General features: G+C 42.8%; 3 protein-coding genes across 5 annotated transcripts; 2 read left to right on the top strand and 1 right to left on the bottom strand.

Annotated features, from left to right (window-relative positions):
• Positions 1-1,210: 1,210 nt before the first annotated feature.
• On the top strand, positions 1,211-81,160 carry anpepb.1 (alanyl (membrane) aminopeptidase b, tandem duplicate 1). The gene is made up of 20 exons (XM_060853304.1): positions 1,211-1,887; positions 9,678-9,820; positions 26,404-26,540; positions 29,026-29,152; positions 32,683-32,837; positions 38,827-38,940; positions 42,869-43,012; positions 43,089-43,154; positions 43,245-43,310; positions 44,484-44,653; positions 45,692-45,765; positions 46,389-46,522; positions 53,364-53,419; positions 60,410-60,557; positions 67,774-67,862; positions 68,810-68,920; positions 69,693-69,860; positions 72,999-73,139; positions 79,404-79,485; positions 80,849-81,160. Exons 1-20 carry the CDS (start codon positions 1,211-1,213, stop codon positions 81,029-81,031), a joined length of 2,985 nt encoding a protein of 994 aa, XP_060709287.1. The 3' UTR covers positions 81,032-81,160.
• An 18,219-nt stretch (positions 81,161-99,379) lies between these two features.
• mtfmt (mitochondrial methionyl-tRNA formyltransferase) lies at positions 99,380-153,435 on the top strand. 2 transcript variants are annotated; one of them, XM_060853007.1, is made up of 9 exons: positions 99,380-99,687; positions 101,675-101,890; positions 111,248-111,370; positions 117,056-117,158; positions 128,916-128,991; positions 129,523-129,614; positions 130,471-130,552; positions 143,547-143,623; positions 153,188-153,435. In XM_060853007.1, exons 1-9 carry the CDS (start codon positions 99,482-99,484, stop codon positions 153,413-153,415), a joined length of 1,203 nt encoding a protein of 400 aa, XP_060708990.1. In that variant the 5' UTR covers positions 99,380-99,481; the 3' UTR covers positions 153,416-153,435. The 2 variants fall into 2 exon arrangements, with proteins under 2 accessions (XP_060708990.1, XP_060708991.1); XM_060853008.1 differs by lacking the exons at positions 129,523-129,614; positions 130,471-130,552 and having other exon boundaries at positions 99,381-99,687.
• An 11,764-nt stretch (positions 153,436-165,199) lies between these two features.
• Positions 165,200-229,447, bottom strand: cilp (cartilage intermediate layer protein, nucleotide pyrophosphohydrolase). 2 transcript variants are annotated; one of them, XM_060852898.1, is made up of 9 exons: positions 229,402-229,447; positions 228,439-228,625; positions 203,643-203,912; positions 197,028-197,210; positions 191,782-191,847; positions 187,347-187,661; positions 177,581-177,689; positions 170,851-171,008; positions 165,200-167,810 (listed from the first exon to the last, which is right to left on the bottom strand). In XM_060852898.1, the coding sequence occupies exons 2-9, from the start codon at positions 228,497-228,499 to the stop codon at positions 165,460-165,462; spliced, it is 3,513 nt and encodes a 1,170-aa protein (XP_060708881.1). In that variant the 5' UTR covers positions 228,500-228,625; positions 229,402-229,447; the 3' UTR covers positions 165,200-165,459. The 2 variants fall into 2 exon arrangements, with proteins under 2 accessions (XP_060708881.1, XP_060708883.1); XM_060852900.1 differs by lacking the exon at positions 191,782-191,847.
• Between the last annotated feature and the right edge of the window lie 14,346 nt (positions 229,448-243,793).

Raw genomic sequence — 243,793 nt, 5'->3', positions numbered from 1 at the left:
GTATTGTGTACAGTTCTGGTCACCGCATTATAGAAAGGATGTGGAAGCTTTGGAAAGGGTTCAGAGGAGATTTACTAGGATGTTGCCTGGTATGGAGGGAAGATCTTATGAGAAAAGGCTGAGGGACTTGAGGCTGTTTTCATGAGAGAGAAGAAGGTTGAGAGGTGACTTATTTGACACATATAAGATAATCAGAAGGTTAGATAGGGTGGACAGCGAGAGCCTTTTACCTCGGATGGTGATGACTAGCATGAGGGGACATAGCGTTAAATTGAGGAGCGATAGATACAGGTCAGAGGTGAGAAGTAGTTTCTTTACTCAGAGAGCAGTAAGGGCATGGAACATCCTGCCTGCAACAGTAGTAGACTCGCCAACTTTAAGGGCATTTAAATAGTCATTAGATAAACATATGGATGAAAATGGAATAGTGTAGGACAGACAGGCTTCAGATTGGTTTCACAGAGTGGCGCAACATTAAGGGCCAAGGGACTGTACTGCGCTGTAGTGTGCTTTGTTCTCAGTGGGAATATTCGCAGATGTTCAGCACTATTCCCAACTCCTCACATAATGCAACAGTTCATGTTCACATGCAACAAGATCTGGACAATACAATAACATACGTTGCTGGAAAAGCTCACCAAGTCTGGCAGTATCAGCAAAAAGAAGTCAGAATTTCGGGAATTGAGTTCTGAAGAAGGGTCAGCAGACTCGAAACTTTTACTCTGATTTGTCTCTGCAGATACTGCCAGAATTACTGAGCTTTTCCAGCAACTTCTGTTTTTGTTTCTGAATTACAGCATTTGCAGTTCTTTCCATTTTTATTTAGCAGATAGACTGCAGCGGTTCAAGAAGGCAGTTCTACCCCACCTTCTCAAGGGGCGACTGGGGTCAGGCAATAAATACTGGGCCAGCCAGAGACACCTATATCCCACAAACTCTCACCCTAACCCCTGGGATTTCTAGTCTCTGTGCAGTGTCAGTCCTATTTCTCCTCCTCCTCCCTGACTTGCACAAGGCGCTTGCAGTGAGTTGCTGTTCGGGTTCAAGTTTCAGACTGTCAGAAAGTGATTCCAGATGTTTCCCAAGTTCAGCCCACAGCAGTGCACTCTCTACTTAATCACTCAACCATTAACCAGTTTCCAATAAAAGCCAACCGTCCGCTCAGCAGCCTGCAGCCCCGCTCCTGTTGTGTATAACTTTGTGGCCCGGGATGGGGAAGGGGTTTTATATCAGTAAGGCGGTGCTGCTCACCGGAGTCGTGCTCGCTACCGCAGCCGCCGTTACCATCATCGCCCTGGCCGTGGTTTATGCTCAGGAGAAGGCCAACAACTCGGAGGCACAGCAGCCCGACCGTCCCGGGATCAGCACCGAGCCCCCGGCACCGGGCAGCCCGGGCACCGAGCCCCCGGCACCGGGCAGCCCGGGCACCGAGCCCCCGGCACCGGGCAGCCCGGGCACCGAGCCCCCGGCACCGGGCACCGAGCCCTGGGACAGGTACCGCCTGCCCGGGGACTTGGTTCCCGATCACTATGATGTGACCCTGTGGCCGCGGCTGGACGAAGACCCGGTGAAAGGTTACTATTTCACGGGGAACTCCACCGTGTATTTCCGCTGCGAACAGGCGACCAAGTTGATCCTTGTGCACAGCCACAAGTTGAAGGTGCTGGGGGAGCCCGAGCTGCGGGCTGTAGGGGCCAGCCCCCATCCTGTCCCGACCCTGGACAGCTGGAGGCTGCACAGTAAAACCCAGTTCCTGGTGATCGTACTGTCCAATCCGCTCTCCAAGGGGAACCGCTACTCTCTCCAGACCCAGTTCGAAGGCGCCTTGGCGGATGATCTGAGCGGATTTTATCGGAGCCAGTATGTCAATGAAACCGGCCACGTCAGGTGAGTGTGTCCAGGCTCCGAGACCGCTCGGCCCATCTGCTCCGGTTCTGTTCCTAATGGATGGAGCAGTGGAAAATCCCAGTAAAATCTCAGGGCATATCCGAGGGAAATTCCTGGCTCCGATCCCAGGCTATTTCGCTGGGAGTAGTGAGATAACAGGAGACCACTCGGCCCCTCCTCTCCTGCCCATACAATCCGGGCTACTCCGCTCTATCCACCCCCCGGCCCCAATCTATTGGTCTCCGTCCCAAGTATCCCGGCACCGAACCCTGCTCGGGGATTGCCACTGAAACGTGGCACCGCAGAGATATTCGGGAGCGAACCGAACTCGGGATAACACTTGGAAACAGTGCCTTGCACTCACTCCGATATACAGAGAGTTTCCATTCCACCTCACTGTTGGTTCTCTCTGCTTTTCCGTTGTTTCAAATATTGATTCGTTTGCTGCCTTAGCAGGAGACAGGATAGGACAAATCCTCGGAGAAATTCCTGGTCGATCCTGTACAGGAGGAGGCCATTCAGCCCATTCCGCTATGCAATAAGATCATGGCTGCCTTTGTCATCTAAACTCCACTTGCCTGCTCCATAGCCCTAAACAAACCCCTGGCCCCCACCCGTGTCAGTTTAAAATCTGTCTAACTCAGCTTTGACTTTATTTGGTGACCCAGCCTCCACTGCTCTCCCGAGATGAGAACTCCAAAGACCCTTTTCGAGAAGGTATTCACGGCCACCTCGATCTGACACGGAAGATCCCTATCTCCACACAATCACAGAACAGTTAAAGAGCAGGACACTTTTGGCTATCATGCCTGCACGGATTCTCTCATCTAGTGTCAACCTTCTGCCTTTTCCTCATCTCCCCGCATATCATTCCCATCCAAATGATCATCCAGTGGGCTTTTGAAAGCCTGGGTTGAACCTGCTTTTGGCACATTTCCAGGCAGTATTTTTTTCTTCTTTATTCTTTCATGGGTGGGGGTGTCATTGGCTAGGCCAGCATTCATAACTCAGAGGGCAGTTGAGAGTTAACCACTTTGCTGTGTTCTAGAGTCACATACCAGACCAGGTAAGGAAGGCAGTTTCCTTCCATTCCAAAGTGGCTCACTGGGTTAAAAGGCTTTTCTTGACATCATTCTTGCTTTGTTTGCACGTCACTTTAAACCTAGAGTCACAGAGATGTACAGCATGGAAACAAACCCTCCGGTGCAACCCGTCCATGCAGACCAGATATCCCAACCCAATCTAGTCCCAGCTGCCAGCATCCGACCATAACCCTCCAACCCTTCCTATTCATATACCCATCCAGATGCCTCTTAAATGTTGCAATTGTACCAGCCTCCACCACATCCTCTGGCAGCTCATTCCATACACATACTATCCTCTGCATGAAAGCGTTGCCCCTTAGGTCTCTTTTATATGTTTCTCCTCTCACACTGAACCTGTACCCTCTAGTTCTGGACTCCCCAACACCAGGGAAAAGACTTTGTCTATTTATCCTATCCATGCCCCTCATAATTTTGTAAGGTCACCCCTCAGCCTCCGACGCTCCAGGGAAAACAGCCCCAGCCTGTTCAACCTCTCCCGGTAGCTCAGATCCTCCAACCCTGGCAACAGCCTTGTAAATCTTTTCTGAACCCTTTCAAGTTTCACAACATTTTTCCAATAGGAAGGAGACCAAAATTGCACGCAGTATTCCAACAGTGGCCTAACCAATGTCCTGTACAGCCGCAACATGACCTCCCAACTCCTCTACTCAATACTTTGACCAATAAAGGAAAGCATACCAAACGCATTCTTCACTATCCTATCTACCTGCAACTACACTTTCAAGGAGCTATGAACCTGCACTCCAAGGTCTCTTTGTTCAGCAACACTCCCTAGGACATGACCATTAAGTGTATAAGTCCTGCAAAGATTTGCTGTCCAAAAATGCAGCACCTCGCATTTACCTGAATTAAATTCCATCTGCCACTTCTCAGCACATTGGCCCATCTGGTCCAGATCCTGTTGTAATCTAAGGTAACCCTCTTCACTGTCCACTACATCTCTAATTTTAGTGTCATCTGCAAACTTACTAACTGTACCTCTTATGCTCGCATCCAAATCATTTATGGTAAATGACAAAAAGTAGAGGACCCAGCACCGATCCTTGTGGCACTCCACTGGTCACAGGCCTCCAGTCTGAAAAACAATCCTCCACCACCACCCTCTGTTTTCTACCTTTGAGCCAGTTATGTATCCAAATGGCTAGTTCTCCCTGTATTCCATGAGATCTAACCTTGCTAATCAGTCTCCCATGGGGAACCTTGAGGAACACCTTACTGAAGTCCATATAGATCACATCTACTGCACTGCCCTCATCAATCTTCTTTGTTACTTCTTCAAAAAACTCAATCAAGTTTGTGAGACATGATTTCCCACACAAAAAGCCACGTTGACTATCCCTAATCAGTCCTTGCCTTTCCAAATACATGTACATCCTGTCCCTCAGGATTCCCTCCAACAATTTGCCCACCACTGATGTCAGGCTCACCGGTCTATAGTTCCCTGGCTTGTCTTTACAGCCCTTCTTAAACAGTGGCACCAAATTTGCCAACCTCCAGTCTTCCGGCAGCTCACCTGTGACTATCGATGATGCAAATATCTCAGCAAGAGGCCCAGCGATCACTTCTCTAGCTTTCCACAGAGTCCTCAGGTACATCCGATCAGGTCCTGGGGTTTTATCCATCTTTAACCATTTCAAGACATCCAGCACTTCCTCCTCTGTAATCTGGACATTTTGCAAGATGTCACTAACTATTTCTCTATAGTCTACATCTTCCATATCCTTTTCCACAGTAAATACTGATGCAAAATATTCATTTAGTATCTCCCCCATTTTCTGTGGCTCCACACAAAGGTCACCTTGCTTATCTTTGAGGGGCCCTATTATCTTTGTAGTTACCCTTTTGTCCTTAATATATTTGTAAAAACCCTTTGGATTCTCCTTAATTCTATTTGCCAAAGCTACCTCATGTCCCATTTTTGCCCTCCTGATTTCCCTCTTAAGTATACTCCTACTGCCTTTATACTTTTCTAAGGATGCACTTGATCTATCCTGTCTATACCTGACATACGCTTCCTTCTTTTTCTTAACCAAACACTCAATTTCTTTAGTCATCCAGCATTCCCTATATCTACCAGCCTTCCCTTTCACCCTGAGAGGAATATACTTTCTCTGGATTCTTGTTATCTCATTTCTGAAGGCTTCCCATTTTCCAGCCGTCCCTCTACCTGTGAACATCTGCCTCCAATCAGCTTTCGAAAGTTCTTGCCTAATACCATCAAAATTGGCCTTTCTCCAATTTAGAACTTCAACTTTTAGATCTGGTCTATCCTGTTCCATCAGTATTTTAAATGAATAGAATTATGGTTGCTGGCCCCAAAGTGCTCCCCCACTGACACCTCAGTCACCTGCTCTGCCTTATTTCCCAAGAGTAGGTCAGGTTTTACACCTTCTCTAGCAGGTACATCCACATACTGAATCAGAAAATTGTCTTCTTCTTCTGTTTTCTTTTGTGAATGAGAGCAGCTTCATTTTACCTATTCGAGCCAATCTCATGATTTTGAAAGCCTCAATCAGATATCCCTTTAGCCTTCTTCTCACCAGGGAGAATAGTCCCAACTTCTTCAAACTATCCTCATCACTGAAGTTTCTTATTCCTGGAACCATTCTTAGAGTTATAGAGTCATAGAGATGTACAGTATAGAAACAGACCCTTCGGTACAACTCATCCATGCCGACCAGATATTGCAACCTAATCTAGTCCCATTTGCCAGCACTTGGCCCATATCCCTCCAAACCCTTCTTATTCATATACCCATCCAGATGCCTTTTACATGTTGCAATTGTACCAGTCTCCACCACTTCCTCTGGCAGCTCATTTCATACATGCACCACCCTCTGCATGAAAATATCTATCTCCTCTCACCCTAAATCTAGTTCTGGACTCCCGCAGAGTCCATTTATCCCCCAGAGCCCAGAGTCCAAATATCCATGGATATTTATCCTATCCATGCCTCTCATGATTTTATAAACCTCTATAAGGTCACCCCTCAGCCTCCCAAGCTCCAGGGAAAACAGCCCCAGCCTATTCAACCTCTCCCTATAGCTCAAATTCTCCAACCCTGGCAACATCCTTGTAAGTCTTTTTTGAGCCCATTCAAGTTTCACAATATCTTTCCGATAGGAAGGAGACCAGAATTGCACGCAATATTCCAACAGTGGCATAACCAATGTCCTGTACAGCTGCAACATGACCTCCCAACTCCTCTACTCAATACTTTGACCAATAAAGGAAAGTACACCAAATGCCTTCTTCACTATCCTATCTACCTGCAACTACACTTTCAAGGAACTATGAACCTACATTCCAAAGTCTCTTTGTTCAGCAACACTCCCTAGGACCTTACCATTAAGTGTATGAGTCCTGCTGGGATTTGCTTTCCCAAAACGCAGAACCTCACATTTATCTGAATTAAATTCCATCTGCCACTTCTCAGGCCACTGGCCCATCTGGTCCAGATCCTGTTGTAATCTAAGGTAACCCTCTTCGCTGTCCACTACACCTCCAATTTTGGTGTCATCTGCAAACTTACTAACTGTACCTCTTATGCTCGCATCCAAATCATTTGTGTAAATGACAAGAAGTAGACGACCCAGCACCGATCCTTGTGGCACTCCTCTGGTCACAGGCCTCCAGCCTGAAAAACAATCCTTCACCACCATCCTCTGTTTTCTACCTTTGAGCCAGTTCTGTATCCAAATGGCTAGTTCTCCCTGTAAGATCTAACCTTGCTCACCAGTCTCTCATGGGGAACCTTGTCGAACGCATTACTGAAGTCCATATAGATCACATCTACTGCCCTGCCTTCATCAATCCTCTTTGTTACTTCTTCAAAAACTCAATCAAGTTTGTGAGACATGATTTCCCACGCACAAAGTCATGTTGACTATCCCTAATCAGTCCTTGCCTTTCCAAATACATGTACATCCTGTCCCTCAGGATTCCCTCCAACAACTTGCCCATCACCGACGTCAGGCTCACTGGTCTATAGCTCCCTGGCTTGTCCTTACCACCCTTCTTAAATAGTGGCACCACGTTTGCCAAGCTCCAGTCTTCCGGCACCTCACCTATGACCGTTGATGATACAAATATCTCTAGATCATGACTAGCTTCCCACAGAGTTCTAGGGTACACCTGATCAGATCCTAGGGATTTATCCACCTTTATGCGTTTCAAGACATCCAGCACTTCTTCTTCTGTAATATGGACATTTTGCAAGGTGTCACCATCTGTTTCCCTACATTCTATATCTTCTATATCCTTTTCCACAGTAAATACTAATGAAAATATTTGTTTAGTATCTCCCCCATTTTTTGCGGCTCTACACAAAGGCCGCCTTGCTGATCTTTGAGGGGCCCTATTCTCTAAGAGAAAGTGAGGACTGCAGATGCCGGAGATCAGAGCTGAAAAATGTGTTGCTGGAAAAGCGCAGCAGGTCAGGCAGCAACCAAGGAGCAGGAGAATCGACGTTTCGGGCATAAGCCCTTCTTCCCTAGTTACCCTTTTGTCCTGAATGTATTTGTAAAAACCCTTTGGATTCTCCTTAATTCTATTTGCCAAAGCTATCTCATGTCCCCTTTTTGCCCTCCTGATTTCCCTCTTAGGTTTACTCCTGCTGCCTTTATACTCTTTTATAATATGCCACAACCCTCTAAACACAGTACCTTTCCAAATGACATATAATAGACCAACTGCACAAAAGTTTCTTTATCCCTCCTTTCCTGAATAGAGATGCTTATATTTGTCATTTTCCAATCCAGTAATGACTTTCCAGGATCTGAAGAATTTTGAATCTTGGGAACTTTATAATACTGATACACTCCCATTAAAAGAGACTAAACGTTCAGGTCTCTTTCCAAAGCCTCCAAATCTCACTGTGACTAACAGCCAATCATATGGCTCAGCTCAACTCTGCCTGCAGCTTGGAGGCTCTTGTGATTCACCTCAAAATAATTTTGAGTTTCAAAGCAGATCAGTAAATAAAACAGAGTACACATATAGCAAGTGTCCAGGAAGGATTGTTGTTGTTTATCAATAAGGGAATGGAAAATAAATGTTTAATTACAATTGTATAGTTTTGATGAGGCCACAATTGGAAATAAGACCATAAGATAGAACTTATGGTCATTAAAAACTTTGTACAGTTTTGATCTCCTTATTAAAGAAAGGATTTCAATGTGTTAAAAACAGTTTTGAGAAGTTTCACTTGAATGATTCCTGAGAAGTTGGACAGACTGGGCCTGATTGCTGTTGGTGAATATGAAATTCAAAACTTTGACCATGATGATAGAGAATTTTAATGAGACACATAAACCATCTTTAGAAAGACAGCCATGAATTTGTTCAAATATAAATGCCAATTGTTCACCAGAAACTGAACAATAAAGTGTCTATATTAATCAATTCCATTTAGTTTTCCTCCACAAAGCACTCCATGGTCCCAAAGCTAATGGTGGAACTAATGGATCTCATAAATTAGATTACATTGGATCTCAGAATGCAATTTTTGGGTTTATTTGTTTAACCATAAAACTGTGCTCACCTGAATTCATAGTTTGATCTGTTCATAAATTAGTGTGATGCCACTAGAATCTACATCACTGTAACAGCAAAGTTTAGGCCATTGTGGATTACAGAAGGTATAAGTACAACAATGAGTTATGTTTATATAATGATTTTTAATTTAATAGAAGGTGAAATGGGGATGAGAGGGTGGTGGGGGGAGGAAGGAAGGAAGAGTGTGATTGAAAACGGTAAAATGCTGCACTTTTCACCTGGGAGAGGAGAGCATTTTCTTGAATGGGGATGGGGGCATGGGAAAGGCATGGAGTGGGATGAATGTGGATAAGAGGAATCTGTTCTTCCATTTTTTTAAAAATTAAAGACAGAAAAGAAAAAGTCAAGACATCTCAAGTGTCCCCTGGGATAGGGACAGCACCAGGTAAAAAACAGAATAAAGTGCAGTTCTACTCAATGGAAACAGAAAAAAGTTTCCGAATTTCTTGAACAAAACTAAAGTCCATGTTATTCTGGGGAAGAATAAAAATAAATAAATATACAGACCAAAAAAGGGTCTCCTTTGACTCTATCCCCACGATCCACTCCTGGTGCAGGAATCAGAAGTGCCAAAATGTAAAGCACCTTCAAATAAACTAAAAAAGGGCTTTCTGCTCCTCTAGGCCCACAGCCAGTTCAAAAAGAAATCCTTAGCTCATGGATTATTGCATCTGATGGAAATAAGTGGATTTGGTAAACACTTTCCCACTCACAGCAACCATTATCCCTAAGTATAAAATGCAGATTGTCTCAGAATATTGCTAGATGTTCAGGAATAAAACTGTAAATCCTACCTCATCCTTTGCCATTCAATTACATTGGGCTAATTTAAATGCTTTTCGAGTTGGTCATCAAGGCTGCACCGAATGTTGGCAACAGGCTTCCTGGAGGAAAGGAACCCAGGTCTGTGAATGATGCCGGAGTTGATGGAAGCTGTTGGGGATCAGTTACCTGGTGGGTCCTGAAAATAGTCTCCTCCCAATCATTCAGTGACTGCCATTTAAAATAATAACTAAACTTTGGGAGAAAATGGTTATTGCAAACATAAGATAAATATAAAATACAACATCATAATTTTGAATTTCCCTGCAATGACTAATGTCTGATCTGCTTCCTTTATTAATACAGAGTTATTGCAACAACTCAGATGCAGCCTACTGATGCCAGAAAAGCATTCCCATGCTTTGATGAACCAGCAATGAAAGCAACATTCAATATAACTCTGTATCATAAAGAGGAACACAGTGCAATCTCCAACATGCCAGAGTATGGTCAGTTTCACAACTTCTATAAGCTAATTATTAATGCTTTGAATTAAGTGCCTCAGATAAAACTGATGTGCATTAAAATCTTTTATGATTTTGTTTGGACTTCACCTCCATGCTCTTGATCTCTGGATATCTGGTGCAGAAGGGTACGGGCAGGTCAGAGGACATCCTCATGAGTCTGCTCCTGGGCCTGGCCAGGCTGGCTATAAACAGGTGCAGGCAGTGGGCTCTGGAGGGTCATCTCTGCCAACTGCCTGCCCCTCTTCCAAGGTTACATTCGAGCCAGGCTATCATTGGAGAGAGAGCACGCAGTGTCCACCAATGCTCTTGATGCTTTTAGGGAGAGATGGGCACTGCGGGAGATACAGCGCTTTAACTTCCCCTCCAACTGTAATTTGGTTTAGTCCCTGTCTGCTCTGCCTTACCCCTAACCCTATCCCTGATGATTTGCATTGCCCATAACAGGCTGTGTTTGTAAATGTTGCAAGGGTTGTGGACAGTGTGGTAAAAGGAGGGGGCAGAACTGAGTCATCGTCATACTGTGGCCATGTATACATGGTTTCCAGGAATCAAAAATATGTGGAGGGAATTGATCATTGTGAAATTGGAGCTAGGCTCAACCATGAATAAGGCAGTCAGTAATAGTCTTGTTCTCACTAGCTCCTAAAATATGGAGCACCCTCTGAGCTTGGAGATGTGAAAGACCGTAATGATGTACAGCTTGAATTTCTGTCAGTTACTTTAAATTTTGATTAAAAAATGAGGTCTGCAGATGCTGGAGATCACAGCTGCAAATGTGTTGCTGGTCAAAGCACAGCAGGCCAGGCAGCATCTCAGGAATAGAGAATTCGACGTTTCGAGCATAAGCCCTTCATCAGGATTGAATTTAAATTTTGATGCCCACATCACTTGAGTGAATTAAAAAAAAGTGACAATGGTAATGTGTTCCATTTGATGCGAGACAAGTTGACAGAAGATTCTCAGAAAAGGAATCAGAGGTCACAACTTGGGCAGGATAGGGATGAGAATCAGACAATGAAGAACTTCCCAAATGGGTGGAAATATTGGCTGGTATTGGAAGTTTAGATTAATGAGACATTGAAAGTATGTGGGGACTCAATGAGGCTATGAGGAGACTAGAATGGCTAACCATAGCGGGGACTAACTTGTGAACTTGATAATTTATTTTCCATGGGAAAATTTTTGTATTTAATTGTTTTCAAATATCATCATTTTGATTGATTGCAATCTATCCCATTGGCTCTTTTATACATCATGTTCAACATTTGTGATTGAATGTTGCCATTTGCAATATTCTGAAAGATGTAAATCTGTGACAGGCTGGATTTTATTGAGTCCAATTCTGGGGACAACACCCAGGAATGAGGTAATGTCTTTGAGATCTACCAGGATGGCTCACAGCAGTGACAGAGTCACTTCACACCACAAAGTTAAAAATCACACAACACCAGGTTATAGTCCAACAGGTTATGGTGTTGTGATTTTTAGCTTTGTCCACCCCAGTCCAACACCGGCACCTCCAAATCATAACACCACAAAGTGTGTTAAACCAGCTAGAGGCATGACTTTCTGCCCCCACCTAATGATGATGGCCTAGTAATGTGATCACTAGACTATAAATTCATAGAGGAAAGTGAGGACTGCAGAAGCTGGAAATCAGAGTTGAAAAATGTGGCACCAGAAAAGCACAGCAGGTCAAGCAGCATCTGAGGAGCAGGAGAATTGATGTTTTGGGCATAAGTCCTTCCTCTGAGGGCTTATGCCTGAAACATTTAAACTCCTGCTTCTCAAATGCTGCCCGACCTGCTGTGATTTACCTGTGCCACATTTTTTTACTATAAATTCGTAGATTCATGTAATGTTTTGAGGACCTGGATTTGAACCCTGATGTGCTGGAATTCATATTCAATAAAAATCTGGAATTAAAGTTTGAGCATACAATCACACAGTACAGAAGAGGTCCTTCAGTCCATTGAGTTTATAATGACAAAAAAACTACTCTAAGTCTACACTTTCCAGAACTTGGTTCATTGACTTGAATGTCATTATATTTTAAGTGCTTTCTCCATGTACTTTCTAAAGGTTGTGTGGTTTCCCATTTCAACTGTCCTCCTGCGCAATGCTTTCCAGACCCCCACCATCCTCTAACCTCCTGCCTTTCACCTTAAAATGATGCCTCTTGCTACTGATCCTTCAACTAAGGGAACAACTGTTTTCTATTCACCCTATCCATGCCCTCATAAACTACATACCTCAATCAAGTCCGCTCTCAGCCAACTCTGCACTAAAGAAAACATCCATACCTAATCCAGCCTCTCTTCATCGTTGGAACACTCCATCCCAGGCAACATCCTGGTGAATCTCCTCTACAGTCCCCCCAGTGCAAACTCATTCCCCTTGCAGTGTGATGACCAATACTGCACACATTACTCCAGCTGTGGCCTGACCAAGGTTCTGCACAGCTACAACAAAATCTCTCTGCTCTGATAATCTATGTCATGACTGATAAGGGCAAATGTCCTGTATACCTTCTTAACCACTCTTTTAACTATTTCTGCCAGCTACAGGGATCTGCGGACAAGTACCCCAAGATCCCTCTGTTTCTCTGAGCTTCTGATTGTCCTGCCATTTATTGAGTACTGGGTTGTCTTGTTCCTTCTTCCGAAGTGCATCACCTCACATTTATCAGGGTTACATTCCATTTACCCCTGATTTGCCTATCTGACCAATTTGTTTATATCCTGGATGTAGGTTTGCTTGCTGAGCTGGGAGGTTCATTTCCAGATGTATTGTCACCCTTCTAGGTAACCTCTTCAGTGGGCCTCAGGTGAATACTGCACATGATTCCTGCTTCCTATTTATATGTTTAGGTTTCTTTGGGTTGGTGACATAATTTCCTGTGGTGATGTCATTTTCAGTGGTGATGTCATTTCCTGTTCTTTTTCTCAGGGGGTTGGAGATGGGGTCTAACTCAATATATTTGTTGATAGAGTTTGGTTGGAATGCCATGCTTCTAGGAATTCTCGTGCATGTCTCTGTTTGGCTTGTCCTAGGATGGATGTGTCCCAGTTGAAGTGGTGTCTTTCTTTATCTGTATGTAAGGATATTAGAGAGAAAGGATCATGTTGTTTTGTGGCCAATTGGTGTTCATGTATCCTGGTGGCTAGTTTTCTGCCTTGTCCAATGTAGTGTTTGTTGCAGTTCTTGCATGTTTCTATTCACCTTGTCCATGCCCTCATAACCTACATACCTCAAACAAGCCCACTCTCAGCCAACTTTGCTTCCATCCAGAACCTCAACCTGAGCTACAAATCTTCTCAAAACTTGTAATACCCTCTCATAGACCTTCCCCTCACTGTCAACCACCTGATCAATCTTCACGTCATCTGCAAACTTTCCTATTCTCCCACTCCCTGCTCTATTGCCCCACCAACCACCCCTAGCAAAGGAGGATAGCTTGTCAAATGTCCTGAGGAAATTAATAGTGAATCAGAAATAGAGGCTAAATTAAATTAACAAAAGTAACAGATCTATATTGATGAAATTAAAGAGTGACAAATCCCTGGGACCTGATGGTTTCCATCCAAGGTGTTCAGGAAGTGAGGGAGCACATTAGAGATACCCTAACTATAATCTTACAGAGTTATCTGGATATAGGAGCCATCCTGCTGGATTGAAAAGCTAAACATGCCATTCCACTTTTTAAGAAGAGCAAAGACGGAAAACCAGTTAGTCTAATATCTGTGGTGGGAAAATTGTTGGAGTCTCTAATTAAGGATGGGTAACTGAACACCTTAAACATATTCAGTAGTCAGGAAGAGCCAGCATGGATTCATAGTGGGTAGGTCATGCCTGATAAACCTCATTGAATTTTTTGGAGAGTTGACTAAGGTAGTGAATAAGGGAATGTCAATGGATCTTGTTTATAAGAAACTTGTAGAACATACTTGATATAATCCCACAGAAGAAACTGTTAACTAAGGTAGAAGCCCATGGAACTGAGGGCAAATTACTGACATGGAAATTGGTTAAGTGGAGGCAACAAAGTAGCACCAACGGGTGGGTTCTCAAATTGGCAGAATGTGGCCTGTGGTGTCCCATGAGGATCTGTGTTAGGGCTTTGAATATTCACATCATTTATTGATCACTTGGATAATGCAATAGAAAGTCATATATCCGAATTTGCTGAAGACACAAAATTAAATAGCATTATTAAGTGTAGATAATAGCATAAACTTACAAAGAGATATTGATAGACTAAGTGAATGGGCAAAACTGTGGCAGATGGAGTTCAATGTAAGCAGGTGTGAGATGATCTAGTTTGGATTAATGAAGGTGAGGTCAGAAAGCTTTCTTGATAGTATAAAGTTAACTACAGTCGGTGTCTAGAGTGACTTGGGGATTCAGATGCATAGATGTTTAAAATGTCACGAACAGCTGCAGTAGATAATTAGCAAAACTAACAGAATGCTGGCCTTTCTATCTGGAGGACTGGAGTATAAGGATGCACACATTATGCTACAGTTATGCTACCCTGGTTAGACTCCACTTGATGTAATGTGAACAGATCAGTAAGGATAGGAAACAGTATTTACTCCACAATAATTGCCAACTCCTCATACACTCCAACTGTGTGGCCAAATTCAGCTCTAACTCCATTTTATATATTTGCTGATGACATCACTGTAGTGGGTCAGCTCTCAGACAACGATGAGACAAAGTTCAAGAAGATGATTGACAGCTTAGAGCCAATGTCAGCAAAAAAAAGGAGTTGGTAACAGACTTCAGGAAGCAGAGTGGAGGACACACCCCTCTCTGTATCAATGGCCCTGAGGTAGAGGTGGTCGAGACTTTCCAGTTATGAGAAGGAAATATCACTAACAATCTATCCCGTCCATCCACATCGACGCTACAACCCAGAAAGCATGCCAACAGCTATATTTCCTCAGAAGGCTAAGGGAATTCTGCACGCCCACAGTAACTTACCAAATTTTATAGATGCACTATAGAAAGCATTCTATCTGGATGCATCGCAGCTTTGTATGGCAACTGCTCTGCCCAGGACTGAAAGAAATTAAAGAGTTATGACTGCAGCCCAGTCCATCACCAAAACCAACTTTCCTTCCATTGACTCCAGTTGTACTTCCCAGTGCCTCGGGAAAGCAGTCAACATAGTCAAATACCTCTTTTCCCAGTTATACTCTCTTCTATCCTCTTCTGTCAGGCAGAAGTTACAAAAGTTTGAAAATGGATATCAACAGAATCCCCACTGGTATCAGACTTATGAACAGACCTCTCATATATTAGAGTGGATCTTTCTCTGCACCTTCTCTGTTGCTGTAACACTATAGTCTTCATTCTGTTCTATTATCCTGATGTGCTAATGTAAGGTATGATTTGTCTAGATAGCATGGAAAATAATACTTTTCACTGTATCTTGGTACATGTGACAATAATAAATCAAATCAACTCTGGACACCACATTTTAGGAAGGATATATTGGCCTCGGATGGAGTACAATGTGGGTTTATACAAATGACACGTAGACTTCAAGGGTTAAGTAATGAGAGAGTTTTTCCAAATTAGGCCTGTTTCCTCGAGAGTTTATAAGGTTAAGGGATGAGCTGATCAAACTCTTAAAGATATTAACAGAAAAAACAGGGTTGGTAAAGGTAAACTATTTCCACAGATAGGGGATTCTGGAACTGGAGAGCATAGTCTGAGCATTAGGGCTAGACCATTCAAGGGAGATGTTAGCAAGCACTTCTACACATGGTAGGTGGTAGATGTTTGGAACTCTCTCTTCCACAAATGGAAATGGATACAGGATCAGCCATTAATTTTAAATCTGAGATTGAAACATTTTTCCTTAGCAAAATTGTTAAAGGATGTATACCAACCATGATTTCAATCCAGGTGGAACAGGCTTGACGGGCTGAAAGGCCTACTCCTGTTCCCATGCCAGATCTGGAACTACTTCAAAGTCCTGGAGTCTGGGACCATGTAAATGTGCAGGGTCCTACAACCAGGAGGGATTGGTGTATCATGTTGCTTTGTCAACCACGAGGAATGGCAAATGGTGTTTTATTTAGATAAATGTGAAGTGTGGTTTTTTTGGCAAGCCAAACCAGGGCAGAACTTTTACATTTAATAGATAGTGCCCAGGGGAGTGTGGCCAAACAAAGAAACCTAGGGTGCAGGCGCATAGCTCCTTGAAAGTGGAGTCGCAGGTAGATAGGATGGTGAAGAAGGCATTTGGCATATTTGCCTTCATTGGTCAGTGCATTAATTATAGGAGTTGGGATGTCATGTTGTGGCTGCACAGGGCATTGGTGAGGCCACTTTTAGAATACTGCATTCAATTCTGGTCTCTCTGCTATAGGGAAGAGTTTGTTAAACTTGAGAGGGTGCAGAAAAGGTTTACAAGGATGTTGCTGGGATTGGAGGATTTGAGTAATAGGGAGATGCTGAATAGCCTGGGACTATTTTCCCTGGAGTGTAAGAGGCTGATAGAGCATTGGAGAATTTTACAATCTCATGAGAGGCATGGATAGGTAGAATAGCCCAGGGTAGGAGAGTCCAAAAATAGAGGGCATAGGTTTAAGTGAGAAGGGAAAGAGTTAAAATGGTCCTGAGGAGGAACTTTTTCATGCAGAGTGGTGCGTGTATGGAATGAGCTGCCAGAAGAAGTGGTGGAGGCTGGTACAATTGCAACATTTAAAGGACATCCAAATGCGTACGTGAATAAGAAGGGTTTAGAGTGATATGTGATAAATGCTGGCAAATGAGATTAGATCAGTTTAGGATAGCTGGTTGGCATCGATGATTGAAGTGAAAGGTCTGTTCCCTTACTGAACTTCTCTATGACTGACGATGTGGGGTTGGGATCAAGCTGCTACAAATCCTTCTCTCTGTGCTAAGAGCCTGTCTAATTATTGGTGGATGAACTACAACTGAGTTTTAATGAGATGAAATGCTTGTCTTAATAACAAGTTGCAGTAACCATAATTACAAAGACTATCAGAGACAATGTGTCAGACTCTCGTCCACCCAGAGACTGTGTGACATCATCAGCTTCTGGTAGGTCCCACTGTGACTCTTTCAGAAAGTTATGAGAGGGAAATAAAGCAAGGGAATACACAATAAATGGAAGGGGACTGAGAGGGTTAGAGGAAGTTAGACACCTGAGTCAATGTCCATGGGTCTCTGAAAGTGGCAGAACAGGTAGATAAGGTGGTAAAGAAGATGCATGAGATGAATGCCTTCATTGGGTGCAGTATTGAATGTAACAGCAGGAAGAAAACGTTGGAGCTGTATAAAACACTAGTTTGTTCACAGCTGGAGTTTTGCATACAGGTCTGTACCACATTACAAGAAGGACAGAATTGTTCTAGAGAGAGATTGACAAAAATGTCGCCAAGCATGGATAATTGTGGTTTGAGGCAAGGTTAAATAGGCTAGGGAATGTTTTCCTTCAAGAAGGCTGAGGAGTGAACACAACATTACAATACAGTCAAGCCCTTCGGCACTGATGTTGCGCCGACCTGTGGAACCAGTTTGAAACCTATCTATTCTACACTATTCCATTTTCATCCATATGTTTATCCAATAACCATTTAAATGCCATTAAAGTTGGCAAGTCTAATACTGTTGCAGGAAGGCGGTTCCATGCTCCTACTACTTTTTGAGTAAATAAACTACCTCTGACATCTGTCCTATATTTATCACCCCTCAATTTAAAGCCATGTCCCCTCATGCTAGCCATCACCATCTGAGGAAAAAGGCTCTCACTGTCCACCCTATCTAACCCTCTTATTATCTTATATGTCACAATTAAGTCACCTCTCACCCTTCTTTTCTCAAACAAAAACAGCCTCAAGTGCCTCAGCCTTTCCTCATAAGACCTTCCCTCCATACCAGGCAACATCCTAGTAAATCTCCTTTGCACCCTTTCCGAAGCTTCCACATCCTTCCTATAATGCGGTGACCAGAACTGGCCGCACCAGAATTTTGTACAGCTGCAGCATGACCTCATGGCTCTGAAACTCAATCCCTCTACCAATAAAAGCTAACACACCGGATGTCTTCTTATCAACCCTATCAACTTGGGTAGCGACTTTCAGGGTCCTATGGACATGGACCCTGAGATCTCTCTGCTCATCCACTCTACCAAGAATCTTGCCATTAGGCCAATACTCTTTATTCCTGTTGCTCCTTCCAAAGTGAATCACCTCACACTTTTCTGCATTAAACTGCATTTGCCACCTCTCAGCCCAGCTCTGCAGCTTATCTATGTTCCTCGGTAACCTGCACTATCCTTCAAAATTATACAAAACTCCACAAACCTTAGTGTCATCCACAAATTTACTAACCCATCCTTGTATGCCCTCATCTAGGTCATTTATAAAAATGACAAATAGCAGTTGACTCAAAACAGATCCTTGTGAGTCACCACTAGTAACTGAATTCCGGGATGAACATTTCCGATCAACCAGCCCCCTCTGTCTTCTTTCAACTAGCCAATTTCTGATCCAAACCGCTAAATCACCCTCAATCCGATGCCTCTGTATATTGTGCGATAGCCTACTGTGGGGAACCAATCAAATGCCTCACTGAAATCCATATACAACATATCAACCACTTTACCCTCATCCACCTGCTTGTTCACCAACTCAAAGAACTGAATAAGGTTGGTGAGGCATGACCTATCCTTGACAAAACTGTGTTGACTATCCCTAATCCTCTCAAGATGATTATAAATCCTATCTTTTGTAACCTTTTCCAACAGTTTACCCACAACCGAATTAAGGCACACCAGTCTATAATTACTAGGGTTGTCTCTATTTCCCGTCTTGAACAAGGGGACAACATTTGTTATCCTCCAGTCTTCTGGTACTATTCCTGTAGACAATGACGACATAAAGATCAAAGCCAAAGTGTCAGCAATCTCCTTCCTGGCTTCTCAGAGAATCCAGGATAAATCCCATCCGGCCCATGGGACTTATCTATTTTCACATCTTCTAGAATTGCTAACACCTCCTCCTTGTGAACTTCAATCCCATCTAGTCTAGTAGATTGTATCTCAGTATTCTCCTTGACAACATTGTCTTTTTAAAATGTGAATATTCATGAAAAATATTCATTTTGTGCTTCCCCTATCTCCTCAGACTCCACGAAGAGGTAAGAACTGTTTTTCCTCAGTGGCAAGGTCGGTTATCAGGAGGCATAGATTTAAGGTAATAGGTAGCAGGATTAGAGGGGACGTGACAAGAAACTTCTTCACTCAGGGTGCTGAGTGTCTGGAATTCACTGTCTTGAATGATGGTCAAGTAAGGAATCTTCTACTTAATCAAGTGGAACCTGAATCTGCCCCTGAAGGTTTAGATAAGGTGCTAGTACATGGGACTAAAGTGGCAGCAAGTTTACTTAGTTAGTGCATACAGGATGGGCTGAATGGCCTCTTTCTTTACTGTAGGCTTTCTAACATTCTAATGACTATACAACAAAGAAGTGAGAGCTGGTAGGGGTTGAAGATGGGATGGGGTGAGGTGTAGGTGGGCAGGCACATGTGGCTGGGGACTTGACGGAAAGGTTGGAGAGTGGAGAGAGCTTTCGTGGAGGTAGACCTTGTGGAATGTGCCCATTGTTAAAAGGGGACTCCTTGTATTAGGCACTCTGTTCCTGCCCATGGCCTGAACAGCCAGCTGCACCAAATCATCCATCAACCCCTGGAGTCTTCTCAGCAGCCTCAAAATTGGGGTCCAGCTACTTACGGGCTTCAACTAGAGTAAGGGTGAGAATGGTACCTTTGTCCTCACCTGCCCAGCTAACACGACAGATAGATCCAGCTCAAGTCAGAGGGCAGTCCGAAGGCTGACCATGTAACATTACATCCTTCCACAACTTCAGCTACAAGCCTGGCAGCCAGTTGAGTATCTACCCTTTGAGAGTAAGTAAAGAGAAGATATGCCTAAAACCACCCAGAACTAATAAAAGTTCATAAACCTATTTGTGTGGTATTTAATATAGGATCATAGAACCTCTACAATGTGGAAAAAGGCTGTTCATCACAGCAAGTCCACACCGATCCTCTGAAGAGCATCCCACCCATTTCTGTAACCCTACCTTTCCCATGGCTAATCCACCTAACCTGCACATCTTTGAACTGTGGGGAGAAACCACAGCACCCAGAGGAAACCCACATAGACACAATGAGAATGTCTGTGTGAAGTTTGCACAATCACCTGATGGTGGAATTGAACACAGGTCCCTTGCACTGTCAGGCAGCAATGCTAACCACTGAGCCACTGTGTCACACTAAGGATATGGGTATCTCATGTATTGGTTCGAGAACAATGAGAGTCTTTGAATGCCTCCATTGGGATGGTCTTTTCGAGAAATCAAGGAGCTCCCAATCAGAGGTCAGCAGTTCTATGGTGCAGGCAGTGTCAGGAGGAGTGATATACCCATGAAAGGTGACACTCATTGAAGAGATGAGGTTCAGCTGAGTAAAGGTGGGAAAGAGATTGCTGGAGAGGAGTGAGGAGTTGACTGTTGAATGAAGAAATCCCCTTTCCAAGTACTGCCCTGGAGAGAGCAGTCTGCCCACTGCTGTTAGGCTGAGAATTGTCCATTGGAAGATCTCAATGGGTGGAAGAGGAAGATGCTTTCCTCCATAGACTTAATTGAAGCAGAAACCACCTGGCATTCTCCTGCCTGATTAAATAATCCCTGCTTCTGGAGAACTGTGCCTGTTAACTCTGCTTCTCTCTCCATTGATGCTGTCTGTCTGAGTTTCTCCAGCATTTTCTATTTTTATTTTAGATTTGCAGTATTTGCAAGAAATTTTTGTTTATAGAATGAGTACTTGGCATTTGCAATGTGCTGCCTAATTGGTGGTGATAACAGATTCAATTATAATTTTCAGTAAGGAAATGAATAAATATTTAAAGTAGAGTAACGTTGCAGGAATATGGACAAAAGAGAAGTGGATCTAACTAGGCTGCTCTCTGAAACAGCTAGCATAGACTCAATGGGATCAAAGGCATCTGTGCTGTACAGATCTATAAACATATAACGTAGAACGTTACAGTGCAGTACAGTCCTTTCACATAGTGCCAACCTGTGAAATTAATCAGATGCCCATCTAACCTACACCATTCCATTATTATCCATATGTATGTCCAATGCTCATTTAAATAGGCTAAAAGGGGTCATGAGATAGCTTTAGTGCAAGAATTCAGGAGAATCCTAAAGCATTTTATTTTTATATAAGAAGCAAGTGGGTAACTAGAGAAAGGATTGGTCCACTAAAGGATAATGAAGGAAGGCTGTGTGTCAAACCTGAGAGAATGGGTGAGATTCTGAATGATTACTTTGCATCAGTGTTCACTGAGGAGAGGGACATGATGAATCTTGAGATTAGAGATAGTTTGATTAGTCTGGATCATGTTGACATAAGTAGGGAAGATGTGTTGGGTAGGCTGGAGGTTATTAAGGTGGACAAATCCCAAGGACTGGATGGGATCAATCCCAGGTTGCTGAGGGAGGTGAGAGAGGAAATAACTGAGGACCTGACAGATATCTTTGTGGCATCCTTAAATACAGGTGAGGTGCCTGAGGACTGGAAGGTTTCTCATGTTGTCCCTCTGTACAAGGAGGGTAGTAGGGATATTCTGGGTAACTACAGACCAGTGAGCCTGACGCCAGTGGTGGGAAAGTTGCTAGAGAAGGTACTGAGAGATAGGATCTATTTATATTTAGAAAAGAATGGGCTTATCATTGATAGGCAACATGGTTTTGTGCGGGGGAGATCCTGCCTTACCAACTTAATAGAGTTCTTTGAGGAAGTGACCAAATTGATAGATAGATTAGATTACTTACAGTGTGGAAACAGACCCTTCGGCCCAACAAGTCCACACCGACCTGCCGAAGCGCAACCCACCCATACCCCTACATTTACCCCTTACCTAACACTACGGGCAATTTAACATGGCCAATTCACCTGACCCGCACATCTTTGGACTGTGGGAGGAAACCAGAGCACCCGGAGGAAACCCACGCAGACACGGGGAGAACGTGCAAACTCCACACAGTCAGTCGCCTGAGTCGGGAATTGAACCCAGGTCTCAGGCGCTGTGAGACAGCAGTGCTAACCACTGTGCCACCGTGCCGCCCACTAAAGGAAGGGCTGTTGATGTCATATACATGGACTATAGTAAGGCTTTGACAAGGTTCCCCATGGTAGACTAATGGAGAAAGTGAAGTCACATGGTATGCAGGGTGTTCTAGCTAGGTGGATAAAGAACTGGTTGAGCAACAGGAGACAGAGAGTAGTAGTTGAAGGGAGTTTCTCGAAATGGAGAAAGGTGACCAGTTGTGTTCCACAGGGGTCAGTGTTGGGCCACTGTTGTTTGTAATATACATAAATGATCTGGAAGAGGGCACTGTTGGTATGATCAGCAGGTTTGCAGAGACTGTCAAAGAATACAGGAGGATATAGATAGACTGGGGAGTTGGGCGAAAAAGCGGCAGATGGATTTCAATCCAGATAAATGTGAAGTGATGCATTTAGGCAAGACTAATTCTAGAGCGAATTATACAATGAAAGGAAGAGCTTTGGGAAAAGTTGATGGGCAGAGAGATCTGGGAGTGCAGGTCCATTGTACCCTGACGGTTGCTGCACAGGTGGATAGAGTGGTCAAGATGGCATATGGTATGCTTGCCTTCATTGGACAGGGTATTGAGTACAAGAGCTGGCAAGTCATGTTAAAATTGTACAAGACATTGGATCGGCCGCATTTAGAATACTGTGTACAGTTCTGGTCGCCACATTACCAAAAGGATATGGATGCTTTGGAGAGGGTGCTGAGAAGGTTTACGAGGATGTTACCTGGTATGGAAGGTGCTAGCTATGAAGAAAGGTTGAGTAGGTTAGGTTTGTTTTCATTAGAAAAAAGGAGATTGAGGGGGGACCTGATTGAGGTTTACAAAATCATGAAGGGTATAGACAGGGTGGATAGAGATCAGCTTTTTCCCCAGGGTGAACGAGAGGTCACACTTTCAAGGTGAGAGGTGGAAAGTTTAACGGGGATACACATGCCAATTACTTCACACAGAGGGTGGTGGGCATCTGGAACGTGTTGCCAGCAAAGGTGGGAGAGGCAGGCATGGTAGATTCATTTAAGATGCGTCTGGACAGGTAAAAACAATGACTGCAGATGCTGGAAACCAGATTCTGGATCAGTGATGCTGGAAGAGCACAGCAGTTCAGGCAGCATCCAACAAGCAGCGAAATCGACATTTCGGGCAAAAGCCCTTCATCAGCCCTACTCCTGATGAAGGGCTTTTGCCCAAAATGTCGATTTCGCTGCTCGTTGGATGCTGCCTGAACTGCTGTGCTCTTCCAGCACCACTAATCCAGATCCTGCGTCTGGACAGATGCATGAGTAGGTGGGGAGCAGAGGGATACAGATGCTTAGGAATTGGGGGACAGGTTTAGACAGTAGATTTGGATCAGCTCAGGCTTTGATGGCTGAAGGGCCTGTTTCTGGGCTGTAAAGTTTCTTTGTTCTTTGTTCTAAATGCCCTTAACATTGGTGAGTCTAGTACTGTTGCAGGCAGGCATTCCACCCCCCATGACTATCTGAGTGAAGAAACTACCTCTAATATCTGTCGTAAATCTATCACCCCTCAATTTAAAACTATGTCCCCATGTGTTAGCCTTCACCATCCGATGAAAAGACCTCTCACTGCCCACCCTATTTAACCCTCTGATTATCTTATACGTCTCGACTAAGACACGTCTCAACCTTCTTCTCTCCACAATGAAAACAGCCTCAGTTCCCTCAGCCTTTCCTCATGAGACCTTCCTTCCATACTAGGCAACATCCTTGTAAATCTCCTCTGAACCCTTTCCAAAGCTTCTGCATCCTTCCTATAATCCGGTGACCAGAACTGTATGCAATATTCCATGTGTGGTCTTACCAGTATCTTGTACAGCTGCAGCATGACCTTGTGACTCCGAAACTCAATCCCCCTACCAATAAAAACCAATACACCCTATGTCTTCTTAACAACCCAATCAACTTGTGTGACAACTTTCAGGAATTTATGCACCTGGACGCTGAGATCTCTCTGTGCATCTACACTGCCAAGAATTTTACCATGAGCCCAGTACTCTGCATTCCTGTTACTTCTTTTTACATCCATCTCATTTCTAAAAATGATAAACACCAGTGGACCCAAAACAGATCCTTGCAGTACATTACTGGTAACTGAGCTCGAAGATGAATATTTCCCATGAACCACCACCCACTGCCTTCTTTCAGCTAGCCAATTTCTGACCCAAATCGCTAAATCATTTTCAATCCCAAAATTCCATGCAATAGCCTATCTTGTGGAATGTTATCAAATGCCTTCTGAAGTCTATATACACCACACCAACTACTTTACCTTCATCCACCTGTTTTGTCACCTTCTCGAAGAACTCAATATTGTTAGTGAGGCATAACCTACCTTTCACAAAACTGTGTTGACTATCCCCAATCAAATTGTTCCTTTCCAAATGATAATAAATCCTAGCTCTTATAACCTTTTCCAACACCTTACCCACAACCGGAGTAAGACTAACTGGCCTATAATTATAAGGGTTGTCCCGACTCCCCTACTTAAACAAGGGAACATTTGCTATTCTCCAGTCTTCTGGCATTACTCCTGTCGACATAAAGATCAAAGCCAAAGGCTCTGCAATCTCCTCCCTGGTTTCTCAGAGAATCAGAGGATAAATCCCATCTGGCCCAGGGGTCTTATCTATTTTCAGATCTTCCAAAATTGCTAAAACCTCCTCTTGGTCAACCTCAATCCCATCTAATCTTGTAGCCTGTATCTCCATATTCTCACTAACATTGTTCTTTTCCAATGTGAATACTGACAAAAAGTATTCATTAAGCACTTCCCCATGTCCTCAGATTCTACACAGAACTTTCCACTACTATTTTTGATTGGCCCTAATCTTATTCTAGTCATTCGTTTATTCCTGATATACCTATAGAAGGCCTTTGGGTTTTCCTTGATCCTATCTACCAACAATGTCTCATGTTACCTCCTGGTTCGTCTTAGTCCTCTGATTAGATCTTTCCTGGCTAACTTATAACTCTCAAGCCCCCTATCTGAGCCTTCACGCCTCATCCTCACATCAGCTTCTTAGCGAGTTTTGAGATGATTTGTAGCTCAGGTTGAGGTTCTGGATGTAGATTTGCTCGCTGAGCTGGGAGGTGCATTTTCAGATGTTTCATCACCCTACTAGGTAACATCTTCAGCTTGTCCTTCAGCTTGTTTCCCCAGTCGAAGTGGTGCCCTTCCTTATCTGTATGTAAGGATACTAGTGAGAGAAGGTCATGTCGTTTTGTGGCTAGTTGGTGTTCATGTATCCTGGTGGCTAATATGATTTTGACTAGGACAACACATCCATCTTAGGACAAGCCAAACAGAGACACGCACGAAAATTCCTAGAAGCATGGCATTCCAACCGGAACTCTATCAACAAACGCATCAAGTTAGACCCCATCTACCACCCCTGAGAAAATGAACAGGAAATGACATCACAGGAAATAATATCATCCACCCAAAGAAACCCAAACATATAAATAGAAAGCAGGAATCATGTACGTTGCTTTGCCTGAGGCCCACTGAAGATGTTACCAAGTAGGGTGACGATATGTCTGGAATGAACCTTCCAGCCAAGCTAGCAAACCTACATCCATAAGCCACCTTCTTCTCTTGGCAGAGTTTCAACTTCTTAAGTAAACCATGATTCCCACTCTTGACAACTATCTCCCTGCCTGAAAGGTACATATTTATCAAGGACCCACAGGAACTGTTCCTTCAATGAGCTCCACATTTCAAGTGTGTCCATCCCTGCAGTATCCCTGTCCCTGCCCAATACTATTGTAAACATAACCGAATTATGGTCACTATCGCCAAAGTGCTCGCCTACCTCCAAATCTAACACTTGGCCGGGTTCACTCCCCAATATCAAATCCAATATGGCATCGCCTCTTGTTGGCCTGTCTACATACTGTGTCAGAAAACCTTCCTGCACACATTGAATAAAAACTGACCCATCTAAACTACTTGAACTATAGTATTCCCAGTCATTATTGGGGAAGTTAAAGGCCCCCATAACAACTACCCTGTTACTCTCGCTCTTAATGAGAATACATGGAATTTGCTGAGATAGAATGGTCAAGAAAATCACATCAAATAAAACAAATTAAATAATTTTGAATGATTTACAGAAAATTAAATGGACTGTTTGTTTAAAAAGCTGTTCAGGACAATTTGGATAAATTATGAAAGCTGGCCACAATTCCTTACTCTAAACAATTCTACCAAAATGAGCATGTGTTTTGATCTATCCTCAAACTGTTAAAGAGATCTTTTTGTGCATTGAGTTGCTGCTGCAGGTACCAAACTACCAGTTTCTTCAAAGTAATTTATTACAAATAATTAAGCACTTTTAAGTTTTTAATTTAAACACAAAAAAGTTTGATTCTTTATTTCAGAAAGGACAACTATACATGATAATGGCATGACGTGGATAATCACTAGCTTTGAAAAGACACCTAAGATGTCTACTTACCTGCTTGCTTTTATTGTTTCTGACTTCGCTTATGATTATGACAGTACAAGTGATACTGAGGTAAGAGATCAGATTTGGTTATTTTTACATGGAATTATTTCTCCTTCCTTTGGGGTAACTTACATGGATGGGAATTATTCCCATGAGGAGTTGGTGTTTGATTGTTTTCAGCTTGGATTCATTGTATCTGGCTGCTGTGATGTAAAAAAACAATTCTGTCACTTCTCCCTATTCTGTATCATGGAGGCACTACCATATTCACTTTCTGGACATCGAAAGTGGCATTTGATGTAGCAATCAGAAACTAAAGTAGTGGCACTTTTCAGCCAGCTAGGTAACATCTGGGAATGTAAGAAAGTGAATGTTTCACAATCATACTGTCAATAGATCTTAATCTCTGATATTGAGATATTTGAGTCTCATCACAATTGGCATTAAGTAGTGATAGGATCAACAATTCTGTATATAGTGGTTATGTACTCTAGGTGTGGTCCTTTGTTCATTTGTTTGTAAAATCATCTCATTACCCCTTTCGATGAATGCTATGATGGTAAAAAAGGATAAATGAGGTGGTTTACCATTGCCTTCCTCATCAGTCACAGTTGTATTAAATAGTGGAAAAGACTCAACAGGCCTAGCCCTGTTCCTCTGCTTGCATAAAGGAGGTAAATTCGGAAATTCTATGAATCCTCCTCCAGAAAGGTCCTCTGCTTAGAAGTTGCAGTTCCCTTGAGGCTATTACTATTCCATTGTCACTACAAAAAAATTCCTGGTTTTGCTATTGACCAGGGCTCATGACCTTGAGCAAGGTTCTTTAGCTGGGTCTGGAGTAGCTTGCAAAAAACATGGCAACCACCCCTTTGAGGTCTCAAATGACTCTGCTACTCAACAACCCATAACCGATGTACTCAAACCCATTCGACACTGATGTGTGAATTTTAAATCTCGGGTGCAAAGGTCGAGGTTGGGAGATGATCTTTAGTATTCAGCTTGACTAATCTTTCTCGCAACCAGCTACAGTCTAAGGGCTGGGGGGAGTTGGGGAAGTTTTTCAGTCTCTTACGGTATACTTTCTGGGTAATAGTGCACAGTCCTAATGCTGCATGTTTTGCATTGAAGAATATGATGAAGTCTCTGTTCTATATGATTCACCCAGGCACTCAAGTGTTTACAACACCAATAAAATGCAGTCATTTAGATATGCAATTTTAAGGTGCTGGGTAATGCTGTATGTGGTTTCATGATCCTCTTGTCTTTATTTAAAATGACTCTCAGAAAACAGGACACAGAAACTGGGAAGAGGAAAAGAAACCAGGATAGAGAGAGGGTACAAAATATGGATCGTTAATGGAAGTTAAGATTCTGAGATAGAGTGTTGCCTGCAGTGATGGGCACTGGGATCATTGGAATACCCTCATTGGAATTATGAAAGAAACTAACTCAGCTAAAGGTGGGAATAGTTGGGAGTGTCACAGAGACTACTCAGCTGCCCAATGTTGAACATACAGCTGCACTGATAAAAACCCAGCAGTGAAACATAATGGAAGTCAGAGGGCAAGAAGGATGAGATTTGAACAGAGCAATGAGGTAATGGGTGTAAATCATTGATTGGTGCCCATGAATTCAGAGCTTTTAAATTCTGGAATAGTGATGTGAGGTATATGTTGCTGATCTTCACAGGATAGAAGCTGGGCATGAAAAAGGTAATATAATTGTCAATTGTAAACCCATTGTGGAGCCAGCCATATCAGGCAGATAGAGCATCTGGGTCAGCTGTGCTTTCTGGGACACTTAGTCCTGGATCTAAATGATTCAGGGGTAATATTAATGCAGGAAACAAACCTTTCTTACCAGCACAGCCCTCATAAAGGAATCTTTGGAACTGGGGGATGAAATGCCCCCATATCTCTCTGTCCTGGCTCCAGTGACAGCTGCAGGCTCCCGGGCTGTGTATGGATTATTGTCTAATCCTCACTGTCTGTTACCCACAGCGAGAGGAGAGGGCTCTTCCTGCAGTAACAGACTGAGGGATCCTGTATTCAGCCCTAAAGGCCCCAAGTCCTCTCACATATATTGAGTGCTCTTTCCACCAACCACTCCTGTGTCTGAATACAGTGTCACTCCGAATCTAGGGCTATTCTACAAAGAGATAGCCCCGGTCGATTTAAGGTGGGGAGAAGGTTCTATCAGGTAAAAACAATGACTGCAGATGCTGGAAACCAGATTCTGGATTAGTGGTGCTGGAAGACCACAGCAGTTCAGGCAGCATCCGAGGTCTCACCCTCCTCTCACTTATCTCTCCACCCTTCAGGCTCTCTGCGTATTCCTGATGAAGGGCTTTTGCCTAAAACATCGATTTTACTGCTCCTCGGATGCTGCCTGAACTGCTGTGCTCTTCCAGCACCACTAATCCAGAAGGTTCTAGCAGTATATTTGTCTTGATGCAAGACTAGAGCTATATTTGCTATGTCTATTCTTCTGAGAGATAGTGTCTAAAATGAAAGCCTCATTTGACTAGAAGCAATTCTAAACATTTTTTTTAAAGATCCGCATTTGGGCACGAAAGCAAGCAATTGAGGAAGATCAAGGAAAATACGCAGCAAATGTTACTGGGAAAATTCTAAAATTTTTTGAAAATTATTACAATGTTTCCTATCCACTCCCAAAATCAGGTAGGACAGTTTTTATTCAGCTTTATGTGTTTTATATTTGTTCATAACCAGGTGTCGAAGCAATCCAGTTTCTTGTTTTAAATGTGTTCATTTCTGCAAATCAAACTGACAATATTTTAGGTTCAGTGTGATCGTACTCTATTTTCCTTCTTTCCTAAATCCTTTTGCAGCCAGAAACTTGGCTGAATTTCTGACTGTTTGGCAAACTGGCATTTTGGGGACTCACTTTGGGTAATGGGAAGGTGACCATTCTTATGTGATTATTCTGTTCAACACCTTATTTCCCATCTTCACACAGTGCCATGGTGGGTGAGGGGGAGATGGATGGAATTGTGTAGCCCTGTTGGTACTTTTATTCCCACTGGTACCACGTTTAACCCTCAGCTCCTGAGCCACAAATTGCCCGACAGCATGGTCCTGGTGAAATCCAGCAAATGGCGTACAGACCGGTTGGTTTCTCAGAGCCAATCGGTGAATAGATTACATCAGTGGACTCCTCCATCCTGCAATCAGTTGGTGTCAGCACACTTTTGGCTGCCTCAGTGTCCATGTTGGCAGTGCTATGGAGAACCAATTCTAGCACACTGTCTGCTGGATAGGTGCATGGACTTGCACTCCATTGGTGTAATGCCTGGCGCTGAGCATCAAATAGAAGGTGAGGGGGAGGAAATGAGGGTCTGTGATAGGTCAGAGACTCAGGGTAGTATCAGCATACCTCCATATGGAGGAGAAGCCACACACAGGAAGCCCCACAATTTTCCTCTCAGCACAGTCCAAGGTGCCCAAAACCTCCACATCCAACTTGCTTGTGGTTCCAATGCCAGCAGAGGTCAAGGCTGGGGTGGGGGGTATGATCCTGCATCTGGGCAGGAAACCTACTGTGACCTGGACCCTCTAGGTTCAAATCCCCTGAAGGAAATATGTGGTTCTGTCTTTGTCATTTTCTCCTTCTCAAGAACCCATGTTTCTTTCATTGTTGCCCTCTTTGATGGCTCAGTGGTTAGCACAACTGCCTCACAGCACCAGGGTCCCAGGTTCGATTCCAGCCTTGGGCAAAATGGCTATGTGGAATTTGCACATTCTTCTACTATAAACCGACTGACTCCCACAGCTATCTGGACTACACCTCCTCCCACCCTGTCCCCTGTAAAAACTCCATCCCATATTCCCAATTCCTTCGTCTCCGCCGCATCTGCTCCCAGGAGGACCAGTTCCAACACCGCACAGCCCAGATGGCCTCCTTCTTCAAGGACTGCAGATTCCCCCCAAACGTGGTCGACGATGCCCTCCACCGCATCTCCTCCACTTCCCGCTCCTCCGCCCTTGAGCCCCGCCCCTCCAACCGCCACCAAGACAGAACCCCACTGGTTCTCACCTACCACCCCACCAACCTCCGTATACAGCGTATCATCCGCCGTCATTTCCGCCACCTCCAAACGGACCCCACCACCAGGGATATATTTCCCTCCCCTCCCCTATCAGCGTTCCGCAAAGACCACTCCCTTTGTGACTCCCTTGTCAGGTCCACACCCCCCACCAACCCAACCTCCACTCCCGGCACCTTCCCCTGCAACCACAGGAAATGTAAAACTTGTGCCCACACCTCCTCCCTCACATCCCTCCAAGGCCCCAAGGGATCCTTCCATATCCGCCACAAGTTCACCTGTACCTCCACACATCATCTATTGCATCCGCTGCACCCGATGTGGCCTCCTCTACATTGGGGAGACGGGCCGCTGACTTGCGGAACGCTTCAGAGAACACCTCAGGGACGTCCGGACTAACCAACCCAACCACCCCGTGGCTCAACACTTTAACTCTCCCTCCCACTCCACCGAGGACATGCAGGTCCTTGGACTCCTCCACCGGCAAAACATAACAACACGACGGTTGGAGGAAGAATGCCACATCTTCCGCCTGGGAACCCTCCAGCCACAAGGGATGAACTCGGATTTCTCCAGTTTCCTCATTTCCCCTCCCCCCACCTTGTCTCAGTCGGTTCCCTCAACTCAGCACCGCCCTCCTAACCTGCAATCTTCTTCCTAACCTCTCCGCCCCCACCCCACTCCGGCCTATCACCCTCACCTTGACCTCCTTCCACCTATCACATCTCCATCGCCCCTCCCCCAAGTCCCTCCTCCCTACCTTTTATCTTAACCTGCCTGCCACCCTCTCCTCATTCCTGATGAAGGGCTTATGCCCGAAACGTCGAATTTCCTATTCCTTGGATGCTGCCTGACCTGCTGTGCTTTAACAAGCAACGCATTTTCAACTCTTTTGTTATGCACCAGCATTTAATTGCTGCTACCTTTCACCCAACCACACAGCATCCTATCTGTCCTTTCCCTCCATCATCTCCCTCCCTACTGTACACTTGCATACATTTTCTGAGTTTCGATGAAAGATTATAATCCATAAACTTTAACTCTGTTTCTCAGCCCAGAGACAATGCTTGACTGGAATTATTTTCATAGCAGAGAGAGTCAGTCAGTTCCACCTGTCATCAGTAAAGTTTAGTTGCTTGGAGATGGTGACAGAGTATCCTCTCAGGTTACAGTCTACATTTATTCATAAAATGTTCAGATTCCATCAGGTTTGTTCACTAGCTCTCAAGAGCAAAATAATCTATTAAATATGAATGTAACTGGTCAAGTAGCTATACCAGTAACAGTGAGCTGGAATGAGGAGAGGGGAGCGTGCAGTGGAGGGGAAGAGGCAGAGCAGTCGGGGGAATGAATAGCAAGGTTAATGATGAGAGGCACCGAAGAGTTGGTGCAGTGGCAGAGTTAGGGTGAGTAGAAGACAATGCAGAAAGATGATGGTACTTCCGTTTGTGGAGCAGAGAAGGTACTTGACCTCAGCATTGTGGGCACTGCAGTGACCTGGGGTGGGCTATGCTTGATCCATTACATTGCTATGGTTTAAACATGCCTGCTGCAAGAACCATGGAATACTACTTTGTGCAAGATAGTGCGAAAGGGGAGCTGTAGTATATAGTGAGGTGAGCAGGGTAATGTAGCATGTGAAAAGTCTCCAGGGTTCACACAGGGAAATGCAATGGAATTGATGCTTAGTCAAGTTTTGTGAAAATCTAATATTTTAGTTCAATCATTTATAAGAACACATTAAAAGGGAAAGCTTGAATTATTGTTCTGATAACTTGATGTCCCACATAGGCAAGTCTCTGTTGCCACCTTTCTCCTCTATGGACAGAATCCAAGAACGTCTCTGTGGATCGGAGGCTTTGCTCATTAGGGCACTGCTGGAGTTCCTCAAATGGGTCACGGAGAAGCTCCATGGCCATCTGTAGCACGCTCATTCCCTCTTCAAAAATTACCAAGATGATGCTCGATGAAATTACAAAGAGATAAATTATAAGCACTCCAACCTATACAGTCATTGCAAATACATATCAAAGATTCTCTGGAGCATGAATTATTAGACAGCAATGAACTGAACATAGTCTGTGTATCTCTCATGTTCCTTCAGATAATGATTAGAATGTTTTACATTTCTTAAATTACCAATAGATCAGATTGCCCTTCCTGATTTTAATGCTGGCGCAATGGAGAACTGGGGTCTTATCACCTACCGTGAGACTGCTCTCCTGTATGATCGCAACCTGTCATCTATTGGAAACAAGGAGAGAGTAGTAACGGTTATTGCACATGAACTGGCTCATCAGGTACAATGTTCTTTCCCATTTCCTGCCATAAGATGAGATTAATCAAGCATTAGTTTAACTCATAGTACTCTTAGTCTGAGTTGGAAAGTTCAACCACAGTTTTGATTTGACCACAGTTAACTGTATCAAGGGAGCGCTATGCTGTCAAAGGGTCAGTGCTGAAGGAGCGCTGCACAGTCAGAGGGTCAGTACTGACAACATGCTGTACTGCTGAATGGTCATTACCAGAGGAATTGCTGCATTCTGAGTGTTGAGAGGGTTCTGCACTTGTCATTGGTTGCTGCTATCTTAGTTTATGCTTGATAATCAGCAAAGTGACAGAGGCAGTTGTTGTGCAATAAAGAAATACGTGCTCAGCTATATCCAGCTCACTGATGCTCAGTTTGGTTTCTGTCAAGGCCACTTGGCTCCTGGCCTCATTACAGTCTTAGATCAAAAAGTGACAATACAGCTGAATTCCAGAGGTGAGGTAAGAGTTGACTTCTCTTGACATGAGGTGTCAAGGAGCTCAAGAAAAACTGGAATCATTGGGAATTTGAGATAACCTCTCCACTGGTTGGAGTCATATTTGGCACAAAAGAAGATAATTGTGGTTGTTGGAGGTCAAATCCTCTAACAGAACATCTCTGCAGGAGTTCTTCAGGAGAGTGTCCTAGGCCCAGTCATTTTCAGCTGTTTTATCAATTGAGATGAGATGTATGTGCCTTATGTTAATCTTAATTATATGTTTATATTCATGTCAGGTTTTTAAGTTTGGATTTTTGTGAAAGCTTTTGACAGGTTGGTCTTTCTGGAACCATGCTTTTAAACTAGTTCGTGGCAGAGAAGATTTGATTGCAAGGACCGTGGAGTGTTAATGGAAGTTTGTTTGTATTGTGGGGGTTTAGATATTTTCTAATCGATCTGTTCAGAAATGTAGGGAGCAGGTAGGACATGAACTCGTGGGCCTTCTGCTCCAAAGGTAGGGCTTTGATACATGGCTGTGATACATGGCTGTGATACATGGCACACTTTGGGAGTTTATGACAGGAGAGATAAAACATTAAAAGATATTATGTTGATTTTGGGTTTAGGAGAGTTAAGCATTAATCATAGCTTTGAAACCCAGTTTGAAGATCTGACTGAAGTACAGTCTCTCTCAGAAAAAGGAGATCATTCAGAGCAGTTCAGGAAATAGGTTACCTCGGTGAATGCATATAATTTGTGAAACCTCTAGAACAGGAGAGTTTGGTTAGTACTCGCAGATTGTGACAAAGGTCAAGTCTACATTCTCATTCTTATGAACGGTCAATGGAAAATGTCTCACAGCACAGGGCTAGAACTGAGGAAAAGCATTTAATTTAAACTCAGATTTGATAGGGAAGGAATTTCTCTGGATTTTGACTGACTATAAAGATTTGGAAGCATGTGGGATTTTGTTTGTTTTAAAATCTTTTAAGCTGTATTATATTTAGAGAACTTGGTTTGGTTTATTTAAATTTCTTTTATGTAATAAATATCTGCTCTATATTGCTAAAACCAAATCTATATTTTAATTTTTGGGATTGGGTTTGTCCTGTAATAACACAAACTGGGATTATAACACAAGACCTTTCCCTTCACTATAAGGTTAGAAGTGGATATGTTTACTGTTGATTGCACACGTTCAGCACTATTCAGATACTGAAGCAGTTCATATCCAAATGCAGCAAGAGCTAGATATTATCCGGGTCTAAGCTAATGAGTGGCAAATAACATTCATGCCACACAAATGCCAGATATTGACAGTGTCCAATAAGAGAATCTAGCTATCGCTAGCTTGACATTCAGTGACACTCCCTTCACTGTTTCTCCCACTATTAACATCCTGGGAGTTACTATTGATCAGAAACTGAACTGAACTAGCCATATAAATACTCGGGTACAAGAACAAGTCAGAGTCTGGGGACACTGTAATGAGTAACTCAACTCCTGATTCCCAAAAGCCTGTTCACCATCTACAAAGCACAAACCAGGAGTGTGATGGAATATTCCCCACTTGCCAAGACAGTCCTTGAAGTGTGTCCTGTGTCCTTCTGGTAATCACTTGTCATGACAGCTCAGAGTATAAGGCATGTGGAAGTTCTGTTAGGAATGTAGACAGTGCGGCCTGCCCAATGAAGATGATTGACAGTCATCAGTGCCTCAATGCTGATAGTGTTAGCATGAGACAGGGTACTGATCCGGAGTCTATTCCGCCACTGGATTTGCATCAGTTTAAAAAGGCACACTGATGATATTTCTCTCAGGATTGAAGATGTCTTCTGCACACTGTCTAGGTTTCCAATGCACACACAAAGACAGGTAACAATACAACCTGCTTTTTTAAATTTGTATATATTTATTGAAAAATGTTTTCACTGTTTTACAAAAGCACTAACCACAAAAAGTTATAAAAGTACAGTAAAGTAGAAATAATACTGTACTGTTTTGTTACATTATAGTAATATTAATAATAAACTGCCTACTATTCTTCAAGATACAATTGACTCCTATTTCCTCAACTTAAACCAAGTTAGCACAAACTCAAATGAAATAAAATAACATTAAAGTAAATTACCATCCAGTAAACTTAAATTACACTACATTGTACTATATTACATTACTCCACTCATTGTACTTTCATCAAGGCTGCCATCCACTGGGGCAACAATGATTATAGTCAAAATCAGAGCAAGAAAATCAATGTTTCGGGCAAAAGCCGTCGATTGTCCTGCTCCTCGGATGCTGCCTGACCTGCTGTGCTTTTCCAGCACCACTCTAATCTTGACTCTGATCTCCAGCATCTGCAGTCCTCACTTTCACCCAACAGTGATTATACCCGTATGTAGCAGCCCTCCCCCCCCCACCTCTGGGGTTTCAGGACTACTATACGCGGCCCTCGTGGCTATATAAAGGCCTGAATCAATATTGCTGACAGATCCATGTCTATGTAGTTTAGAAAGAGCTGCCACGTCTTATAAAATTGTTCTGTTCCGTGGTGTACCGTACTTGTCAGGTAATCCTGAGGGATGTGCTCCATCACAAATCTGCGCCACCCTGCAAGGCCTGGAGGATTTTCTGATATCCAATTCGTGAGGATGTTCTTCCTTACACAGTGCATAAGAATGTTGAATAACCTCTTTCCATGCTCACCCAAAGATGGAAGATTCAGTAGCCCCAAAAGAAGGGACACCGGATCTTCCCTAACTTCCATTCTCAGGATCCTCTCCAGCTCATTCACTATGGACTCCCATAGTATCCGGGGATCATGTAACAGGACCAAAAGCAATGTGTAAGGGTGCCAATACTGTTTTTACATGTGGAACATTTTGGGGAACACCTTTCTTAAACTTTGCTAACCTCTCTGGCAGCATATGGACCTTGTGGAGGATCATCAATTGCATCGCTTGTGCCTTAATGCATATTGAAATCTTCTTTACATTCCCCCATACATCTTCCCATATTTCCAATAAGATTTCTTCCCCTAACTCCTGATTCCAAATCTCATGGAGTCTCTCCATATCTCCCAGAGCATTCCCTCTCTGCAGATGATGTATGGTACTATTGAGAGAGCGCCCCACATTGGAGCACTCTACATTCTATATATGACTTGTAGAGCTGGGTCAAGAGCATGGACTTCTTCTGTATGTAATCCCTAACCTGGAAATATCAGAAAAGGATCATATTAGGGATTCCGTATTTCTAACCTAATTGGCTAAAAGACATCAAGACCTCTCCCTCAAATAGATCTCCGAGACAGGAGATTCCTTTACCCTCCCATGGTCTAAAGCTGGCATCCATTGACCACAGTCTAAATCCTGGGGCTCTCACTAACGGGATGAATGACAAAGCCTTAAGCAAATTGCCCTCACCCTGCCACATCATCCTGCATGCTTTTACCGTATTTATGATAATTGGACTCTCACAGTGCTCAACTACCAACCCCATCTTATCCATCAGCAGTAAGTTTATGAAGGGATATTTCACCTGCGAGGCCTCCACATCAAGCCATATCAACTTCGAGTCATTACGCACCCATTCGCCTACATATGACAACAGGGTGCCTATTTGATATCTCTTAAAATCTGGGAGATCCACCCTGCCATATCCTGCGGAAGCTGCAACTTGGTAAATTTAATTAAGGGGCACCTACAGCACCAAATAAATGATCCAAGCCATCCCACAAACCTCTGCAGCACCTCTTTGGGTAATAACAGTGGGAGCATCCTCAGGATATAACAACCGAGGAAGAACATTCATTTCGAACATCAAGACAAAAGATGGAAAATTATAGGCCAATTAGGCTAACCTCGGTTGTTGGTAAAATTCTAGAATCCATCATTAAGGATGACGTTTCTAAATTCTTGGAAGAGCAGGGTGAGCCCAGAATTGAGTTATAGCCGATACAGCTAAGGAAAGTTTGTATTCTACAAATAACCATCTAAATTCTCCAATCGCGTTCCAATTCGCATTGAAGAAACACACGCTATAACAGAACAGACTATACTGATGTTGGTGTAGAACAGTTGGATCCAATTGCAGATTGCTACATGCAAGATTGTACATGGTGTAACTGCAGTACACTGGTGGGGGGGTGGGATGACGAATATGGTGGGGGTGGGGGGTGGGTTGACCGATTTGTGAGTGGGCATGATGTTTTAACCTGCAGCAGGCTTGAAGATCAGGTATACTGTCCTAACATGAACATACAACTTCTTAACTCTTGTGATTAAGTTTGCTTCATCATCAGAGGAGTCCGCAATCCTCTGATTAGATGTTTTCCATGTAAACCAAGTTGGGATTCTAGCTTTAAATGTATATGCAGAAAATATTTGCAACCTAACATTTACATATAAAGTTAAAACAAATTTAAGACTGACTGACAAAAGTGAATACTTAATGCTTACTTGATGGATAATGCAGATTTCCTTGATGTTCTGCTTTGTACACAAATAGGTTTTGTAGATCCTATTTGTTTAAAGCTAGGTTCCATTGTACATGAACTAAAAATTACCTAATAAATTTTATATCTGTTTTATTGAAGGGATAGTAGTCAGAGCAGTTTTTATTGCAGAATGCCTTACAGAGATTAACTTTGTTGTGGAACTTATTACTCAAGATATGAATCTTTAGGGAAATTATGCTTTGTAGCCTTAATCAGACTCATCTTCTAACATGGATGGATAGGGTAAATAGGCAAAGTCTTTTCCCTGTGGTGGGGAAGTCCAGAACTAGAGGGCATAGGCTTAGGGTGAGAGGGAAATAATATAAAAGAGAACTACTTGGCAACTTTTTCACGCAGAGGGTGGTACGTGTATGGAATGAGCTGCCAGAGGAAGTGGTAGAGGCTGGTACAATTGCAACATTTAAGGGGCATTTGGATGGTATATGAATAGGAAGGATTTGGCGGGATATGGGCCGGGTGCTGGCAGGTGGGACTAGATGGGGATGGGATATCTGGTCAGCATGGACGAGTTGGACCGAAGGGTCTGTTTCCATGCTGTACAACTTTATGATTCACCGATCAGATATCCCAGTTAAGATCTCTTTGGTTCTCCAGCGTTGGCATAGTTTCTAACATACGGTTAACAAGCTGTCCATGGTTAACTGTATTACCTATTTGAGCTGCACAACAAAAACAATTTGAATCTAAGTAGTGCTAATAGCGTAGAGACATTGCAAGATGTTTCATATACATGCAACCAGACAAAACTAATGTTGAACCAATGAAGAAGATTTTAGGAGATTGGGCCTGAAACTTGATCAAAGATGTACATTCCATGAAGGAAATAAAATTGATACTGTTTTCTGAAATAGCATTCTGTTACTGAATAATATAGCCACACTTTCTTGCAATAACACATTTGTCTTGTAAAATGATACTGTCACTCACCTCTTGTTTGAGGATGAGTCTGTTACATTCCTGAAGTATTACAGCAGTTTATGGGAAAATTTATACATTCTAATGTTAACTCTTTCTTTCTTTCAGTGGTTTGGAAACCTGGTAACGATAAAGTGGTGGAATGACCTGTGGCTGAATGAAGGATTTGCTTCTTACGTTGAATACCTAGGAGCAGATGAGGCTGAGCCAGAGTGGGGTGTGGTAAGATGATCAGGGTCAGAATTGTTAAAGAAAGACCTCTTATGAGCAATTTATAAAACATTAAGTTGCTCTTAAGAGAAAAGATAAAAATGACTTGAATCTGATAGCATTATCCTGATTGAACTGATTTATTGAGATCCGAGACTGATAATTCTCAAACTTAGTCAATTTGCACATTATTTTCACCTCTATTGTAACTACTGATGGGATGAATAGTTATTAACATTATGCTCAACAGTTAAAGAAATCGTTGCCTTACAGTTATCAAAAAAGGTACACACTCAAATCAAATTCATTTTACTGGTTGAGTGATTCTGTGACTTTAAGACTGATTTTGGTATTAGAAGGTGAAGAGCTATATGGTCTGCATTTTGATGGGCTATATGGTCTGCATTTTGCTGCAAAGTGATGGTGAGTCTAAAAGTACCCATCATTATCTATGCACAAATTGGAAAGCAACTTTTCCTGAGCAAAAACAACATAATCATTTGGCTATCCAGGGCTTGAATATTGCTATAAAAAGAGACAGTCTGCAATCATCAAGATACAGTTGTTAGAATACCAAATATCAAAGAGAATCACCATTCATATTGCATGAGAAAAAGATGCAGTTCAGCTGGCAAATAGGTGCTGATTGATTAAGGAATTGACAGGGACATGGGCTTGTTTAATTTAAAAAACCTGACAGAATGTCTGGGCAAAGACAGCTCAATGAATGGTCAAACAGCCACTGTTTGTTCAGTGCTTACAGCAAAGTCTGACCTGGACTCTTCAGCTCGAGAAGAGATTAATGTAGTTCTTACTGAGTTTGAATCTGTGGCTTAAGGCTGTTTGTGTTTTATCAATGAAAATCCATGAAATCAATTGGAAATCTAGTAGAAAATAAAATAATTTCAATGCTGTGCTCATGACCTTGGAGTAAAGGGTCAAGGTTAGAAGTGTCTGTGAGTGATACGGTTGTTTGATTGTTTCAGGTAGCATATTCAATTCCTTATATTTTTGCAACATTTAATGATAATTGAGATAAAGAAAGAAATGTCGGGATAGATGACCAAATGTTAGGAACAAAAGTAGAATTTAAGGAATGTCTTAAAAGTGGAAAATGAGATAGAGATGTGGAGAGATGAATGATAGATATTCCAGAGCTTGGGACCCAGGCAACTTGCCCTCGCAAATCAGAAGTCAATGAAAATTGGGAGAAAGGTCTCTACTGATTGGAGTCACATCTAGCACATTGGAAGATGGATGTGGTTGTTGGAGGTCAGTTATCTCAACTCCAGGATATCTCTGCAGGAGTTTCTCAGGGTAGTGTCCTAGGCCCAACCATCTTCAGCGGCTTCATCAATGACCTAGCCTCTATCATAAAGTCAGAAATGGGAATGTTCACTGATGATTGCATAAAGTTCATCACCATTCGCGACTTTTCAGATATTTGAAGCAATGCATGTCAAAATGCAGCAAGAGTTGGACATATCCAGGTTTGGGCTGACAAGTGGCAAATGACATCAAAGGCCATTTTCAACAAGAGAATCCAACCATCTCTCTTGATATTCAATGGCACTACTATTACTGAATTCCCTAGGCCACTGATCAGAAACTGGATCACTTATATAAATACTATAGCTAAAAAAAAAGGTCGGAGGACAGAAATTCTATTGCAAGTAACTCAACTCTTGACTCTCCACTCTAGTACAAGTCAGGAGTATGATAGAATGCTCCCCTCTTGAGAGGATGGGTGGAGCTCCAACAACAGACAGGAAGCTCAATACTATCCAGAACAAAGCAGCCTGTTTGATTGGCACTACATCCACTATTTTCAAACTTACTCCCTCAGACACTGATGCGCAATAGCAGCAGAGTGCACCATTTACAGTGTAGTGATTGTAACAAGATCAGCCAGGTGGACATCATAGAACATAAATTCCCTGTTTGAGATTGTTAATCTGGTCCAATCAGGGATTCCTGGCTGAGAGATAAAAAGAGGATGTCTGTGCTATATGCATTGATTTATTGTTTGGTTTATCAGACTGTTTGTATGTGATTGCATTTACTGTTTCATTTTTGATAATGTGAGGTGGGATTGAGATTCATCTTTGTTTCCCTGTGAACTGGTTGCAGGGTTGGATTTGGGGTCTGGCTTTGCTATCCCTTTCCCCTAGCTGTTTCTTGTATATGGCTGCTTATGTTAACTTAAAAATGTGTTGCTGGAAAAGCGCAGCAGGTCAGGCAGTATCAAAGGAACAGGAGAATCGACGTTTTGGGCATAAGCCCTTCTTCAGAATTCTTGAAGAAGGGCTTATGCCCGAAACGTCGATTCTCCTGTTCCTTTGATGCTGCCTGACCTGCTGCGCTTTTCCAGCAACACATTTTTAAGCTCTGATCTCCAGCATCTGCAGAACTCACTTTCTCCTGCTCATGTTAACTGTTGGTTTGTATTTTGTACTGTTTAATAAAATAAAAAGAGGAGTGTGAAACATTCTGACACTCAGAGCTGGCTCTGAGGGAGCTGGACCAGTGTCAAAGACTTGCCATGTGTAAGCAGAAGGTGACATGGAGCGGGATACTGGCCTCTGTGGAGTTACTTCAACAGATGCATTGCAACAAATCATCAATGTTCCTTAGGTAGCGCCTTCCAAACCCACAATCACTACCATGAAGAAGAAGGGCGAGGTCAGCAGATGAATGGGATCGCCACCACCTGAAAGTTTCTCTCCAAGACATTCACCATCCTGACTGGAAATATATCGCTGAACCATCAGTGTCACTGAGTTACAATCCTAGAACCTGCTCCCTAACAGCATTGGTGGTTTACCTACAACAAACGGAACACTGAAGTTGTTTAAGAAGGCAGCCTTCTCAAGGGGGGGTAACTAGGAATGGGCAGTAGAAGCTGGCCCAGTCCCTGACACCCACATCCCATGAAAGAATGAAAAGCAAATTTACCTTCAGCCAACAATGGTAGATCAGTCGTAATCAAGGAGACACAGCAGGCCAGAATGTAGGATGCATCCAAACTTCGTTGGATCGGGATGAAGTTACTGAGGTAGTAAGTAGTAAAGCCCTGAAGGATTTCAAAATAAAGAATAGAATGTTTAAATCAAGATGTTAGTAGGATATGAACAAGTGAAGCTGAGAGAGCACACAGCAATGAGGCAACATGGCTTGGTATGAGGTAGGTCACAGGCCGCTGAGTTTTAGATTACCACAAGGAGAGAGTAGAATGTAAGAGATCACCCAGCAGGACTATATGTTGATAGTTCATTGCTATTTACTTTGTGATCAAAATTTACTTATTTATAATAAACAGCAATTCTCGTTAAGTAAAATAAATTGGTCAATGTTTTCTGTTAATCTGATTCCATCAGACAGGTAAATCAAGGTCTTTGCATTCCATGATTAAATCATTAACTCTTAGAGTGACCTCAGGACTAATGGGACTTGACAATCAACACACTCCTCAAAGTGGATCATGACAATAGCTACATTATGAGAGAAATACTTGATACTAACAGGCTACACCTTGACAATATCCTTGTTCACAGTGAGGTCGGGTCTGTAGGACTGAACAAATTTCACTCCAGCACCAACCTTTGCATTACTGTATTCATGTTCCCATTATCTATAGGGCATTATTGGATTCATGTTCCCATTATCTAGAGACTGTTATGTGCCCAGCATGGCCAACAGAGCTAGGCATCCAAAATATGAATTAAACAAAAACTACTTTTTTTCTCATTTCAAAACTCTTCGCTTTTCCTGAATCACAGTACAATTTCCTAATCTTTTAAATTTACCATTTAGAACAAGTTTGTTGAATAAACATTGTTGAATAGATTCCTGTAATCTTAAGAATCCTCATTACAAACTGTACTGAGATGAAGAATAAACCATTTTTTTATTGATTGACAGTAGTTTTCTCTTTCCACAGAAAGATCTAATTGTACTGGATGACATTTACAGAGTTTTTGCTGTTGATGCTTTAGCATCCTCTCATCCTCTCTCCTCTGAAGAAACTGATATTAACACACCAGCTCAAATTAATGAGCTTTTTGATGCAATCTCATACAGTAAGGTAAGTGAATCCATCTAGCAGAATGTGTAACTTGGTTATTGGGCTCTAACAAATAAATGACTGGTTTTCTCTACAGGGAGCATCTGTCCTTCGCATGCTTTCTGACTTTCTGACTGAAACAATATTTGTCAAAGGACTCAATGTAAGTCTCCATGTTAAATTTTATTTAATTTTATCAATTAATCTGAAATATTTTAGTTGTTGAAATTTTCATAATTTAATTTTTTTATAGACCTATCTCCGTCAATTTTCATATGACAACACGATATACAAAGACCTCTTTGAGCATCTGCAGAAGGTTTGTATTTGAAAAGACTAAAATAATTAAAAACAAAATGATGTTTACTAGCAACATTTATGACTGAAAACACAGGTGCTGCAAATTTCCATTTAAAGAAAGATAGCACACAACTATTTTTAATAGTGGCTAGTGTCTTGTGCGGTGTTAAACAGAGTTATTGTTACTCATTATTATTACCTCTAGTTATTACTTCACTCTCCAGCATCCAAATTCAACAGATTTAAAGGGATGCATTTTTGGAGCTCTCCAGTTTAGGGAAGCAGTGGTAATGTCGCTGGCCTAGTGATCCAGAACTCCAGACTAATATTCTGGTGACTTATGTTTGAAACCATCATGGCAGATGGGAACATTTGAATCAGTAAAATTTGAAATTACAAAGCTAATTTAATGGGGACCATATAATGATTCGATTGTCATAAAAACCTACCTGTTCACTAATGCCTTTATGGAAGGAAATCTGTCATCCTTACCTGGTCTGCCCTAAACCCACAGCAACAAATTTAACTCATAAGTCTCTGAAGTAGCTGAGGAAGTTGTATCAAACTGCTGCAAAGTCTAAACAAAGGAATGGAAGCGAACAGAGGATAATGCAATGGCTACGTGGTATTATTGTTAGATTATTAATCCAGAAAATCAATTAATGTTTTGGGGACCCCAGATTTGAATCACACCATGGCAGATGGTGGAATGTGAATTCAAAAATAAATCTGAAATTAAGAATCTACTGATGATCCTGAACCAGAATGTTAGCTTTATGTAACATTGTGGGCGGCATGGTGGCACAGCGGTTAGCACTGCTGCCTCACAGCGCCAGAGACCCAGGTTCAATTCCTGCCTCAGGCGATTGACTGTGTGGAGTTTGCACATTCTCCCTGTGTCTACTTGGGTTCCTCCAGGTGATCCGGCTTCCTCCCACAGTCCAAAAATGTGCAGGTTAGGTGAATTGGCCATGCTAAATTGCCATAGTGTTAGGTGTAGGGGAATGGATCTGGGTGGGTTGCGCTTCGGCGGGTCGGTGTGGACTTGTTGGGCTGAACGGCCTGTTTCCATACTGTAAGTAATATTAAAAAAAATTAGTTTAAATAATCAAGTCCTGGAGCTGGATGTGAATCTCCTGTTCAGACATTATTGAGTGATGACCATGACACTGAATCTCATTTTCTTTTTCAGGCTGTTAATGCTTCTATCACTTTGCCCACAACAGTTGGTGAAATTATGAGTCGATGGACACTACAGATGGGTTTTCCAGTTATTACAATAGATACGACAACTGGAACGGTTACCCAAAAACACTTTCTTCTTGATCCAAATTCAACTGTGACTCGTCCTTCAAAATTCAAGTAAGTCTGATCAGGAAATTGAAAACGTTTTAGTCTGCGAAATGTTCTGATTTTTTAACGGTAATTATTGAACATAACATTGTGAAAAAGAATTTTAAATGCAGATTAGAAATTAAAATGCAACATTTTGCATTTTTCTAGGAGACACCACCCAAGGTTAAACTCACTGCTAAATGGAGTTGAAAACTCTTGGTACTTTTATAATTAATGAGTACTAAAACAAATTTGTATTTATGTAGAGCCATATACAAACTCATCAGTTCAAACAGTTTGCTATGAAATGCGAGAACTTGGGTATTATTTTAACAAATGTGACAGTCAGACTGCTCAGTCAGGTCTCAAATAGGGCAATGTCATGAATGAGCAGCTCCCTTGTTATGCTGTTGGTGACTGCAGTTTTAACTGAAATAAAATCAATGAATAATTGAACCTGACCAAAGAAGGGGGTCACTTCTGGGTCTGGGTGTCCCTGGGGAAGGAGCACACAGTGTCTACCAACACCCTCAAGGTTTTCAGGGAGAGGTGGGCATGCGGTGCATGGAATGTTTTATTTCTCCCTCTGATTCTATTTTGATTTAGTCCCTGCCCTCTCCTTCACTTTTGATCACTCAGCATTACCCTTTGTTGTGAAGGGCACTGCTTGTCACTGGCCACTCAAGTGTTTCCTTCCTTCCTGGTGATAGATTATAAATAAAGATTTCTGCACTCGTTGTTCTTCGCTGTGTACTATACCTGCGCACGCGCGAACACACAAACACACAAAACATGGGTGCTGGGGAATAAATAAGGACTAGCGCTGTTTGGTAGAGGTGTGGGGGTTTATGAGAAAAAAAGAGAAAGGGCCAGTTACAGACAATGGATAGCAGAGCAAATCTCTCCCACGCATCAATCATCCTTTCCTTTATGCAGGTCGCTCCAAGATAATCAGTTTGTGTCAGAACTTTCACAGCCTTCATTGGTGAGAGCTGTGCTAAGAATGATAAATACTCCCACGTCAATAATAGTATTTTTGACAAATTCATTTTTTGTGTATTTCAGTTACACTTGGATTGTACCAATTACATGGATGAAAGGAGGAATAGAGAACAGTACTTGGTTACTGGATTCCCAAAGTATGAATCTTTCCACATACCCCACAGAGATAAGTAACAATCTGAGTAAATTGTGGCAGATTAGAGGCTACTTGTTTAATGGAAATAGCACAACTGTAATTTCACAATCATGGAAAATGCCTAACGGCCCAATACTTGCAAAACTGGATCTTCTCTCCCTATTCTCAAGTATTCCTGGCTCTACAGGATTCCAGCTGAAAATGTGTTGCTGGAAAAGCGCAACAGGTCAGGCAGCATCCAAGGAGCAGGAGATTCTCCTGCTCCTTGGATGCTGCCTGACCTGCTGCGCTTTTCCAGCAACACATTTTCAGCTCTGATCTCCAGCATCTGCAGTCCTCACTTTCTACAGGATTCCAGTCAAGGTCAGGCCTTTTTATTGCCTACATCATTTTTCCATCATGTACTTAGGATTGTACTTACCATTTTAGAGCAGCACATGGTGAATGCATGTAAAAGGTAAGTTTAACATCTCATCCGAAAAACAAAATATCTGACAGTGTGGCGCTCCCTCTGCACGGACCATCAGATGGCTCAGCTCTCCATCGGCACGGATCTTCCGACGGTGCGGCGCTCTCTCGGTATGGACCGTTTCCCTAACGAATATGTTTTAACTGTAACAATAGAAACCATTCTGGAAATGAAATTGGATGAAAAGGAGTGGCTGGTGGCCAATATTAATGTTACGGGATATTACAGAGTGAATTACGATGAGACGAACTGGAAGAATCTTGTGAATCTATTGTTAACAAATCACGAGGTGAATATAATCTTTCTCCTTTGCTTCAATGACACTATTGTACTTGTTATTAAGGAACTGACAGAACACTTCACAATTTCCAAATCAAAGTTTAAATCGAAAAAAAAACTGCTTATGGATTAGAACCTGAAGATAATGCAACAGGAAACATGTTGACGATCCCTAATCAACTTATTACTCTCTAGATGATTATCCTATCTCTTATAACCTTTTCCAACATTTAACCCAAAACTGAAGTAAGGCTCACTGGTCTATAATTACTAGGGTTGTCTCTACTCCCCTTCTTGAACAAGGGAACAATGTTTCCTATCCTCTAGTCTTCCGACACTATTCCTGGAGAGAATGACAACATAAAGATCAAAGCCAAAGGCTCTGCAATCTCCTCCTTGGCTTCTTAGAGAACCCTAGGATAAATCCCATCCGTCCCAGGGGACTTATCTATTTTCACACTTTCCAGAATTGCTAACACCTCCTTCTTGTGAACGTCAATCCTGTCTACTCTAGTAGCCTGTATCTCAGTATTTTCCTCAACAACACTGTCTTTTTCTAGTGTGAATACTGACAAAAAAATTCACTTAGCGCTTCCCCTATCTCCTCGGACTCCACACAACATCCCACTACTATCCTTGATTAGCCGTAATCTTTCTCTAGTCATTCTTTTATTCCTAATATACCTATAGAAAGCTTTAGGATTTTCCTTGATCCTACCTGCCAATGACTTCTCATGTCCTCTCCTGGCTCTTCTTAGCTCTCTCTTTAGGTCTTTCCTGGCTAACTGGTAACTCTGTGATGAGTCTTCACATCCCATCCTAACGTAAGCCTTCTTCTTCCTCTTGACAAGAGATTCACATTCTTTAGTAAATCAGGGCTTCCTTGCTTGACCACTTCCTCCCTGCCTGACAGGTACATACTTATTAAAGACATGCAATAGCTGTTCCTTGAATAAGCTCCACATTTCAATTGTGCCCAGTCCCTGCAGTTTCGTTCCTCACCCTATGCATTCTAAATCTTGTCTAATTGCATTTCCCCCAGCAATAACTCTTGCCCTGTGGTATATATCTATCCCTTTCCATCACTAAAGTAAAAATAACCGAATTTGGTTACTATCACCAAAGTGCTCACTGATCTCCAAATCTAACACCTGGCCAGATTCATTCCCCAGTATCAAATCCAATATGGCCTCACCCCTTGTTAACTTGTCTACAATCTGTGTCAGGAAACGATCCTGCACACACTGGACAAAAACTGACCCATCTAAAATACTCAAACTAGAGTATTTACAGTCAATATTTGGAAAGTTAAAGTCCCCAGTAAGAACTACCTTGTTACTCTTATTCCTAACCAGAATCATCTTTGCTATCGTTTCCTATACATCTCTGGAACTATTCGGAGGCCTCCAGAAAACTCCCAACAGGGTGACTTCTCCTTTCCTTTTTCTAACCTCAGCCCATACTACCTCAATAGACGAGTCCTCAAACTTCCTTTCTGTTACCGTAATATTGTCCTTAACAATGCCACACCTCCCTCTCTTTTACCACCTTCCTTGTTCTTACTGAAACATCTAAATCCCGGAACCTGTAACAACCATTCCTGTCCCTGCTCCATCCATGTATCCGAAATGTCCACAACTTCGAAGTTCCAGGAACCAGCCCATGCTACAAGTTCATCCACCTTATTCCGGATGCTCCTGGCGTTGAAGTAGACACACTTCAAACCACCTTCCTACTTGTTGGTGAACTCTTGTGACCTTGAAGCCATATTTCTGATCTCACTACTCTCAACCTCCTGGATACTGAAACAGCAAGTGAGGTTCCCATTCCCCTGCTGAATTAGTTTAAACCTTTCAGAACAGCATTAGCAAATTTCCATAGTTAAACTAACACAATATGTACTGAAGTGATGGCATGTGCCTCCCACAGCATCCTTGGACATTAAAAGATGACAGTGCTGCTCAATTAATCATGTAAAGTCTTTGTTGCTAACCCAGTATCATTGAGATGTAAATATTCAAGTTGCAAGGAGCAACTTGCCTTTTGCACAAATTGCCTTTCACCAGCATTTGACCCCTAAGCATGTTCACTCTCCGTGCTGTGCAAATGGGCAATTAAGTAATTCCAAATTAAATGTAACTGGAGTTTGCACATACCAGCTTCATGTATTTGCTCCTTCACTGTCCAGCCCAGTCTTTTGTCCTGACCCTGGACATTTTTCAGCCATTTTCCAGTTGCACCTCACATTGTGAGAATGGCAAGTGATGGCAGGGGTCAGAGCTAGTGGTGGACATCATCAGCGCTTGCTCACCCTGGTCACTATGTAGTCCCCACCACCTGAGCCTGCAAGTCCCCTTTTACCTCGTATTACCCCGACAGCCGATTTCCATTCATTCTCTTCATGTGGAGACGCACCATATTGGACTTTGCCTCCAATTGAAACAAAAACAAAAATTGCCTGAGAAACTCAGCAGGTCTGGCAGTGTGTATGGAGTGAAAGCAGAGTTAATATTTCATGCTCAGTGACCCTTCATCAGAACTTTCTTCACTATCCCCTGAAACTCGCTCTTACACCCTGATTGTCTGTGCTTCCCAGGTCATGAGGTTGGGCACTGCCAATAACACCTTTCTAATGGGTTCCATGCACTCCAAGTCTGTTCAGCAAAGCCTCCCGCCATACACCATAAGCTCAACCCAATAATGTCCTTGTTCCCATCTTTACAAATGTTTTCTCCCTTAGCCTCAATTCCCCATCTCTTTTGGCAGTGAAACCACACACTCCCTGCATCCTACAGCCCCTTGCTGCCTCCTGAATGATCAATGAAAAAAAATCGCCAGGACTTTATTTGCCCCAGACATTGACTGACCCTGACAAAGAACCCCTAGTCATGACAGACCAGAACTCTACCATTATGTTTATAGCTCCCTAACTGATTATTTGATTTCTCTCTGCTGTGTGCAATATCACGTCTCACTAACTTAACTAAGTTTTCAGAAGGATTAACAAATAGGATTGATGAAGGCACAGTGGTGAATGTGAACTATATGCACTTCAGTAAGGCATTTGACAAGGTTCTGCATGGTAGACTGGTGAGCAAGGTTAGATCACATGGAATACAGGGAGAACTTGCCATTTGGGTACAGAACTGACTTGAAGGTAGAAGACAGATTGGTGGAGGATTGCTTTTCAGACTGGAGGCTGGTGATCTGCGGTGTGCCATAAGGATTGGTGCTAGGTCCGCTGCTTTTTTCATTTTATATAAATGATTTGGGTGTCAATATAGGAGGCATGGTTAATAAGTTTGCAGATGACACCAAAATTGGTGGTGTAGCAGATAGTGAAGAGTAGAGACTTTGATCAGATAGGCCGATGAGCGGCAGATGGCGTTTAATTTAGATAAATGTGAGGTGCTGCATTTTGGAAAGGGCAAATCAGGACAGCATTTATACATTTAATGATAAGGTCCTAGGGAGTATTGCTGAACAAAAGGACCTTGGGGTGCAGGTTCATAGTTCCTTGAATGCTTGCCTTTATTGGTCAGTGCATTGAGTGTAGGAGTTGGGAGGTCATATTGTGACTGTACAGGACATTGGTTAGGCCACTTTTGGAATACCGTGTGCAATTCTGGTTGTCCCGCTATAGGAAGGATGGTGTGAAACTTAAAAGGGTTCAGAAAAGATTTACAAGGATGTTGCCAGGGTTGGAGGGTTTGAACTATAGGGAAAGACTGGATAGGCTGGGGCTGTTTTCCCTGGAGTGTCAGGGGCTGAGAGGTGACAGTTTATAAAATCAAGAGGGGCACAGATAGGATAAAAGCCAAGGTCGTTTCCACAGGGTAGCGGAGTCCAAATTTGGAGGGGAAAGATTTAAAAAGGACCTAAGGGGCAATGCTTTCATGCAGAGGGTGGTGTGTGTATGGAATGGGCTGTTAGAGGAAGTGGTGGAGGCTGGTACAATTACAGCTTTTAAAAAGCATCTGGATGGGTATATGAATAGGGAGGGTTTACAGGGATATGGGCAAAGTGCTGGCAAATGAGACTAGATTAGATTAGGATACCTGGTCGGCATGGACGAGTTTGAATGAAGGATTTGTTTCCATGCTGTACATCTCTATGACTCTGTGCTGCTGCTGGTCCTACGGGACTGATTGCTGCCCACTCCTGGGACTGCTGTCAGACAGATTTTTGCCCATCAATGACCTGAGTGGACAAGTGACCATGACCATATACTGTGCCTGTGACTAATGGGTACCAGGAACCCCAGATTGAAAATGTGTCTCACCCCACCCCAGCCCTCTGTCTTGGCCGAGGTCATGGCCCACTCATTGTCCAACATGGTTGAATACATGAGCATTTTTTTGCCTCAGAGACAGCTAGCATATACCTTAGATGTTAGATTGTTGTCTCAATGTATTGTACAGCAAGATTCAGCTGCACCCAGTTCTACTCCCTCAGGACAACCAGACTACCTGTGTGTTTGCACTGACGAGCACCTCAAAATGGCATTATTGGGTGTCTTTGACTGGCTTTAGCTCCAGTGCGCTAACAGTCTTGGTGTGGCAAGGAAGGATCCTGAAAGCATCTAGGTAGGCACCGTACAAGTGAGAATTAAGTGAGCAAGTCAGTGGCTCCAAGATGCAGCTTGGTTGACTGTATGAGTCAGATGCCTATCTCTGTTCAGCATCCTTGCAACAGCCTCTCAATGCTTGTTCTGTATGCCCTGCAATGCAGGTCTATGCTTCCTGAGCATCCTGCAAGTGGATCAGAGATGCCATGAAGGGCATGGGGGGTTGTTCAAGTCAGATACCATATCCGTGGATGAGGAGTGTGTACAGTTGCAGATTGTGCTCTGAGGTGCTGTTTGGTGCTGAACAACATGGACACTCCTCACAACCAGTGTACACGATACCTGCTTTGACTTCCACATTGTGCTTTCTCGATGTTGAGCTCATTTGGAACATTTTGTAAAATAGAAAGTGGAATATTAATAAGGTGAGTCATCGCCCAGGTGCCTGTCCCCTGTGCAAAATTCCCTGCTGCAGCCTTTCAATACTGACTAGAAACTGAACTCAACACTGAAAATATTAAATATTTACATTATTAATGTAAATATGGTATGAAGCCATGTAAATACTGTTTGCAAGAGCAGGTCAGAGGCTAGGAATCCTTTACTAAATAACTCACATCCTGACTCCCCCAGGCCTGTCCATATCTACAAAGCACAAGTCAGGAGTGTGATGAAATGCTCCCCACTTGCCCTGGATGAATACAACTCCAACAATATTCAAGTAGCTTGATACCATCCAAGACAGATCAGCCCACGTGTTTGGCACCATATACTCAAGCATCCACTCCCTCCACCACCAACGTTCAGTTGCAGCAATGTGTACCATGTACAAGATGCACTGATGAAATTCATTAAGACTCCTTAGACAGCATCTTTAAAATCCATGACCACTTCCATCGAAACGAACAAGGCCAGCAGCAGATACCTGCACCACCTTCAAGTTCTCCTCCAAGCCCCTCACCATCTGGACTTGGAAATATATCACCATTCCTTCAGTGTTGCTGGATCAAATCCTGGAATTTCCTCCCTGATGGCATTGTGGGTCGGACTACAACAAATGGACTATAGCAGTTCAAGAAGCAGTTCACCACCATCTTTTCAGGAGCAACTAAGTGTGGGCAATAAATTCTGGCCAGTGACGCAGATGTCCCATGAGTGAATTAAAAAAATCAGTGGCTAATGAGGTAGTGGATATGTAAGTGTGCATTTTTGAACATTTTGATAGATTCTGGAAAGTAGCAAATGTAATCCATCTTTTGAAGAAGGGAGGGAAGCCAAAAATGGGAAACTGTAGGCCAGTTAATTTTACATTTGTCATAAGGAACGTGCGAGAATAGATCATTGAAGAGATTATGGCTGGGCATGTGGAAAGTCCCAAGGTAATCAGAAAGAATAATCATGCTCTTTGAACCGAGTATCTTGTTAAGATATTTACTAGGGTGACTCAGTGGTTAACATTGCTGCCTCACAGTGCCAGGGACTCTGGTTTAATTCTACCTTTGGGTGACAGTCTGTGTGGAGTTTGCACTCCTCCCTGTGCCTATGTGAGTTTCCTCCGGGTGCTCTGGTCGTCTCCCAGAATCCAAACATATGCAGATTAGGTGAATTGGCCATGGGAAATGCAGGGATAGGGGAGGAAGTGGTGCGACTGGTCGGGATGCTCTTCAGAGGGTCTGTAAGGACTCAATGGACTGAATGACCTGCTGCCACACAACTGATAGGGATTCTATGCTAGGCCCCGCTGGACTTCTCATCCTCTTCTTCCATGAATCTTTCTCAATGACCCTCACACCCCTGTGTGTATATGTGTGTCTGTCTTTGTTCTTTGTGATACTTTGATCTTTTACTATAAATTCTGTGTCCTATGATCCTGAAAAAAAAACCCTGAATTTTTTAAATGAGAGAGAAGTATAACCTTATGCAAAAAGTACTGAAACCTTTGTTATGACCAACTGAAGAAACTGAACCGAAAGGAGCCAGCCCTGTCCTTCTCACCTGGTCAGAATAAGGCTCAACAATCTCAGTCAAATAGCTTGTGTTCTTTGCAGTTCCAGTGTTTTCCCAGTTGCAGCCGGTCTCTTCATACAATGTTCTTTTCAAAAAGTCCAAGATATCAAAGTATGTCATATCAATTATTTTCAAAATTAATATTTCAGACACCTTAATAGTAAGGACTTCACCATTATTTACATGTTCCATCTCAACTCAGATTGTAAGTTAGTACACAATACTCAGTCTAGGGATACCATTCAACTTTAAAATGCTTTACATTTTTCTTTTACAGGATTTACCAGTCATTAACCGAGCACAGATAATGGCCGACTCATTTAATCTTGCAAGGTAAGTTGCGTACAACTTGCACGGATCTAAAAATCAGCAAATTTAATCATGCAGTGAAAGGCAACATTATTGACACTGCTGTAAATATGATTCTTGTTGTAAAATATGATTTGGAGATGGCAGTGTTGGTTGGGGTGTACAAAGTTAAAAATCACACAACACCAGGTTATAGACCAACAGGTTTAATTGGAAGCACTAGCTTTCGGAGCGCTGCTCCTTTGTCAGGTCGTTGTGGAGTATAAGATTGCAATACACAGAATTTACAGCAAAAGTTTACAATGTGATGTAACTTGGCTGATAGCCAAGTTTAGTATCCATGGGGATGGCCTCAACTGGGACCTTGAGTTCATGTCACACCACAGTTGACCCCATTGCACTATACCCACACACAGACAGATGCACACACAGAGACACTCCCACACACACAGACACATACACATACACATACTCTCTCGCAGACACCCATAATCCACTCTTCCCCCCCCCCTCCCCCGACACAACCCCCCAAATGCACAGTTTGTGGGGTGAATCTGTATATGCAGAATTACATTTTACTTTGCAAAAACTGCATGAATCCATGTAAGATCCTGTAAATTTTTTTTTAGAATAGAATCAGTCTGACCACTGTGGCACAGACAGTCTCACACAGGGAAGCTCAACCTTCAATACATTATCTGGGCCAACATGACACCAATTGTCAAAGTTCACTTGAGAATGTAACTTATAAAACAAGTTTTGTGATTTACATATGAAAGAACTGAAAGCTACATGGTCATTCTAACAGGAAAGACTTAACAAACAATCCAGTCTAATTTCAGTTACATCACATTGTAAACTTTTGCTATAAATTCTGTGCACTCCACTAGTTACACCTTGCCATCCAGAAAAAATCTCCTTTCATCCCAACTCTGTCTGCTGTCCATCAGCCAGTGATCTATTCAAGGTAATAAATTACCCCTATTGCTATATATGATCCACCTTGTGAATTAATCTTTTGTGCGGCAAATGCCTTCCAGAAGTCCAGATATATTACACCTACAGGATTCCTATTATCCACTTTGCTTATTGCATCTTTGAACTACTCTAGCAAATTAGTCAAGCATGATTTGGACTTCACAAAACAAAATGTTCCGATATTGCTTCCTTGACAATTGATTCTAATACTTTTCCAACAATAGATGATAAACTAACAGGTCTGTAAATTCCCACATTTTGCCTCCCTCCTTTTTTGAATAAGGGCGTTACATTAGCATTTTCCACTCCACTGAAACCTTTCCCATATCCACTTCACAGACAGGGACCTGGAGGTCCTGGTGGATGGGCTAGTACAGAGTAGAGACATCCAACTCCTGCAAGACAAGCAGACAAGCCACAACACACCGTCTGGCAGGGGTAGTAAGTGGTGGGTGTATACTTATAAATTCTGCCTATGTATTCTGCCCCAACAGTTATCTGATGAAGGAGCACTGCTCTGAAAGCTTCTACTTTCAAATAAACCTGTTGGACAATAACCTGGTGTCATGTGATTTTTAACTTTGTCCACCCCAATCCAACACTGGCACCTCCACATCATGGCCAGACAACGAAAGCAAGCATGCCCTAATGCCTTCTTGACCACCATACCCACTTATGGTTCCTGGATCTTTCTGTATGTCAATGCTTCTAAGGATTCTGCCATTTATTGTATAATTCCCTCCTGCATTAGATCTTTTCAAATCATCACCTTGCATTTGTCCAGATTAAACTCCAACTGCTATTTCTCCACCCAAGTCTTGAACCTGTATCCTCCGGCAATCCTCCTCATTATCCGCAGCTCCTCCAATCTATACATTGTCTACAAACTTAGTAATTGGTGGACCTATATTCTCTTCCAAATCATTTATTTGCATTACAAAACAACTGAAGTCTCAGAACTGATCCCTGTGAAACACCACTGGTCACAGATCTCCAGTCAGAAAAATCCTGTTATGACTTGCCTTTTATGACGAGCCAGCTCTGTATCCATCTTAGCAGCTCACAATGAATCCCATGTAACTTCATCTTCTATGTCAGGCTACCTTGAGGGACCTTGTCAAAGACCTTGCTAAAGTCCATGTAGACAATATCCACTGCCCTACCCTCAAGTATATTTGTTGCTTCATCAAAAAACTCAAATCAAGTTTGTGAGGCATGACTTCCCCCCACAAAAAGCCTGCTATTGCTACAAAGTGATCAATATTGTGGATTTGATTCCCACACCTGTTGAGATTACCAAGAAGATCCATGTCAATCTTGGGGTTGTACAAAGGTTCATCCCCAAAAAACGAAAGATTATCTGGGGAAGGATTAGACAGCCATGGCTGACAAAGGAAGTCAGGAAATGTATTGAAGAAAAAGAGAGATCCTATAAAATGGCCAAGAGCAGTGGGAAATCAGAAGGTTGGGAAGGCTACAAAAACAAACAGAAGATAACAAAAAGAGAAATAAGGAAGGAGAGGATCAAATATGAAGGTAGGCTAGCCAGTAATATTAGGAATGATAGTAAAGGTTTCTTTCAATACATAAGAAACAAACGACAGGCAAAAGTAGACATTGGGCCACTTCAAACTGATGCAGGAAGCCTAGTGATGGGAGATAAAGAAATAGCAGGAGAACTTAACAAGTACTTTGCGTCAGTCTTCACAGTGGAAGACATGAGTAATATCCCAACAATTAAAGGGAGTTGGGGGGCTGAGTTGAGTATGGTTGCCATTACAAAAGAGAAAGTGCTAGAAAAGCTAAAAGGTCTTAAAATTGATAAATTTCCTGGCCCCGATGGGATACATCCTAGAGTTCTGAGAGAGGTGGCTGAGGAAATAGCGGAGGCATTGGTTGAGATCTTTCAAAAGTCACTGGAGTCAGGGAAAGTCCCGGATGATTGGAAGATCGCTGTTGTAACCCCCTTATTCAAGGAAGGATCAAGACAAAAGATGGAAAATTATAGGCCAATTACCCTAACCTCGGTTGTTGGTAAAATTCTAAAATCCATCATCAAGGATGAGGTTTCTAAATTCTTAGAAGAGCAGAGTCTGATTAGAACAAGTCAACATGGATTTAGTAAGGGGAGGTCGTGTCTGACAAATCTGTTGGAATTCTTTGAAGAGGTGACAAGTAGGTTAGACGAGGGAAACCCAGTGGATGTGGTCTATCTAGACTTCCAAAAGGCTTTTGATAAGGTGCCACACGGGAGGCTGCTGAGCAAGGCAAGGGCCCATGGTGTTCAAGGTGAGCTACTGGTATGGATTGAGGATTGGCTGTCTGACAGAAGGCAGAGAGTTGGGATAAAAGGTTCTTTTTTGGAATGGCAGCCGGTGACAAGCGGTGTCCCGCAGGGTTCAGTGTTGGGGCCGCAGCTGTTCACGTTGTATATTAATGATCTGGATGAAGGGACTGGGGGCATTCTAACGCAGTTTGCCGATGATACGAAGTTAGGTGGACGGGCAGGTAGTACTGAGGAAGTGGGGAGGCTGCAGAAGGATCTAGACAGTTTGGGAGAGTGGTCCAGGAAATGGCTGATGGAATTCAACGTGAGCAAATGCGAAGTCTTGCACTTTGGCAAAAAGAATAAAAGCATAGACTACTTTCTAAACGGTGAGAAAATTCGTAAAGCCAAAGTACAAAGGGATCTGGGAGTGCTAGTCCAGGATTCTCTAAAGGTAAACATGCAGGTTGAGTCCGTGATTAAGAAAACAAATGCAATGTTGTCATTTATCTCAAGAGGGTTGGAATATAAAAGCACCGTTGTGCTACTGAGACTTTATAAAGCTCTGGTTAGGCTCCATTTGGAATACTGTGTCCAGTTTTGGTCCCCACACTTCAGGAAGGACATACTGGCACTGGAGCATGTCCAGCGGAGATTCACATGGATGATCCCTGGAATGGTAGGTCTAACATACGAGGAACAGCAGAGGATCCGGATTGTATTCATTGGAGTTTAGAAGATTAAGGGGAGACTTAATAGAAACTACAAAATAATACATGGCTTGGAAAGGGTGGAGCTAGGAAATTGTTTCTGTTAGGCGAGGAGACTAGGACCCGTGGACAGAGCCTTACAATTAGAGGGGGTAAATTCAGAACAGAAATGCGGAGACATTTCTTAAGCCAGAGAGTGGTGGGCCTGTGGAATTCATTGTCGCAGAGTATAGTAGAGGTTGGGACGCTAAATGTCTTCAGGGCAGAGATTGATAAGTTCTTGATGTCACAAGGAATTAAGGGCTACGGGGAGAATGCGGGTTAGTGGAGTTGAAATGCCCATCAGCCATGATTGAATGGCGGAGTGGACTCGATGGGCCGAATGGCCTTACTTCCACTCTTATGCCTTATGGTCCTATGGTCTAACCTCAGACTAAACCAACCCCAGGGGGCCTCTTGTGGCACAGTGGTAGTGTCTCTACCTCTCAACTTCCAACTGTTCCGGGGTGTAATGTACCATCGCTGAAGAGGTTTGTCAGAAAATATCTAAACAATCTTTGGTGATGACAGAGCAACCCTATGCTCCTCTGGGACTTTGGTGGCATTTTGGTAATATCACTGGACTAGTGATCCAGAACCCCAGGGTAATGTTCTAGGGACATAGCAGATGGTGAAATATGAATTTGATTTTAAAAAAAGACCTGGAATAAAAGGTTAGCCTTAATGGTGACCATGTAACCACTACTAATTGTTGTGAAAACCCATCTGAATCAATAATACTGTTGAGGAAGGCAAACTGCTGTCCTTACTCACTCTGGCCTATACCTCCCTCTCGATCCACAGCAGTATGGCTGATCTTAACTCCTCTCCAGGCAATTAGGACTGGGCAATAAAAACTTGCCTAATCAGCCACACCCACATCCCACAAATGAATTACAAAAGGACCCCTCAAGGTTTTCAGGGTGAGGTGTAGAGTGCTTTATTTCCCCCTCTGACTCCATTCTGATTGAATCACTGCATCCCCCTTCACTTTTTGATCACTTTGTTGAGGAGGGCAATGCTTGTCACTGGCAATTCAGATGTTTCCTTTCTTCCTGGTGGTGGAATATGAATAAAGATTTATGCAGTAGTTTTTCACTGTCCTACTCCTGTACACACATGACAACAACAAAAATACAAACAGGGCATTTAGAATCTCCTATGTTCAGAGGACTAATTCTGAGCTGGTTACCCACAGCCAGTTAAAAAAATACGTAACCAGGTGTTATGGACTAGGCCAGACCACTCAAAACATTCTTAAACAGGCAGCCCCAGACCATAACTTTGCAATTTGTCTTAGTAAGTGAACAGTGAAAATTACCCGGAGTAAGATAGCTAGGTGACTACTAGATTTTAAAACTGACAACATTTATTCAAAAAATTACACAATGAAACACAAAGAACAGAATAAAGAACCCTTACAGAACTCGACGTATCCAACTAGATTTAATTATGCTGTTCTGAATATACACAATGGTCCCAATAAGCAAACTCCCTTTAAAAACCAGTATAAATGGAACACATGCTTACAGGTTGAGGTTGAAGGGCAGAAAAGAGAGGGAAAGTTTCCACACAGCTCCCTGATGAACTTCCCAGTTCAAGACTAAACTAAAACTGCTCAGCCAGCTAAAGAGCTGACCACTCCCTTTTCATTATACAGGTAATTTCTAAAACATGACCAGTTTGGCCTGAAGTCTCATCTGTTTACATATAAACAAAAGGCCTCTCAAAATCCTTTTCATCTCTGTACCAAACCAGACTGATCAGAGCCCGGTCGGGTTTATTGTTCCTTTGAAAAATATCAAAGATAGAGTTTCTTTGAGCTAAGGATCGGCTTTTAGAAAAAAAAGGGACTAGCTTTGTGACACAGGAGATTTAGAATCTCCTCAGTTTAGAGGACTGACTCTGAGCTGGTTGGCCACAGCCAAGAGAACACAAAGAACGAATGATAAAAAAGACCCTGCCAGCCCGATCCGAGTTGCCCCTTGGATCAGGTTGTGTCGATGGTTTGAAGGAATGCACAGCAATTCTGAAAGACCTGCTCCACTCTGCCAGGGTAACTGCTGGCATCTCTCTGCTGCCTCACAGTCATTCTGTCTCTGCTACTGATTGAAAACTGCTGATAACCATGATAAGCTTCCTGGCTTTGTGTTTGCACTAACCAGCCAGGCCAAACAGAGTGTATGAGGTGCAGGTCAGAGGGCAAAGTGGCGCCAGGTCAGGATGCTTTGAACATTGGATAGGCTAAAAAGTGAGGGAGTGCAAAGAGACAGAGTATGCAGCCATGGAGCTGCAGCCTAGTCCAGTCCACGAACTGTGTACAAAGTATCCCCGCAGCAGCATGCAATGAAAGATGCTGCTAAGCTGTGAAGTGCAGCAATGCACTGCAGAAGTGTATTGTAAATGGACTAGAGATATGCCATGATGATGCAGAGAGGCTGGTGTGTCAGATGCCAACGAATACTTTTGTTGAGTACATGCAGATGCTACTCATGAGGCAAGGCCTGACATGTTAGTGCTGGGTATTGAAAATGAATGCTGGAGGAGTAATTGGCGACCTGGAGTCGCCAGGTACCTGCTTAGGCCTTTATGTTGGGAACTCTCAGCATCTAGATTTTACTTGGTGGGTGGGTGGGTGGGTGAGTGCATAGTAATGAGCTGAGGTTGTTTCAAAATGAGAGCGATAATGACCATGTTAATCGGTCCCTCACTGCTCACTAGCAAGAATATCAACTCTGTCTGAGACTTGGTTGAAAAATGCAACCTTTTGATCTGAGTGTTGAGAAGGACCTTGCTCGACACCTCTCCTGATTTTCCAATATTTCTCACCAAAACTCATATCATTCATGGTTTGAGAAGATTCTGGCCTTTAAATAAGCTGTCTTGTTTTACAAGTATATCAATTCCATATTGATATACAAAGACAGTGATACAGTGAAAAATATTATATTCTATAGCCAACTGACTTTCAAAGGCACTTCCCCACAAATCCAATTGATGAACATTTTTTGTCCCTGACAGAGCAAAATATCGTGAAACCACAGCGGCACTAGACACAACAAAATACCTGGTCAAGGAGTTGGAATATATTCCATGGCAGGCTGCCCTCGATAACCTGGCATATTTTGAGCTCATGTTTGACCGTACAGAGGTTTTTGGGCCCATGAAGGTATGGAATTCTGAAAAAGTAATTTTTTTTCCAGGCCTTTTGCACTCTGTCAGTAAACGCTGAGGCTTTGTGGTTAGGAGCATTGTAAAGTAATTGATATAAGGTGGCATGGTTCTGTCACTATGGATTTCTACTGACCATGATGTCTTGGTGTAGAGTTCTGCTCTTCATTGTAGAGGTTACTCTCAGAGTCTAGTTGGTACCTACTCAGAGGCTGCTGTATCTCTGTCTCTGCCTTGAATGACAATTTTATGATACCACAATATAGACTTATTTATGTCCAATTTTACAGAATAACGATCTCCATATTACCAAACCCATATTATACCTACACAACATGCATATTACTGCTCTTTATACCTTCAGTCCTCCCACACGGAGTTGTGGAGAATTAGTCAACTCACAAATATACATCCTCAATGACAGAGGAGCCCAACACATCAATCAAAAGAGAAGGCTGGAGCATTTGAAACAAACTTTAGCTAGAAGTGCTGTTTGAATGATCAATTTTGGCCTCCTCTGGAAGACCCCAGCATCACAGGTACCAGTCTTCAGCCAATTCAATTCACTCCACGAGATAGCAAGAAATTACTAAAAGCCTTGGTAGCATCCAGTGCCATTGGCCTTAATGACATTCTGAGCTGAAAATGTGTTGCTGGAAAAGCGGAGCAGGTCAGGCAGCATCCAAGGAACAGGAAATTCGACGTTTCGGGCATAAGCCCTTCATCAGGATGAAGGGCTTATGCCCGAAACGTCGAATTTCCTGTTCTTTGGATGCTGCCTGACCTGCTGCGCTTTTCCAGCAACACATTTTCAGTTCTGATACTCCAGCATCTGCAGACCTCACTTTCTCCTCCTTAATGACATTCTGTCAATAGTACTGAAAACTTGTACTCCAGAACTAGCTGCATGCCTAATCAAGCTGTTCCAATAAATCTGCAACACTGGCATCTACCTGACAATGTGAAAAATTGCCCAGTTACATCCTATACACAAGAAGCAGGACAGATCTCACCCACCTAATTACTACCCCATCTACTGTTAATCATCAGTAAAGTCGTGGAAGGTGTCATCAACAGTACTATCAACCAGCACCTGCTCAGTTATGCCCAGTTTGGGTTCTGCCAGGGCCACTCAGCTCCTCACCTCATTACAGCCTTGGTTTACACATGGAAAAACGAGCTGAATTCCAGAGGGGAGGTGGGAATGACAGCCTTGGCATCAAGGAGTCCTAGAAAAATTGGAATCAATGGAAAACAGGAGTAAAATTCTCCATTTGGAGTCATACCTGGCACATAGGATGATGGTTGTGGTTGTTAAGGGCAGTCATCTAAGAAATAGGACACCTCACCAAAAGTTCCTGAGGGTAGGATCCTAGACCCAATCATCTTCAGCTGCTTCATCAGCAACCTTCCCTCCGTCATAACGACAGAGGTGGAGATGATTGCTGATGATTGTGCAATGTTCAGCACCATTCATGAAGCCTCAGATATTGAAGCAGTCCATGTACAAATGTAGCTAGACCTGGACATTATCTAACTTTGGGCTTACAATTTACAAGTAAAAACCAGGCATTGGCCATCTCCAACAAGAGAGAATGTAACTATTGTCCTTTGACATTCAATGGCATTACCACTGAATTTTCTATTGTCCTGGAGGTTACTATTGACCAAGAACTGAACTGGACTAGCCATATAAATAGGTGAAAGCGAGTACTATAGATGCTGGAGATTAGAGTCAAGAGTGTGGTGCAGGAAAAGCACAGCAGGTCAGACAGCATCAGAGGAGCAGGAAAAAAAAATCAACGTTTCAGGCAAAAACCCTTCATCGCCATATAAATACTTTGGTGACAACAGCAGCTCAGACACTGGGTCTCTTGCAGCAAGTAACTTATCTCTTGACTCCCAAAGTCTGTCCACCATATATAAGACCACAAATCATGGGTATGTTGGAATACAAACTATTTGCCTGAATGAATGCAGCTCCAACAGCAGTCACAAAGCTTGGCAACACATCCACAAACATCTATTCCTTCCACTATTGACACTAAGTCGTAGAAGTGTGCTCTGTCTATAAGATGCACTTCAGAAATCCTTCAACAGCACCTTCCATACGCATGACCAATTTCATCTCAAAGGACAAGGGCAGCAGATGAGAACACCACTGCTTGCAAGTTTCTCTCTGAGCCACTAACCATCCTGACCTGGAAATATATCATTGTTTGTGGGCGGCACGGTGGCACAGTGGTTAGCACTGCTGCCTCACAGCACCTGAGACCCGGGTTCAATTCCCGACTCATGCAAATGACTGTGTGGGGTTTGCCCGTGTCTGCGTGGGTTTCCTCCGGGTGCTCCGGTTTCCTCCCACAGTCCAAAGATGTGCGGGCCAGGTGAATTGGCCATGTTAAATTGCCCGTAGTGTTAGGTAAGGGGTAAATGTAGGAATATGGGTGGGTTGCGCTTCGGCGGGTCGGTGTGGACTTGTTGGACCGAAGGGCCTGTTTCCACACTGTAAGTAATCTAATCTAATGTTCTTTCAGTGTCACCAGGTCAAAATCCTCTCTAAAGACATTGTGGGTTTATCTACAGCACATGGACTGCAGCAGTTCAGGAAGGCAGCTCATCCCCACCTTCTCAAGGGCAATAAGGGATGGGAAATAAATGCTGGCCCAGCCAGTGATGTCCATATCCTGTGAATGAATAAAAAAACCTTTATCCTTTAACCTTGAAAAATCAAATCACCCAAGCTTATTTACAGGTAGAATTCGAAACAGTTCATGTGACATCCCTCATTCCTCCATTTTACTTCAGAGGCAGCCCGTGAAACATCACAATGTTATAAATCAGATACATGCAATAGTTGGGCATCAGTTCTGTTGGTCTGCCTGTTATGCGGTACTTTATCAAACTCCTTTTGGATGTTTCCATATGCAACATGCACCTCATTGCCTTTACTGAAAAATATAATCAAGTTACAGTACTGTCGTTATCTGAGAGTCTTTTAAACAATTTAGCAAGAGGCTTCTAATACAGTTTTAATGTGGAAATGCCAGTGTTGGGCTGGGTTAGACAAAATCAGAAATCACATAACACCACGTTATAGTTATAGTGAACCTGACAAAGGAGCAGTGCTCTGAAAGCTTGAGATTTCAAATAAACCTGTTGGACTATAACCTGGCGTCGTGAAACTAATGTAGTTTTATTGATGCAGCTATAAGAAATTCAATTATAGAATTTAGAACTTAGAACATTACAATGCAGTACAGGCCCTTCAGCCCTGGATGTTGTGCCAACCTCTGAACCAATCAGATGCCCATCTAACCTACACTATTCCATTTTCATCCATATGTTTATCTAATGGCCATTTAAATTCCTTTAAAGTTGGAGAGTCTACCACTGTTGTAGGCAGGACGTTCCATGCCCTTCCTGCTCTCTGAATAAAGAAACTGATCTATAATTACCAGGGTTGTCCATAAGAACAAAGAACAGAGAAAATTAAGGCACAGGAACAGACTCTCCAAGTCTGTGCTGATCCAGATCCTCTATCTCAAACTGTCGCTTTTTTTCTAAGGATCTGTATCCCTTTGCTCCCTGCCCATTCATGTATCTGTCTTGATACATCTTAAGTGAAGCCATCATGCCCATCCCTACCACCTCTGCTGGCAACGCGCTCCAGGCACCCACCACTCTCTGCGTAAAGAACTTTCCACGCACATCTCCCCTAAACTTTCCCCCCACCTCACTTTGAACTTGTGACCCTTAGTAATTGAGTCCCCCACTCTGGGGAAAAAAGTTTCTTGGTATCCACCCATTCTAAACCTTTCATAATTTTGTAGACCTCAATCAAATCCTGCCCCCCCCAACCTCTATCTTTGTAATGAAAATAATCTCCTCTACACATCCACTCTTCATATACCAGGCAACATCCTAGGGAACCTCCTCTGCACCCTCTCCAAAGTATCCACATCCTTTTGGTAATATGGTGACCAGAACTGTATGCAGTATTTCAAATGTGGCCGAACCAAAGTCCTATACAACTGTAACATGTCCTGATAACTCTTGTATTTAATACCCCGTCTGATGAAGGAAAGCATGCTGTATGCCTTCTTGACCACTCTAATGACTTGCTTTGCTACCTTCAGAGAACATTAGACCTGAATACCCAGATCTCTCTGTATACCAATTTTCTCCAAGACTTTTCCATTTACTGTATAGTTTGATCTTGAATTGCATCTTCCAAAATGCATCACGTCGCGTTTGCCCAGATTGGACTCCATCTGCCATTTCTCTGCCCAACTCTCCAATCTATCTATATTCTGCTGTATTCTCTAATATTCCCCTTCACTATCTGCTACTCCACTAATCCTAGTTCATCTGCAAACTTGTTAATCAGGCCACCTATATCTTCCTCCAGATCATTTACATATATCACAAACAACAGTGGTCCCAGCACAGATCCCTGTGGAACACCACTGGTCACAGTTCTCCATTTTGAGAAACTCCCTTCCATTACTCTGTCTCCTACTGCCCAGCCAGTTTTATATCCATCCAGCTAGTACACCCTTTGATGATTATATATTTAAGATCTATTTTTATATTAATGTTTGTGCTTGAAAGTTCTGTTTATTTTTGTAAATCTGTCAAAATATTAAATTTCTAATAAAAATATCTTTAAAAAAAAACACGTGGGAAGGGAAATTGCGGTCTCTAAAGAAGGCGGCCATCTGGTGTGTTCTATGGTGGAACTGGTCCTCCTGGAAACAGATACGGCGGAGGCGGAGGAATTGGGAATACGGGATGGCACATTTGCAAGAGATAGGGTGGGAAGAGGTGTAATCCAGGTAGTTGTGGGAGTCGGTGGGTTTGTAAAAAATGTCAGTGTCAAGTTGGTTGTCATTAATGGAGATGGAGAGGTCCAGGAAGGGGAGGGAGGTGTCAGAGATGGTCCAGGTAAATTTAAGGTCAGGGTGGAATGTGTTGGTGAAGTTGATGAATTGCTCAACCTCCTTGCGGGAGCACGAGGTGGCACCAATGCAGTCATCAATGTAGCGGAGGAAGAGGTGGGGAGTGGTGCCGGTGTAATTACGGAAGATCAACTGTACTACATAGCTAACAAAGAGACAGGCATAGCTGGGGCCCATACGTGTGCCCATGGCTACCCGTTTGGTCTGGAGGAAGTGGGAGGATTCAAAGGAGAAATTGTTAAAGGGTGAGGACCAGTTTGGCCAAACGAATGAGAGTGTCGGTGGAAGGGTACTGTTGGGGATGTCTGGAGAGGAAAACATGGAGGGCTTGGTGGCATATATTTGTACCTCTATCTCATGCTCACTGTTGGGAGGCCTCTAGGACAGCCCAACAATGTTACCGCACTCTTCCTATTTCTGAACTCTGCCCATATTGCCTCACCGCTCGAGTCCTCCATAGTGTTCTCCTTCACCACAGATGTGATATCCTTTCTGAACAGTAATGCAACTCCTCCATCCCTTTTACCTCCCTCTCTATCCTGCCTGAAATATCGATATCCTGGGATATTTAGTTGCCTATCTTGTCCTTCCCTCAACCAAGTCTCAGTAATAGCAATAACATCATGCTCCCAGGTACTAACCCAAGCCCTAAGTTCATCTGCTTTACCTACTATACTTCTTGCATTAAAACTAATGCACCTCAGACTACCAGTCCCTTTGCATTCATCATCTGCTCCCTGCCTACTCTTCCCCTGCGTCTCACTGACTTCATTATCTAATTCCTTACAGGCTTTAGTTACTACCTGTTTACTGTCCATTAACCTCTTCATTTAGCTCCTATCCCCCGTCACATTAATTTAAACCCTCCCCAACAGTGTCAGCAAAAGCATCCCCAAAGACACTGGTTCCAGTCAGGTCCAAGTGTAGACCATCCAATTTGTAATGGTCCCACCTCCCTCAGAATGCTTCCCAATGTCCCAAAAAACTGATTTCCTCCCTCCTGCACCATCTCTCAAGCCACTCATTCATCCTGTTTATTCTTTCATTTCTACTCTGACTAGCATATGGCACTGGCAGCAATCCTGAGATTACTACCACAGAGGTTCTACTTTATAACTTGTTTTCTAACTCCCTAAATTCTGTTTGTAGTCCCTCATTCCATCTTTTTACCTATATAATTGCTGCCTATATGCACCACGATAACGGACTGTTCATACATGGCGCAAGAGGAGCAGAACATGGGTCTGAGATCTCCTGCCATTTTTAATCTTAAGCTTAATTTAGATAAATGAAAAAGGAAAGAAAAAGTTTTTACTCATCACACAATAATATTAAAAAAAAGAAAAACCTTACTTTATCAATTCACCACAGAGTCCTTTTTCTATTAGAGGAGGAAGGCGGGTGGGAGACACTACACATGTAGTGTCTTGGGTTCAGCCACTGCCCAAATATATCAGTTCATTCATCTTCCTAGAATGCAGTTTGACTGCTTCCACAAAGCTCCTTGCTCTCCTTGCTCCCGCTCAGCTCAGCTCTTCGCTCTCCCTGGTCCAACTCAGCTCAGCTCCTTACTCACCCCAGTCCAGCTTGGCTTCCCGCTCTTGCTGCTCCCAATGCTGCTGCAAATGGAGGCCTTTCAAGTGGGAAATTTACTTTCCCGGCAGCCCCTGGTCCCCTATCTTTCTCTCTCTCACACACACACACCCCACACCCCTGGCTGCTCCGAAAAATGGAGGCCTGTTGCCCTACTCCCCTTCTTGAACAAGGGGACATTGGGTTTTCACCAGTCTTCTGGGGTGGCATGGTGACACTTCCGCCTCAGGCAAATGTCTGTGTGGAGTTTGCACATTCTCCCTGTGTCTGCTTGGGTTTCCTCCGGGTGCTCCGGTTTCCTCCCACAGCCCAAAAATGTGCAGGTAAGGTGAATTGGCCATGCTAAATTGCCCGTAGTGTTAGGTGAAGGAGTAAGTGTAGGGGAATGGGTCTGGGTGGGTTGCTCTTTGGACGGTCGGTGTGGACTTGATGGGCCGAAAGGGCCTGTTTCCGCACTGTAAGTAATCTAATCTATCTACCTGACACAGTGAATATTTATTGCCCATCACTAATGGCCCCCTAAATTGGTGAGAATTCACTGTCTTGAACTACTGGAGGCTGTGTGTTGCTTAGACTTCTAACATTTTATTTGGTGTATCTCTGGAAGTAGCTGCCACTAATATTGATATTGGATTTATTACAAACATTTTGTTATTGCAGAAGTACATGTTGCAACAGGTGACCCCACTGTACAAGCACTTTGAAAATCTCACCAAGAACTGGACACAACCGGATAGTCACATGGATCAGTGAGTATCCATTTTCATTCCAAATGCTCTTGACCTGTAGGCTCAGGGTTAATTCATCTTGGTGTATACAGCCATTCTAAATGGCCACACTCTTAGTGCAGAGATGCATTTGTAATAGTATTGGAGGATTGATGATATAGCCAGTGCATATTGACTGCATCTCTGAACTCTTCATTATAATATCTCTAAAATTCAAGTATCCTGCCTGTGCAGAGACCTTTTATTCCTTCACTTAGCAGGTAAAGTCTTCAGAATTTTCTAGCCTGTCGAATATTTGTGATGCTGATAATGGCCCAGACTGTCTGACCTTCCTCATTCCAGACTGCATGTCCTTCTCATTCCATTCAGTGTGACCCTCATCACTTCGGCCTGTCTGACTCTCCTTGTTCCAGACTTTCGATCTGATTTTCATGACTTGTCTTGCCTTTACCCAGTTGAGCATCACTCACATTGGCCACTGCTTATAGATCAGGTGCTCCTTCAGGTCACCATTTCCTTCTCAGTGTGTCTTGGGTTAGCATCAGGCTCAGATCTGTTCTTCCACCTTTGACATTACAGACTGAACGGTTTGATAATACTCCAAAAGTATCAGAGGCATTTTCACCATCTCCATGTAGTTTGGGAAGGATCAGTCTTGTGGCTCTCGAGTCCTGATCCATTAAATTTTCTCACCACTCTCCTTGTACATCCTGTGCAAGGAAACTCCAGAGAAACTGCCAACACTTCAATGTAATTATTGGGAGAAATTCGACCCCGTGGATGTCATCTATAAGCACCTTTAAATTTAGACTGTACAGATGAACTTAATTACCTCAGTAAATTAAAGGGATCAGCTTAGATCAGCTGAATTTTAACCTGTCAAGACTATAATTGTGCACATTTTACTTGGGTTTTTGTGTAATTGAATCCCTATTCAGATAAAGATATTGAAACCAGTTGTTTTGTAGATATAATCAGATTAATGCAGTGCGCGTTGCTTGTGGATATGGTCTCAAGGACTGTGAAGTTATGGCACAAACATTTTATTGGAAATGGATGGCAAACCCCAATGATAATCCGTAAGTGTTTTGCACAAGTGGAAATATTGAAATGGAGTTTGATAAAATGTAATAATAATAATAATAATTTCCATAACAGATCCAACTTTCTGATCATTGGCGATGTGATGTAAATTGGGGGCGCTCATTAGATCCCTATAGAGGCCTTTATGCTTGCATAACAGCTGAAATTGCCCAGCAGAGTCAAAGACCTGTGCTAGTGAGTTACCCACAAATATCAGCTGGAAGTTACAACTAAGACATGTAGTACTTGCCAATTTTATTTCTGTTTTAATGCCTCAAACTTGGTATGACCTAGGATGAAGGTGCAGGTTGTTGTGCAGGGAGGGGTGACTTCAGTAGTAACGATGAGCTAAAAGGAGTTGAGTTTGACCCCTATCTCCCCTTCCTTCAGTCCCTTCCTTCCCCTATCTCCCCTGGGTGGGAGTTGATGAAGAATGAACACTAATCCTTTTTTACACTCATTATTGACCAGAGACTTAGGCCATGCTCTCCATTGGAAAGCAATACGAGTGCTGTAAAGGGTCATGCAGCTGTCAGGATCAGTCCAAACAAACAAACAAACCTATACACGCACGCCTGTGCGCGTGTGGACACACACACCTGACACATACATACAGCACAGACCCTGCTCCAGGTGGCATTGATACTATCTGGAAGATCTGGGTCATTGTATTCTAGAAATCAAATATTGACAATATCTGATTTTTCACGTAAATATTCATTATTTCATTTTCTTTGCTAATACTATAACGTTGTTTCTGATAAACAGAATTCCTGTGAATCTGAAGACATCAATTTATTGCAGTGCAATTGCTTCAGGGGATGAGGCAGAGTGGAACTTTGCATGGAAAATGTTCCAAAATGCTAAAATAGCCACAGAGGCAGACAAACTGCGATCAGCCATGGCTTGTACTAGACACACTTGGCTTCTCAATCGGTAAGAATTGTGGTCATTAATCAGATTCTGTGAATGTTGAAAACCTATTGTTACCTTTGTCAGGAATATTGACCCAGATTGAATCCATTTCTTTCCAGGAAGTCTAAGTTAAATTAATAGTGTGCCACTCAAAGACAAAAGACAAATTGTAAAGTTCCTAAATACATAGCTTTACACTATATGTGGAACATTTACATTAAGAAAAGAGAGAAGGTAAATCAGGAAGTAACGTTAAAAAAGGAGTGATTAAAGTCTGTAGATCTCTAGAGGATGAGGTACCTCAGGGAGGGCACGTGGGTACAGGAAAGAATAGCTCATGTACGGAAGGCAGATCCTTGCTCCATTGTTTGCTCAATGTTTCTCTCGTGTTACAGAATGAATTTTGTATGTGTCCTTATACCCTTAAAGTTCCATAACACTCACCCACTTCATCCTTGACCCCTGGAAAAGGGCACTGGTAATGTCACTGAACTCAGAATCCAGAACTCTAGGCTAATATTCTTAGGACACAGGGTCGAATCCAGTTACAGCAACTGGAGAAATTTGAATTTGATAGAAGCCAGAAATAAGAAACTAGCCTAATGCTGATTGTTCACTGATTCTTTTATTGAGGAAGGAAATCTGCTGGTCTGACCAACAGGTGTCTTCAAATCCAGAGCAATGTAGAATCACAGAGTCATAGAGATGTACAGCACGGAAACAGACCCTTTGGTCCAACCCGTCCATGCCAACCAGATATCCCAACCCAATCTAGTCCCACCTGCCAGCACCTGGCCCATATCCCTCCAAACCCTTCCTATTCATCTACCCATCCAAATGCCTCTTAAATGTTGCAATTGTACCAGCCTCCACTACTTCCTCTGGTAGCTTATTCCATACACGTACCACCCTCTGCGTGAAAAAGTTGCCCCTTAGGTCTCTCTTATATCTTTCCCCTCTCACCCTAAACCTATGCCCTCTAGTTCTGGACTCCCCGACCCCAGGGAAAAACCTTTGCCTGTTGATCCTATCCATGCCCCTCAATTTTGTAAACCACTATAAGGTCACCCCTCAGCCTCCAACGGTCCAGGGAAAACAGCCCCAGCCTGTTCAGCCTCTCCCTGTAGCTCAGATCCTCCAACCTTAGCAACATCCTTGTGAATCTTTTCTGAACCCTTTCAAGTTTCACAACATCTTTCCGATAGGAAAGAGACCAGAATTGCACGCAATATTCCAACAGTGGCCTAACCAATGTCCTGTAAAGCTGCAACATGACCTCCCAACTCCAGTACTCAATACTCTGGCCAATAAAGGAAAGCATACCAAATGCCTTCTTCACTATCCTACCTACCTGCAACTACACTTTCAAGGAGCTATGAACCTGCACTCCAAGGTCTCTTTGTTCAGCAACACTCCCTAGGACCTTACCATTAAGTTTGTAAGTCCTGCTAAGATTTGCTTTCCCAAAATGCAGCACCTCGCATTTATCTTAATTAAACTCCATCTGCCACTTCTCAGCCCATTGACCCATCTGGTCAAGATCCTGTTGTAATGGGAGGTAATCCTCCTCGCTGTCCACTACACCTCCAATTGTGGTGTCATCTGCAAACTTACTAACTGTACCTCTTATGCTCGCATCCAAATCATTTATGTGAATGACAAAAAGTAGAGGGGCCCAGCACCGATCCTTGTGGCACTCCACTGGTCACAGGCCTCCAGTCTGAAAAACAACCCTCTGTATTCTACCTTTGAGTCAGTTCTGTATCCAAATGGCTAGTTCTCCCTGTATTCCATGAGATCTAACCTTGCTAATCAGTCTCCCATGGGGAACCTTGTCGAATGCCTTACTGAAGTCCATATAGATCACATCTACTGCTCTGCCCTCATCAATCTTCTTTGTTACTTCATCAAAAAACTCAATCAAGTTTGAGAGACATGATTTCCCACACACAAAGCCATGTTGACTATCCCGAATCAGTCCTTGCCTTTCCAAATACATGTACATCCTGTCCCTCAGGATTCCCTCCAACAACTTGCCCACCACCGACGTCAGGCTCACTGGTCTATAGTTCCCTGGCTTGTCCTTATCACCCTTCTTCAACAGTGGCACCACGTTTGCCAGCCTCCCTTCTTCCGGCACCTCACCTGTGACTATCGATGATACAAATATCTCAGCAAGAGGCCGAGCAATCACTTCTCTAGCTTCCCACAGAGTTCTCGAATACACCAGATCAGGTCCTGGGGATTTATCCACCTTTAACCGTTTCAAGATATCCAGCACTTCCTCCTCTGTAATCTGGACATTTTGCAAGATGTCACCATCTATTTTCCAACAGTCTATATCTTCCATATCCTTTTTGATGCAAAATATTCATTTAGTATCTCCCCCATTTTCTGTGGCTCCACACAAAGGCCGCCTTGCTGATGTTTGAAGAGCCCTATTCTCTCCCTAGTTACCCTTTTGTCCTTAATATATTTGTAAAACCCCTTTGGATTATTTAACTCTTAATTGCCTGTTGGTCAAGTTAGGATCACCAATAAATGTTGACATAACCAGTGATATTTACATTGCACAAAATACATTTTAATTTAAAAAAACCTGCCTCTGTTAAACTCGTTTACCTGCCTCCATTCCTGTCTTCCATTATATCTCCTCTGGGTGATAGGTGTCTGAGTCATTAGTTGATGCTCACAGCATTGCAATGAGCACAGGGGGATCACTTACACTCTTAGAGCAATGAAGAGGTCACTTGTTCAAGATGAAGGAGCTCCAAATAGCCCCACTCCTCACGCTGCAAGCATTTCCTCTTCAATCATTTTTCCACTTCCAAGACTGTAATAAATAACAATAAACATGTTTAGATACTGTTACTGTGGTAACACAACCATGGTGTGGCTAGGTCAGAAGTGACCCAAGTAGATTTAAAACATTTGCATTTCTTAGAACTTCTTGTATCCACACTCCCTCAAAACACTATCCCAGGAACAGCCCACCAAACCCCAGCATGCTGAGATTCCAGGTTGAGAAATGAGCATTTGGATGGATTTTCACAGTGAGTGCAATTAAACAATATTATAATAAATGAAATGCAATGTATCAGGAGCTGGTCATCTATACAAGAATTCTTATTATTTTATGTTTTCTTTAACATGTTGTAGATATCTTCATTATACTTTGGATTCAACCAAGATTAGAAAGCAAGATGCTACATCAACCATTACGTCCATTGCCAGTAACGTGATTGGTCAGTCTCTGGCCTGGAACTTTATCAGAGCAAACTGGAAATTTATCTTTGAGCAGTGAGTCACTGAAACATCTGAATGATCATTGTGTTTATTCACATTCTGCAACTTGTGCAGGGAATACCGCTCATATGACATGGCAATTACCAATGTCCATGTTTGTTTTGATGTTTGTTATTCATTCATAGGATGTATGCATTGCTGTCTGGGGTAACATTGATTGTCCATTTCTAATTGCCTCAGGAAAAGGTGGTTGTGAGCTGCAGACCTTGATACATAGCTACACCTACAATGCTGTTAGGGAGGGACTTTCAGGATTTTGACTCAGTGACACTGTAAGTACAGTGATGTACTTCCAAGCCAGATGGTGAGTGGCTTGGAGGGTAACTTGAAGGTGGTGGTGTTCCCAAGTATTTGTTGCCTTTGACCTTTTAGATAGAAATGGTTGTGGATATGGAAGGTGCTCCCTAAGGAAACTTTGTGAGTTACTGCAGTGCATCTAAAGAGTTTAGAATGGGGTAACTAATAGATAATAAGGAAATGACAATTAAAAAGACCAAACATTCACTACAAAAAAAAGAGCAATAGTTGTCAATCAGGAGGTGTGAGGAAGAAAATAATTTGATGAAATTACAATCACAAGGGAAAAATCATAAGCAAACTGCTGGGGTGGTCCAGATGTTCTTCATGTCTACTTTGGTGGCCAATGAAGCAGTAGATGCATTGATGTTAATTTTACAAATTGAGTAATTATGTGTAATGCCAAATTGCACACATGTGCCAGTGTCAATACCACACTGGGGTTGAGGCGAGGACAGGGGATGAGGGGGAAGTGGAGGTGGAAACAGGGGCTCATAAGGTGGAGGTCTCTCTCCCTGCTGGTGTCTGGTAGGGTAGGGCACCTCAAGCACAATGCTGCCATGGAAGAGCTGTTTCCAGAGCTTGAAACTGAGTTCAAAGCCAGCAGCCAGGGCTGCTTCCCTACCTGCTATTCCACCCCTGCTCTCCCTTGCACGGATCTATTTGCTCATACACAAAGTGCTTGTGAAGCAACGCTCCTATGTGTGAGCTCTCATTTTTCAACACGATAGTGACATTCACAATAAACATGGCCTTTTGCTAGTTCCTAGAAAGATTCATCAAAGTGGAAACTAGCAAATATAATTCTGCTATTCACAGATGGAGGCAGGGATCAGGAAACTACAGGCCAGTTTGCTTGATAATATTGTGGGAATGTATTAAAACTGGACATTAAAGAGATTATAGTAAACACTTAGAAAAACGCAAGGTGATCAGGAGGATTCACATGGTTTTGAGAAGAAGAAATCAAAATTAACCAACTTATTAGAGAAGTAACACAGAATTATACAATATAAGGGAAGAATATTCAGCTCAATCTGCAGGCATTAGCTCCCTGAGTATCTTGACAGCACCAAATTCCTGCCTCTTTCTTGTATCCTGCACATTATTTAAATAGAAACAATCAGCCAGTGTCCTCTTGAATGCCTCAAATGAACCAGCCTCCATCTTGTTTCCAGACAGTAAATACCAGAGCTAGACTATTTGTCTAAAAACAATTTTTTCCCCACCTTGCACTTCCCTTTTATGCAAAACCTTTTATATCTTCGATATTTGTTCTTGTAACAGCTCCAACACCTCCACACCTCCTACCCATCTACCTAGTTTCTTTTATAAGCATGATCAGTTTCTCCTTATCTACTCTATGCAGACCCCTCAGTTTTGAAATGTTCTGTCAGATCTCCTCTTATCCTTCTTTTCTCCAAGGAGAACAGACCCAGGTTCGCTAACCTATCATCAGAGCTGAAGTTTCTCATCAGTGGAACTACTCTCATAAACTTGCTCTGCACTCTGATGTGTTCACCTTCTTTCCAAGTATGGCACCTAGAACCACACACAAGACTCCAGCTGTGGTCTAACCAGCATTCCTACCTAGGATCAATATTCCTCCCACTTGCCAAGGGGTGTAGAGTCCAAGAGTAGCGAGATAGTTTAGCTTGGCAAACTTAGTCGGCACTGTTTCTGTGCCGTATAATTATACTAATGAAACCAAGAAAAACGTGTGCCTTATTAACTGCTTTCTTGATCTGTCCCTCCACCTTAAATTACTTACGTACATCTGCACCCAGATCCCTCTGCTCCCCCACACCCTTCAGAATAGTATCCCTTATTTGATACTGTCATAGAGTCATAGAGCTGAACAGCATGGAAATAGACCCTTTGGTCCAACTCATCCATGCCAACCAGATATCCTAAATTAATCTAATCCCATTTGCGAACATTTAACCCATATCCCTCTAGATCCTTCCCAATCAGATACCCATCCAGAAACCTTTTAAATATTGTAATTGTACTAGCCTATACCATTTCCTGAAGAAGGGTTATACTTGAAACATTGACTTTTCCACCTCCTGGCTGGCTTGCTGTCTTCTTCCAGCCGCCTGCTTATCTAGCTTAGATTTAAGCATCTGCAGAATTTTCTGTCTCCACCATTTCCATGGCAGCTTATTCAATATACACACACACCACCATCTGTGTGAAAAAGTTGCCCCTGAAGTTCCTTTTAGATCTTTCCTGTAGTACCATAAACTTATGCCCTCTAGCTTTGGACTACCCTGCCCTGGAGATAAGACCTTGCTATTTACCCCATCCATGCCCCTCATGATTTTATAAATCTCCATAATCTAACTCCTCAGATTCTGATGATCCAGGGAAACAGCCCAAGCCTATTCAGCCTCTCAGTATAGCTTAAACCCTCCAAACCTAGCAACATCCTTGTAAATCTTTCCAGAATCTTTCAAGAATCTTTCAAGTTTCACAACATCCTTCCTATAGCAGGGAAACCAGAACTGAATGTAATATTCCAAAAAATGGCCTAACCAATATCCAGTACAGCTGCAACATGACCTCTCAATTCCTATACTAAATGCATTGACCAATAAAACCAAGTCTTTTGAACATTCTTCCTACCAAAATGTATCACCCTACATTTCTTCTCATGGAACTTCATCTGCGACATATCTGCCCAATTCACCAACTTGTCAATGTCCTTTTGAAGTTCTACAGTGTTCTCCTCAGTTTACATTTTAAGTTTTCTATTATTTGTAAACTTTGTAATTGTCCCCTGTAAACCAATATCCAATTCATTTACAGATATCAGAAAAAAAGCAAGAGTTTCAATACAACTCCACTACAAACTTACTTCCAGCTCTCTCAAAATATTCCATCAGCCATTACTCTATCTTGTTCCTAAGTGCGTTGTTGTTGGTACTTTTATTGCCTGAATGATAACTTCTCTCATGTGGCATTGTATTAGATGCCTTTTGAATTTCAGTGTTCACCACATCAAAAGCATTGCTGTCATCACCACTGCTGTGGGTCTTCAAAAAAAAATCTGCAAGTTAGTTAGACACAATTTTCCTTAACAACTCCCCAACAGCACGAGGAACTCAGTCCCAGTTCTGTTCAGATGCAGCCCATCTAGCTTGTCCAGGTTCCATCTTCCCCACAACTAGTGTCCTAACAAAAAGCCCTTCCTCCTGCACTATCTTTCTAGCATTTATTTGTCTACCTTATCTTAATACTTCTGTAGGCACTTACCTGTAGTACTGGGATTACTGCATTTAGAGGCTCTACTTGTTAATTTTCTACCAAAAGACTTTGAAGCTGAAATAGGCCTTTCAGCCCATGGTGTCTGTTCCACCACTTAGAGAGATTATGGCCGATCTGATTATCTTCAACTCAACTTTCCTGCTTTTCCCCCATAATTCTTGACACGTTTACTGATTAAAACTTTATCTCAGCCTTGAATATACTTAATAACCTAGCCTCAACAGACCTTTATAGTAAAGGATTCCATAGATTCACAACTCTGAGGAATAAATTCCTTCCCTTACCTGTCTTAAATGTGCAACTGCTTAGGCTGAGATTATGCCCTCTGGTCCTAACTCTTCCACAAGAGGAAATGACCTCTCTGCACCTACCTTGTCAAGTTCTTCAAGAATACAGTTTCGGCAAGGTTACCTCTCAGTCTTCTATGTTTCAACAAGTACAGGCCCAATCTATTCAACCTCTCCTCATAAGACAGTTCCCTTCCTACCTACTATCTGCTCAGTTAATGTTCTCTGGACTGCCTCCAATGCCAGCATATCTTTCTTCAGATAAAAGGGGTCCAAAACTGTTCAATATCCCAGCTGTGGCCTGACTAATGCCTTGTATAGTTTTAGCAAAACCTCCCTATCTTTATACTCCGGTCTCTTTGAAATAAAGACCAACATTCCATTTGCCCTCCATTTCACCAACTGAACTTGGATAGTAGCTTTTTGTGGTTCATGGATAAGGACTCCAAAATCCTTCCATTCTATTGCATTCTACTCCACAGTCTTTCTCTACTTAAATGATATTCAGTCCCAGCTCCCTAAATTTCCATTGCAGAACCACATCCCCTTTCACAGCTATGTGTTGGTTCCAATGTGGACCATGACCTCTGGCTGTTCACCCGCTCTCCACAAGAATCTCTTGCAGACACTGTGACATCCATGATTCTAGCACCAGAAAAGCAAGATACCATCCTGGAGTCATGGTAATGGCCACAGAAATACCTGACTGCTCCTCAACCTAAAAGAACCCCTCATCACTATGGCTGTCGATCTCTTTTTGTTCCCTAAGGGATCAGTATTGCAATGTGCTTGACTTTTGAGTAATCCTTCAAAGAACCATCTCCTTCATCAATAGCCAGAACTGAAAAATAGTTTGCATTAAACCCTTAGCCACAAAACGACATGACCCTCTCTCACTAGTATCCTTACATACAGATGAGGAAGGAAACCATTTCGACTGGGACAACACATCCAACCTAGGACAAGCCAATCAGAGACTCGCACGAGAATTCCTGGAAGTATGGCATTCCAACCGGAACTCTATCAACAAACACATTGAAAAAAAAATGACATCACCAACCCAAGGAAACCCAAACATATAAATAGAAAGCAGGAAACACCAGCAGTGCTTCGTCCGGAGGCTCACTGAAGATGTTACCTAGTAGAGTGATGAAACATCTGAAAATGAACCTTCCAGCTCAGTGAGCAAACCTACATCCAGACCCTTAGACTGCCTGGGGAAATCATTCATTCAGCATGCATGGCGCTACCTTGTGGTCAGACCACCTCTGAAAAAATGTAGTTTTCTGCTTCTCAGATGCACCTTGGTGATTTCATTTGCCACTTGAGTTCTGAAATTCATAGCTCAAGCTTGTGCAGCATGTAACGCTTCCTGCACAAGGGTCCATCTAGGCCATGTTAAGTGTCCAAGACACACCACATGCCACAAGATAGGAAATTTTGCTAGGCTGAATTGCTCTGCCATACCTTAAGCTTACTTTATAGTAAAATTACAAAAATTAAAGTAAGACTAGCTGGTGACTAGCATAAATCCTTCACTCTATCACAAGTTAGGTGCTTCTCCTGTGCCTATTAATCCTTGCACATTAAGGGAACGCTAGTTGAGAGATTGCACTTGGATTTTCAAATGTCATTTGATAAGGTGTATAGCAAAGGTTACTGTGGAAAGTAACAGCTCTTGGTAAAGGAGGTACCACATTATTATAGACAGAGGACTAGTTGGCTGGCAGAAAAGAGAGTATGGGCAATAAATATTTTTATTATTGGCAGGATGTGATGAGGGGAGCACAACAAAAGATATGTGGTCACAACTTTTTACATTTAACATTAACGATTTAGGTAGGAGTAGCAAAACTCAATAGCTATTTTTGCAGACAATATTAACATAGGTAGGAAGTATATTGTGAAGACAACCGGAGCTTGCAGGATTAAGATGGTTTGATTGAGTGGACAAAAATCTGGAGATAAGGAGAATGATGAGAGGATTAGCAAGAAGAATGAAGAGAAGATTAGCAAGAAGAATGAAAAACAGGGGAAATTGATAATTTAATGCTTTTAAGACAAAAGGTAGATAGATTCTTGTTAGTCAAGGGAATGGAGGATTATTATGTGTAGATGGGAAATTGGAATTCTAAAATACAGAGCAGCCAAATTCATATTGAATGGTAACAGCAGGCTTACTCCTGCTCTTATCACTTATATTTGTGTGTGCACATGTACACAGTGCTGCCAACGTGTATGAGTGATGGAGTGAGTCAATGTTTAAAGCGGTTAGGACACCAAGCAAGTGGACTGCTTGACCTGGATGATGTTGAACTTCTTCAGGGTTGTTGGAATTTTCCTCATTCACAGTACGATTTCTCTGTTGTGACAGGATTAATACTTGACTTATTTCACTGTTTAGATATGGTGGTGGATCATTTTCATTCTCATCATTGATAAAGGGAGTGACACAACGATTTTCCACAGAATTTGAACTAAGCCAGGTTGGTATTAACTTTGACCATTTTATTATTCTAGTCTTGGTCCCTTGGTTACAATTTAATTGCTCTCAATTCATGGGTAAAACTCACTTTGACACCACAGATAAACTAGGTTAATCAGTCAGTTTAAATCAGTTGCTATGCTAAACAAGCTGCTGATCAGATAATTTGATGTTCAGGCATTTTCTGGCACTATGAAAAGCAAGCTTATCCCCAGTATCACAAGAACTTATTTATCTCACAATCATCATTGTTAGAATAGACAGTTCACTCATTATAACCTTGCTGCTTGTAGGAGCTTGCTGTATTTGGATTGTATGAAATAGTTCCTGCATTGCAAAAGTGATATTTCAAAAGTATTTGATTTGTTTTGAACCATTTTGGGATTTTGTGGGATTCTAAAAGACACATTTGAAATTAAAAAGTCATTTTGCTTAGAATATGGCTTCACATTTTTAAGAAGTCCAGGAATTATAAAATACTTCCTGAAATTTCCATCAAAAAAATCAGCAATTTAGCAGAACACACTAGACAATAACTTAGAATAAGAAACTCAGTAGAGAAAAGAAAATAAGTTAACTGCACTTTTATGTAGGACTCAGAACATTTGATTGGAAATATTTTTGTAAACCGTAGTTGAAACGTCTGAAGGAAATTTCCCCAACTTTCACCATTTACACAAATTAAACAGAAGGAGGTCACTTAGTCTCCTTCATCATTCAATGAAAGTCAGTTTTGGTTTATCTGAATCTCAATGTCATAGTTCTACGTTTGCGCGGTGTCCAATATAAAATCGATGTCTCTATCTTAAAATATTCAATTGACCCAGTTTCCACAGCCCGTTAAGAGATGAATTCCAGGTTTTTACAAACCTTTTTGAAAATAAATGCTTTCTGATTTCATTACTGCACGGACTACCTGTAGTGTTGTGGTTGTATGACCTTGTTTTTGTCATTCACAGCAAAGGAAATAGCTTCCCTTAATCTAATATTATTGAGTACATTAGTGTAGAGGTCATGTTATCGTACCAGCAAACCATTACCTGCATCCCTAAATCACTGCATTGGCACCACTGTATCTCTGCTTTTCTTTCCATATCCCCTTAGATCTGAAGTGCTATATTATATTAAAAATGTCAGGAAAGGATTGTCTGTATTTTAAAAGTTTTAAATCTGTGTAAATAAAATGTGTACAATTTAAGGAATTTCTCATTCCTTAGCATTTTCCAAAGTTCTTAACAATGTTAAATATTAAGGATTACATTTTCTGGAAGGACATCAGACTGCTGTAATGAGAAATAATGTCAATGCATGGTTTAAATCAACATATGTTAATTCATTTGCTTTATTATTTTCATTCTTTACAGCTTGAGCAATTTAAGACAGAAAATGAGGATGTTGGATTTGGTTCTGGGACTCGGGCACTAGAACAAGCTTTGGAGAGTACCAAGGCTAATATCAGATGGGTTAATGAAAACAAGGAAGCTGTTCAGCACTGGTTTCTTAATGCTGTCAATTCCACAAATCCTGCATTGAATAGCCTCTGGTAACAGAAAATAACATTGAAATAAATAAGTCTGAATGCAACTGAGGCCAAATATTTTCCATTCAGAAACACCAACAGATAGCTGTTCCATTGAGAAGAATGATTTATTATTTACATCAAAAACAGAGGAAATTTTATAGCCAAATAATTTCATGTCACGTATAAGTTCTGAGACATAAATATTATACAAAGTGATTCATTTCAAGGCAATGATGTCAGTCCAAATTGTACAGTGACAGAATTCTAAAGTACTATGACCATATCACAGCTGGCTGTTTCAACTGAAAGGTGCAGTGTAATATTTTGTTCCAAGTTATTACACATATTATACAAATTACATCTGAAAAATATCAAAACTCTTCTTGACCTGAGGAAGTGGAAATGGAAATAAGCAGATTCGATAATATCATATCATTTGTCCAACTATTGGTACCAGTCATTGAAACATTTGTCTTTGTTATAAGCTTACAATGGACCCTTTGCCCACCTCCTGTCATAATTATCTTCCTGCCAATGATAAGATGCTCTCCATGTAATTATTGTGACACTTTCAATGTTACATTATTTGGATGGCCACGCCTAACACCATACCCACAGACACTATGTATATTTACTGGAGGCAACCTCCCTTGTCTTCACTCCTCACCCCCTGCCCTAACCCCTTACCACCTTCAACACCCAGTCATCACTCCTCACCCCCACATCCCTGTCTCACTCCTCAACCCCATCATCATTTCCAGCCATACATCACCCCCTCCTATTTTGTAGGAAGTTTATAGCATGGAAACAGGCCTTTAGCCTCAACTTGTCCATCCACCTAGTTTTCATTTGCTGCATAGGTAGATATCCCTCCATACCATTTTCATTCATACACCTGTTCAAATATTTCTTAAATAGACACTCACTACACTGTGTGAAAAAAAAAATTGTCTCTCAGGACCCTTTTATATCTCTTCCCACTCACCTTAAACCTAGTTTGTAGCCAACTATGTGTTGGCTATCTACCTTATCTATGCCTCACATAATCTTAAGACCATAAGACATAGGAGTGGAAATAAGGCCATTCGGCCCATCGAGTCCACTCCGCCATTCAATCATGGCTGATGAGCATTTCAATTCCACTTACCAGCATTCTCCCCATAGCCCTTAATTCCTCGTGACATCTTATACAGCTTTATAAAATTACCCCTTTGTCTCTTATGCTGCAGGGAATAAAATCCCAACCTATCCAACTTTTCCCAATAAATCAAATCTTCCAGTCCAAGTTGCAGCCCAATAAATAGTTTCTGGGCTCTTTCTAGTTTAATAATATCCTTTCTGTGGTGGGGCAACCAGGACTGCATGCAATACTCCATACGTAGCCTTACTGACATCTTGTACTAGACATTCCAAATCCTACACTTCGTGCTCTGACTGATGAGAGCAAGTGTGCCAAAAGCATTTTCACCGCCCTGACAACGTGTGAGTCCACTTTCAAGGAGATGTAGAACAAAAGAGATCAAGGGATATGGGTTCATAACACTTCCCAGGGCTCCACTATTGACTAAGTCTTGCCCTGGTTTGCCTTACCAAAATGCTATACCTTGCATTTGTCTAAATTAAATTCCATCTGCCATTCCTCAGTCCATTGGTCCAGTTGATCAAGATCTCATTGTATTCCAAGATAACCTTCTTCACTGTCCCTTACCCCATTAATCTTGGTGTCATCCACAAAATTACTAACCATACCTACTAAATTCTCATCCAAATGATTTATATAATTGATGAATAACAGTAGATCCAACACCAATCTCTGTGGCTGGTCACAGGCCTCCAGTTTGAAAAACTACCATCATTCTGTCCTCTACCTTCAAGCCAATTTTGCATCAAAATTGGTCACCTCTTCCTGGATCCCATGAGATTTAACCTTACCTTGACAGCTCACCATGCGGTACCTTGTAAAAGGCCTTGCTAAAGTCTACAGAGACACCTTCTACTACACTGCCCTAATCTACCTTCTGGTTCACCCCTTCAAAAAAATTCATGAAACACAATTTCCCATGCACAAAGCCATGCTGACTATTCCAAATGAGTTCTTGTCTCTCCAAATGTCTGTAGATCCTGCCTCTTAGAATCCCTCTTACATCCTATCCACCACAGACATTAGGCTCACCAGTCTACCAGTACTACCCAGGCATTTCCTTCCAGCCTTTAATAATGGCACAACATTAGACACCCTCCAATCTTGGGCACTTCACCCAAAACGGTCAATAATATAAATATCTCCACTAGTGGCCCTGCAATTTCCTCCCCACCCTCCCACAAAATCTAGAGATACACTTCTTCAGATCCTGGGGATTTCTATCTTTTCTCCCGGCTTTCTCTCTCTCCTCCGAAGGGGTGGAGTTTATGATGGTGGAGAGGTGCCTCATTCTTCACAAACTCCATTTCAATCACATATTATTTTGGTTCTTCGCACGTGCAGTTCATCTATGTATGACTCCACCAGACTGCTCCATGACATAGTTGCTTATAACTGTGCCATAGCAGAAACTTCTGGTGTCAGCAGAGCACTGACTACATCCAGCACAACTGACACTAAGCCATCAGTGAATTATTCCAAAAAAAATCAGATAATTAATTGCTGAGGTCTGCACCTTCAGGTGCATTGTTAAGGTGTCCAAGCACTGTTCCATCAGTCTTGATGCTATCTTGGCTCTGGTCTGTCATGGAAAATGACCATGCAGTCAGCTTTGTTTGAAAATTGAGGAAGTTGCACAAAACACATTTGTGCATTTATAGCACAAACTGAAATGTTTATTGTATGTTTCCCAAATAAAAGGTGACATTTAAAATCATTCATAAATATTGTGTGTTTATTTAAATAAGTTCCTGTTGGCATTTGGCAGGAAAGCCAAGGATCTTTAATCCTCCCCGACCCTTTATCCATGTAGCTCCCCATTGTTAAACCACTATCTTCATCACATCATCCTTGCTCTCCTACCAACTCAGACACCACTTCAGACCTTTAACACTATTTCAGGACCAGGAACGTGCATGCTTTTACTAAATCACATTGTACATAGGGGTACACAAACATCTCATGCATCCTCATAGGACTTTTTTTATGCGGACACTGACATACATCCCTTCTTGGCACTCACTGAATTTAGCACTTACTCGGAGGCTGCCAGCCTCTGTCTGGTTCAGCCTTCTGCTCACATCAAAATGAAGGTCGGCGTTCTTGTTCTGAAACTGCTGAACTCAATGTTGAGTCCTGAAGGCTGTGAAGTACCAAGGGGAAATTGAGGTGCTGTTTCTCCAGGAGGTGTTGAATTTCACTGTTACCCCTCACTGGAGTTGCAAGCTGGAAATCAAGCTGCTATTCCCAAAGTCATCACAAAAGTTAAAGATTTTAAGGAAGTATATAATTCCCTCATCTGCCTGGTGATTTAGACCCAGGTTGTCAGAAAGCATAGACCAGGTTTCTGTCCTTAACAATCATGTCTATTTATTACAAATAAACAGATTCTAACTACAGATAAACAGCTGTGAGCTGTAGACATATAACTCTAACATACAAAAGCCAAACCCCCTTGTAAAACTTCCCCATTAGATACATATGGCTAGACACAGACAAATACAAAAGCCATGGGTATTCTGGGCAGAGGGAAAGACAGTTCAGTGGTCCCTGTCCACAGGGTTTGCCAATATCATCTTTTTGCTGATCAGAACATTGCTTCTCAATCTTCCTCCTTCAGGTGCTTATTCTTGCCTAGCACAGACTTGATGGGCTCAAGGGCCTTTTTCAGTGCTGTAGGCCTCTATTCCTGATAAAGGGCTTTCGCCCAAAACGTCAATTTTCCTGCTCCTCGGATGCTGTCTGACCTGCTGTACTTTTCCAGTTTAACTCTAATCTTGACTCCATGACTCTACAGCTGTAGTAGTTCAAGGAGGCAGCTCAACAACACCTCGGGCAATTAAGGTTGTGCAACAATTGCTGCTCAAGCCAGCAAAATCTACATCTTCTGCACAAATTAAAACCCTCTTTCCCCAAAGTCTGTAATTTGTTTCCTTTTCATTAGAATTATATTCCAATTGCCCTTTGACTCTGCTTCACTTTCTCAGACAGCGCAAAACATTTTCATCTTAGTTCAGGTTCTTTTGTTGATTACTTTAAATCTGAATCTTCTGGTTACCAACCCTCCTGCCTATTTGATGTATTATTGTTACATGTATGTAAATGAAAAGTATTATTTTTGCAAAGTTTGATAAGGTTCCCCATGGTCGGCTCATTCATAAAGTCAGGAAGTATGGGATACAGGGAGATTTGGCTCTGGATTCAGAATTGGCTGGCTGACAGAAGGCAGAGAGTGGTTGTAGATGGAAGGTATTCCACCTGGAGGTCAGTGGTGAGTGGTGTCCCGCAGGGTTCTGTTCTTAGGCCTGTGCTCTTTGTAGTTTTTATAAACAACTTGGGTGAGGGGATTGAGGGGTGGGTTGGTAAATTTGCTGATGACACAAAGGTTGGAGGGGTTGTTGATAGTATTGAGGGCTATTGCAGGCTACAACCCAACATTGACAGAATGCAAAGCTGAGCTGAGAAATGGCAGATGGAGTTCAACCTGGATAAATGTGAAGTGATGCTTTTTGGAAGGTCGAACTCAAATGCTGAATACAGGATTAGAGACAGGATTCTTGGCAATGTGGAGGAACTGAGAGATCTTGGTGTTCAAGTGCACAGATCCCTCAAAGTTGCCACCCAACTGAATCGGGTTGTTAAGAAAGCATATGGAGTTTTGGCTTTCATTAACAAGGGGATCGAGTTTAAGAGCCGCAACGTTTTGCTGCAGCTCTACAAAACCCTGGTAAGAGCACACTTGGAATACTGTGTCCAATTCTGGTTGCCCTATTATAGGAAAGATTCAGAGGTTTTGGAGAGAGTGCAAAGAAGGTTTACCAGAATGCTGCCTGGACTGCAAGGCTTGTCTTACAAAGAGAGGTTGACCAAAGTTTGTGAGAAGATTTGTAGCTCGGGTGCTCGTTGTTGTGGTTCTGTTCGCCGAGTTGGGAATTTGTGTTGCAGACGTTTCGTCCCCTGTCTAGGTGACATCCTCAGTGCTTGGGAGCCTCCTGTGAAGCGCTTCTGTGATTTTTTTCCTCCGGCATTTATAGTGGTTTGTCTCTGCCACTTCCGGTTGTCAGTTCCAGCTGCCCGCTGCAGTGGCCGGTATATTGGTCCAGGTCGATGTGCTTATTGATTGAATCTGTGGATAAGTGCCATGCCTCTAGGAATTCCCTGGCTGTTCTCTGTTTGGCCTGCCCTATAATAGTAGTGTTGTCCCAGTCGAATTCATATTTCTTTTCATCTGCGTGTGTGGCTACTAAGGATAGCTGGTCGTGTCGTTTTGTGGCTAGTTGGTGTTCATAGATACTGATCATTAGCTGTCTTCCTGTTTGTCCTATGTAGTGTTTTGTGCAGTCCTTGCATGGGACTTTGTACACTACATTGGTTTTGCACAAAACACTACATAGGACAAACAGGAAGACAGCTAATGATCCGTATCTATGAACACCAACTAGCCACAAAACGACACGACCAGCTATCCTTAGTAGCCACACACGCAGATGACAAGCAACATGAGTTCGACTGGGATAACACTACTATTATAGGACAAGCCAAACAGAGAACAGCCAGGGAATTCCTAGAGGCATGGCACTCATCCACAGATTCAATCAACAAACACATCGACCTGGACCCAATATACCGGCCACTGCAACAGACAGCTGGAACTAACAACCAGAAGCGGCGTTGCCAGCGCTGGTGGTGGAAGCAGAGTCATTTAAGCGACTGCTGGACATGCACATGAACAGCAGTGAATTGAGGGATGCATAGGTTAGGTTATTTTATTTTAGATTAGGAATAATCCTCTGCACAACACCATGGGCTGAAGGGCCTGTTTTGTGCTGTGCTTTTCTATGTTCTATAAAATCATATCTTATGTAAGTATATTGAGGGAGCACAACAGAATGCAGAATATAGTGTTACAGCTGCAGAGAAGGTGCAGGGAAAGATCAACGAATGTAAGAGAGGTCTGTTCGTAGTCTGATAACCATGGGGAAGAAGCTATTTTTAAAATTGGTTGGTATGTTTTCAAAATTTTGTATCTTGTATGCAATGGAAGAGGGTTGAAGAGAGTATAACCAGGTTGGGAGGGGTCTTTGATTATGTTGGTTGCTTTCCCGAGGCAGAGGGAAGTGTAGATGGAGTCAATGAAAGGAAGGCTAGTTTTTGTGATGGAATGGCTGCAATCTTGACTCTCTGTAATTTCTTGCAGTCCTGGACAGAGCAGTTGCAATGCCAAGCTGTGATGCATCCAGATAGGACGATTCTTGTGATGCATCTACAAAAATTTCTAAGCATCATTGTGGACATGCTAAATTTCTTTAGCCTTCTGAGGAAGTAGAGATGTTGGTGTGCTTTTTTGACTGCAGCGTCAAGGTGGATGGATCAGGATAGATTGTTGGTGATATTTACACCTAGGAACTGAAACTGTTGACCACCAGGTGCTCCGGTTTCCTCCCACAGTCCAAAGATGTGCAAGTCAGGTGAATTGGCCATGCTAAATTGCCCGTAGTGTTAGGTAAAGGGGTAAATATAGAGGAATGGGTGGGTAGCGCTTCGGCGGGTCGGTGTGGACTTGTTGGGCCGAAGGCCCTGTTTCCACACTGTAAGTAATCTAATCTAAATCTAAACCTCCACCTCAGCACCATTGATACAAACAGAGGTGTGTCCTCCACTCCACTCCCTGAAGTCGATTACCAGCTCCTTTTTGCTGTCATTGAGGGATAGAGCGTTGGCTTTACACTGTGCTCTAAGCTGTCCCTCACTTTCTTGTATTCTGTCTTGTTGTTGTAGAATCTGATTATTACATAGGCTAACAAACTGAAATTATGTTCATTTTGAATCAAATATCATGAAGTTTACACGTAACACTTACAACAGTAGATTTGCACAGCTACAAGAGCACAGATGCACACACAGTCTTATTTCTGTGTACTTTGTACAGCGAGCTAACTGAGTAAATAGACTACACTGAATATGTGTTAGCACTCTGTATTACTCTGTTTTTTTAAAAAATGGTGGACTGAAATGGGAAAGTTTTTTAAAAACCAGTTTAAAAAAGCAAGTGACCTTACACGCAATGAAAAGTATTATAAACAATTGCTGGAACAGGCAGTAACTGAAACTCAACTTGCAGATGATTAGGTGCTAAGGGGATGTGCAGATGCAGCTTTTCGTGGAACAAGAAGTTGATTGGTCCAAGGACTAGAGACCAGTATTGATGAGATCAACGTTTTGCCCACCAACAACTGCATGGTTAGTTCTCAGGGACTGACATGTTCCCAGTTTGGAGCTGGGAACAAGTTGTAGACAGAAAGAAAGTGAAGTGAAATGTTAAATTCTTCCCTAGCTCGGACGTGGTCTCTCAAAGCATGCTGTAACCTGAAAAGAAATCAGTTTATCTTTCCTCCGATAATTATTGTAAATTGTGAGTTTTAACTGGTATGTCAAAGACTCTTCATAAAATGAACCGTCCTGTGTCTCTTACCAACTAATGGAAGCATCCAGAGAAAGACAACTAAAACAACATGTTAGCTAGCAGATGTCATAAAGATCATCTCCTGGGAACAAAGATCACTGATCTGTCTTTCCTGTTTTACACTTCTGCCCAAAATCTATTTTGCCTTGTTTGTCTGTGTTTCTGAGAGTTGATAAGGGGATTAGAGTTTTAATTAATAGTGTTATATGCTGAGAGTATACTAACTGTAGCCAAACCTAATTACTTGTAACGAATAGCGATTCTTGCACAGTACAGAAACTTGGTCCATGACATCTGGACACTGGAGGCAAAAAGGACAGTTAAATTGGGGAAACTTTGTGTATTTTGAACAATTAACTTTTGTGATAACAACTTCAGGAATAATGGGACTTGATCTCCTCTGCACTACCACCCCCACCCACTGTCCCCAAAAGACTTCATCAAATCACAGAAGTGTTACAGCACAGAAGGAGGCCATTTGGCCCATCATATTTACTCCAGCTCTTCAAATAAGAATCACCATCTACTGGCAATCTCCTGCTTTTTCCCCTCATAGTCTTGTACATTACTTTTATTCAAATTGTCATCTGATATCCTCTTGAATATCTCAATTCAACCTGCCACCACATTTCTAGGCAATATATTTCAGACCCAAAGTACTCACTGTGGAAAATGCTCTGTAACTTCAAATTTGCTTTAGGAACATAGGAACAGAAGTAGACCATTTAGCCTAGCAGAACTGCCCCACTATACAATATCATCAAGGCTGATCGAACACTTCAATGCATTTTACTTACTCCATCCCCATAACCATGGATGCCATAGATAATCAGAGATCTATCAACCTCTAATTTTAAGCATACTCAAAGACGGAGCTTCTACAGTCTCTTCTGTGGGAGAGAATCAAAAGGTTCACAACCCTCCAAGTAAATAATTTCTCTACTTAAAAATCAATGTTTAATGAGCAGGACAGTTTCTCCTTATCTATTCTATCCAGTCACCTAATGGTTTTGAAAAGTTCAACCAGATCTCCTCTGCTTAGCTTTCTCCACTCTAAGGAGAGTAGTCCTAACTTCTTCAAACTATCCTCATAACTGAACTTTCTCATCTCTGGAACGATTGTGTAAATTACTTCTACACTTCCACACTCTCTCCAATGCATTCACATTCTTCCCATAATGAGATACCCAGAACTGTACATGTCACTCCAGCTGAGATCTAACAAGTGTCCCATACAAGTTCAACCTTAGCTCCTTGATCTTGTATTCTATGCTCCCCATTAATAAAGCCCCAGACACTCTATACTTTAACTGCTCTTGCTATCAGTTTTGCCACCTTCAATGAGCTGTGCACATTTACACCCATGTTTCTCTGTTCCAGCACCCCCTTTAGAAATATACCTCTTTCTTTGTATTGTCTTTCAGTGTTTTTCTAACCAAAGTGCATCACCTCAGGCTTCTTTGTATATTGTACCTCATCTTCCCACTCCACTGACTTCTGTGTCCTTTCAGAGCTCCACACTGTCCTCCTGATAGTCCTGCTTTCAACTCAAGACTCTGTCATCCTCTCTAAAAGAATGATGAAAAACAAGAATATGGTGTATTTCACCAGTCCACTTTAAAAGTAATAAAATCACTGGGGTAAAACATTGTAGCCAATTGTCATAGTCAAATTCCCACAAACAGCAATGTGATCATAACCAGAAAACCTGTTTGATTTGATTGTAAGATACATTTTGGAAGATCTCCCTGCGTGTATTCAAAATAGAGCCTTGGGATCTTTAACTTTTGCCTGAGCTGACAAATGGCTTAATGTAATATCAAAAAGATAGCATCTTCACTTTAAATCCCTTAGTCCGACACAGAAGCATCAGACTTGATTTCTGTGCTCCAGCAGTGGAATGGGATTTGAACTCAGATCTGTGTAGTCTGCAGTGAGAATGCTACACACGAAGCAACAGCTGACAATCCAGTTCAGAATTGAGCACACTGCTTCCCAGAGGCATAACCAGTGGTTTACAAAGATTTGGTGGATCATGCTTGTTTTTGTATTCTATAATCATGACTTTATAGATGATGCTTTTTAAAAGCATATGCAACATTTGCTGTGGTCTTCCAGGATTTGATCCTTTGCATTCCCCTTAATCAAACCATTTTATGTGGACTCTTGCAGTTTCTTGTCAAAGTGTGAGGCTGTTGAGTTCTGTGGAGCAACTTGCCACGAGGCCCAGCAAGTTCTTTTGCCGTACATAACCAAGTTGGCCTTGCGGTGAGAATCACGTTTGATTTTTGTCCCATCTTCGCATACACTGTTCCTGGAACAACTCGCTGCTCACTGGAGTTTGTCCCTAAGACCAGCATCTCCTTTATAACTCACCATTAAGGACACACTAAGCCATCTCAGTAGCATTGAGATTTATAGACATAATCTAATAAAGTGGCTCTGCAAGCAAGAAACATCTGAATCTCACAAAGTGCGAAAGCAAGTTTACAGCATTCCCTGTGATATCTCCTGATGGTCCCATACACCAGGCTGTGGGGGTGGGACTTACCACTCGCTAAGAAGAGTCTTCAGTAGCTCATGACTCATTGCCTCCTCCTTCAGCAATGGTGCAAGGAGGATTTCCGCAGACAAATCCTTACATTTGCTATGCCATGGCTCCTTGTTCTGCAAGATTTGCTAAAGCATTTTCTGGATAGGATGATCCTGATAACGTAATAACAGCAGCAGCAGTAAACTACTTAGCTCCTTGAATCTGCCCTGGAATTGAATAAGATTGCAACTACTATGATCATGGTGTTAACTCCACTTTCCCGCCTATATCCATCCTCCCCAACCCTAATAACTATTGACTCCCTTGTAATTCGAGTCATAGTCATAGTCATAGAGATGTACAGCACGGAAACAGACCCTTCGGTCCAACTTGTCCATGCTGGCCATTGTCGATTAAATATCTAGCTCAGCTTTGATTTGATCGCCCCCATCTTCAACTGAAATAGGGAGCCCCTTATCTTTAGGTTGCACTTCCTAATTCTAGATTCCTTCACAGGGGTAAACATCTTCTCAATGTCCACCCTGTCAAACCCCCTCAGAATCTTATATTAGCATTTCTGCAAGATCATGTTTCATTCTTCTGAACTCCACCGAGCATAGGCTCAATCTTTCCTTATAAGACAACCCCCTCATTGCGGGAATCAGACAAGGGAACCCTGTCTGAACTGCTTTCATTGCATGCATATCCCTCACTTTCGTAAAGAAACCAAAACAATACAGTTCTTCAGATGTGCTCATGCCTTGTGCAGTCGTACCGATACTTCTCTACTCTAGTTCCTTTGCAATAAAAGCCAATTTTACTTTTCTAATTACACACTGTATCTGTCTGTTACCTTCCTGTGGCATATGTACCAGGACACTCGATTCCACTACCTTGCAGCATGGAGTTTCTCTCCATTCAATTAATATTTTGCTTTTCTATTCTTTCTCACAAAGTGGTAACCTCACATTTTCTCACATTATACTCTAACTGCCAATTTTGTGCCCAACTTATGCATAGATCTTGGTAGACTTCTTGTATCCTATTCACAACTTGCTTTCCTGCCTATTGTTTATCATCTGCAAACATAGCTACAATACAAAATAAAACAAAAACTGCAGATGCTGGAAATCTGAAACAGTGACATAAATGATTAGATTAGATTCCCTACAGTGTGGAAACATGCCCTTCAGCCCAATAAGTCCACACCGACCCTCCGAAGAGAAACCCACCCAGACCCATTTCCCTCTGACTAATGCACCTAACACTACAGGCAATTTAGCATGGCTAATTCACCTAACCTGCACATCTTTGGACTGTGGGAGGAAACCGGAGCACCCGGAGGAGACCCACAAAGACACGGGGAGAATGTACACGCTCCACACAGACAGTCGCTCAAGTCTGGAATTGAACCTGGAACACTGGTGCTGTGAGGCAGCAGTGCTAACCACTGAGCCACCGTGCTGCCTCAAATGACTGGAGAAACCCAGCAGATCTGGCAACATCTGTGGAGAGAAAGTAGAGTTAATGTTTTGAGGCTGGTGACTTTTATTTTAGAACTCAATACAGACTGTCCTTCAGTCAAGTCTTTAAATGATTACGAACAGTTGAGGCCTCAGCTTGGATCCATGTCGAAGCCCATTATTTACTGTTTGTCAACTTGAAAATTATCCATCTATTACAACTCATTTTCTTAGGTGATTCTCTGTCCACACTAATATACCACCTGAAATAAACTCTCCTTGTGCAGCAACTTTTTCCACAGAATCAAAAATAGAAGGTGCAGAAGGAAACCATTCAGCTCATTATGTCTACACTGGCTGAGTATTTTAAACTTGGTGATTATCTCCTGCCTGTTCCCTGTCACACTGCACATTATTTAAAGAGAAATAATCATCTAATACCCTTTCCAGTGTTAAATTGAACCTCTCTCTCCACATTTCCAGGCAGTATACTCCAGATCATAACTACTCACTGTGTGAAAAGTTTTCTCTCACCTTGCATTTGATTATTTTGCAAAACACTTTACAACTGTTGTTGTGATTCCAGCTGATGTCATTATTGGATAAGTCAGATCCCAGACTGGAATCTGGCTCAATAGATCTGATTTTGTTCTTTGTTGGTTTTAATGAAGTAATCACTCATTAAAAACACACGTATGCAAAGCTGCATATTTGGTTTTAACAATAAGGTTGAGGTTTAATTTGCAAAAAAAATTAAAATAAACCAAACTATTTATATGAAACACAGTTTAAAGATTTCAAAACACATGGTAAAATCAGTTCAATTAGTCCAAACAGCATCCCTTTACAGGATTCACATCAGAGAGAATTCTATTCTTGATCACATGAATAGAATTTAACTTTACATATGCTTGAATTTCTGGTCTTGAGAATCCTATAGCTTTTTTTGTTAGTCTTCATACAACTGAACTTTCACAGCTTCAAATAAAGCCCTCCTGGGATGTAATCAAATACTTGTCTGGAACTTTCAAACTAAACTTCTTATGCTGAGGTAGCCTATTTCTTAATAGTTCTGAATGATTCCCTTTCTCCAGGAGAAATTATTTTACATATCTAGTTTCAAACAAAACTTCTGCAAACTGAAACCAAAATGCTTTCTTCAAGCTATTTCCCACTAGTCAAAATAAAATATTTCCAGATTGAAGCCTAATGCCCAACACTGTTTACCCTGCTCACTTGTAAAAACTCTTCCAGTGCAAACAAATTTCCATTAGTCTCCAAAAACCGTATCTCTAATACTACATTTGGACAGAAATCATGATGACTACAGAATAACTTGCAGGTTAATCATTAGGATGGCACAGGGCTCAGTGGCTAACAAGGCTGCCTCACAGTGCCAGGGTCCTGGATTTGATTCCATCCTCAGGCTACTGTCTGTGTGAAGTTTGCACATTCTCCCTGTGTCTTTGTGAGTTTCTCTGGGTGCTCAGGTTTCTTCTACTGTTTTATGGATTGGCCAATCTAAATTGCCATAGTACCCAGGAACATGTAGGTGAGGTGGATTAGCCATGGGAAATGCAGGGTCACACAGTGACGAGAGGTGAGGAGTGGGTGGGAAGGTGGACGTTAAATGGAGGGTTGGTGTAGCCTCAATGGGCTAAATGGCCTGATTCTCAGAAATTCCTCCAAGAATATACACACCCCTCAAATCCTACAATCCTAGTTTAAAATTCAAACTCCAAAATAAATTATATAAAAAATATCCACATCACACTGTATAATTTAGTACTTGATCTTTTTACCATAGGAACAGTTTCTCTCTGTCTACTCTGTCCATTACGCTCATGATTTTTAAAATATCTGTCTAATCTCTCCTCATCCTTCTCCTCTCCAAGGAAAAGTCGCATTTTTACCAGTCTTTCATCATGACTGAAGTTTCTCGTCCCTCAAACCATTTTCATAATCTCTTCCAATTCATTCACACCCTCCCTATAATGTGATGCCTAGAATCTGTGTGTTAAGTTCTTTTTTCTAAGATTCTTACACACTTGATGCAACTATAATACGCCAACTTCTGTGAACAACCACCAAATTTTATTAAGCCAGTACAGTACAAGCTGTGGAGAAATTCTTGCAAAGCATGTCAAGTGGTCTCCCTGAACAAACTAAACAGTCCTTCCTTTATACAAAATCTTTATATCTCAGTCACTAATGCTCACAAGACAACCCCCGAGCCACTCCTTCACAGTCACAGACACAATGCAGTGACCACATCATTTCCAGAAACAATATAATGTTGTTATGGTGGTTCTGTTCACCGAGTTGGGAATTTGTGTTGCAGACGTTTCTTCCCCTGTCTAGGTGACATCCTCAGTGCTTGGGAGCCTCCTGTGAAGCGCTTCTGTGTTGTTTCCTGTGTTGTGTAGCATTTATAGTGGTTTGTCTCTGCCACTTCCGGTTGTCAGTTCCAGCTGTCCGCTGCAGTGGCCAGTATATTGGGTCCAGGTCGATGTGTTTGTTGATGGAATCAGTGCTTGAGTGCCATGCCTCTCAGAATTCCTTGGCTGTTCTCTGTTTGGCTTGTCCTATAATATAGTGTTGTCCCAGTCGAACTCATGTTGCTTGTCATCTGTGTGTGTGGCTACTAAGGATAGCTGGTCGTGTTGTTTTGTGGCCAGTTGGTATTCATGAAAACGAATCATTAGCGGTCTTCCTGTTTGTCCTATGTAGTGGTGTTTTGTGCAGTCCTTGCATGGGATTTTGTACACTACGTTGGTTTTGCTCATGCTGGGTATCGGGTCCTTTGTCCTGGTGAGTTGTTGTCTGAGAGTGGCTTTTGGTTTGTGTGCTGTTATGAATCCTAGTGGTCGCAGCAGTCTGGCTGTCAGTTCAGAAATGTTCTTGATGTATGGTAACATGGCTAGTCCTTTGGGTTGTGGCATGTCCTCATTCCGTTGTCTTTCCCTTAGGCATCTGTTGATGAAATTGCGCGGGTATCCGTTTTTGGCGAATACATTGTAGAGGTGTTCTTCTTCCTCTTTTTGCAGTTCAGGTGTGCTGCAGTGTGTTGTGGCCCTTTTGTACAGTGTCTTGATGCAACTTTTTTTGTGTGTGTTGGGGTGGTTGCTTTCGTAGATCAGGACTTGGTCTGTGTGTGTGGCTTTCCTGTATACCTTTGTGGTGGATTCTCCGTTCGGTGTTCTCTGTACCATCACGTCTAGGAATGGGAGTTGGTTGTCCTTTTCTTCCTCTCTAGTGAATCTGATTCCTGTGAGTGTGGTGTTGATGATCCGCTGTGTGTTCTCTATTTCTGTGTTTTTAATGATTACAAAAGGTGTCATCCACATATCTGACCCAGATACTGAAACAGAAACTGAAACACCTGATCAGCGGATCCAGACACTCTATACAGTCAGTCAACACAGGAATTCTTGGACATCATCAGAAATATACACATAGAAAAGGAAGAAACTATGGTCTTATTCGATGTAACGGCACTGTTCACCTCTATCAACAAAACTCTAGCCAGAGAAACAGTAGTTGAAAAACGTAGAGCTGGAAAAACACAGCTGGCCAGGCAGCATCCAAGGAGCAGGAGAATCGACGTTTTGGGCATAAGCCCTGAAGAAGGGCTTATGCCCAAAACGTCGATTCTCCTGCTCCTTGGATGCTGCCTGGCCAGCTGTGTTTTTCCAGCACCACATTTTTCAACTCTGGTGCTCCAGTATCTGCAGGCCTCACTTTCTCCCAGAGAAACAAGAGCCAACCTGCTGGACATACAGAACAGACAACAAGACAGGGAACGTGTCAACAAAGACTGCATACTCAAAACTACTGGACCTGTGCCTCACAACACACTTCACGTTCAACAACCAAATATATGAACAAATCAACGGCACACCCATGGGCTACTAAGGATAGCTGGTCGTGCTGTTTCGTGGCTAGTTGGTGTTCATGGATACAGATCGTTAGCTGTCTTCCTGTTTGTCCTATGTAGTGTTTTGTGCAAAACCAACGCAGTGTACAAAATCCCATGCAAGGACTACACAAAACACTGCATAGGACAAACAGGAAGACAGCTAATGATCCGCATCCATGAACACCAACTAGCCACAAAATTACATGACCAGCTATCCTTAGTAGCCACACACGCAGATGACAAGCAACATGAGTTCGACTGGGACAACACTACTATTATAGGACAAGCCAAACAGAGAACAGCCAGGGAATTCCTAGAGGCATGGCACTCATCCACCGATTCAATCAACAAACACATCGACCTGGACCCAATATACCGGCCACTGCAGCGGACAGCTGGAACTGACAACCGGAAGCGGCAGAGACAAACCACTATAAATGCCGGAGGAAAGATCACAGAAGCGCTTCACAGGAGGCTCCCAAGCACTGAGGATGTCACCTAGACAGAGGACGAAACGTCTGGAACACAAATTCCTAGCTCGGCGAACAGAACCACCACAACAATGAGCACCCAAGCTATAAATCTTCTCACAAACATTGAACAATAAGGCATAAATCATCCCTTAATAGTCAAATCTGTTGCAATTCGTTTTTTTCAAAAACAAGATGTAGTCAAAATTTCCAACTGTAGTGTTCTTATTGATTTCTGAAAAGGATGATGATGCAAATATAAATTCTCTCTGAATAATGGGATATGGTTCTGAATGGCAAGGGGTGGGAATGTAAATTCCCTACAATTTACCTGTTAGTCAGAGGCATCTTTCCCTAGCCTCGGGATATTCAATTTCCTGCAGGTCAGCAGAGCAAATTAACTCTTTAATATCACATTTTCATATTCCAGCCATGCTCTCGCCAGTACCGCATACAGGTTCACCAGACTTCCTTAGTATTGTATTCTATGCAGCTATATGTATGTGAATTGCCACCTATTTGCCCACTCCACCAATTCATTTGTGTCCTTTAGGAGTTCTACACTGCATTCCTGACATTTTACAAGTCTTAAATAAACTGCAAACTTTGAAATTATCACCAGTACAATAGGATCTAATTCAATAATATGTTTAAAAAAACAAGGATCTCAATAGCAACTACTGGAAACTCCAAACTACAAATCGTCCCCCAGTCCAGAAGATACCTATTAACGATTGCTCTCTGTTCCCAGTCAGTAAATTCTGTATACACATAGCTTTCATTCCATGATCTATAACTTCTCTCACAAAACTACTGTATGGCATGCAATGGGCACCTTTTGGAAATCCATGAACACAACACCAATAAGATCACCCTCGTCAACCTCATTACCTTGGTCAACTTATAGGAACTGTTTTGAAGAGGTAACTTCTGCTACCTCTTCAAAACAGTTCCTGTAAGTTGCTCAGATATTAGTTTTCTTTAACAAATCCATGTTGACTCTTCCAAAAATCAATACACAAGATGATTAAACAGTTTAATTGCACAAATTAAACTGACTGGTCTGTAATTGCTGTACACCTCTTTACAACTGTTTAACAATAAATGTTTGCAATTCTCTAATCCTCTGGCATCACCCAAAATTCAGGGAAAACCGAAAGATTATTGCCAGTGACTTTGCAATTTTCGTGTTTACTTTCTTCAATACTCTTGGACACATCTCAGCCAATCGGGTGCCTCATCAATTTTAAGTACTGACAGCTTATTTAATAGGTCCTCCTTCTCAATCCATGATAGAGTTTCTTGTCACCGTGGTCTGAGTGGCATCTGCCTCAGAGATAAAGGCAAGAACATTCATTCAGACTTCAGCCATATCTCTTACTTTGAAGTAAAAGTCCAGCTTTTGGTCTCTAATTACCTTACCTCTTTTCCTAACCATCCTTTTTACAACTGATGTGTTCGTAGAAGACTTTGGGATTTTCCTTCATGTTGGCTGCCAGTTTTTTCACATTAATTCTTTTTTTGTTTTCACACTTGCTTTTCCAACTCCTTGCTGTACCTTCTGTATTCGGATTGGTTCTCAGATTGTACCCGACACTTGATAATAAGCACACATTTTCTTCTCTAACTTAAATTTCTACCTCCATGATCATGAAATCATTGTAGATTATCAGAAAAGCCCATTTGGTGTTCACTGATGTTGTTTAGGGAAGGAAACTGCTATCCTTACCCAATCTGGCTTACATGTGACTCCAGATCTACTGCAACATGGTTGACACTTAACTGCTATCTAAGTAATTAGGGATGGGCAATAAATGCTGTGCATTAAATTGATTGACTCTGGATTGACCCACTGCAATTTCCCCCCCAATATCCTACACCTTACTCAGGAGTAAAGACTTGCAGATTATATAATGGTGCAATTTACTTCAACAGAAGTCTTGTATGACTAGCACATCCAAGTACTACTGTCTCTGGGTCCCTTAAATGTTCTCTGTGGCACATTACCAAATGCCTTTTAAAAATCCAAATATATCTACAAGTTACCCATTTTGTATCTGCGTGTAACATTTTTGAAATATAAGCATTATTTCAAAGTTTCCCTTCAGTGAAACCCTATTATCTGCCCAATAATATGATTTTACAACATTATCCCATTAAATACATTATTAAAACAGGCACTTGGTATTCACGTGGATCACGGCATCAAACCTACTGAGTATTTTCTATTTTTTTTATTTTTGTAGAGTACAAATTGCCTCCTCACCTTTCAGCCTAATGCTATAGGTCTAGGCCCAACCTCCAGAAATGTCCATGGAATTGCAGCACAACGTATTCGCATTTACCCGGAACCTTTATCTTCAGCTAAGGGCGAGGACGGAAGCATATTAGTAAAGGACTGAAAAGTAAATGTTCCTGTAGCAAAGATGGCGGCGCCCAGTGGTGCTGGAGCCGGTGCCTGATCTCGGTGTCTTTGTGCCGTGGGAATGTGGAGTCCAGCGTCAGGCCTGGCCTGGACTTTCCCTCGCATGGGGAAGATAGCGAATCGTTTGTTTTGCGCGGGAAGAACGGTGGCTCACCCGGGGAAAGAGTGCCGCCGTCGGCAGGTCCGAACCGCGCCTCCTTGGCGGATTCTCTTCTTCGGAACCGATGAGTTTGCTCAGCGAGTACTGGAGAAACTGCAACCGCCCAGGTAACCACAGGATGAAGGATTAGAGTTCAGAGAATTTTAAGAGCTGGGTGATGGTATGTTCAGAAATAATAGTCATTGTTGTGTTTCTGTTCGCCGAGCTGGAATTTGTGTTGCAGACGTTTCGTCCCCTGTCTCGGTGATATCCTCAGTGCTTGGGAGTCTCCTGTGAAGTGCTTCTGTGATCTTTCCTCAGGCATTTGTGGTGGTTTGAATCTGCCGCTTCTGGTTGTTAGTTCCAGCTGTCTGTTGCAGTGGCCGGTATATTGGGTCCAGGTCGATGTGCTTATTGATTGAATCTGTGGATGAGTGCCATGCCTCTAGGAATTCCCTGGCTGTTCTCTGTTTGGCTTGTCCTAAAATAGTAGTGTTGTAGAACACCTATACAATGTATTCACCAAAAACGGATACCCCCGCAATTTCATCAACAGATGTCTAAGGGAAAGACAACGGAATGAGGACATGCTGCAACCCAAAGGACTAGCCACACTACCATACATCAAGGGCATTTCCAAACTGACAGCCAGACTACTGCGACCACTAGGACTCATAACAGCACACAAACCAACAGCCACGCTCAGACAAGAACTCACCAGAACAAAGGACCCGATACCTAGCATGAACAAAACCAATGTAATGTACAAAATCCCGTGCAAGGACTGCACAAAATAGTACATAGGACAAACAGGAAGACAGCTAACGATACGCATCCATGAACACCAACTAGCCATGAAACGACATGATCAGCTATCCTTAGTAGCCACACACACACAGATGACAAGCAACATGAATTCAACTGGGACAACACCACTATTATAGGGGAAAAAGGGAGGTCTGCAGATGCTAGAGATCAGAGCTGAAAATGTGTTGCTGGTTAAAGTGCAGCAGGTCAGGCAGCATCCAAGGAGCAGGAACTTTGACATTTCGGGCATAAGCCCTTCATCAGGAATCCTGATGAAGGGCTTATGCCCAAAACGTCGAATTTCCTGCTTCTTGGATGCTGCCTGACCTGCTGCGCTTTAACCAGCAACACATTTTCACCACTATTATAGGACAAGCCAAACAGAGAACAGCCAGGGAATTCCTAGAGGCATGACACTCATCCACAGATTCAATCAATAAGCACATCGACCTGGACCAATATACCAACCACTGCAGTGGACAGCTGGAACTGACAACCAGAAGCGGCAGATTCAAACCACTACAAATGCCTGAGGAAAGATCACAGAAGCACTTCACAGGAAGCTCCCAAGCACTGAGGATGTCACCTAGACAGGGGATGAAATGTCTGCAACACAAATTCCCAGCTCAGCGAACAGAACCACAACAACGAGCACCCGCGCTACAAAGCTTCTCCCAAACTTTGAATAACAGTCTTGATTTGGAGATGCTGGTGTTGGACTGGGGTGTACAAAGTTAAAAATCACACACCATCAGGTTATAGTCCAACAGGTTTAATTGGAAGCACTAGCTTTCGGAGCGTCGCTCCTTCATCAGGTGGTTGTGGAGGACACAATTGTAAGGCATGGAATTTATAGCAAAAGTTTACAGTGTGATGTAACTGAAATTATACATTGAAAAATACTTTGATTCTGTTGAAACTTTCATCTGTTAGAATACCGAGATAGTTTCACTTCTTTCCTGTGTGAATCACAAAACTTTTTTAAAAAGTTGCATTCTCAGGTTAACTGTAACAATTGGTTTTAGACAATATGTTGAAGGTGTTAGCCCCCTGTGTTCTCTGTCTATGCCATGATGTTTAGATTGATTCTAATCTAAAAAGTGAAATAATAGGAGTTTTACATGAATTCATGCAGTTTTTGAGCAAAGTACAATGTAACTCTGCAAGTACAAATTCACCCCATAAATGTATATGTGTGCGTGTTGCATGTTAACTCCTTATTCCTTTGAAGGCTGCTTTCTGTACTGCATCTGGTCTCTGGAACTGGATTTATTAATATTGAGACGCATTTGATTTCTTTTTCTGTAGATTCTTGAAAACTGGAAAGATGCTAGTAGAACAGCTGGAAGTTGTTACTTTGCCTGCCATTAAATCTGCTGAACTTCCTGTGAGAAAGTATGCCTTGATGAGTCAGATTCCAGTTCATGATTGGCCTTACTTCACATCAAATGATTATTTTGACGTTGGCATAATTGTATCGTTTGGGAACCTACTCAGTGACACGCTCATACAGCAATTCCCATAGTGAGTAACTAGTTCTTGTACACCATGATCAGTCACAATAAAGACTCTCCAAATGGCAACATCAACAAGCTGAATATTGTTATGTGTAACTTGAGACTTAGTAATAAGACACCGATATAAACAGAATTTGAATTTACTAGATTGGATTCCTTTGATTTTGTATTTATATCTCTTATGCTGTCCACCTTTGCCTCCATTAGCAAACAATTTCATCTTTTTACCCATCCTCCAGCTCCTTGCTCTCACTGATATTTCCTTGTAATTGAAAATGCAAGGCAGCATTTTCAGCAAACAAAGGAATATTTATATTCTCCAGAACAAAACAATGGGAAAATTAACTTATGGAGTTTTTATGAAGTATGCTCATCTATAAACTATTGGAAATGGCTAATGTCATATGAGCTGCAAATGTGTTGCTGGTCAAAGCACAGCAGATCAGGCAGCATCTCAGGAATAGAGAATTCGACGTTTCGAGCATAAGCCCTTCATCAGGAATGAGAGAGTGTAGCCAAGCAGGCTAAGATAAAAGGTAGGGAGGAGGGACTTGGGGGAGGGGCGATGGAGGTGGGATAGGTGGAAGGAGGTCAAGGTGAGGGTGATAGGCCGGAGAGGTCAGGAAGAGGATTGCAGGCTAGGAGGGCGGTGCTGAGTTGAGGGAACCGACTGAGACAAGGTGGGGGGAGGGGAAATGAGGAAACTGGAGAAATCTGAATTCATACCTTGTATGAGAGCTTGTACGTGAAGTGGAAGATGTGACCAATGGATTGCCATGGGGATTAGTGCTTGGACTTCAGCTGTATGCAAAATATCTCAATTAATAAAATGAAGGGACTGAAAATGTGGTTGCTAAATTTACAGACAGCACACATTGGTGTGAAGGCGGCATGAGGAAATGAGCAAAGGAATGTAGATTATGTTATGACGCGTTCAGCAAAATCAAATCAACCTCCTTACCTCTGCAACTGCAACACTGTAGAATTAGAACTTTTTAAAATCCTTAAAATTCCTTTTAATTTGAATAACCAATCTCAGATTTTGTGAATAATCGATTCTACACAGCAGGGTTGTAGCTGAACCAAAAGACTTAACAATTTAGATTAGATTGCTTGCAGCATGGAAACAAGCCCTTCGGCCCAACAAGTCCACATTGACCCTCCGAAGAGCAACCCACCCATGCCAATCCCCTACATTTACCCCTTCACCTAACACTACGGGCAATTTAGCTTGGCCAATTCACCTAACCTGCACATTTTTGGACTGTGGGAGGTAATTGGAGCACCCGGAGGAAACCCATGCAAACTCCACACAGACATTTGCCTGAGGCGGGAATTGAATCCGGGTCTCTGGCGCTGTGAGGCAGCAGTGCTAACCACCGTGCCACCCAATTTATTAACAATATAGTATCTTTAGCAGAGCAAAATTAAACAACAAAGTAATCTGAAGTATGATTTAAACTCAATAAACTTTGTTTTTGGCCCAATTCACAGAAAACGTGTTGCTGGTTAAAGCACAGCAGGTTAGGCAGCATCCAAGGAATAGGAAATTCGACGTTTCGGGCACAAGCCCTCCAATTACCTCCCACAGTCCTGATGAAGGGCTTGTGCCCGAAACGTCGAATTTCCTATTCCTTGGATGCTGCCTAACCTGCTGTGCTTTAACCAGCAACACATTTTCAGCTGTGATCTCCAGCATCTGCAGACCTCATTTTTTACCCCAATTCACAGAAAAGACAGGGAAACGAACAAAGTTAAGAGATCAATTTTAAAAAAGAGACAATTTCAAAACTCTCAATTACTTAAGTGGTTTTCAAGATGTGTTGATCCATGGGGAATGTATGAATGCTTCTTGGTTGATTTTCTGAAGACATTGATTAATGTCAATTTTTTTCAATTTCTATGAGAAAATTTTAATAATATGTGCAGTGGCTCAGTGGTTAGCACTGCTGCCTCATGGCACCAGGGAGCCAGATTCATTTCCAGCCTTGCGCAGCTGTCTGTGTGAAGTTTATGTATTTTCCCTGTGTTTGCGTGGGTTTCCACCGCGTGCTCAGTTTTCCCTCATTTATAGATGAGCAGGTTAGCTGAATTCACAGTAGTCATTTCCAATAATTTATAGATGTGCAGATTAGGTGAATTGACCATGCTAAATTGCCTATAATGTTTAGGGATGTGTAGGGGCATTAGTCAGGAGTAAATATAGAGTAATAGGGCAAGGGAATAATTTTGGGTGGAAAACTCCTTAGAGGGTCGAAGGACCTGTTTCCACACCGTAGGGATTCTATGATGCTAATTTGGTTACTAGAAATTCAAAGAATAGAAATTAATGATGGGAGGTTAGGCATGGAGCTTTCAAATTTTTATGCTAAGTACCAACAACCAAATTCCTCCTTCCAGAAATGCAGTCCAAAATCCAGTTGAAACACTCGAGCCACTACCTCTGACCATCATGTTCCCTCCTGAACTTGCTGACAGCAGTTCTCAGGTACTGACTTTGTTAATGACCAAATATCTGCCTTTTAGTTAAACATTAAATTTAATGTGGTGTCGAAGAGTCTGTAGAATTCTTTAATCAAGAACCAACTAGTAATTAATGTCCAGGCCTGGCTCACAAACAAACAACAGCTTGTTTGTTCCTTTTTATTTAAACACAAGTTTCTGCTTGCAGTACGGAGGTCATCTTCAGTTCACATCTCCAAATCAAAATTGATAATAGAGTTAAATATAATGAAAAATCATTGAGACTTCTAACAATAAACAAAGTGAGCAGGCAGAATTTTGACAGATAGAACATAGAACATAGAAAAATAAAGCGTAGTACAGGCCCCTTGGCCCTTGGTGTTGTGCCGATCCAAGCCCACCTAACCTACACTAGCCCACTATCCTCCATATGCCTATCCAATGCCCATTTAAATGCCCATAAAGAGGGAGAGTCCACCAATGATACTGGTAGGGCATTCCATGAACTCACAACTCGCTGAGTAAAGAATCTGCCCCTAACATCTGTCCTATATATACCACCCCTTAATTTAAAGCTATGCCCCCTCGTAATAGCTGACTCCATACGTGGAAAAAGATTCTCATGGTCAACCCTATCTAAACCCCTAATCATCTTGTACACCTCTATCAAGTCACCCCTAAACCTTCTTTTCTCCAATGAAAACAGCCCCAAGTGCCTCAGCCTTTCCTCATACGATCTTTCTACCATACCAGGCAACATCCTGGTAAACCTCCTCTCCACCCGTTCCAGTGCGTCCACATCCTTCCTATAGGATGGCGACCAAAACTGCACACAATACTCCAGATGTGGCCGCACCAGAGTCTTATACAACTGCAACGTGACCTCAAGACTCCAGAACTCAGTTCCTCTATCAATAAAAGCCAGTACGTCATATGCCTTCTTCACAGCACTATTTACCTGGGTCTGGATCGGTGGTGCTGGAAGAGCACAGCAGTTCAGGCAGCATCCAACGAGCAGCGAAATCGACGTTTCGGGCAAAGGCCCTTCATCAGAAATAAAGGCAGTGAGCTGGAAGCATGGAAAGATAAGCTAGAGGAGGGTGGGGTGGGGGATAGAGTAGCATAGAGTACAATGGGTGAGTGGGGGAGGAGATGAAGGTGATAGGTCAGGGAGGAGAGGGTGCAGTGGATAGGTGGAAAGTGGGATGATCCAGACCAAAGGGGTAGCCATGGGCACACGTATGGGTCCCAGCTATGCCTGTCTCTTTATTGGCTACGTAGAACAGTTGATCTTCCGTAATTACACCGGCACCACTCCCCACCTCTTCCTCCGCTACATTGATGACTGCATTGGCACCACCTCGTGCTCCCGCGAGGAGGTTGAGCAATTCATCAACTTCACCAACACATTCCACCCTGACCTTAAATTTACCTGGACCATCTCTGACGCCTCCCTCCCCTTCCTGGACCTCTCCATCTCCATTAATGATGACTGACTTGACACTGACATTTTTTACAAACCCACCGACTCTCACAGCTACCTGGATTGCACCTCTCCCCACCCTATCTCTTGCAAAAATGCCATCCCGTATTCCCAATTCCTCCGCCTCCGCCGTATCTGCTTCCAGGAGGACCAGTTCCACCATAGAACACACCAGATGGCCTCCTTCTTTAGAGACCGCAATTTCCCTTCCCACATAGTTAAAGATGCCCTCCAACGCATCTCGTCCACATCCCGCACCTCTGCCCTCAGACCACACCCCTCCAATTGTAACAAGGACTGAACTCTCCTGGTGCTCACCTTCCACCCTACCAACCTTCGCATAAACCAAATCATCCACCGACATTTCCGCCACCTCCAAAAAGACCCCACCACCAGGGATATATTTCCCTCCCCACCCCTTTCCGCCTTCCACAAGGACAGTTCCCTCCATGACTACCTGGTCAGCTCCACGCCCCCCCCCCCCCCCCCCCCCACGACCCACCCTCCTATCCTGGCACTTTCCCCTGCCAACCCAGGAACTGTAAAACCTGTGCCCATACCTCCTCCCTCACCTCTATCCAAGGCCCTAAAGGAGCCTTCCACATCCATCAAAGTTTTACCTGCGCATCCACTAATATCATTTATTGTATCCGTTGCTCCCGATGCGGTCTCCTCTACATTGGGGAGACTGGGCGCCTCCTAGTAGAGCACTTTAGGGAACATCTCCGACCAATCAACCACACCGCCCTGTGGCCCAACATTTCAACTCCCCCTCCCACTCTGCCGAGGACATGGAGGTCCTTGGTCTCCTTCACCGCCGCTCCCTCACCACCAGACGCCTGGAGGAAGAACGCCTCATCTTCCGCCTCGGCACACTTCAACCCCAGGGCATCAATGTGGACTTCAACAGCTTCCTCATTTCCCCTTCCCCAACCTCATCCTAGTTTCAAACTTCCAGTTCAGCACTGTCCCCATGACTTGTCCGGACTTGTCCGACCTGCCTATCTTCTTTTCCACCTATCCACTCCACCCTCTCCTCCCTGACCTATCATCTTCATCTCCTCCCCCACTCACCCATTGTACTCTATGCTACTCTCTCCCCACCCCACCCTCCTCTAGCTTATCTCTCCATGCTTCCAGCTCACTGCCTTTATTCCTGATGAAGGGCTTTTGCCCGAAACGTCGATTTCGCTGCTCGTTGGATGCTGCCTGAACTGCTGTGCTCTTCCAGCACCACTGATCCAGAATCTGGTTTCCAGCATATGTAGTCATTGTTTTTACCTATTTACCTGGGTGGCAACTTTCAGAGATCTGTGTACATGGACACCAAGATCCCTCTGCTCATCCACACTACCAAGTAACCAACCATTAGCCCAGTACCCCATCTTCTTCTTACTCTAACCAAAGTGAATCACTTCACACTTAGCTACATTGAACTCCATTTGCCACCTTTCTGCCCAGCTCTGCAGCTTATCTATATCCCACTGTAATCTGCCACATCCTTCCTCACTGACAACAACTCCACCGACTTTCGTGTCATCCGCAAACTTGCTCACCCAACCCAAATGACTCCTCCAGGTCATTTATAAAAATGACAAATAGCAATGGTCCCAAAACAGATCCTTGCGGAACACCACTAGAGTATAATGTGCCTAAATGAGATTGTTATGAAGATGTGGGTATGCTGTACTTTTAAGAAGGTTACAAGCTAGCAGTGACAGCACCAAGTGTCCTGAAAAAAAACATGTGCTGCAGCTATTGGGATAGCTAGGGCTGTTGGTTGCCTGGAAACAACAAAACAGATTCAAATTAGGCCAATCAGTTTAGATTATACCCTCCAAAAAAATTAAACTCCAATCCAGTTTGATTTTAGTATATCAATAATCTTAAAAGCCAATGACATAATCCAATGCCTTGGGGTAGTTAAGAGGAGAACTGCCAAGCTACCAGCATGTTAAAAAGACCACCTGAAAAATAGCTCTCTTTAAAACTACTTTTATTGATCAATAACTTGTGAAACAGAATCCCTAAAAAGAAAACTGAAATATAGAGAAGAACGAAAGCTGCCTGGTTTTAAGATAAATTTTGTTTTGTAGATCATAATTGAGATTTATCGGACTAGTATTATAGAAGGGAAGGGAAAAGATAGATTAGAGTAAGGACTTGTAAATAGTTGTTAGTTAATTATTCTCTGTTGTACTTTAAGAAATAGAGTTGTTAATTTTTACTTGAACTAATTCTAGGCCTTTCGAATTTTCACAGATTTCTGCACAGGATAAAACTTTTCTGCGTTGCTGGTTTTAAATTAAGCAGGAGAGTTTACTGTGTGTCATTACAGATCTTGTCCATTTTGGCAGAAAGAATAGAAACATGTCATCTTATTCAGAGATACAAAACTCAATAATTGTGGGATCTGAGTGTCGTGGTGCATGCAGCACAAAAATTAGGATGGACGTTCAGCAAGCAATCAGGAAGGCAAATAGAATGTTGTTTTAATTGCAATACAAATGGAATATAAAAAGAGGGATATTTTGCTTCTGTTACACAGAATGTTGAGGAGACTTTATATATAATACTTTTATCTTATAACATTAGAAATAGTTCAGAGAAAGTTCTCTTGTCTGACACCTAGGATAGAGAATTATTAGATTCTGAGGGAACTCTACAGGGTCGATGAAGAAAGGATTTTTCTCTTTGTGGGTGATACTAGAATGAGTGAACAGTTTTAAATGGAAGATGCTCTATTTTTAGATGAAAATGAAAACAGTTTCTTTCCAATTAGTCTTTGGTGTACTCTTCACTAGGAACGTGCTAAATACAAGAACATTGAATATTTCTGAGACTGAGGTAGACAGATTCTTGACTAATAAGGTTGTCAAAAGTTATCATGGTTAGGTGGAAACTTGGAGCTCAGGCCAGAATCAGACCAGCCAGGTTCTTACTGAATGGCAGAGCAGACTTGAGCAATTAAATGGAGAAAGTGAGGACTGCAGATGCTGGAGATCAGAGTTGAGAGTGTGGTGCTGGAAAAGTACAGCAGGTCAGGTAGCATCCGAGGAGCAGGAAAATCGACATTTTGGGCATAAGTCCTTCGTCAGGAATGAGGCTTGTGGTCCAGGGCTGAGAGATAAATGGGAGGGGGGGTAGGTTGGGTGGAGGTAGCTGGGAAAGATGGATTAAGGTGAGGGAGAAGGTGATAGATCAGAGGGGGGCACTGATGGACGGGTCTAGAGGGTGGTGCCAAGTTGGAGGCTTGGGACTGGGATAATATGGGGTGAGGGGAAGTGAGGAAGGTGTTGAAATCCACATTTATCCTGTGTGGTTGCAGGGTTCCAAGGCTGAATATGAGGTTTTCATCCTCCATGCATATTGTGGTAAATGATTTGGCGATGGAGGAGGCCCAGGACCTACATGTCCTTGACTGAGTGGGAGGGGGAGTTGAAGTATTCAGCCACGGGGTGGTGGGATTGGTGGGTGTGAGTGTCCCAGAGATCTTCTCTGAAATGATCCGCAAGAAGGTGTCCTGTCTCCCCAATATAGAGGAGACCACACCGGGTGCAGCGGATGCAGTAGATGACATTGGTAGAGGTCCAGGTGAATTTCTGATGGATGTGGAAGGACCCTTTTGGGGCCTTGGATGGAGGTGAGGGGAGTGGTGTGGGTGCAGGTTTTGCAGTTCCTGTGGTGGCAGGGAAAGGTGTCAGGAGTGGGGTATGGGCTGGTGGGGGGTGTGGACCTGATGAGGAAGTCGCGGAGGGAACTATGAAGGGGTGTAGAGGGAAATATATGTCTGGTAGTGGGGTCCGTTTGGAAGTGGTAGAAGTGGCGGAGGATGTTGCATTGTATGTGGAGGTTGGTGGGGTTGAGGGTGAGGACCAGGGCATTCTGTCCTTGTTGCGTTGGGAGGAGTGGTGTTCAAGAGCAGTGGTGTGTAAAGTGGAGGAGATGCACTGGAAGGCATCATCAACCCACGTGGGATGGGAAGATGTGATTGTGGAAGAAGGAAGCCATCTGGGAACAGATATGGAGGAATTGGGAATAAAGGATAGTGCTTTTACAGGAGGTAGGCTGAGAGGAGGTGTAGTCTAGGTAGCTGTGGGAGTCAGTGGGCTTGTAGTATATGTCTGTGGTTAGTCGGTCATCCAAGACGGGGAGGGAGGTTGCCGAGATGGTCTAGGTGAATTTGAGGTTGGGGTGGAATGTGTTGGTAAAGTTGCTGAACTATTCAACCTCCTTGTGGGAACACGAGGCGGAGCCAATACAGTCATCGATGTAACTGAGGAACAGATAGAGAGTGGTATTGGTGTAACTGCAGAAGATAGGCTGTTCCATATATCCGACCAACAGGCAGGCATAGCTGGGTTCCAAGTGCGTGACCATGGCTACCCCTTTGTTTGGAAGAAGTGGGAGGATTGGAAGGAGAAGTTGTTGAGGTTGAGGACCAGTTCAGCCAGGCGGATGAGGGTAATGGTGAAAGGGTACTGGTTAGGACAATGTGAGAGGAAGAAACGAAGGCCCTCCCTCCGCCCCGCAGGTTTGATGGTGAGATTAGGGTTGGAATGGAGGCTGCGCATTGTGAGGGTGAGAGGTTGGAGTGGGTGAAGCGGTTGGACAGGATGGGGCAGTCAATGAGCAATTAAGCGGTCTCCTATTGTGCCTTATCCATATGATCTTAATAGGTTGGATCTACACCCGGTGCGGAGGAGGGAGGGCAGGTCTGAAGACCTCCTCGTGGGTCTGCTCCTGGGCCTGGCCAAACTGGCCATAAACAGGTCCAGGCAGCGGGCCGTGGAGGGGGTTGTTAGGGCCGACTGCCTGCCCCTCTTCCACGGTTACCTTAGGGCCCGGGTGTCCTTGGAGAAGGAGCACGCGGTGTCCACCAACACCCTGGAGTTGTTCAGGGAGAGGTGGGTGCCGCAGGGAGTGGAGTGCATCATTTCCCCCTCCAACTCTATTTTGATTTAGTCCCTGCTCTCCCCTTCACTGTTTGTTCACACAGCATTGCCCTTTGACGCGAAGGGCACTGCTTGTCACAGGCCACTTGGGTGTTTTCCTTCTTTTCCTGATGGTGGATATTGAATAAAGATTTGTGCACTTTGCGTCTCTCACTGTGTCTCACAACTACACACACACACCATGGGTTAAAAAAAAACAGGAGTGTTAGCATTGCCCTGAAAAAAAAAATAGGTTGGATCTAAAGCTGTTTTGCAATCTGTGTTGTGGTCACCAGAAATGTCTGTGTTCATCTGTCTTGCTATCTGTGTGTCTATCTCTTTCTTCACCCTGGCCCCCTGCACAACCACCTTTGTGACTTCCACTTGCACTATATTTTGTCGCTGCCCTTTAACCTAAATTTATAAGGATATACACAAATTTGATTGTGTCCATTGTTTAATCTATCTTTCTCTTTGTGTGTAGTGGAATATTGAACCTACATCCCAGTCTCCTTCCTAGGTGGAGAGGCCCTGCTCCAATTTTTCACACACTGATTCATGGAGATCAGGTGACAGGGGTGACTATTATACAGATCCGGCCAACAAGGTATCAGGCTTGTGAAGCTGCAAGTAACATATACTGAACTGTAATGTTATCAAATAAGATTGAGAATCTATTTAATTTTTCTGCTTTGACTGACTGCATTTGATACACAAGAGAGTTGAGTGTTATGATATTCATAAGATGTAGCAGCAGAAGTTAGCAAATCAAATTTTTGACTCTCCTCCTTCATTCAATGAGATCATGGCTGACCTGATCATCCTTAACTCCACCTTCCTGCCTTTGACCCAGAACCCTTTGCTGCCTTACGGATTAAAACTCCCTATCTCAACCTTGAATATACTTAGTGACCAAGCCTCAGCAGTCCTGTGGGGCAAATAATTCCATAGATTCACTGCCAACTTAAAGAAAAAAAATCCTCTTCATTTATCAAATTGGTTACCCCATGCTTTGAGATTATTCCCTCTGGTCTAAGACTATCCCACAAGGGTTAAACACTTCTGCACATCTCCCTGTCAAGCCTTCTATGACTTTTATGTATTTTGATAAAGGCTTCTGTCATTCTTCTAAACTTCGTTGAGTTCAAACTCGGTTTACTCAACCTCTCTTCATAAGATAGTCTCTCCATCCCTGGCACTAATCTCAAAGATCTGGCCTGCACTATCTCCAATGCCAGTATATCTTTCCTTATATAAGTGGTCTGAAAGTGTTCACAGTATTCTAGGTGTAATCTGACTAGTACCTTGTACAGTTTTAGCAAGACCTCTCAACTTTTATATTCCATTCCCTTTGAAATAAAGGTCAACATTGCATTTGCTTCCCTATTACTTGCTGAATTTGGATACTAACTTTTTGCAATCTATGCATGAGGATCCACTTATCTTCTGTGCTATATCTTTCTGCAGTCTCCATTTAAGGAATATTTAACTCTTCTTTTCGCTAAAGTGCAGAACCTTATTTTTCAACATTATATTCCATCTGCCAAGTTTTTACCCACTCATTTAACCTGTCGACATCTTTTACGGAATGTTTGTGTCATCCTCAGTACTTGTCTTCCCACTTTGTTTTTGTTCACCACAAAATTGGTGATAATGCACTCACTTCCCTCATTCTCTGCATTGATAATGTAAATAATCCCTGTGCACTCCACTATTTACAGATTGTCAGCTTGAAAGTTCCCAATTATCCCAACTCTATTTTCCAATAGTTATCTAATCTATTTTCCATTCTAATATATTACACCTAACACCATGGGCACTTATCTGATTAAGCAGCCTTCTTTGAAATACTTTTTCAAACACTTTTGGAAATCCAAACAGACTAATCCCCTGGTTTTCCTTTCTTTATCTTTTTTACCTGCTCAAAAATTCTAATACATTTCTTAGTTATGATTTCCCCTATATGAAGCTATGTTTTCTCTGCTTGATTTAGGATACACATTTATAAATGCTCTGCTATTCCATCTTCTTTAACCAACTATCACATTTTCCCAATTTCAGCTAACTAGCATAGAGTTACCTTGTTTTGTTTCGATCCCATTACTTACCCTATGCCAGTTTGCCCATGGCGCAGCTGATTATCTGAGATCATTACCATTAGATATAGGAACAGAATTAGGCCATTCAGCCATCGATTCTACTCTGCCATTCTATTGTGGCTGATATATTTCTCAATCTCATTCTTTTACCTTCTCCCTGTAACTTTTAATATCCTTAATCAAGAAGTTTTCTAACCTTGTCATTAAAATTCTTAATGACTTGGCCTCCACAGTCTTCTGAGGCAATGAATTCCACAGATATACCACCTGCTGGCTGAAGAAATTCCTCCCCATCTCTGTTCCAAACGGTCATCCCTTCACTCTGAGGCTGTGCCCTCAGATCGTAGTCTCTCCTACGGCACAGTGATGCATGGTGGCTCAGTGGTTAGCAATGCTGCCTCACAGCGCCAGGGACCCGGGTTCAATTCCCGCCTCGGGCAACTGTCTATCTGGAGTTTGCACATTCTCCCCATGTCTGCATGGGTTTCCTCTGGGTGCTCCGGTTTCCTCCCACAGTCCTAAGATGTGCAGGTTAGGTGAATTGGCTGTGCTAAATTGCCCGTAGTGTTAAGTGCATTGGTCAGAGGGGAAATGGGTCTGGGTGGGTTGCTCTTCGAGAGTCAATGTGGACTTGTTGGTCCGAAGGCCCTTCAATATTCTATAGGTTTCAATGAGATCTCCTCTTCATCTTTCTCTACTTCATCCATTGAGTGCGGACCCAGATTCCTCAACTACTTCCCCTTTGACAAGCCCTTCATCCTTGGATCATTCTTGTAACCCTCCTCTGGGCTCCTTCATTTGACAAGGTCTAATGCTCCTAACGTTTCAACTACAGTCTGACCAGAGCCTCCTACAGTCTCAGCAGTACATCCCTGCTGAGCCCTCTCAAAATAAAAGCTACCATTGCATTTGCCTTTCTAACTGCTAACTGAACCTGCAAAATAACCATGAGAGAATCCTGAACTGGGACTCCTAAGTTCCTTTGCGCTTCAGATTTCTGAAGCCTTTCCCCAGTTAGAAAATAGTCTGTCTCTATTCCTCCTATCAAAATGCATAACCCCACATTTTCTCACATTGTATTCCATCTGCCACTTCTTTGTGCCCTGTCCTAGCCTATTCAAGTCCTCTGCAGCCTCCCTGTTTCCTCAACACTATCTGTCCCTCCAGCTATCTTTGTGTCATCTGCAAACTTAGTGACAATGTCCTCAGTCCTTCTCCTGGTTGTTAATCTATAATGTAACCATGGTGATTCTGTGTTTTAGTTTAGTGCTAACTGTTCAAAATCTTAAAGCAGAGTCTCCTTTTTAGTTCTTCAGTGTCGTTGGTTCCAATGTGAGTGATGACAACTGAATCCCTTCCTTCTCACCAAGTTCCTCACCAAGCCTGATGCGATGTTCTTCATACTGGCAGACAACACAGCCTTTGGGGTTTGTGCTTACAGCTGTAGAGAATAGTATTTATTTCCCCTAATTACACTGATCCCTCAACAACTATGTTCCTATTTCTCCCCCCGCCCCCCAATTTGATGGATCATGCTCTCGTAGTCAGTTAGCTCATTCTCCCCATAGTCTCTGCTCTTATTCATACTACTTGCAATAACCATGCAACTGTTGGATAAAATCAAAGACATTTCTCCTTGAGAGTTGCCCCTTGCATTCCCATACTTTTTCACTATAACCTTCTTCCTGTCTTGATCTCAAAATAAGTTCAAATGACCTCAACTAAAGGATGTAACTGTGTCTTGGAGCATAGAGCATAAGTCACACTCTCGAGTGCTAAATTGCACTAAGTTGGGTACTTCATATCAACACAGGTCCATCTGAATTGGTTAAGGATCCGATTTTAGCTGTTTTTTAATTGGTTGCTCTTTCAATGGAACCCTTGAAAATAAACATGTTCCAAGTTTGCAATTACATGAATTTAGACTGTCGAGTACATTTTAATGCCAACTGCAAACTAAATATAGTTCAATTAGATTTGCATATAATAAAGATTTAAAACACTCTTGCAAAAGGAATACAGTCAGTCCAAGCAATAGGAAAATTGAGTTAAGACTACATTTAGATCTGTTGAACGTGTATTGAATGACCAAACAGGCATAGTGGTCAATAGCCTTTCCCAATTTCTTCTGTTTACTTCTACTCTGTTGTAGTCACTGAGACTATCACTGTGATATACTGAAGATTATATGTTACTGCGTATGTTATGCCTAAACACTGGTATAATAGAAGTTACAGCGTAGTTCAATAAACTGCTGATTTATTTTTGTGGGGGGTTATGTGGCTCCCAAACAGGTAAACCTTTATTCAAACTTTCATATTGCTCCTTGAAAATAGGAGAAAACTGTGAATGTGTAGTTTCACTTTTTGTACCTCAACAATTAAGTTATAAATGCATATGTTAACACTAAGTAATGGCTAAATGTGTCCATGTCCTTCATGCTATGCTGTAGCCCAGCTGTCTCAGCATAATTTCAAAAATGGTCCCTTTGCTTTAATGTCAGTCTTTCTGTGCCTTTCCACGATTTTGGCAGATGGTTTTCTTCTGTCCCTTTTTGTTTTTCATTTTTATGCAGTTCAATTCCGAAAGATTATATAAATAACAGTTTGCTAATAAGTTACAGCAGAGGTTCAAGTTAGGTTGTTATTTTTAGATTAGATTACTTACGGTGTGGAAACAGGCCCTTCGGCCCAACATGTTCACACCGACCCGTCGAAGCGCAACCCACCCAGACCCATCCCCCTACATTTACCCCTGCACCTAACACTACATGCAATTTAGCATGGCCAATTCACTTAACCTGCACATGTTTGGACTGTGGGAGGAAACCGGAGCACCCGGAGGAAGCCCATACAGACTCGGGGAGAATGTGCAAACTCCACACAGTCAGTCGCCTGAGGCGGGAATTGAACCCGGGTCTCTGGCGGTCTCTGGCACTGTGAGGCAACAATGCTAACCACTATGCCACCGTGCCGCCCACTACTATGTGTCAATGTCTTGTTATATGAAAATGTATTTGCATATTTGAGATTTCAATCCACCTTGGTGTTAAATTAGAAATGCTGTTTTTTGCCCAGTGAGCTTCTTCCTCAGATCAAATCATGTGTTTTATTGAGGACAGTGTACTTTATTTATTTAATCTTAAGGGAAAGTCTCCAGCCATGAAGGTTCTTGTGGATGATTGTGATGCTGGGCCTCAGATCAGTCTTCAGCTGTGAACATTATTTTTCAACAATAAACAATTTCCAGTCTTGTCAGCACCAGTGCTGATTGGTTTTGTGTAGTATTAAATCATCTCTACTTTTCCAACTAACTTGCAACTCCGTACATGGGACTGAGTTTGATACCTTCCCTGAGACAAATTTATTATGGGACGTTCACTTAATCTGGAGAACACCCTTCCCCCCACCCTGCTGCCAGTTGAGGCCCTTAAGTGGCCATTCCATGCCATCTCAAAAGTCATATCCCACCATTGCTGGTGTGCAGCTGTGTATGGGGACTTACCGTAGGGATAACCTGAAATCCTGCTGAGGTGGCTAGCAGGGAGGAAGGTGTTTGTTCAGATGCATTCAGTATCTGATCAAGTGGACTGGCTTTGTGATTGCAGTTTATCCATTAACAGCCATTCCACTGCCCTTGCTGACAGACTGCCTTCCACTCAACCGACTCTCGTCACCACTCATCTCTGACCTGATCATGGCCCTCAGGTGGGTGTAGTATCAGGATTAGCCACTGCTCCGCCAGTAGCAATACTGTGTTGCTGGCTTTTGATTGGTTGGCAGCTCTTCTGCGCAGGATTCTTTCTCTAAGGTCCTAAGATCCGATAGTCCAGTGAAGCTCTGTCTTAATTCAACTGTAATAAAAATAGAAACTGTTGAAGAAACTCAGCAGCTCAGGCAGTGTTTGTAGAGAGAGGTACGCAGTTAATGTTCTGAGCCCAATATGACTCTCCTTTGAAAATTATTTTGACAGGTTTTCTTGAAGGAGAGGAAATTCAACACGCTGCTCTACAGCTGATGGGTGACATTTTGGCCATTACCACAGTATGTTGAATGTGCCAGAATATACCTACTCCAGCTGATTAACTAAGAGCTGTCACATGCAAGCAACGTGATATTCAATGAGGTGCTAAAGTGAATACATTCATGTCTGTTGGTAGTTCTGTGGGTGACTTTGATATTTTGTACTTTTAGGTTCGATGTTGGTCCCATTGTAATGCAGCAGGAATGTGCTGTTCCTCCAAGGTGTACCACTGATGAATTGGGAGTGATCTTGGCAGAAACAGGGGCTGAAATGGTACATGATTTGCACTTTGTGCACTTAAGAAGGTGAACCATAATATAGCCATATTACAGCAGCTAATGGCAATTCAAAGCCCAGAAGAATAGTCATACAGACTTTGTTAACAACACAAAGCACTCATGTTCAGCAAATGATGAACAAATGCTTATTGCATCAGATAAAGTTTTCACTTCAGTACCTTTAATTTCAATACATATGTAAAATTAGCTTATTTATAGCAAACAATGTCCCATCACAATAGACTAAAGGATGATCTGTAAAAGCTTACTTATTCACCTGTGTCAGCAATTTCCAGGTTTCCAGATAATATATTGATATTAATACAACTGAACAGTTATCTTGTGCGTGGAGCTGAAGCTAAAATATCTATAGTAAGAAGTTGGTCCCTCTGATGGAATTCTCTTTTCCAAACTTTGCAGTAAAGCTAAACATTTGATTCACTTTCAGATGGTTAGTTAAGTGGATTTCAGTTAGTGAAGAAAATAATGTTGTATGAGTCACTGACTTCAATTAAAGTCAAAGTATCACATGCAAAAGGTCAGTTTAATCCTAGCCTTTCCCAACCAGTATGAACAATGCAGGTCTGAACCCATATATGTAAATTCCAATAGAATGCACCACTGCCAATTCACTTGTGATGTCTTGATTTTCTGTCAGGTAGAGAATACTGATACATCCATGGTGAACCCATAGGTGAAAGTATGGGAAGTATAACAGTTGTCAGAAATGTTTGCTGTCCATTTCCAGATGTCTCCAAATACATTAGGCACTTGCAAGTCTAATTTATTTTGCGAAAATAATATTTTTATTAGATTTTGCCATTAATTATATAGTTTAAATTATTTATAGAAATAGAAGTAATTAGATTTGTAGGAATATTGAACCAAATACACCATTTCCCAGGAAACATTGATTTTGAACCGTACAAGATCTAGCTGCAGCAAGTAAAATGAGGGAATGGAATGAGAATGTCCATGACATAACAAAACATCTTCTGAAACATGGAAAAGTCAAAGCTGGAAAGTAGGGAAAGTGAGTTCAATGAGGTAAAATTTGGTGATCTGTTGAGAGGAACTAGAAAGAAAATTTGTCAAATAAGATTTAGGTTCCAGAGGTATAGATGAAATTTTGAGGTACCAGAGCTCTAAGAAAATGTTAGCCATATCACTTTTAAATCTGCTGTTGCGATGTGTTCTTGTATATTAACTGTTCGAGTTGTCAAAATGTTATTCTAAGGCTATTCCACAGAAGATGAAAGCCTGTACTCTTTATCTGTTGCACTGACCCTCAATCAGTGGAGATCTAAGGAACATAAAAAAAAGAAATAAGAACACATTCAAAAATTGTAGAGAGAAAAACCTGAGCTAATACTGGAGGAGAAATTGCTGTGAATCATTTGCTAAAATCTCCATTCCCTCCACCTGTCAATCTAGCACTCACTACTGAGGATTCCAGAGCATTGGAATTCATGTCCAAAGAAAGAATTTGCTCACCATTGGCATCGTTCCCATCACTGGAATTCCGGTGACATCATCAAAATCCCAACAGCGAAATCACAACCAAAGTCAAAGCCAGGAATACAGATAACAATTACACCTGAAGTCTGTTTTCCAAGCTTTCTCTCACATACAAAATGGCTGCAGTAGTTTCTGTTGCAATTTTTGTTTTATTCACTAGAAGAAGGGCATGCTGACTTGGCTTTAGCACAAGTATGATACGAAGAAGAGAAGCAAAAGATTTGGAATTGAATTTCCCATAATAAGCTATTAGTACTGTCTGTGCAGTGTTCTGAAGGCCTACTTTATCATCAGAAACAAAAGCAGAAGTTGTTGGAAAAGCTCACCAGTTCTGAGGAAGGGTCACAGGACCTGAAACATTAACTCTGATCTTTTCATAAATGTTGCCAGATCTGCTGAGCTTTTCCACCAACTTCTGTTTTTGTTTCTGATTTCCAGCACCTGCTGTTCTGTCAGTTTTTATTGGCTATGTTTTCATTTTTTGGTGTTACTTTTCCATTCTCACTAAGTCCTTTACTAGGTGTTGCAATTAAGCACTAACAATTCTTCTGCCTTAGCAATAGATTTTGTTTCCTTCTGGTAGATATGGTAGCCGAAATGCTAATCAAAGCATGCATACATATACATTATTAAACGCTGTAACTTGAAATCTATAAATAAGATTTTCATAATTATTGGTGAACAAATCTCCCTTAATTTGTTTCCAAGGTGGTATCATGGAAAAAGACCTGAACTGACACAGTTGATGTTCAATATTTCAAACTTTGTAGGTTACGAACTGGTATAGGAGCTTCCAATTCAAAATTTGGTGACTTTGTGAATAGAATTAGTTTCAAATATTTCCTTAGGTTAAATATCAAATATTAGTTGTTTGGCTTCACACAGCAAAACACATTTAAATTAGCCTTTTCCCCTCCCTACCATATGGGCATAGAACATAGCAGTGAGCCCTTTGGCCCTCAATGGTTCTGCAGGTCAGTGCAACAATCTGAAGCCCATCTAACCTACACTATTCCATTTTCATCCATATGTTTATCCAATGACCATTTAAATGCCCTTAAACTTTGCAAGTCTGCTACTGTTGCAGGCAGAGCATTCCATGGCTGCTGCTACTCTCTGAGCAAAGAAACTATCTCTGACATCTGTCCAATATCTATCACCCCTCAATTTAAAGCTATGTTCCCTTGTGCCAGCCATCACCCTCCAAGGAAAAATGCTCTCATTGTCCACCCTGTCTAACCCTCTGATTATCTTACATGTCTCAATTAAGTCATCTCTCAACCTTCCTCTCTCTAACGAAAACAGCCTCCTGTCCCTCAGCCTTCCCTCACAAGACTTCCTTCCACACCAGGCAACATCATAGTAAATCTCCTCTGAACCCTTTCCAAAGCTTCCACATCCTTCCTATAATGCAGCAACCAGAACTGTACACAATGCTCCAGGTGCGGCTGCACAGAGTTCTGTACAGCTGCGACATGACCTCATGACTCTGAAACTCAATCCCTCTACCAATAAAAGCTAACACACCTATGCCTTCTTAACAACCCTACCAATTTGGGTGGCAACTTTCAAGGATCTATGTACATGGACACCAAGATCTCTCTGCTCCTCTACACTACCAAGAATCTTACCATTAGCCCAATACAGTTATTCCTGTTGCTCCTTCCAAAGTGAATCACCTCACACTTTTCCACATTAAACTCCATTTGCCCCCTCTCAGCCCAGCTCTGTAGCTTATCTATGTCCTTCTGTAACATACAATATCCTTCTGTCCTGTCCACAACTCCACTGACCTTAATGCCATCTGCAAATTTACTAACCCATCCTTCTAAACCCTCATCCAAGTCATTTATAAAAATGACCAACATCAGTGGCCCCCAAATCCTTGTGGTACACCACTAGTAAGTGAACTCCAGGATGAATATTTCTCATCAACCACCCCCCTCGGTCTTCTTTCAGCTACCCAATTTCTGATCCAAACCGCTAAATCACCTTCAATTCCATGCCTCCGTGTTTTATGCAACAGTCTACTATGGGGAACCTTATCAAATACCTTGCTGAAATCCCAACACACCACATCAACAGCTTTACCTTCATCCAACTGTTTAGTCGTCTTCTCAAAGAGCTCGGTGAGGTTTGTGAGGCACGAACAACCCTTCACAAAACTGTGTTGACTATCCCTAATCAACTTATTCCTCTCTAGATGATTACAAATCCTATCTCTTATAACCTTTTCTAATGCTTCTGACACTATTCCTGTACACAATAACGACATAAAGATTAAAGGCAAAGGCTCTGCAGTCTCCTCCCTGGTTTCCAGAGAATCCCAGGATAAATCTCATCTGGCCCAGGGACTTATCTATTTTCACACTTTCCAGGATTGCTAACACCTCCTCCTTTTGAACCTCAATTCAGTCTAGTCTAGTAGCCTGTATCTCTGTGTTGTCCTTGACAACATTATCTTTTTACAATGTGAATACTGACAAAAAATATTCATTTAGCGCTTCTTCTATCTCCTCGGACTCCACGCACAACTTCCCACTATTATTCTTGATTAGCCCTCATCTTTTTCCAGTAATTCTTTTATTACTGATACAACTATAGAAAGCTTTTGGGTTTTCCTTGATCCTATCTGCCAATGACTTCTCATGTCCCCTCCTGGTTTTCTTAGCTCTCTCTTTAGGTCTTTCCTGGCTAACTTGTAACTCTCAAGTGCCCTAACTAAGACTCTGCCTTCTTCTTTGCCTTCTTCTTGACAAGAGATTCAACATCTTTAGTAAACCAGGGTTCCCTCGCTTGACCACTTCCTCCCTGCCTCATAGGTACATACTTATCAAGGACATGCAGTAGTTGTGCCTTGAATAAACTCCATATTCAATTGTGCCCATCCTCTGCAGTTTCCTTCCCCATTCTATGCATCCTAAATCTTGCCTCATTTTCCGCCTAGGAACCCTCCAACCACAAGGGATGAACTCAGATTTCTCCAGTTTCCTCATTTCCCCTCCCCCCACCTTGTCTCAGTCCCAACCCTCGAACTTAGCACCACCTTCCTAACCTGCTATCTTCTTCCTGACCTCTCCGCCCCTACCCCCACTCTGGCCTATCACCCTCACCTTATCATCCTCACCTTAACCTCCTTCCACCTATCACACTTCCAATGCCCCTCCCCCAAGTCCCTCCTCCCTACCTTTTATCTTAGCCTGCTTGGCATACTTTCTTCATTCCTGAAAAAGGACTCATGCCCAAAACGTTGATTCTCCTGCTCCTTGGATGCTGCCTGACCTGCTGCGCCTGAGATCTGTACTCCATGGCTTACCTCAGTAAATCATGCGCTCCCCCCTCCCCCAGAAAACAGTGTCCAAAAATGGTATACTTGTTATTGAGGGGAATAACCACAGGGGATCTCTGCACTGTCAGCTGGTTCCCTTTATGTCTCCGACTGTAATCTATCTGCCTTTTACTTGTACCTGAGTTGTGACTACCTCCCTGTAACTCCTCTCAATAGCCCCCTCCGCCTCCTGAATGATCCGAAGTTCATCCAGGTCCAGCTCCAGTTCCCTAGTGCGGTTTTCGAGGAGCTGGAGTTTTGAGGAGCTGCACTTCCTGCAGATGAAGTCAGCAGGGACACTAGTGGTGACCCTTGCCACCCACATTCTGCAGGAGGAACATTCAAATCTCCATTCCCACTATTCTGAATTCCCAAAGAGACTATTGAAAAATAAAGAACAATAAAAAAAACTAGTTACCTTGCCAATCAGGTGCACAATACTTTTTTTTTGGTTAGAGGAGAGGGATGGATGGGAGACACTACCTAAGTAGTGTTTCAGGTAACACAACCACCCAAATACATTACTTCAATTACTCAGCAGCTCCTATTCAGTGTGCGCTCAGCCTATTCACGCTAGTTTTTCAAACCTTCCCAGCAGCTGGTCATCGTTCCCGCTCTTCCTGCTGCTAAACAAAAATGTCTTTCCTCTGAAAGCCTTCCTACTCGCTCTCCTAGCGTCCAGTGCCACCCCTTTCTAGGTTCCCCTATTGTAGTTCAAAAGTAATCTGTAACATTGGAATAAATGTGTGGCGCAATCTAAAGATTTCATAGAATCCCTACAGTGTGGAAACAGCCCATTTGGCTCATTGAATCTGTGCTGACCCTTTAAAGAGCATCCCAACCTGATCCATTCCCTGCCTTAGCCCTGTAAGCATGCATTTTCCATGGTTAACCCACCTAACCTGCACAACCATGAACACTATGGGCAATTTAACATGGCTGATCCACCTAGCTTGCACATCTTTGGACTGTGGGAGGAAACCGGAGCGCCCTAAGGAATTCCCTTAGGATTCCCTTTTATTTCAGGCAGCAGAAAGAGCTGTACCCAGTACCAAATCCAGTGTGGCCTCCCCCCTTATTGGCTTGTCTACACACTGTCAGGAAACCATTCTGTACACATTGGACAAAAACTGACTCATCTAAAGTACTCTGAATGATAGCAGAGCATCGGGAGGGTGGGATGGGGTCGGGGGGCGGTGTGTGGAGAGAAGGAATTTGCTAATGCTCTTCGGGAGGATTTAAACTAATGCAGCGGGGAAATGGGAACCTAAACTGTAAAACAAATGTCCAGGAGGTTGAGAGTAGTTAGGTTAGAAATAAGGTTTCAAGATCACAAGAGTTCACTGGCAAGCAGGAAGGTGTTTGAAGTGTGTCTACCTCAATGCCAGGAGCATCCGGAATAAGGTGGGTGAACTTGCAGCATGAGTTGATACCTGGGACTGCAATGTTGTGACCATTTTGGAGACACGGATAAAGCAGGAGTAGGAATGATTGTTGCAAGTTCCAGAGTTTAGATGTTTCACTAAGAATAGGGAATATGGTAAAAGAGGGGGAGGTGTGGCATTGTCAGGCAAGGACAGTATTACTGTGGCAGAAAGGACATTTGAGGACTTGTCTATTGAGGTAGTATGGGCTGAGGTTAGAAACAGGAAAAGAAAGGTCACCCTGTTGGAAGTTTTCTATAAGCCTCTGAGTAGTTCCAAAGATGTAGGGGAAAGGGCAGCAAAGATAATTTAGGATAGGAGCGAGAGTAACATGATATTTATTATGAGGGACTTTAAGTTTCCAAATATTGACTGTAAATACAATAGTTTGAGTACTTTAGATGGGTTAGTTTTTGTCCAATGTGTGCAGGATGGTTTCCTAACACAGTATGTAGACAGGCCAATAAGGGGCAAGGCCGCATTGGATTTGCTACTGGGTAGGCACGGTGGCACAGTGGTTAGCACTGCTGCCTCACAGCGCCTGTAGACCCGGGTTCAATTCCCGACTCAGGCGACTGACTGTGTGGAGTTTGCACGTTCTCCCCGTGTCTGCGTGGGTTTCCTCCGGGTGCTCCGGTTTCCTCCCACAGTCCAAAGATGTGCGGGTCAGGTGAATTGGCCAAGCTAAATTGCCCGTAGTGTTAGGTAAGGGGTAAATGTACGGGTATGGGTGGGTTGCGCTTCAGCGGGTCGGTGTGGACTTGTTGGGCCGAAGGGCCTGTTTCCACACTGTAAATCTAATCTAATCTAATGAACCCGGCCAAGTGTTAGATTTGAAGGTTGATGAGCACTTTGGTGAGAGTGACCACATTTTGGTGAGAGTGACCACAATTTGGTTATGTTTACTTTAGTGATGGAAAGGGATAAGTGTAAACTGCAGGGCCAGAGTTATAGTTGGGGGAAAGGCAATTATGATGTGATTAGACAAGCTTTAGAATACATTGCATGGGTAAGGAAACTGCAGGGGCTGGGCACAATTGAAATGTGGAATTCATCCAAGGAACAGCTACCTATGTGTCCTTGATAAGTCAGTACATGTCAGGCAGGAAGAAAGTGGTCAAGCAAGGGAACCATGGTTCACTAAAGAAATTTAATCTCTTGTCAAGTGGAAGTAGGTGGCTTATGTTAGGGTGAGACGTGAAGACTCAGTTAGGGTGTGTGAGTTACAGGTTAGCCAGCAAATACCTAAAGAGAGCTAAGTAAAAACAATGACTGCAGATGCTGGAAACCAGATTCTGGATTAGTGGTGCTGGAAAAGCACAGCAGTTCAGGCAGCATCCAAGGAGCAGGAAAATCGACGTTTCGGGCAAAAGCCCTTCATCAGGAATAGAGGCAGGAAGCCTTCAGGGTGGAGAGATAAATGGGGGAGGGGGGGAGGGTTTGGGGCTGGGGAGAAGGTAGCAAAGAGTACAATAGGTGAATGGGGGTGAGGATGGAGGTAATAGGTCAGAAGGGAGGGTGGGAGAAGGCAGCAAGGAGTACAATAGGTGAATGGGGGTGGGGATGGAAGTGATAGGTCAGAAGGGAGGGTGGAGCGGATAGGCGGGAAGAGAGATTGGCAGGTAGGACAGGTCACAAGGACATTGCTGAGCTGGAAGATTGGAAGGATTCCCTCCAACAACTTGCCCACCACTGACAGGCTCACTGGTCTATAGTTCCCTGACTTGTCCTTACCACTCTTCTTAAACAGTGGCACCACGTTTGCCAACCTCCAGTCTTCCGGCACCTCACCTATGACTATCGATGATACAAATATCTCAGCAAGAGGCCCAGCAATCACTTCTCTAGCTTCCCACAGAGGTCTCGGGTACACCTGATCAGGTCCTGGGAATTTATCCACTTTACCCGTTTCAAGACATCCAGCACTTCCTCCTCTGTAATATGGACATTTTGCAATATGTCACCATCTATTTCCCAACAGTCTATATCTTCCATTTCCTTTTCCACAGTAAATCTGATGCAAAATACTCATTTAGTATCTCTCCCCGTTTTCTGTGGCTCCACACAAAGGCTGCCTTGCTGATCTTTGAGGGGCCCTATTCTCTCCCTAGTTACCCTTTTATCCTTTATGTACTTGTAAAAACTCTTTGGATTTTCCTTACCCCTATTTGCCAAAAGTGTCCCCTTTTTGCCCTCAACATCTCTAGCCGTCCAGCATTCCCTATACCTACCAGCCGTTCCTTTTACCCTGACAGGAATATACTTTCTCTGGATTCTCATTATCTCATTTCTGAAAGCTTCCCATTTTCCAGCCGTCTCTTTACCTGCGAACATCTGCCCCCAATCAGTATTCAAAAGTTCTTGCCTAATACCATCCAAATTGGCCTTTCTCCAATTTAGAACTTCAACTTTTAGATTTGGTCTATCCTTTTCCATCATTATTTTAAATCTAATAGAATTATGGTCGCTGGCCCCAAAGTTACTGAGAACTGAGTCCTCTCTCAGTCACCTGCCCTGCCTTATTTCCCAAGAGTAGGTCAAGTTTTGCACCTTCTCTAATAAGTACATCCACATACTGAATCAGAAAATTGTCTTGTACACACTTAACAAATTCCTCTCCATCTAAACTCTTAACACTATGGCAGTCCCAGTCTATGTTTGGAAAGTTAAAATCTCCTCCCATAACCACCCTATGATTCTTACAGATAGCTGAGATCTCCTTACAAGTTTGTTCCTCACTTTCCCTCTGACTATTAGGGGGTCTATAATACAATCCCAATAAGGTTATCATCCCTTTTTTATTTCTCAGTTCCACCCAAATAACTTTCCTGGATGTGAATCCTCCCTCAGCACAGCTGTAATGCTATCCCTTATCAAAAATGCCACTCCCCCTCCTCTCTTGCCTCCCTTTCTATCCTTCCTGTAGCATTTGTATCCTGGAACATTCAGCTGCCAGTCCTGCCCAAACCTGAGCCATGTTTCTGGAATTGCTATGATATCGCAGTCCCATGTTCCTAACCATGCCCTGAGTTCGTCTGCCTTCCATGTTAGGCCCCTTGCATTCAATTAAATGCATTTTAATTTATTAGTCCTAACTTGTCCCTGCCTGTCTGACGCGCTTCTGTCCTCGACTGTACCAGTCTCAGATTGATCTCTTTCCTCACTATCTCCCTGGGTCTCACCGGTTAAATGAATAGTTATGGCTTATATTTTAAGTTTAATCTAGAGACATATCTCCAAAAACATATAATCAAGAAAGAACCCACTCTAATCACTACTGCAAATTCTCTGTAAGCCACACTTAAAACAATGATTAACTTATCTGATTCTGTGCTGTGAACTTCACCCAAAGATTCCTCCAAGATTAGTTGTGAATTTCACTGTTTATTAATTTTCCCAGATGCACTCCGATGTCCAGCGATACATGAATTCAAACAGCAAAGGCAGTAACTGTGCAGGTTCTCTCTCTCTCTCGCTCACTCTCATGCTCTCACTCACTCACACAGAAGACATAAAGGTTGGTGGAGTTGTGGATGATGCCGAAAGATGTTGCTGGTTACAGAGGGAAATAGATAAGCTCCAGAGTTGGGCTGAGAGGTGGCAAATGGAGCTTAATGTGAAAAGTGTGAGGTGATTCACTTTGCAAGGAGCAACAGGAATAACGAGTATTGGGCCAATGCTAAGATTCTTGGTAGTGCAGATGAGCAGAGAGATCTCAGTGTCCATGTCCATAGATCCCTGAATGTTGCCACCCAGTTGGTAGTGTTGGTAAGAAAGCATACGGTGTGTTAGCTTTTATTGGTAGAGGGACTTAGTTTCGGAACCATGAGGTCATGCTGCAGCTACAAAACTCTGGTGTGGCCGCACTTGGAATGTTGTGTACAGTTTTGGTCACTGCATTATCGGAAGGATGTGGAAGCTTTGGAGGGCTGCAGATGAGATTTGCTCAGATGTTGCCTGGTATGGAGGGAAGGTCTTATGAGGAAAGGCTGAGGACTTGAGGCTGTTTTCATTAGAGAGAAGAAAGTTGAGATGTGATTCATTGAGACATATCAGGTAATCAAAGGGTTAGATAAGGTGGACAGTGAAAGCCTTTCTCCTTAGATGGTAATGGCTAGCATGAGAGGGCATGGCTTTAAATTGAGGGGTGATAGATATAGGACAGATGTTAGAGGTAGCTGAAAATGTGTTGCTGGTTAAAGCGCAGCAGGTCAGGCAGCATCCAAGGAACAGGAAATTCGACGTTTTGGGCATAAGCCCTTCATCAGGATGAAGGGCTTATGCCCGAAACGTCGAATTTTCCTGATGAAGGGCTTATGCCCAAAACATCGAATTTCCTATTCCTTGGATGCTGCCTGACCTGCTGTGCTTTAACCAGCAACACATTTTCAGCTCTGATCTCCAGCATCTGCAGACCTCACTTTTTCCTCGAAGATGTTAGAGGTAGTTTGTTTACGAGGAGTAGTAGGGGTGTGGAACACACTGCCTGCAGCAGTAGTAGACTCGCCAGCTTTAAGGGCATTTAAATGGTCATTGGATAAATATATGGATGAAAATGAACTAGTGTAGGATAGATGGGCTTCAGATTGGTTCCACAGGTCGGCGCATCATTGAGAGCCGAAGTGCCTGTACTGCACTGTAATGTTGTATTGTTGAAAGATTCTGTAAAGTCATTGCAGACTTTTGCAAGAATATCTCCAGCCGTTTGGTCACATCTATCAAAGTGCCATCCATGACGCTATCATTGTGCCGCTTTCATGTCAGCTACTGCTCAAACTCTGAAACCTGGAGCTTAAGTTTCAGCAACTGGCGACACTATTTGCATAAATGGTTTTCCAGGGTATGGAAAGTCACCCTTTGTTTTGAGGATAAAAGGGTCAAGATTAGAATGGTGCTGGATAAGCACAGCAGGTCAGGCAACATCCGAGGAGCAGGGAAGTCAACGTTCTGGAAAAACCCCTTGATCAGGAATGAAGATAATAAGTCTTACAAATAAATCTTATCTCTACTTACTCCGTAAAAGGATCACCAGCTACTCACTTCCCTACTCTTTCAACAATTTGAATTTTTCAGCAGCTTCTAATCCATCCCTAATTGTCGAGGAAATGAAACACCAAAGCAATAGTGAAGCACTTCGAGAAGAGCAACATTTCACCAGGATGTCAAGTTTCTCTGCACTTCCCTCTAGTCCCCATCACAATGTTTAAGCCATAAACTTGAAGCAATTTTTGTTTCCTCTCCACTGAAACCATCTTGCCTGTTTCCTTAACAGAAAACAAATTAAGTGTTCCAGGAAGTGACCATGGGAGAAACCATTAATCCTTTTAGTGAATTAGCAAGGATACTTTGTCACATGTCTTCTTTCTGTGATATAAAATGCAACTAATTTGATAGTCTGGCATCAGTAAAATTCAAACCAACTTCCTATGGAGTAACTGGTTTCTTTCCAAATCTAAAATTTATTTGTATTTATTTGTTTCAGCTTCTTTTAACTTTGGAAAGTCTGCCAGAACTTATAAAGAACACAAAGGAACAATCCAAGGAGGGAATTACATTCGGTGAGTGAAAAGAAATTTTAGCACAGAAATCAGATGTTAACCTTTATCTGGTCCTTCGCAGCATTGATGCTCCTTGTGAAGCTCCTCTGATTCCTCTTCTTCTCAACCTATCTACCACTTGTATTCACATAAGAACATGAACCTCTATTTTTTTCTCCTTCATTCTCTTTCAGATTCCCCTTTAAGACATCAGTGCAGTTTGCCTAAACTACTGTGTGATAGTAATATCAGCATTGCCATCATTCCCTGGTTTACAAAGTTTCTCTTGAGTTGCCTTTTGGATTTCTTGGTCTTATCTTAGGCCCTAGTCTCTCCCCACAATTGGAAAGGTTTACACTACCCTATGACTACTTCATTATTTCTTCATCATTTGTTGCATTATTCAACTTTTTTTAATTCTTAAAGCATACAACAGTTGGAATTGCACTAGATTTAAGATTATTAATCATCTTATTCCAGAAAGATATAGAAAGTCTCACCTGGTTGTATTTATGCAAAATAATTTTAATTGTGAAATCCCTGTGTTTGCAGCTCCTAAGATTAGTGTTGGTATGAGTTGGGTGAACTGGCAGGAACAGACACGGGAAGAGATTGATCAGTTATATCGAGCAATAGGATCCAGGGTAAGTGCATTGCAAGAATGCCTAAAGCATCTGAGATTAGAGCTTGTTGTCGCTGTAGATAGAGTTTCATTCAAAAGCAATCCAAAATAAACAAAGGTATTTTACTGACTGGTCTGATTTAAATGTTTTTAGTTTAGAAAGAAAAGGAAGTTTAAGTATCTTTGTTTTCAAACAGATGGTGGTGATTTCTTAGTCATTACACAAATGTCTGTTTTAACTGTTGCTGCCCATAGCTTCACCAGGGGAACTGGCTATGCTAAATTATCATCATGTCCAGGGATGTGTGGGCTAGGTGTATTTCCAATAGCTGTTCCAGGAATCTGCTCAGGCATCCTGTCAGTGCTGTTTGTGTGCACAGAAGGTGAACAAAAGGAGTGACAGTAGTCTGTTTGGTTCCTCAAATCTGCTGTGTCATTCAATAAGAACGATGCTGATCTGATTGTGGCCTCAACTCTACTTCCTTGTAGCCCCTTCCCTGTCACACCTTGCCCCCACCATATCCTTGAATCTCTTGTGGATGACATGACTTACTCAATGTTGCATGTATTTGATGATCCAACCTCCATTGCAGTCTTTGTTCTTTCCCTAAACAAGTGCTCAATCTTGATGATATTGCTGGAGCAAGTGGAGTCTTGTTCTACTCCTGTGAGCTAAGGAACAGCATTAATGTGACTTGAGATGGTTCACTTTGCCAGAGACTAAGACAATTTAAATGGAAGAATTAAAATAAAGAATTGTGGGAAAGAAACGGAAAAGTTTAGGCTAATCAGAACATCGCAATACCATATTATTTAATCACAATATGGAAACATGCTGATTAACAATATAGTATTGTTAACTCTAACTGTTGTTGTAGATTCCTTTGCGAACACTGTGGATGGACAAGACTGTGAAGCTTTTGCATTTAGTGGATGTGCGAGAAATTCCTGTTTCACTGGGTAGGTTATGTATAATGGTAATTTAAAAAGAAAAAACATTTTCAGTTTGATGTTGTGGTTGGTGAGTAGCTCTGCCTTCTCACTGAGCCTTTGATTAGCTAATAGCCTGGAAAATCAATGGTGGCTCAGTGTGTGGCACTCATATCACAGAGTCAGAGTTAGAGGTTAGAATCCCACTCCAGAAACTTAAACACACAATATAAGCTGATACTCCAGTGTAGAATTGAAGGGGTTTTGCACTGTCAGAAGTGAGAGCATCAGATCAGATACTAAACTGAAGATGTACTTGCCTGTGGATGTAAAAGATCCCATAGCAATTCTTGAATAAGAACCAGGGAATTCGGTCCAATATCCCAGCCAATATCTATCTCTCAGTATCATTAAAGCAGATTATCTTTCCAGAATACCTTTTGGTTACGAACTGCCCCAATGGTTTTTAAAATTTATCCTTTAAGAGATTAGCTGGCCAGACTGATTTCTGCCAGTCACCTGATCTTAACTTGCCTAACTTCATTATGCTGTTTATTCATGGGACCAAAGTTCAATTCTACTAAAGTGCAAACCTTTGCAGAGGTGCAGGAGGAGACCTGCCTGCTCTTCAGAACTGTTCTACCGTCATCAAGATCATAGCTGACCTGCAGGTTAACTCCATAATACTTGTCCTGCTTTCCTGGATATCTGAGATTAACAGAAATCAATCAATTTCAGACTTAAAATTCACATTTGATCAGTCACAGTTTGTGGAATAGAGCTGGGGGCTTTTGCTCCAACAGTATGTTAGCCTTTATTTTAAGGAGGTTGGAATATAAGAGTAGGTCAATCTTACTGCAGCTGTTCAAGATGCTGGTGACCATATTTGAACAATTGTGAACAGTTTTTAGCTCTGTAATTTAAGGAAAGATGTTGTTTAATTGGAGGTAGTTCAGAGAAGGTTAACAAAGATGATTCCTGGTTAAACAGGTTGGGACTGTACCCACTGAAGGTTTGAAGATTGAGAGGTGATCTCATGCAAACATGATAGGATTCTTAAGAGCCATGACAGGGTCAATGCTGAGAGGATGCTTGCCCTCAAGGGAGAATCTCTGATCAGAGGCCATAACCTCTCAGTAAAGGATGCCAATTTAAGACTGCGATGCAGAGGAATTTATTTGAGTGTTTTTCTTTGTTTTTGGAGCTCCTTGCCTCAGGAAGCTGTGGGGGCGGAATCCTTGTTAATTTTTAAGGCTGAAATAGATGCTTGATCAGTAGCCGGATCGAGGGTTATGGGGGGGAAAGGCAGGAAAATGGGGGTGAGGTATGTCAGATCAGCCATAATCCTATTGAACAGTCAAATGACCTACTCCATTCCTATTTCTTGTGGTTTTTATGGTCTTGCCTGAAGAAGTGGTTCCTAAAAACATTCCTGACAGTACTATCTCTAAATTTTATACTAGGCCTCTCATTCAAAACATCTCAACCAATGAAACATCTGCTATTTGTTTAATTTTTCTTAAAAAGCTTTGTCAGATTTGGTAGCATGGAGACTCAGTAGTTAGCACAGTCCAAAGATGTGCAGTTAGGGGAACTGGCTATGCTAAATTATCATCATATCCAGGGATGTGTGGGCTAGGTGTATTTCCAATAGCTGTTCCAGGGTTACAGGGATAGGATGTGGGGTTGAGGGTGTATGGGTGGTACGCTCTTCAGAGGGTCGGTGTGGACCTGATGGTCCAAATGGCCTACCTCCAGATTATAGGGATTCTGTAATTGTTTGTGATTATCTCTTAACCTTAAGAATACCAGAACCTTAATTTGTGCAACTACTCTTAATTAAACCCCTTGCAGTCCAGATACCATTCTGATAAATCTAGCTGAACTCCCTCCAAAGGTAATACGCCCTTCCTGAAATGTAGTGTGCAGAATTGCTCACAATAATACTATGTTGTCTCACTAGCCAAAATAATATCAGAAAATACTTAGAAATACTCAATAAAGCAGATGCAGAAACAGAGATAACATTTCAGACTTAGAGACAGGGATGTACAACACAGAAACAGACCTTTTGGTCCAACAAATCCATGCTGACCAGAAATCCGAACCTAGTCTAGTCCCATTTGCCAGCACTTGACCCATATCCCTCTAAACCCTTCCTATTCATATACCCATCCAAATGCCTTTTAAATGCTGTAATTGTACCAGCCTTCACCACTTCCTCTGGCAGCTCATTCCATACACGCACCATCCTCTGCGTGAAAAAGTTGCCCTTTAGGTTCCTTTATATCTTTCCCCTCTCACCCTAAACCTATGTCCTCTAGTTCTGGACTCCCCCACCCCAGGGAAAAGACCTCATCTGTTTATTCTATCCCTGCCCCTCATGAGTTTATAAACTTCAATGAGGTCACCCCTCAGCCTCCAATGCTCCAGGGAAAACAGCCTCAGCCTATTCCCTATAGCTGAAATCCTCCAACTCTGGCAGCACTCTTGTAATGGCGGCACGGTGGTTCAGTGGCTAGCACTGCAGCCTCACAGCACCAGGGACCTGGGTTCAATTCCCACCTCTAGCAACTATTTGTGTGGAGTTTGCACATTCTCCCCATGTCTGCATGGGTTTCCTCCGGGTGCTCCAGTTTCCTTCCACAGTCCAGAGATGTGCAGGTTAGGTGAATTGGCCATGCTAAACTGCCCGTAGTGTTAGGTGTGTTAGTCAGGGGTGAATGTTAGGGAATGAGTCTGGGTGGGTTGCTCTTCAGAGGGTTGATGTGGACTTGTTGGGCCGAAGGGCCTGTTTCCACACTATAGATAATCTAATCTAACCTAATATTTTCTGAACTCTTTCAAATTTCACAACATCCTTTTGATAGGAGGCAGACCAGAATTGTACACAATATTCCAAATGTGACCTAACCAATGTCCTATACAACCGCAATATGACCTCCCAACCCAAATTCAGTGCTCTGACCAATAAAGGAAAGCATACCAAATGCCTTCTTCACTATCCTATCTACCTGTGACTTTACTTTCAAGGAGCTATGAACCTGCACTCCAAGCGCTTTTTGTTCAGCAACACTCCCTAGGACCTTACCATTAAGTGTATAAGTCCTGCTCTGATTTGCTTTTCCAAAATGCAGCACCTCACATTTATCTAAATTAGAAGTCTGTAGTATTTTTGGTTATTTTCTGAACTAGCTTGTGTACCTCGGCTCTGCAGTCTATTTGAACTTCCACTGTACCTAGACTTTTGCCAACTAGAACTTTGTTCTACCCTTTTTGAAGTTGGAAGTGGATAACTTTATTTGTTCACAAGACAGTAATTTACCATAGTTTTGTCTATTCATTTAATCTATCAATGTCTTTTTATCATTTTATGATTCTAGCTACCTTTGTTATTAGAAAATTTGGATATTATCAACATTGAATAGCTGTGGCCCGAACACACTGGGACATGCTGGTCACATCCTGCCAGTTTAAGCACCTGCTTATTGTCCCTATTCTGTTTCTGACTTCAGACCTCATCACATTGTGATGTCACTAAGTCTGCATCTTTTATCTGTAACAACATCCCTGTTTCAGCTTTGTTATACCCTAATGGCAAAGAGCTTTTACCTGCCAAAGGAAAAGAAGTCAGAGACTGCAACCAGGCATGAGGAAACCAACTAAAATGTTTTTAAAAAACATAAAAACAAACTAAGTAAAATAGATTCTGCTGAATAAGAAGGATACAAAGTAAGAGTAACTTAAAAAGAATCGTGAAAAAAATGCAAAGGGATATGCAAATCAACAACAAAAAAATGAGATTATAATAGGAAAGTAGTAATGGTTACAAGCAAAGTGGGATCTTTTATCAACTGGTAATGGTGATGCTAATTACTAGAAAATGGCAGACATGTTAAATAATTACATTGTGTCAGTATTTATAGCACAGGACGTGAGAGATCAGCTTATTCCAGTGAAATTAATGTTGAGTTGGGGGATGGAGGCTTACCAATCTAGAATAAGCTAATACTGACGTTAAACAGTGATAAATCTCAGGGCCAAGTTGTTTTCATCTAAGACTTTTGACAGAAATAGGTGAGGAATGTTACAGGTGTGTGCTAACCATGAACTTCCAAAGTTTCCTCAATTCCGAAACCATTCTCAAAGACTGGACGAGTGCACATGTTGTGATCTCCGTTGGGACTGATGTCTTTTGAGAAAAGATGAATTTTCCAAACAACCCAATGGAAGTAACCAAAGAAGAAAAATTCATGTTTTAAAAACTTCTGCTGTAACATTCAAATCAAAATCATCACAATTTTAAACCTAACTAACAGGCAAATGATATGTCAAACCAAAGAGAAAGGTAAGTTTTGCATTAACTAATTCAAAATATGACTTACAAAATGCTTTATCTGTACACCATGCTAGTCACTATATGTAGCATTAAGCAGACGGTTTCAAATTCACTCCAAACGCTCCACACTCCACCATGAGGTCTAAACTTTGCGTTCTCCAACTATTGTTCCACTCTGTCTACATTCTCCAGATTCTGTATCACCAGTAAGATTTCAATGAATCTCCTCTGGCATTAGGACCTGACAATCCAGCATTTCAGAGATTCCTGTAAGATGCTGTCACTTTAACAAGATTATTTTGTCATGGATATTTTTGGAGAGGTCATAAAAGCAGAGGTACCGAGGGGAATGGAAAGAACCTAGTTTAACAATGGCAGGGGATAGACCAGTTCTCCCAGTTTAGGTTCCTTCTAGTTTGGTTTGGCTGTAGCAGTGAAAAGCTGCTGCAATGCACAAATGTTCCAAGCTTCAGCAGAGATTCCAGAGTGGGTTTTCTTTCAGAGATCTCTTTGGAAGTTATTCCCTCCTGCCTGTAAGAACCTGTGTTTGAATTTACCTTTTGCCAAGGGGTATGTTTATGGGGTCTTACAGGATTAGAACAGCTCCTTAGTTAATTGCTGTATCAGGTAGGTTAAGTTTTCCAATCATTACGTTATTCTAAATTCTGTTTCTGTTTGTTTGTTTCTACTGTAGGGTTTAAATAAATTCTGTTTTGCTTAAAGCCAAGTGGTTTGACCAGCTGCATCACACTTGGAATATCCACTTCACATCTGCCTTTAAAATAAGGAAAGGTTAGGGTTTAGGCAACCTTCTTAAAATATTTTGAGGGGGTCTGGTCCGGTCCATAACACCTCTTTAATCTGTTTAGTTGGCTCTGGAAAAACTGTTTTCCTGCAGTTTTACTTCTGTATTTAATTTCCTACCAAACTGGCAAGAACTATTCCTGGGAGGGTTTCAGTTCTGTTTTGCTTGTTTCTTAGCAGCAGCTTCTTCTTGTTCTGTGAACTTTTCTGAGAGATGCAAGAAAATGGCACTCAGTATCTTAATTTTTTTATTTCAAGTTTTCATTTTGTTTGCTCTCCCTTATTAACACTCATCCCCGTGGTAACCGTAAACCACCTGAACATCCCTGTGAACTGAGGTGATTACCAGGAATTCACCACACACTCTTCAGAAGTTTGTTTTTCTGTGGATTAAAGGGATATTTTAAAGCTTAGCTGTGTGATAAAATTAAACATTTAGAACACGTGAATTTGCAGTTTAAGAAAAGTGAGAGAAAGAAATGGGGGAATTATGGACCACTTGACCTGAATTTGTTTGGGAATTATTCAAACTTTTTTCATTAAGAGAAGCGGCAGACTGCTCAGCAAACTTTGAGAAAAAGCTAGCTGATAGATCAGAGCTGATAGACATGAATGATGGTTTTTTTTTGAAGTGGTGATTTAAGTATTAGGCAGACAGTTGACAAAATTCTTCATAATGAGCCAGATAAACCTTTATGGAATTGAAGGCAATTTATTAATGTGTTTAGGAGATGAGCTGAAAACTGGGTAACAGTAAGATTTTTTTAATTGGTAGAAAATAACTAATGAAGACAGAAAGTATCCACTTTGGGGCCTCAAAATTTGTACTATTTCAGTGACAAAATAAACAAAATGGAGACATTACTATTACAAACATAGGAGAAAGTGAGGACTGCAGTTGCTGGAGATTAGAGCTGAAAATGTTTTGCTGGAAATGCACAGCACGTCAGGCAGCATTCAAAGAACAGGAGAATCGATATTTTGGGCATGAGTCCTTCTTCAGGAATGAGGAGAGTGTGTCCAGCAGGCTAAAATAAAAGGTAGGGGGAGGGACTTTGGGGGAGGGGCGTTGGAAATGCGATAGGTGGAAGAAGGTTAAGGTGAGGGTGATAGGTGGGGGCGGAGAGGTCAGGAAGAAGATTACAGGTTAGGAAGGCGGTGCTGAGTTCGAGGGGTGGGACTGAGATAAGGTGGGGGGGAGGGGAAATGAGGAAACTGGAGAAATCTGAGTTCATCCCTTGTGGTTGGAGGGTTCCTAGGCGGAAGTTGAGGCGCTTTTCCTCCAGCCATTGTGTTGCTATGGTCTGGCGATGGAGGAGTCCAAGGACCTGCATGTCCTTGGTGGAGTGGGAGGGGGAGTTGAAGTGTTGAGCCACGGGGTGGTTGGGTTAGTTGGTCTGGGTGTCCCAGAGGTGTTCTCTGAAACGTTCCGCAAGTAAGTGGCCTGTCTCCCCAATGTAGAGGAGGCCACATCGAGTGCAGTGCATGCAGTAAATGATGTGTGTGGAGGTGCAGGCGAGTTTGTGGCGGATATGGAAGGATCCCTTGGGGCCTTGGAGGGAAGTAAGGGGGGAGGTGTGGGCGTAAGTTTCGCATTTCTTGCGGTTGCAGAGGAAGGTGCCGGGAGTGGAGGTTGGGTTGGTGGGGGGTGTGGACCTGACAAGGGAGTCACAGACAGAGTTGTCTTTTCTGAACGCTGATAGGAGAGGGGAGGGAAATATATCCTGGTGGTTGGGTCCGTTTGGAGGTGGCAGAAATGACGACGGATGATACGATGTATATGGAGGTTGGTGGGGTGGTCGGTGAGGACCAGTGGGGTTCTGTCCTTGTGGCAATTGGAGGGGCGGGGCTCAAGGGCGGAGGAGCGGGAAGTGGAGGAGATGCGGTGGAGAGCATCGTCGATCACGTCTGGGGGGAAATTGCGGTCTTTGAAGAAGGAGGCTAATAGCATGCTGGCCTTCATAACAAGAGGGATTGGGTATAGAAGCAAAGAGGTGCTTCTGCAGCTGTACAGGGCCCTGGTGAGACCACACCTGGAGTATTGTGTGCGGTTCTGGTCTCCAAATTTGAGGAAAAACATTCTGGCTATTGAGAGTGTGCAGCATAGGTTCACGAGGTCAATTCCTGGAAGGGAGGGATTACCTTACATCGAAAGACTGGAGCGACTGGGCTTGTATGCCCTTGAGTTTAGAAGACTGAGAGGGGATCTGATTGAGACATATAAGATTATGAAAGGATTGGACACTCTGGCAGCAGGAAACATGTTTCCGCTGATGGGTGAGTGCCGAACCAGAGGACACAGCTTAAAAATACGGGGTAGACCATTTAGGACAGAGATGAGGAGAAACTTCTTCACCCAGAGAGTGGTGGCTGTGTGGAATGCTCTGCCCCAGAGGGCAGTGGAGGCCCAGTCTCTGGATTCATTTCAGAAAGAGTTGGATAGAGCTCTCAAGGATAGTGGAATCAAGGGTTATGGAGATAAGGCAGGAAGCGGATACTGATTAGGAATGATCAGCCATGATCATATTGAATGGCGGTGCAGGCTCGAAGGGCTGAATGGCCTACTCCTGCACCTATTGTCTATTATTGTCTATTGAGGCCATCTGGGTTGTTCGGTATTAGAACTGGTCCTCCTGTGAGTAGATGCGGCAGAGACAAAGGAATTGGGAATATGGGATGGCGTTTTTACAGGGGGCAGGGTGGGATGGGGTGTAGTCTAGGTAGCTGTGCCAGTCGGTCGGTTTATACTAAATGTCAGTGTTGATTCGGTTGTCCGAGATAGAAATGGAGAGGTCTAGGAAGGAGAGGGAGGAGTCTGAGACGGTCCAGGTAAATTTGAGGTCGGGGTGGAAGGTGTTGGTAAAGTGGATGAACTGTTCAACCTTCTCGTGGGAGCACGAGGCAGCGCCGATACAGTCATCGATTTGGCGGAGGAAAAGGTGGGGAGTGGTGCCAGTGTAGCTGAGGAAGATGGACTGTTCCACATGGGGATGGGAGGATTGGAAAGAGAAGTTGTTCAGAGTGAGGACCAGTTCAGTCAGTTGAAGGAGGGTGTCAGTGGAAGGGTACTGGTTGGTACGGCGGGAAAGAAAGAAACGGAGAGCTCTTTCCAATCCTCCCACTTCCTTCAAACCAAAGGAGTAACCATGGGCACCCGCATGGGCCCCAGCTATGCCTGCCTCTTCGTAGGATATGTGGAAGATTGGAATTCTTTACGAGAAATGGCAATTGCTGGAAGCCCTCCTTTTGGATGGGATGTTAAACCATCTGCCTGAAATAGAATTCACAGAATTATTATGACACAAAAGCTGATAATTTTCATGTTACTGTTTGTGGGATCATGCTGTGTACAATTTGGTTCATGTACTTCCAATATTACAACAGTGGCTGCTATTTATAACAATTCATTTTGACAACAAGTTCTTGTGTAAAGCACTGCAGAAATACAAGCTTTTTCCTTATTATTCTGTCATCTGTCAAGAGATTCTTGATCTATGTGTCCTTTTTCCTGTCTTTGTTTTGTTCAATGTGGATGGGTTTGCATCTTCCAGTTGAAATTAAGGTTTTTCAGGTTGTAAGTTTTCTCACTGAGCTGGTAGGTTTGTTCTCAGATGTTTCAACACTATACTAGGTAACATCATGAATGAGCCTCCGATGAAGCGCTGGTCTTCTGTCCCGCTTTCTATTTGTGTGTCTCGATATGTATCCAGTGGGTGATATTATTTCTGTTTCTTTTTCTCAGTGGTTGGTAAATGGGGTTGAAATCAATATGTTTATTGATGGAGTTCCGGTTTGAATATGTGTCTCTGTATAGCCTGTCCCAGGACGGATGTGTTGTCCCAGTCGAAGTGGTGTCGTTCTTCATCTGTATAGAACATAGAACATAGGAAAATACAGCGCAGTACAGGCCCTACGGCCCTCGATGTTGCGCCAATCCAAGCCCACCTAACCAACACTAGCCCACTTTCCTCCATATGCCAATCCAATGCCCGTTTAAATGCCAATAAAGAGGGAGAGTCTACTACTGCTACTGGCAGGGCATTCCATGAACTCACGACTCACTGAGTAAAGAATCTACCCCTAACATCTGTCCTATACCTACCACCCCTTAATTTAAAGCTATGTCCCTCGTAATAGCTGATTCCATACGTGGAAAAAGGTTCTTATGGTCAACCCTATCTAAACCCCTAATCATCTTGTACACCTCTATCAAGTCACCCCTAAACCTTCTTTTCTCCAATGAAAACAGCCCCAAGTGCCTCAGCCTTTCCTCATATGATCTTCCTACCATACCAGGCAACATCCTGGTAAACCTCCTCTGCACCCGTTCCAGTGCCTCCACATCCTTCCTATAGGATGGCGACCAAAACTGCACACAATACTCCAGATGTGGCCGCATCAGTCTTATACAACTGCAACATTACCTCAGGACTCTGGAACTCAATTCCTCTACCAATAAAAGCCAGTACGCCATATGCCTTCTTCACAGCACTATTTACCTGGGTGGCAACTTTCAGAGATCTGTGTACATGGACACCAAGATCTCTCTGCTCATCCACACTACCAAGTATCCGACCATTAGCCCAGTACTCCATCTTCTTGTTACTCTTACCAAAGTGAATCACTTCACACTTAGCTATATTGAACTCCATGGCCACCTTTCTGCCCAGCTCTGCAACTTATCTATATCCCGCTGTAACCTGCCACATCCTTCCTCACTGTCACCAACTCCACCAACTTTCGTATCATCCGCAAACTTGCTCACCCAACCTTCTAGTCCCTCCTCCCGGTCATTTATAAAAATGACAAACAGCAATGGTCCCAAAACAGATCCTTGCGGAACACCGCTGGTAACTGCACTCCGAGATGAACCTTTACCGTCAACTACTACCCTCTGTCTTCTTCCAGCCAGCCAATTTCTAATCCAAACCTCCAACTCACCCTCAATGCCATACCTCCGTATTTTTTGCAGTAGCCTACCATGGGGAACCTTATCAAACGCCTTACTACAATCCATATACACCACATCTACCGCTTTACCCTCGTCCACCTCCTTAGTCACCTTCTCAAAGAATTCAATAAGGTTTGTGAGGCACGACCTGCCCTTCTCAAAATCATGCTGACTATCCTTGATCACATTATTCCCATCCAGATGTTCATAAATCCTATCCCTTACAATTCTCTCTAAGACTTTGCCCACAACAGAGGTAAGACTCACCGGCCTATAGTTACTAGGGTTATCCCTACTCCCCTTCTTGAACAAGGGAACCACATGTATGTAAGGATACTAGTGATAGCTGGTTGTGGCTAGTTGGTGTTCATGTGTCCTGGTGGCTAGTTTCCTGTCTGTTTGCCCAATATAGTACTTGTTGCAGTCCTTGCAGGGTATATTTTGTAAATGCCATTTGTTTTGTTGGTTGTTGGTACAGGATCATTTTAAGTTTATCAATAGCTGTTTGTGTTGATAGATTTCTGGATTACCATGATGCCAAGTGGTCGGAGTAGTCTAGTCGTCATCTCCGGGCTGTCATTGTATGGTCGTGTGACTAGAATCTCTGCGCTTGTGTCTATTTGTTTGGATTTGTTGTTTAAAAATCGGCGAACTGTGTTTATTGGGTACCCGTTGTTCTTGAATACGCTGTATAAATATCTTTTTCTGCTGTTTGTAGTTCCTGGGTGCTGCAGTGTGTTGTGGCCTAATTACATAATGTCCTTATGCTCCTCAGTTTGTGGGTTTTGGATTAGATTACTTAGATTAGATTACTTACAGTGTGGAAACAAGCCCTTCGGCCCAACAAGTCCACACCAACCCACTGAAGTGCAACCCACCCATTCCCCTACATTTACCCCTTTTCCTAATACTACGGGCAATTTAGATGACCAATTCACCTGACCTACGCATCTTTGGACTGTGGGAGGAAACCCATGCAGACACGGGAGAATGTGCAAACCTCACACAGTCAGTCGCCTGAGTCAGATGTTGGCCTGATTGCTCCTACAGTTAAGTATCTGGTTGTGTGTGTTGCTTTCCTGTAGATGTTGGTCTGCAGTTCTCCATTGACTGTTTGTTTATTCCACTGTGACGTCTAGGAAGGGGAATCTGTTGTTGTTCTCTTTCTGTTTGGTGAAATTTATGCCAGTGAGGATGTTGTTGATGACATTGTAGGTTTCCTCTAATTTGTTCTGTTTTGTGATGTCAAAGGTGTCATTCACGTAGCGGGACCAAAATTTGAGTTGGATCATGGGAAGGGCTGTTCGTTCGAGTCTCTGCATTACTGCTAAGGATCCTGATGTTGGTGATCCCATGTGTGTCCCATTGATTTTGTTTGTAGGTCTTGCCATTGAAGGTGAAGTGGGTAGTGAGGTACAGGTCTTACTAGACAATCAAAGCTTTTCTTTGGAAGTGCATATTTATCCTTTTTCTTTACACATGCTTTAGAAATGGTTTATTTTTTGGGAACTGGGTCACATTCACTAAGCTGGCATTTGCTCATTTTTGCTGAGAAGGTGGAAGTGACTCCCATTTCTATTTGTAATTTTGGGACAACTTCAGTGGTCTGAATAGGCCATTAAAAAAACATCTCTAGTCGTGTGGGTTGGTGTCCCAAGAAAGGGCCACAGGTTTATGTCAAGATGACAACTGTGTTGTCACTTTTACTGATGCAGTATTTTTTTTTTAAAAATGCGTTAAATTTTCCGAATTTCAATTCTGAAGTGCCAGTAGGAGAATGTAGGGGCCTATGTGGTTGGTCTGATTAGTAAATTTGCAGATGACACAAAGATTGGTGGGGTTGCTAACAGTGAAAGGATACAACAGGATATAGATTGGCAACTTGGGCACAGAAATGGCAGATCCCATAGTTCCCTAAAAATGGCACAGCAGTAGCCAAGGTGATTAAGAAGGCATAAGGCATGCTTGACTTCATCGGCGGGGACATGGTGTACAAGAGTTGGGAAATCATGTTACAGTTATATAAAACCCTTGTTAGGCTGCATTTGGAATATTATGTGCAGTTTTGTTCGCCACACTACCAGAAAGACATGGAAACTTTGGAGAGAGTGCAGGGAAGGTTCACCAGGATGTTGCCTGGTCTTGAGAGCATTAGCTAGGAGGAAAGGCTAATAAGACTAGGATTGTGTTCACCAGAAAGACGGTGCTGAGAGAAGACCTGATAGAGATCTACAAAACAATGAGAGGCATAGTTAGGGTGGATAGTCAGAGGATTTTCCCCAGGATTGAAGTTTCAATTACAAGGGGGCAAAAGTTCAAGGTGAGAGGGAGGAAGTTTAAGGGAGACGTGAGTGGGAAGTTTTTCACACAGAGTGGTAGGAGCCTGGAACACACTGGCAGAAGCGATGGTGGAAGCAGGTACATTAGTGACATTTGATAGACATTTGGATGGTTACATGAATAGGGAGGGAATAGAGGGATACGGTCTGAATAAGGGCAGACGGTTTGTTTTTTTTAGTTTTGTTAGGGCATGATGATCAGTACGGGCTTGGGGAGCCTGTTCATGTGCTGTACTTTGTTCTTTATTCTATATCAAGATTGATTGATTCTAGTCTAATAACAAAACCCTTACCATCCATTAACCAGTTTGATTATGAGATTGTGTTTGCAGCTTTTTCTGTACCTATCTGTTATAATCTGCCATGATCTGGCCTGTTAGCTTCCTTTTTAATAATTCACTGCAGAAGTTTTGTAAATTCTGAACTAGCTTTGTCTCTGTTACATTTCACTCTTTAGATGTTAAATTGAAATATGAACTAAAACAAATCAGATGTTCAATCAGATATCTACTTTTGTGTCTTTTTAATAATAATCCTGAGATACCTTTTTGAGAATTGCAATTATTTTGTTTTTAACATTTGCTTTTGTAGCTTTCACACCAGAACAATTAGCCCCTGGGACTATCCACTTCCACAAGGAATCAAACATGCTTTTGGTGCGTTGCAAGGTAAAACTATATTTCTTGACTAACAAGGAAGTCAAAGGTGATCAGAGGTAGATGGGGATTTTGAGCGAAGGTCACAATCAGACCAGCTTTAATATTATTAAATGATAATACAGAACTACAACTGTCTTCCTTTGTGCTATATAAGACTCCAACTGGTGACAATAGGTGCAAGAGTAGGCCATTCAGCCCTTCGAGCCAGCACCACCATTAGACCATAAGACATAGGAGTGGAAGTAAGGCCTTTCGGCCCATCGAGTCCACTCCGCCATTCAACCATGGCTGATGGGCATTTCAATTCCACTTACCCGCATTCTCCCCGTAGCCCTTAATTCTTCGTGACATCAAGAATCTATCAACCTCTGCCTTGAAGATATTTAGTGTCCCGGCCTCCATTGCACTCTGCGGCAATGAATTCCACAGGCCCACCACTCTCTGGCTGAAGAAATGTCTCTGCATTTCTGTTCTGAATTTACCACCTCTAATTCTAAGGCTGTGTCCACGGGTCCTAGTCTCCTCGCCTAACGGAAACAATTTCCTAGCGTCCACCCTTTCCAAGCCATGTATTATCTTGTAAGTTTCTATTAAGTCTCCCCTCAGTCTTCTAAACTCCAACGAGTACAATCCCAGCATCCTCAGCCGTTCCTCGTATGTAAGACCAACCATTCCAAGCATCATCCGTGTGAATCTCTGCTGGACACGTTCCAGTGCCAGTATGTCCTTCCTGTGGTTTGGGGACCAAAACTGGACACAGTACTCCAAATGGGGCCTAACCAGAGCTTTATAAAGTCTCAGTAGCACAACGGTGCTTTTATATTCCAACCCTCTTGAGCTCACTCCCTCGGCGGAGCAGGTAACGGCTGTCTGGTGGTGTTTTTTGAAGTCGCGGGTATAGTCCAGTTAGTGTTTTTTAACAGTTAAAATTTAAAGTTTTTTTTAAGCACCTAGCGGACCCGGAAGCTGATGTCACGCTAGGTTACCTGGCAAGGGTTTTTTCTTATATAAGCGTGCAGGTGAGGAACCCGAGGCACTACAGGGGTAGAGCCTCCCACCCGCCCTCCTCCTCTAACCTAATAATAAGACCCATTGTGGTAAGCAGGTAAGTTCTGCATTTTGCTTGTTTGTTTCTTTAGATCTAGTTTTTAAAGTTTACCTTTTAGAGGGATGGCAGCGAAGGCAGTGCAATGTTCCTCTTGCAACATGTATGAGGTGAAGGAAGCCATTAGCGTCCCTGCTGATTACACTTGCAAGAAGTGCACCCATCTCCAGCTCCTCCAAGACCGTGTTAGGGAACTGGAGCTGGAGTTGGATGAACTGTGGATCATTCGGGAGGCAGAGATGGTCATAGATCAGATCTTTAGGGAAGTAGTTACTCCGAAAGTTATAGAGAGATGGGTGACAGTGAGGGGGAGTGGGAGGAAGCAGCCAGTGCAGGGACCCCCTGCGGTCATTCCCCTCAAGAACAAGTATACCATTTTGGATACTTGTGGGGGGGATGACTTACCAGGGGTAGGCAACGAGGTTCAGGCCTCTGGCACGGAGCCTGGCGACGTTGCTCAGAAGGGAAGGGTGGAGAAAGGTAGAGCGATAGTTCTTGGGGACTCAATAGTGAGGGGCACAGATAGGCGGTTTTTTGGGGGCGACAGAGACTCACGATTGGTATGTTGCCTCCCAGGTGCAAGGGTACGTGATGTCTCTGATCGTGTTTTCTGGGTCCTTAAGGGGGAGGGGGTGCAGCCCCAGATCGTGGTACACGTTGGCACCAACGACATAGGAAGAGGGGTGAAGATGTCAGGCAGGCTTTCAGGGAGCCAGGTTGGAAGCTCAGAGCTAGAACGAACAGAGTTGTTGTCTCTGGTTGTTACCCGTGCCACGTGATAGAGAGTCGAGGAATAGGGAGAGAGAACAGTTAAATGCGTGGCTACAGGGATGGTGCAGGAGGAAGGGATTCCGGTTTCTGGATAACTGGGGTTCTTTCTGGGGAAGGTGGGACCTCTATAAACAGGATAGTCTACACCTGAACCTGAGGGACACCAGTATCCTTGGGGGGAGGTTTGCTAGTGCTCTTTGGGAGGGTTTAAACTAACTCTGCAGGGGCATGGGAACCTGGACTGTAGCTTTATGGTACAGGACCTTGAGTGTAGGGAGGTTAGGAACAAGGCATCGATCTCGAAGGAGGGTGCCTGTAAACAGAAAGGTGGCTTGAAGTGTGTATACTTCAATGCCAGAAGTATAAGAAATAAGGTAGGTGAACTTGCAGCGTGGGTTGGTACCTGGGACTTCGATGTTGTGGCCATTACAGAGACGTGGGTATGGCTGTTGCAGGTTCCAGGGTTTAAATGTTTTAGCAGGGTCAGAGATGGGGGTAAAAGAGGGGGTGGTGTGGCATTGCTTGTCAAGGATAGTCTTACAGCGGTGGAAAGGACGATGGAGGAAGACTTGCCATCTGAGGTAGTTTGGGCTGAGGTTAGAAATAGGAAAGGTGAGGTCACCCTGTTAGGAGTTTTCTACAGGCCTCCCAATAGTCCGAGAGAAGTAGAGGAAAGTATTGCGAGGATGATTCAGGAGAAGAGTGAAAGTAGCAGGGTGGTTGTTATGGGGGACTTTAACTTCCCAGACTGGGAAAGCTATATCTCGAGTTCGTTAGATGGGTCGGTGTTTGTCCAATGTGTGCAGGAGGGTTTCCTGACACAATATGTAGACAGGCCAACAAGAGGTGAGGCTATACTGGATTTGGTTCTAGGTAATGAACCAGGCCAGGTGTTAGACTTGGACGTAGGTGAGCACTTCGGGGACAGTGACCACAACTCGGTGACTTTTACTTTAGTGATGGAGAGGGATAAGTGTGCACTGCAGGGCAAGAGTTATAGCTGAGGGCAGGGAAATTATGATGCGGTGAGGCATTACTTAGGATGCGTGGATTGGAAAAATAGGCTTCAAGGGAAGAACACAAATGATATGTGGAGATTGTTCAAGGAACAGCTATTGGGTGTCCTTGATAAGTATGTACCAGTCAGGCAGGGAGTAAAGGGTCTTGTGAGGGAGCCATGGTTTAATAAGGAATTGGAATCCCTTGTGAAAGGGAAGAGGGCGGCCTATGTAAAGATGAGGCGTGAAGGTTCAGTTGGGGCGATTGAGAGTTATAAGGTAGCCAGGAAGGATCTAAAGAGCAAGCTAAGAGCAGCGAGAAGGGGACATGAAAAGTCCTTAGTTGGCAGGATTAGGGAAACCCCAAAGGCTTTCTATAGGTATGTCAGGAATAAAAGGATGACTAGGGTAGGTATCGGTCCAGTCAAGGATAGTAGTGGGAAGTTGTGCGTGGAGGCGGAGGAGATTGGAGAGACACTAAATCAATACTTTTTGTCAGTATTCACTCAGGAACAGGACACTTGCTGATGTGAATATTAAGTCACAAGTGATTAGAATGGATGGCCTTGAGGTATGTAGGGAAGAGGTCTGGGGAATACTGGAAAGGATGAAAATAGATAAGTCCCCTGGGCCTGATGGCATTTATCCTAGGATCCTCTGGGAAGCTAGGGAGGAGATAGCAGAGCCATTGGCCTTGATTTTTATGTCGTCATTGTCTACGGGAATAGTGCCAGAAGACTGGAGGATAGCGAATGTGGTCCCCTTGTTCAAGAAGGGGAGTAGGGATAGCCCGAGTAACTATAGGCCAGTGAGTCTCACTTTTGTTGTGGGCAAAGTCTTAGAGAGAATTGTAAGGGATAGGATTTATGAACATCTGGATAGGAATAATGTGATCAAGGACAGTCAGCATGGTTTTGTGAAGGGCAGGTCGTGCCTCACAAACCTTATTGAGTTCTTTGAGAAGGTGACTAAGGAGGTGGACGAGGGTAAAGCAGTAGATGTTGTGTATATGGATTTTAGCAAGGCGTTCGATAAGGTACCCCATGGTAGGCTAATGCAAAAACTACGGAGGTATGGCATTGAGGGTGCATTAGAGGTTTGGATTAGAAATTGGCTGGCTGGAAGGAGACAGAGGGTAGTAGTTGATGGAATAGGTTCATCTTGGAGTGCAGTTACTAGCGGTGTTCCACAAGGGTCTGTTTTGGGACCATTGCTGTTTGTCATCTTTATAAATGATCTAGAGGAGGGGCTTGAAAGCTGGGTGAGCAAGTTTGCGGATGACACGAAAGTCGGTGGAGTTGTGGACAGCAAAGAAGGATGTGGCAGGTTACAGCGGGATATAGATAAGTTGCAGAGCTGGGCAGAAAGGTGGCAAATGGAGTTCAATGTAGCTAAGTGTGAAGTGATTCACTTTGGTAGGAGTAACAAGAAGATGCATTACTGGGCTAATGGTAGGCTACTTGGTAGTGTAGATGAGCAGAGGGATCTTGGTGTCCATGTACACAGATCTCTGAAAGTTGCCGCTCAGGTAAATAGTGCTGTGAAGAAGGCATATGGTGTACTGGGCTTTATTGGTAGAGGAATTGAGTTCCAGAGTCCTGAGGTCATGTTGCAGTTGTATAAGAATCTGGTGCGGCCTCATCTGGAGTATTGTGTGCAGTTTTGGTCACCATACTATAGGAAGGATGTGGAGGCACTGGAACGGGTGCAGAGGAGGTTTACCAGGATGTTGCCTGGCATGGTAGGAAGATCGTATGAGGAAAGGCTGAGGCACTTGGGGCTGTTCTCATTGGAGAAAAGAAGGTTTAGGGGAGATTTGATAGAGGTGTACAAGATGATTAGGGGTTTAGATAGGGTAGACACTGAGAACCTTTTTCTGTTAATGGAGTCAGCTGTTACTAGGGGACACAGCTTTAAATTAAGGGGTGGTAGGTATAGGACAGATGTTAGGGGTAGATTCTTTACTCAGCGGGTTGTGAGTTCATGGAATGCCCTGCCAATAGCAGTGGTGAACTCTCCCTCTTTATGGTCATTTAAGCGGGCATTGGATAAGCATATGGAGGTTATTGGGCTAGTGTAGGTTAGGTAGACTTTGGTCGGCGCAACATCGAGGGCCGAAGGGCCTGTACTGCGTTGTATTTTTCTATGTTCTATGTTCTATAAGTGACAACATTGCATTCGCTTTCTTAATCACGGACTCAACCTGCATGTTTACCTTTAGAGAATCCTAGCACTCCCAGATCCCTTTGTACTTTGGCTTTACGAATTTTCTCACCATTTAGAAAGTAGTCTATGCTTTTATTCTTTTTTCCAAAGTGCAAGACCTCGCATTTGCTCACGTTGAATTCCATCAGCCATTTGCTGGACCACTCTCCCAAACTGTCTAGATCCTTCTGCAGCCTCCCCACTTCCTCAGTACTACCTGCCCGTCCACCTAACTTCGTATCATCGGCAAACTTCACTAGAATGCCCCCAGTCCCTTCATCCAGATCATTAATATATAATGCGAACAGCTGTGGCCCCAACACTGAACCCTGTGGGACACTGCTTGTCACCGCCTGCCATTCCGAAAAATAACCTTTTATCCCAACTCTCTGCCTTCTGTCAGACAGCTAATCCTCAATCCATACCAGTAGCTCACCTCGAACACCATGGGCCCTCACCTTGCTCAGCAGCCTCCTGTGTGGCACCTTATCAAAGGCCTTTTGGAAGTCTAGATAGACCACATCCACTGGGTTTCCCTGGTCTAACCTACTTGTCACCTCTTCAAAGAATTATGTCTGATCATCCACAATCAGTATCCTGTTCCTGCCTTATTCCCATAACCCTTGATTCCACTGTCTCTAAAAGCTCTATCCATCTCTTTCTTGAAAGTATCCAGGGACTTGGCCTCAACTGCCTTCTAGGGCAGAGCATTCCACATATCCACCACTCTCTGGGTGAAGAAGTTTCTCCTCAACTCTGTTCTAAATGGTCTACCCCTTATTTTTAAACTGCGTCCTCTGGTTCTGAACTGACCCATCAGCAGAAACATGCTTCGTGCCACCAGGGCCCTGTACAGCTGCAGAAGGACCTCTTTGCTCCTATAGTCAATTCCTCTTGTTATGAAGGCCAGCATGCCATTAGCTTTCTTCACTGCCTGCTGTACCTGCATGCTTGCTTTCATTGACTGATGGACAAGAACACCTAGATCTCATTGTACTTCCCCTTTACCTAACTTGACTCCATTTAGATAGTAATCTGCCTTGCTGTTCTTGCCACAAAAGTGGATAATCACACATTTATCCACATTAAATTGCATCTACCATGCATCCGTCCACTCACCTAGCCTGTCCAAGTCACCCTATATTCTCATAACATCCTTCTCACATTTCACCCTGCCACCCAGCTTTGTGTCATCAGCAAATTTGCTAATATTAGTTTTAATACCTTCATCTATATCATTAATGTACATTGTAAACAGCTGTGGTCCCAGCACCGAACTTTGTGGTACCCCACTGGTCACCACTTGCTATTCTGAAAGGGATCCGTTTATCACTACTCTTTGTTTCCTGTCAGTCAGCCAATTTTCAATCCAAGTCAGTATTTTGCCCCCAGTACCACGTGCTGCTCACTAACCTCCTATGTGGGCCTTCATCAAAGGCTTCCTGAAAGTCCAGGTACACGACATGTTACTGGCTCTCCTTTGTTCACCTTCATAGTTACATCCTCAAAAGATTCCAGAAAATTAGTCAAGCACGATTTCCTCTTCGTAAATCCATGCTGATTCTGACCTATCCTGTTACTGCTATTCAGATGTGTCGTAATTTCATCTTTTATAATTGACTCCAGCACTTTTCCCACCACTGACGTCAGGCTAACCGGTCTATAATTCTGTTTCCTCTTTCCCTCCCTTCTTGAAATGTGGGACAACATTAGCCATCCTCCAATCTGCAGGAACTGATCCTGAATCGATAGAACATTGGAAAATGATTACTAACGCGTCCATGATTTCTAGAGCCACCTCCTTAAGTACCCTGAGATGCAGACCACCTTTAGACCTAACTGTCTATTCAACACCATTTCCTGCCTCATATAAATTCCCTTCAGTTCATCCATTACCCACGGCCCTTCAGCCACTATCACATCTGGGAGATTGCTTGTGTCTTCCTTAGGGAAGACAGATCCAAAGTACCTATTCAACTCTTCTGCCATTTCCTTGTTCCCCATAATAAATGCACATGTTTCCGTCTTCAAGGGCCCAATTTTAGTCTTAACCATTTTTTTTTCTTTTGGCCGGTTTGCCTTCGTACCACCTTTTTATTTTTTTCCACATAATGCCTTTTTCGTTATCCTCTGTTGCTCTTTAACGGTTTCCCAGTCCTCTGACTTCCTACTCATCTTCGGTATGTTATACTTCTCTTTTATCTTTATACAGTCCTTAACTTCCCCCATCAGCCACGGCTCCCCTGCCTCACTTTAGGATCTTTCTTCCTCTTTGGAATGAACTGATCCTGCACCTTCTGTATTATATCCAGAAAAACCTGCCATTGTTGTTCCATTGCCATTCCTGCTAGGGTATTGAACCATTGAACTTTGACCAGCTCCTTCCTCACAGCTCCATAGTTCTTTGTTCACCTGCAATACTGACACTTCCGATTCTCCCTTCTCCGTCTCAAATCGCAGATTAAAACTTATTATGGTCACTACCTCCTAATGGCTCCTTTACTTCAAGGTCCCTGATCAAATCCGGTTCGTTGCACAACAGCAGATCCAGAATTGCCTTCTCCCTGGTAGGTTCCAGTACAAGCTGTTCTAAGAATCCATCTCAGAGGCACTCCACAAACACACTCTTTCTTTCTTGGGGTCCAATACCATCCTGATTCTCCCAGTCTACCTGTATGTTGAAATCCCCCATAACAACTGTAGTAATACCTTTTGCGACAGGCCAATTTCAGTTCCTTATTCAATTTATACACTACGTCCAGACTACTGTTTGGGGGACTGTATATAACTCCCATTAGGGTCTTTCTACCCTTAGAATTTCTCAGCTCTATCTGTACTGACTCTACATCTCCTGATTCTATGTCCTCCCCCCCCCCCCCCCTCTCAAGGGACTGAATATCATTCCTCACCAAGAGGACTACTCCACCCCCTCTGCCTGTCAGTCTGTCCTTTCCATAGCATGTATAGCCTTGAATATTCATTTCTCAGGCCTAATCCACTTGAAGCCACGTCTCAGTTATCCCCATAACATCGTACCTGCTGATTTCCAACTGAGCCTCAAGCTCATCCACCTTATATGAATGCACGAAGCATAAGAAATATAATATTTAAAATTTGTTACTCCCCTCACCCTTCCAATCAATCCCTATTTTACTTGACCATCCTGTATGATTCCTCCTTGAGTTTTCTGCTTCATTGATTCTATTGTCTTTCTTAACTTCTCTTATTCTCACTTGCCCTTTAACTTCCTTCTTAAATTCCAGTTTGTGTCCTCTCCACCCGCTTAATTTAAACACATCTGTGTTGCAGTGGCAAACCTGTCTGCCAGAATGCTGGTCCCCCACCTATTAAGGTACAACCCGTCCCTCTTGAATAATTTATCCTTACCATAAAACATACCCCAATGATCCCAAGAATTTATATCCTTGCTTGTGGTGGACAGTTTGCTCCCTGATATCCATTGATTCCAGTTTTGCTGTCCCTCCTTGATGTCACGTTCAGTCAAATGCAGCCTTGATGCTGAGGGTTGTCACTCTCATTCAACTCATTTGTCCATGTCTGAACCAAATAATGAGGTCAGGAGCTGAGTGGCCCTGGTGGAACCCAGACTGGGCATCGCTGAGCAGATGCTGCTCGATAGCACTGTTGATGGCACCTCACTGATAATCAGGAGTAGACTGATGGGGCAGTAAATGGCTGGGTTGGATTTGTCTATTTTATTGTGTACAGGACATACCTGGGCAATTTTCCTCATTGTTTGCCAGATGCCAATTTTGCAACTGTCCATGAACAACGTGGCTATGAGACCAGCAAGTTCTGGAGACACATTTTCAGTATGATTGCTGGACTGATGTCAGAGCCCACAGCCTTTGCAGTATCCTGGACTCCAACTGTTTCCTGATATCACATGGAGTGGATTAAATTGGTTAATGACTGTATCTGTGATGCTGGGGACCACTGAAGGAAGCTGAAATGGATCATGCATTTGACACTTCCGGCTGAAGATACTGCAGATGCTTCAGCCTTATCTTTTACGCTGATGTGCTGGGCTTTTCCATCATTGAGGATGGGGATATTTGTGGAGTCACCCTCTCCAGTGATTAGTGTTCAGCTTCACAGCAGAATGTTTAGAAGGATTGGAGTAAAAAGATAAAAATTTGTAAAATTCAGAATGGCAGGAGATAGGAAGTGGTGTCTGACCAGGCTCAATGCTGGGGCTATATTTAACCATTTAAGTTTTGGAATCAAAACCATGACTTCTAAATTTGCGAATTACACCAAGCTGGAGGGCAAATGGGAAAGAGAAGAGAATGAGTGCTTACTACAATAGATTGTTTCTCATCTCAATGGGAGGAGTTAAGTGTGGAACATGAATGTCTACAGGGAGTGATTGAGCTGAATGGCCTGTCTCTGTCAATACATAACCTAATGTAAAACTGCAAACCTTCTCCACTTCCACAACAATTAGTTAATCATGAACATGTTTCTCTCTAGAATGGATGGTCAGGCTTCAAACGAGTGGTGCTGAAGAAGGATCTCTCTGCTGCTGATTTTTATAATGGGTACCTCCATCCATACTTTCAAAAAGGAAGTAAAGTAAATCAAATGGCAACTAGATTTCAAACATACAAACCTGAAAGGAAGACCAAAGCGAAACTGTCAAAAAGAACTGGATTGTTGCTTGATGTTAATAATTTAAATGCTTCCATCTGGTGTAATTAAACCCCAGTGCTTTTTAAATCTCTCTTTTTTGTGTCCAGTAATGTTGTGACTTGGATGGTCTGTATACCTTGATATGTGAAGCCAGCCATGCCTGATAGTTTTATCATGCTCTTACCAAATCTCTGCCTTGTTTCTTGAACTATCAGGGCAACTTGGTCAGAAATGTAACTTCTAGCATCATTAAAAAAAATTGCTATGTTCCACTTTAATATCAAGTTAAATTCCTAATTATTCTCTGTGATCCTGCTGTCACCTTGTTGTGGACTACATATACATTCTGTATTTTCATTTTAATTTAACATTAGAGACAAACATTTTTCCATCTGTCCCTAAATATTGTTTTTCTTCCATCAGAAATCAGTTGTGTCACAAGTTAATAACAGCAATGACTTGCATTCATATAGTACATTCTATGTAAACACATGGTCCAAGGTGCTTCATCTCTATGGTTAATGTAAGTTGACACATGGTCAAAGAAAGAGCTAATAGGAATTGTGCTGGACATTTGGGCTGAGTGTTTTAAGGAACTGCTTAAGGGAGAAGAGTAAAGAGGAATAAAGATTTGAAGAACTATTTTCAGAGCCTAGGGTTGAATAGTTGATAGCATGGCTCCTAACAATGGGGAAATCAGGACCATTGGAGAGCCTCATTTGCAGGTGTGGACATGTGAGGCATTAGAGGATTTAAAACAATTAGATTATTTAATTTGAGATGCTAAGTAATCAGGAACCAATGTAGGTCAACAATTCCCACTGCCCTCAGTGAAAAAAATGTTTCCTCACGTCTACTTGAAACATCCTACCCTTTACCTCAAATCTATGCTACCCCCAGTCATTGATCTCTCCATCAAGGGGAAAAGTCACCTCTTATCTACTCTGTCTATGCCCCTCAATTTTATACATCTTAATCATACGCCCGTGTCTCCTTGCTGTAAGGAAAGCAACACCAGTCTATCCTATCTCTCTTCATAACTCAAATTCCTCAGCCTGGGCAAGATCCTGGTAAATCTCTCTTATACCATCTCCACTGATATCACATCCCACCAAAAATAAGGATTCCAGACTTGCCACCAATACTTTAGTTTTGGCTTAGCAGTTTCAGCATAATTTCCCTGCTGTCATACTCTATGCCTTGACTTTTATATAAGACATTATCCCAATACCTTCTTAATCATTTTATCCACATGCCCCTTGGATGGATGGGTTTGTGTATAAAGGTCCGTCTGATCATATCATGGAAGGCTGTGAGGCTGGATTACTGATTACATTCAAGAAATAGATTGATTTTCTTTGGTATGAAAAGCATCAAGGGATATGGAGAGGAAAGCAGGAAAATGGCATTGAGATAGAAGATCAATCATGATCATAGTGAATGGTAGATAACTGACAATCAGCCCTGGACTTCCCACATAGATGCAACAGTCAAGAAGGCACAACAATGTTTCTTCTTAGGCAGCTCAGGAGGGTCCATAAGGATCCCCACCAACTTCCATAGATACACCATTGAAAACTTATTGTCTGGTGCATAACAGCCTGATATGGCAAGCACTCTGCCCAGGATCGTAAGAAACAACAACAGGTGGTGTGCACAGCCAGCCTTCCATCTGTTGACTCCATTACAGTGCTCGCTCGCTGCTGGATAAAGGCTGCCAACATCATCAAGGACATATCACTGGTAATGACCTCCTACAACCTCTTCTGTTAAACAGAAGATACAGAAGCCTGAACACATGCAGCCAAGCAGGTTCAGGAACAGCTTTTTCTTCCCAGCTGTTATCAGACTGATGAATGGGCTCTCTAGCCTCAAATGATACTGACCTTGCTAAGGTTATTCTCGCCTGGTGCATACCCTGTGCAATGCAACCTATATGCCTCTGTCTAAATCTTTCTGATCTGTACATCCTTGCTTACTATGATCTACCTGTACTGCTCATAAACAGAGCTTTTCACTGTACTTTGGCACATGTGACAAGAAATAAATCAAATCTTGAGCGGTCTGGAATGGTATTGTGTATTACCTGCTATCGAGACAAGCATCTCTCAAAGAAAAAAAGCCCTTACACAATAGAATTGCAAGTTGCACCTGTTTTACAGAATGCATTGATGCCTTTCTACTTAACTCCTGGAATGGACCAGAGGCATTTGGCAGTTTGGAATGCACGTCTTTATCTTCGAATATTCAGACATAGAAAATAGGAGCAGGAATCGGCCATTTGATCCTTTGAGCCTCTCTGTCATTCATTATAATTATGGCTGATCATCTCAATCAGTGGGGTCTGTTGCTGCTCTTCCTCCATATCCTTTGATGTCTTTAGCTCCAAGTGTTATATCCAACTCTTTGAAATCATGCAATATTGTGGCCCTGATCGCTTTCTGTGGCAGAAAGTTCTAGAAGCTTACTGGTTCTGAGTAAAGAAATTGCTACATTTCTAGATTCTAAATGGTATACTCCACATACTTGGATGTGATCCCAGGTTCTGGAGTCTTCTGCCACCGGGAGCATTCTTCCTGCATTTATCATGTCTATGCCTATTAGACGTTTATCAATTTGAGATTTCCCTCTCATTCTTCTGAATTCCAGCAAACATAATCCATTCAACCTCTCCATGTGCACCAGTGCAGCCATCCCCAGAATCAGTTGGGTAAACCTTTGCAGCTCTCCCTCTGTCGCAAGAGCATCATTCCTCAGATAAGGAGACCAAAACTGTGCACAATATTCCAGGTATGACCTCACCAAGGCCCTACACTGAACATGCAAGCAGGAACAAACACTCCAGTAAGAATGCTGGGGAAATGGTTAATATTCTGAGTCTGGGATAATACTTCAGAAATTAAAAATTATGTGACTCACTGCTAAATGTTGGGCACCACAAGTCAGAATTGAAATCCACTGCCACAGTTCTGCTCATTTTTGTATCTCATTTGTATTTATTTTGCAATGTTATGCTGCCAGATATACTACTTACAATTCTGTCTGACATTGTGTCATTAGCTTAGTACATTTGGCTATACGGTTTTCTGTTCCATCATCCAAGTCCTTCACCTATGATTAAGAATATTTGAGATCCTAATACAGAGCCTATAGGATGGGGCAGCACAGTGGTTAACACTGCTGCTTCACAGTGCCAGGGACCCAGGTTTGAGTCCCACTTTCAGCGACTGTCTGTATGGAGTTTGTACTTTCTCCCTGTGTCTGCGTGGGTTTCCTCCGGGTGCTCCAGTTTCCTCCCACAATTAAAAGATGTGCAGATTAGGTGAATTGGCCATACAGTCTGTAGAAAACACTCATGCATTCTGCCAATGAGAGTCTCTGCCTGTTGTTCTTACTTTGTGTCACCTACTGTTAGCTAATTTCTGAATTATTTGCTTTCAGTTTCTTGGCTTCAAATTTAGTGAATAGTCATTTGATCTCTTTGCTCACTAGATTGAATGACAGAGTAGCTCTATGATTAGAGGCTGAATAAATTGGAGCTATAAGTCCCCATTTAAAATTAGCATTATTTTGTTTTCATATTGTTGATAAAATAGTGACACTTATATTTAGTTAGTAAGCTGAGTTGCAGTTTAATGTTGCTTGTCACAGATTCCTGTTCTGGTGCCTGTCTGCAGTCAAAACCTGCTTTGTTCCAAGTTTCAGCTGCCATTTTCAGTCCTGTCTGAGTTTTTGCCTTCGCCCAGTTCCTGCCCCTTTACTTCAGTCCCTCTCAATCCCATCTGCAGACCCCAGCACCCTCAACCATTTTCTATTGCTGCCTTCAAAGCACTGGTACCTGCTTTTCTCTAGGCTGCTATTCTGGCCTTGATTAAGAGGTGCCAGTGTTGGACTAGGGTGTATAAAGTTAAAAATCACACAACACCAGTTTATAGTCCAACAAGTTTATTTGGAAGCACTAGCTTTTGGAGCGCTGCTCCTTCACCCAGACAGATACCTGGTGACTATGGCAAGGACTGAATGACATCACAAGTTCTAAAAAGAGACACTGCAAGATCGTCTCAACGCTTTCTACGCTCGCTTTGAGCAGAATTTCAGTGGAGAGGTAACATCTATTCTGACAAGTCCTGATGAACCAATCCCAACAGTCACTGCATCAGAGGTCAGATCAGTTTTCCTCCAAGGAAAGCGATGGGACTAGATGGAGTACCAGGCCGTGCTACTCTGCCAGATCAACTGGCAGAGGTCTTCTCGGACATTTTCGAGTTCTCCCTACAGCAGGCCACATCCCTGCCTGCTTCAAGAGGCCAACATCATCCCTGTGTCTAGGAAGGCTCATGCAGCTTGTCTCAATGACTATCGCCCTGTGGTCCTAACTTTGGTGGTCATGAAGTGCTTTGAAAGGCCTGTCATGGCATTAATCAACTCCAGCCTCCCCACTACTCTTGACCCACTCCAGTTTGCCTATCAGAGCAGTAGGTCCACATCAGATACCATATCACTTGTCCTTCACTCCTTCCCTCGAACACCTAGAACAGCTACCTAAGAATCCTACTCATTGACTACAGTTCAGCCTTCAACACTATTATCCCTTAAGACTGATTACTAAACTTAGTGATCTTGGACTAAGCCCCACTCTCTGCAAATGGAGCCTCAGTTTCCTGACCCACAGGCCACAATCAGTGAAGACTGGGGACAATATTTCATCCTCACTAACACTCAACATTGGAGCCCCCCCAGGGGTGCTTACTCAGCCCCCTACTGTACCTGGGCATAAGCCCTTTATCAGGGCTTATGCCCGAAACGTCGAATTTCCTATTCCTTGGATGCTGCCTAACCTGCTGTGCTTTAACCAGCAGCACATTTTCAACTGTGATCTCCAGCATCTGCAGACCTCATTTTTTACTCACTGTATACCCATGACAGTGTTGCCAAATACCAGACTAATGCCATTTTAAAGTTTGCTGATGACACCACCAAAATTGGTCACATCTCAGATGGCAACAAAGACAGATTGCAGACAGGCAGTGGAAGACCTGGTAAAATGGTGCATTGAGAACAACTTAGCTCTAAATGCCAACAAAACCAAGGACCTCATTATTGACTTTCGGCGGGGTGTTACTCATGCCCCCCTACACATTAAGGGCACAGAGGTGGAACGAGTGGAGAATGTCAAGCTCCTGGGAGTGGTCATCCACAACAAACTTTCTTGGACTCTTCATGTGGACGCACTGGCCCACAAAGGCCCAACAACGACACTTCTTCCTCAGGCAGCTGAGAAAATTTGGCATGACGGCGAATACTCTTGCCAACTTTTATAGGTGTGCCGTCGAGAGCATTCTGCATGGATGTATCACTACTTGGTATGGTAACTGTACCATTCAAGATCAGAGACGGTTACAGAGAGTGGTGAACTCAACAATCACAAAGGCCAAGCTCCCATCTACAGAATCCATCTACCAGACCCGCTGTCAAGGAAGGCTGCCAGCATTCTCAAAGATCCATTCCACTCTGGCAATGTTTTTCTACAATCTCTGCCACTGGGGAGAAGATACAGAAGCCTGAACATGCACCAGCCAGTTCCGAAACAGTTTCTACCCTACTGTTAGACTCTCAGACTCTGAGCATTCATTTATACCTGTGTTTTTGTTTTTGCCCCTTTTTACCTATTACTTACTTATCTATGCTATTTAACTATGTGATCTGTCTGCATTGCTCACAAGACAAAGCTTTTCATTGTACCTCGGTACACGTGACAATAAATTCAATTCAATTCGATTTTAATTTTGACCTTGCACTAAGTTGTTTAATTCAAATAGTTCACCTTGTACTGACCAGCCTCAACCACCAGATGGAGCCAGTAAATTAAAATTTTTTGTCAAGTCAGTTTAATTCCATAATTTCTTTACAGTAATTATATTTAGAGTGAAGTTTCTACATTATTTTAAAATATTTTTATGTTAAAGAGTATTTATTTATGAATGTAGGCATTCAGTATGTGAAACATGAAGTTGAAATAGTATGAAGGGATTTTCTGCTGAGAAAGGTCAGGAAATATCTGACTACATTTTTAATATTTAGTGATTTTATTTTGCGAGTTATTTCAGTAAAGAATACAAAGCATCGCGCACATATGGTACAGTATTTAAACTTGTACATTGAACATTACTTGCTCAGAAATAAACAAAGGAACCTAACTCCAGTTGTTATACCCTCCCACTCCACCGAGGACATGCAGGTCCTTGGACTCCTCCACCGGCAGAACATAACAACACGACGGCTGGAGGAGGAGCGCCTCATCTTCCGCCTGGGAACCCTCCAACCACAAGGTATGAATTCAGATTTCTCCAGTTTCCTCATTTCCCCTCCCCCCACCTTGTCTCAGTCGGTTCCCTCAACTCAGCACCGCCCTCCTAACCTGCAATCCTCTTCCTGACCTCTCCGCCCCCACCCCACTCCGGCCTATCACCCTCACCTTGACCTCCTTCCACCTATCCCACCTCCATCGCCCCTCCCCCTAGTCCCTCCTCCCTACCTTTTATCTTGGCCTGCTTGGCTCTCTCTCTTATTTCTGATGAAGGGCTTATGCTCGAAACGTCGAATTCTCTATTCCTGAGATGCTGCCTGGCCTGCTGTGCTTTGACCAGCAACACATTTGCAGCTGATCTCAATGGGAACCTATCATATAACTTGTTTTACTTTGCAACTTTCAGGAATGTAACCGTGATGCAAAGTGGACTTTAGAAGGATGACTGGTGATTTCATTGAAATATCCACAGTGGGATGTTGAAAGTGATAGGCTATATATTTTAAGTTTGGGCAGATAGACTTGAGATCTCAGTGAATTGAAGGATGTGAGAAGTGGGCACAAAAGTAAAGTGAAGCCCAAGCTTGTGATTGTGTTGAATGGTAAAGCATTTGCTGGGTTAAAATCCTGGAATTTCCTTACGGAATTGTGGATAAGCCCAGAGTAGGTGGACTACAGTGGTTCAAGAAGAAAGCTTACCACCACCTTCTCAAGGGCAATTAGTAATGGGCAATAGATCTTGGCCAAACCAGTGATGCCACATTCTACAAGTGAGTTTAAAAACAATCCAAGCTCATTGTTGTGAATAGTTTGCGCCCATCGTCTACATTCTACGAGAAACTTTCAATATGGACCTCCAGAAGGTATTTCTCTGTCTACCATTTTAAGTACTCCTCTAAACATTCAATCAGCTTTATGAGTCATGACCTATAATTTCCAAATCCACGTAACCTTTCTTTGATCAGATGACTGTTTACAAGGTGTTGAGTTACTCAGTCATTAATTGCGAATTTCGCTAATTTCCTGCCAGATATTGTCATCCCGTAATTGTTTTTGTCTTCCTCACTTTTCCAAAATATTACTGGCATTCACTAGTTTTCAACCTAAAAGAATAGGTCCTGAACCATGAAACTTTGGAAGATTATATTTGGGCACCCACAATGTCTTCACTTTCATCCTTTGAAACCCTGGGATAACAACTGTCTCCTCCTTGGAATGCGCCACTGTTTAATATCATCATTTCCAATGCTGTCAGTTGAATTTAATTTTGATGATCCAGTAGTTTTTATTTTGAGATATTTAGTATAAATCTCTTCTTGTACTGGCACTAAGTCATGCCTGCAAATTATTTTGCAGCACATCTTCTATTTCTTTATAGTCTATGACAATCTCATTGTTCTCAGGTTTCTTGGGACTCACATAGCTGTTGACTGCAATCTTTTTCCCAACAGAAATGGAATATTTCTTGGATGGATTTTGATACTCCTGATGTCTCAAAATTGGTTAAAAGAGTCCCCACGCCTTTTAACATTTCCAACAACTTTACAGATATTTGGTTTTGAAACAATTATTCAATTTTCTTTTGGAAGTTTTTATTGATCTTGCATCCTGCATTGTTTCTGATATTTCACATAACAAATAATTCATAGTGACTCAAGATAAACACAACACCAATCATCTACCTCTGATGAGAGATCAGCTTATGGTCCTTTGGGCCTATGACAGCTTTCACCTTCTCTTACAGCACTGAATCGTACAACAGGGAAACAGCCAGTCCATGCAGAACATAATCCCAAAGTAAACTAGTGCCACCTGCCTGCTCCTGGCCCATATCGCTCCAAATCTTTCCTATTCACATACTTATCTAAATGTCTTTTAAATGTTGTAACTGTCCCTACATCCACCACTTCCTCAGGAAATTCATTTCACAAGTGAACCACCTTCTGTGTAAAAAATGTGGCCCCTCGTCTTGAACATCCCCATCTTGGGGGAAAAGACAACTCCCATAAACTCGATCTATACCCGTCATTATTTTTTTAACTTCTATCAGGTCACCTCTCAACCTCCAGTGAAAACAAATTCCCAGCCTATCTAGCCTTTCTTTATAACTCAAACCTTCCATACCTGCCAACACCCTGGTAAATCCATTTTGAACCCTCTCCTGCTTGTTACTTTCCTTCCGATAACAAGGCAACCTGAACTCAGCACAGTACACCAGAAGGGGCCTCACAAATGTCCTGTACAATCTCAACATAATGTCCCAATGGGACTGAGCAGTGAAGGCAAGCATGACAAATGCTTTTTTAACCATCCTGTCTATATGTGATGAAATCTTTAAAAATTTGAATGGAGCTGTTTTTGTAAGGTGTGTTCAGGAGGGTTTCATAACTTAGTACGTTGACAGGCCAACGAGGGGCGAGGCCATTCTAGACTTGGTGCTCGGAAACGAGCCGGGGCAGGTATCAGATCTCATGGTGGGAGAGCACTTTGGTGATAGAGACCACAACTACCTCACAATCTACATAGCTATGGAGAAAGAGAGGATTAGGCAAAATGGAAGGATATTTAATTGGGGAAGAGGAAACTATGATGCGATTAGACATGAGTTAAGAAGCATGAACTGGGAGCAATTGTTCCATGGTAAAGGCACTATAGACATGTGGAGACTGTTTAAGAAACAGTTGTTGCGAGTGATGAATAAATATGTCCCTCTGAGACAGGCAAGAAGGGGTAAGATAAAGGAACCTTGGATGACGAGAGCGGTGGAGCTTCTCATCAAAAGGAATAAGGTAGCTTACATAAGGTGGAGGAAGCTAGGGTCAAGCTCAACTCTAGAGGATTACAGGCAGACGAGGAAGGAGCTCAAAAATGGTCTGAGGAGAGCCAGGAGGGGGCAAAAGAAGGCTTGGCAGAACAGATTAGGGAAAACACAAAGGCATTTTACACTTATGTGAGGAATAAGAGAATGGTCAAAGAAAGAGTAGGGCTGATCAGGGATAGCATAGGGACTTTGTCTGTGGAGTCTGAGGAGGTAAGGGAAGCCCTAAATGAGTTTTTTGCTTCTATCTTTCTGAAAGAAACAAACTTTGAAGTGAATGAAACCTTTGAAGAGCAGGTGTGAATGCTGGAATGGATAGAGATTGAGGAAGCTGATGTGCTTGAAAATTTTGTCAAACATTAAGATTGACAAGTCGCCAGGCCCGGACCAGATTTGTCCTCGGCTGCTTTGGGAAACAAGAAATGTAATTGCTTTGTCACTTGCGAAGATCTTTGCATCCTCACTCTCTACTGGAGTCGTACCTGAGGACTGGAGCGAGACAAATGTAATTCCTCTCTTCAAGAAAGGAAATAGGGAAATCCCCGGCAATTACAGACCAGTAAGTCTCACGTCTGTCGTCTGCAAGGTGTTAGAAAGGATTCTGAGTGATAGGATTTACGACCATCTGGAAGAGCATGGCTTCATTAAATGCAGTCACCACGGCTTTGTGAGGGACATGTCATGCCTCACAAACCTTATCGAGTTCTTTGAGGATGTGACTAGAAAAGTTGATGAGGGTCGAGCTGTGGATGTGGTGTATATGGACTTCAGCAAGGCACTTGATAAGTTTCCCCATGGTAGGCTCAGTCAGAAGGTCAGGAGGAATGGGATACTGGGGAACTTAGCTGACTGAATACAGAATTGGCTGGCCAACAAAAGACAATGAGTGGTAATAGAAGGAAAATATTCTGCTTGGAAGTCAGTGGTGAGTGGTGTTCCACAGGGCTCTGTCCTTGGGCCTCTACTGTTTGTAATTTTTATTAATTACTTGGATGAGGGGATCGAAGGATGGGTCAGCAAGTTTGCAGACGACACAAAGGTTGGAGGTGTCGTTGACAGTATAGAGGGCTGTTGTAGGCTGTAGCGGGACATTGACAGGATGCAGAGATGGGCTGAGAGGTGGCAGATGGAGTTCAACCTGGATAAATGCGAGGTGATGCATTTTGGAATGTCAAATTTGAAAGCTGAGTACAGGATTAAGGATAGGGTTCTTGGCAGTGTGGAGGAACAGAGGGATCTTGGTGTGCAGGTACATAGATCCCTTAAAATTGCCACAAATGTGGACAGGGTTGTTAAGAAAGCATATGGTGTTTTGGCTTTCATTATCAGGGGGATTGAGTTTAAGAGTCGAGAGATCTTGTTGCAGCTCTGTAAAACTTTGGTTAGACCGCACTTGGAATACTGCGTCCAGTTCTGGTTGCCCTATTATAAGAAAGATGTGGATGCTTTGGAGAGGGTTCAGAGGAGGTTTACCAGGATGCTGCCTGGACTGGAGGGCTTATCTTATGAAGAGAGGTTGACTGAGCTAGGACTTTTTTCATTGGAGAAAAGGAGGAGGGGAGGGGAAGTAACTGAGGTATACAAGATAATGAGAGGCATAGATAGAGTCGATAGCCAGAGACTATTTCCCAGGGCAGAAATGGCTAACATGAGGGGTCATAGTTTTAAGCTGGTTGGAGGAAAGTATAGAGGGGAGATCAGAGGCGGGTTCTTTACACAGAGAGTTGTGAGAGCATGGAATGCGTTGCCAGCAGCAGTTGTGGAGGCAGGGTCATTGGGGACATTTAAGAGACTACTGGACATGCAAATGGTCACAGACATTTGAGGGTGCATAAATGAGGATCAATGGTCGGCACAACATCGTGGGCTGAAGGGCCTGTTCTGTGCTGTACTGTTCTATGTTCTAATTATGTACCTGAACCCCAAGGTTCCTCTGTTCTACAACACAGCCCAAGGCCCTACCATTAATGGTGCTTAGTGGTTAGCACTGCTGCCAGGGACCCTTTGTGTTGGAGTTTGCACATTCTGTCCATGTCTGCATGAGTTTCCTCTGGGAGCTCCTATTTACTCCCACAGTCCAAAGATGTGCATGTTAAGCAGATTAGCTGTCGGAAATTGCTTGTAGTGTTCAGGGACGTGCAGGCTGGGTGGGTTAGCCACGGGAAATACAGGGGTAGCGGTTGGGTCTGGATGGGATGCTGTTTGGTGTGGACCTGTTGGGCCAAATAGCCTGTTTCCACAGTGTAGGGATTCTATTAATTACTTACTGTGTAAAGAAATGAACCCTCTTGTAACTTCTGAATATTTTGCCACTTACCGTAAAGGTTGTGTCTGGTTGCTGATCTCTCACTTGACATAATTTCTCACGATCCAGTTGAGCGTCAGAGCACACTCAATGGGCTTAATGGCCTACTCCTGCTCGTATAATCTATGTTCCCATGCTTTTGAACGTTGCTAATAAATCACCTGTCGACTGTTCTCATTTTAAGGACACCAATCTCAGCTGCTATAGAGTTGTAACACATACAAATCTTTCAAATTAAATAAAATCATATAATGAAATAAATCTTAAGGCAATAACCATATGTAAAAGAAATCTGAAATGGAAGCAATTTATTGTACAAAAGAGTGCATATCATAAAATAGTAACTCTAAGTAGAATATAATAGCATCAAAAGAACAAAGTTTGGATCAGATTGAAGCTACAAATTATATTTAAAGGTGTTTAATTTTGTTTTCCAATATATTTTTGCTGCAAATATATTGTAAGTGATAAAAAAATGTTTTGAAATACCACAAGAAATAAATAGGATTTATATTTGTGCACTTCAAAAAAAAAGATCAATTATCTCCCAGCTCAATGGATTAACAGAATTGACTTCCTTCTTTAGGAAGTGCTGATTTTGTGATTGGCTAATCAAGTTTCTCAAATTAGGCTGTTTGTTGGGAAGGGTTTGTTTAATCTAGAGCACTGAACTGCAGGTTCCTCTACCATTGCTTTCTGCGTGGAGCTATTCTCTGCTTTCTGTATTTATTAAATTGACGAAGACCAAATAAATTATCTCTCTGTCCTTTTCCTCTCTTTCTTCTCATGTTGTTCACCTCTGGGAATCTTGCAGAGTTCTGTAGACTTTGGAATATATTCTGCCGGTGTTCCTGCTTCTCGTTACAATTAAAGGTCAATGCCACACCAACATTAGACTTCATGACTCTGGATACACTGTCTGAACTTCCATGAAAACATCTCCCCAGTGCTATTTCTTTGGCTGTCCTTGGATCCTGATCAGTTACTGTGTAGATTCCATAGTTATGGCCAAGGGGATCGAGTGGAGCCAACATGGTAAATTCACTGGAGTCATTGTTGACAGCAAGAGGAAGGTGGTTGACCAGATATTCCTGTAACATATTGTTCACACTTTCTCTGTGACATTTACCTTGAGGGATGATCTTCACTAATGTGCGGTCAATGCGTTCTTGGTCATAGAGCATTCCACTACACTTAAATTCCAAGCAAACGGCAGAGATGCCCAAGTGGTCCACAGCACGAGTACTTCGCATATCACGAATGCCGTAAATTTTTCCAACTGTCTGAGGATGAGTCCCTCCTGTGTTTCGAGATCTCACAGTAATCTCTTGAGGGCTGTGGAGTTTGACCTTTATATAACAAGCTCTGAATTCCAGTGGCCTCGGCCACCAAGCAAGGTAGTCTTCTGTCCAGCTCATTGGGTCATCCTCATTGAAAGGTACAGTGTTAAAAGCATAACTGTCTCCTTCGACTCTATAAAATCGGAAATGACCTGCACTAAATGAAGCCTCTTCACATTCTTTAAAATTTTCATAAGGGTAAATAGGACCATCCATTTCATCTGAGACAGTGGATGGTGGTTTGGCTACATTTATTTTAAAAGCTGTCTTTTTAACATTGGCATCTTCATGATCTGATCTTCTATACTGCAGCTTATTGAAATAAGACTGCTGAACACCTATTGTATTTGAGTTCATATCTGGGAAAGATGCTACTGCCTCAAGTTCTTCTCCCCCTAGAGTTGCCATCACATAGGCTGAGTAAGCATCTGGCTGCTGGTCATCACAGAAAGCTGGCAAGCAAGCTCCATTTGGGCCAGTAATAACACTGTCAAACCGACCCCAAGCTCTGGGATTAGAGGAAAAACCTGACATGGGTTCCACATTAATAAGTGACACTACAACTCCTTCGATCTGATTGCTTGGCATAAATCGATCACTTCGAAAAGTTCTAACTTTAACATAGCACCTTCTGCTTTCAGGGACATCAAGGTTAAAAAGTCTTCTCTCTCGAATCTCCATATTGCCCACCAGAAACTTTCTGTCTTCTCGTTTACCTCGTCGAGTACTAATAAAAGTAAAATCACCTTCTTCTTCCCAGAAGCCCGTTTCAGGGTTCATTGACCACAGTTTCATTTTCTCCAAGTGTTCTGGCATTTTAACCTGTGCAGAGTCCAGAAAAACCTTCACTTGTCCTGCATTGAGGCTTTCCTTTGTCGCTTCATCTCTAAAGTCAAGAGAAAACATGCCATATGTCCTCAAAGGAAGAACATCACCTTCTTCATTAATGAAATTCAGATCACTCTGGGCTGCTGACGCTAACGAGATATCCCTTGGATCTAGGAATGTTACACTGGCTTTGACTAACCCCCTGTAAATATCTCCATTCTGCCTGTAGAAGGAGTTGGGAGGAATCTCCAATTCCACTATGGGACTTTGGTTTTCGATTGCTCCCAGTGAGATGGTATTGCTGATAGAACAATCCAAAGTCACTGCTGGCTTCTTCCTTAGAAGTTTAATCTCATGATAGACAGAGCTGCCTTTTTTGTTAAAGGGAAGAATCTTTGTTGTGTTCACAAACTTGCCATACCGATCTACAAAGGTGAGTACTAGCCGATCAATGTCTGCAGGAACCTGAACAGAGAATGTTCCTCTAAACCCAGTCATACTAATCTTCTTTCCACTCATGAAAATCAGTCCAAACCGCATGGCTTCACCATTATCAGCAGCAAGTGCACGGCCACGGACAATTGCCCTGGTTTCAACACATTTCTGACAACCACACCTGCTGACCACCTTGATTGGAAGCATATAGTTGGTGCAGGAAATCTTCCTTTCCACTAGTTTCACTGCCCCACAGCAGTAAGCTGTTGTGTCTTTGCATCGTGGCTCTGGTTCATGCTCACCACTGCATGTTGTGACAGAACATTTTCCCACATTGTAGTAAAAAGACTGAGTCAGATTCTGGTAACAGTCATAAGGAAGCTGTATTAAGTGGCTCTTAGGTTTGGGGTTGCATGAAGGAGCACCAAGAGCTGTCAAAATAAAAACAGTGATTTTAAACCCACATGCTTATTTTATGTCACAGCTTTATGAAGAATCTCAAAGCACTTCAGATATGGTGACCCCCGGTCTGGTGAAAACAGGAAGATTATGTAAAAGGCTCAATACTTTTTATGATGTATATTTTGAGGGTGAAATTCTGGTCACCATCACATGAGCATTCACTGCCTACCTTCATAAAGTGCCACAATATCTTAAACATCCACCTGATCACAAAAAGTCCAAATTGTTTTTTAAGTAAACTCTGTCAATTCTGCATTGACACGTCATGCCATGTTAGTGTGCTTTATTACTCAGAGGTGACCATGCCACAAACTGGACCAGGCTGGCACAAATTTAAATCGCAAAAAATTATTTCACTAAAGATGTGGACAGAGGAGATTTACAAGGACATTGCCAGAATGGAAAATTGCAGCAATGAGCTTTACTTAATAGGCTGGGGTTCTTCTTCTTTGAAGAGGAGACTTTTGATTGAAGTGTACAGCATTGTGAGGGGCCTCAACAGAATACATTTCTCATAGCAGAGAGTAACTCAGAGACATGAATTTTAAGAGATTGGTGGAAGGGTTAGGTTTTTTGGCTGGCTGCCACAATGGGCAAAGTGGCCTCCTTCAGTGCTTTAAATTTCTCTGCAGTTTTCAAACATTTCATGTATCTAAAAAGGATGAATTTGCAGGTCTAAGAGGTAAGGGCTCAGAAAGAACATGAACTGTTCCTTATGACAGCCAGCACAGACATTGTGGGTAGAATGGACTGCTTCTGTACCATATCAATTCAAGGATATTACAAGGTCAGAATGGTGGATGTGGTCTATATGGACTTCATTAAGGCATTCAACAAGGTTTCCCATGGGTGACTGATTAGCAAGGTTAGATCTCATGGGATACAGGGTGAACTAGCCATGTGGATACAGAATTGGCTTGAAGGTAGAAGACAGAGGGTGGTGGAGGAGGGTTGTTTTTCAGACTGGAGGCCTGTGACCAGTGGAGTGCCACCAGGATCGGTGCTGAGTCCACGACTTTTTGTCATTATATAAATGATTTGGATGTGAGCATAAAAGGTATAGTTAGTAAGCTTGCAGATGACTCCAAAATTGGAGGCGTAGTGGACAGTGATGAGATTTACCTCAGATTACAACAGGATCTTGATCAAATGGGCCAGTGGCCTGAGGAGTGGCAGATGGAGTTTAATTTAGATAAATACGAGGTGCTGCATTTTGGGAAAGCAAATCTTTGTAGGACTGATACACTTAATTGTAAAGTCTTAGGGAGTGTTGCTGAACAAAGAGACCTTGGAGTGCAGGTTCATAGCTCCTTGAAAGTGGAGTCGCAGGTCAATAGGATAGTGAAGAAGGTGCTTTCTTTTATTGGTCAGAGCATTAAGTATAAGAGTTGGGAGATCATGTTGCAGTTGCGTAGGACTTTGGTTAGGCCTCTGTTGGATTATCAGAAGGATGTGAAATTTGAAAGGATTCAAAAAATATTTACAAGAATGTTGCCAGAATTAGAGGATTTGCGCTATTGGGAAAAGCTGTATAGGCTGGGGCTGTTTTCCCTGGAGTATCAGAGACTAAGGATGACCTAACAGAGATTTATAAAATCTTGAGGGGCATGGTTGGATAGACAAAGTCTTTTCCCTGGGGTGGTGGAGTCCAGAATAGAGTTTAGGGTGAGAGGGGAAAGATATAAAAGGGACCTAAAGGGCAACCTTTTCACACAGATGGTGGTGCGTATTTGGAATAAGCTGCCAGAGGAAGTGGTGGAGGGCTGGTACAATTGCAACATTTAAAAAGGCATCTGGATGGGTACATGAATAGGAATGGTTTAGAGGGATATGGGCCGGGTGCTGGCAGGTGGGACAAGGTTGGGTTGGGTTGGGATATCTGGTCAGCATGGATGAGTTGGAGTGAAGGGTCTCTTTCCATGCTATACATTTCTATGACTCTATATACATTTTTGAAGCTGAAGTTATTTCTTGGACATGATTGTTCCAAGACAAAAAATTTGCAGAGGTTTTATACACAGTTATCTTCCAAGCTTCCTTTGCCTTTCTGAAGGAGTGCTGCATTGTCGGATCACCAACACTGAAGAAGACCTGATTTAATGGAGCTCATTGCTAATCAAGGTAGCAGCTTGCCCTCTTAGGTCATAATACGAGGAACAGGGAGTTGTTCCTAATATTCTGGCCAATATTTATCCCTCAAATCTGATCATTACCACATCATGGCAGTTCTTGGAGTGGTGTGGTGGCTCAGTAGTTAACACTGCTGCCTCAGAACACTAGAAACCTGGATTCAATGCCAGTCTCAGTAAATATTGTCGAGACTATACATTTGCCCTTGGACTATCTGGATTTGCTGCCACAGTCCAAAGATGTGCCAGTTCGGTAGATTGGCCACGTTAAATTGCCCATAGTGTCCAGGGTTGTGTAGGTTAGGTGGATTAGCCATGGGAAATATGGAGTTACAGGGAAGGGGTGGGCCTGGGTGGGATACTCTTCGGAGGGGCAGTTTGTACTCATGCTGAATGGACTCTTTCTGCACTGTTCGGATTGGTTGACCTGTAGGTTTGGGGATCCTGTTATGGTCACCATCTTCCTATAACTACACTTGAAAAATAGTCCAATGACTGCAAACGGATTAGTATATGTTGAGGTCAAAACAGATTTTTTTCTCATGGGATGTGGATGTTGCTGATGGGCCAGCATTGCTGATCCCTTGTTGGGCTTGAGAAGGTGACAGTTAGCTGCTGTCTTGAACCACTGTAATCCATTTGCTGCAGGTGAACCCACAACACAAGTATGCCTGTCCTTCTGATCAATGCATTCTTCTTTCCCATCACCAAAACACTTGTGGCATTTTTCCTTCCACTTGTACATAAAAAAGGGCTATGTATCTGAGTTGATTAACTAATTATGTATATTCTAATCAAGGTAACACATGAACTAAGTACCCGAGTCTCCTCAGAAAATTATATCTACTTGTAATTTAAATTAATTCAGTTGTTTAATTACCTATCACTGTCAGCGAGGCTGGCTTGGATTTAACAGAGCCTGCATTGTTACGAGCTTGACACAAATATTGCCCAGCCTGTTGTGGTTGAAGGTCCCTTAACACAAGAGAACTGTCATAACCATGTGTCTTCACATCTAAAAGAGAGCCATTATGATACCTGCATAGACAGGAATGGAGGAGAGGTTTAAAGGAGAGAAACACAAGAATCTAAATCAAACAGAAAAACACAATGCAATCCAAGGATTCCAAATTCCCATGGCTGCCTTTGACCTGGGTCAGATTGGACAGCTCTGGAATCAAAAAATAATTTAAATCTTCACCACCTATACTTCTTTGTTTTATTTGTGTTTAATTCACTGTCACATCTCTTTGAGGTATGTCCAACTTGAAGAAGTTCTACTCTTATTGACAAGATTTCTGTTTAATCTGTCTCCTTATTCTACCTATCTATAACACAGGGCAGGAGGCCATTCATTCCACTGAGTCCATTCTGACTTTCCATAGATCAATTCATGCTGGGTGTTAGTGTCAGAACAGGTAGATTGGTGGGGGATAGGCACATCGTTGAAGGTGGGGTGGGAGCAGCATTGTTGAAGGTGGACCTTGTTGAGAAATGTGATAGTAGCAAGAAGCCTATTTATATGTATTACCATTTTACTAGCATATTACCTCACATCATTTCTGTTAGTGTTCACCCATAGAGTGGAAACTAGTCAGCAACAGTTCCTGCCAAAGAAGTCAGAGTGGGCACCTGGCTTGCCACCTGCTCCTTAGAACTTCCAGCCTGGTGCCACCAGTCCCCAACATCTCAGGGCATATTTCATGGGCAGTGACCTGGCTAGGGAGGTTGGCATTGGATTTTACCAGCCTTACAACGTTCTTATGGTATATCTCCAATTCACTTAGAATACAGTTCTTCATTTCAACATTGCATTTTGGAGCTCACTGACACCATTCATTGTCATGTTGCTGCCAGACTCCATCGCAGGAATAGGCATCCGGTGCCCTTGACAAAAAGTGCCTGGACCCAAACTGTTAACTCTGTTTTCTCACCACAGCTACTGCTGGATTTGCTGAGTTTGTGTGTTTCAGATCTTCACCACTTATACTTTTTTGTTTTATTTGTGTTTAATTCACTGTCGCATCTCTTTGAGGTATGTCCAACTTGAAAAAGTTCTACTCCTCTTATTGAAAAGATTTCTGTTTAATCTGTCTCCTTATTCTACCTATCTATTCACTCCATTCCCCCCCAAGTCTGCATCATCCAGATAAATACCATCCTAGCTGATATCAGTTATGAAGAAGGGTCATTCAAACTGTAATGCTAACTCTGATTTCTCCACACAGATGCTGCTGTGTTTCAGTTTTTATGGTTTCTCAGCTCAGGGGCAACAGGGTGGCTCACTGGTTAGCACCGCTGCCTCACAGCGCCAGGGACCTGGTTTTGATTCCAGCCTCAGGCGACTGTGTGGAGTTTGCACGTTCTTGCTGTGTCTGCATGGGTTTCCTCCCATAATCCAAAGATGTGCAGGTTAAGTGGATTGGCCATTCTAAATTGCCCATAGTGTTCAGGGATGTGTAGATAAGGTGCATTAGTCAGGGGTAAATATAGGATAATAGGATGGAAGTGGGTCTGGGTGTGTTACTCTTCAGAGGGTCAGTGTGGACTTGTTGGACCAAAGGGCCTGTCTCCACACTGTAGGGCTTCTAGAACTCTTGCTAGCACTAGCTATTTTCACACTTACTTGGATGCTCACAGTGACTGTATCTTGCCTTGCTTATTTGCACTTTGCCACCTCATTCAGAACTTAAAGCCTTACAGTACTTCCATCTTTGCTTGCCTTTTAAGGTAGCCACAAAGTCTGTCAATTAGATCCTTGCTTGGATCTCCAGAAGGCCTTTGACAAGGTGCCACACATGAGGTTACTAAATAAGCTAGGAGCCCATGGTTTTAGCTGCAAGCTGCTGGCATGGATAGAGGATTAGTTGACTGGCAGAAGACAGAAGTGGGAATAAAGGGGTCTTTTTTAGATGACAGCTGATGACTAGTGGAATTCCGCAGAGTTTGGTGTTGGGTCCATAACTATTCATGGAAGTTTGTAAATGACATGTGATGGAGGGGCAGGCTGTGTTGAGGAGGGGGCAAGGCTGCAGAAGATAATGGGCAGGCTAGGACAATGGACAAAGAAGTGGCAGAGTGAATACAATGTGGGAAGGTGTGAGGTTATGCACTTTAGTAGGAAGAAAAGAGGTGGGAAAAGACTTCAGAAAGTGGAAAGGGACTTGGGAGTCCTAGTCCAGGATTCACTTAAGGGTAACACACAGGCTGAGTTGGCAATTAGGAAGGCAAATGAAATGTTAGCATTTATTTCAGGAAGGTTGGAATACAAGAGCAGAGATGTACTGCTGAGGCTGCATAAGGCTCTGGTCAGACTGAATTGGTAAGCAGTTTTGGGTTCTGTATCTAGGGATTTCTGTATTCACCTTGGAGGTCCAGAGGAGGTTTGCAAGAATGATCCTAGGAATGAAGGGCTTCTCATATGAGGAGTGGTTGAGGACTCTCAGTCTGTACTCTGCAGTTTAGAAGGAATGATGAGGGGAGCGATCGAGATAGAGGGGATATGGAGAAGATGTTTCCACCAAAATAGAAGTGACCAGGACCTGAGGGCACAGCTTCAGAGTAAAGGGATGACACTTTAGAACTGAGATGAGGAGGAATTTCTTCAACCAGAGGATGGTGAATCTGTGGAACTCATTACAGCGGAGGGTTGTGGAGACCAAGTCATTGAATGAATTTAAGACAGCGATAGAGTTAATAACAGGATCAAAGACTACAAAGAGGAGATAGGAGAATGAGGTTGAGAAACATATCAGGCATGAACGAGTTGCAAAGCCCTAACAATGGGCCAAATAGCCTAATTCTGCTCCTATATCTGAGGGTCTTATGGAGCATTAGTGTACTGTGGTGGTCACAGTTGAAGATCTATCCCCTAGTTACATTTGTGTTGTAGTTAACAGAGTTTTCTCACTCAGGAAGCTACAAATCAGTTAACAAAGGGACATCTTAACAAAAGGACTCTCAGTCGGAATGTCGGAATTCTATCATGGTCAAAAGTAATTCGAACTACAGAATTTCAGTTAAACTAGTGATTGTGAAGCTTACTGTTCAGCTGCCAACTTCAACACCACCAGTAAGCTTAACTGCAACAGCCTCTATGTTCAATGTTCCATTCTTTGCAAACAATTCAGAGACTCTTCCATGTATATTGTTTAAACTTTCTGGACTTGCACCTTAATTCTAATTGATGTGTATGTGTGTTACTAAGTCATTGTTATCCATTGAAAATCTGGTTAAACTGAATCAATTTAAAGCACAAGTTCATTTGGTTTTGGGAGAAAGTTATCCACAAAGGAAGGGATCCTTTTCAAATTAACCTTGTTGTAACCTACTATGAGTGTGGGTGAATCAAGAAGGAACCAATTAATCCCTCCTCACCCAGGAGCTAACCTGTCTGGAACCGAAGTCAACTGGAGTCTTCATCTTGGATATGGTTGCAACAGTGGCCACAGCTGACCTGGTGCACAGCTGGTCTTTTTAAATATAGTGTCAGTGGCAAAAATCCCAAAGGAGCAGGCAGTGGTGAGTCCACCACATGTGAGTGCCACAGTGTGAGTGCGATACTTTAAAGATATGGTACAGGCATACATATGGTGAGCTGTGCAGGATTGTGTCAGATGATTTGCCAGAGTTCACAGAGAGAAATCTACATAAAATTCCCTGAAATTGACACAGCTGTAATCCAAAGACAATCAAAATAAGCAAGATGGAGGAATGAAAACTTAAACCAAACGTGAATTTGGATTGTAACTCCTGAAGACCCCTGGTGGGGAGACCATGGTATAATGGTAATGTCACTGGATTTATAATCAATTGCCAAGGCTAATGGCCCTTGGATATCAATTTGAATTCCAGCTGGCAAAAGGTAACATTTGAATTCAATTAAAATAAAACCTCATCTAATGCGGAATACTTAACCTCTGTCAGAAGAACCCATCAGTTTTCTAATGTCCTTTAAAAAAAAGTTGACTCTTCGCTGCCTTCTGGAATGGACTAGGGTGTGAATATGAAGCATGTGTTATGGACTAGGCCAGATCATAAGCACACAGCCATTCTTAAGCACACAGCCCTAGACTTAACTTTGTAACTTGTTTTGGTAAACTACTGAATTTGAAAACAGACAAAAAATGTATTAACAAAATTAGGCAATGAAGCACAAAGAACAGAATAAAGAACCCTAACAGAGCTCAACCTATCCAGCTAGATTTAATCATGCTGTTCCAAATACACACAGCAAATAAGCCCAATAAGCAAACTCCCTTTAAAACCCAGTATAAATGGAACACATGCTTACAGGTTGATGTTGAAGGGCAGAAAGAGAGAGATTTTCCACACAGCTCCCTGATGAACTTTCCAGTTCAAGACTGAACTAAAACTACTCAGTTCAGCTCAGCTAGCTAAAGAGCTGACCACTCCTCTTTCATTATTCATATCACTTCTAAAGCATGACCACTCTGGTTTGAAGTCTCATCTGTTTACATATAAACAAAAGGCCTGAAAATCATTTTCATCTCTGTACCTAACCAGACTGATCAGAGCCCGACCGGGTTTATTGCCCCTCTGAAAAAAATTCAAGGTCAGAGTCTCCTTGAGCCAAGGAATGGCTTTAGGAAGAAAAGGGATTAGCTTTGTAAAACATTAACAAAATGGATACATGTGAAAGACGATGGAGAAATCTAACAACTTTAGGGAATTTTGGTAAAGGAAAGAGAAAAAAAACAACAGGGAGACCAGGGTCGGGATTAATAATAATGAGGTGTCCATTTTTAAATGATGGTGGCCTATTACATCACAATTAATATTAGGACAATCTTTGAATTCATTCACAGGATTAGGGTATCACTGACTAGGCCAATAGTTATGGCCCATTCCAAATTGCCCAGAGTAGGTTAAGAGTGACTCATATTGCTGTGGGTGTGGCATCACATATAGGCCAGACCAGTTAAGAACACAGCTTCCTTCCCTAAAGGACATTAGTGAACCCATTGGGTTTTCCAACAATCGGCAATGGTTTCATGGTCATCATTAGATTCTTAATTCCAGATATTTATTGAATTCAAATTCCACCATCTGCCATGGCAGGATTATGAACTGGGTTCCAGTAATGTTACCTAGTTCCCTGGATTAACAGTCCAGCAGTAATACCACCAGGTCACTGCCTCTCCACAATGCAACACTGGATGATATTTATCCCTCTTTGAAGCCTACCTTCTGCTTCCAACCCAAGAAACAATGATGAAAGGAAGTTGCCTCCTGGTCTTAGTATTCATACAGAGCGAGTTGAGATGATTTGTAGCTCAGTTTGAGGTTCTGGATGTAGGTTTGCTCACTGAGCTGGAAGGTAACATCTAGGTAACATCTTCAGTGAGCCTCCAGATGAAGCAGTGGTGGCATGGCTCACTTTTTATTTGTGTTTAGGTATTTATGTCCTAACGTAAATAGAAAGCAGGCCATACCACCAGTGCTTCATTTGGAGGCCCACTGACATTGTTACCTAGTATGGTGATAAAACGTCTAAAAATGAACCTTCCAGCTCAGTGAGCAAAGCCACATGCATTCATACACAGCATCACAGATCTGAGAATAAATATCTTCATGTAGAATGAAGCCCCAAGACCAATTCACAGTCTGATCATTCAATTATTCATTGTTCCTAAACCTCAAATCAATTCTCAATACAGAGGACTGTGACCCAAGAACTTTTCAGCTGAAGACAAAGATGCTGCCTCCATGGTGAAACCAACACAGAGAATGCTTTGTGTTCAAGCTTTCAGTCCAGAATGGCTCTTCTTCAGTTCTGAAGAAATGTTAACGGCATTTCTCTCACAACAGATCCTGAGTTTCTCCAGCCTTTTCTGTTTGTATCATAAGTTCAACAAATGTTGGCATACCGTCATAGTACTTCCAGTATTTTCAGTTTTTATTTCAGAATTCAACCATCTGCAGTACTTTTTTTTATGCCTTTACTCCTGGTTCCTAAAAACAGTAGGTGGAAGGAATAAGCACACTGGAAATCTCTGTCAACATTGGCCTCTATGATAAAATGGCACCATTTTGAATTGAGCTCTCACCTCCTCCATGCTGGTGACTGCATTCTTACCTCCCTCACCTCCGTCACACCCACAAAACGCTCTAGTGCATCTGGTGTCTACTGCATCCATGCATTTACTTCACCATTAGTGGCTCTGCTTAAGATCCATTTTTAACTTTAAACAATTATGGGATAAGGGCATTGTTGGTTAAGCCAGCATTTATTGCTCATCCCTAATTGCTCAGAGAGCAGTTAAGAGTCAACTACTATGCTATTGGTCTGGAGTCATGCAGGTAGAGAATAAAGGTTTCCTTCCCTCAACGGCATTCATGAACCAGGTGAGTTTTTTTTCTGACAATCAACAATAATTACAGCTTTTTAAAAATTCAATTCAATTCCACCATCAACTGTGGTGGGATTTGAACTGGGGTATCTGTATTAACAGTCGAGTAATAATGCCACTAGGCCATTGCCCTCCCATCCAATTTGGGTAAGATAGAGAGTTTACAGAGATATGGAGAGAGGAGGGCATGAAGAGTTAAAAGCACACATTAGAAATTTACCTAAAAAGGATTCTTACCAGAAGTACTTGTCTGGTGGGGGATTACACTGAACTTTGCAGCAGAAAGTCACACTTTGTCCCTCATGTCTGACTTTGCTTGATGGATGTTTCCTGATATATGGTTTCTCTGTAATGTGCAAAGATCAAGATTTAGCAAAGATTGAACAATCACTGTAAGTTGTGTTTAGTCCTAGAATGAATGTTTCTTCAATTGCTGGTTACATTAATTGTTCCCTGGTTATACAAATTGACTCAGATACCTCGTATAGATCTTCCAGCTCCTTCCCTGGCCAAACTAAGGAAGCTTAAACATATTTAAAATAAATAAGTACACAAAGGTAAGCTTTTTTTTTAATTATGCCGGGGTGTGAGCATCACTGGCTGTGCTACTTACTGACCATCCTGGGTTGCCAGAGTGCAGTTCAGTGTCAACCACATTACTGTGGGTCTGGAGATTCTTTCCCCAAAGGACATTAGTGAGCTAAATGTTATTTTTCCCACAACAATTGACAATGGGTTCACGGTCATAATTAAAATATCGATTCCAGATTTTTATTAAATTCAAATTCCACTATCTGCTGTGACAGGATTCCAACCCCAGTCTTGGAGTATTGTCTGGGCCTCTGGATTACTCATCAAGTGAGAATACCACTAGACCATCACTTTCCAATGTGAGAAGTTTAATTAATTTTAGAAACCAACAAAGAATTACACAAAAAAAGATAATGAGCAAGAAAACAGAAAGAGTTTATTCAAGTATTTAAATAGGAAAAGAGTGAGGCGAGGATGGAAACATAGAATACAAGAGCAGGAGCAGGCCATTTGGCCCTTTGAGTGTGCTCCATCATTCAGCATATCATGGCCAAACATCCAACTCAACATCCTGTACTCTTTTTCTACCCTCCATATCCTTTGATCCCTTGGTCCTAAGAACTAACGTCTAGATTTTATTCAATGTCTTCAATGTTTTGGTTTCAACAGTTTCCTGTAGCACAGAATTCCACAGGCTCGTTGCTACTTGGGTGAAGAAAATTCTCCTCACCTCAGTCCTAAAAGATCTCCTTTTATCCTTAGACTGTGACCCCTGATTCTGGACTCCTCAGTCATCAAGAACCTGCCTCCTACATCTACTGTATCAAATCTTGATAGAATTTTATAGGTTTATGAGATTTCCCTCATTCTTCTAAACTCGTGATGTAGTCCTAACCAATCAATTGTTCCCCATTTGTCAGGCCAATCATCCCCAGAATCTGTCAGGGAAACCTTTGTTCCAGTCTTTCTGTAGCAAGGACATCCTTCCTCAGAAGCTATACACAATACTCCAGGTGTGGTCTAATCAATACCCTGTAACAGCTACAGCAATAAACCTTTACTGCTGTACTCAAATCCTGTCACTGTGAAAATCAACATACCATTTGCCTACTTCCCCTAATTGCTGCACCTACATTGTTACCTTCAGCGACTAATGTACAAAGGACATCCAGGTCTTGTTGCACCTTCTCTCCTTTCCCAATCTATCACTGTTCAGATAATATAACTGCCTTCCTGTTTCTGCTATCAAATTGGTTTAGCCCACATTTATTCACATTATGCCATATCTGTCAGGTACTAGCTGATTCATTTAGCTTGTCCAAATCACACCAAAGCATTTTTGCATTGTTATGGACTAGGCCAGACCACTTAAAACATTCTTAAGCAGGCAGCCCAAACCGTAACTTTGCAACTTGTTTCAGTAAGTGTACAGTGAAAATTATCCGCAGTAAGTTAGCTAGGTTGACTGCCAGGTTTTAAAACAGACAAAACTTTATTCACAAAATTATGGAATTAAACACAAAGAACAGAAAATGGAATATCCATAGAACTCAGACTATCCCAGACTTAATTATGCTGTTCCGAATATACACAAGTCCCAATAAACAAACTCCTTAAGCACAGAGCAAAAAGTGAACAAAGGCTTACAGGTCGAAGTTAGAAAGACAGAGGAGAGAGAGTTTAGCAGCCTGTTTCCACACAGCTCCACTGCTGAACTGACTAACTTAACTCCAGTTTCTAGGACTGAACTGCTCAGCTAGAGAGCTAGCCATGCCCTCTTGTCTTACACAGGTTACTTGAAAATACATAAAAACTTTTGCCTAAAGTCTCATCTGTTTATGTATAAACAAAAAGGCCTCCCGATACCCTTTTATCTCTGTACCAAACCCGTTTTGCAGCCCCCTGAGAAAACCCACGGACACAGTATCCTTGAGAAAAGGAACAGCTTTTAGAAAAAAAGTACCAGCTTTGTGACAACATCCTCCAGCCTTTTCTGTCACTCACAAACCTGGAGATACAACATGTAGTTTCCTCATCAAAATCATATATTGTGAATATCTGGGGTCCAAACGCTGATCTGTACAATACCCCACTAGTCGCTGGCTACTACTCAGAAGAAGACCTTAATATTCCCAGCCTACCAGTTCTCTATCCTTTCAGTACACAATCCCCAAGACAATGCACTTTAATTTTACACAATAATCTCTTATGATTAGATTAGACTTAGATTAGACTTACAGTGTGGAAACAGGCCTTTCGGCCCAACAAGTCCACACCGACCCGCCGAAGCGCAACCCACCCATACTCCTACATTTACCCCTACCTAACACTACAGGCAATTTAGCATAGCCAATTCACCTGACCCGCACATCTTTGGACTGTGGGAGGAAACCGGAGCACCCGGAGGAAACCCACGCAGACACGGGGAGAATGTGCAAACTCCACACAGTCAGTCGCCTGAGTCGGGAATTGAACCTGGGTCTCAGGCACTGTGAGGCAGCAGTGCTAACCACTGAGCCACCGTGCCGCCCACTATGTAGGACCTCATTTAAAGCCTTCTGAAAGGCTAAGTTAAACCAAATCCACTGGCTCCTCCTTATCTACTCTACTTGTCACATCCTCAAAAATGTCTAGCAGATTTGTCAAACATTGACTTCCTCTTCATAAATCCTTGCTGACTTTGTCCGATCCTTTCATTACTTTCCAAGTGCTCTGCTATGGCATCTTTGTAATGAAGTCCAGTAGTTTTTTGCTAGTACTGATGACAGGCTGATCTGCCTATAGTTCACTGCTTTCTATTTGCCTTCCTTCTGAAATACAGGGGTTTCATGAGGTACCTTCTAATACATAAAGAACTCTTGCAGAGTTAATGCAATTTCCAGAGTCTATGCAATTTTGGAAGATGACCATTAAAGAGGAATTAATAATGGGAAACAAAGAAATGTCTGAAGCATTGTGCAGTACCTTGTGTCTTTTTTCACCATAGAAGGAAGTTCAAGAACACCCGGAAGTCAGGGTTAAAGGAATGGAGCAATGTGAAATGTTCACAATCACTTGGGAAAAGTGATGGAAAACTATTAGATCTAAAGGCTATCTTGGCTTCTGACCTGATCGATTTTATTCCGAAGAATCGTAAAAACAAAACTGGCTGCAGAAATAACAGATGCAATGGTGTCATCTTCCAAAATTCCCGAGATTCTAGAAAGATCTCTACAGATTGGAAAATTGCAGAAATAATATCTCTATTCAAGAAAGGTGGTAAACAGAAGGCAATAAACTACAGATCAGTTTACCTAACAGCTTCATTAGAAAAATATTGGAGTCTACTCTTAAGGAGGTGTTAGGATGCATTTGCAAATCATAATACTAATCAGGCAGAATCAACATGGTTTAGTGAAAGGAAGAGCATGTTTGACTAATCTAGCATCTTTAAAGGGAGCCATAAGGAAGGCATATAAGGGGGGAACTGTAGACATGACAAAATTGGATTTCCAAAAGGCATTTGATAAGGTGCCACATTGAAGGTTATTTCATAAAATAAGAAGTTATAATGTCAAGTGAAGGGGCCTCACTTATTTACAATTGTTAATAACTTGGAGTAAGGAAGTGACAGTATGGTAGTTAAATTTATAGATGACAAATGTTGATAGGAAAGTAAGTTATCAAGGGAATGTAAGAAGTCTACAAAAGATAAATGGAATGTTCCCTTCATATCAAAAGGGAATAGAGTGTAAACAAAAGTTTTGCTAAAACTATACAAGGTATTAGTCAGACCACAGCCAGGATCCTCAGAAACAAATCGGAATAACTAACGGATGATGTGCTTTGATCAGGAGGCAGGTAAATAGGGTGTAGGTTTGCTTGCTGAGCTGTAGGTTTGATATCCAGACGTTTCATTACCTGGCTAGGTAATATCATCAGTGGTGACCTCAAAGTGAAGCAAAACCGTTGTCTCCTGCTTTTTATTTATATGTTTGTCCTGGATGGGGTTCCTGTGGTTCATGATGATGTCATTTCCTGTTCATTTTCTGAGGGGTTGATAGATGGTATCTAAATCTATGTGTTTGTTTATGGCGTTGTGGTTGGAGTGCCAGGCCTCTAGGAATTCTCTGGCATGTCTTTGCTTAGCCTGTCCCAGGATAGATGTGTTGTCCCAGTTGAATTGATGGTTTTTTTCATCCATGTGTAGGGCTATGAGGGAGAGAGGGTCTTGTCTTTTTGTGGCTAGCTGGTGTTCGTATATCCTGGTGGCTAACTTTCTTCCTGTTTGCCCTACGTAGTGTTTGTGGCAGTCCCTGCATGGAATTTTTATAGACGACATTGGTTTTGTCTATGGGTTGTACTGGGTCTTTTAAGTTTGGTAGTTTTTGTTTGAGTGTGTTGGTGGGTTTGTGTGCTACTAGGATTCCGAGGGGTCTTAGTAGTCTGGCTGTCATTTCTGAAACTTCTTTGATGTATGGTAAGGTGGTTAGGGTTTCTGGCTGTGTTTGGTCTGCTTGTCGTGGTTTGTTCTTGAGGAATCTGCGCACTGTATTTTTTTGAGTATCTGTTCTTCTCGAATAGGTAACTAGGCCGCCAATGAATCTGGAGTTGAATACTTCCTTGCAAGTATGTAGGGACATGTGATCAGGAGAGTCTGGATGTCGGTAAAAGCACTGCTACCGCTCTTGGTGCACAGTAAAAGCTGACAAATGTACTTACTGGCTCTCATCGCCCTCAGCAACAACTCATGATCACAGCAAATCCATTCTTTAGTTCCTCCAATTTGTTTCTGAGGACACTAGCTATGGTCTGATTAATACTTTGTGTAGTTTTAGCAAAACCTTCCTATTTTTATACTCCATTCCCTTTTGATAAGAAGAGAACATTCATTTGCCTTTTATAAACTTTTTAAGCCTCACGATAACTTACTTTCCTTTCTATCTTTGTCAGCTTTCCAAATTTCTGATTGCATTGTAAGAGCATGCTTTCAATTTGTTAATTAAATTCCTCTACCTCTACATGGCTCACTCAAATGCCTTTGGTACCCACTGTTTTAAAGAACGAGGAAGGCAGTTTGATAATTTGGGGCCCTGCTGTTCATATTTAATCCTTTACCTCCTTTAATTTGAGGGGCATTGTTTCATGAAACTAGAAGTTAATTGTTTTTACTTTGAGCTGTCAGGCCAATTGCAGCCTATGCGAAAATGATCTTCATTTGCATTCTAACTTTTACTGCCTTCCCTTCTCTTTCACATCTTTGGGTTATCAGTTTTATCATGATTTTATTATTCTACAGCATACGTGAGGAATAAGAGAATGATCAGGGAGAAGGTAGGGCCAATCAAGGATAATGGAGGGAACTTGTGCATGGAGTCTGAGCAGATAGGAGAAACCCTAAATGTGTTTTTTGCTTCGGTTTTCACAAAGGAAAATGACCTTGTTGTGAATGAGAACTTTGAGGAGCTGGGATACAGTCTTGATCAGATCAAGATTGATGAAATTGATGTGCTGGAAATTTTGAAAAACATTAAGATCGATAAGTCCCCAGGGTCAGACCAGATTTATCCTGGGCTGCTCCAGGAAGCAACAAAGGAGGTTGCTAAGCTGCTGGCAAGGATGTTTGCTTCCTCACTGTCCACAGGAGCCATACTGGAGGATTGGAAGGAGGTGAATGTTGTTCTTCTTTTCAAGAAGGATAATAAAGGAAATCCCTGGCAATTACAGACCAGTCAGTCTCACATCTGTGGTCAGCAAAGTTTTGGAAAGAATTCTGAGGGATAGGATTTATGACTATTTGGCAAAGCATAGTGTGATTAAAGGCAGTCAGCATGGCTTTGTGAGGGGCAGGTCATGCCTCACAAACCTTATTGAGTTCTTTGAGATGACGAAACAGGTCAATAAAGGTCATGCAGTGGATGTGGTGTATATGGACTTTGGCAAGGCATGTGATAACGTTCCCCATGGTAGGCTCATTCATAAAGTCAGGAGGTATGCGATACAGGGAGATTTGGCTATCTGGATTCAGAATTGGCTGGCTGACAGAAGGCAGAGTGTGGTTGTAGATGGAAAATATTCTGCCTGGAGATCAATAGTGAGTGGGGTCCCGCAGGGCTCTGTTCTTGGGCCTCTCTTCTTTGTAGTTTTTATAAGTGACTTGAATGAGGAGGTTGAGGGGTGGGTTAGTAACTTCACAGATGACACAAAGGTTGGAGGTGTTGTCGGTAGTATAGAGGGCTACTGCAGGCTGCAGCACGACATAGACAGGATACAGAGCTGGGCTGAGAAATGGCAGATGGAGTTCAACCTGGATAAATGTGAGGTGATGCATTTTGGAAGGTTGAACTCAAATGCTGAATATAGGATTAAAGACAGGATTCTTGGAAGTGTGGAGGAACAGAGGGATCTAGGTGTGCAAGTACATAGATCCCTCAAAGTTGCCACTCAAGTGGATAGGGTTGTTAAGAAAGCATATGGTGTTTTGGCTTTCGTTAACAGAGGGATCGAGTTTAAGAGCTGCGAGGTTTTGCTACAGCTCTACAAGAACCTGTTGAGACCACACTTGGAATATTGTGTCCTGTTCTGGTCACCCTACTATAGGAAAGATAGAGAGGCTTTGGGGAGGGTGCAAAGGAGGTTTACCAGGATGCTGCCTGGACTGGAGGGCTTGCCTTATGAAGAAAGGTTGAATAAGCTCAGACTTTTCTCTCTGAAGAGAAGGAAGAAGAGAGGAGTCCTGATCGAGGTGTGCAAAATAATGAGAGGAATAGATAGAGTCTTTAGCCAGAGACTTTTCCCCAGGGCAGGATTGACTAGTATGAGTGGTCATAGTTTTAAGATATTAGGAGAAGGGTATAGAGGAGACAGAGGTAGGTTCTTTACGCAGAGAGTTGTGAATGCATGGAATGCGTTGCCAGTGGTGGTGGTGGAAGGAGAGTCATGAGGGACATTTAAGCGACTGCTGGACATGCACATGGATAGCAGTGAGTTGAGGGGTGTGTAGGTTAAGTTATTATATTTTACATTAGGAGTAAACCTCGGCACAACATCGTGGGCCAAAGGGCCTGTTCTGTGCTGTATTTTTCTATGCTCTATGTTCTATGTACAACATTTCGATATCTCTTACTCTGGTCCTAAGTAGGTAAAACACCACTCAATTCTCAATCAGGATAAGGATGCTATACACCTCCCAACAACATTGTTTGTATTTTTCTCCTCACCATTAAACTACCTTAGTTTGTTGTTTTTCCGAACTATAATCTTCCATCCACCTTACCCTCTCACCATCAATCTGCCACCCTATGCCCTCAGTCACTTACATACTTATTTTCTCTCAGCAGCTGTTAAAAGAGTTTGAGAGTTTTAAACTGCATTTAGTTCTTGGGATACAATAACCATTGCTGTAAAAAAAGGGTGTCTGTTGCACTGTGTCTTTATCAATGGGTATATCACTGAGAGTGAGACTTGGATTCACACAGAAGGGCAAGAAGATAACTTTCTCCACTTGGGAACTTACCAATCCCCTGCTCTCAATATCAAATCCAACAAAATCTAAGGGCGAGAAGAACCTTCTCTTATGTCCTTACCCCAACCTCACATACCAGGTCTTGTTATCTCTCCACCGCATCTCCTCCACTTCCCGCTCCTCCGCCCTTGAGCCCCGCTCCTCCAACCGCCACCAAGACAGAACCCCACTGGTTCTCACCTACCACCCCACCAACCTGCGCATACAACGTATCATCCGCCGCCATTTCCGCCACCTCCAAACGGACCCCACCACCAAGGATATATTTCCCTCCCCTCCCCTATCAGCGTTCCGCAAGGACCACTCCCTTCGTGACTCCCTTGTCAGATCCACACCCCCCACCAACCCAACCTCCACCCCCGGCACCTTCCCCTGCAATCGCAGGAAATGTAAAACTTGCGCCCACACCTCCACACTCACTTCCCTCCAAGGCCCCAAGGGATCCTTCCATATCCGCCACAAGTTCACCTGTACCTCCACACACATCATCTATTGCATCCGCTGCACCCGATGTGGCCTCCTCTATATTGGTGAGACAGGCCGCTTACTTGCGGAACGCTTCAGAGAACACCTCTGGGCCGCCCGAACCAACCAACCCAATCACCCCGTGGCTCAACACTTTAACTCCCCCTCCCACTCCACCGAGGACATGCAGGTCCTTGGACTCCTCCACCGGCAGAACACAACTACACGACGGCTGGAGGAGGAGCGCCTCATCTTCCGCCTGGGAACCCTCCAACCACAAGGTATGAATTCAGATTTCTCCAGCTTCCTCATTTCCCCTCCCCCCACCTTGTCTCAGTCGGTTCCCTCAACTCAGCACCGCCCTCCTAACCTGCAATCCTCTTCCTGACCTCTCCGCCCCCACCCCACTCCGGCCTATCACCCTCACCTTGACCTCCTTCCACCTATCCCACCTCCATCGCCCCTCCCCCTAGTCCCTCCTCCCTACCTTTTATCTTAGCCTGCTTGGCTCTCTCTCTCTTATTCCTGATGAAGGGCTTATGCTCGAAACGTCGAATTCTCTATTCCTGAGATGCTGCCTGGCCTGCTGTGCTTTGACCAGCAACACATTTGCAGCTGTGATCTCCAGCATCTGCAGACCTCATTTTTTACTTGTTATCACGTGGTCTGCTATTATACACAACTCCGTATTAGGCACTTACTGACCCATTAATAGTTATTCTTTCTTCTAGGCCAATTGTTATCCACTCCTTTATCTGTCCAACTGTTCTTCTCTATCCTTGGACTTATCTCCATCTATCCTCCTTCCTTCTACCCTATCTTCTGCATAAAACTAACTTTTTTTCATCTATCTGAGGAAGGGTCACTGGATTGAAATGTTAACTCTGATTTCTCTTCAGAGGCTGCCAGACCTGCTGAACTTTTCCAGCAATTTCTGTAACATTTTGTCAGCTCTCTCCACCAATCCCCTCCCCCACCACCCTCTCTCTATTGTGCCAGTGGAGTACAGGAGGCTGCCAGGTATAAGGTTGAGATGTAGAAAGCAATTAATTTCATCCAGGATTAAGGCCAGACCTTTTGCTGCTTTCATTATTCATTATACAGACCTCATTGTGGGATCCCAGTGGGATGACTACTTTGAGCTGAAAATGTGTTGCTGGTTAAAGCACAGCAGGTCAGGCAGCATCCAGGGAACAGGAAATTCGACGTTTCAGGCCAGAGCCCTTCATCAGACCCGAAACATCGAATTTCCTGTTCCTTGGATGCTGCCTGACCTGCTGTGCTTTAACCAGCAACACATTTTCAGCTCTGATCTCCAGCATCTGCAGACCTCACTTTTTACTGGATGACTACTTTGACCCAATGTGATAAAACTGCCCTCCAGAAATACAGAGTCTGATCCAGATTGGAAGATTTAGACCCAATGTGGAATACATTTCACTGTTTTGTGATTAATGAGGTACAGCGCAATTTGAACAATTTCTATTTTGAGAAATAATTTACCAGATCTCTTGAGTTTCACTTCAATGGTAGATATTTTGCTGTTGTTTATGCTCAGTGTATGAAGCACAGTTCCATAATGTGGCTTCATAACTTTTAACACAGTTTTGCCATCAGGACAAAGACCAGGAATCCTGAACTTTCCCTTTTCATCACAGACTGTCAGGATTTGGTCAGAGTCTCCCCACAGCTGGACAGTTGCCTGGGAGGCTGGAGCGCCATCTTGAAGATGTACAGAACCGTGGAGTAGATGTTCTTCGCACATGCATCGACTGCACTCTGCATTTACACGACCCATTGTACATCTCAGTTTACAACCTGCAACACAGTTTAATACTTGATATTTTTCATTGATACGGAGTTGTTTCAATACAAAATGATCAGCACATTCAAAACAATTTGCAACTTTTCATATTTTCAACAGCGGAGTCTGATACGCTGCCAAAAACAATGAGGAGATTCCCATTAGATCTCCAAATTCATTCATTTCAATAAAAGGAAGTCAGTTACATTGTTTACTGGGTTAAAGATAAAGAAATAATTCTATACTCAGTCAATATTCCCTCAGGACTAGAGAAATATGGCAATGCCACAGCAATTGTTCCATTCTGACAGTAAAACAGACAGTAAAAAAGTTCCCTTTAACATGCATGGGAGCCTGACTACACAACAAATGCATTGAGGCCATATGGTGCAGACCTAACAGATGCAATATCGGAGAGTCAGCCTCTCTTTAATGCTAAAAATATGCTATAACACCAGGTTATAGTCCAGTAGGTTTGTTTGGAAACACTAGCTTTTGAAGTGCTGCTCCTTCATCAGGTGGTTGTGTAGTATAACATCATTAGACACAGAATTTATAGCAAAAAAGGGTTACAGTGTCATGGAACTGTAATGATATATTAATCTAAATTTGTTTAAGTCTTTCATCTTTTAGAATGAGATATGAGAGTTTCAGTTCTTTAATTTGTAAATCCCAGAACTCCTTTTAAGTTACATTCTCAAGATAGAACACAGAATGTTAGTGCAGCACAGGCCTTTCAGTCCTCGATGTTGCGTTGACCTGTAAAATTAATCTGATGCTCATCTAACCTACACCACTCCATTATTATCCATATGTCCAATGCCCATTTAAATGCCCTAATGTTGGCGAGTCTACTACTGTTGCAGGCAGGCCATTCCACCCCCTCCTATTCTGAGTAAAGAAACTACCACTAATATCTGTCCTAAAACTATCACCCCTCAATTTAAAGCTATGTCCCCTAGTGTTAACCTTTACCATCCAAGGAAAAAAGGCCCTCACTGTCGACCCTATCTTACCCTTTCCAGATGATTAAAAATCCTATCTCTTGTAACCTTTTCCAACACCTTACCTACAACCAAAGTAAAGCTCAACGGCCTATAATTAAGGGTTGTCCTGACTCCCCTTCTTAAAGAAGGGAACAGCATTTGCTATCCTTCAGTCTTCTGGCACTACTCCCGTCAACAATGATCACATAAAGATCAAAGTCAAAGCTCTGCAATCTCCTCCCTGGCTTCCCAGAGAATCAGAGGATAAATCACATCCAGCCCAAGGGTCTTATCTATTTTCAGATCTTCCAAAATTGCTAAAACCTCCTCATTGTCAACCTCCATCCCATCTAATCTTGTAACCTGTATCTTCATATTCTCATTAACATTGCCCTTTTCCAAGGCGAATTACTGATGAAGAGTATTCATTAAGTGCTTCCCCTATGTCTTCAGATGCCACACACAATGTTCCACTTTATCTTTAATTGGTCCTATTCTTACTCTAGGGATTCTTTTATTCCTGATGTACCTATAGAAGGCCTTAGGGTTTTCTTTGCTCCTATCCACCAACTTCTCATGTCCTCTCATGGCTCTTTTTAGCCCTCACTTTAGATCTTTTCTGGCTAATGTAACTGTCAAGCCCCCTAACTGAGCTTTCATGCCTCACCTTCACGTAAGCTACATTCTTCCTCTTGAAGAAGGCTTCAACTCCTTTAATAAACCATGGCTCCCTCTCTCTTGACAACTACCTCCCTGCCGGATAGGTCTATACTTACAGCTTTAACTTTACTAAACAATAGATGCCATCTCAGTTCAGACAATACATTAAAGTGTGAGGTTAAAGTCTGTCCATGTCCCAGTGTTGACACAGGCTCTTTCTAAAATTTGATTTACAGAATCTTACTTGGATTTATGCAGTTTTGAGCAAAATAAAATTTAAGTCTGCAAATATAAATTCACCCCATATACTATATGTGTACATGTGCAGGGGAGACAGAGTGTGTGCATGTGGGTGTGAGGACATGTGAAAGAGTGTGTGTAAGCTTGGTCAAGTATGAGTGGGAGTGTGATGGGGTATAAGCCTGCGAGAGGGTGTGTGCGTGGGTGTGGGTGTGAGTGCAGGGGTGCATGTGTGCACATATGAGATAGGGCTTGCATAGGAGAGAGGGTCTGCAATAGTGTGAGTGGGTGAGAGCGCGAGAGCGCGTGAGCGAATATAGTGCAGTGGGGTCATCTGTAGTGTGACATGAACCCAAAGTCTTTTTGAGGCTATCGCCATATGTACTGAACTTGGCTTTCAATCTCTGCTTGGTCACTTTGCATTGTTGCTTATCCCAAAGTCCAACTTGGGGGATGGTCACCTGAAGGTCAGAGGTCGAATGTCCTGAACACTGAAATATTTCCCGACTGCGAGGGAACACTCCTGCCTGGCGATTGTTGTGCAGTGTTCATTCATCAGTTGTCATAGCATCTGCTCGGTTTCCTCAGTGTGCCATACCTCGGGGCATCCTTGCCTGCAGCGTATGAGATAAACAATGTTGGCCGAGTCACATGAGTACATGCTGCGTATATGGTGGGAGGTGTCCCCATGTGTAATGGTGGTATCCATGTCGACACTGACACGTCTTGCACTGGCTACTGTGACAGGGATTGCGTGGTATTGTGGTTGATATTATACTGAAGACTGGGCAGATTCTGTTACAGACCATTAATCACAGCAAACTGTCCAGCCTTCAGGGACATCAGGCCTCGGACCTTTGGGTGACCATCCTCCAAGGTGGACTTAAGGACGGCAACAACGCAGAGTCAAGATTAGAGTGGTGCTGGAAAAGCACAGCAGGTCAGGCGGCATCGGAGGAGCAGGGAAAAAAACAAAACAAAAAAAAAACGCTGTTTCAGGAAATAATCTTCAGCATCTGTAGTCCTCACTTTTGTCTAATTGATAACAACACAAAGTGGCTGAGCAAAGGCTGATAGCCAAGTTTGGTACCCATGGGGATGGCCTCAACTGGAACCTTGGATTCATGTCACACTACAGGTGACCTACTCTTTGCAGGGTCAGTGTAGACTTTAAGACCGAATGGCTTGTTTCCACACTGTAGGGATTCTATTCTATATTAGACTCCCACATACACCCCCTCCCCCTACACCCCCTCCCCTCATACATACAAACTCAGACCTATACCACATCACATTTGACCAAACTTACAAACACTTTCACATGCCCTCACACCTACATGCACACACTAACTCGGTCTCTCCAGCACGCACAGATTTATGGGGTGAATTTGTATTTGCAGAATTACATTTTATTTTGCTCAAAAACTGCAAAAGTCCAAGTAAGATTCTTTAAGCCCCACTTTAGAAATAGAATCAGTCTGTTACAACATTGGAATGTGAATAGACTCTAACCTCACCTTTAATGCATTGTCTGAGTGGACACAGCACCTATTGTTAGAAAAGTTAAAGCTTTCTTGAGAATGTAACTTAAATGGAATCCTGGCATTTTACATATTAAAGAACTGAAACTAACATATCCCTTTCTAAACGATGACTGACTTAATCTAAATTTGTTTAATATACCATTACAGCTCCATAACACTGTAACCCTTTTGCTATAAATTCGTGTCTTATGGTTCTGTTCCACAACCACCTGAAGGAGAAGCAGAACTTCAAAAGCTAATGCTTCCAAATAAACCTGTTGGACCATAACCTGGTGTTGTGTGATTTTTAACTGTGTCCACCCCAGTCCAACACTGGCACCACCAAATCATCTCTAATGCAACAGCCAGTCACTGGTTCCTGCAGGCATGCTCCAGGCTAGAGTGTTTATGGACTCAAGAACACTGACTGGGATCTGCAGAAGTTCCAAAACCCAGGGCCATGGGGAAAGGTATCTCTATGTTGTGACACGCTCTTCCCAAGATCTCTCAGCTCCCTCCAACAATCCCATCCCCTACCAACCTCTCTCTATTGCCATTGGTATACAGGAGACCACCAGGTACAAGTTTTTGTAATAGAGAGCAATTAATCTCACCCATGATTAAGGCCAGACCACAAGCAACCTTCACCTCAAAATAACATTACAAGTTAAAATTTAGGGATTGAGATTTATTTAAAGCCTGCATTAGAGTGAATCAGATATTACCAGGCTGCTGCTCCTCCTTACTTTCCCTTGGAATCTTTAGTGACTTGCTGGAGGTTGCAGGAGTTGCTGTGAGCAGAATACAAATAAGAAAAAAAATCACTCATCACAAAGTAATAAAAAGTCTAGTAATTACAGTAAAAGGGGAAACAATCCTGTGTATTGTTAGCAATGAGTAATGGCTGAAGTGACCAATTTACTGTGGGTCAGCATAACAAAATTATATTCAACCATTACTTCCAACCCCATTTTCTAGTTTATCTCCCATTTTTACATAAATATCCAATACAGTTTAACTTATCAGATCTGAGGCATTTCATCAGATCAGTCCATGTACTGAGTTGTGGAGAAAGGTCACTGAAACATTAACTCCAGTTCCCTCCACTGATGCTGCCACTGTGCTTCCATCTTTACATCTCTGGTGCAAACTGCAATGATGTTGCACAGCTCAGTGGGCATAAATAACAATCTGGGTGGAATTCAAGGTGGAAAACACCCATGAAGAACTAGTCAGGAGCATGAAGTCTAGCCAAGTGAATGTTGGCAATGCATGCAGAGAAGCATGTGGAGTAGACAGACTTGCATTAGGCAGCAGAGTTCATGGATTAGATATGTTTATTGTAGCATGTAGTCTTAGTAGGCGATAAACAGTTTTATAAAGGCACCCAAGCCTGAAGACAATTATTGACCCTGTGCTCTCCTGGACTAATCTTCCTTCATCCCAAGGGCATGGAATTGGGAATAAAGCCACACATCCAAATATTAAACATTTCCAGCATTTTCTGTTTTATTTCAGATTTTCAGCATCTTTTGTTTTTGGAAAATTTTCCACTACCAGCAAGACATTGATTATGGTTGTTAGAGGCCAATCATCCTAACACCAGCACGTTACTGCAGGACTTCTGAAGAGTACTAGGCTCAACCATCTACTGCTGCTTCATCAGTAACCATCTCTCCATTGAAAACAGGAATATTTCCTGATGATTGTACAGTTTATCATTCCTAGCTGCCCAGATAATGAATCATCTGGTGGCCATTGACATGCGATTTGTTCAATGACAATGCCCAGAATGTTGATAATGAATGATTCACTGATGGTTAAGTCATTGACCATCAAGGTCAGGTAGATAGAGACTCTCTTGAAGTTGGTCATTGCCTGGCATATGTTTGGTGTGTATGCTTCTTGCCACTTATCTGCCCTGCCCTCGATGATGTCCAGGTCTTGCTGCATGTAGACATGGACTACTTCAACACTCAGAGCAGGAGGAATGTTTCTCATTAGAATTCTTGATTTGTATTTCTGGATAGACAATACAAGACAGGACCACAATCGGAGAGTCTTCTACAAAACATTCTTAGCTAATCAGAGTCATACAGCACAGAACATGCCCTTTCAGCCCATCAAGTCTTCACCAACCAATCTACACTAATCCCCCTTTGCAGGACTTGGCCTATATAGTCTTGAATACTAATCACATTAAGTGCTCATCCATATACTTTTTAAAGGTTGCAAGGTTTCCCAACTTCTCTACCCTATTTGGCAGTGCATTCCATACCCCCACCACATTCTAAACCTCTTGTCTTTCACCTTAAAATTATGTCTCCTTAGAATTAGTATTCCTACAGTGTGGAAACAGGCCCTTCGGTCCAATATGTCCGCACCACCCCTTTGAGGAGTATCCCACCCAGACCCATTATCCTACATGTCCTCTGATTAATGCACTTAAGCTCTACATCCCTGAACACTATGGATAATTCAGCACGGCCAGTTCACTTAACCAGAGCACTGGAGGAAACCTGCACAGACACTGAGAATGTACAAACTCCACACAGACAGACAGTCGCCTGACGGTGGAACTGAACCAGAGTCCCTGGCTCTGTGATGCAGCAGTGCTAATCACTGACCCATTGTGCTGGCTCCTTGTTCTTGACCTTTAGACTAATGGGAACAGCTACTTTGAATTCACCCAGTCTATGCCCCTTAAATCTTATGTCAGTCAGGATCCTCTCAGCATTCTTTGCTCTAAAGAAAACAAACAGAAATTATCCAGCCTTTCTTCATAGAGAGATGCTGCATCCTGGGCAACATCCTGATGAATCTCCTTTTCACTTACACCTCTCCCCTCCCTGCCCCAGGCCCCACCACACAATGCAATCACATCCTTCTTATAGTTTGTGACCAGAACTGTGCACTGTACTCTAGTGGCCAAATCAAAGTTCTATTTATTTCTAACATAACCCTCCCAATGCTTATTTATGTAGATCTTGATTGATAAAGGCAAGTGCTCTGTAGGTCTTTGTAATTTTTCAACCTTATGACAGAATTTATAGCAAAAGGATAATGATGTCATGTCGCTGAAATGATATTGAACAAACCTAGATTAAGTCTTTCATCTTCTGAAATGGGTCTGCTGGTTTTGATTCTTTAATATGCACATCCCAGAATTTATTTTAAATCACATTCTCAAGGTAACTTAAGGTTTTATAACAAAAAGGTGCCACCTCAGCTCAGACAATACATTAAAGATGTGAGGTCAGAGTTTGTCTGTATCCCAATCTTGAGTCAGGCTGATTCTATTTCCAAAGTGGAATTTATAAAATATTATGTGACTGCCTGTAGGTGGTGTGCTTTTTAAGTAAAGCAGAATGTAACTGCGAATATAATTCCACAAATACAAATTCACCCTATAAAAACTTTACGTGCACATGCAGGAGAGAAAGACAGTGTGAGTGTGCGCGTCCGAGTGTGTGAGTGAATGCACGCAAAAGAATGTGTGCTACATGTGTGCAAGCTTGGTAAAGTAGGTGTGTGGTTGCATTGGGATAGAAGCCTGTGAGAAGGTGTGTGTGGGTGTGAGTGTGGGCAGAGAGAGTTCATGTATGAGAGAGATCTGCGAGAGTAAGAGTGTATGTAAGAGTGGGTGTATGTGAGCGAGAGAGAGAGAGCGAGAGAGAGTGTGCGTGAGAGAGAGAGAGAGAGCGCGCGAGAGAGAGAGCGAGAGAGAGAGAGCGTGAGAGAGAGAAAGAGCGCGAGAGAGAGAAAGAGAAAGAGAGAGCGCGAGAGAGAGAAAGAGAGAGCGCGAGAGAGAAAGAGAGGCGCGCGCTCTCTCTCTCTCGCGTGCTCTCTCTCTCCGCGCACGCGCGCGCGCTCTCTCTCTCTCGCGCTCTCTCTTTCTCTTTCTCTCTCTCGCGCTCTCTCTCTCTCTCGCGCGCTCTCTCTCTCCGCGCACGCGCGCGTGCTCTCTCTCTCTCTCTTTCTCTTTCTCTCTCTTGCGCTCTCTCTTTCTCTTTCTCTCTCTCGCGCTCTCTCTCTCTCTCGGAGAGAGAGAGAGAGAGAGCGAGAGAGAGCGCGAGAGAGAGAGAGCGAGAGAGAGAGAGCGAGAGAGCGTGAGAGAGAGAGAGCACGAGAGAGAGAGAGCGCGCACGAGAGAGAGAGAGAGCGCACGCGAGAGAGAAAGAGAAAGACAGAGAGAGAGCGCGCGAGAGAGAGAGAGCGCGCGCGCGAGAGCGCGAGAGAGAGAGAGCATGAGAGAGAGAGAGCGCGCGCGAGAGCGCGAGAGAGAGAGCATGAGAGAGAGAGAGAGCGCGCGCGCGAGAGCACAAGAGCACGAGAGAGAGAGCGCGAGAGAGAGCGCGAGAGCACGAGAGAGAGCGCGAGAGAGAGAGAACGAGAGAGAGAGCGCGAGAGAGAGAGCGCGCACGAGAGAGAGAGAGAGCGCACGCGAGAGAGAAAGAGAAAGACAGAGAGAGAGCGCGCGCGAGAGAGAGAGAGCATGAGAGAGAGAGAGCGCGCGCGAGAGAGAGAGCATGAGAGAGAGAGAGAGCGCGCGCGCGAGAGCACAAGAGCACGAGAGAGAGAGCGCGAGAGAGAGCGCGAGAGCACGAGAGAGAGCGCGAGAGAGAGAGAGAACGAGAGAGAGAGCGCGAGAGAGAGAGAGAGAGAGCGCGAGAGAGAGAGCGCGGGAGAGAGAGAGAGCGCGAGAGAGAGAGCGAGAGAGAGAGAGCGAGAGAGAGAGAGCGAGAGAGAGAGAGCGAGAGCGAAAGCGAGAGCGAGAGAGAATGGTGCAGTGGGGTCACCTTTAGTGTAACATGCACCCAAAGTCCTGGTTCAGGCCATCCTCATGGGTACCAAACTTGGCTATTTGCATATACATTCTACTTTGCTAATAAAATGCATAAATTACAGGCAGTTGATGCAGGCAGTCAATCCATATAATGTTTTATAAATTCCACTTTGGAAATAGAACCAGTCTGACTCAAGATTGGGATACAGACAAACTCTGACCTCACACCTTTAACGTGTTGTCTGAGCAGAGATGGCACCTTTTGTTATAAAACCTTAAGTTATATTGAGAATGTGATTTAAAAGTAGTTCTAGGATCTTTAGATTAAAAGAACTGAAACCAGCAGACCCATCCAAAAATATGAAAGACTTAACCTAGGTTTGTTCAACATATTTCAGCTGCATGACACTGTAATGTTGTTAAAAATTCTGTGTCTTATGATCTTATTCTCCACAACTACCTGATGAAAGTGCAGCACTCAAAGCTAGTGCTTCAAAATAAATCTGTTGGACTATAACCTGGTGTTATGTGATTAACTAAAATGTTAATGTTAGCCAGGATTAGGCCAGCTTTACAGTTTTAGTTTTGTTGCAGAGTGGAATGAGGAATTGTTGCGGTTCATCTTTAAATATTTGCCTTGCCTATTCACAATCAACCCTTTAAGTAGCACTCCCTGATTGAACATAGCAAGCTGGTGCCTCATTTCATTCTAGTTTCTTTTACTTAGATTCACAACCTTCGTCTCAGAATCAATCATGACACACTTCACCTTAAATGAAGAATTCTATTATATTATAGTCACATTTTCAGATGGGGCCTCACACAGCTAGATTCCCAATTGTTCCTTTCTGATTACACAATACCCAATCTAGTCTGTCCTGTCCTGTATTTGGTTATTCAACATATTGATCCAGTAAACTATGCTATACATGCATCAGGAGTTCCATCTCTATGGTACTGTTACTGTTTGATCTGCTCAGTTGTAAATATAAGAGACCATGGCAAGAATCGGCTGTGACCCTGGAAGTTAATCAGTTTAGATGGTCTTTCATGGTTGAGAATTGAAAAATTATCCTATATTATTCCCAACGTGCTGGGAAGATTTGTACTGTAACTAACTAGCCAATATTGGCCCTCTCTACAGGCCGTCACATTTGGGTCATTAAAGATGTTATTTGAACATACGTATACAAGCTGTGCCTTTGCATATCCTGCCCTCCTCCACAGGACCTGGACACAGTTGCTCCTTGTTCTGGTTGTCGGTGGAGCAGGTGCGATGACGTAACTGTACTCCTGTCTCCTCACAGGCTGCTGTGCAAGACCCCCAGTCTGACCACTGAGACCAGAAACTCTGAGAAACAATCGAACCTGAGGTAAAGATCAAACAATTGATTAGTTATGATCGTTGTCCTGCAACATTAAATTATGTTATTTCACAGTTTTAAATTAAAGTGATTCACTTTTGCCTTATTTCTGCCAACACTGTGAATCATTCTCTTCTCAATAAATTACCAACCACCTCGGATTTTAATAAAATAAATAATTAGAAAGCCACAGAATAAAACAAACAACATACTTAAAATCAGAAATGTGAACTTTTAAAAAGCTGACTTTTGGATTACAACAGGTGTTGAAACTTAACAGCAGGAAGCCATCCAGTGATAGAAGTCGATCAATAACAGTCAGGGAGAGAAGATTAGCAGAGCAGGCTAGGGCCAAATGTCACCTGACCAATGACAGGATAGAAATCCACAGGAGGTCAGGGGCTTCACATACCTGAAGTCAAGGAGAAGTCCAGCAGAAACAAAAAACAGACCCCAAACAGTAACTGGGCTGAGACTGAAAATATACCTAAGGGTAACATCACAGGAAATTCACAAGGTGACTGGTTACTGAACACTTGCACTTAGTCTTTAGTTAGAGTAGAAGTGAATGTATAAGAGTAAGGTAAGGTGTTTAGTATCCATTGAATATTCATGAAGCTAGAGGAGGTAAACATATTGGGAGTCATTTAAAGACAAGTAAGCAGGGCATGGAATATTCTTCCTGTGCAATGCATCCAACTAGAGCAGTTAAATCCAGGTTTTGCATCTGGAGCAGCATCTGCACGGCTGTGGTCTTGGTGGCGAACATGTGCAGTGAAGTGGTCACGCCACAGATAAAGGGTACACAGGCAAGAAAAAAAAGTGAGTAAAATGACAAGCAGCTAGTAGAAGAATCCTCTGGGGCCATGTCTCTCTCTAACAGATTTTCCATTTTGGAGATTACTGTGAGAGACAGTGTTTCAGGTTAATTCAGTGAGAACCAAGTCCATGGGACCTGGAGTGAATAGTTCAGCTCTATGGGAGCACGGAGGGGTGCAAAAAACAGAGAGAGCAAAAGTAATCAGGGATTCAATTGTAAGGGAAATATATAGAAGTTTCTCCAGTGATAAACATAACACCTGGACAGTGTGTTACATGCCTGATGTGGAGAATCAAGGATGTCATTGAGTGCCTGCTGAACATGCTGAAGGGAGACAGTACATCGTTTAGAAAACAAGATCACCTGTGATATAGGATGATGGGGTCTGGGAGACATTTACACAAGAGAAGGAGGTCATTCAGCTCATTGAATAGGTACCAGCATTCCATGAAACAGTCCAGTCTAAATAGCTTTTTTTTAAATCATTCATGCCATGTGCATGTCACTGGCTGGGCCAGCATTTATTGCCGGTCCCAATTGTCCCTTGAGAATATACTTAGACCCACATTGCTGTTAAGGAGAGAATTCCAGGATTTTGATCCAGTGATATGATAAGAATGATGATGCATTTCCAAGTCAGTTTGGGGAGTGGCTTGGAGGGGAACTTACAGGTGGTGGTGTCCCTATGTATTTGCTGTTCTTGTCCTTCCAGATGAAAGTGATCATGAGTTTGGAAGGTGCTGTCTAAAGATCTTTGGTAGATTCCTGCAGTGGATCTTGTAGAGGGTACATACTCCTGTTACTGAGTGTTAGTGGTGAAGGGAGTAGATATGCTGCATATCTTGTGGGCTGCTTTGTCCTGGATGGTGTCAAGCTCCTTCAGTGTTTTTGGAGCTGCATTAATATAGCCGGGTAGGGAGTATTCCATTACACTCTTGACTTGTGCCTCGTCAATGGAGAACAGGAATTGGGGAGTGAGAAGGTGATTTAGAACATAGTGCAAGCCCTTCCACCCTTGATGTTGCGCAGACCTGTGAAACCAATCTGAAGCCCATCTGACCTACACTCTTCCATTTTCATCTGTTATGTTTATCCAATGACCATTTAAATACCCTTAAAGTTTTCAAGTCCACTATAATTGCAGGCAGGGCTTTCCATGCCATTACTATGGAGGAAAGAAACTACCTCTAACATCTGTCCATTACCTATCACCCCTCAATTTAAGGCCATGTCCCCTCATGCTAGTCATCACCATATGAGGAAAAAGGATCTCACCATCCACCCTATCTAATCCTCTGATCATCTTGTAGGTCTCAATTAAGTCACCTCTCAACCCTCTTCTCTAATAAAAACAGCCTCAAGTCCCTCAGAAGACAGTCTCTTCATACCAGTCAACATCACAGCAAGTCTCCTCTGCACCAGGTCCTTCCTTTAATGCAGCAACCAGAACTGTATGCAATACTTCAACAGTGGTCACACCAGAGTTCTGTACAGCTGCAACATTACCTCATAGCTCTGAAACTCAATCCATCTACCAATAAGAGCAACACACTGTATACCTTCTTAACAACCTATCAACCTAAGTGGCAACCTTCAGGGAGCTATTGCAATGGACACAGATCTCTATGCTCATCTACACTACCATTAGCCTAGTACTCTGTATTCATGTTACTCCTTCCAAAGTGAATCACCTCACTTTTCCGCATTAAACTCCATTTGCCACTGCTTAGCCCAGTTCTGCAGCTTATCTATGTCCCTCTAACCTGCAACAACCTTCAGTACTATTCACAACTCCACCGACTTTAATGTCATCCGCAAATTTACTAACCCATCCTTCTACATCCTCATTCAGGTCATTTATAAAAATGACCAACAGAAGTGGCCCTAAAACAGATCCTGGTGGTACACCACTAGTAACTGAACTCAAGGATAAACATTTTCAATCAACCACCACCCTGTCTTTTTTCAGCGAGCCAATTTCTGATCCAAACCACTAAATCACCCTCAATCCCATGCCTCTATTTTCTGAAATAGTCTACCGTGGGGAACCTTATCAAACACCTTACTGAAATCCATATACACACATCAACCACTTTACCCTCATCCACCTGTTTGGTTACCTTCTCAAAGAAATTCAATAAGGTTTGTGAGGCACAACCTTACCTTCACAAAACAGTGTTGACTATCTATAATCAACTTATTCCTTCATAGGATTTATAATCATCTCTCTTATAACCCTTTCCAATACTTTATCCACAACAGATGATTCATTGGTCTATAATTACCAGGGTTGTTTCTACTCCCCTTTTTGAATAAAAACAACATTTGCTATCCTCCAGTCTTCTGGCACTATTCCTGTAGACTATGACGACATAAAGATTCAAGTGCCCTAACTGAGTCTTCACAGCTCATCCTAACATAAGCCTTCTTCCTCTTGACAAGAGATTCAATTGCTGATGACACCTTCCATCACCTTACTGATGATAGAGAGTAGACTGGGTCTGCAATTGGCCAGGTTGGATTTTTCCTGATTTTGGCGTGGAGTGCACCTGAGCAATTTTCCAAACTATCAGGTAGATGCCAGAGTTGTAGACATATTGGAATCGAGGAACAGCAAGTTCTGGAGCACACCTCTTCATTTATAATGTGGGAATCTTATCAGGGCCTGCAACCTTTGCAGTATCCGCAAAGGGCGGCACGGTAGCACAGTGGTTAGCACTGCTGCCTCACAGCGCCTGAGACCCAGGTTCATTTCCAGCCTCAGGCGACTAACTGTGTGGAGTTTGCACGTTCTCCCCGTGTCTGCGTGGGTTTCCTCTGGGTGCTCCGGTTTCCTCCCACAGTCCAAAGATGTGCGGGTTAGGTGAATTGGCCATGCTAAATTGCCCGTAGTGTTAGGTAAGGGGTAAATGTAGGGGTATGGGTGTGGGTGGGTTGCGCTTCGGCGGGTCGGTGTGGACTTGTTGGGCCGAAGGGCCTGTTTCCACACTAAGTAATCTAATCTATCTGGTGCCTTCGGTTGGCTCCTCATATCATGAGGCTGGAGATCTGACAAAAGATCCACTTTATATTCTCCAGGAAAGTCTGTTGGAATTTAATGCCACTCGGGCTCTTAAATTGGCATCATCAGGCCTTTCCTGGGATCAAGGGCCTATAAGGCCAGCAGTTCTCAATGACAGTGAATCTGGAGAGACGAAAGGCAAAAGATGGGAAATTAAAGATCAATTAGCCTAACCTTGGTCATGGCTGAGATCCTGGAATGCATTGTGAATGATGAGAGTTCTGAATACTTGGAAGAGCATGATAAAATAGGGCAAAGCCAGTGTAGTTTCATCAAGGGGAGATCATGCCTGACAAATCTGTTAGAATTCTTTGAGGAAGAAATGAGCAGGTTAGACCAAGGAGAACCAATGAATGTTATCTACCTGGACTTCAAAAAGGCCTTTGACAAAGTGCCACACAGGAAGCTACTGAGTAAAGATAAGGGCCCATTGTGTCAGGGTCAAGGTGCTAGCGTGGATAGATGCTGGACTGTCTGGCAGAAAGCAGAGAGTAGGAATGAAAAGGTCCTTTTTAAGATGGCAGCCGGTGACAAGCAGTGTTCTGCAAGGCTCAATGTTAGGACCACAACTTTTCACTTTATGCATTAACAATCTAGATGAAGGAACTCAGGGCATTCTGGCTACATTCACAGATGATACAAATTCAGGTGGAGGGACAGGTAGCATTGAGAAGGCGGGGAGGCTGTAGAAGGATCAGGCAGGTTAGGTGATTGGACAAAGAGGCAGATGGAGAACAACATGGGAAAATGTGAGGTCATGCACTTTGGTAGGAAGAATAAAGGCATGGACTATTTTCCAAATGGGGAGAAAATTCAGTAGTCTAAGGTGCAAAAAGATTGGAGGGTTCTAGACCAGGATTCTTTCAAGGTAAACATGAAGGGTTGAGTCAGTAGTTAGGGAGGAAAATGCAATGATGGCATTTATCTTGAGAGGATTTAAATATAAAAGCAGGGATGTACTTCTGAGGGAGGAGAAGACTTTGGTCAGACGACATTTGGAGTATTGTGCGCAGTTTTGGGCCCCATATCTCAGGAAGGATGTACTGGCCTTGGAGCAGGTTCAGAGGGTGCTCACGGGAATGGTCCCAGGAATGAAAAACTCAACATGAGGAATGTTTGAGGACTCTGGGTCTATACTCAATGGAGTTTAGAAGAACGAGGGTGGATCTAATTGAAAAATAGAGAATACTGAATGGCCTGGACAGAGTGGATGCTGGGGTAATGTTTCCATTGGTAGGAGAGATTAAGACCAGAGGGCGCTGCCTTAGAGTAAAGGGGTGATCTTTTAGAATGGAGAGAAGGAGAAATCTCTTCAGCCAGAGAGTGGTGTACCTATGAACTTTATTGCCACACATGGCTGTGGAGGCCAGGTTATATTTAAGACTGGGATAGATATGTTCTTGAGTATCAAGGGGATCAAGGGTTACAGAGAGAACACGGGAGAACGGGGTTGAGAAACTTATCAGCCATGATTGAATGAAGGAGCAGACTCAAATGGGCTGAATGATCTGATTTCTGTTCTTGTGTCTGATTGTCTTGCATTGTAAAAATTCTCTCAGGTCCATCAATATCCTGTTGAGCATTAAATCTGCCATCCTTACCTGATCTGATTTATATGTGACTCCAGGCCCACAGCAAATATGGTTGATGGTTCATTATATGATTTGATGCCACATGAGTTTGGGTTCTTTCCAGATTGGTCAAGGAGAAAGCAACTGTCTTCAAGCTTAGTCTCGAAGATAATAAACATTTCTTATATGTTAACACTAAATACTATTGTATGCAGTAATTATCAATACACCAGGCTCTGAATATATAGCTGAATCAAGTAAAGACAAATCTAGCTTTTTTGTGTGTTCATGACCATGTCATCTCAGTGTGTCTTCCAATGAGAATGCTGCAGTCTGCTTCTGGATTATTCTAACTCCACCCACAGTTATTTATGCACTATGATATACAGATCCATGATGGCACGATAAGGTTGCTCCAGTGATCTTGCGTTCTTACACATCAGTTGACTCTTAACTGTCCTCAGTCAAGGTCAGTTAGGAATTGATGATAATTATCAGCTTTGCCTGTGAAGTTCACCTCCCATGATATGAAAAAAAACTTGCTGCTGTAGACTGAGGTCCTTAGATGAATGGTAGTTGGCCATTTAAAGGCCTCGTTTGACAGTTGTGCAAGGAATCTGACATGGATCTTCCTGCTCTGATGTAGTCCCTGGTGGTGAGTAGGCAGTGGTGTTAAGACATGACACCACCCCTATTCTACCCAGCTCAATAAAACCCATCACCTTTCATTGCAATTGAGGAGAAGTGGAGGAATCATATTGGACTGGAAATATCAGCTGTTTCTCGATCTGGTGCTGCCAGACCTACTGAGTTTCTCCAGGTGTCATGGCGGGATTTGAATTAATTTCCCAAAATATTCACCTGACTCGGAGTTACTCACCCAATAATTTTACTATGATCCCATGTTCCCTCAAATCCAGTATAAAAGATCTGATTTTTACAAGTTGCAAAATAGTTTCTACTGAAACTGAAAATGTTGCTTACGTTTGGGACATCTGAATCGGACAGCATAATTTGAACAAGGTTTTCCTGAAAGTTGTTCCTTGTTGAGACACCAGAAACCAAGCTGAGGGTTGAGGTGCACAACCTCTCCAGTCATCGTGGCAGGGACCCCGTGTATAGTGCGAGCTTCAACAGCAACTGGTCTCAGACATATTCTTTCCCCATAATAACGGTGGATTGCAACAAGCTGTTCATAGTCTCCACTCCCACCAGGATGATCAACATTAAACCAGGATGTCCATTCCCAGTGACCTGGAAAAAAAGAATGCAGAATGGATTAATTCCATGGAACTAATCTCACATGGGCGATCTAGTGTGTAGAAGTCAGAAACTTTATCAAGACTAAACAATCGGAAATCTTGATCAGAATCAGAGTTGCTCCAGCAGAGGAGGCGGACAGCTCTACAAATGATTATTTCACCTTGTGCCATTTTCTTTTCTCCTGGGAACCATGAATATTCTTTTTAAATAATTGCCTCATCATAATTTCAAAAACTCAATTGAACCTGCCTCTACCATAGTATCAGGAAGTGCATTCGGAACCTAACCAGCTATCGTGTGGGCTTTTCTCCATATCACTTCTGCTCCTTTTGCCAATGATGTTACATCTGTGTCTTCTTGTTATTGATCCTTTCCTCATCACTGGAGCCATTCTCCAAAGGGTGCCATCCAGAACTGGACACTACACTAGCTGAGGTCAAGTGAACGTCTTCTACAATTTCAACATAGCCTTACGCACTTATACTCAATCGTCTGATCAATGAAATCTAGGCTACTGTATGATTTAGGAATGGCGCTCTACTTGTCATGCCACTATTAATGACTTAGGCACAAACACATATGGGTCTTTTTGCTCCTGTAGATCATTTTGGAACCGTGCTCTTTATTTTGTCTTGCCATATGTTTCCGACAAAATATTATCCCTCAAAATGTGCTTCATTGAATTTCATCTGCTACCTATCCACGTACTTCACTGAACTGTCACTGTCTTTTTAAAGTCCTATACTATCTTCTTTAGTTTACAATACTTTCAAGTTTTGTCTTATCTGCAAATTGACAGATTTTGCCCTGTATACCAAGGTCTAGATTATTAATGTACGTCAGAGTGAGGTAGGACTGTTAAATTAAACTGCATTTATTTTCTTGCAAGACACCCAACAGTTAAAGGCAGACAAACTCAGGGCATGGTTGGGAACATGGGACTGTGATATCATAGTGATTATAGATATGGCTCAGGGATGGAGAGGACTAGCCACTTGATGTTCCAGGGTATAGATGCTACACAGAAAAAAGAAAGAATCGAAAAGGAGGCAAGAGGGGTATGGGAGTGGTGTTTTTGATTACCGATAACATTACAGCTGTAGGGAGGATATTCCTGGGAGTACGTCCAGGGAAGTTATTTGGGTGGAACAGAGATATAAGAAAGGGATGGTTACCTTATCGGGATTGTACAATAGACTCCACCCCCAATAGTTAGCAGGAAATTGAGAAATAAATTTGAAAGAAGATCTCAGTTATCTGTAAGAATAATAGGATGGTTATGGTAGTGGGTTTTAACTTTGCAAACATAGACTGGGAGTGCCTTAATGTTAAGGGCTTGGATGGAGATGAATTTGTTAAATGTGTACAAGAGAATTTTCTGATTTGGTAAGTGGATGTACCTATTAGAGAAGGTGCAAAACTTGACCTGCTCTTGGGAAACAAGGCACAGCAGGTGACAGAGGTATCACTGGGGGAGCACTCGGGCTAGTGATCATTATTCTATTTGTTTTAAAATAGTGATGGAGGACAGACCGGATATAAGAACTAAAGCTCTAAATTGGAGGAAGACCAATTTTAATGATATTAGACAAGAACTTTCAAAAGTTAATTGGTGAGGTATGGATACTTGCAGGGAAAGGGATGGCTGGAAAATGGAAAGTCTTCAAAAGTGAGATAATGAGAGTTCAAAGCTCAGAGATAGTATACTCCTATTACAGTAAGGGCAATACTGATAGGTGTAGGGAATGCTGGATAACTGGAGAAATTGAGATTTTGGTCAAGAAAATGGAAGCATATGTCATGGGATAGATCGCAGGAATTGAGTGAATCACAAAAAAAAAGTGTAAAGGCAGTAGAAGTATACTTAAGAGGGAAATCAGTAGGACAAAGGGGACATGAGGTAACTTTGACAAAGGGGACATGAGGTAACTTTGGCAAATAGACTGAAGGAGTGAAGGAGAAAACAAAGGATTTTTACAAATACATTAAGGACAAAAGAATAACTAGGGAGAGAATAGGGCCCCTTAAAGATCAGAGTTGAGAGTGTGGTGCTGGAGAAGCACAGCAGGTCAGGCAGCATCTGAGGAACAGGAGAATCAACATTTCAGACACAAGTCCTTCATCAGGAATGAGCCCCTCATTCCTGATGAAGGGCTTCTGCCCAAAACATTGACTCTCCTGCTCCTCAGATGCTGCCTGACCTGCTGTGCTTTTCCAGCACCACACTCTAGACTCTGATGTCCAGCATCTGCAGTCCTCACTTTCCCCTTAAAGATCAGAAGGCAGCCTACATGTGGAATTGCAGGAGGTGAGAGAAATACTAAATAAGTATTTTGCATCGGTGATTATTGTGGAGAAGATATGGTAGACAGAACGTGGGGAGATAAATAGTGACATATTGAAAAATGTCCATATTACAGAGGAGATGGTGCTGGACGTCTTAAAACACACAAAGATGGTAAATCCTCAGGACTGATCAGGTGTACCCTAGAATTCTATGGTAAGCTAGGGAAGTGATTGCTGCGCCCCTTGCTGAGATATTTGTATCATCGATAGTCACAGGGGAGTGCTGGAAGACAGGACGGTGGCTGATGTGGTGTCACTATTTAAGAAAGGTGGTAAGGAAAAGACAAGGAACTATAGACCAGTGAGCCTGACATCAATGGTGGACAAGTTTTTGGAGGGGATCCTGATGTACAGGAGTTACATGTATTTGGAAAGGCAAGGACTGATTAGGGATAGTCAATACAGCTTTGTGTAGGAAATCGTATCTCACTAACTTGATTGAATGTTTTGAACCAGTGACAAACAGGATTAATGAAGGCAGAGCGGTGGACCTGATGTATATGGACTTGAGTAAGGTGTCTGACAAGGTTCCACATGGTAGACTGGTTGGCAAGGTTAGATCTCATTGAATACAGAAGAACTAGCCATTTGTATGCAGAATTGGCTTGAAGGGAGAGACAGAGGGTGGGAGTGGAGGGTTGCTTTTTAGACTGGAGGCCTGTGACCAGCAGCGTGCCACAAGATTCAGTGCTGGATCCACTGTTTTTAATGGTTTGGATGTGAACATAGGATTGTGTTTAGTAATTTTGCAGATAACACCAAATTGGAGGTGTTATAGACAGCGAAGGAGTTTACCTCAGGACCTTGATCAGCTGGTTCAATGGGCTGAGAAGTGGAAGATGGAGTTTAACATAGATAATTGTGAGGTGCTGCATTTTGGAAAGGCAAATCAGGGCAGGACGTATACCCTATACTGGAGAGTGTTGCTGAACAAAGATACCTTGGAGTGCAGGTTCACAGTTCCTGAAAAGTGAAATTGCAGGTAGACAGGATAGTGAAGTCGGCGTTTGGTATGCTTGCCTTTTTGATCGGGTATTGAGTATAGGAGGTCATGTTATGGCTGTACAGGAAAATAGTTAGGCTACTTGAGGAATACTGCGTTCAATTCCGGTCAGTATAGGAAGGGTTTTTTTGATGTTTAAATGCGTTTTTTGTTTCTGACATGGTAGGCTCATTCAGAAGGTCAGGAGGAATGGGATATAGGAGAACTTAGCTGTCTGGATACAGAATTGGCTGGTTGACAGAAGACAGCGAGTGGTAGTGGAAGGAAAGTATTCTGCCTGGAAGTCAGTGGTGAGTGGTCTTCTACAGGGCTCTGTTTTTGGGCCTCTACTCTTTGTAATTTTTATTAGTGACTTGGATGAGGAGATTGAAGGATGGGTTAGCAAGTTTGCAGATAACACAAAGGATGGAGGTGTCATTGACAGTATAGAGGGCTATTTAGGCTGCAGCGGGACATTGACAGGATGCAGAGATGGGCTGAGAGGTGGTAGATGGAGTTCAACCTGGATAAATGCGAAATGATGCATTTTGGAAGGTCGAACTTGAAAGTTGAGTACAGGATTAAAGACAGGATTCTTGGCAGTGTAGAGGAACAGCAGGATCTTGGTGTGCAGGTAGATCCCTTAAAATAGCCACCCAAGTGGACAGGGTTGTTAAGAAAGCATATGGTATTTTGGCTTTCATTAACAGGGGGATTGAGTTTAAGAGCAGTGAGATCTTGTTGCAGCTCTATAAAACTTTGGTTAGACTGCACTTGGAATACTGTGTCCAGTTCTGGTCGCCCTATTATAGGAAAGATGTGGGTGCTTTGGAGAGGGTTCAGAGGAGGTTTACCAGGATGCTGCCTGGACTGAAGGGCTTATCTTACAAAGAGAGGTTGACTGAGCTCGGACGTTTTTCATTGGAAAAAAAGGAGGAAGAGAGAGAACCTAATTAAGGTGTACAAAATAATGAGAGGCATAGATAGAGTTGATAGCCAGAGACTTTTTCCCAGGGCAGAAATGGCAAACATGAGGGGTCATAGTTTTAAGGTGTTTGGCGGAAAGTATAGAGGGTACGTCAGAGGCAGGTTCTTTACGCAGAATTGAGAGAGCATGGAATGCGTTGCCAGCAGCAGTTGTGGAAGCAAGGTCATTGGGGATATTTAAGACTGCTGGACGTGCATATGGTCACAGAAATTTGAGGGTTTGTACATTAGGTTTACCTTAAATGAGGATCAATGGTCGGCACAACATCGAGGGCTGAAGGGCCTGTTCTGTGCTGTACTGTTCTATGTTCTTTGATGTTGTAAAACTTGAAAGGGTTAATAAAAGACAAAGGTCCTGTTTCTGTGCTGTACATCTCTAGGACTCTGACTTTGTGACTGGTCTAGAATTGCTGGGCTTATCCTTGCCTCCTTTTTAAAAATGGGGGTGGGGGGGGGCGGTAAATGGAGTGTTTCCAATTCTCAAGTCCTCTTGCACTATCCTGGAGACTATAAAAAGGTTTAAATATTATGGCCAGTGCCTTCTCAATTTCCATTTTCAGTTCAGTGGATAAATGTCATCTGTACTCTGGCCAGCCTATCCAATTCTTCCTTCCAATCAATTTTGATCCTTTTTAAAGTTGGAATCCCCCTTCGGTCACTATGTTCTGGTCACCATCTGCTATTTTTGGCAATGACTATGTAAAGCATTCATTTAATAGTCCAGTCCATGACCCCTACCTCCCTCTGATTCGTAATCGTTCAGAATGTTTTACTATTGATCTGCCTATTAAAAACTTTTGAATGGGCTTTCTTCAAATACTCCCTCTTTGCTTTACTATTTGATTTCTCAGAACCCATTTGAATTTTCTCTATTTCAGCCTGGTTCTCAATTACATTTTTTTTCTTTGTTATACTTTCTACTTTATCATCCAAAGCAGTTTAGGTTTGTTTGCTCTTCCCTTTTGCGGGAATATAGCTCGACTATGTTGGAACCATCTATTTATAGACAGCCCATTGTTCAGATACAGCTAATTCTGTCAACTTCTGACACATAGGTATTTATCAGAGATCTATTTTTAGCCCACTGATATTAGCTCGCCATCAATTATTCTTTCCAAGGATTATTCATGATCTTTTCCATAGTTAGCCTAAGCCTAGTATTTACAAAATGCATAATAGGAGCCTTGGAGAATTTCTTTGACAGCACCTTCAAAACCATTAACCACTTCCTTTGAGAAGGACAAGAGCAGTAGATAATTGGTCAAACATCCCCTTGCAAGTTTCCCTCCAAGCCACTCACCATTCTAACTTGGAAATATGGTCATTCCTTCACTATCGCTTGGTCAAGAATTCCCTCCTGAAAGGGATTATTGGTTTAACTGTAGCAGGTTTACATGGTATCTCACTACCACCTTCTCCAAGGCAACTGAGGACAGACAATCAATGCTGGGCCCAGCCAGTGTGCCCACATCCGCTGGATGAATTTTGAAAAAATCTTTCCCATGCATTAGAAAGATAAACTGGGTTTTGTCCTTTGTTGTACACATGAATCCATTTTAAATTTTAAGTTTTTTTAAAAATAGTTTTTGAGTTTCATTTTTAAAGTCATTATCTATTTTTCATCACTATTTACCTGTTGGAAATTGGTATTGTGCTTTGAGTAGCTGAAGTAAATGCTGAAACAGAGGGTGCTCTAGAATTTTGACAGTGATGATATATTTGCAAATCATGGTAATAGGAGGGTTGGTGAGTGAGCAGAGATGTGGCAAATGGAATACAAGTGTGGGAAAATGCAAAGTGGTCCATTTGATGTAAAATTAAATTACTTACAGTGCACAGGTCCAAAACATCGGGAGATCCATGTGTCTTTGTGTATGGTTTGCAAAAGGTCAGTATCTAGGTACAGCAAATAACTAGGAATGCTAATACAACATAAGTTTATTATTAGGGAAATGGAATTCGTAATGGTAGGGATATTAGGTTTGTGATGCAGGGCACTGGTGAGATAGTACTTTGGTGTCCAGTATTAGTCTGTGTATTGAAAGAAGGATGTAAATGCATTGGAGGCAGTTCAGAAAAGGCTCATTAGACTAACCTCTAGGATTGAAACATTGTCTTATGAGAAAAGATTGGACAGACTAGGCTTGTATCTGCTAGGGTTGAGAACAATAACAGACAACTTGATTGAAGCATATAAAGCCTTGAAGAGTATTTACTTCATTCAGGGGATGCAGGCTTCTCTGGCTGGTTCAGCATTAATTGTCCATCCATAATTTCCCGAGAAAAAGTGGCAATTAGCTCTTTTCCTTAACTGCTACTACCTATTTGGTGAAGGTACATTCACTATGCTGTTGTTGGGATAGGGGGTAGAGAAGTTCCAGGATTTGACCCATGACAGTGAAGGAATTGATTAAATAGTTCCAAGATTTGACAGTTTAGATGTAGAGAGGATATCTCCTCTTGTGGGAAAAGCTATAACCAAGGGTGACTGTTTAAAAATAATGGATCACCCACTTAAGACAAAGAAGAGAATTTCTTTCTGAGAAAGTGGAGTCTTTGGAACTCTCTTCCTCAAAAGAAAGAGAATGCAAAGTACTGGAGTACTTTCAAAATTGAGGTGGATAGATTCTTGACCAGCAAAAGATGAAAGGTTGTCAGTCAGGTGCGAATGTGTTTTTAAAATGGCAGAGGCAGCTTGAGGGGCCAAGTGGCCTATTACTTTGCATGCTTGATCCATCATTTTCATATCTAGGCTCCAATGGAGGAAGATATTCTAGGAAATGCCCTGATGTACGGCCAGAAAAGTTTAAGATTATGTTAACTAAGCATGTAAAAATAGCCACCATAATCCTACAGGCTGTTTTCTCTGTGAAAGATAACTGGGTGTGTTTTAAGCTGAGGGTCACGCACACATCAGATGAGGGGCTAGATTGAGAAGGTTGGACCTTCATGGTAACCTAGGCAATACAAGACTTGAATGCACTCTGTGGTAACACACTTAAAAACCTGCCATCCAGAGCTAATAAACACCCAACAAGGCCTTGATGGTTATTGTTAAATAAGCAATATCAATTTGAAATGTGAAGTCTAAACCAGCAGATGGCTTATGTTCCATCCTGACTGAGTGTCTGCAGGTCAGGATTATGAGAGCACATGATACAATTACTGAGTGACCATAAAGTTACACTGATGACATTGATAATGTTAATTTGGCTTAGCTGCTGAAAGATTCTGAAGTGCAAAAAGTTTCTCAAAAAAAAACTTTTAATTCTTATCCAATAGAATAAACCTGTTGTTGTGGTTCTGTTCGCCGAGCTGGGAGTTTTTGCTGCAAACGTTTCGTTCCCTGGCTAGGGAACATCAGTGCTATTGGAGCCTCCTGTGAAGCGCTGCTGTGATGTTTCTTCCGGTATTTATAGTGGTTTGTTCTTGCCGCTTCTGGGTGTCAGTTTCAGCTGTAGTGGTTTGTATATGGGGTCCAGGTCCATGTGTCTGTTGATGGATGTTCTTGCCGCTTCCGGGTGTCAGTTTCAGCTGTAGTGGTTTGTATATGGGGTCCAGGTCCATGTGTCTGTTGATGGATGTTCTTGCCGCTTCCGGGTGTCAGTTTCAGCTGTAGTGGTTTGTATATGGGGTCCAGGTCCATGTGTCTGTTAATGGAGTTTGTGGATGAATGCCATGCCTCTAGGAATTCCCTGGCTGTTCTGTCTGGCTTGTCCTATGATGGTAGTGTTTTCCCAGTCAAATACATGTTCCTGGCTACTAGGGATAGCTGGTTGTGTCGTTTTGTGGCTAGCTGATGTTCATGGATGCGGATTGTTAGCTGTCTTCCTGTTTGTCCTATATAGTGTTTTGTGCAGTCCTTGCGTGGTATTTTGTAAACTACGTTAGTTTGGCTCGTGCTGGCTATTGGGTCCTTTGTTCTAGTGAGTTGTTGTCCGAGTGTGGAAGTTGGCTTGTGTGCTGTTATGAGTCCTAAGGGTCGCAGTAGTCTGACTGTCTAGAAAAAAAAATCGTTAATTTTAAAAACCACTAATCAGGAATGGACCTGGACCATAGAACAGGCTATCACTATAGGACAGAACAGGACAACACTTCGCAAAAAAACGGCACTAAAAGAAAAAATGGACAAACTAACCCACAAACAGGAGGACACTACAACACACACCTGGGTTAAAAACCTCTCCCACAGACAGCTCACAGACATGGAAAGAACTATACTGGCCAAGGGACTCAAATACAACTACAGGGATGCCAACACAGCAGACTTCCTAGCAGCACTAGAATGCACACTCAGGAACAATGGACTGACAGAAGAGACACAACAAACAGTGAGACAAACGGTCGTACCTATGATGATAAGAAAACGACATACACATAACCTCAACACCAAGGAGAGGGAAGCACTGAAAGCACTGAAAAATGACAAAAACATAATCATACTACCAGCAGATAAAGGCAGAATGACGGTCATCTTAGATAAATCAGACTACATCAATAAAGCACAACAACTACTCGCAGACACCAACACCTACCAAATGAAGGATTCCGACTCCACACCACAACTCACCAATAGAATAATCAACACACTAAGGAATCTACAAAAAAAAACAGACAGATAACCAAAGCGGACCAGCAAAGAATGAAACCTGAAAGCAACAACACCCCCAGATTCTACGGACTACCCAAAGTACACAAACCAAACATCCCACTCAGACCCATAGTATCACTACCAGGGACACCAGCATACAAACTGGCCAAAGAACTACAACAAAAATTGAAACACCTAGTCAGCGGATCCATACAATCAACACAGGAATTCTTGGACATCAGGAATACACACATAGACAAAGAAGAAACCATGGTATCATTCGACGTGACGGCACTGTTCACATCGATTGACAAAACCCTAGCCAGAGAAACAATAGCCAACCTACTGGACATACATAACAGAACACAGGAGGCCGAACCTGTCAACAAGGACGGCATACTTAAACTACTAGACCTGTGCCTCACCACACACTTTACATTCAACAATCAGATATACGAACAAATCAATGGAACACCGATGGGATCACCAATCTCGGGACTCATAGCAGAGGCAGTTATGCAAAGGTTAGAACATACAGCCCTACCACAAATCCAACCCAAACTCTGGATCAGATATGTCGATGATACCTTTGTAATCATCAAAAACACAGAAATAGAAAAAACACACCGAATCATCAACGCCACACTCACAGGAATACGATTCACGAGAGAAGAGGAAAAGGATAGCCAACTCCCATTCCTAGACGTGTTAGTAGAGAGAACACCCAACGGAGAATTCACCACAAGGGTACGCAGGAAACCAACACACACAGACCAAGTCCTAAACTATGAAAGTAACCACCCCAACACACACAAACGAAGCTGCATCAGGACACTATTCAAAAGAGCCACAACACACTGCAGTACACCAGAACTGCGAAAAGAGGAAGAAGAACACCTATACAAGGTATTCGCCAAAAATGGATACCCACGCAACTTTATCACCAGATGCCTAAGAGATAGACCACGGAACGAGGACATGCCACAACCAAAAGGACTAGCCACACTACCATACGTCAGGAGTGTCTCAGAACTGACAGCCAGACTACTGCGACCCTTAGGACTCATAACAGCACACAAGTCAACTTCCACACTCAGACAACAACTCACTAGAACAAAGGACCCAATAGCCAGCACGAGCCAAACTAACGTAGTTTACAAAATACCACGCAAGGACTGCACAAAACACTATATAGGACAAACAGGAAGACAGCTAACAATCCGCATCCATGAACATCAGCTAGCCACAAAACGACACGACCAGCTATCCCTAGTAGCCATACACTCAGACAACCAGGAACATGAATTTGACTGGGAAAACACTACCATCATAGGACAAGCCAGACAGAGAACAGCCAGGGAATTCCTAGAGGCATGGCATTCATCCACAAACTCCATTGACAGACACATGGACCTGGACCCCACATACAAACTACTACAGCTGAAACTGACACCCAGAAGCGGCAAGAACAAACCACTATAAATACCGGAAGAAACATCACAGCAGCGCTTCACAGGAGGCTCCAATAGCACTGATGATGTTCCCTAGCCAGGGAACGAAACGTTTGCAGCAAAAACTCCCAGCTCGGCGAACAGAACCACAACAACGGATACCCGAGCTACAAATCTTCAACCAGCCTTTAGAATAAACCTGTGTCACAAATGTAGAGGGTGTGAGAAGAATATCTTTAATATTTCATGTTAAGCCCAACTGTAAATTAATTCTTCGCAATCCTGTCCTAGATTGGTTAATATTATAATGCACAATCCCAAAATGTTGTTAATTGTTTTCCCAGAACGGTGTCCACAAGCAGAAGCACCAAGTGAAAAGGCAGATGCCACAAACTAGAAAGGTATTTAGAAGCATGATTAGAATATTTTTACACTATCACTTGGGAAATAAATAGCTGCCAAAGAGCTTTTTCCTTCACTGATAAGTTGTTGGCCAATTTTAATTAAAAAAATCAATAAAACAAGATACTACAAGGGGAAAAAGAATAAAATAAATCCAGCAGTTCTGCATAAACAACCCCTGAGTAAATTAAGATTGCTGCATTAAGAAGTAGTTTCAAATTCCAAAGTCATTTCCTGTCAGGATTTTCACTGGGATTAAACTACTTTAGTTAGAAAAAGAACAAGTAAATACATTACTCAATCAACAACCTGCCAAAAGGTCAATGCAAGTGCAAAGGGTCGATATGACATTTGGGCAAATGTTGGTTCAATACCCGATCACTCATAGCTCTCTCACAGTGCCCATTTTTACTTCTCACTCAGTCCTCACACACAACATTGAACAACAGTACAGAACAGGTCCTTCAGCCCTCGATGTTGCGCTGACCTGTGAACTAATCTAAGCCCATCACCCTAGACTATCCCATCATCATCATCCAAATGCTTATCTAAAGGACTGTTTAAATGCCCCAAATGTAGCTGAGTTAACTACATTGGCAGACAGAGCATTCCATGCCCTTACCACTGAGTGAAGAATCTGCCTTAAACATCTGTCTTAAATCTATCACCCCTCAATTTGCAGCTATGCCCCTCATACAAGCAGATATCATCCTAGGAAAAAGACTCTCACTGTCCACCCTATCTAATTCCCTGATTGTCTTGTTTGCCTCTATTAAAATCACCTCTTAGCCCTTTTCTCTCCAATGAGAACAGACCAGAGTTCCTCAGCCATTCCTCATAAGACCTTTGCTTCAGACCAGGCAACATCCTGGTAAATCTCATCTGCACCTTTTCCAATGCTTCCACATCCTTCCTGTGATGGAGCGACTAGCGTTTTGAACAGTTGCAGCATGACATCATGGACTGAAATGCAATCCCTCTCCCAATAAAAGCTAACACACAATGCCTTCCACCTGGATGGCAGCTTTCAGGGATCTATGTACATGGACACCAAACTCCCTCTGCACATCCACACTACCAAGAATCTTTCAATTGACCTAGTATTTTGCCTTCCTGTTATTGTTCCCACCTTATCATCACACAAGCTGGGTAAATAGGTATCTGCTCTAGCCAATGCAGCTGTTCTTTGCAGAAGCCCACTAACCCTTGTCAGGATCAGTAATTTGATTCACTCCATATGAAGGAACCCCTAAGCCATTTGATACTGCAAAAGCTGACAAGCAGCAATATTAATTAAGACATGTACCAGAAATTGTCATGCTCATAGCCAAACTGTTCCAATATGTCAACACACTGGAGTCTACTCAACAAAGTGGAAATGTGCCTAGGAATGTCCTCTACACTAAAAGGAGGACAAATCCTAACTTGTCAATTACTGCCCCATCAGTAATTCAATCAGAAAGGTGATGGAAGGAATCAACAGTATTATCACGCTACACTTGTCGAACGAGGGAAGGGGCCATATTGGACCTGGTACTGGGGAACGAGCCAGGACAGGTGGTCGAAGTTGCGGTGGGGGATTTCTTTGGGAACAGTGACCACAATTCTGTAAGTTTTAGAATACTTGTAGATAAAGATGAGAGTGGTCCTAAGGGAAGAGTACTAAACTGGGGCAAGGCCAGTTATATCAAAATTAGGCAGGAGCTGGGAAATGTGGATTGATCACAGGTATTTGAAGGGAAGTCCACATTTGAGATGTGGGAGGCTTTCAAAGATAGTGTAAATTATACAATGAACAGAAGAGCCTTGGTAAAAGTTGATGGGCAGAGAGATCTGGGAGTGCATGTTCCATTGAAGGCAAAGGATAGGAAAGGCAAGATTTGTGAATGACAGGAGAAATTGTACGTCCAGCCAAGAGGAAAAGGGAAGTATATATAAGGTCTAGGCTGCTAAGAACAGAACTGGCCCTGGAGGAATATCGGAAGGGTAGGACAAGTCTTAGACGAGGAATCAAGCGGGCTCAAGGGGGTCATGAAATAGCTTTAGTGAGGAGAATTAAGGAGAATCCCAAAGCACTTTATTCTTATATAAGAAGCAAGTGGGTAACTAGAGAAAGGATTGGTCCACTAAAGGATAATGAAGGAAGGCTGTGCGTCAAACCCGAGAGAATGGGTGAGATTCTAAATGATTGCTTTGCATCAGTGTTCACTGAGGAGATCAACATGATGAATCTTGAGATTAGAGATAGAAGTTTGATTAGTCAGGATCATGTTGACACAAGTAGGGAAGATGTGTTGGGTAGGCTAGAGGTTAAGGTGGACAAATCCCTAGGACTGGATGGGATCTATCCCAGGTTGCTGAGGGAGGTGAAAGAGGAAATAGCTGGGGCCCTGACAGATAGCTTTGTGGGTGAGGTGCCAGAGGACTGGAAGGTTGCTCATGTTGTCCCCCTGTACAAGAGGGTAGTAGGGATATTCTGGGTAACTACAGACCAGTGAGCTTGATGTCAGTGGTGGGAAAGTTGCTGGAGATGGTACTGAGGGATAGGATCTATTTATATTTAGAAAAGAATGGGCTTATCAGTGATAAGCAACATGGTTTTGTGCAGGCGAGACTATGTCTTACCAATTTAAAGTTCTTTGAGAAAGTGACCAAGTTGATGGATGAAGGAAGGGTTGTTGATGTCATATACATGGACTATAGTAAGGCTTTGATAAGGTTCCTCATAGCAGTCTAATGGAGAAAGTGAAGTCATATGGTGTGCAGGGTGTTCTAGCTAGGTGCATAAACTGGCTGATCAACAGGAGACAGTAGTAGTTGAAGTGAGTTTCTCGAAATGGAGAAAGGTGACCAGTGGTGTTCCACAGGAGTCAGTGTTGGGGCCACTGTTGTTTGTAATATACATAAATGATCAAGAGGGCACTGTTGGTCTGATCAGCAAGTTTACAGATGACAAGATTGGTGGAGTAGCAGAAAGCATAAGGGACTGTCAAAGAATACAGGAGGATATAGATAGACTGGAGAGTTGGGCAAAAAACTGGCCGATGGATTTCAATCCAGATAAATGTGAGGTGATGCATTTAGGCAAGACTAATTCTCGAACAAATTATACAATGAACGGAAGAGCCTTGGTAAAAGTTGATGGGCAGAGAGATCTGGGAGTGCAGGTCCATTGTACCCTGAAGGTTGCTGCATGGGTGGATAGAGTGGTCAAGAAGGTATATAGTATCATTGCCTTCATTGGACAGGGTATTGAAGTATAAGAGCTGGCAAGTCATGTTAAAATTGTACAAGACATTGGTTCGGCCGCATTTAGAATACTGTGTACAGTTCTGGTTGCCACATTACCAAAAGGATGTGGATGCTTTGGAGAGGGGGCATAGCTTTAAATTAAAGGGTGGTAGGTATAGGACTGATGTTAGGGGTAGATTCTTTACTCAGCGAGTCGTGAGTTCATGGAATGCCCTGCCAGTAACAGTGGTGGACTCTCCCTCTTTATGGGCATTTAAACGGGCATTGGATAGGCATATGGAGGATAGTGGGCTAGTGTAGGTTAGGTGGGCTTGGATCGGTGCAACATCAAGGGCCGAAGGGCCTGTACTACGCTGTATTTTTCTAGAAGATTTACGGGGATGTTGCCTGGTATGGAAGATGCTAGCTATGAAGAGAGGTTGAGTAGGTTAGGTTTGTTTTCAAAAGAAAAAAAAAGAGGAGATTGAAATGGGACCTGATTGAGGTTTACAGAATCATGAAGGGTATAGACAGGGTGGATAGAGACAAGCTTTTCCCCAGGATTCAATAACAAGAGGTCATGCTTTCAAGGAGAGAGGTGGAAAGTTTAAGGGGGATAAATGCAGCAAGTACTTCACACAGGGTGGTGGGCATCTGGAATGCGTTGCCAGCAGAGGTGGTAGAGGCAGGCACAGTAGATTCATTTAAGATGCGTCTGAACAGATGCATCAGTAGGTGGACAGCAGAGGGATACAGATGCTTAGGAATAGGGTGACAGGTTTAGACATTAAATTTGGATCAGCTCAGGGTTGGAGTGCCGAAGGGCCTGTTCCTGGGCTGTAAATTTTCTTTGTACTTGCTTAGCAATAACCTGCTCACTCACAAAGTTTAGGTTCTGCCAGGGCTGCTCAGTTTCTAATCTCACTACAGCTGTGTTCTAATGTGGATTAAAGGAGCAGAATTCCAGAGATGAGATGTCAATAACTGCCTTTGACATCAAGGCTACATCTGATCAAGTACGGCATCAAGGAATACGAGCACAACAGAGGTCAATGGGAAATGGGAAGATTCTGGAAAAATGCAAAAGTGGCAGGGTTGTTGTTCTGGTGATTTCAACTTTCCCAATATCAACTAGAATCTCCTCAGTGCAGAGCTTTAGAGGATTACAGACTTGTGAGAAAGGAGCTCAGAAATGGACTGAGGAGAGCCAGGAGGGGGCATGAAAAAGGCTTGGCAAGAAGGATGAGGGAGAACCCAAAGGCGTTTTACTCATATGTGAGGGATAATAGAACGATCAGGGAGAAGGTAGGGCCGATCAGGGATAGTGGAGGGAACTTGTGCGTGGAGTCTGAGCAGGTAGAGGAAGCCATAAATGAGATTTTTGCTTCGGTTTTCACTAAGGAAAGAAAACTTGTTCTAAATGAAAACTTAGAGGAGCTGGGATTCAGTCTTGACCAGATCATGATTGATGAAATTGATGTGCTAGAAATATTGGAAAGTATCAAGATGGATTAATCCCCAGGGTCAGACCAGATTTATCCTGCGTTGCTCTGGGAAGTGAGAAAGGAGGTTGCTAAGCCGCTGGGGAGGATATTTGCCTCCTCACTGTCCACAGGAGTCGTACCGGAGGATTGGAAGGAGGTGAATGTTGTTCCTCTTTTCAAGAAAGGGAATAGGGAAATCCCTGGCAATTACAGACAAGTCAGTCTCACATCTGTGGTCAGCAAGGTTTTGGAAATAATTCTGAGGGATAGGATTTATGACTATTTGGCAAAGCATAGTGTGATTAAAGGCAGTCAGTATGGCCTTGTGAGGGGCAGGTCATGCCTCACAAATCTTATTGAGTTCTTGGAGGTGACGAAACAGGTTGACAAAGGTCATGCAGTGGATGTGGTGTATCTGGACTTCGACAAGGCATGTGATAACGTTCCCCATGGTAGGCTCATTCATAAAGTCAGGAGGTATGGGATACAGGGAGATTTGGCTATCTGGATTCAGAATTGGCTGGCTGACAGAAGGCAGAGTGTGGTTGTAGATGGAAAGCATTCTGCCTGGAGGTCAGTGTTCAGTGGTGTCCCGCAGGGCTCTGTTCTTGGGCCTCTCCTCTTTGTAGTTTTTATAAGTGACTTGGATGGAGGTGGTTGAGGGGTGGGTTAGTAACTTCACAGATGACACAAAGGTTGAGGTGTTCGACAGTATAGAGGGCTACTGCAGGCTGCACGACAGACAGGATGCAGAGCTGGGCTGAGAAATGGCAGATGGAGTTCAACCTGGATAAATGTGAAGTGATGCATTTTGGAAGGTTGAACTCAAATGCTGAATATCGGATTAAAGACAGGATTCTTGGCAGTGTGGAGGATCAGAGGGATCTGGGTGTGCAAGTACATAGATCCCTCAAAGTTGCCACCCAAGTGGATAGGGTTGTTAAGAAAGCATATGGTGTTTTGGCTTTCATTAACAGGGGGATTGAGTTTAAGAGCCGCAAGGTTTTGCTGCAGCTCTACAAAACCCTGGTGAGGCCACACTTGGAATATTGTGTCCAGTTCTGGTCGCCCTACTATAGGAAAGATACAGAGGCCTTGGAGAGGGTGCAAAGAAGGTTTACCAGGATGCTGCCTGGACTGGAGGGCTTGCCTTATGAAGAAAGGTTGAATAAGCATGGACTTTTCTCTCTGAAGAGAAGGAGGAAGAGAGGAGACTTGATCGAGGTGTACAAAATAATGAGGGGAATAGATAGCATCAACAGCTAGAGACGTTTCCCCAGGGCTGGATTGACTGGTACGAGAAGTCATAGTTTGAAGATATTAGGAGGAAGGTTTAAAGGAGATGTCAGAGGTAGGTTCTTTATGCAGAGAGTTGTGAATGCATGGAATGTGTTGCCAGCGCTGGTGGTGGAAGCAGAGTCATTGGGAACATTTAAGCAACTGCTAGACATGCACATGGATAGCAGTGAGTTGAGGGGTGCGTAGGTTAAGTTACGACATTTTACATTAGGATTAAACCTTGGCACAACGTTGTGGGCCAAAGGGCCTGTTCTGTGCTGTACTTTTCTATGTTCTATGATGAAGGCCTTATGCTTGAAACGTCAATCTTTCAGCACCTCGGATGCTGCCTTACCAGCTATACTTTTCCCGCACCACACTCTTCAACTCGGATCTCCAGCATTGTCTTCAATCCTCACTTTCTCCCAGCCAGGTATCTCAGAGCTAGGACATCTCTGTAGGAGCTCCTCATAGGATTGTCAAGGGCCCAATCATCTTCAACTGCTTCATCAGTGACATACCCTCCACTATAGAGATGTTCATTGCACAAACAAATGTTCAGCACCATTTGTGGCCAAATTCAGCAAGACCCAGACAATGTTGTGGCCTGGCCTGAAAAGTGGCAAACAACATGCACACCACTAAAGTGCCAGGCAGTTACCATCTCAAACGAGGGAGAAAGAATGTAACCATTTTGCCTCGGCAGTCAATGTCATTAATTTAGCAGAATCCTCCAATTCAATTTTCTGGGGACTATTAGTGCCTAAAAACTGAACTGGACTAGCCATACAAGTATTGTGACTACAAAAGTAGGTCAGATGCTTGGATTTTGCAGTGAATAACTTCGTTCCTGACCTCCAAAAGCCTGCCCATCATGTGCAAGGCATAACTCATGAGTGTGATTGAATACTTCCTACTTGTCTGGATGAGTGCAGCTCCAAAAACAAACAAGCAGCTTGACATTAAAAATTAACGCAGCCTGCTTTATTGGCACCACATCCAATCCACATATCAGTGATATGCAGTAGCAGCAATGTGTGCCATCTACAAGATGCCCTACAGAAAATCTAAGGCTCCTTGGACAGCACCTTCCAAACCCACGACCACTAGCATCTAAAAAGTACAAGGGCAACAGATACATGGGAACACCATCACCTGAAAGATCCCCTTAAAGCCACTCACCAATTTGGCTTGGAAATATATCGCCGTTTCTTCACTGTTGTGGGGTCAAAATCCCAGAACTCCCTTCTTAACAACTTTGTGGCTTGACATACAGCAAATGGAACTGCAACTCAAGAAAATACTTCACCACCATCTTCTCAAGGGCAGTTAGGAATGAGCAACAAATACTGGTCCAGCTAACAACTCCCACATCCATTGAGGAGGTTTTGAAAAGGTTATTTTTCAAATTGTCAAAGCCCTGAAAGCCCTTAACACCTTCTTCCACATTTTTGACTTTTCTCCATGACATCAACTGTTCTGTTTGGCCCGGATGTAATTTTTCCCATCTATGGGCACCACTCCTCCTTTATTCACTTTCTTCATTCCCTTCACAAAACCAAGAGGTTTAATGTTGTTAACAGGACTTTAGCGGTTTTTGTTTATCGATTTAGATTTTTAAAATTGTCACATGTACTCAAGTACAGAAGTACATGGGTGCAGTGAAGAGTGAGTAATGTCACCTCACACAGCACCTTTGGAACAAAGATATATAGGTATGAAAAACCTAGGTACAAACTAGGTGAAACAGAGGTAAAATGTTGAGCATTACCTTCATAGAATAAGTAGAAAATTAAAGAAATTAGGTGATGGTCAACATTAAAGTCTTAATGTAAACTAGAAAATAAAGGAATTAAGTTTAAATTCAACAGTCTTTGAGGAGTCCTACCCTCAAGCTCTCAGAGACCTGAGCTGCCTGTTCTTGATGTCACCACCGCAGATACCAGGTGACCTTCCACACATGTGCTCTTCCCATGTTGGGCTACAATACCATCACTGCTGAAGCTGCCACATTCCCAATCTCCTGTTGCCTCCTGAACATGTCTGGGTAGGATCCACTTGCACTTCCATGAAGACCTGGGCACATTTTCTATATCAAAGTAAATCATGTTTTCAAAGTTTGAGAGAAGATTTGTAGCTCGGTGCTCATTGTTGTGGTTCTGTTCGCCAAGCTGGGAGTTCTTCTTGCAAACGTTTCGTCCCCTTTCTCGGGTGACATCCTCAGTGCTTGGGAGCCTCCTGTGAAGCGTTTCTGTGCTGATTCCTCCGGCATTTATACTGGTTTGAATCTGCCGCTTCCGGTTGTCAGTAGCTGTTCGCTGCAGTGGCCGATATATAGGGTCTAGGTTGATGTGTCTGTTAATCGAATTCGTGGATGAGTGCCATGCTTCTAGGAATTCCCTGGCTGTTCTGTTTGGCCTGTCCTATAGTGGTGTTGTCCCAATCGAATTCATGTTGTTTGTCATTGGAGCGTACGGCTACTAAGGATAGCTGGTCGTGTCATTTCGTGGCCAGTTGATGTTCATGGATGGGGTTGTTAGATGTCTTCCGGTTTGTCCTATGTAGTGTTTTGTGCAGTCCTTGCATGGGATTTTGTAAACTACGATGGTTTTGCTCATGCTGGGTATCGGGTCCTTTGTCCTGGTGAGTTGTTGTCTGAGAGTGGCTGTTGGTTTGTGCTGTTAGGAGTCCTAGTGGTTACAGCAGTCTGGCTGTCAGTTCAGAAATGCTCCTGATGTATGGGAGTGTGGCCAGTCTTTTGGGTTGTGGCATGTCCTCATTTCGTTGTCTTTCCCTGAGGCATCTGTTGATGAAATTGCACGGGTATCCGTTTTTGTTGAATACCTTGTATAGGTGTTCTTCTTCCTCTTTTTGTAGTTCAGGTGTGCTGCAGTGTGTTGTGGCCCTTTTGAATAATGTCCTGATGCAACTTTGTTTGTGTGTGTTGGGGTGGTTGCTTTCATAGTTCAGGACTTGGTCTGTGTGTGTGGCTTTTCTGTATACCTTTGTGGTGAATTCTCTGTTTGGTGTTCTCTGTACCATCATGTCCAGGAATGGGAACTGGTTGTCCTTTTCTTCCTCTCTCGTGAATCAGATTCCTGTGATTGTGGCGTTGATGATCCGGTGTGTGTTCTCTATTTCTGTGTTTTTAATGATTTAAAAGGTGTCATCCACATATCTGACCCAGAGTTTGGGTTGTAGTTGCGTTAAAATCATGTTTGTTGCTCCTTTGCTCAGTTGTGGCAAATGCAGTATAGAGAGGACGTGATGGAACAGATCTGTGGACAGAGTCTATATATATTTAAGGCTGTTATAGATAGATTCTTGATCTGTCAGGGAATCAACTTATGGAGAAAAGGAGGCAGATAATGTTAGAAGTGTGTAAGTCACTGCCTGAAAACACTGAAGGCAGAATCTCCAATAAATTAAGAAAATATTTGGCCATGCATTTGAAACATTGTAACCCACAGAGCCACAGTCCAACTACCAGAAATTAAAAGAAAATTAAAACAGTCCGCACTCTAGAGGTTGTAAGCATAGTGTTAAGGAATCATGCCTCTTGATTTAGAAGATACCAGAGCCTGGGAGGAGAAAAGATAAATAACAGTGAATCAAGTAGAAACACTTTGGAGAATTAGGAAGAAGGCTGAAAAGCAGGACGTCCAAGGTGGTTATCTCCGGTTTGCTTCCCGTTCCTCAGGCTGGTGAGGCCATAAACAGGGAGATAATGACTTGAACGTGTGGCTGAGGAACTGGTGCAGGAAGCAAGGATTTAAATTCTTGGATCACTGGGGTATGTTTTGTGGTAAGCATAAATTCTACAAGCGAGACAGTTTGCACCTTAGTAGGTTAGGGACCAGCATTCTGGAAGGCAGGTTTGCTACTGCAACACAGCTATGTTTAAACTAAGTAGCAGGGTGGGGACAAACTGGATGTTTAAGAAGGAAATTAGAGGGAAAGTTAGAACAAGGGAAGTCAAGAAAGACAACTGTATCAATGAGGCAGAAAACTCAGAAAAGGATCATGCTGTAAGGTTGAGTGAAATGGGAGTTGATGGGAAGGGTGAGGGCAATAACAAATTAAAAATACTATATATGAATGCACGAAGCATTAGAAATAAGATGGATGAGCTTGAGGCTTTTTTGGAAATTGGCAGATACGATATTGTGGGATAACAGACGTGGCTTCAAGTGGACAGGGCCTGGGAAATGAATATTCAAGGCTACACGTGCTATCGTAAGGACAGACTGATGGGCAGAGGGGGTGGGATGGCCATGTTGGTAAGGGATGATATTTAGTCTCTTGTGCGGGGGGACCTAGAATCAGGGGATGTAGAGTCAGTGTGGATAGAGCTGAGAAATACTAAAGGTAAAAAGACCCTTTTGGGGGTTATCTACAGGCCCCCAAACAGTAGTCTGGATGTCGGATGCAAGTTAAATCAGGAGCTGAAATTGGCCTGTTGCAAAGATGTTACTACAGTTGTTATGGGGGATTACAACATGCAGATAGACTGGGAGAATCAGGATGGTATTGGACCTCAAGAAAGACTTTGAGGAGTGCCTCAGAGATGGATTCTTAGAACAGCTGGTGCTGGAGCCAACCAAGGAGACGGCAATTCTGGATCTGGTATTGTGCAACGAACCAGAATTGCTCAGGGACCTCGAATTGGAGGAGCCATTGGGAAGTAGTGACCATAATACAATAAGCTTCAATCTGCAATTTGAGAGGGAGAGGGTACAATTGGAAGTGACAATATTTCTGTTGGATAAAGGGAACTGTGGAGCTATGAGGGAGGAGCTGGCCAAAGTTCAATGGTGCAATACCTTAGCAGGGATGACAGTGGAGGAACAATGGCGGATATTTCTGTGTATAATGCAGAAGTTGCAGGATCAGTTCATTCCAAAAAGAAAGAAAGATTCTAGGAGTAGGCATGGGTGGCTGTGGCTGATGAGGGAATTTAAAAAACATATGAAGTTAAAAGAGAAAAAGTATAACATAGCAAAGATAAGTGGGAAAATGGAGGACTGGGAAGCTTTTAAAGAACAACAGAGGATTAACGAAGAAGGAAATACGCAGAGAAAAAGGTGAGGTACAAAGGTAAACTGGCCAAAAATATAAAGGAGGATAGTAAAAGTTTTTTTAGGTATGTGAAAGGCAAAAAATGGTTATGACTAAAATTACGCCCTTGAGGACAGAAACAGGGGAATATATTACGGGAAACAAAGGAATGGCAGAAGAATTGAATTGGTACTTCAGATCTGTGTTCACTGGGGAAGACACAAGCAATCTCCCTGAGGTAACAGTGGCTGAAGGACCCGAACTGAAGGGAATTTATGTTTGCCAGGAATTGGTGTTGGAGAGACTGTTGGTCTGAAGGTTGATAAGTCCCCGGGGCCTGATGGTCTACATCCTAGGGTACTGAAGGAGGTGGCTCGAGAAATCGTGGATGCGTTGGTGATTATTTTCCAGGGTTCGATAGATTTGGGATCAGTTCCTGCGGATTGGAGGGTGGCTAATGTTGTACCACTTTTTAAGAAAGGTGGGAGAGAGAAAGCAGGAAATTATAGACCAGTTAGTCTGACCTCAGTGGTGGGAGAGATGCTGAAGTTTATTATAAAGTATGAAATTACGACACATCTGGATAGTAGTAACAGGATAGGTCAGAGTCAGCATGGATTTGTGAAGGGGAAATCATACTTGACTAATCTTCTGGAATTTTTGGGGGGATGTAACTCTGAAGATGGACGAGAGAGATCCAGTAGATGTAGTGGACCTGAACTTTCAGAAAGCTTCTGATAAAGTCCCACATAGGAGGTTAGTGAGCAAAATTAGGGCGCATGGTATTGGGGGCAAAGTACTAACTTGGATTGAAAGTTGGCTGGCTGACAGGAAACAAAGAGTAGTGATTTCGAAATGGCAGGTAGTGACCAGTGGGGTACCGCAGGGATCAGTTACTGGGACCACAGCTTTTTACAATAAACATTAATGATATAGAAGATGGTATTAGTAATAGCATTAGCAAATTTGCTGATGATACTAAGTTGGGTGGCAGGGTGAAATGTGATGAGGATGTTAGAAGATTACAGGGTGACCTGGACAAGTTAGATGAGTGGTCAGATGCATGGCAGATGCAGTTTAATGTGGATAAATGTATGGTTATCCACTTTGGTGGCAAGAACAGGAAGGCAGATTACTAGCCAAATGGAATCAATTTAGGTAAAAAGGGGCAGTACAAAGAGATCTGGGTGTTCTTGTACACCAGTCAATGAAGGTAAGCATGTAGGTACAGCAAGTAGTGAAGAAGGCTAATAGCATGTTGGCCTTCATAACAAGAGGGATTGAGTATAGAAGCAAAGAGGTTCTTCTGCAGCTGTACACGGCCCTGGTGAGACCACACCTGGAGTATTGTGTGCAGTTCTGGTCTCCAAATTTGAGGAAAGACATCCAGGCTATTGAGGGAGTGCAGCGTAGGTTCACGAGGTCTATTCCCGGAATGGCAGGACCACCTTACTCTGAAAGACTGGAGCGACTGGACTTGTATACCCTTGAGTTGAGAAGACTGAGGGGATATGATTGAGACATAAGATTATTAAAGGATTGGACACTCTGGAGGCAGGAAACATGTTTCCGCTGATGGGCGAGTGCCAAACCAGAGGACACAGCTTAAAAATACGGGGTAGACCATTTAGGACAGAGATGAGGAGAAACTTCTTCATCCAGAGAGTGGTGGGTGTGTGGAATGCTCTGCCCCAGAGGGCCATGGAGGCCCAGTCTCTGGATTCATTTAAGAAAGTGTTGGATCGAGCTCTCAAGGATAGTGGAATCAAGGGTCATGGAGATAAGGCAGGAACAGGATACTGATTAAGGATGATCAGCCATGATCATATTGAATGGTGGTGCAGGCTCAAAGGGCAGAATGGCCTACTCCTACACCTATTGTCTATTGTTCATGGAGTTTGGGGATATTACAGGAAAGCATTTAAAACCATTGTTTAATACAAAATTTCATAACAATACTTCAAATAGAAATTGAAGATTAGATATTTAATGGAAATACTACCACCAGCAAGTTCTCCAAGTCATTCACCATCCTGATAACAATGTAGAAACAGGCCCTTCAGCCCAACAAGTCCACACCAGCCCCCTGAAGAGTAACCCACCCAGACTTATTCCCCTGTCTAGTGCACCTAACCTGCACATCTTTGGACTGTGGGAGGAAATCAGAGCAACCAGAGGAAACCCACACAGACACTGGGAGAATGTGGAAACTCCACACAGACAGTCACCTGGGGCTGGAATTAAACCTGGGTACCTGGCACTGAGGCAGCAGTGCTAACCACTGAGCCACCATGACAGAAATATCTTGCTGTTCTTTCAATCCTCCCAACACAATTGTGGGTCTATCTGCAGCACCTGGGCTGCACTAGTTCAAGAAGGCAGTTGACCACTACCTACTACAGCATTTAAAAGGCATCTGGACGGGTATATGAACAAGAAGGACTTACAGGGATATGGGTTGGCAAATGGGACTAGATTAGGATATCTGGTCGAGTGAGAGCGGAGGGTCTCTTCCCGTGCTGTACATTTCTATGACTCTCTAACTAGAGACAAGGCCCAGCCAGCTCGCACTCCTCGAGTGATTTTTTAAAATGACCGGTAGCAGTTGGATTACAAGACTTAAACCCATTGTAAATATTCATTAACATTCCTAAACCAAAGGCTTCTCTTGGTCTGTAGAGAGTTTAAGCGGCAACTTGATACTGACCTTGTGATAAATTCCAAATCATCCCAGTTAGGAGAAAGATTCTGGTCCAGTTTGAAACCATTTCTTCAGCCGTGATCTTATATTAAAGTGTTTCTTGCAGGTCTTCAGGCAGGGTCAGTTAAATTTATTGCATGGGGTCAGGAGCTATTCTCAATAAACGGAAAAAAAATTCTGTGGATGCAGAAATCTGAAATAAAGTCAGAAAATGCTGTGAACATGCGGTAGCTCATACAGATATGAGAGAGAAATATTTATACGGTAATTGGTTTGGATTTTGGAAAAGAATTAAGGATGTGGAACTCGAAAGAGTGGAACACAGACTATCGACAGATTTTAACACGTCAGTCCTTCTAGCCCCAACCCGAACCCTAATTGTAGGACATCCGAATGTTTTCCACCTCTTTTCCTTCCCAAGAGTCAGACTGTTCCTATTGTGTAACAAGGACAGAGAAGGGGAAGCGCGGGCAGAGGTTTCATACTGGACGGGTGCTGGAAAATTTCCCCTGTGCCACCATATCGTTCATTTCTTTCTTGGATCATGTTGCCCCATAAAATTTAATATCTCCTCACTTCCACCCACTCAGATTTCCTTTTTCCTGCACTGGCTCCGAATCGGTTACTTTGTGAAGTTGCTTCAGGTTCTGTTGAAAAGTCTGAAGCTGCCTGACGTACACTCGGGGTGTTCCAACATTTTCTGTTATTTCGAACAGCGGCTTTTAAGTAAATAATTTGCGGTTCATTTCTGTGTCACACTTTCGTGGGATAAGCTTCACCTCTGAAGGCATTTCATTGACATCGATATTTGTCCACCCGAGATCATTGACGAGTCCCTACCAAAAACTCACGGCAGAAATCACAAATTCACTGGCACCGTTTCTCCAGAATCCTGGTCCCGTTTCAATTGGAACCATGTACAGAATCTGACAGTTACAGTGCCTGAGATACAGAAACACGAACACTTACCCCAAACGCAACTCTCCGATGACTTTTTTCACAATCCACCCGTTTGGCGTTTTATAGAGATATGGTCCCTCAGTGTTGGGTCACGCCCAGGAGATGGAACACCTGCCGCGGATTAAAATAGAATAACTCTTCCAAAAATAAACTCATTATTTCGATCAAAGAATGAGCCCTGCTGAACGATTCCGGGAAATTGCAGCATTGCCAACAAAGTTACGAAGAATTTAGGGATTTGTACACTAACAAATTAAGAGAAACTGAGATAACTGATTGAGAATCAAAAACGGTTTGGAGACAGAGACTGCAGATGTGGAAATCCGAAAATAAAATGCAGAAATTGCTGAAGAAACTCAGCAGGCCTGGCAGCATCTGTGCAGAGCAGTCAGAGTTAACATTCGGGGTCGAGTGAATCCTCTTCAGAACAGAATAAATTTATTCTCATTTCTGTCCTGAAAAGGGTAATCTCTAATTTTAACACAATGACTTTTATTTCTGGACTAATTCACAAGTTCATCTTGTCAAGACCATTCAAGGCCTTATACACTTCAATCGGATCAACCCACAATCTTCTAAATCCATGTTGAATGAAGACCAGTCTGCCACTCTATCTGTATAAAATAACCATCTCATTCTAGGTATGAATCTGGTAAACCTCCTCTGAACTGCCTTCAATCCTTTAACATTCTTTCGTAAATAAGGGGACCAAAACCGTGCACAATATTTGAGACACGGTGTCACCAATGCCCTCGATAACAAGCAGAATATCTTTACTTTTATGTTCTATCCTTCTTGTATTAAAGGATAATATTCTAGATTATATGCTATACCTGCATACAAATGTTATGTGATTCATACACTAAAACCACTTAACTCATCTGCTGATATTAATTATCTTAATTTGTGCCACCCAGAGCTTCTAATTTTGTATGGTACTTGTATTCTCTACAGTGAAGACAAATAAAAATAACTGTTCAATATCTTCCACTTCCTCATTCAGGGTTAGAGACAAAAATAAGTGCAGATGATGGAATCCAAAGTAGCCAGGCGGGAGCCTGGAAGAACACAGCAAGCCAGGCAGAATCAGGAGATGGAGAAGTCGACATTTCAGGTGTAACCCTTCTTCAAGATTGTGGGGAGCTGCAGATAAAGGAGGTAGTGGGGGCAGGATGGTGAAGTGGAAACGGGTAGAGGGTATGACCTGGTTGGTCAATGGGAAAAATGAATTTGGTAGCAGGGAGTAGTGGAAAGGTGGGGGAGGGACAAAGAAGGGAAGTCAAGGGATGGGAAGGGAAGACATTTGAAATTGGAGAACTCAATGGACTGTTGGCTGCCCAGGCAGAAAATGAGGTGTTGTTCCTCCAATTTGTGGTGTGGTTCATTGTGGCAATGGAGGAGACCAAGGATGGTCATATTAGAGAGAAGAAGGTTGAGAGTTGACTTAATTGAAACGTATAAGATAATCAGAAGGTTAGATAAGGTGAGAGCCTTTTTTCTAGGATGGTGATGGATAACATGAGAGGACATAACTTCAAATTGAGGGGTGATGGATATAGGACAGATGTCAGAGGTCGTTTCTTTACTCAGGGAGTAGTAGGGTCATGGAACGCACTGCCTGCAACAGTAGTGGACTTGCCAACTTTAAGGGCATTTAAATGATCATCGTATAGGCATATGGATGAGAATGGAATAGTGTAGGTTAGATGGGCTTCAGATTGGTTCTACAGGTCTGTGCAACATTGAGAGCTGAAGGGCCTGTACTGCGCTGTAACATTCTATGTTCTATGTTGGATTGAGAAGGGGATGACTGGGAAGTCTGGTCATTCCCTGTATGGCCCAGCTGAGATGCTCAGCAAACCATTTCCTAAGTTTACGCTTGGTCTCCCTGATGTACAGAAGACCACATCGGGAACACCTGATGCAGTAAAGTAGGTTGGAAGAGAATCAGGTAATCCTCTGTCTCACCTGGAAGGACTGTTTGGGGCCATAGATGGAGGTGAGGGGATTGGTATACTGGCAGGTTTTGCATCTTTTTCAGTTGCAGGGGAAGGTACCTGGGGGTTCGGGTGTTGGTGGGGAGAGTGGCACAAACTGTCAAAGGGAATGGTCCTTGTGGAAGGCGGGGGGGTTGGTGAAGGGAAGATGTTCTTGGTGGTGTGGTCTAGTTGGAGTTGGTGGAAGTGCGGAGACTGGTGGAGTGGTAGATGACAATAAGGAGTTCTCTGTCTTTATTGCACTGAGGGGTTTTTGAGCTGTGGAACAAGGAATGGTTGAGGTGCAGTGGAGGACGGTCTGGAGGACAGAGGTAGGAAAAACACATCGTTCGAGATAGGTGGACATCTGGGCTGTTCACGAGTAGAATGTCTCCTTGTCCAAGCAGATGCAACGGAGGTGGAGGAATTAGAAGAGTGGGATTGAGTTCTTGCAGGAGGAGGTTTAGTTCAGGTCTGGGTACTTCCTCATTCATTACAATAAAGACCAACACTTATTTAACTTGTAGTGTTCCTTTTTATGTACTAATGGAAACTCACACAGAATCATAGAGTCATGGAGACCTACAGCACAGAAACAGACCGTTTGGCCCAAGCTGGTCCATGCCGACCAAAACGTCCACACACGCTCACCCCACTTACCTGTATTTGTCCCACATTCTTCTAATCCTTTCCTATCCACGTATTTGTCCAAATGCTTTTTAAATGTTATTAATGTATGTGCCTCAACCACTTCTGCTGGCAACTCATTCCAGATGCATACCACCCTCTGTGTAAAAGAGTTACCACTCAGCTTTCCTTTTGTACTTTCCTATCTTACCTTAAACTGATACCCTTTGGTCCTTGATTACTCAACTTTGGGAAAACTTTGGGGAATGCATTCACCCTATCCATGCCTCTCACGATCTTATACACTTTTATCAGATTCCCCCCTCAGTCTCCTATGCTCTAAAGAAAAAAGTCTTAGCTTGTCCAACCTCTCCCTATAACTCAGACCATTGAGTCCTGGCAACATCCTTGTAAATTTCTTCTGCACTCTTTCCAGTTTAATAACATCTTTCCTATAGCAAGGTGACCAAAACGCCTTTAAACTGCAACATAATTTCCCAACTTCTATACTAAATGTCCTGACTGATGAAGGTCAGTGTGCCAAAAGTCTTCTTCACTGCCCTGTCTACCTATCACTCCACTTTCAGTGCACCTGAACTTCAAAAGCCCTCTGTTTCACTGCACTCCTTAAGGCCCTACCATTCACCAGGAAACTCCTACCTTGATTTTACTTTTCAAAATGTAAGACCTCATGCTAATCTATATTAAACTCCATTTGCCATTTCCCAGCCCACTTCCCCAGATGATCAAGGTCCTGCTGCAATTTCTGATAATCTTCTTCACTGTCCATGATACTGCCTATTTTAGTGTCATCAGCAAACTTACTAATCATGCCTTGTACATTCTCATCAAAGTCATTGTTATACATAACAAACAGTATTGGACCCAACACTTAACCCTGAGGCACTCCACTACTCACAGGCCTCCAGGCCGTCAAGTATCCTTCCATAATTACCCGCTGCTTCCTACCATCAAGCCAATCGTGTATCCAATTTGCCAGTGCTTCCTGGATTCCATGTGATCTAACCTTCCAGAGCAGCTCACCATGTAGAACCTTATCAAATGCCTTACTGAAATTTCTATAGACTACATCAACTGCCCAGCTTTCGTCAACCTTCCTGGTCACTTCATCAAGGAAATCTAATAAATTTGTGAGGCATGCTCTCCCACACACAAAGATTAGGTTTTCCTAATCAAACCCTGTATTTCCAAATGCATGTATACCTTATCTCTTAGAATCTTCTCAAGTAACTTACCGATCACAGATGTTAGGCTTACTGATCTGTAGTTCTTAGTTTTTTTTCTTTGCTGCCCTTCTTGAATAATGGAAAATATTCATTCTCTTCCAGTCTTCCAGGACCTCACCTGTGACTAATGATGATGCAAAAATATCAACCAGGGCCCAACAATTTCTTCTCTGGCCTCTTGCGGTGTTCTTGGATATATCTGGTCAGGGCCAGGACATTTATCCACCTTTATACATTCTAATGCATCCACTACCTCCTTTATTGTGATATGGATTGTCCCCAAGATATAACACCAACTTCCCCAGGTTCTCATGTCAGAGAGTCATAGAGTCATAGAGATGTACAGCATGGAAGCAGACCCTTCGGTCCAACCCAACCCAATCTAGTCCCACCTGCCAGCACCCAGCCCATATCCCTCCAAACCTTTCCTATTCATATACCCATCCAAATGCTTTTTGAATGTTGCAATTGAACCAGCCTCCATCACATCCTTTGGCAGCTCAGTCCACACACATACTACCCTCTGTGTGAAAAAGTTGCCCCTTAGGTCTCTTTTATATCTTTCCCCTCTCACCCTAAACCTATGCTTTCTAGTTCTGGACTCCCCCAACCCAGGGAAAAGACTTTGTCTATTTATCCTATCCATGCCTCTCATAATTTTTATAAACCTCTATAAGGTCACCCCTCAGCCTCCGATGTCTTCATGTCTTTCTCCATGCTAAACACAGACCAGAAATATTCATTGAGAACCTGGCATATCTCCAGTTGTTCTACACATATATGTCCACTTTGGTCTTTGAAGGGCCTATTCTCTCTATAGTTATTCTTCTGCCTTTAATATACTTAAAGAACCTGCTTGGGTTCAATCTAATCTTCTCAGCCAAGGCTATCGCAGGCCCCTTTTCACCCTCCAGATTTCCTTCTTCAGTAAATTTCTGTATCCCCTGTATACCTGCAGGGATTCCCTTCATCCCAGCTGCTGTACCTGAGCCATACCTCCCTCCTTTTTTTGGTCAAAGCCTCAATATCTCTCACAATCTATTTTGTCCCTATTTATCAACCTTTTGGTACCTTGTGCTAGTTTATAACACACTCCTAATCATCAGGATTACTTACTGTTAGCTGCAAAATTGTAAGATTCTTCTTATGATTAGAGTATGTCATTTTCAAATTTCAATTGTACGATGATCTCAATTTCCCAGTGGATCTTGTACTATGACATTACCAATTAACCCAACACCATTGCATAATACTAGATCTAAAATATATCTGTTCCAAATGTATTGCTCTGGAAAACTGTCAGAAAGTATTATACAATCTCCTTTTCCAGCTTACCGTTGCCAATTTGGTTGGCCGAATCCATATAGTAATTAAAATTTCACCAGAACTATGACATTGCTTTTGTTACAGTTGCAATAATTTCCTGTTTGCTGCTGTGTCCATTGGTAGAACTACAGTTAGGTGTCTATAGACCACTCCCACTGGTGTACTCAAACTCTTGCTATTCTTAATCTCTATTCATACTTTCTAATTGTCTGAGCCAAGATTCTTCCTCACTAACATTCTTACGTAAATCTTTGTAGTCACTCATTTTTCTCCTCTTTGAGAAGGAAGCATCATCTGTGGCTACATAAGGATACAGTTAAGCCAAAAGAAACACTACAATTCTGTGAAGATCAGTGATAGGTCAGATAATGGTAGACTTCAGGAATCATCAAAGAAAGGTGAACAGAGAAAGAAGTTAGAGTATGAGAGAACTTCAGATCTAATTTTATAAAATCGGAATTATGGCAAAAGATTTAAAATTAAATTTTAAGAATGAAGATAAAACTTAACAAGGAAAAGAGTAACTAAAGTGCATGTTATTCCTCTAAAGAGAAAGAGGGCTGAATCTTGTCATATTTTCACTGTGTAATTTCTTTGAATTCCATGGAAGTTTTCCCTGAGGCCTGGCGTGTTTTCTTGCGCTATTGCCCCAAACATGCCTCATTAATTGTTTACTGCTCAAGTCTGGTGGTAGCAGGAATTCATCACTGTGATGTAGTCAGAACTTACCACTACCTGGATATCCTGGAAAAGGCTGTCGTTACTTTAGCCATCACCATCTTGGAGGCCTAGTTACATGCCTGGTTAAGTGCTGGAATAGCTCTTTATCAAAAAGTAGTGGCACTGCAGCTAAAAGCCCACATTGCTCATGGCAAATTGATGGCATGGCAGACTCTTCTTAACACGTACAACAACATTCTCTTACCACGATTACTGTGACTGTTGTCAATCAATATACCTCCTGGACTGACTTCTCCCCACCCCCTCATCCAACTTTGAAGGACAACCCTAATGATTGACCGACAAGTTGCCGACTGCTCTCTTTAACTGATTGATATCTTGGAAGTCCCCTGACTGCTTGCACCGGACCTTCAGCGCTGACACTGCCTGAACTGTAGTGGGATCAAACGCCTGACCATGACTGTCCGAGTGGCCAGCTGACCATTCCCAAATCCTTGGACTGTGTGTGGACACTCCCTTTATCTGACTCCAGCAGAAACCCTTCCTCCTTCAACATGAATGCAGACTACACCCCACTGACTTTCAGATATGGCTGCTTAGTTGAAGAATGCCGCAAGGGCATCTGTGTTTGCTGTAAATGTGTGATTGAAATGGCACTGTACCATACAGCAAGATGCCCATCCTCTGCCACTGATCACTACCATCAAGCATGACAACTATCCTCTCTGTGTCTATGCAAAACAGCATGTCAAGAGAGAAGTACTTTGAGCCTTTAAGCTTCTGCTGTGACACCAACTCACTAAAAGTCACAGCAGGGTAAAGTGAGAGAGGGTAAAGTGAGAGAGGGCAAGATGGGAGATGGGAAGGTTGGACGAGGCATGGAGGGATACTGTGAGCATGCAAGTATGCATTATATGAGTGAGAGAAGTCTGAGGTGCAGCATGATCCACTCTTTGAGCTAAGTGGTTGGCTTTCCATTCAATGTCCATGCAGTTGCAACACAATTGCCATTGCAATTTGAAGGGCAGCACTATAGTCAAGTATTATACTGTTAGTGGACTGGAGATATACCATGATTGCATGGAGAGGCTGGCATATATTGGATATCAGCACTATAGAGCAGTGATACTTGCAGCTGCCTACCTGAAGAGAGATATTGCTGCCAGGTGTGCAAAAGGGAGATCGAGAGGAGTAGGCAATGAGTTGGAGTTGCAAGGTACATGTGCAGATGTCCATTTCAGGAATTCTTGTCTACTTTCTGTCCATTCATGGTACAGGATATGCATGAAGTGAGATTCAGCATTCCAAATGATAGATGAAAATCAAGAGATAAAAGAGAGAGAGCAATTTAAAGCAAACACCATTGCTAAGAAAGAAGTTCTGGGAAAACTATGATACCTAAAATTTGACAAATCCAAACATGGACAAAGAAGCTGAACTCCAGTGATGTTCTACTGTCGGTATCAAAGCCATATTTGACTGAGTATGGCACAAAGAGCCCTAGCAAAACTGAAGTCACTGGGAATCTCTCACTATAGGGGTAGTTTCCTAGGCTACATATTTTCTAACCAGAGGTGTTTAAAAGTGTTCTTACACTCCTCTGAAGCAGTTGGGACTCATTTCTGGACCTCCTAGGCAGAGATAGGGACTTTACCATTGTACCACAGGACCAATAATCTCAGCTGCCACATCAATGATTTTCCTTCTATTATAAGGTCAGAAATGTGGATGTTCACTGACAATGGCACAATGTTCAGCACCATTCATGACTCTTGTCACAATCCTGGTCTTTTTACAAGGTGACTCTGCCCTTGAGTTTTTTTTTGGAGAGGGAATAATTGGCCAGGCTCCAACTAGGCTGGGTTTGAAAGGTTTATCAGAGCCCTTTTTGTTTACATCTGACAGATAATGCCTTCGGCCTAAGGCTTCAATGTCTTTTAAAAAAACGATATAATCAAGGGGGCTTGGCCAGCTCTCCAGCTGTGCAGTTCTGTTCAGTTCAGGGGTCAGTTCATGGTTGAAACTGGAAGCTCTCCCTCCACCTGCCCTTCTAACTTTGTAATTTATAAGCTTTTTATGTCATATTTAATCTTTGCACTAAGAGGTCTGTTTATGGGGATTGTTGCAAGTATCTTTGGAACAGCATCATTAAGTCAGAATAGTCTGTTGGGTTTTTGGGTTAGGATAAATTATCCGGTATTCTAGTTCCTGTTCTTTGTGTTTTGTTCTGTAATTGTGTAAATAAATTCTGTTTATTTAAAACGTGGCTGTCAGACCAGCTACTTCACTCTGAGAATATCCGCTGCACACTTACCTGAAACAAATAGCAAAATTATTATCTGATCTACCTGCTTAAAAATGTTTTGAGGAGTCTGGCCTGGTCCATAACACCCTTCAGATAAAGAAACTGACCTAGGTCATATGCAGTATGTTGAGGACAACATCCAAACTTAGACTGTTAAATGGCAAATACATTGATGCTACTCAAACACCAGGGAATAACGATCTCAAACAAGACAGAATCTAACTATTCCCCAAACGACCACCAAGATTGAATCCCCTACAATCAAAATGCTGGGGCTTACCATTGAGCAGAACTTGAACTGGACTAGTCTTACAAATACTGCGACTACAAGAGCATGTCAGAGTCCGGGAATGTTGAAGTGAGTAACTCACCTCCTGACTCCCAAAGCTTGTTCACCATCCATAAAGCACAAATCAGGAGTGCGATAGAATAGTCTCCATTTGTCTGGATAAGTGCAGCTCCAACAACACTCAATAAGCACAATACTATCCAGGAGAAAAAACATACAACATGATTGGCAGCCCATCCACAACCTTCAACATTCAACATTCACTCCCTCCATCGCTGTTGCTCAGAAGCAGCAGCATGTACCATCTACAAGATGCACAGAACCAACTCAACCATACTGTTTCTATAGAACCTTCTAAACCTGAATTAACTTAACAGAACAATGGTAACAGTTGATTGGGAACACCCCTCCAAACCACATACTGTCATTAATTGGAAATAGATTGCCACTGTTGAAGGTTAAAATTGCTGGAAATCCTTCCCTAATTCCCTATGGATTACAGGTTTCCAAAAAGACAGTTAACTCCTATCATCTTAAGGAATAGAGACTTAAAAGGAGTGACTAGGAGAAAATGTGGACCGCAGATGTTGGAGATCAGAATTGAGAATGTGGTTGCTGGAAAAGCAAAGCCGATCAGGCAGCATCCGAGGAGTAGGAGAGTCAATAAGCCCTTCATCAGGAATGAAGAGCTAATGCCGAAACATTGATTCTCCTGCTCCTTTTATGCTTACTGACCTGCTGTGCTTTTCTAGTACCACACTCTTCACTTAAAGGGAGTGACTGCAGCAATACTAGAAACATAGATAATACTTTTCTAAAGCTCCTTAGTCTCTGGAAGAGTTGTTTTAGTTGCAAAAGAGCAAGTATAACACCTTTCCTCAAGAAAGGATAGAGGCAAGAAACAGAAAAATAAAGGCTCATTAGCATTGTAAGTGTAGAAAAATTTCTATAAGTCATTATTAAGGAGAGTTTATCAGTTTTTTTTAAAAAAGTGCAATGGTAAAGTCAGCACAGTTTTAAGAAAGAGAAATCATGTTTGACTGATGTATGAAAATGCTTTTTGGAAGTTACATCAAGGTGAATACAGGGAATCCTGTAAATGTGGCGTAACTGGATCTCCAAGAGGCATTTGATAAGATTATAGTGTAGGGACATAAAGTATTAGCATGGATAAAGGGTTGGCAAGTGAACATAAGAACGAGGAGCAGTAGTAGGCCATCTGGCCCCTTGAGCCTGCTCTGCCATTCAATAAGAAGATGGCTGATCTTTTCGTAGACTCAGCTCCACTTACCCATCCTCTCACCATAACCCTTAACTCCTTTACTGTTAAAAAAAAATCTTCCTTAGCTTTAAAAACATTTATTGAGGATGCCTCACTACTTCACTGGGCAGGGAATTCCATAGATTCACAATCCTCTGGGTGAAGTTCCTTCTCAATTCAGTCCTAAATCTGCTCCCCTAATTTTGAGGCTATGCCCTTTTGTCCTAGTTTAACCTGCCAGTGAAAACATCCTCTCTACTTCTATTTCATCTATTCCTTTCATAATTCTTTTTATGTTTCCATAAGATCCCTCTCCTCTATCTCCTATATTCCAATGAATATAATCCCAGTCTACGCAGTCTCTCTTCAAAAACCAACCCCCTCAACTCCAGATTCAACCTAGTGATTACCTCTGCATTCCCTCCAGTGCCAGTACATCCTTTCTCAAGTAAGGAGACCAAACCTGCAGTACTCCAGGTATGGCCTCACCAGCACCCTGTACAGCTGCAACATAACCTTCCTGCTTTTCAATTCAATCCCTTTAGCAATGAAGGACAAAATTCCATTTGCGTTCTTAATTACTTATTGCACCTGCAGACTAACCTTCTGTGATTCATGCACAAGAATACCCAAGTTCACTGCAAAATAACAAACCGCATTTTTTTACATTCAAATAATAGTCCTTACTATTGTTATTCTTACTGAAATGGATGACTTCACACTTATTAACATTGTACTCCATCTGCCAGAACCTTGCCCACTCACTTAAACCATTTATGTCCTTCTGCAAAGTTTCATGGTCCTCTGCACACTTTGCCCTACCACTCATCTTAGTGTCATCCACCAACATAAACTACACAAGGTTCCCAACTACAAATCGTCTGTGCAAATTGTGAATAAGTGCAGTCCTAACACTGATCCCTGAGACACACCACTAGTTACTGATTAGGAGAAAGTGAGGACTGCAGATGCTGGAGATCAGAGTTAAGAGTGTAGTGCTGGAAAAGTGAAGCAGGTCAGGCAGCATCCGAGGAGCAGGAGAATCAACGCTTCAATCCTAATGAAGGGCTTATGCTCGAAATGTCGATTCTCCTGCTCCTTGGATCCTGCCTGACGTGCTGTGCTTTTCCAGCACTGCACTCTCAACTAGTTTCTGATTACCAACCAGAAAAGCACTCATTTATCCCCACTCTTTACTCCCTGTTAGTTAACCAATCCTCTATTCACACTAATACACTATATGTAATCACATGCATCTTTATCTTATGTAGCAGCCTTTTGTGCGTCATCTTGTCAAATGCCTTTTGGAAATCTAGATACACCACATCTACTGAGTCCCCATTGTCCACTGTGCTTGTGATGTCTTCATAGAATTCCAGTAGATTAGTTAAGCATGATCTGCATTTCATGAACTCATACTGCATCTGCAGGATACTTCCTCTCTTGATGCCTTGCTGTTTCTTCCTTGAAAACAGATTCAAGAATTTTCCCCACTACAGAAATTAAACTAACCGGTCTATAATTCCCCAGCTTTTGTCTTCCTCCTTTTTTAAAGAGTGGCGTCACATTTGCTGTTTTTTAATTTGCTGGTCTGCCCTAGAGTCCAGTGAATTATGGAAAATTACCGGAAGTCCATTTGCTATTTCTCGTTTAGTATCCTGGGCCAGGAGACTTGTCTACCTTTAGCTCCATTAGCTTTCCCAACACTGCCTCTTTCGTAATAATGATTGTTTCCAGGTTTTCATATACCTTCATCTCTTTGTGAATTACTGGCATGTTATTTGTGCTCTCCACTGTGAAGACTGACACAAAATGTTATGTTAGGATGAGACGTGACGGCTCAGTTAGGGTGCTTGAGGGTTACAAGTTAGCTAAGAAAAGACTAAAGAGAGAGCTACGAAGAACCAGGAGAGGACATGAGAGGTTGTTGGCAGGTAGGATCAAGGTAAACCCTAAAGCCTTCTATAGGTATACCAGGAACAAAAGAATGATGAGAGAAAGGTGAAGGCCAATCAAGGAGAGCAGTGGGAAGTTGTGCGTGGAGTCCGAGGAGATAGAGGAAGTGCTAAATCAATATTTTTCATCAATATTCATAATGGAAAAAGACAATGTTGTTGAGGAAGATGCGGAGATACAGGCTACTAGACTAGATGGAATTGATGTTTGCAAGGAGGAGACGTTAGCAATTCTGGAATGTGTGAAAATAGATAAGTCCCTGGGCCAGATGAGATTTATCCTTGGATTCTCTTGGAAGCCAGGGAGGAGATTGCAGAGCCTTTGGTTTTGATGTTTATGTCATCATTGTCAACAGGAATTGTGCCAGAAGACTGGAGGATAGCAAACTAAAGGAGTTGCCATGGGCACCCACATGGGCCCCAGCTATGCCTGCCTCTTCGTAGGATATGTGGAACAGTCCATCTTCCGCAACTACACTGGCACCACCCCCCACCTTTTCCTCCGCTACATCGATGACTGTATTGGCGCTGCCTCGTGCTCCCACGAGGAGGTTGAACAGTTCATCAACTTTACTAACACCTTCCATCCCGACCTGAAATTCACCTGGACTGTCTCAGACTCCTCTCTCCCCTTCCTAGACCTTTCCATTTCTATCTCGGGCGACCGACTCAACACAGACATCTATTATAAACCGACTGACTCCCACAGCTACCTGGACTACACCTCCTCCCACCCTGCCCCCTGTAAAAACGCCATCCCATATTCCCAATTCCTTCGTCTCCGCAGCATCTGCTCCCAGGAGGACCAGTTCCAACACTGCACAGCCCAGATGGCCTCCTTCTTCAAGGACCGCAGATTCCCCCCAGACGTGATCGACGATGCCCTCCACCGCATCTCCTCCACTTCCCGCTCCTCCGCCCTTGAGCCCCGCTCCTCCAACCGCCACCAAGACAGAACCCCACTGGTTCTCACCTACCACCCCACCAACCTCCGCATACAACGTATCATCCGCCGCCATTTCCGCCACCTCCAAACGGACCCCATCACCAAGGATATATTTCCCTCCCCTCCCCTATCAGCGTTCCGCAAGGACCACTCCCTTCGTGACTCCCTCGTCAGATCCACACCCCCCACCAACCCAACCTCCACCCTCGGCACCTTCCCCTGCAACCGCAGGAAATGTAAAACTTGCGCCCACACCTCCACACTCACTTCCCTCCAAGGCCCCAAGGGATCCTTCCATATCCGCCACAAGTTCACCTGTACCTCCACACACATCATCTATTGCATCCGCTGCACCCGATGTGGCCTCCTCTATATTGGTGAGACAGGCCGCTTACTTGCGGAACGCTTCAGAGAACACCTCAGGGCCGCCCGAACCAACCAACCCAATCACCCCGTGGCTCAACACTTTAACTCTCCCTCCCACTCCACCGAGGACATGCAGGTCCTTGGACTCCTCCACCGGCAGAACACAACAACACGACGGCTGGAGGAGGAGCGCCTCATCTTCCGCCTGGGAACCCTCCAACCACAAGGTATGAATTCAGATTTCTCCAGTTTCCTCATTTCCCCTCCCCCCACCTTGTCTCAGTCGGTTCCCTCAACTCAGCACCGCCCTCCTAACCTGCAATCCTCTTCCTGACCTCTCCGCCCCCACCCCACTCCGGCCTATCACCCTCACCTTGACCTCCTTCCACCTATCCCACCTCCATCGCCCCTCCCCCTAGTCCCTCCTCCCTACCTTTTATCTTAGCCTGCTTGGCTCTCTCTCTTATTCCTGATGAAGGGCTTATGCTCGAAACATCGAATTCTCTATTCCTGAGATGCTGCCTGGCCTGCTGTGCTTTGACCAGCAACACATTTGCAGCTGTGATCTCCAGCATCTGCAGACCTCATTTTTTACTCGAAGATAGCAAATATTGTCCCCTTGTTCAAGAAGAGGAGTAGAGACAATCTTGGTAATTATACACTATTGAGTTTTACTTCAGTTGTGGGTAAAGTGTTGGAAAAGGTTATGAGAGATAGGATTTGTAATCATCCAGAGAAGAATAAATTGAATAGGGATAGTCAACATAGTTTTGTGGAGGGTAGGTCATGCCTCACAAACCTTATTGAATTCTTTGAGAAGGTGACCAAAGAGATGGATGAGGGTAAAGTGGTTGATGTGGTGTATATGGATTTCAGTAAAGTGCTTGATGAGGTTCCCCACGGTGGGCTATTGCACAAAATACAGAGGCACAGGATTGAGGGTGACTTAGCGATTTGGATCAGAAATTGGCAAGCTGAAAGAAGACAGAGGGTGGTGGTTGATGGGAAATGCTCATCCTGGAGTTCAGTTACTAGTGGTTGGGGCCACTGCTGTTTGTCATTTTTATAAATGACCTAGATGAGAGGATAGAAAGATGGGTTAATAAATTTGTGGATGATATTAAGGTTGGTGGAGTTGTGGATAGTGCCGAAAGATGTTGCAGGTTACAGAGGGACATAGATAAGCTGCAGAGTTGGGTTGAGAGGTGGCAAATGGAGTTTAATGCAGTAAAGTGTGGAAGGAGCAATAGGAATAAAGAGTACTGAGCTAATGGTAAGATTCTTGGTAGTGTAGGTGAGCAGAGAGATTTCGGTGTCCGTGTACATAGATCTGTGAAAGATGCCACCCTGAAGGTTGATAGTGTTGTTAAAAAGGCATACAGTGTGTTAGCTTTTATTGGTAGAGGAATTGAGTTTCAGAGT

The sequence above is a fragment of the Hemiscyllium ocellatum genome, chromosome 39, assembly GCF_020745735.1.
Source record: "Hemiscyllium ocellatum isolate sHemOce1 chromosome 39, sHemOce1.pat.X.cur, whole genome shotgun sequence".
Classification (NCBI taxonomy): domain Eukaryota; kingdom Metazoa; phylum Chordata; class Chondrichthyes; order Orectolobiformes; family Hemiscylliidae; genus Hemiscyllium; species Hemiscyllium ocellatum.
The sequence above is the reverse complement of the archived record's forward strand: the minus strand, read 5'-3'. Positions and strand labels throughout refer to the sequence as shown.

What these genes read in the sequence shown, in the direction of transcription:
- cilp (XM_060852898.1), bottom strand. Translation starts at nt 228,499, where the DNA reads ATGGTTTCAAACTGGACCAGAATCTTTCTCCTAACTGGGATGATTTGG. An exon ending in CAAAGGCACAGCTTGTATAC is followed by an intron (nt 191,848 to 197,027) that starts GTATGTTCAAAT and finishes TTCTGCTCACAG; the next exon opens with CAACTCCTGCAACCTCCAGC. An exon ending in AGCCTCGCTGACAGTGATAG is followed by an intron (nt 167,811 to 170,850) that starts GTAATTAAACAA and finishes TTATTTTGACAG; the next exon opens with CTCTTGGTGCTCCTTCATGC.
- anpepb.1 (XM_060853304.1), top strand. Translation starts at nt 1,211, where the DNA reads ATGGGGAAGGGGTTTTATATCAGTAAGGCGGTGCTGCTCACCGGAGTC. An exon ending in TATTTGTCAAAGGACTCAAT is followed by an intron (nt 43,155 to 43,244) that starts GTAAGTCTCCAT and finishes ATTTTTTTATAG; the next exon opens with ACCTATCTCCGTCAATTTTC. An exon ending in TATTGTTAACAAATCACGAG is followed by an intron (nt 46,523 to 53,363) that starts GTGAATATAATC and finishes TTTCTTTTACAG; the next exon opens with GATTTACCAGTCATTAACCG.
- mtfmt (XM_060853007.1), top strand. Translation starts at nt 99,482, where the DNA reads ATGTGGAGTCCAGCGTCAGGCCTGGCCTGGACTTTCCCTCGCATGGGG. An exon ending in CAAGGAGGGAATTACATTCG is followed by an intron (nt 128,992 to 129,522) that starts GTGAGTGAAAAG and finishes CTGTGTTTGCAG; the next exon opens with CTCCTAAGATTAGTGTTGGT. An exon ending in TGCTTTTGGTGCGTTGCAAG is followed by an intron (nt 143,624 to 153,187) that starts GTAAAACTATAT and finishes GTTTCTCTCTAG; the next exon opens with AATGGATGGTCAGGCTTCAA.